We start from the raw sequence: 288,358 nt of genomic DNA, 5'->3' as shown, positions 1-288,358 counted from the left end.
TTCTCAGAGATACAATTGCGCTAATAAAATACACTTTAAAATGTAGAATACTGTATGTTTACATAAGTTAATGGCAGGAGAGAACAGTCTTTGAAAAGACTGTATATACACCATATAGCAGGATGGACAGACTCTATAAATGGAGATATAAAGAAGCAGATATTCTGATTTGATGAAGCACCACCACAAGTTGCCAAGTATTGTACATGCCGGGTTGCCACGTGGCATTAGCATTAAGAATGGTTACATTCATCTTTATGACATATAGGGCCACATATTTACATCCAAGGATGTAAGAATATCTGTTTTTACTGCAATCACATGTGAAAGTGGGGTAAATGCCATACACAGACAATAAGTAGTATGTGAAATTGAAATGTACTATTTGTTTTCACAGCACTCAAAAGTTTGTTAGGGGCTTGTACTACTATACAACATATTTTGTCCACAGCACATTTTGTGCTGTCCTTTCAGACTGTAAAAAATGGCTCATAACAGTGTTTAATAAGATATACTAGACAATTATATTCTAGTGTAGATTTGTATGAACAAGAAGGTTCATACATATGACAGTGCGGGTGCTCTCCAATAGTGACCCTTCTCATTCATGTGACATCTCAAATGGAGCAAACAAGGCTGTGTGCCTGCTCCAGTGCTGTTCAGTTTGTTCTTTTCCTGTGTCTTCAGCCATGCCACAAGGGACTTGGGTCAGGGGATATATATTTGCTACCTAGTAGATGACTCTCTTTGATCTTTGAAGACAAAGCTAAGACCAAGACACTGGAGAGACATCTCACTGTAGCACTTTTTGCAGATGACTCTGCCCCGATGGCCCATAGACATAACCTTCAGGCCACTGTTGACAGATTTTCTGAAGCATCACAACTCCTTGGCCTTACCATCAGTCTCAGCTAGACAGAGGTCTTATTCCACCCAGTACCTTATTCCAGTACCCCAGTGCCACCATCTCTATCCCAGGTACACAGCTGAAAAATGTGGATCAGTTGAAGTGTTTGGGCAGTACCCTCTGTAGTGATGGTTCGCTTGATAAGGAAATTGCCTCCAGAATCAGTAAGCCAACCAGGCCGTTGGCCAGCTCCAAACAAAAGTCCTTAACCAACACAACATTTGTCACTCCACCAAATGGAAGACCTATAGTGCAGTGGTCCTAACATCTCTCTTGTATGGTTCCAAGACATGGACTCTTTATAAGATAGGACATTAAAAAGCTTGAGCAATGTACCATGCACTGCCTCTGCACAATAATGAGCATTTGCTGGAGGGACAGAGTGGCCAATATTAAGGTCCTTGAAAGAGGAAAAAAAACAACCAATATTGAGGAAATTCTACTACGAGCACAACTAAGGTGGACCGGACATGTCATCAAAATGGAAGACCACTGCCTCCCAAAACAGATGGGGAGCTCAGGCAGAACAAAAGAAAGAAGGGCCATCCATTTAAGTGCTTCAAAGATAACTTGAAGAGCAATCTTCATTGGGACGCTTTCAATCTCAAAGAACTCAAGAATACAGTTCAGAACAGGACTCACTGGTGGTCTCTGACAAGATTAGAAAGCAACAGATTTGAGCAGGATTGGCTAAATCATCTCCAGTCTGCACGTGAAAGGTGCCACAGAGATGCATTGTCAAACATCATGCATACGGACTTCATGTCCTTAGTGCAGCAGATTTTGTGCGTCAGGGTTTGGACTTCAGAGGCATGTACGTAGCCACAGATGAGAATTGCAACAATATTGTCAGCGATGGACTACTAGTAGTAGTATTTTCTAGTATATTACAGGCTATAAACAGCGTATACATGCTTTTCGAACTATCAGAGTGATAAAGTGAAATGTCTACTTCCACAGAAATGGACAATATTACTTTATTTAACTACTTACAAATAGTTATGAGACTGTATACATTTTTTATGATTACAGAAATATTTCTAAACATTTTTCACATACTAGGATGTGGATTAAGGGTTCAGAAATAAATTACCAATTTTTAATACTTAGTTAATGAGACAACATTGTCCCACCTCAAACAAATCATGACGCTACAGAGATATAAATGTGCTGGCAACTTTCACCAACTATCCCCAGATCAGAATATTTCTAACCCTCTGGAAAATCATTTGAAAATCCTGTCATCTTGCTTAGCTTGATTTTCTCATTGACTCAAAGTAATAAAAAAAAGTAATGACATTCAAATGAACTAGTTATAGTCAACAATAGCAAAATTATTGACCATAGTAAGTTTCTTTTCTTTAAATATTTATATTAAATATCTATTTTCCAAAATATATTAAGTATACCTTATAAAAATGCATATACACACACAAAAGTATTCATACTCATATCAGTCAAATAAAGGAAAACTTTACATAGAAATAGACTATACTGAAAACAATATAACACTGACAAATTAAATTATACCAAATTTAAGGTCAAGTATGTGTCCCTTAGCTTAAATATCTCTGGACGATCTCAGAAATCAATCAGCATGGATACGTATTACGTTCTAAAGGGATACTTGCATGAGACTTGCGTGAATCATTTCCATATTGGACACAGATCCTGGCACACTATCAGCTGGCAAGAAATCGGATAGTGCAATTTTGGTGTGGTAGACCAATCAGAAGAATAATGCAATATGTTAACCTGATGACCCATGTAATGTATCTGATACCAGAACAATACTCAAATTTAGAACAGTATCACAAAGATCTGTATTTTGATAGCTATATCAGTAGACTTACCTGATTCTTGTTAACATATATTAAAACAGAAGAATTTTAAGCAAATTATTTTCACCACCACTGCTCATGTTGAGAGGTTTGAGAGTTGGGTTCATGCCATCCCTGAGGCAGAGGGTACAAAGTCCACAGAAAGTGTTTTTTTTAATTATTGTTATTATTATTAATTTATTTATTCAGGACAATCTAGTTTTCCATAAGGTTGAAACTGTTTTTCACCCATAGTTTCAAGAGGAGCCAGATATTGGCATCCATGAAGTAAAGTGTGTGAACTGATTAATGCATAATCCACGTTCACCTTACATTAAGAGCGGCCTGGATAACTTGTTTTAAAATCATTTGTTTCATATTTTGTCATAGAACTTGAATTTGATAAGGTAGCACACAACCATTTGGTGATTTCCTAGGAGTACACAACAGTCCAGATTCTATACCAACCACTCCAAAAGTATCCTAACATAGCTGTGAAGTATTTTGTTTGGCTGTTGTGATGAAAAATGACCAAGCATCTATATTAATGGCATTTTTGGTCTGTACCCAAAATATTATTTATGTGCTTGATTTCTAAGATTATATGTTAGACTAAGGAAGGGGAATTCAGGGGGCCGCATGTGCTCAGGCTATGTGCACACTACACCTTATGTTGGTATAAGTCAGGGGTAGCCAATTACTTTTGGCCAAGGTTGAGTCAAGGTCCAGACTCCAGAGACAATTTATTTAAAAAAGGCAAATAAAAAGATTTTGGGGTCCATTCAAAAGTGTCTGGCAGTCTGAATTTGACCCATGGGCCAAACTACCCCAGATATAAATTATGTTGCTCAGGGATGTGAATAAGCCACCCCCTTGTAGGTTACACCAACCTAACCACCAGCATGGACAGCACTTTGTCGGCGGGAGAAGCTCTCCCGCCAATATAGCTACTGTCGCTTATGGGGACTGGAGTATTTAAGTTAATGGGAGCAAGTTCTCCCACCAACAGCTGTCCACAGCTGTGCCACTGTAAGCTTGGTAGTGTAGCCATAGCTTTAAGTTTTAACACCTCACCTACATGGAAGATGTACGGATCAGGTCAGTGGTTACAACTCATTGAGACTTGAATGGATCTAACCACTCCAACAATGAACCAACATCATGAAGGCAGTCTCCTTGATAGGTCTTGGTGGGTGTTCTGGGGGAAAAACAGCTTGAAGCACCAGGAGGACTTCACACATGGGACTGGAAACAAAGAAAATGATTAAGCACTATGGTAATGGTTTCCCTGTGGAATGGGAGGGCCTCTCTTCTATTTAAGACAGACTCTCCCAAAAAAAATGGGGCAAGATGAAGATCAGAGGGCACAGTGGGAATGTAACCAGGGTGGTCATAGAAGGGTCTTGGCAGTTGAAACCATGTGAGTTGTCTCAGTTCTGTTCCTGTAACTTAAGAGGAAAGCCCATCTAAATTTAGCGTATAGTGAAGCACAAGATTAAATGAGACTAAATGTGTGTACGCTGTTTTATTTTAAAATGCTTTTTCTGTGATGCTTTGTTCCAACTGCTACATAAAAATACTTCATTTTAAGAAGGCTCTTCATCAAAATCACTGGTCACAAGGTCCTAAAAAAATACATACAGGTGCCTGAAACCCAGTCAGAGCAGCAGGCTAATAATCAGTTAGTATACGCTGGATACTATATCTAGGTCCCAAGCTAAGAGTGGAAGGATTGCAAGATTCCACTCCTGCTGCAAGTAAAAAGACAAGAAGCCTACGTCTGAGAGGATGCACTCAGAGACCAGAAAGGGGAAGAGATACAACTAGCCCCATAACTGACATATTGGTGGCAGCATGTGTGGATTATGATGGTGGTGAATTTCCAATAAGTGACAGCAGCAAAAAATGAATGGTATTGTACAGAAAAAGCAAGGGAAATGTTGTGTTCTTTTGAGGACGAGAATAGGAGAAAACAGTCTGGAAAATGAGTTATAAACTGTCCAGAAAAGATAAGCTAGTGGAGTCAAAGAAAGTTGAACTGTAGGGAGCTTAAAAAGATGCAACCTATTAGCCTGCTGCACTCAGACAACTAGAAAAGAAATGGTTTGTAAGGACTCAAAAGGAAGAAGCAGTACATTGGTGGAGCCTGAAAATGTCAAGGTAGATAGAGGCCTGAATGGAGTAGGAGAACTCGGATATTAAGAACAATGACAAGATTTTAAACAGATGTGCAGATGAGGATGCCTGAGCTGTATATAATGACTAGATGGGCAAACCAGACCCCCTCCAGACCAAGGACTCTGAACCAGAGTAGTCCAGGGTGAAAAAAACTGCATCTCAGGGCTGGTCCACACTAAGAAGGGGGGTCAAACTAGGGTACGCAAATTCAGCTACGTGAATAACGTAGCTGAATTCGAAGTACCCTAGTTCGACCTACTCACCCGTCCAGACGCGGCGGGGTCGAACTCCGCGGCTCCCCCATCGACTCCACCATCGCCGTTTGCAGTGGTGGAGTACCGGAGTCGACCACGGCGCTTCCGGAGTTCGAACTATCGCGTCTAGATCAGACGCGATAGTTCGAACTCCGTGAAGTCGAACTCACCGCGTTGACAGGGAAGGTAAGTGTAAACCTACCCTCAGGAGAAAGAAGGTGGAGAGAGACTGGTTAACAGAGAAAAAGACCAATAGCATGAACTGGAGAGACTGTGCAAGCAGCTATCCACCAACTGAATAAGTGGAGACAGACTTTGCTCATAGATTGTTACTTCAGTATAAAGACAGAGATGGTGATGTATTTCTAAAAGCTTTCAAGAGTGGGTGTGAATTAAACCTGGTGGCTGCCTAGGACGATGCACTATCTGACTCCCTTACTATTGGGGAAGGCCTTACACACCTACAGTAAGATGGCTGATGAGGACTACAGAAATTAAGAGTATTTTACAACTTGACATATTTCAAAAATTGGAATGGATACCTGAAGCACATAGGAAGAAATTTTGGAAGGGTCAGAAAGCAGGAGATACAAATTATTCCAAAGTTGCAAGAGAAGCTAAGGACTATATAAGGAAATAAGTGGGGCCTGACAACTATTGAGGGGGCCTGTGAGCTAATGGGGCTTGAGTAGATTTATGCCTTATACTTATATGACTTAAAATTGTGGTTAATAGACCAAAAACCTATAGAAGCTAACACAGCTAGTAAATTGGCTGATAAATATAGACTGTAGTCCTGGGGCCAATAGGAAACAAGAGGAATGGAGGCCACTGACCAGGCCTATTGCACTTCTTTGGATGTTTACATTTTTGGTCATGTTTTGTGAGAGGAGACAGAAGAAAGCCATCTTACAATCAATTCTTAGTATTAGTCATTCCCATTCTGTGTCTTTTGATCTCTTTTAACGTGACAGCCACAGCACTTTTACCTTCAGTTACAAAAGTTATCCCAACATGCTTTGAGGTTTTATTACAAAAACAACAAAACTTATGTATTTGCATATCGACAATCACTATATTTTAAAATTATGTGCAAGATCATGGTCCCTGCTGGACTTAATTTTAAAATCCGGGGCAATTAAAGGGGAAAGTTTGCACTTTCATATGTGAAGCACAGTGAACTAGTTTTCATTAATAACTTTTATGGAGGTATTATTCACCTTGATTCCTCAATATACCTGTTTTTTAACCTTGCTGCAAATAGATCCTAACCTTCTTTGTAATGTGTAGACCATGCAGGGCCACCCAGAGGGGTGGGGGGAAAGGGACAGTTTGCCCCAGACAACCCATCTGAGAGCTCCCACCCCCAAGTGATGTTGCAACTTGGCATCAGGGGCCACAGCACCAATCAGGTTTGACCTGGTCACTCCTCCAACATGGGGCAGCCAGTCCAAACCTGAGTGGTGTTATGAGCCTGCATGCAGGTCGCAACACCTAGAGTAAGGAGCAGGGCCCAGCCCCATGGGACAAAAGCTGCCACTGCAGGGTGAGTTTGGTTGGAGGGGGTGGGGATGGCTCACTCTCCAATCACCTCCCCCCTGTGGCCTCTTCTCTGTGTATTTGCACACTTGGTTTCTTTGGAAGGTTGTGGGAGGGCCTCAGTTTCACATTTTGCTTTGTACAATGCAGAAACCTCTCTGCAGCCCTGGGACCATGTAAAGTCATTTTGGAGTTTCTCTAAGCTCTGCAAATTTAGGTTATATTAGGATAGAAGCAAAGAATACATGTGACTGTTTCCAGATATATTCCTGTATCCAGTCCTATCAGAGAAACATTACTGTCTCATACTAACGGGGAAAAAATTCAGGGCTTATATACAAATTCTCCATCATTTTCTTCATGCAACTGAATGTTTGTAATTATCTCAGACATCTGATTCAGCTACCAGTGGGAAATTCCAAATGCACTGCAGAGTTTAATTGGTGTGGTACTATGAAGTCATTTACCTTTCCAGATACCGTAATATTGCCCATGCATATGAAGGGGGTAGGGGGATGGAGATAGAGAATACACATTTATACATAGAGGAGGGTCATGTTATAATTTACAGCTATTGCAAATCAGGAATCCATCATCAGAATTACTGAATAACTGTACATTCAGCTATGGTGATATTCTCCCATAGCTGCTGGCCTTTGACTCTGGCTCCAGCTCTTAGCATTGGCTCAATTCCCAGCTCCAACTCTGACCACTGGATCTGACCACCCAAGGCCCAGTCATGGCTCCAACTACCTATAAGAAAGTAAATTTATAAAGGAATTATAGAATGCCCCTTTTCTCCAGGAGATCCCTCAAGTCCTATGGATTTGGGTGGGAAGGAGGGGGAGGGGAAGAGGAAGTGAACACACCTTGTCTTTTAGGCTATGTCTACACTTCAAACTTTACAGCAGCATAGATGTATGCTACAGCTGTGCCACTGTATGGTTGCCCATGTAGCCATTCTTTGTCAGCAGGAGAAAACTCTCCTGCCAGCATAATTAAACCATCCCAAACGAGTAGTGTCAGCTATGTCTGTGGGAGAGCGCCTCCTGTCAACATAGCGCTGCCCACACCAGCACTTTTGTCGGTCATGAGGGTGTTTTTTTCCACACCTCTGATCGACAAAAGTTTTGCAGACAAAAGCCTTCGACAGGTAATGACACTGTTCTTCCCTGACAGAAAAATTACTAGGGGACTTATGAAGATTCCATTTCCCTAGCAGCTTGTACTTGCCTTGGGGAACATCAGCCACTGAATTCAACAGATTTTATTCAGATTTAAGTGCAAGTGAAGGTAGAATCTGCCATAATGTATTACTTGTATTATCAGCACCTAGAAGCTCAATCATGGACCAGGAACTCTTTGTGCTAGGCACTGTACAACCACAGAACTAAAAGACAATCCTTCCCCCAAAGAGCTTCCAATCTAATTATAAAAGACAACAGATGGAGACAGACAGACCAACAGTACTTTGTATCAGAGTACAAAGATATGAAACAATATTGGTCAGCAGGGTAGACTGTGGTCTCAGTGCACCAGCAGCTTCCTACTTCTCCACAGCTACCAAAAGGCTGCTCCCCCAAATCCCAACTGCTCCCCCAGTATGCTCTTGTGCATAGATCTGCAAGGCAGGAGAGCCGGGGGGAGGAGCAAGATAAGGCCTACATTATCCCTGTGCTGCTTCTGCATTGGGGGTATTCTCAAGGAAAAGGGAGAGTTCTGCTGCCTGTAATACTCCTCTATGCCTCCAGAGCAGTGTAAAGCCTCTGTGGAGGACAGAATCTGCCACTCAACCTCTGTTCCAAAAGACAACTAAAAATAGATAAAACCACCACATTGTGTGACGAAGCTCTTGTACATGATGCATACATTTATATCAACATTTTATAGCAGAACAAATAGCCAGAGCATAATAGATTGCCCTTTTGAAATAACTGTATGAAATTTCCTTTGGTAACAAAATGGATAATAATATCAATTACCATATATTATAGCATCAAGAGCAATATATACGGATATCTAATCACCACAATAAATGATGCTTAAGTCTCTAATGAAATACTATCCTGTTCCCCATGGTTTTTTAATATACTGTAATATTTCTAAAGAGTTCAGGCTGCTGATAGTAAACATTCTACAGTAAAATCATCAACTCCAGCACATTGACAGCAGACAAAATACTAAAGGATACCTCAGTGATAAGGCTGAAATTAAATTAAAACCAACAGCAAGAACACCATGAATGTAACTCTCAGACATGCAAACACTACCTCTGAGGAAATGGCCTATTGTGGGAGAGTGGTTAAACCCAAAGAAATTCTGGTTTGGATTCAAGCCCTTATAAACCTGAATCTATGGAGTTCAACAAGGTTCTCATTTGTATTTAGGATATTTGATGTTCCCATATGCTAAAAGAAAATGTAGGACTTCGGTCTTGCAGGCTTCAGGTACAGATTTAGACCTAACTAAATTCATATAAAAAGGCGTCCAGGATGCCAACTCTGGGTAGTGCTCCACCACCTTCTAGCATATGAGCTGTAGAAAACAGCCTCTGCATGAAGACAGTGATATGTGGGGAGGGAAATCCTAAGTTTTCCTTTCTTTCCACCAAACCAGTCACCTATTTATACCATTAGCTTTCTCTTTCTGCAGTTGGTACATTTAGTTCCCAAATGTATCCCAGACTTTTTTGCAGTGGCTGCAGTAGTGTTTTAAAGGTGATGCAGTAGCAGCCATGGCAAAGGATCCTTGGGTCTCTCTGAGATGTTAAACACACTCACTGCATGCAACTCAGCAGAAATGCATACAACTCACCTGAGTAAGACAGCCAGTGTTTGGTCCTACTAACAGAATATGCTCTCCACTACAGACAAGTATGAATGCACCTAGTTCCTAGAAGTTAAATTACTACACAAATTAAACTGCATCTGCAAACATTCTACTCCTACTTAACTTAATCCCTTATTGCTTCCCATTTGCTATTATAAATCTATTTGTTTCTCAATTTGCAGAACATGTCTGTAAAATTGTTCTGCACTCTCTCATACTGGTGAAGGACGTTCGCATGGGTGCCATGATTTGGAACCTCCAGGAATGACATCTACTTAGAAAACCAGAAACACAACACCAAATTCTCTGTTGGTGTTATTCCATAAACAACTGGTATTTTTCAGGTGCTTTATATTGGACAACTAAGTGGCGGTGGGGCTGAGCACTGCTGTTGTGTGGTGTGTTGCTTCAGTTCAGACAGATTGATGGTGGAATTGATTGTATAGAACACTGCTCTTCTAAGGAAGCGTGTTAAGAAGGCACTTGAAATCCCTGATTGCAGCAATACTTCTTAGGCAGTCATATACCATGGTGGTGATGAGTGTGGTATGAGAAACTACTTGGATTAAACTAGTAGAGAATTAAACCATTGAAAGAGACCAGAATACTAAACAGGCCTGTTTATTTCAGAACATCTGTATTGTCCACTTACAGGTTTAAGTAGATTCTGACAAAATCTACTTATTATTCTACTAACCATCTTATTTAGCATTAGGGGCCAGTTAGTATTGTATCTTCCAATAATTGCTCTCTTCTATAGTTTCCTGATTAAAAGTGAGTTAAATCAAAAGAACATGACATAAGATAACTTACTTAGCGTTCCTACTTTTATGTCTACATCTGTTCTTACATGCATTATAAACTGTAGTGTTACAATATAGTAATGAGAGCTGATGGAAACTTTCAGGTTTTTCAATCAAAAATGCCATTGAAAATTGAGTTTAACAAAAATTGTCAAAAACTTGAAATTTGGAATGTTTCCTGCACCTTTAATACTTTTATCTTTTTATTCACCATCCTCTTGTAATCTACAAGGGATAGTAACAGGATAGGATTTGCTATAACAGAGACCCTCCCTAAATATGTGTTCTACATATCTAGATTCTTATACTGCACCCATTCCCAAGGTGTCTGAAATCAAGAATACCAGACTAACAATATCTACAGATCACAGTACTCCCTAGTTTTTTTATATACTTTTGGGAACCTGTTCAGAATCTGTCAAATATTTGTTTGACTGAAGAGCATGAAATTTTAGTATTGTATAGAGCTTTAAGAGTTAATTGCCAAAACTATTTTGTAGGGCCTGCTATACACACAGCAGGAAGGCAGATTACCCAGCAGCTGCAAGAACAAGGACTTTTGTTATACAGCCTCAGAGGTCCCATAACTGCAGATTGAGACATATGTGTAGCATATCAACACTGCAAATGACTGGTCTGCAACATGCAACAGCCTCCTGATGGTCATTATGTCCCTAAAACCCAGTTTTATAGAAGATCTAATTTTATTACCAGAGAACTGAACATCAGAAATCACTTTAATATCTCAGAGCTATCAATTATTTGTGCTTGGAAGAGCTACAGGTCTATGTTCTCTTCAATAAGGAATTGATATTAGTCTACAACAGGGTTCGGCAACCTTTCAGAAGCGCTGTGCCGAGTCTTCATTTATTCACTCTAATTTAAGGTTTCGCATGCCAGTAATGCATTTTAACATTTTTAAAAGGTCTCTTTCTCTAAGTCTATAATATATAACTAAACTATTGTTGTATGTAAAGTAAATAAGGTTTTTAAAATGTTTAAGAAGCTTTTTTTAAAAAATAAATTAAAATGCAGAGCTCCCCTGACCGGTGGCCAGGACCTGGGCGGTGTGAGTGCCGCTGAAAATCAGCTTGTGTGCCGCCTTCGGCACGTGTGCCATAGGTTGCCTACCCCTGGTCTACAATGTTTCTCCACATCACTTGAGTATCAAATTGTAAGGGCTTTTGGGCCTGTTTCCCCATGGTACAAGTGTATAACTTCCACAGATTCACTGACACACATGAAAGTTTTATATGCACATATCAAGGGTGAAAATAACCACCTTTAAAGCTGATAAAAATGGATCATGTTGTGAATAGCCATATAAACCAGGTGGGCTAAATACTTCAGGTTACATTAGGTCCTCGATTTTTGCTCTGGGGTATGCAGATGTAAGTTGATATACACACAGACATGTCCATATTTATATGACAGAAAACACATACACACACAATAAGTGACTCTGCATTTGCAAGCAAGCTTTGCAGCCAATTTCACAAGCAATATGATGTTATGCACTCATGTTTTGGAGGGAAGTATCAGTCTCTGAATCAATAGAAATAAAAGACATTCTTTAAATATTTTAAAGATATTAACAGAACAGAGTTGGGTGTTATAGGGTCTGCATCATCTAGTGCCTAGAATAACGGGCCCCCAACATCCTACTGAAACAAATTTACAGAGTTCCTTGTGTGGAAGTTGGGAAAAGCACAGACATTCTTAGTCTTCTAGGAATAGAGCAAGAGTCAGGCTAACAAAGTCAGGCTGACACTGACTAACAACACGAGACTTAAAGGCCTAGGCTAGTAGAAAGCGAATGAGAACAGACCGTAAGAGATACTGTTTTGACCTTGTGTTAGATAAGAATGGAATGTAGACTGTGGCAGAAATTAATGAGAAAAGTGAGATATCAGGAAGAAAATGTATAACAAAATACATTTGTTGCTCATTATTGTACGTAATGAAAGGTATAAAAGCTTGCCTAATTGTTTATCTAACGGAGACCTGCCCATGTGTACTCTCCCGAGCATTTGCAATTGCTCGAAAATAAAGTTGCCTCTGGCTTGTTGCTTCAAACTCAGAGTGAGGACTCGTTTTTCTTCCACACTTGCTAAAATGTTGCTACCAAACTGAAGAGATGGGCAGGGGCAATTTTCCCTGCCTCCAACTGAATAACCCCTTCTCCCCATACTGTTAAATCACTCCTGCCAGAGATTCCTTAGAACACAAATAAACTCTGCAAATACATACTTTGCCTTTGTAATGGGATCAGACTGCACTAAGCATCAGGTATTTTCAAAAACATTTCCTGAGGGAGGATACTCCCATAATCCACTACAGTATCTTTTCTGTTGCTCTTAGATGCACATACTTTTCTATTTCAAAGTACATACATTGAATATACATCATACCTTCAATAGAATATTTTTTTCAGAAAATGTCAATGAAGTGCAGCTTAATATGAATGTTTGCCAAGTGGCATTGCTTCCCTCCTTAAAGAAACATTTTAAATTTACAAAATCCCAGTCCCTCATCCCTCCACTCTGTAAGCCCACATGCACCCTTACACATATGATTTATTTATCAGTTTGGCAAAATTCCAGAGGATAGCTCAGAGAGAACTTTCGAAAGAGCCCTTCCTTATTGGCTGCCCATAAATGTTGACTTTTTAATGGTGACCACTTTACGTTGCTTAGTACATTTAACAGGACTTAGACTACTCTAATAAAGTTACAAGCTCTCAGAGAAAACATGTAAAGATGGTAGGAACATAACTGGTGAGAGATGAAGTATATTGCCACTGCCAACAGATGATGGACAAGCACCACATGAGCAGGTGAAAAAAAAATCTAGTGATGGTGAAGGTCTGATGACAGCTGTGGGTCTACTTCATTTATTAATCTGTTTCCATTTATATTCACTTGTGTATCTTATGTATTTAGGGTTTTATTTTATTAGTATCTTTGGATGTATTTAAGCAGGTACAAAAAAAGAGAAGGGAATATATAATGGTGTTGTGTATGAAGATTTACTGGCATGAGTTTAGGATTGCTCCCATTCACAAGTTTCAACGCTATGAATGAGTTACATAGGTCATCTCAAACCCTTTATACTATCCCGTATGGCCATGCACCACATTTTACCAAATGCTTTTTAAAAAAATTTTTTAAAAAGGTTCTAATATATCTTTTCTTCTCTGTCCTGCAGGATTCTTTGGTACCATACACAACACTGTATAGCCCTTGTAGGGAGAAGATTATTTTTTAAACTCTAAGAAATTCCCTAAAATGAAAATATTCTAGAAGTGAGTTATGATTTTAAGCTCTAATATGTAAATTAATGGCCAGGGCCCCACCTATCTTAGGAATTGCCTCTTTCAATGCCACACTGCCACAGCTGTGCTTGAGCTAGATTCCCCTTGTTACAAAAGGAGCAGAGTGAGGGAGAAGAGGTGGCTGCCAAGTCATTTTCTGGGAGGGCTCCAGAACTTTTTCCTCACTTTGTCCGAGGTACACCAAAACCGACGACCTTCTAGGCCCTCTGCAAAAGACAGCTGTTTGAAAGGGTTTTACAAGAGGGCTGTGCTCCTAGAACAATGAATGTGTGGAAAGGAGTTTCTGTAGGTGTCTGACTGGCTGAGTTCCTGTTAAAATGATGAATATAATGAAATCTCAGCAGCATGAATAATGTGTTAAGGTGCCTGGAGCCTTGGATAGGCATCTTTTAAGGTATTATTTAAAGTCCCAGCTCCTGGAGTTATGTTATGTAAAGGTACGTCTACATTGCACACTCTTTTGGCAGCATTGACTGTACATACACTACATGTCCCTCCCAGGGACATAATGATCATAAATGATCTGGAGAAAGGGGTAAACAGTGAGGTGGCAAAGTTTGCAGATGATACTAAACTGCTCAAGATAGTTAAGACCAAAGCAGATTGTGAAGAACTTCAAAAAGATCTCACAAAACTAAGTGATTGGGCAACAAAATGGCAAATGAAATTTAATGTAGATAAATGTAAAGTAATGCAGATTGGAAAAAATAACCCCAACTATACATACAATATGATGGGGGCTAATGTAGCTACAACGAGTAAGGAAAAAGATCTTGGAGTCATCGTGGATAGTTCTCTGAAGATGTCCACGCAGTGTGCAGAGGTGGTCAAAAAAGCAAACAGGATGTTAGGAATCATTAAAAAGGGGATAGAGAATAAGACTGAGAATATATTATTGCCCTTATATAAATCCATGGTACGCCCACGTCTCGAATACTGTGTACAGATGTGGTCTCCTCACCTCAAAAAAGATATTCTAACACTAGAAAAGGTTCAGAAAAGGGCAACTAAAATGGTTAGGGGTTTGGAGAGGGTCCCATACAAGGAAAGATTAAAGAGGCTAGGACTCTTCAGCTTGGAAAAGAGGAGACTAAGGGGAGACATGATAGAGGTATATAAAATCATGAGTGATGTTGAGAAAGTGGATAAGGAAAAGTTATTTACTTATTCCCATAATACAAGAACTAGGGGTCACCAAATGAAATTAATAGGCAGCAGGTTTAAAACAAATAAAAGGAAGTTCTTCACGCAGCGCACAGTCAACTTGTGGAACTCCTTACCTGAGGAGGTTGTGAAGGCTAGGACTATAACAATGTTTAAAAGGGAACTGGATAAATTCATGGTGGCTAAGTCCATAAATGGCTATTAGCCAGGATGGTAAAGAATGGTGTCCCTAGCCTCTGTTTGTCAGAGGATGGAGATGGATGGCAGGAGAGAGATCACTTGATCAGTGCCTGTTAGGTTCACTCCCTCTGGGGCACCTGGCATTGGCCACTGTTGATAGACAGATACTGGGCTAGATGGACCTTTGGTCTGACCCGGTATGGCCGTTCTTATGTTCTTAGGACTGATATAAATAGTAGACAGTGAGGCCCTGCTTAGGTGAGTAAAGACACGACCGAGCCCTGTGGGTATATCTCTTCCGTGGCTCTCTACAGACCTAAGCAGTGCCTTCACACATCTACACTGCTACCTTTAGCAGTGTAGCCTCCTCTTGCCTCCCAGTCTTCCCTGCCACAGGGAAAGACTCCAGCAGTAGGTCAAGGCTCTGGCAGGGGGAGGCAGTGAGGAAAGACTTTGGCAACTCCCTGCTGCCTTCCCCCTGCCAGAACCTTTCACTCATAGGCGTAGCTACACAGTGTAGCATGGACACAGCCTGCTTTTCACTATGGCATTTAGCTATGCAGCCCCTTCTTTTGTTGATCTTACACTCCTGGCTAAATCTTGCTTTGGATTCCACTAGTAGCCCAACTGTCAAGGCAAGAGCTAGTATTCAAGCGATAGGTTGCACGATGGAATGGAAATGAATTAACCTTCAATAGAAGGGTTAAATATTTATAAAAGTTGAATGTGTAATTCTGCATAGTCACAGCAACAAATCTTCAATTGGTGTTATAGTTTGGGAGCTGTATGGCCATGAAAAAAAAAAAAGTGATTGAGAATGGAAAAAACAGACTTGTCTGGATTGTGACCAAATGAAATATTTCAAAAGTTTTTGAATCTATGCCCTGAAAGAAAGAAAAAAATTACCACTGAAGTTTTTTTAAACATATCAACACCTGCAATATCACACCTTATGAAAAATATAAAAAAGTTTTTCCAGTGACAAAATAAGTTTTAAACTACTACTAATCCTTTAAGCTGGAAACAAAGTTGATGTTGTGTTGGCTGTAGAAGACAAGTTATTCTTAGCACAGTCAAACCAGACTTGAATGGGGGGAGAGGAATGTATAAATTAATCATGGATTTTTTCAGGCAGTAGAAAAAACACTACCACAGACTAGTTAGAGGCAGACTTGTCCTCAATCTTTGTCTGTTCCCTCAATAAGAACTTGTAGGAGGGAAATATTTCTAGGGTTTGCACCATAAAATAGCTGGAGAAGTGGGCAGGAATACACTTCGTAAAAGTTTTCCAAGCATGAAACAAAGCCATAAACTATGTCATTTTTCATTTAATTTTGCAGTCTTTTTGTGGTTGTTTTGCACAAAAAGTTATTTTCCCCCAAGCCATTTTTGTCACTCTTTTCTGAAAATAGTAGAATTGACCACTTTATGTGCAAACATTTCAAACAACTGTAGAAATACTTATTACTTTTAAGTTTCTGCATATATTTTAAACAAACAATTTTTGTTATATTTTATATAGAAAATTGCTTGGATAGAAAAGATTCTTCCAATGCATATTTATATATCACTCAGGAAGTGAATCATCTTTCTTAGCCAGAATATCTAAATACCTTAGTGGACACCTCTAAATGGTTTCTGTTCTCATTAAATCTTCAGTGTTCTGCTGCTTAGATAGAACAGCATTATATTCTTAACAGATGTACTGGTGGAATAATTTTATGCTCTTTTGAGAAATGACAGTATGATTTATGACTCTAACAAAAGTGTAACTATTTTGGCTGGAGTGCTGTCAGTAGTGAATGACAATTGTGACTGACTGGAATTTGCTGGGCAAAAAAGAGCACAAATTGGTATTATAATGTGGTAAAGCTCTAATAAACTTGAGTGAAGTCAGCTTGCCGCGTTTTTCACATGCAATGGCCATCTAGTCAAAGTAATGGAACCTAAAAATATGGTTTGTTGAGTCTTTAAATTGAGACATACTTTGAAACATTCATGGTGCAACTTTTCAACATGTCTAAGGTCTAAGTCTGAAAAGGCTTAAGCACATGGAGGAATCCCAATGATTTTGACTACTCGGGTAGAGTTACACACATGCTGAGGTTGTTGCAGGACCAAGGTCTAGGTCTAAGTTTGCAGCATGTTGGCTTGACTCTACTTCTGCTGCAGTCAATGGCAAAACTCCTGTTAAACTCTGATGTGAACAGGATGACGCTTCTGATAATAGATTTTTCTCCACTCACAATTAAGTACATATTTGAAAGGATTTAGAATTTAAAGTCTATACATTATTTCAGTATTAAGCCAAAATAAAGTATTTTATTTAAATTAATAAAAAGTATCCAAAAATGGCTTTTCATTTACTGAACTTTTCAAACTTGTAAGACAATGTATAACTCCAATTTTTAAACAAAAAACACCCCTATTTTCTTCTCCTTTTTATATTTTGACATAATATTAAGCTTTTTTGAAGTTTTAGTCAGCAATGCATTAGCTGTTACACTAACAAGTGTTAATGTAGTTCCTGCCTTTCCTCTAAAGAGCTATAAAACCAGAGTACTTTCAGGATTTAGGCATGATATAAATCTTGGATCCAGGTGCTTCTAACTCACTTTCCATAATCTGAAATTATTCTAGTCTTGCACAACTCTGGCTACATTTCTTGAGTGTGATACATGTTTGTATTAAGTTAAACTATCTTAAGAATGAGTATATAGAATAAAACAAAACTCACTGACATATTTACTTCTGGGAAAGCATATCAAATGAACCTTAAAATCAGATTAGAAAGTCCAGCTGTGAAAAGGTATGCAAGAATGATAAATGAGAGCTAAAACCATCCAAATCACAAACTGAGCTGGATGAAACACAGTAGGTGAGTCAAAATTCCGCTTAATTTAGAATCTGCTATTAGTCTTCTAATTTATGTCAATATTGATGCTGCCATTCATTATATAACAAAAATCACGTATTTTTAGCAAGTGCAAGTCATTTTTAGTATAACTAATGTAAGCAGTGAAAGTTTCAAGCACTGCTCCTGAAAGCAGAGTGGAAAACTTCTAAGCTGCCAAGCCCAACACAAATTCCCTCAAACCTGTGCCCACTAATCATGTTTCCATTTTCAATTAGGTCCAAGCCCGCTGCCTCTGGATTAGAAATCCTTCTTTCATTAGCTTGACTGATTACTTCAAATAGCAAACGAGTTAATCACTAGCACAACATTCTAGGTATCAGTTCCACAAAGGTACAGAATTCAATGACATGGTTTGGGTCCATCTAATTAGGAGGAAAATTAATATTAATGGCCTAAAAATACAATGCTGAGCCAGACTATATGTGCTTGACTGAATAATTTCCATATACTGTCTGTCCAGCACAAAACCTTCAATGATTACAGCTTTGTTTACTTAGCATATTTATTCCAGAACAATCAATGGTTATAATTAATAGAACTTTCTACTGTGGAAGTTGGGAATGTTCAGATGTGTAGCTGGCAAAATATCCACAATGGATTAAAATTATAGAATTACTAACACTACAATTAAATGTTTTACTATATGGGTATTTTCTGAGAATTGTGGTGTATGTTTGACAGTCAAAAAATAGTTCCGTTTGTTGGTAAAATACAATATTGCCCCACATTGACTTGTCAGGACTTTGAAACTGAGGAACGACCTAGACCAGCTTCTTTCTTGTTAAGTTGTCAAAATATCTAATTCATATTTTGTTTTGAGATATTCCTATTTGCTCACCTCCTTTTGACTCCAGACTATACCTCTTACCATCATATTGCAAGCTCTGTGTTGAAGTTAATCTAATATCAGATTTTCTAATTGTAGTCAGTTTTTTGTTGTTAGTTTAGGTTTTTTGGGTCTTACCATTGACTGAATTACTACTTAGATGAGCACAGCTATGCTATATATAATCTTTACTAAGCAATCTTTTGTTCAACTCTGTGAAAAGTAGTTAGGCATATTTAGGGGCCTATTGTAAATTTGGCACCTGTTATCCATATGATTCAGTTCTAATCAAGCACAATAATGATGCTAACCACACATGTGAATAATAATGACTTCTCCATCTGTAGTAATATACTGTAAAGCTTATTCACTGGGGAGATAGGAAAGCACTCTGCTAAACATGGTATAGAAGAGTATAAGCTTGATTCTTGTACTGTGCATTGGCAGTTTGACTGGTTGCTGACTGCTTTTCTGTGAGGATAAAATGGGGGAACCCAAAAATGATTGGGAGGGAAGAAGTCTATGAAATACAAAAGACTTATTAATTTAAAACAAATTCCTTAAAGTCAACTTTGAAGAACAGAATGAATGTCATTCTGAACATGTTATTTCAATTTCAATTTATCATAGACAGTTTTAGATCTTATCAATATTTAACCTTATACCTGTGTTATTCTCACAAAAACATTACTTACACAACCCCCCACATCTCTCCTGAGTAGGTACAGAAAACATTCCACTTTCCACTCATTCCCCACTCCAAGAAAAGCAGTCATAACTATGTTATCAAAAGTCATTCCATTGTTGTCATCTCATAAACCTGAAATATCACTGCTAATGTAGTTTTATTGAGGAATGTCAAGGTTCCTTCCCCACTCTGGACTTTAGAGTACATATATGAGGACCTGCACGTGAACCCCTAAACTGAATTACCAGCTTAGATCTGGTTTACCTGCCACCACTCCCAAATACTAACTCCCTTCCCTGGATAGTCTTGAGAGACTTCTTCACCAAGTTCCTGGTGAACACCGATCCAACCCCTTGGATCTTAACACAAGGAGAATTTAACCATCCCCGCTCCTTTCTCCCACCAATTCCTGGTGAGTCCAGATCCAATCCCCTTGGATCTTAAAACAAGGAAAAATCAATCAGGTTCTTAAAAAGGCTTTTAATTAAAGAAAAAGGTAAAAATCATCTCTATAAAATCAGGATGGAAAATAACTTTACAGGGTAATCAGATTCATAGAGCCCAGAGGAACCCCCTCTAGCCTTAGGTTCAAAGTCACAGCAAACAGAGGTAAATCCTCTTAGCAAAAAGGAACATTTACAAGTTGAGAAAACAAAGATAAAACTAACACGCCTTGCCTGGCTATTACTTACAAGTTTGAAATATGAGAGACTGGTTCAGAAAGATTTGGAGAGCATGGATTGATGTCTTGTCCCTCTTAGTCCCAAGAGCGAACAACCCCAAAATAAAGAGCACACAAACAAAAGCCTTCCCCCGACCAAGATTTGAAAGTATCTTGTCCTCTTATTGGTCCTTTGGGTCAGGTGTCAGCCAGGTTACCTGAGCTTCTTAACCCTTTACAGGTAAAAGGATTTTGGTGTCTCTGGCCAGGAGGGATTTCATAGTATTGTACACAGGAGGGCTGCTCCCTTTCCTTTATAGTTACGACAGGGGGGGCAACTAATTTTTACAGCATGTTCACCAAAAGGATTGTAGCATGCAAATAACCTACATTTGACAGTCCATTATCAGCAAAGATATAATTGTACCACCTACACGCATTGCCATTCAAAAATGCAAGATTTGCCAGACACCTTATAGTTACCAGTTATTTCATATATAGAATGTAAAGAAAATCTGTGGTATCTAGGCTGCTGTATAGTAAAAGTTGGCAAATGCTTACATTTTTAATAGTAATGACTGTATTTGGTAGAGGGTCATAACTAAGGTTACTAAGGCTACTGTTTAGTCCATGGGGCTGCCTGACGGGCTGGCTGCAAAGCAGCACCAGCAACAGCCGGTGCAACTGTCTGCGGGGCAACCTGAGAGGCTGGCCCCGGAGCCAGTCACTCAGGCAACCCTGAGATCAGCCACACTGGCTGCTGCAGAACCTCTGTGACAAACATGGAGCCCTAGTCATAACCACAGTTAACTAAAATGAAGGGTTGTAACAGCAAAGTGTTTTCGCTGGTTGTTTTCTTTAATATATTTGACTGAATAATGTTGCAGATATACTAGACAGTTCATATATTTTTTAAAAATCTTGACAGCTGTCAAACACAATAGAAAGTTAGTTAAAAGTATTGTACATCCCAAGGTTTCGATGACAGCCACACAAGTTTTGCATTCTCAGCTATTGAAACCTCTAATGGGCCATCTATAGTAACTCACAGGTGTTGACCAAGGTTACTTTGCCCCCTTTCTTTGTATGTGAATGTAACTGTGAACATAAGGCTATGCCATACCTAATACACTACCCTGATGATGAGCAAAGCTTAGGGTTGGGTGGGAGCCTTTAAAATCAGCTGCCTCCCTGAGGCCATTTCTCCAGCACCTAGGGTCTGGTCTTGCCGTAGCCCATTCTTCACAGTAACTGAGTGCAGGAGCATGGGAGGGTTTATGCTCAAATCCTTTTCCAGCAGGAGTGAGACATGCTGGACTGGATTTAGGAACCGTACATAATATGAAACCACTTTCTGCAATTTTTTTCCTAAAGAAAATGGAGCATGTTTTCCACTGCATGCCAGATGGTGAAGACTGGCCATGCAGAAGGTACCTAATTAAAAGCACTAAACTTGGGAATAAAAAATGTCAGTCACAGGTTGGTTTTTTTTGTTTGTTTGTTTGTTTTTTTTAAATATACCCTGACGTTTGTCAGAGATTAATTTGTAAAAACTTTGTAGTAAGGGCAAGTCAACTGTCCTGCTGAATACAACATTCAATATTATGGAATACATGATGCAGCTCTTCTCTGTTTTACATTTTCTTAATCAGCATTTCTAAGTTGATTTTATATTTTAAATGTACTCTCAAGCCTTCATAAAGCAATCATTCCAAATTACTAATATTTAACTCTCTGAAACAAAGACATTATTTTAAATTAATCAGTCACAGGTTTAGTTTCAGAGTGGTAGCCATGTTAGTCTGTAACAGCAAAAACAACGAGAAGTCCTTTTTGGCACCTTAGAGACTAACAAATTGATTTGGGCATAAGCTTATGTGGGCTAAAACCCACTTCATCAATTGTATGGAGTGAAAAATACAGTAAGCAGTATTACACATACAGCACACGAAAAGATGGTGGTTGCCTTACCAAGTGGGGGGTCAGTGCTAACAAGGTCAATGCAATCAAGGTGGACATTGCCATTTCCAACAGTTGACAAGGTGTGAGTATCAGCAGAAGGAAAATTAGTTTTTGTAGTGACCCATCCACTCCCAGTCTTTATTCAGGCCTAATTTGATGGTGTCCAGTTTGCAAATTAATTCCAGTTCTGCAGTTTCTTGTTGAAATCTGTTTTTGAAGTTTTTTTGTTGAAGAATTGCCACTTTTAAGGCTGTTATATGGAGATATACCTATCTCATAGAACTGGAAGGGGCCCTGAAGGGTCATTGAGTCCAGCCCCCTGCCTTCACTAGCAGGACCAAGTACTGATTTTGCCCCAGATCCCTAAGTGGCCCCCTCAAGAATTGAACTCACAACCCTAAGTTTAGCGGGCCAATGCTCAAACCACTGAGCTATCCCTCCGCCCCTGCCCAATATATGGAGATATACCTATATCTCCATATATTGAGTATTATCATAGAATCATAGAATTCAAGATCAGAAGGGACCATTATGATCATCTAGTCTGACCTCCTGCAAGATGCAGGCCACATAAGCCGATCCACCCACTCCTTAAGCAAGCGACCCCTGCCCCATGCTTCGGAGGAAGGCGAAAAACCTCCAGGGCCACTGCCAATCTACCCCGGAGGAAAATTCCTTCCCGACCCCAAATATGGCGGTCAGCTGAACCCCGAGCATGCGGGCAAGACTCTCCAGCCATACCCTCTGGAAAAAGGCTAACAATATCCTATCATTGACCCATTGTACTAATTACCAGTGTGGCACTTAATTGACCTATTGACTAAGCCCGTTATCCTATCATACCATCTCCTCCATAAACTTATCTAGCTTAATCTTAAAGTCATGGAGGTCCTTCGCCCCCACTGTTTCCTTCGGTAGGCTGTTCCAGAATTGCACTCCTCTGATGGTTAGAAACCTTCGTCTAATTTCAAGCCTAAATTTCCTGACTGACAATTTATATCCGTTTGTCCTCGTGTCCACATTAGCCCTGAGCTGAAATAATTCCTCTCCTTCCCTGGTATTTATCCCTCTGATATATTTAAAGAGTGCAATCATATCTCCTCTTATCCTTCTTTTGGTTAAGGAAAACAAACCGAGCTCCTCAAGTCTCCTTTCATACGACAGGCTTTCCATTCCTCGGATCATTCTAGTGGCCCTTCTTTGTACCCGTTCCAGTTTGAATTCATCCTTCTTAAACATGGGAGACCAAAACTGCACACAATACTCCAAATGAGGTCTTACCAACGCCTTATATAACGGGACTAGCACCTCCTTATCCCTACTAGAAATACCTCGCCTAATGCATCCCAAGACCGCATTAGCTTTTTTAACAGCCACATCACATTGCCTACTCATAGTCATCCTACGATCAACCAGGACTCCTAGGTCCTTCTCCTCCTCCGTTACTTCCAACTGGTGCGTCCCCAGCTTATAACTAAAGTTCTTGTTAGTCATCCCTAAATGCATAACCTTACACTTCTCACTATTGAATTTCATCCTGTTATTAATACTCCAGTTTACAAGGTCATCCAAATCTCCCTGGAGGATATCCCGACCCTTTTCCGAATTTGCAATACCTCCCAACTTGGTGTCATCCGCAAACTTTATCAGCCCACTCCTACTCTTGGTTCCCAGGTCAGCGATAAATAGATTGAATAAAATTGGACCCAAAACCGAACCTTGAGGAACTCCACTGGTAACCCCCCTCCAACCCGACAGTTCCCCCTTCAATACGACCCTCTGCAGTCTCCCCTTTAACCAGCTCCTTATCCACCTCTGGATTTTCATTTCGATCCCCATCTTTTCCAATTTAACCAGTAATTCCTCGTGCGGTACCGTATCAAACGCCTTACTGAAATCAAGATATATTAGATCCACCGCATTTCTCTTATCTAAAAAATCTGTTACTTTCTCAAAGAAGGAGATCAGGTTGGTTTGGCACGATCTACCTTTCGTAAATCCATGCTGTAATTTGTCCCAGTTGCCATCGGCCTCAAGCTCCGTAACCACTCTCTCCTTTAAAATTTTTTCCATGACTTTGCATACTACAGATGTTAAACTAACAGGCCTGTAGTTACCCGGGTCACTTTTTTCCCCCTTTTTGAATATAGGAACTATATTAGCTAATCTCCAGTCAAACGGTACAACCCCCGAGTTTAGAGATTTATTAAAAATCATCGCTTACGGGCTTGCAATTTCACTCGCCAATTCCCTTAATATTCTAGGATGAAGATTATCCGGGCCCCCCGATTTACTTCCGTTTAGCTGTTCAAGTTTGGCTTCTACCTCAGATACCGTAATGTCTACCCCCATATCTTCATTCCCATCAGTCCCTCTATCACTATTCCTTATTATTATTGAGTGTCCAGGGAGACTGAAATGCTCTACTGGTTTTTCAATGTTACAATTCTTGATGTCTGATGTGTGTCCATCTATTCTTTTGCGTAGAGACTGTCCAGTTTGGCCAATGTACAGAGCAGAGGGGCATTGCTGGCATATATCACATTGGTTTAGTGTGTTCATAGCTTTTAGAAAAAGGAAACACTAATATACTTTGTGTGATCTCCAGAACAATAGACATGTTTATGAAATTTCACCAACTTTAAAAAATGTTTCCAAAGATTTTAGGCATAAAAGGATTTTATATACTACTAAGGTACTGATTTTGCTAGAGGGTTCTCTTAAAACTAGTTCATCAAATAGTCAGTAGTAAAGAAAGGAAACTACTTTGTCCAGCTATCTGGAAGGAAAGGGGTGTTGTCCCTTTAAGGGCTCGCTTCAATGTGGGGAGTGGGGGGTGAAGGATGAAACAGATGGACAGAAAGGACAGGAAGACTATGGAAGCAAGTTTTTGGTACCGTACTATAGTAATTAAAATTAAAATGTGTATTGTAGATAAGGGTGGTCTTTTGAAGTATTTATTTTAAAAGAACTATATGTCTGAAGATCCAAGCATTTAAGGCTAAAGATGAATACTCAGATTGTGCATCTAAAAATCTATGCAACAATTTTTTAGAGATGTGATTTTATAATCTTCAGCAACACACTAATGAAATATTTTTAATGCAAATTTTAAACTAAGGTCCTGTAGACTAACATGTTCTGAGTAAATCTTACAGTAATGCACAACTATTTTTATCAGTAAATTCAGAAACTGACAGTATATAGGGTGGGGGGTTGGCAAATGCCTGTTAAATGACTTCATTACCACTTGAATGGCTCTTTATCAGTTTAAATGTTGTGTTAATAGGTCTGGCGGGCTGGAAGGCTTTTTCACTTTCAAGAACTAGATCCCCTCTAGAGGAAGACTCACCAGGCTGCAGCAGCTAGCTGTGGGAGCCTGCAGGAAGGGTCATAATGGGGATAGGAAGAGGCGGGAGGGTGGACACTAAAACCCAGGGGTGCCCCAAATTTTCAGGTGCCCTACGCAGCCGCGTATGCTGCATATGCCTAAGGATGGCCCAGGTTGTTTTGCATCTACCAATGACCACTTATTTTTTTGGGCATGGTAGAAGCTTTGTATAAAGATCCCAGTTTTGATTAGGATTTCTAACTGTACTATGGGGTGATGCAGGAGTTTGGTTATGGTTACTCACAGTGCTGGAAATATCTTATTTTACTGAGGAGGAGCCAATACAGATGGTTTATATGCTCTTCCCTTAAGGTTTCTTACTTGGACATTTGCTATTTCATGCCAGTTGCACCACTTCAATAACTATTAGAAGGTGTCTGAGAACATAGAGCTATACTAATGTATAGATACCACAAGAAGGGAGGGGAGGTATATTCTTAGACTCTTGGTTCTGTTGCGGTGGATATTTGGCTTTTAAAGAAAGGCTAAATGAATCATTTATTACCAGCCTCACGGGTCTTGTTTGAGGCCTCATCTGAAAAGTAGAAAACATTAGATGACAGGCACGCTACTTTTGGCTGTTCTCTGGCTGAAACTCAGCCTGTTTCGTTCAACACCATGCTAGATGTTCTAGAAAAAAATTAAGCTGCCATCTGCAAATTGAATTCCAACACAACCTGGACAGTTAGAGCAAACAAGCAAGGTAATAATGGGTCCATGTTGATTAAATTCTTTGTGCTTTCCTTAGGGAGCAAAGGGTCACAGCTCCATTCAAACAACAGTAGTTAAACCCTTGCTGAAGAAACATTATCATTGTATTGAAGACCTTACTACCTACCACCCTGTCAGTAACACACTTTTTTTGGGTGGGGGGACAAAACCACTGAGACTGTGATGGAAAGACAGCACTAGCACCGTCTGAAATCCTTGGATTTCCATGATCCTCAACATTTAGATTTCCAAACCTATGGCAAAGCCTCCAGGAGCAATTAAATGTCTGAAAAGAAGGAATACATACAGGAAATAGTCCAGCACTTTGAGAAGAGGCTGAAACAGCAGCCTACAAAATATAAACTTTTCTAAAAGTAAAGCAGAGGAAGCACTCATAGGAAGTTTGTTGGGTGAAAAGACGACGACTTTCTATTCAAAATGGAGGGTTTTACATTGACCAGTTGAAGGAGACAGATCTGAAGTGGGTCTGAACCTTCCAGATTACTTTGGAAGTTAGAAAATAATTACTTGGAGTAATTGATTTAGAAGTGATTGGAAGCAAGAAGTGGGATGGTGAGCATGAATAATAGAAAGCTTTCATCTGTTTGTAAGTCAACTGCTTTCTTCAGAATGTGAGGTAAGACTACTTCATTATGTAAGGAAAAGAAATCAAATGAATTCTGTGTAATATGCTAAGAATTTCCCGAGAGGTTTTTTTGTCATTAATGTAACCAGTCTACACATAGAGGAAGTGGTGGAGTCTGCTGCATATAGAAGCATATAGAAGCTTTGAGCAGCTGCCCTTCATTATGGGTTCCTAGTTAAGTTGAGGGTTAGGCCCTCTGGGCTCTGCTGATGTCTGAATAATATTTTATTTGGTTAGTTCCATAAGAAAGAGCTGAAATGATTGCCTCAACTGACAAATTTTAATCACTCAAATTTGCAATGGTACCTTTTCTCCTAGGTCTTCTCAGGCAATGTTAACTACATAAGTTGGTGGAATCCTTGATGATCTCATCAAAAGAGATTTTTGAACAGACTCAGTGTTCTAAGTGAGGGAAGTCTCTGCATCCACTGCCATAAACTTAGCTTGATGCTCAATCTAGCTACTGTGGAACAAATCACAGAACAATAAGAAATATGAAACAGCTCATGCAACATCAAGAATAAGGGCTGGTCTCCACTACGGGGAGACTGATACTGCTGCAACTGATGCAGCAGGGATCGATTTAGCGGGTCTAGTGAAGATCCACTAAATCAATGGCAGAGCGCTCTCCGGTCGACCCTGGAACTCCAGCTCTCTCAGAAGAGTAAGGGAAGTCGACTGAAGAGAGTGTCTCCCATCAACACAAAGCAGTGAAGACACTGAGATAAGTCGACCTAAGCTACATCAACTCCAGCTACGTTATTCATGTAGCTGGTGTAGTTTAACTTAGATTGACTTACCCCCGTAGTGATTATAAGCCCTAAGAGAACTGGAGCCTTTTGAGTTGTGTGGTTTTTTTGTTTCAATATGTTTGACTTCAAACTAAGGCCTGCATAAGCAAGAAAGGTACTAACCACCGGTTAAAGATACTTTAAAGAACCAAATTACCCAAGTGTTTAAGAGCTATCACTGAGGTTTGAGCTATGTGAAGTATATCTACCATGACTGATCACAGCAGCATTCTGGGGGAGTCACTATTTTCCTAAGAAACTGACAAAACAGGAGTAACCCCTTGAGAGAATGAAACAAAATCTATCATCCTTGTCCTTCTGTACTGTTTATGACAAACGGCTGATGAGCGTTTTTTCTTCTCAGAGTCCATCCCATCCTCAAGGGACTAGGAAAGGGAAAAAGCAGTCTTTATTTTAAGGGGATCTAAACAATTTCTATTTAATATCCATGTTCTGAATAATATTTGCCATTAATTGATGAAGTTTGTATAGAACTAACGTGCTAAAAATCCAACTCTGACCCAGCAAAGGAAAAGGAAAAAGCTGGGGGTGATGTCAAGACAATTTATTTTCCATGGAAAAGACTTTGCCTTTCATGGCAGCCTTCTTGGAAAACTTCTTGGGAATTTTTATTTTACCCTACTACTTAGAATTTGTAGGAAGTTACTTAAGCACCTAAGAGTGCTTAGAGTCTTAGTTTCTCATATATTTGATTAAGAGAGGAATCCAGATAGCCCCCATAACACAGACTCTTCCATCACTTGGGATTGTGGTATTCTGGACATAAGATATGGTCCAGTTAGAGTATGAAAAAGATCAGGCCAATGATAAAAAAAGAGAGTTTATTTGGAAGCTGAAGATTGGAGATCCGTGCACCTATTTCCTGAATGTTACTAGTACAAGAAGATTCTTCTTGAGAGGAAATAGTATCATCCCTGAAGGAAACAGAAGGGCCTGTAAGCACATCTAGGCTGGGCCAAAGCTGTGTGGTCTCTGAATAAAGCATAAATGGAAAATTTTGAATATGGAGCAAATTCTTTTCCAAACAGACTCTACAAAAGGTACAGTGGCACCTTAAAGATCAACAGACTTATTTGTGCATAAGCTTTCGTGGGTAAAACACTCACTTCTTCAGATGCATGGAGTAAAAATTACAGATACAGGCATAAATATACTGACACATGAAGAGAAGAGAGTTACCTTAGAAGTGAAGAACCAGTGCTGACAAGGCCAATTCAGTTAGGGTGGATGTGGTCCATTCCCAATAACTGATGAGGAGGTGTCAATACCAAGAGAGGGAAAATTGCTTTTGTAGTGAGCTGGCCACGCCCAGTCCCTATTTCAAGCCCAAATTAATGGCAGGGCTGCCCAGAGGAGAGGAAAGTGGGGCAATTTGCCCCAGGCCCCAGGTCCCGCGAGCCGCTCCGGGTTTTCGGCGGCACTTCTGTGGCGGGCCCTTCACTCGCTCCAGGTCTTCGGCAGTGGGTCCTTCAGTGCAGCGGAAGACTCGGAGCAAGTGAAGGACCCATCGCTGAAGTGCTGCCAAAGCCTCGGAGTGCCGCCCGGTGAGTACAAGCACCGCAAGCGGTGGAAAAAGAAAAAAAGCCGCGATTGGCGGCACTTAGGCTGCTCTACTGCCGCTGCTTCATTCTTCGGTGGCAATTCAGCGGTGGGTCCTTCCCTCCGAGAGGGACCCGCCGCTGATTTGCCGATGAAGACCCGGCCCTGCCCCAGGCCCCCTGAATTCTCTGGGTGGCCCTGATTAATGGTGTTAAGTTTGTAAATGAATTGTAGCTCTGCAGTTTTTCTTTGAAGTCTTTTGTTGAAGGGTTTTTTTTGTTGAAGGATGGCTACTTTTAAATCTGTTATTGAATGTCCAGGGAGACTGAAGTATTCTCCTACTGGCTTTTATATGTTACCATTCCTGATGTCTGATTTGTGTTCATTTATTCTTTTACATAAAGACTGTCCAGTTTGGCCAATGTACATGGCAGAGAGGCATTGCTGGCACATGATGGCATATTCACATTAGTAGATTTGCAGATGAATAAGCCCCTGATGGTGTGGCTGATGTGGTTGGGTCCTCTGACGATGTCACTAGAGTAGATATGGGGACAGAGTAGGCAACGGGGTTTGTTACAGGGATTGGTCTCTGGGTTAGTGTTTCTCTGGTGTGGTGTGGAGTTGCTGGTATTTGCTTCAGGTTGGGAGGCTGTCTGGACGCGAGGCGTAAACCACATCCACTCTGACTGAATTGGCCTTGTCAACACTGGTTCTCCACTTGTAAGGTAACTCCCTTCTCTTCATGTGTCAGTATATTTATGCCTGTATCTGTAATTTTCATTCCATGCATCTGAAGAAGTGGGGGGTTTTACCCACAAAGCTTATGCCCAAATAAATCTGTTAGTCTTTAAGGTGCCATCAGACTCCTCGTTTTTGTGGATATAGATTAACACGGTACCTCTCTGATACAAGATATAGTTTCTAAAATGTGCTGAAAAGGTAACATTTTCTATCTTCTGCCACAGTCTCAGAAACAGATGGAAGAAACAGTCACAACATCATAATGTCAACATGTAATGTACATCATTTTCCAACCAGTAGAGTCCTAGCAAGCAGAGATAGAAAGAAAAAAAGTTAGTAAGAAGAAATAAAATGTGGTCTAGATGAAACAGGATAGAATGAAATAAGCTTAGAGATAAGAAGGTGCTGTCAATTTCGTTGTATAGTAGCAGTGAACTTGACCCCTGTGCTGTGCTACCTTTCTTATTACGATGTTCTGGAACCAAACTTTGACTGAGCAGCCTTTATGTTGCTGAGAAGGTGGATCAAGGCTGATCTCACCTACAGACTTTTAGATGCTGAGAAGAGAAGAATTTCAGTTTTCCAAGGAGAGGAGCACCACCAGCAGCAACAGTCAAGGATAAAAAATGGAATTAAAAGATTTACAATTACAACACGTATTGTAACTAAGAAGTCAGTCTTCCCTGTTGCCATATCAACTTCTGTTAGGATGGGGATTTTCAAAATCACTCAGCACTGACCTAAACTCTGCTCCCATTTAAGCCACTGGTAAAATTCCCATTGAGATCAATGGAAGCAGAGTTAGGGCAATGAGACGTGCTTTTGAAAATCCACCCTTAGCTTTAACCATTGCTAAAAAGAATTCTAATACTTGATGAAACTAAGAGGTTACACTACAATTACTTGCAACTAGAATAGAAAGGAGAAATGCAAACACATAGATGACATCATATAGATTACAAGATTTCCTATGCAAATAATTATCCAAATATATGTGTGTCTAGTTGACATGAATGTATATACTGTATTTGTCAGTCAGAATCATTTTCAGATTTATGGGTTCACTATCTAAGTGTTTATTCCCCAGTGTCTTTCTCAAGGCTGATTTATAAACCTCTCTAGTTAAAATTTTGCTAATGCACTGGATTATTGCTTTCCTGGTATTCTTCCCAACAATACCTTTTCCAGATTGCAACCTTATTCATGAAATACGATCAAAATACTTCAACTTCATGTGCTGGATACATCAACAGAAAACCCTCTCGTGCCCCTCTTTTACTGAAGAATCCCCCAAATGGTTTTATATTCTCTACAATATACGTGGAGCAGATGCCAATAGAATCACTTAAGTGATGTCAGTTGACTGATCCTATTTATTTCCTCTCAATGTCTCATAGGAATTACATAAAGCACTGAAACACTCTCAGCTAATCATGCAAACAGTATTCTTCTCCTGGAAAAAGTACTAGTTATGAAATAATAAAATAATCTCAAGGAAAAAAAACCACTCTTTCAGGTGAATACAATGTTAAGATGTTGCACTATAAATTTTCCCTTCAGTAAGATGGGGAACATGTGAAATTGAATGACTTAGATTAATGCTTTAACTTTCCTACAGCTGTATTGTTCTAATATATAAATAAGCAAAGAAATTCCTCTAAGTCCTCAGTCCTTTTCTGAATTTCATTAAACTAACTATTGTTGATCTGCTAACCAATATTTCTAGCATACTATCCTGTATATGGACACTACCTAAACAAATCTGATATTTTTGCTGCATGTGCACTTAGGAGTAGACCATGATCAAATTGACCCTAATAACATTGGCAAGGACAATCTGTTTTTCTCCTTCTCCCCTGCAACAGCACTTACAGACCTAAAGGAGCTGTGGGGACAATACCAATCAGCAGAAGTAGCTGTAGTATTAGAAGAAACAATACCAGTGACAGCTAAAACTCCTAATCCCCAAATACATATTCCAGAATCCAAAGGAGGAGATTTTGGGAAAAGAATACACAGCTGCATTTCTAAAAGGAAGGAAATATCAGGAGGAAAAGATGTATACCGTATGGGTGATCTCTCTTACACCTGTAGTAAAACTCAGTTATTTGATACGGAAAGAGTTTCACCTCAAAGTTGCCAATACGTTGAAGACTATTTGAGGTACCTTCTAAATAACAGCAGCAGAAGGTCTGTGAAACATGTTGACCCATTCAGTGCATCAGATGCGATAAATTTCAGTCTTATCAATCTCCTTTTTCTACTGTGGGGAGAAGTTTGAGACACAAGAAATTACAGCAGGTTTTAATTTTGTAGGCATTGGGTGTTGTAAGAGAAGGCGAAAGGATAAGTGTGCTTATATTCTGCAGTGGTTGTCCCACTGAGAGGACATAGTTGTCAGTGGTAGTAATGCCTAAGTATTAGAATTCAAGGTCATAGTTCTATCCTCACTAACAGTTATGACTATTGAATACATGAGGTGGAATACTAACTGTGTCCACCTAACTCCAGCTTAACAAACAGCTAACATGATCTGTATGGTCCATTAATGACATTGGGTCAAAAGAAAGGAAAAGGAGTAGTATCTGGCTAAAGCACCATAGCTAATGTTGAAGAGATTTATAAGTGGATATTTAACACACATTCTCTTTTGCTAAAAGAAAAAAAAGATGATCATTCAGGAAGCCTTGCTCTTCTGGTATACAATATAAAGTGTTGATATGTAAAGTATTAGTATTTGTGCAACTACTTATGTTACCAGCATATATACAGAACTAATAAAGACCAGAACCTGTGATAACAGTATACTGTAAATACATTCCCCTACCTCATCCCCAGCCGCCCCCCCCCAAAAAACCCCCCAAACCCTCAGGTCTTTAGTAGTTCTTTCTCCTCCTAAGTGATTCCTGGTATTGTAACTGAAATAAAATCCATCTTATTATACACAGAACACTAACATTTTTGTTAATCAACAAGATTGTTTGCTCCTCCTATTACCCAATGACATATTTTTGATGCCAAAAGTTATATTTAACCTAATCTCTACCTGAAACACTTATAATGCTGTTTAATTTTTCTGGAGTTCTCAAAAAACCTTGCTATCTATGTATCTATAAAAATCATTTGTGGTAGAAAACATTTCAATAGAAAACTCAAATTTTTCCCCAATTATAGCTGCTTGATTAGGGCATCTATAGCTATATCTCACAAGAAAGAATAATTTGGCCAAAGCTCAATGCCAGAAAGGTACATAAAATTGATTAAAAATATGGAATATCCCCTGAGTTAGAGAGTTTTGTTTAATTTGAACTTCATTTTAAGTGTTTATCTGCAGTTCATTTTTCCATAAGCTATATAGTGATTTTCCTGGACACAAGAACCAGTTTGGTTAGGCTGCTGAGAAATATGTCTGTGTTTAGGAAAAGATTAAAAACTAAGGCCCAACTGCAGACCATTTATGCACACAATGACTGCATCCAATCTTCTCCCTGATAAGAGTGTTGGCTACTGTTATCTGGAAAAAGCAGAAAATGTCAATCTTGTATGAAAAAAATGTAACTTAAAGACTAAACAGTTTACATTATGGTAGACACTTCTGTCTAAGCTAGCCAATAAACTACAATAAAATAGGAAACTCAAATTTATAATTTATATGCTTCATTTAGATGAACAACCTACACTTCCAGAGCTTTACTTGTGGTAAGAAGCAACCTTATTAATTTTGTATAATGACTATTACTGGGGCAATAACAAAGAATGATCCTTTAGTAAATTCTGTGACTTGAGAAGTTCAGGTTCAAACATTATTTCTGAATAACACGTTTAGTTTACTCAGTACAGGATGTTAATTTTAGTAATAGGTTTGGTTGGTTGTTTTTTTTCCTGGAAGATGATGCACAAATGCACATTATCAAGAACCAAAAAGGAATAAAATTTCTTCTTTGTTTCTGAGGTAAAACTACTATATTGTTGGAATAACTAAATCTTTACTGTGAGGATTTGTTACATGTTGCTAAACAAACCAACCAACCAACCTTACACTCTTACTATGCCACATCCCCAGTATTGACAGCTTATTTGTGAGGGAAGTTCGGATTAAGAACTGATGGTGTGATACAGCTCTATATATTATCCACATTACACAGCTGCAATAAGAGTAGAATCTCATTCACCTTAGGTTCTGTTAACAGTCATGTTCTAAAAATTTCGGAACTAATTTCAGATTTGCTTTGCCCACCAGTGAAGAAACCATGTTTTAATCCAGTGGTGGGCAAAGTACGGCCCACGGGCCACATCCGGCCTGCGGGACTGTACTGCCTGGCCCTTGAGCCCCCAGACCCCTCCCCTGGTGTCCCCCCCCTCCCCCGCAGACACGCTGAGACGCAGGCAGTGATCTGGGCAGCGGGGCTGCACGCTCCTGGCTCGTGAGGCAGCGCAGTTGCCAGACATGCTGCTCTGAGTAGCATGGCAAGGGAGTGGGGGGGTTGGATAAGGGACAAGGGGTCTCAGGGGGCAGTCAGGGGACAGGGAGCAGAAGTTCAGGGGGGGCAGTCAGGGGACGTGGGGGAGGTTGGATAAGCATGGGAGTCCCAGGGGGCCTGTAAGGGGGCGGGGGTGTGGATAAGGGTCAGGGCAGTCAGGGAATGGGGGGGGGGGGTTGGATAAGGGGGAGGGAGTCCCAGAAAGGGGCGGTCAGGGAACAAGGAGCAGGGGGGTTGGATGGGTCAGGGGTTTTGAGGAGGGCAGTCAGGGGGAGGGACGTGGGAGGTGTTGGGGGGGATGGGGGCCAGGCTATTTGGGGAAGCACGACCTTCCCTACCCAGACCTCCATACAGTTTTGCAACCCTGATGTGGCCCACCCCTGTTTTAATGGGTTTAAGAACTGTATTCCAGACTGATTTTTGAAAACATGGAACCAGATCTTTGGTCCTGGCCACTTTGCATTGCTTCAGGAGCAGCAGAAAGCAGTCAAAAAAAATCTACTCTGAAGGGGCTGTAGAGAATTCCCCTTCTACCCATAATGGGAGTGCCAAAATGTAGGTTATGGAGCGCTGCCTGATCTTTAGCCAGTGCAACAGTCCCTACAGAAAAGACGGTTACTCACCGTAGTAACTGTTGTTCTTCGAGATGTGTTGCTCCTATCCATTCCTGTTAGGTGTGCGCGCCGCGCATGCACGGCTCCTCGGAAGATTTTTACCCTAGCAACTCCGGCGGGCCGGCTGGGCGCCCCCTGGAGTGGCGCCGCTATAGCGCAGGATATATACCCCAGCCGGCCCGTCCGCTCCTCAGTTCCTTCTTGCCGGCTACTCCGACAGTGGGGAAGGAGGGCGGGTCTGGAATGGATAGGAGCAACACATCTCAAAGAACAACAGTTACTACGGTGAGTAACCGTCTTTTCTTCTTCGAGTGATTGCTCCTATGCATTCCAGTTAGGTGATTCCCAAGCCTTACGTAGGCGGTGGGGTCGGAGTTAGATGTTGCAGAACGCAACCGCTAAGCCAGAGGCTGCAACAGCTCTGGACTCCCGGACCAATGAGGCAAAGGTGTGGACCGAGGACCAGATAGGTGTACAACACATCCCCCGAAAGGGAATGCGAGCCAGGAAGGCAGCTGAAGAAGCGTGAGCCCTGGCGGAATGTGCAGCAAGGTGGCTCTATGGCACATGGGCCGAAACAGAAGAGGTGCAGATGCACAACGTCATTGAAGATGAAATCCTCTAGGAGGAGACAGGTATGCCCTTCGTTCGGTATGCCGGTACGATGAAGGTTTTGGGGGGCGTTACGAGAGGGCTCAGTCCGCTAGATATAGATTGCGGACGCCCTGCAGATGTTGAAGGAGGGCAACCGTTGCTCTCCTTGCACAGAGTGGCTTCGGAAAGAAGACCGGAAGGAAGATATCCTGGTGGATATAAAAGGCCGACACCTCCTTAGGGAGGCAGGTCGGACGTGGTAATAACTGCCCTTGTCCTTGAGGAACACAGTATACCTTGGGCCTATTGTGAGAGTCTGAAGCTCGGAGACTCGTGTGGCCGCAGGAAAGGCTACAGGAAAGTGCCTTGCAGGACAGTTATATCAATGAGTATGTTGACATTGGCTCGAATAGGGCAGTCATAAATCTGGGTAGAACCAGATTGAAGAGCCAGGTTTATGGCGGGGCCCCACTTGGGGGGGGGGGGTATAAACGCTCCAAGCCCTGAGGAACCAGATGGAACGGAGCGGGATCTCGGCGGGAGAAACATTGCGCGTTTCGGAGCAGCATGAGAAACGCTTCCACTCGGCCAGATACTTTAACCGAATGGACGAATTTTCTACCACCCCGGAGAATCCCGTAGAACCGAGGCCGAACAACGGAACTCGGATCGGTTTAGCCACGCAGGAGTCCTGCTGTGAGGTGCAGGGATTACAAGACCGGGTGGTGAAGGTTGTCGTGATTCCGTGTCATGGGGTCTGTGCCAAGAGGGTTGCTACCGACAGGTGTAGCAACATGGTGTGCCAGTGCTGCCCAGGTGACACTGGAGCGAACCCAATCAGGGGCGCTCTGTCCCTGCGGAGTTTGAGCAGGACCTTGTGAACCAGCGGGGACAGTGGACAGCGTACGGCAGATGGCTGATCCATGGCCTCAGGAAAATCCTCCAAGACCGAGCCTGGGGAGAGGCCTTGGAACGAGGAGAATTTCTCTCCCTCTTTCCGTTCTCGCGAAAGCGAGGAGGGCTATGCGGGGGAAGACCCACTTCTGGAAAACGGAATAGATAAAGACGGGAGGAAACCACCACTTGTGAGACAGGAAGGATCTGCTGAGACGATCCGCCAGCTGAATCGCCTGGTACACAAGGCAGACTGCTCTCAGCTCTCGGACATTGATGTGTAAGGCCAGCTCTTGCGCTGACCGAAGGCCGTGAGTGCGAAACTACACCAGGTGCGCACCCAGCCGAGAGATGGGCTGTCTGTCATGAGGGACCCCGAGGGGTGAATGAAACAGCATCCCCGGATACACCGGGGAGGACGCCAACTCCCGGTCGAGGGAGCCTAGGCTGCTCGGGGGAAACGAGACGACCACGAGTATGCCATCTCTGCCCGGGTGGCACCCCCAGGTGAGCCACGATTGAAGTGAACAGAGGCAAAGCCTGGTATGTTTAGTTGCAAACGTGTAGATAGCCATGTGACTCAGGAAACCGAGGCAAGAGCGAGCCCAAGTTGGCGGGAAGGTCCGTAGACCTTGTACAATTGTTACCCTCGCTTGAAACCAAGGCTGAGGAAAGCAGGCTCTGGCGAGTCTGGAGTCCAGGACGGCCCCAATGAATTCCCTTCCCTATATGGGAATCAGAGTGGATTTTACTATTGATCATCAGGCCGAGACACAGGAAAAGGTTCGTGTCGATGCCCACATGACTGGTACTTTGGGCCCGGGGGTTCTTCGAATGAGCCACTCGTCTAGACACGGAGAACGTGTATCAGACGGTGGCGAAGAAAGGCGGCGATTACAGCCATGCACCTTGAATACCCCTGGGCTGTATAGAGGCCAACCGGGAGGGCCGTATACTGGGAATAACGATGGTAGGCCCCAAACCGAGGGGATCTTCTGTGTGGAAGAGAAATGGCAACGTGAAAAACACGCGCCCTTCATATTGAGGGCGGCGTACCAGTCTCCGGGATCCCAGGATGGGATGACGGTCGCCCTGGGTACCATGCGGAACTCATCTGCATCGTGACTTGTTGAGTTCCTGCAGGCCTAGGATAGGTCTGAGACCTCCCTCCGCTTAGGGGAATAGGTTTCGCCCTTAGGTACCTCCTGTATAGCTCCGATGAGGAGGAGCGTCCGCACCTCTTGCCAGAGGAATCGCTCGTGAGAGGGGTCCTTAGGAGGGGCAAGGATGGGTAAGCTTTTGCCCCATTGGTGGTCAGAAGGACCCTAATTCTGGCTCCTTTGGGGTGTGGATTGATGGCCACGACCGTGTAAGCCACGCCCGCTGGCCATGTCCTGACCTTGTCAAGGCGCAGGGTAAGAGCGGAGGTTGGGGACGGAAGCGTCGGCGCTGTATTACCGGCGTGTGCATGCTGAGAGAGAGAGAGAGCAAAGTGACCCTGCTGCCCTTTAGGTTCTGCAGCCTAGGGCCAGTGTTGTCAGAGAACAGGCCTGTGCCACTGAAGGGCAAGATCTGTATAGCGTGCTGCAGCTGCGAGGGAAGGCTCGATAACTGGAGTCCTGAAACGCGCCGCGTGGCAACACCCGAGGCCAGAGTCATGGCAGCGGAGTCAGCTGCGTCCAACGAGGCCTGGAGGGAAGCTCTCTCCAGCTCCATCCTTTGCTGCAGGAGGGCATCGAACTCTTGACGGGAGTTCCGAAGAACCGATTCTGTAAATTTGCCCACCGCCACCCACAGTAGCAGATAAGCAGGGCTTGCTGGTTCGCTACACGAAGTTGCAGGGCCCCCTCCGGGTACATCTTACGGCCCAGTAAGACCACATGCCCAGCCTCTTTGGATTTAGGGGCTGGTCGCTATTTTACAGGGGTTGGATAAACCCCAACCCCTGTAAAATAAATACACTATACTATTCAACAAACAAACAGAATTAACTACAACTATAAACAGAACGAGAGAAAACTACGAGTAGCTAGGGAAGTGCTGACCTCCACTGTTCCAACGGCCATCACGGGCAGAAAGAAGGAACTGAGGAGCGGACGGGCCGGCTGGGGTATATATCCTGCGCTATAGCGGCGCCACTCCAGGGGGCGCCCAGCCGGCCCGCCGGAGTTGCTAGGGTAAAAATCTTCCGAGGAGCCGTGCACGCACGGCGCGCACACCTAACTGGAATGCATAGGAGCAATCACTCGAAGAAGAACCACTGCCACTGGCTGACTTAGAGAAGCCCTGTGGCTACTTTCAGGTCTGCCAGGCCATTTCAGCTGACTAGTGCTTAATTCAGCGCACTGAGGATTGAACTCTTGGTTTCTGAGAATCAGTCTCAAATGTTGTTTGACATCGGCCGTGCTGGCAACTCATGCACTTTCACAACCTGATTTAAGGAGACCAATGTTTGTACTGTATTGTGAAATAGTAATTTGAACACAAATGCCCTCTTCTACTGTAGACTGTGCCTTGGAAGAGGAGTTGAAATTTCTTAAAAGACGTTATTCTCTATCTGTTGAGTTCTACTCATCTATGAGGCAAAATTAAAAAGGATGGGGGTCACATTCTGTGGCCTATTCCACTCAGGTAGTGGAAAGGGGATAGAAACTGGCAACCACTCCCCAGCTAGGCACCACAAAGCTAGCATAGCCAGTTCCTACACATCACAACCAGGAAGCTTCAAAGAAAGAGGCAGCATGTTGTGGGAAGGGTTGCAGCTGCAGCATGCTGCACCATGGTTATCTCCAGATAGTAGACTGCCTCCCACTCCATCACTGCCTGTGTAACATTGGGCAAGTAACAAAATCTCTCAGTTCACCCTCTATAAAACACGGATGATTCTCTTTAATCCTTTGTCTTGTTTATTTAGAGCGTAAACTCTTTTGTGTATTTTACTATGTGTATGTATCATGTCTAGCACACTAGGGGCTCCTGGCATGACTAAAACAAAAACCAAATGGTAATATTTACTTCTGTTGTGCTTATTTACAAGGTGCAATCAGTATTCTTGGTCTAGTACAACAGACTCCCTGCTATAATGGCTTACATTTTAAAATGAAACAGACAATAAAGCAGACACATACATACCGACTGGCTGAATGAAGACACAAATAATTTGGATTGTGTGAGTGGTTGGTCTGTTTACGATTAAGTGGGGCTTACTGTTGAGGATTTTACTAAAAGGCCACTTTTCAAGGTTCTGAGAACAGTCCCATCTATTGAGAGCTGCAATGCTAAATAAATTGGAAAAGCAAGTCAAATCTATCAGATTTCAACTACTCCATGTCTTAAGCAAGGTTATTCAAGGAGTTTATTATCAGATTATGAAATATCCACTATAAGTCTATTGATCCTCATTAGCTGGGGCTACCAGAAAAATATATGAGTTGCTGTCCTATTGCCAATTGAATTCGTTTCACATTTGAACAAGGCAGTTTGCACAGTGGTATAACCTTGGAAATCCATTAAAGGGTTCATAAAGTATAACAACAAGCCTTCAGAGGATATAGAATTTAGGCAACGGGGCAAGAAACCTGTAAGAGTCTTCAAGGACTTGCACCAATGACAGTCTTATTTCAAAATAATTGAGGTTAAGACAAAATGAAACTAGAGTGAGTGAAAAGTGTGCATGTGCTGCAAATTGACAAGGGGCAGTTTCACAGTAAAACTAAATGGGGGAACCCAGAGAGAACCTGTAATGGTTACAGTGCAATAAAAGTGTTAGAATAATTCACTCAGTGTACTACTTATTATTTCAGTAGATAGTTTTTACTAACCAAAGATGTTTAGATTTGCTTGATGACTATTTATTGTCATACTTTCCTATTACAGAACAATGGCTCAGTAAATTTTAATAGACCATTAAGTTTGAAAATAATGGCTGAATTTTGGGAGTTAATGAAAATGGCTGATGTTGAAGAAGAGGGGTTTTTTTGTTTTTAAAAACCAAACATTTAGGTCTATCTATACCAAGGGGGAACAAGTCAGACTGGAAGTGAACATGCCATCCCTGTTGGCCAGTAATCTATGAAGAACAAGACTACTAGAGAATAATGCATGTGTGGATAGTTAAAAGTGGGAACAATTCATGATCAGTGGATCAAAGCAGTATCTTAACAGCAAAAATTGAAATCACTTTAAAATACATTAAACCCTTTCTTAATCTCATTCTGATGCTTAACCACAAGCTGTTAATTTGTTAACAATGACTGCTAGAACATCTCCATGAAAAAAAGGAACACAAAAATCAGCACAGACAGATCAGAAACAAAATATGAATTGGCTGTTACTTAAGACCACAAAATGGCCATTTTAACTTTTTTTATTTTTATTTTTAAAGCCTTCCAATTTGTATACATTTGCAAAATTCTGAACTGGGGGTAAAGGTGCTCTTGTTTGAGGATTTTCTACCTTGTCAGAAAGAACAACCTGTTCAAGGCATCTGTGTACCTTGGCATTGAGAAGCCCTTAGCACAACTCTGGCTGCTGAGCATGATTTTTCCAGGAACAGACAAATGGAGCTATGGAATAGTGAAGAAGAGTGCATTGCTAGAGTACATTGCTAGAAATAGGATGCATGGCAGAAAAAAAAAATCACAACTCTTAATATCAACAGGCTAGTCATTTTGAACTATATAGCATAAAGTGGACACAGAAATGCAGGATTTAACAGTAGTATGTGAGACAAAAGGAGGGAGCAAAATTTAAGTCGATAGTTTTGCAAGGTCTCGGTGTCACTATAACACAGGATAAATATTAGCTTGATGAAGAAACTCAATCAAAGAAGCCCATCCAGCACCAGCTTCCATATTTTGTTACAGTACTGGTACAACTTTGAAGTACTTAGAGAGGAGGATTTCAAAAAGAGTTAAACATTTAAGACTCAAATAAGATGGAGCCTAAATAAGTGGATAAGGAAAGGAATTGATTGGTTTAAATTAAAGAACTTTGAAAACTATACCTACAATGTTAGAGAAATTATTAGTACTCCAAATTTTCAAAGCATAAGGCAAACGATCAATCCTTACAATGCTCCTGTAAGGCAAAAACAGGCAGGCATCACTCTCTTTTTACAGATGTTGAAAACTGAAGTACAGAAATTACTGTAGATTAATTATCCAAGGCCATACAGCTGAAAACTATGCCAAGTTAAGATTCAGAATTACATAATATGGAAATGGAAACACTACTCTGTACAATCAAGCACACCCATACTATATCTGTTATCTATCAAACAAAATAAAATGCACCACAATAATCTATTCACATGCATATCAGAACTCCACCTATACTCCATGATATATGTTGATAATAGTTAAACTACTACAAATTTGGCATAAAACAAACTGCTGGATTTAGTTTACATATACCTTCCTATATACCTAAGGTTGCGATAATCCTATTTCATACTGTCTTCCAAGCAAACATTTGCTCTCATTTGATCAGTTCAAATATAAAGTTTCAACAGTTTCTTACCTTATAGTAACTGATTCATCAAGATGTTGTGTGCATGTGGATCCCGCTCAGATGTATATACACCATGGGCGTGAGCCATGTGCGCAGAGACTCAACAAAGAAATACATTTTCTTGTATAAGCCAAATTCAGGACTTTGCACAGAAAGCTTTTTCCAGCTTCTCTCTCCCTGAAATCAAGAGTCATTGACCAATACTCAAGGCTCACAAATAATCCCAAACAAATTATCTCTAAATTCTGTTCAATTTATGACCTATACTAGAACAGAAATACAGATTAAAATTAATTAATAATCGTGGCCGTATTGTGTTTGTAATGATTTATACAAGACATAACATAGTGTTTAATCGTTGACTTGCAATAAGTCACTGAAAGTATATTTTTAACAGATGTGTTCGAAGACTCTCTCTCTGATGGCCCAAGGGTGTGTCACCAAAAGCCATATTCTTTACTGCATTTGAGATTGCCCAATTGCCATCAATTTTTGGTCCTAATTTCAACACGTATCCCCTCAAGATTGCAGGCAAAAACAGCTCCACTGCACCAGAATTTTAGCTTTGTCAGTGATGTCACTTTATTTTCCCACTGGAGTTTTTCCCATAACTAAAGTGCCTTTTTTCTCAGACTGAAAACAAAAAACCTGATAAATTAAAAGTGCAGTTCCAATGGAACAAATCGACACTGCCAGGGAACAAGTTTCAGATGCGCTTAAGATGCAGAGAGCATTTGTATACTGGAGTGTTTTTTCAAAGCTGCACCAGTACCTCATGTTAATAGGTTAAAAGAGCAGCATAATATCAATTTCTTAGAATTCACAACATGAGCTCTACACATCATCTATGGAGTGCTACAGAAAACCACCACTCCAGATTACATCATGGGGAAATCAAACACTAGCAGACAAAGTATATAAAAAGGATCTCTCTTCCCAGTAGAGCTGTCCGGAGACAATAATTCCATTCCATGGCAACTTTCTAGGGTTTAGAATTTGTTTTCCTTCCACATTGGAACAAAACAGAAACCTTTCCATTGTTTTTGAAAAACAGAATTCTGTCAAAATATCCACTGTGAGTTCGAAACCTGAGCTGAGGATGAGTATACTCTCACCTTCTACAGCCTGGTGGTTAGGGCTCTGGCTGGGGAAGTAGGAGAATCAGGTTCACATCCCTGCTTTGCCTGATTCAGAGTGATCTTGGATGGAAAAAAAACTCTAAATCAGGCAACGCAGGGATTCGAACCTGGGTGCCCCAAATCCCAAGCCAGTAGCCTAAACATCACCAACCTACGAAGTACGTTAGTCTCTTTCTCGTTGAAAGTGACCAAAGAACCCTGGACCCCAAAAACTTTCCCCATGAAAATTTCTTCAACAATTGTGTGTTCATTAAACATTTCAGCTTTGCAAAACCCAGCATATTTCTGACCAGCTGGTGAGCTACTCAATAATACAAGGAAGAAATATATTTCTCCCCAAGGACCAGTGTAAAGTTATGAAATGTAATTCATAGAAGCAGCATAAAAACAAGAAGGTGGGACATACTTACTAATAATGACTAACCCCCCCTCACATATGCACAGATTACAGCTACTGTAGAGAATTAAGAATTAAATCCTGCCCCCCCCCCCAAGTACTGTGTTGAGACCATTTAGGTCAAGGGGAGTTAGGTCAGGCCTTTAGCGAGATACTGTTTCTGTCCTCTCTATTAGAATAACTAAAGCAATATGATAAAGCCTAAAGTGCATTCTAAGGCCATATACTGCAATTGTTCCCTTACTAGCTATGCTCCACAGCATTCAAATATTAAAACCCAAGAAGCTCTCTGCAGCAACCCCAAGTAAGATTAACAAAAGGGCTGTGACTCAGATTATATATCAGTAACTATCAGACGGCTACCCCTCTGATACTTGACAGATTTTTATGGTTATTACACAAGCTAAGCATGTTCTAAATAATTTTTTAAAACTATTGGATTGCTATGGTCCTGGAGTTGGTTTTTTTTGTTACTTTGGCTCGTCAAACAAGCATGCATGCTTCAGTTCACATCTACTAGAAGATTTAGAACCCAGTCCAAGATCAACTGCTATTTTAGGAAAAGGTCCAGCTTAGGTGTTCCACTTTAATACAAATATGCTTCATTATCCCTTGCATGATCATGAGTGTCATAAGAATTGAAAGGTGGGATTCTTTTGTATGATCTATGAGGAGAGAGAGAGTCTCCAATTAATTTCTTTAAATTATATAAATTAAGAAGAAAGGTATTCAGGAAAAGAGTGTCTGTTCTGCAATGGACTGATTTTACTTCTCTTTTAAAGAACCATCTCTAAGAACTTTAAAGTGTGAATAGCAGAACAGTAAATAGATAAAAATAATCATGTAAAACATCCACATTTTGAAACCCCAGAATTCTTGTTAGGCAAGTTGAAAGAAACTAATCATGATAAAAGCTGTTAGGAAAAACATTCTCTAATGTCTAACTCTTTTTTTGGGGGGGGAAGGAGGGGGGAAATCGTCAACTGTTTCATCACCAGTCATGGAGATCTACCAGTGTGTTAGTATACATGGGATACTAGCATTTTTACCTCTAGTCATCACAATGATAAAAGTGGCATTGTTCATCTATGCTAGTGTTCCTGTTGTTGCTGCTAACAGTGGAGTTGCACTTTTGGGAGCATGCAATTGTTTGCAGTAATTTCCACCCTAAATTACCAGTTAGAAGCCTGTTTCAATGCAATATAGTAAACAATGAAAAGTTGATACTCAAAACATTATCATTACTGTTTCAAAGCAACAGTGATTGTGGGTAGTCTGTATCAAAACAATGTTATTCTACATTGAAAAATACTTTGTATAAATATGCACCACAAGATGGTGCTATAATTTCTATTTACTGCACACAAACACACACCATCTCAGATCAGTAGGAATTTTTTCTTCTCTCTAGAAGAAACAATTTAAACAATTATTCTTTAGGATAGTGGAGTAATGGGTTGTGAACAAGGGGTATTTCCAAATAAACTTTAAAGTTGCCATCACCAGTGTAATGCTTGCTTCCCAGGGAATCTGCAACTTAAGTATACTGGACAAAAATGGGAGTTTATTACAAGTGTTTTCATGTCCTAAGCTTTATGAAGTTTATGAAGCAACAACAGATTATTGTATGTTGCTCAGTTTGGATATGTAAAATGAAATCAACCACATATTTATGGAGGAACATATTCATAATGATTATTAAATCAAATAAATCATTTTTACAAAGGAAGAACAAACAGATGCTCCATCTGAAAATTATACCATTAAAATCTTGATATCTTCAGCTGTTGCAATGTCATTTTTTGATCTTTTCATGTGAATCAAAGGAATATGAATAGCTACAGCATGTTGTAAAAAGCTTCCTTACATAACACTTTAAATATCCAATAATTTAAAAAAGAAGGATGAAATCCCATCTCTCTACCCAGCCCACACTCACACCTTTGATTTGACTATATCATGTTTATGGAAGTCTTACATCTACTTATGTCTCAAAAGAGAAATTTTATATAGTTTCAAATCATAAAAATGTTGTATGTCTTTGTACACTGGATGGTCTCCATCTGTGCTGCTGGTCTTAAAATGTGTTGGGTAATAGAGCACTAAAACACTCACCACATCTCTCATAGTCAAAGTCTGTGGACTTACTTACACATTTTAGTGTTTAGGATCCAAATGACCCTCACTTTGTCAGTGTTAATGGAAGCCATAATGTGTTGGGGTGCTTTCTGACTAAACCATGAAAATTTATAATTAAAAAAACAAAACAAAAAAGGTACACATTTACAATATGTGCATTTAAGTTTTCATTAAGTCTTATTGAACAGTACAGATGGCAAGATGGTATGTATGAAAGTCTCTTGGGTGCAATATGCAAGTCCCAGCTGGAGTGTTTCCAACAGGATGTAAACCATGGTCCTCAAGCCTGCACTTTAAAAAACATATTACTTAGCACGCTGCCAACAAATGTCAACACAAAAATACACTGCTGTAATGACTTCAACTCATGCAATTTTCTATAGCAAAAGGTTAAAATTAATGTAATCATGACACAAAAGGTATTAGAAAACATTTATTCAAGTAAAATAAAAACAATTTTAAAACAATTATGGTCCTTAAAACTGATAATATATTCAAAACAACTTTAAAATTGTACAAATTTACATAATAGTTTTGAGATCCAGAAGTCTAGACAGAAAATTGTCTACGATGTGCTACTTTGAATTTTTCAGCAATTCTGAAGTTTCTTCAATCCTAAAAATATTTTAAAAATTGGTTACAAGAAAGACTAAAACAAACATTTACTACTAATGAATGAAGCTAAAGTAACAAAGCAGCATTCCTGACTTTTTGTTTGTTTGTTTGTACACTGGTCAGGCTATTAGATTTGCTGTTATTTGAGAGAGACATTTAAAAAATATACATAGAGAAGGAACAAAAAACTCACAAAAATAAAGTTAATGGAGGAGATAATTGACACTTTGTATATCACAAATTAGCCTTAAAGAGGCTGTCACCATCAGAAAGCTTAGGTTTTTGCAAAGTTGCAGACAAGATTAATGACTTCAGCTTCCTGAAGTAACTCATTTGTATGATACCGAAATCTTGTTGAATAGAAGTTTCACTGTGATGATGCATTTCATTTTACTTCAAAAAGTGTAATGAAAGTTATTTCTACCTGTAAATTTTCATTACAGATCTCAGAACCAGCAGTAGATACTGCTTATTATTTTGGGTATCTTTATGTGATGCCTGGTCTGAAACCGGTCTAGACCTTTTCATTTAATATTTCACTTCCATGTTTGAACACAAGTTTTATGTAGTTCCAGTAAACTCTTATCAGAAGACAGATAATACTCCTATTAGTTGTCAACCAAATTCTAAACACTCTTTAATCCCTAGTTAATACTATTAAGAATGCCTTATATTGTTTATTACAAACCAAAACAGTGACTCAGCCCACAAACACAGAACTGTAAGTGGATTTATTATCCAGTGGAGTCATAAGGAAATGCCACACCTGATGTAGAGACCTTTGAGGTTTGGAACACATATGCACATTCTATATATGTCTTAGTCCAGGACAATTCCCTACTGGGAAATGAATTCCTGCTGCCCTTTTCTATTACTTACATTTTACTTATCCTTTCCATTCTTTGTCTTGTTGTCTCCTGCAATTTAAAAGCAACATATTTAGGCAATTCTTCAAAGCCAACAATCTTCAGAAATGGACTTTTAACCTGGAAAATTCATGCAAAAAAATACTTTAAGCACTGTTTACATATCAAAAGGATTTTTATGAGACAGACCTAGATGAAGTTTTGCATAGTTTTGCTGTTTTTTGCTAGTAGTATATACAACTAAAACTAATGCTTACTTGTTCTCTTGACCTTAGAAAGGAAATCAACTAAGCATTTGCCAGTTTTACTTACCTTTGAAATCTCTGTCAAACCATGATAATTAATGGTTGCGGCTTTAGGAGATGGGTCTGTGGATAATAGTGAACTGTATCCGGACGACTGATGAAGACTCTCTGGCATCTCCTCCTTCCTCTCAATATCTGTGGAGAAATATTCATTTTTAGGTCACCTTTGCCTTTTTGCTCTCTTGCAGCAGGGTCAGCTATCGAACAGTTTGATTTACAGTATGTAATAACAGAAGAGAATGCATTGTTTAGAAAGAAAAAGGCTACTGGTAAAGGTCCAAGATGGGTTTCTCATATTCTTTTAAAATAACATGAACAGAGTATGCTCAGTACGATGTAGACAAAAAAAAAAAAATTCCAACAAAGATTATCCAGGAATGTTGCATTTGTCATGATTACAGTCAATTGAAACACTTAGGCAAGTACAATTACTGGGAAAAACATTCAATAATAATTTCAGACAGCTCACATTTGTTTTCTTACTATAAACCACTTCTCTTATACAGCTGTGGGATCTTTTAAACTTAAAAAAAAGTTTAAGCAATATAGTAATTATCTTTGTAAACATATTTTACTATAACACGAAAAGCTTTTCCAAACATGTTTTTAATTCTGTAAGTGATTTACAGTATAAAAAGCTGACATACAAACAAAAATGTTTCCAATAATCTAGGGTTAGTATTCATTCAGCAGAATCAGGGTTTAAACATTTGTATAGAAGTAAGTGCCAGTTTCAATAGGAGCAGAGCTAGGCCAACGTATCAAACATATTAGAAAATCCCTACCCTTTGTATCGGGAAAAGCTTGATGCTATCCTAGCATTTAAAAAAAAAAGTTACTATTTTAAAAATCTGTGGTCCTGAGGAAAGCAAAAATTCCCATTTAAAAAAAGGTGGAGTTTGGTTTTTGGCTTTGTTTTTTTTTTTTTAATTAAAGCTACAGTCTATGGATCCAGGTTACAAGTCCTGAGTCCGCATTCAGAAAATAACATTGTAAACTGCACTATTTAGTAGTGGATCTCAAAACCTCCAGATGGCAGCTGATCTATATCATGTGATAAAGTAAATCAATTCAAATGCATATATCCCACTAACACAAATTTATCTACGGTATTTTGACAAAACAATTGTGGGTGTTAGAGCAAGCTTGATATGTAGGACAATCTAGAAAAATATTACAGAGGTAAATGGTGTATCAGATTTAGTTTGCCACTTCACTTATCAGGCATCACAGTCAGAGAGAATCTTATCTTTACTCTGCTGTCTACAAAAATTATGTTAATTAAGTCTATAACTCATTCAGAATAAGATTAAGATTTTATACTACAGACAGTACCATAAACATGCTGGGTAATATATATTCCTGCACAGAACACTTTAAGGGGAAGTTAAGGTTGTAGGCACATCTCAGTGCTTTAAGTGTATATTACCAGAGAAGACCAAATTGAAGAATTAGGAAACTAAGGATGGATCAGACTTGGGGGAGTGGCAAGTCAAACCACAGTTTGGGGAAGAAGGAAGAGGCAATATGGATGAAGTCTAAGGAAGAGAGTGAGTGACAAATTTGATTCAGTTTCCCTGGCCTCAGTGATGAGGCTGTCTAGTGAGGGTTATTTACCTGAAAAGATAGTGTGATTTTCTCCTGGGTCCCTTTGTACTTAGGCAATAGTTAGCTTCAAAAGCTTGCTGTGTACATCTTCAGAAATTTACTTGGCCACTACCCACTACTTTTTCTAGTATTTTACAGTTTGTTAAAGAAAAAAAGGATATATCAACTTAAAAAAAAAAATCACATTTGTGCCCCAGGCCTTTTTTTGAGCTTACTATAAACAAAAATAAGGAAATATGTTTCTCTAATAATTAATTATCTTTGTGAGGATAGACACAGCAACACAGGAGAGGGGAGAAAAACACAACACATTCTATCAAATAGGAAATGTACATAAAAGCCCCAAAACTAACAGGGTGGTTTCAGGGGCTGGCTCGTACCTGAAACAGCTGAACTTGAAATGTAGTTAGTTAGTTTTAAAGTTGACAGTGTCTATTTAAACAACTTAAAATCCTAACTGTGACAATTTTATGCAAGGTTAGCAAAAGCTGCTTAAAAGAAAACCTTTTAAGTAAAGAGCATTGCAAACACTCACCAGGAGAAATTGGAGTCATATTCCTACTAGAGGTATGGTCTTCACTCATATTGTTAAATTCTGTAGATAAGTCACTCTGAAACAATAATTATTTTTGCCATTTACAAAAAAAATTCTATAACTTAGCCACAAGTCTTATTTAAATGCCATCTGAGTACTGAGAATTATAATCAAATGGGTGAATATATGTATATCTATGTACAGTACTGACCACATTTTTCTAGCATTATGGAAGTAGCTTTATTTGACTACTCCTATGAGTAAAGAATGAAAAATGTGACCCTTTATATTAGTATACCCATTTATATCATTTAAAAAAAAAAAAGGTCAATTCATTAAAGCATTTTGTCTTTTGAAATACCAACTTTGCTGTAAAAACTGAGCCCAAAAGTTTCATAGTGGAATGCCTAACAATCCAGGTGTGATTGGTTGATCAGGCGGAGTGGTGTTTATTAAAACACACTGTGCACCAACAGCTCTGAATGACTGACTACTGGTGGCTGCAAGTGCTCTGCTCCTCTGACTCAGGCTGCTGATTTGAGGTCTATTGCTGGATTTTGTTGTCTAATTTTAGATAATCAAGTTTGAAAATTTTGGCAAAAATACCCACTTGGCTCATGATACAAATGGTGAAAACAACAAACTGTTTTATACATTGTCAATATTAATGCTATATCTGCTTTCTCTGTTATAATGTGACCATTTTCTTCTTCAGAATTAATTTGTAAAGAAAATTAAAAGTTAGTTTTAGGGTTTTGCCTTGACAATAGAGAATTACTGTTTTTTCTTTCAGAAACATGAACTTATGTTTGTTTAATTTAGGCCCGGATCCTGCAAGCTAATCTATGCAGATGGATGCCCCCACCCTTCTGAAACCCCTCTGGGACTAGAACTAATTTCATTTCGATAATGCACCATATGAATGTATGGAGTAGGGTGTGTGCACATGTAAAATGTACAGTCTCAGAGCCACATTCTAATACAAAAATGTACATTAAACAACATTATTTTGGTTACATGTCAATAACTCAAAAGTTAGCAAGTGTCAGATTTACTGCTGTTAATGCAACCTTAATTCTGCCTGCTAGCATCCATCTTGCATGCTAAATCATGTAGGGGTCCTGTAGAAAAATAGCATATGATCATGTAATTGAAGTCTGTATCATAAAGTGAACGTACAAGGGGCAGAATTAAGGTTGCAGTGCCAACTTTTAACATAGATTTTTGTATGTAATTTCCTAGTTTGATTTAAAGTATTAAAAAACCCCAAAAAACAAAAATAAACCATGCCCTCCACCATTGTGAGTGATCAGCAAGGTTTGAACTCTGAACATTTAGCACTATAACACAAATCTACCACTTGAGCTACTGGGCTAACTACATTAAGTAGCAGCAGAAGGCTATTACAGTGTGTATGTGTGTGTGCGCGAGGGGGGGCGGTGTCCCAAGTGCTGCATGGGCATAGCCCCCAGCTCTCTTTCCTACCCCCTCCCCAGGAATTTGGGGGCAGGCAAACAGTAATTACTGCCCTCAGAGTTGGGAGAAGTTTGGACTGGCTTCCTCTCCCCAATCCCTTCCATTGCAGTTGCCTTGAGAGCTCCAGGTATTCTCAGTGCAATGTGTGTCGCTGCTGCTTTGACGGTGGTGTGGGCCTAGTCTCAGAACGTTCATATTATTTTGAGATTTCAGAGCTTATCATAAGAAGGTTGCAAGAACCAGCTCCTTCTGTACTGAAAAATAAGCAACCATGGTGCACACAAACTATATCAAACTTGTTTTTGTATACTCTTGCTCTTACAACAAAAGTCTAGACTAAAAAGAAACACAATCTGGTTAGATGTTTTCAAAAAATGGTACTACTGTTAAAATATTTAAGTGGCAGATAAATATGAGGCTAGTCTAATCCACAGCACCATGCAAAATAATGTTTATCTATGTTTATCTATTGTTTTAATTGGATTTAGTGGTATTGAAAAGTTCCAGATTAGAAGGCATTTATCAAGTCACAGAACAGGTAGAGCTGGGCTAGTTGAGACCAGGGGCAAGCTTCTCCACACTGTCTCCACCACAATGTGCCTCAACAAGTGACCTGTGAAAGGGAGGGCAATTCTCTTTATGCTCATCCAATCCTTGGATTCCTGAGAGCACTAGCAAGGGTAACAAACTGTTAACAGTGGTTGTGTGATTTGGACATGCACTGAGAAATAAGACCAAATTCATCCACAATGACTGATTAATAGACATAAGATGGTATCACATTTCTGTCAATACTGACCTGAGACAAATTCAAACATGATCTAGAATTGAAAAGCTCCATATTCAACCTTTGAGCCACTGAATTTTCTTTAAAATGTTACTAAGTGAGCATCCTGAAATACCATAGAGAGAGATGGCAGCTTTCCTCATTTAACCCTCCAAAAAACCTCTTTTAGATAAACGATGCATTTTCAATAAATGTAGAATGAGAACCATATTATATGTTTATAACGACATCTCCAACTTTCTACAACCAAACAAATGATGTGACTGACTTAACATTCTAACACGTCTGCAAGAAACTGCAGCATCAGTCAAGTATTTTTTGCAAAATTTTTCAACTTTTGGACAGCTTTTCACAATAACTGAAGTATTCTGAGGATTGTAATTTACAGCATTACAGGAAGATCCTGAACACATACTCACAAATATACTGTGCTGTGAACACTAGCATTATATTATATTTATTAGATAGATAGACAGACACCCCTCAAAAGCTTTTAAAGTTAAAAAAAATACACTACCCTAAGGAAAAATGCTGATTTGCTGTGGCATGTTAAACATACCCAGCATAGTGATGTCACTAAATCTCATGTGCATTTAGAAAGTTTACCTAATGTCATCAACAAGGAGTGAAATGCCAACCACTAAATCAGAAATCAATAAGATGATGATCAATGATAAACTTGCCTAATGAATGAAGTGTTTCCCACAGTACTGAGCAAACCATCTGCTGAATTTTCGTTCTTAATTTTGCATCTAGTTTCTAGATGGCTTGCCTGAAGATATGAAATAGTGCATTTTTCTACAATCAGAAATGAAGATGTATAGTGTGAAACCCAGATAATGCTAAACAGAATGAAAGTCTAACCTTTTCAAGAAGCTCTTGTAAAAAGATTCTCTGTTTTCAAAATATAATATTCCTAGACTTGGGAAATTAAACAGTATTCAGCTTCATAAGTGGTACTTTGGCTGTCTCACATAAATTATTACAGTTACAGGAAGAAAATCCAACAAGGTAGGATGAGACAGTCAGAGTAAGAGAAAAATCACATGCCATTAAACAGGCTGAATTTTTTCATTACAATAGCAACCACTCAAACAGTAATTACATTCCTTCAGTAAATGTATTAGTACCACATACTAACACAGTGGCTATCATTGATAAACTGCAGAGCTATTTCTGTAGTTCCCTCAGGGTCTGCAGGCTCCTTCTGGGAAACTCCATTACAATGCACAGTGCTGCTCCACAAGTCCTGAAGAAATAGCTGTGCGCTTTTCAGAAATAAGCCACTAACTTTTTTTTGGATGAGAGAGAAACAGGGGGCCCTGAAAGGGGGAGAGAGCACAACTGGGAGAGAGGAGGAATAGCGGGCTCATGAGGAAATTGAGATTTCTGTCTTGTTTAAAATTTTGTCATGTGATCATGGCCATACATTACCTTACAAATGGTAGCTATTCTAATTGCTAAATATTAGTACAGATCAGGGTAGAGAAAATGTTTTTTATTTAAAAAACAAACATTTTAAAATTGAAATTAAATACATTTTTCTTTTTAAAAATAAACCTATTGACAATGAAATTTGAAATTACAAAAACCTACATCAGGCTTAACCTTACTAAAAATCTATTAAAATCATTTAAATTAAATGAAAAGTTTAAGCAGCACATGTTTGCTTCTGAAGCTATGAAGAAAGTCAAGCCTCTGAAGTGGTACAAGTCACCTGGAACCATATAATTTGTTGAAATGCTAACCTAGCTTTTGACACCAGTAACTTCTTCTGTAAGTACAGAAGGAACACTTTTTCCATTTCAATTTAATCATTACGTCATTAGAAGTAAGTTGAAGAAGAGGAAACCCTTTGCTTTTCTCTTCCAATGTACAAATAAAAACAAGGTGTGAGGATGAGATCTACTAGCTCTAAAATCTTGAAGGACATGGTGACCGGAATCTACAGATATGTCTATACAGCAATTAAACACCTATGCTTGGGCCGGGTCAGCTGGCTCAAGCTCAGGGGGCTCAGACTACGGGACTGTAAAACTGCTGCATAGACATTGGGGCTCAGGCTGGGGGCCGAGTGGTAGGATCCTTACCCCAGCACCCAACCTCCAGCCTGAGCCAGGACATCTATGCAGCAATTCTATAGGCCTGTAACCCAAGTCCAGCAAGCCCAAGTAATGTAACTCCTCATTTAATGTAGTTATGTTCCTGAAAAATGCGACTTTAGCGAAACGATGTTAAGCGAATCCAATTTCCCGATAAGAATTAATGTAAATGAGGGGGTTAGGTTCCAGGGAAATTTTTTTCACCAGATAAAAGACTATTTTTAGTCTATGTATGTATGTATGTATGCATGCACACACACACTATAAATTTTAAACAAACAATTTAATACTGGTGCACAGTGATGATGATTGTGAAGCTTGGTTGAGGTGGAGGAGTCAGAGGGTGGGATATTTCCAGGGAATGCCTTACTGCTAAATGACGAACTAGCAATTGACTGAGCCCTCAAGGGTTAACTCTCACACTCTACTGTACAAGGCAGCAGGAAAGGAGGGAGGGAAGACAGAGACACACACCCTGAGAGAGAGAGATGTGCATTTCCCCTTTAAGTATGAAGAGTGGGGTCAGAAGTACACTGCCTTGTTAATTAGATCAGCAAGCTGAGACCAGACCACAGCTGCAGATGTTGCTGCCTGGAAGCTCCCTCTGTCGTGTCTCTCCCCGCTCTATGGAAGATGGGGTAAGCGGGGTGCAGGTGCAGGGGGGAGGGGGACACCCTGACATTAGCCCCCGCTTTTTCTGCCCCCCCACCCCCCCCCAGCAAGCAGGAGTCTAGCAGCTCCAAGGCAGAGGGCAGAAGCAGCACATGGCACTGGGGGGAGGGACAGCTGCAATTGCTAGACTGCTGGGCAGCTGCTGCACAGGGCACTTAGGGGAGCAGGGAGCTGATAGGGATAGCTGATGGGGGGCTGTCGGTCCACCCTGGTTCCAAGCCCCAACCAGCTAGCTCCACTGGGCTGCTCTTCCTGCAAGCAGTGGACAAAGCAGGCGGCTGCCAAACGATGTTAGAAGGGAGCATTGCACAACTTTAAACGAGCACGTTCCCATATTGATCAGCAATGTAACAATGAAACAACATTAACCGAGATGACTTTAAGGCCTGGTCTACACTGGGGGGGGGGGGGGGAAATCGATCTAAGATACGCAACTTCAGCTATGAGAATAGCGTAGCTGAAGTCGACGTATCTTAGATCGACTTACTTCGCCTCCTCGCGGCGCGGGATCGACGGCCGCCGCTCCCCCAGTCAACTCCGCTTCTGACTCTCGCCCTGGTGGAGTTCCGGAGTCGATGGAGAGCGTGTTCGTGGATCGATGTATCGTGTCTAGACAAGACGCGACACATCAATCCTGCTAGATCGATCACTACCTGCTGATCTGGCGGGTAGCGTAGACATATTATAAGTGAGGAGTTACTGTAAACTGACCCAGCCCTGTAGCCATGGTGTGGGTCTTTTATTACAGTATAGATGTACTCTACAAGTCTATGAAACAATCACTTCAATTCACTAACTATAGATAATACGTCCTTTGTTTCACAATTCGCTTTTAAATGCAAAACAGGTTTTGATTAAAAAAAATTCTTAAGTATTTAACTAGCAAACAAATTTTACATGCTGTTTAGCGCATTTTGACTGCATTCCAATTTTCATTTAAATGAATCTTGATACAAATCACAAGTAAAAAAATTAATCTAGTAGAAAAGAATTGCCTCATTCACTATTTTCTAACAAAGTAGTAAAAATTAAGAATTTGAATAAATGTATGCCACGCTTTATAATTGTTTAAATGTGAATAGATATAGTGTATCTCCCTGTTTAGCAAAAGTAGTACTAGATATCATGTAAAGGCTACACAGTAGAACCTCAGAGTTACGAACCCCTCAAGAAATGTTCACAACTCTGAACCAAACATTATGGTTCTTTCAAAAGTTTACAACTGAATATTGACTTAATACAGCTTTGAAACCTTACTATGCAGAAGAAAAATGCTGCTTTTAACCATCTTAATTTAAATGAAACAAGCACAGAAACAGTTTCCTTACCTTCTCAATTTTTTTTTAAACTTTCCCTTTATTTTTGTTGTTTATGTCTAGCACAGTACTGTATCTGACTTTTTGGGGGGGAGGGGGAATGGGGGGGAGAATGTGTCTGCTGCTGCCTGATTGTGTACTTCTGGTTCCAAATGAGGGGTTGACTGGTCAGTTTGTAACTCTGATGTTCGTAACTCTAAAGTTCTACATATTTAGTTGCAAAACAACATATTTTGATGGTTATATCAACCAATGAGAATCATCCTTTCTTTAGGCAAATAATATACAAATGCTAAATAAGATTAAAATCCCCGGTTTAAATCAATCCACCCTGCTACACATTCCACCTCCCCAATAAAATAGAAGCTTTATGGTAAAATATACCTTTTTTGACTGCAATAACAGTTCTGTTTCAAGAAGCAAGACCCGGCTCAGGAGATTATTCCAGTCCTTCTCATCTATAATCACCTTTCCTTTCAGTCTCTCTTCTAAAACATGTAGTTTATCTTCCATCCAATTTAGCTTATGAAGTTTTTCTTGGCAATCAGCAAGCTGGCTCTTTAGCAGCTCGATTTCACTATTATCTTCTGTGGCCTGGAAATAAGAACAATAAGAGATTTTATTTTCTTTAATTTTAGGCATAAATACAATTGTACAGACATGATAAACTCAACTGAAGAAGCATAGAACATTTTCTCTTCCCCACTAGGACATTTAAACCATTGTGATGAGTCACATTTATAAATGCTTTTTCCTTCAGAAATTGCTGTGAACTGCTTTATGCAAAAAGTATGCACATTAGAGACACCTGCCAGAAACCAGCCAGCTGACTCTGAAGTTGTGGGGTAACTGGGGATGCTTTATATTGAAATAATAATCAAGAGAAGACCAACCACCACATAACTATTCCCACAGGTTTGTTGTGCCTCTTCTCCCTTTATCCTGTTTTTTGACCATCTGGTATGGTCTTTTAAGAGAGGAAAAAAACAAAACTCATGGGGCAGAGACCCTTCTTTTTTGTGCTTGTACAGTACATTGCACATTGGGGACACTATTGAAAATAAATAAGATGTAGTAAGTCTCAACTGCTACTCATGTTAGAACCCCTTTTTTTCTTAAGTTGTTCAATTGTACTACCAATGTTCTTTACACATTTATTATATACTTATAGATCAAGTTTAATTTTGAAAAAAATAAAAAAGATGTTTGGAAGCCACTTAGGCTATCATACCAAACTCTACATTTTAAAATTCAAATTCTTACTTGTTCACACACAACTTCCAAAACATCATCAGCTACACAGGATTCTTCTTCACTATCTTCATCTACTGGAATGGCTGTATTATAGCCATGCACATTAACTTCACTATCTGGATGACGTTCCACTTGAGGTTTCTTTGTATGTAAAAACAATAATCCACATGTATGATTTATTACAACAAAAACATTCTTGCCAACTAAATGCACAATGTTCTGCATTTAATTATTTTGCATTTACCTATACACCCAAGCAATCTGATCTCACCCAGTTGTAAGACAGATCATGAAAGATTTAAACTGTGAAAAAACAGAGTTATACTTGATAATCTTTTCAGAGTCATATGGCCCATCACCCCTATTGCTTCCACATATTTAAAGTCAGAAACATCTCTCCTTTTCCTCGGCAGCCTGTTAGAAAAATAGCTTGATTAGGTGGTTTTGTTTATTTTTAGTTTTTCTAGGTAGGCTTACTGAGGGAAAGCCAAGTCAAAAGATCAGTTTTACATTTCTTTCTGAGTACAGCAAGGTCTCTTACCCCTTGCAAGAGTTCCATAGTGTAAGCCCTACTCCTCTGAATGTTCTGACTTCAAAGGCTCACAAGTCTCTCTCTCTACTGCTTAATAATTTTATTGTTCCAACAGAACAGAAGTCATGGGAGGTCACAGTTGTGGAGGGAAGGGCATGCTCACTGGTAGCTAGGTCCAGGCCCATGAAGGGGACACTGACCTTGAACTATACTCTATTCAATGGGAGCCAGTTGAAAAAGCAGAACACCAAAGTGACGAGCTCATGGTAATGTGCACTGCTAAGCAAATGAACTTTTGTGTTTTATATTAGTTGAACTTTTTCAGGCTGTTTGGCTTCATTATAAAGGTACAAGTTAAAATAATCGAGTGTGGAAGTCACAAACATATCATAGAAATGAAGGGCTGGAAGGAAACATGAGAAGTTCTCAAATTCAGCTCCCTTCGCAGAGGCAGATCCAAATAAATCTAGACCATTCCCGACAGCGATTTCTCCAACTTCTTTTTAAAAACCACCAATGATGGGGTTTCCACAACCTCCCTTGGAAGCCTATTCCAGAGTTTAACTACTTTTAGAAAAGTTTTCCTAATATCTAATCTAAATCTCCTTTGCTGCAGATTAAGGCCATTACTTTTTGTCCTACCCCCAGTGGACAGAGAGAACAATTGACCACAGTTGTTTTTATAACATCCCTTAACATATTTGAAGAGTGTTATCAGGTCCCCCATTTAGTCTTTTCTCAAGACCAACCATGGCCAGTTTTGTTTGTTTAAACATTTCCTTATAGGTCAGGGTTTCTAAACTCTTTAGCATTGTTGCTCTTCTCTGGAGTCTCCCCAATTTGTTCACATCTTTCCTAAAGTGTGGTGCCCAGTATTCAACAATACTCCAGCTGAGGCCTCATGAGTGCCAAGCAGAACAGAACAATTACTTCCCATGCCTTACATACAACACTCTTCTTAATATGCCCCAGAATATTAGACTTTTTCGCAACTGCATCACACTGTTGATGCACATTCAGTTTATGATCCACCATTACCCCGAGAACCTTTTCAGCAGTACTAGCACCAAGCCAGTTATTCCCCATTTTGTAGGTGTGCATTTGATTTCTTCTTCCTAAATGAAGCACTTCACACTTGGCTTTCTTGAATTTCATCTTGTTGTTTTGGACCAATTCTCCAATTTGTCAAGGTTGTTTTGAATTCTAATCCTTTCCTCCAAATTGCTTGCAACCCCTCCCAGCCTGGTGTCATCTGCAAACTTATAAGTGTACTCTCCACTCCATTTTCCAAGTCATTAATAAAAAGATTCCTGTGGACCCCACTGGATATTCTCCCCCAGTTTGACAGCAAACCATTGATAACTACTCTGAGGAAGGTCTTTCAGCCAGTTATGCACCTACCTGATAGTAATTTCATTTAGATCGTATTTCCCTAAATTTGTTTATGAGTATATCATAGGGTAATGTGTCAAAAGCCTTACTAAAATCAAGATCATGTCTAATGCTTCCTCCCTATCCACTAAGCCAGTAATCCTGCCAAAAAAGGAAATTAGGTTGGTTTGGCATGATTTGTTCTTGACAAATCCATGCTAGCTATTCCTTATAATCCTATTATCCAATAGGTGCTTACAAAGTGATTTTTTAATAATTTGTTCCAATATCTTTCCAGGTATCAAAGTCAGCCTGACCAGTCCAATTGCCAGGTCCTCTTTGTTTCCCCTTTTAAAGAGAGGTGCTATGTTTTCCCTTCTCTAGTCCTCTGGGATCTCACCCTTCCTTCATGAATTCTCAATGATAATTGCTATTGGTTCAGAGATTGCTTCAGCTAGTTCCTTCAGTCTCGCTGGATAAATATAATCAAATTGCCTAGGCTTGATGAAATTCAACTTAGGGAAAGAACAAGTTTAAAAATATTTACCTATTTTGGCTTGTGTTCCTTCCTCCTGATCAATTGTGCTGAGTGTCTGGTCATCATTAACTTTAGTGAAGACTGAAGCAAAATAGGCATTAAACTCCTCGGTCTCCTTGATGTTGTCCATTATTAGCATTCCTTCCCCTCTAAGTAGAGGACCTATTTTTTCCTTTGCTTTCTTTTTGGTTCCAATGTAATTTATAGAACCTCTTCTTATTACTTAGGTATCACTCATTTTGTGCCTTGGGCTTTCTGATTTTGTCCCTATATGCTTATGCTATTCTTTTGTGCTCCTCCTTAGCCAATTATCCATGTTTCCTCTTTTTCTAGAATTCCTTTTTTATTTTCAGGTCATTGAAGAGCTACTGAAAAAGCCATATTGGCTTCTTACTATTATTATCTTTCCATTGCATCGGAATGGTTTGCAGATGTGCCTTTAATAGCTCTCTGAGAAACTGCCAGCTCTCTGGAACTCTTATTCCTTAGACTATTTTCCCCATGGGATCTTACCTACCAGTTATTTGAGTTTGTTAAAAGTCTGCTTTTTGAAGTCCACAGCTCTCACTCCTTTCTTTCATGAAATGGTAAACTTCATAATTCAAAAGGATCGCTTTCACCCACATTGCCTTCCACCTTCAGATTTGCAACCAATTCCTCCCTGCTGGTCAAAATTAAGACTAAAATGGATGCCCCCACTTACTTCCTTCACTTGTTGAAACAAAAAATTGTCCCTAATACATTCCACTTATCCCCACTACACTTCAAGAATATATTGGAAATTTTGTGTTTTGCTGTATTACTTTTCCAACAGATGTCTGGGCAAAATTCCCCATTACTATCAGGTCTTGTATTTTGGATATTTCTGTTATTTGTGATAGAAATGCCTAAATCCACCTCCTCTTCCTGATTTGGTGCCCTACAATGACATCACCCCAATTTTCCCTCTATATATCTTTACCCAGATATTTTCAACTAGGCTTTGAATCAAAACTATGAGGAAGCAAGAAGACAACGTTGTTTATATTTAGCTTAAAGGAGATGTAGAGCTCGGTGTCTTTCATGCACTACCTGCACTTCAGCCTGTTTTAAGAAATCTCTCAGGGTATGTCTGTACCGCAGTTAAAAACCCACAGCTGGCCCGTACCACCTGACTCAGGCTTGCAGGGATTGGGCCAAGGGGCTGTTTAGTTGCAGGGTAGATGTTCAGGCTCAGGCTGGAGCAACGGCTCTAGAATCCTATGGGGTGGGAGTCCCACAGCTCAGGCTGCAGCCCAAGCCCAAATGTATACACCACAATTAAACAGCCCATTGGCCCGAGCCCCAGTCAGCTGCAGGTATCTAACTGCGGTGTAGACATACCCTTGATGGCCTCCTATTGGCAACACGATAATAAAGGGAATAATCATGTGCATTGTGAGACTCCAGAGGTGATGGCTTTGGAAGTGGAAGAACAACTGTCCATGATGACCTTCTGATTTCAGGACAATAAAAATCTGAGCCATTTCAGTGTATTTCCATTTTCCCCTGAAGTCTCTTGGAGACTAGACAGGTGTACTAGGTGATCAATAGTATCAAGTGTCACAAGAAGTTTAGCAAAATGAGTAGGAATCTATTTCTCTCGTCTATGATGAAAGACCTACTCCTGTCCAGAGCAATAAGCTCTTTTCCTGTATCATGCACTGACCAAAAGCCAGAATGAAAAGGATCTAGAACACTGGCTGCTGAAAGGTAGAATTGGAGACTTCTCTGCTAGCTTCACAATTAGCATGCTTTAAAAAGAGAGGTAACCAATGGTCAATGGTTTGCAGAGTTGTGAGTATCAATCAATGGTTTCTTCAATGCTGGTTGATTAATGCATATTTTAGTGTCGCTGACAGATTCCTCTCTTCAAAGGAGCTGTGGAGTATCTGTCCATAGGAGTCCCATGTGTTCCCCATTCTACTTTATCATACAGAAAGGGTAGAGTCAGGTTGTAAATCATGCCAGAAGCAGGTAATCTTTCTGACGAGGCCAGATTTTAACAGCAAGTGATGCTACGTTCTGGCATTGAGTAGAGACTGTCTGGATTTACTAAACAATTACAGTTCTGTAAAGTTCTGCAGGGTGTAACTTTGCTGCCTCTATGGCGGGGAGGGATAGCTCAGTGGTTTGAGCATTGGCCTGCTAAACCCAGGGTTGGGAGTTCAATCCTTGAGGGCGCCATTTAGGGAACTGGGGTAAAAATCTGTCTGGGGATTGGTCCTGCTTTGAGCAGGGGGTTGGACTAGATGACCTTCTGAGGTCCTTTCCAACCCTAATCTTCTATGATTCAATCTTCTATGAATAAGAGTAAAACCTCTTTGCCTCTCTCACAGTACACCTCTACCCCGATATAACACAACCCAATATAACACAAATTCGGATATAACGCAGTAAAGCAGTGCTCCGGGGGGGCATTGCACACTCCGGTGCATCAAAGCAAGTTCGATATAAGGCGGTTTCACCTATAACGTGGTAAGATTTTTTTGGTTCCCGAGGACAGCGTTATATCAAGGTAGAGGTGTATAACAGTAGCAGAGGTTAGTAGATCAAACATATTATACTGAGAAATGTGTTATGAATACACATTTCCAGATTTTGGCAGAATATCAAAAAGCATTTCTGATAACAGATTATTGTAGTGTTACTTACGGTCAGATTGGAAAGAATTCAAACTACATTCATAGCCCAAGTTCTACCCACCATCAATAGATTATGCATGTCTTCATATTATGTTTGTCCCTCTCCTTTCTTTCATATCTGATCACCAATGAAACAGTTAAATTATAATGATACTTTAAATACCATCATTAGACATCAGTGTGAACTGAAGCAGAGCACATTTCTCAGAGCCACTCTTTGCATCTTGTTTTTACACTTATCTTCACAACTAAAGTTTTTGTTTATTTTAAATGGAAGCTTACATTCTAGGAAGGTACTGGCTTGCTGAACAACTGCAGATCAGCCCTAATCTGATTTGTTAATATCACTAGGGTCAAAGAACTTTAAACTGTATACATAAAAAAGCAAACTACGGTATTTTCTTTCTATTTTCATACCTGCTGAGAAATCACAGTCCTGCAAATAACAGGATCAGCAAGAAGTTTCTCACAATTTGCTTGTGACTCAGATTTTAAAGACCTGGTTTTTTTTCTTGTTTGAGATTTAGCCTTTAAAATAAACAAAAAACCCACATTAGCAAAGTTTATTTTAGGGGGGAAAATGACAGTTAAAAATTATCACTATATGATCCGATTGAACATCATATATATGTAACAGGTTTGGATTTTTTCATTTTAAAATATTGACCAAAAATAGAAAAAATATGAAATTAAGAATGCTAATAATGGCTAAAACAAACACTTGAAAGTGAATCTAATGTACATACATTCTCCAACTACATTTTGCACATATGAGGTTGGGTCTAGCCTGGTCATGGATATAAAAGAAAAAATAGTTGTAAGGTATTTAACACTGATTAAATCATAGGAAAATATATCCTTATAGTTATACGGGTCACAAGTTACAAATGCATAGAATAGAACTTCTTAACGCTAGCGTTACATGCAATGATTATCTATATCAGGAGTGGCCAAAATTACTGATCCTCCGAGCCACATGCGATAACCCTCAGAAGTTTGAGAGACAGGCGTGCCTGCCAGGGTTCAGGGCTTCAGCCCAGCAGAGCTCCTGCTCTGAGGCAGGGCTAGGGAATTCTGCCCTGGGGAAGGCATCTGCCAGGGCTTCAGCCCCAAGCCCTGGCAGGTGCCTCCAGCGGGGCTGAAGCCCTGAGACCCTTCCTTCCCCTTGGGCAGAAGCCCTGAGCTCTCCCCCCACCCCAGACTGGTAGGCGGAGAATGGGGCAGGGGGACACGGAGGGCTCAGTGAGCTGCACTTTAACTGAGAGCCGCGGTTTGACCACCCTGACCTACATCCTACAAGTTTGTATGAGATAGGAACAAGTTTCAAATTTCTTTTCTGAAAGGAACTTGCCCATACACCCAGTATCAACTGATGTGCTAGATTTCTTACCTGTCCTAATACTAAATCGATATATATTAAGATCTATATATAAACAAGACCCAAAATGTGTATTGTGAAATCCAACTAAAACTCACATACAAGTAGTAAGAATATATACAGACACACAATTTGTTGCAGATGTTTGTTTTGTTTGTTTCTGAACACTATACTGTTAGTGTCACACTTTTCAGAAAATTAAAAAAAAAAAATATTAAGAAAACCCCAAACGAGCAGATGTTCCATTTTTGTTCCTATCTACCTTAACAGTTGTTCCAGAAGTACAATGAACTATTTTGCAATGATATTCTTACTACATCCAGAAGTGTAACAGAGTATATGAAACTTACTGTTAATAGGTGTGAATTTGTTTATCTTTGCTTGAAATTTTGTCTGTTCACTACAAAATGTTAGTATGTCTATGTCAGTGGTTCTGAAACTGGGTCGCGACCCCATTTTAATGGGGTTGCCAGGGCTGGCGTTAGACTTGCTGGAGCCCCATCTCCTGGGGCTGAAGCCCGAGTGCCACCGTGTGGGGCTGAAGCCAAAGCCTGAGGGCTTTAGTCTTGGGCAGTGGGTCTCAGGTTACAGCCTCCTACCCCTCCCCCCCCCACGGCTGAAGCCCTTTGGCTATGTTCCACACACACTCACACTCAGGGCAGCGGGGCTTTAACGGGCTCAGGCTTCAGTCCCCCCTCCTGGGGTCATATAGTAATTTTTGTTGTAAAAAAGGGGTTGTGGTGCAATGAAGTTTGAGAACCCCTGGTGTAGGTCATTTGGCTAGCAGCAAGTGTAGATATTTAGAATCACTTAAATATCTGATATATCCTCTATATTGGGAGAGTACATACTGAATTTGTAAGGGGATGGACTCTGATTTAGGGTTTTCCCCCCCTATTCTAACTTCAGTGATCCTTATTGTAGTTCTTTTTCTACTTATATTTCAGTTCAAATGTTGCTCTGTTACAAAATATAGTTAATCTTTCTCTCAAATACTGTAAATCATATCTGAAGTATCACCCTGATCAGTACCTTATTCATATTACTTAATTCCTTATGCTTTTTCATTACAGCACTGATAATGTCACAAACAATCTGTATTTTCCTTTCTGCAAAGCCACACTGGAGAAACTGCTGTTTTGTTAAAACTGGTTTGTATTGAAACTGATCTCGAAGTAGCTGCAAGAGAGTAAAAAACTTTATTAGTTTCCCAAACCTCTGTATATTCTCTGTTATGTAGAAACTATATTTTTGTTCTTATTTTTGCACAATTGCCCCTTTGCCCCCTTAGCTTTGCCAGTGAATCTTTTCACACGTTGGTCTTTGTATATTCTAGGCTGCCCCCATAACTGTAACTCCCATCATATGCCAATCTGCCAGGCACACTTAAATCAAATCACTCCTTTAAAAAACAAAAGCAAATAAAAATACCAAACTTAATACGTGTCTAAATAACTAAGCAAGTTTGGAAAAAAGTTTTGGAGAGTTCCAGAAATATGAATGCACAGTAAAAACAGTTTTGTTTGTTTCAGCTCTAGAGAGAATCATAAAATCATAGAAGTGAAGGTCTGGAAGAGACCTCGATTTGTCACCAAATCCAGCCCCCTGCACTGAGGCAGAACCAAGTAAACCTAGACCATCCATGACAGGTGTTTGTCCAGTCTGTTTAAAAAAAATCTCCAATGATGGGGATTCCACAACCTCCCATACAAACCTATTATAGTGCTTAAATACCCTTATAGTTAGAAAACATACAGAATCATAGATACAAAGTGTAGTGTCATGTAGTGAAGTGCATTGCTATAATAAAAAGCAGAATTTCACAAAAACTTTTGTCAATTTTTTAAAGGTGTATTTATGTGAACCTCTTTGAATTAAATATAAAGCTCTGCAAAAGTCAAATATTTTGATTCTTAATCTATTGATATCAGTATGATGTTATTTCAACAATAACTGGCACTTACAGGAATATGAGAATTGAAACCATATTTTTACTTAATGTTAAAATAGGCAGCACATCTCTATCCAACTAAAAACCTACATTTGAGTGAGTATTTCCGCCTCACAACAAAAGACTACCAACCCTCCACTCCCCCCAAAAAAGCAAAAAACAAAAAAACCCCACACCTTTGTAAAGTGTCTTAACTAAGATGGCACCACACACCTACTTTTAACCCAGGCATACAACATATTTATAAAGGTAATTTAAGGATAATTACATTCGCTGTACCAGTGAAAAAACCTATACTGCAGTCTGTATATAACAAGCAGAAGTCCCTGTAAGTTTTCATATTTATGTTTAAAATGTGATGTTTTAAACCATCCAAGTTTTAAGTTTACATAACTATCTATAAATAAACTTTCAAAGAAATAACTTGACAAATTAGTCTATTCAATTCCATGAAAAAATCTTGTAAAAACAGCTGATAATTTGATTCAAACTGAATTAAATTATCAGCAAGATCTAAAGGTTAGAAATCTTGGCTATTCATTAAAGCAATACATTATGAACACAAACCTGATGGGAAGATTTTTGTGTACAATCTTTAGATTAAATTGAAACACACATGAACCAACCAGCTAGCAACAAATTACATCAAAATATTTATTACCTAACCATACAAGACAAGGTTTAAATTAATAACTGTTCAGATTTTATTTCAATTTTAAAAGAATAAAAATGTAAAAAGATGATACATGTACAGGCTTAACACCCTAGCTCCCAGGGTACATCTGCACTGAAGCTGAAAGCATATTTTCAGCACAGGTAGACAGACGTGCTAGCTCTGCTCAAGCAGGCATCCTAAAAATAGCAGTGTGGCTGCAGAATGGGCAGCAGCTTGGTTTAGCCATCCAAGTACTGCTACTTTTAGTGTGCTAATCTGCTGTCTACCTGCACAAGGAAGTATGGTCCCAGCTGCAGTGTAGAGACACCCACAGTTAGTAACATCAGAAGTATTAAGCAATCAGAAAAGACCCGGTCAGGCACCTATAAAAAAGCTCCTTTTCATCCCTTCATAATGCAAGGAGTATATCCTCAACACACTCCAAAAGCCAGAGGAAAGGCCATAGGATTATCCAAAATCAAGCTATTTTGGACCAAGGTGAGGGAGCAAGTTCCAGAGCCCTGGAGCTCACACAAAATGTCTCGCCCACAATCCCCCACCCCCTTTTTATAAATTGGAATCCCACTTGTGCACCACAGCTGACTGCAGCAGTGGCAGTATGCCACTGGGAAAAAAGGGATCCCCCAAGATATGCAGATTGCAGGCCATTTAGGACTTTAGAGATCATAGCCAACACCTTAAACTAACTGGAGACCAGACAGACAGCAATGAACTGGTGTCACATGCTCCTAATAAGATGTTCTGCTAAATACTGAGCCACTATTGTGTTCTGCACCAGCTTCAGCCTACAAACTGTTTTAAGGTGTAGCACCAAGTACAGTCAAAAGTCTAATCTTACAGTAACAGATGTGGGTAACAGTGGAAAGGTCTGTATTCAAAAGGAAAATTCATAACCTCTTAGTCAGAACTAGATTGTAAAAAGTTGACTGGTTTAGTGCTATAGAATCACCTCACTGCAACTATGAGGAGGGAGGGTGTCCAAAATCTTCCTTTGTTGCAAAACTAGGTAACTCATGGCAGACACTCTTTCAAGCAAGAAAACCAATATAAAAAATTTATTAAAGTTAATGTTTAAAATGAAATATACACACGTTAAGAGGGAAGGTACTGTACATCTGGGGTCAGGCTTGGGCTATGGGGGGGTTACAGGTATCAGTTGCAAGGATGAAGAGATACATACATATCGCATAACCGGCATAGACCTAGATTGGGGTGCAAGGGTTTTTAAAGTGTCAGTGGATAAGTGGGCTCGGGTACACCACCCATGGAATGAATAAGGAGTCCAAGCCAGTATCGGTGTAGCGGATAAGTACATGGGTCAGGTGCGTCCCTTTGTTTGTCAGGGAAGGAAGTGGGTTATTTCCCTGGTCGGCAGTCTCAGTTACTCAGTGTGGTATTGGCGGTGTCCTGTGATGTGTTCCATATAAATGTCTCTGGACCACCTGATGGTGTCGGACACCATGAGCTGTCTCATGAGCCAGACATAGCATCGACCAACTCCACACTCTCTCAGAACCAGCTCGTTGTGGGGATCCCACGAGCCCAGGGCTCCCACGATCAGGGCGTGTATCTGGACCTCGTAGCCCTGGGCTCTCAGGGTCTTGGCCAGTGGGGTGTATATTACATCCACCCTCTCCTCCAACTGCTTCCTGAAGCCCAACATCATCTTCTCATTCTTTTCTATGCTGAGCTTTAGCCAGCTCACTTTCATTTAATTAGCATGTAAGACTGAAATGTGTTTTTATATATAAAATAGCAAGTCCTAAATATTCCTTATGTTATTGTAATCTATGATGCAGTTTTTCCTACATAACGTATTCTCTAATCCATACTTCCATCCGGTCACAGAGTTTGGCAGTATTCCCTCTACTCAATACTCACCATGAGAACTGAGATAAAACAATTTTAAGTAGCAAATTGTATTTTCTCCAATTAATATAAACTAGATCAATAGTAAAATAATCAGGATACAATGCAAGTAATACTTAGATTTTTTAAGTCTAATGTACCTTTAATATTAGAATTGTATAGAATTTCTAATAGTCTTGATGAGATTATAGTACAAGTATTAAAAAGATCAAATTTGCATGTACCAGTGTGAAAGGCACATCATAGGAACAACTCAAGAACTGAGAGCCATGGTTTGACCACCCCGACCTACATCCTACAAGTGTGAAAGGCACATCATAGGAACAACTCAGGAACAGATGTTTGCAAAATGAACACTTAGAATTGGTTTTAATTTCCTCAGTGGCAATAAAGCACACTCTCAGTCAGCTTTAGGCTGCATTGTACAATGAATGTTTCAGGTAAGCTTACATATCTACAGTCTGTTGATTTAAGATGTAATTTAATAGAAAAGTATGTCACAGTATTTGCTAATAACTTGACATTGGCTAGGCTTCTGGTATGTTGATACCACAGCTTTTCATTCTGACCACTTATGTCTCATTGTTTCTTGTATTCTATCAAACTTCCTGTACTTTTGTTGTCTCTTGTCTTACATTTTGGTGTAAGCTCTTTGGGGCAGGGACTGTCTTTTTGTTCTCTGTCTGTACAGCATCCAGCACAATGAGGTCCTAGTCCATGACTGGAGGTCTTAGCAACTACAATAATACAAACAATAATAGTATCAACTAAAGAGTAAAGTTGAGCCAATATTAACCTTCACTGTTTTCATTAAAAGCAGCAAACCTTATAGACTAACAGATGTATTGGAGCATGAGCTTTCGTGGATGCATCCGACGAAGTGGGTATTCACCCACGAAAGCTCATGCTCCAATACATTTGTTAGTCTATAAGGTGCCACAGGACTCTTCGCGGCTTTTACAGATCCAGACTAACACAGCTACCCCTCTGATAATGAAAACAAGTAAGTTATAAATCAAAATTTGGACCTGCCACATACTGGTCATGGCTCCTCTGAAATCTTGACTCTAGACACCAAGCAGAAGACACTTTGAATATGCTTTACAAATCAATCCAGCTAAATCTACTCACAGACTCAGAGACTTTAAGGTCAGAAGGGACCATTATGATCTTCTAGTCTTACCTCCTGCACAACGCAGGACACAATCTCACCCACCCTCTCCTGTAACAAACCCCTGACCTATGTCTGAACTACTGAAGTCCTCAACATGTGGTTTAAAGACTTCAAGGTGCAGAGAATCCTCCAGCAAGTGACCCAGGCCCCAAACCTCTTGTGCAGGAGTTACCAAATGATTGTGTCACCAATATTTCCATTTCCAACATTATTCTATTACCCAGCAGAGACGCATATTAAATGTTTGGCAGGGTAATCAGATACATAAAACTCAATGAACATAAAGTTAGATACCTTATAGATAGCTTCAATAAAACGCAAATCGCTTTTAGCCGTGAGCTCTACATCAGATTCCACCAAAAGTTCTGCTATGTAAGTTGAGAAGGACGTGAAGGAATAACTGATGATGGGTAAAAACGCAGCTGGATCACCCTTTACAAAACTGCTGGGGGGGAAAAAAGGAGAAGTATTTTGCACAGTAAATGGAAGTAAATAATCAGTGATCAGTATAAACCAGTGGTGTCAAACATACAGCCTGTAAGGTATATCTGTATGGCACACAAGACGTATCGAAATTGTGTAGAAGCACAGCTTCCTTCTCCCCTTCCGCCACACCCTTTTTAAGTAAGTTGCTAGCCATCTTGGCTTCAGAAATAAAAACATAGTTCACATTCAGAAGGTCACCTGATTTAGTGAAATCTGCCTGAGTCTGAAGACAGCCTGAAATTGACTCACACTCCTCTCTCCCTATGACTCACACTGGAGTGTCAACTCTAAAATGATACTTCACTGTCAACATTCAAGTATTTTACTATTGATCATTTTAGCAGATGGAATGCAGAAACAGGTGGAAGTAAAGCACACTGGGTCTGAAACTGGATGTTGCTGAACAGAAGGAAATGCAGAGACAACTCAGGGCTCACAAAGACAAAAGGAGGATGGGAAAGAAAAGAAACAAAAGGCAGAAATAACAGTGGCCCAAATGGGAGCAGATCTTGTCACTGAGCAGTAAATGTGACAATAATGCACCAAACAAAATAGCCAAATGTTTAGTTACAACATAATGTCCATATCAACGTCTTGATCTCTCTACAAACTTCCTAAGGACATCAGCAGACATTCCACTATGCACTGTGGGGAGTATATAATACTAAATATATAGCCCAGCCCCTGAGTAATTGAATATGAAGTTTAAAGCACTCTTGTATATGAGACATAACCATGGTATAAACAAAATGTTAATAGAGGGTGAGATTTTTACTCACTCTGCAAAAAGACAATTTCTGAAAAGAACAGATCTAAAAAAACCCTCAGTGTTATAAAATGGAAATTCAAGGCACATACGATGCAATTTATTTCATAAGCCATATTAATTCCTCATAGAAAAAGACACTCATATACAGTGTTCAGTAGAGTGTAAATTACCATTTTTACCTGAGCTTGAATACTGGCACTTTTACCCAATTTATTTGCTTTTGCAGCACCTATTCCCATTTTCCACCAAACCAATCAAAATATGCAAAACACACACACACACACACACACACAGAATTGGTGTTGTGCTTGTTGGGACAAAGTACAGATCTTAAATTAAACAAAAGTCTGAACTACGTTCCATGATTTTACTGCCACACTCTATACAGCTAACACAATTAACAGTGAAAACCTCCTGTGCAAACAGATTTTGGGTAGAAATCTAGACCTACCTTTTAAATACTGGAAAAGAAAAGAAAGACGGTATTCAGCAACTGAAATATAGTCCTTTACCCTTACCTAAACTCATTCTTTGTATCTGGGATTAGTATTGTAATAAGTGTTTTATAGTGTCTCTGAATGTTTATTTTTATTTTTGTTTTGTGTCTTTATGTCATTCCAGTTCTTTGTTGCTAATCCAAGGAAGCCAGATTTCCACCGAGTGGGAAAACACTTTGCCCTGATTCTCACTGATGTGTATCTTTTGCTGTTACCTCTTAGCAGGATTACACTTCAGATAATGGTAAACTTTTCAAGCTCTGCTTAACAGCCGTATTTAAAACTGCATTTCGTTATTCAGTTTTTTATATTTTTTGCAGCTTCAGCAGACCACAAAGACTAGAGGCAGATGCATAGACATCTTATAGTCTCTCTCTCTCTCTCTCTCTCTCTCTCGTTTGAGTCCTTTTGTGGATAAGCAGGATGCCAAAGGCAATGAATTAATGAAGCCCTATTATCTGCACTAACTGGAATACCCTCCTTCCTAAAATTAAAGAAAGTTACTACTGCAGTGACAAAGATAAAAGTAGAATGCAATAACTGAATATCATAGTGAGACTAACATGAATTGCCTTCAGTTTCATGAAATAATTACTTTAATCAAGAACTCTACTACTTGCAATACCCAAAACGCTGTTATGTGGGTAACAAAGTGTTCAAAAAGCACTATTCCTTCATCAATACTTTAAAGGCCAGGCTTACTGAAGTCATATGCACTCAGCCTGAATACTGATGGAATTTAAGACTTTTCAGAAGGGATTATGGCCACAAAGAGGCATAAACACATGCAAATACTGACCTATTTATTAAAACAAGCCTAAATTCTCTTTTACTTTCCATTTTCTTATTTAGTCCATTCACCAAACTTGAGGTCTAATAATTCAAAGAACCTATCTAGCTACAATACCTTTGTTACAATTTTCAGGCTTCTATTAAAAAATGGTTAATTACACCTCTACCCCGATATAACGTCGTCCTCGGGAGCCAAAAAAAAAATCTTACTGCGTTATATTGAACTTGCTTTGATCTGCTGGAGCGCACAGCCCTGCCCCACTCCCGGAACACTGATATAACGCGTTATATCCGAATTCGTATTATATTGGGTCACGTTATATCGGGGTAGAGGTGTACCTTAGATAAACTGTGTCTTTTGAAGATTTTGTTGCCCACACAGACTCTATTCTTGGTGCGCATAAACAGCATACATATGGGATTGGATTCTTTAGGCCACACCTATGCCCTAGAAGTGTGCCTTCATCCATTCAAGGGCATAAAAGGCAGTTAGCTCAACTATCCCTCAGACTCCTTTACCAATACACAAACCTAGAGGAGCATGAATTCTGTAATAACCAGAAAGGAAGGTAGGTCATGGAATCCAGGTGGACAATGCATCTCAAAGAACCTGTCTTGAAGGTACAGTAATCTTTCTTCAAGTGATTATCCACACAGATTCCACTCTTGGTGGTACCTGCACACGAGGTACCAAGGGGCCAATGATGGAGCAAGGGCAGTCCACGTGTTTTGTCGGTACTGCAGATACACGTTTAATACTCAGTACCGAGGCACCAGATGGACTTCTGTCAGCCCTCTGGACCACCCTTTAACTGTTGAGCCAAAGATGAGCAGGTATCTGACTTGCTCGTGTCTGACTTGGGAGGCACTTATGCCTCAGCTCATATCTGATGCTAGAATGGAGGCAGACAACCGAGGCCTCTTAGCTGACACAGTGTGCAAGTTCAGGGTGAAATACTGGCCCACTGGGGTGCTCCTGGAGAGGGACTGTTTGGAGAACTGAGGTCTCACTACATCCGTCTTTTTGGCACCATGGAGGCTGACATAGAGCATTACATGAGGAACGATTTTAAGAGCTTTCTGAATCCACTTAAAGAAGTGATATATGAAAAATTAGAGAGACAATGTGGGTGAGGTAATATCTTTTATTGAACCAGCTTCTCAGGAATATGTATGGAACATATTCCTCACCTAGGCAAACAAAGGCATCCAGAGTACCTGTTAAGTGTTGTTGAAATTTCTCTTGAGGGAGTCAAGTTTTAAACTCCAGGGATTTCACTTCTTCCATATTGCGAGAGCCCCTCTATTTTGTGCGCGCGCATGTGTGCCCACGCTGCAGTGGGTGAGACGGGCCCTAAAACCTAAATATCTGACTAAACAAATGTATTTTTGCCAACAGGAAAAAGATTTAAACTAACTAGTTAACACTAACACTGAATACAGAGAAGTAACTGGACACTGCAGGGTTTCTGTTTTGTTGCCACGGTTGGTAAGAATGAAACAAGAGATGGTTGGGATTGCTCTGCTCTTTATACCCTCTTTTTTGGGGAGTGGGAGAGGAGCACAGGCCAGGACATATAGAACACAGCTGCAAACCCAAACACACACTGCAGGTCGTAAGAATCTGATCTCATGTGCATGGGCCATATGCACACCAGGAAGATGTGGACAATAACTCAAAGAAGAACATTGACATACACCATCTTTTCTACACTAACATTGTTTTCAATCTCCCTGAGTAGCCATATAAATCTTTTTATTACCCCTCCACCTTTATCAATAGGCCTTCTGTATATTAACATCTATTAGAAGATATACATTTTCACTGACATTTACTCTCCATCATTGAAGAACTAAAACTTCAAAGGGATTAAACAACATTTTTGCTTTATTGAGCCACTTAAGTTTATGGAACTGGTTAATGTACTAAGATTATTTATAAAGCCAGTCCTCTGTTTCCAGAAAAATGTACTGCTTTTTCCTCTTGTACAAAATTCATAAACATGATTATAAATGAAAGAATTGCATTAGCTTTAAGATCAATTTAAATGAAAAACTCCAGCTGAACTTTCCTTAAGCCAAATGTGAAGTATTCACTATAAACAATTCCAGCGACATGCTGTTGCTTCCACAGCACAGTGGAAGAAGTGGATTTTTTGCAAAGGTCCAACTTTAATCAAGGCCACTACGGGAAAAATTAGTAAACAGTGGATCAAATTATATCACCAAGTATGCCAAAATCCCCCTCTCTTGCATTTGTGCATGCACCTTTGGGGATTTTTTGATAATATTTAAGTTTTGCATGTTACACTTTTCATAATAGTCATACTGTTACCCTGAGCCTCTAGAATTCTGTTGCACTTAAGTGTCTAGCTCTGCAGCAAGCATAAGGAAACTGTCTTTTTTTTTTTTTTAGCTTTTGCAATAGTGTCTCATTTATTCAACCAAGTATATAGCACATCTGCAGTCCAGTAGCTTAGGATCCACCTTCCCTTGTAACAAGCTGTTGTTTTTTCCATTTACTGACTCCTGTGGAGATACTGTGCCCAGGAGTCACACAGACACTAACATTATATTCTTGCGCACAAGTACTTTCCCAAGTGAAACTGAAAAGGAACATATATGAAATGTGCCTGTTCAGTTTCACACTGCAGGGGGTGTTGCTCGGGAAATGCTTGTGTACAGAAGCTCTAAGCTAACCAAATGCCTGTTCTGAGGCTGGCAAGACACCAAATAGTGGGAGAAGAGAAAAAGTCAGCTTTGGGAGGTAGAAATGAGAATAAAAATCAGGCCCCAAGAACTTTTTCCCTAGCTTTCTTACCCCATACAATAGCTCAGAGAACCATCATAAACATTAGTAAAAATGCTATAACTTGTGGAACCAGGGAGGAGGAGAATACCGAAAAGGGGATATCAAAGTCAAATTACATTAGTGAAGTAACTTAAAATCCATATTCGGCTCTGTATTTGGACAATATATCATATTACAGAATTCTTACACCCTCACTGCGAAGCTGGTATTTAATGGTTACAAAATTATAGCGTTTATGCCTACTGTTTACATGGTTACATGGATCTTGTCATCAGTCCTAAACTGGATATGTATTTCCAAGTCACCTGTGATGTTAAAGCATTGCTAAAGAGAGAAAAGGACTGTAGCGGGGCAGTTACCCCACTCCAGAGAGAAAAGGCTAGGCTGACTGGGGAAGCAACCACAGCTGGTCCTATAAAAGGGCTGTGAGCCAGGAGCTAAATCACTCTCTCTCTAGCTGTAGAGAGAAGGACCTGGCTGCCTGGGAGAGAAGGGGACCTGAGTAGAGTAGTGCTGGGGAAAGGCAAGAGGAGCTGGGAGTGCCAGCCTGGTAACTCCCCAGGCTGCAGGCCCTGTGCAAGGCCTACAGAGGTGTAGCCTGCGGTTAGGCAAAGGCAGCAGGTCCAAAAACCCCTTGCCAGTGATGAGTGGTTTACAGACTGCAGTCTGCCCCAGTAAGCAGGGGCTAGATGATGACCAGCAGTAGCCACTGAGGCAAGGTGGGTATAGAGGGTGGGGGTTCCCCTGGGAGGGGAGATCCAGAGCAGGGGTATTGTGGAGGGCAGAACCCCAGGGAAAGGGGCACCAGGGTCCGGGAGGAACATGGAGCCAGCAGCAGGCGAGACAGCAGCCTGCAGAGGGTGCTCTAAAGCTGGTGAAGAGCTAATTCCCAGGACAACCAGCAGGAGGCGCCACACCGGTGAATCATTGCTTCGCTACAAGGACAAATAACTTTCTCAGTAACAAATTGAGTGAAGTGTATCTTGATTTGCAACTACTTACACAAATGACTGGTGATACCAAGGAAAAATGAATGTGCAATAACTGTTGTATTAAATACTGAATATTTTCATTGTGACATTGTACATTCAACAGATTATTAAAATACTGAATCCATTCACTAGGGAGAAGAGTGCAAATGAAGCAAATCATCTCAGGCTGTACCCGTAATAACATTTTGTGTGACATCTCTCAGCACTTCAGCTGCACTTGGGGTAGTGCTACAGTAGAAAATGCACAAGCATTTTATCAGTGTCATCTGACCCTGCTCAGGTCTAGATGACAATGTGGGAAGAACTGCAGTGCTTTCTCTTAGTACTGAACTACTACTAATGAGTGTGCTAGTATACAGCGAGCAGTGACACTTCTTATCACTACCTCTCTGGACTTGCACTGAGAAGAGGGCAATGGTAAAAATACCAGTGTCTTTCTATCCTAGTGCTCTCACTGTTACCAACACTGGTGAAGCTGCACTATTGATAGATTTCCCATAAGAGATATGTAAAATAATACCTAGTTGTAAAGCATCCTGCCTCCAACACAGACCCCTATCCTAATGCTTCAGAGAAAATGAAACCCACAGAAGTGTCCCAAGTCAATTGTGCAATTGCGAACAGCTGCAAAGGGTGATATTAGTATCTAGTCATATGTCTACTGTTCAGTAAAACACCTGCAGCTGAACCAGGTAACAGACTTTAAGGCCAGAAGGGATTGTCACGCTCATCTAGTCTGACTTCCTGCACATTGTAGGCCACAGCACCTCACCCACCCACTCCTGCAAACAGGTCTGTAACCTCTAGCTGAGTTACTGAAGTTCTCAAATCTTCATTCAAAGATTTCAAGTTACACAGAATTCACCACTTACTCTAGTTCAAACAGCAAGTGACCTGTTCCTCACGCTGCAGAGAAAGGCAAAAAAACCCCATCAGTGTCTCTGCCAATCTGACCTGGGGGAAAATTCCTTCCCAAATATACCAGCCAGTATACCCTGAGCATATGGGAAAGACACACCAGCCAGACACCTGGGAAAGAATTCTCGATAGTAACTTTGAGTTCTGCCCCTTCAATGTCCCATCTCTGGCTGTTGAAGATATTTGCTAATAAAAGTCATGACTGTCTACAATGGCAAATGGCCCAATCTCAACCCCGAAACATCAGTATTCTATCAGCTTTGTCAAAAGGAATAACCTATTTCTTAGTGTGCACACACAAAATTTGACACTATATAATTAAATGATTTGGAATGTGTATTCAATCTGACGAGGTATCTACCATACCCTGCCATTAGCATACACATATCATAATTTCTATATTGACTCTGTGGTGGAATTTCTATCAACAATTACCAGAACTGTTTACATTCTTGTGATCATCATGATGTATAAGCACAAGTTCATTCAAAATATCTAATTGCCTCTTACCCTGTGTAATCCACATCTCTAGGATAGTTTAACAAGCGAAGTCCTTGATCTAGCTTGCGTAAACTTCTTTTTAAGTCTCCGGTTGCCATTATTTCACACACTATTCTTCTTTTAGATTTTGGGACAATTTTAATACAGGATATTCTCTTTCTTAAAAAGAAAAAAACAAACATGACAATTATAAACTGCAATAGGATTACCAGTGAAGTCCATGTTTTTTCCCCCCTAGACTGTCCTATTTCTGACATTCTATAACATTTCCCAATATGCTATTAAGCCAAGGTACTGCACAAATTAATGTCTGTGTGTTTCCTCATTCAAACTAAAAGCATGGAATATATAGGTCAGTCAGTAAACTAGAATTATTACTGCTAGAAAGGGAAATCAGAGTTCAAATTCCATAGATGGGTTATTGCTTCCTAAATAGCTTGCTCAGGTGGAACAAAGACCTGTGTTTTACTCAATGTCAGGTAGTCGAGTCATTATGGTCTGAAGACAGCTCTATACAACCAGCTTATGGGATCTGGAAACAAGGCTTTCTAAGCAAAGATGGGAGTATTATAAGGGGAAGTGTATAAAGCAAAAAACCTTATATAAAAGCTTATATAAATGCTGCATAGGCCCTGAAAAAGCATACAACTGTAATAAAAACACAAAAAGGTGTTGCAGACACCCATTCTGTGGCCATTAGGGGATGGAGTTTAAACTCAGTTTGGGGAAATATGTAGAAAGGCAGAGAAAAAAAACCTGGGTGAACAAAAAAAAAATCTTTTGCATGAATGTCTCAAGTCTTACTGTAACTTAGAGATATTTTTCCCTTACGGTTTAAAGAAAAATCAAACCATTTAAGTTATGAATGGGTCTTAAAAATAAAAAATAAATAAATAAATAAAAACCTCCAGTGTTTTCCATGCTCTGGACTATTCTGATGCCTTTTCACAATCTGATAAATTCAGAACAATTCAGACTGAAATCTTCAAACTTCACATGTCTGTAGTACTCAGTGAGGAATGTGCACTTTACTACCATAAATTTTGGGGAAAATAGTAAAGTTAGCTCTAAACTATCCCTACTGGGGGAAAATATCTTTCGCATTAAGACCAGTGTAGGTATTAAACAGACCATAATCAATTCTGTAGCAACTCAAGACCAAATACTTAAAAACAAAAACAAACAAACAAAAAAATCTAGAAAGTTACTGACCCATGTAACAAGCAGTTCATCCACAAAATCAATTGCTATTCATGCAGCACTTCAACCTTTCTAGCCTATTTTGAATACTAGTATATATCAATCAGGTACATACAGGAGAGTCCAACTGACACAACACACATATGCATGACAACAAAAAGACTACCCTGATTTGTAGCAAGGCTTGTATTCCATCTGAGGATAAGTCTACACTGCAGTTAAAAAACCGTAGTTGGACCATGCCAGCTATCACAGGCTTAGGCTACAGGGCTGTTTAGTCATGGTGTAAATGTTCGGGCTTGGGCAGGAGGCCAGGTTCTGGGACCCTGTGAGGTCAGACCCTTGAGACAATTGTTGATCTACCTTCATTACCCTAGTGGAGACATGAAGGGCATCTTGAGGAGAAACACATGAATGCTGCTGACAGATATTCCATAGGAATATGCCCCAGCCATGAGATTTGTTTTTTAAATAATCAGAGGTGCCCATTCCAGGAGAGGACCATACCCACTTTGGACCAATTCACTAGCCCTGACCTATTGTGTAGCAATTTACAGAATATTTTAGCAAGTTTTCCCAGATACTTGTTTTTGCAAAAGTTTCCCATTCAGGTCCAGTAACATCCTTTAGTAATCCATGCATAGAAATTCTGATAATTCCAATGACCCGACCCACACCCCCTTCTCTTTTCCCCCCCCCCCCTTCTTCTTTTGGGGGACTGTCCCAGAGGAAGAACTAGGCTTGTGACAACCTGAAAGTGTCTCAAATATCCTGGGGTAAATATCCTGTCTTTTCCTCCTGGTCCTTGGGTTCCAACACCAACAGCTGACCCTCCTCTCAGGTGGAGGAACAGAAATTTTCCTGTCTTTTTTTTCCCCTCCTATAGATCTCCTAAGATTCAAGACATTAGGTTCCAGTGAGTCTGATGGAGACAGAAGTTCCTATGGCAAGATTTAGGTTTGTGTTTTCTGGCCACCCGAGCCTTGGCCAGTTTCTCATTGCCAGTCTGACACTAACACAGAGATTTGGAACACTAGGAAAGATATGCCAGCTTCTTCCTGATTTTGAGAGGAAAGTGGGGAATCTCTCTCCTTTCTGATGGGCTCCCTTTTCTTCTTTCCTTACAGCTATGTGGGTATTCAGGAAAAGGAAGAAAAATCTGTGGGTCTCATTGGAAGAGCTACCTGAAAAAGGTGGACATTCTTCTCCTTTTTGATTTAGTTTCTCTTTCCCTGAAAGGGTCACTCCACAACACCATGGAGATGTTCAGAGTAGGTGTTTTTTCACTGGTTGTGTTGGGGGAACAGAACTTCCCTGGCCCCTGAAAGTACATCCTATGGATTGGTAACCTTCAACCAACCAGGACTTTGAAAAATTCAGTTAAGAAGGGCCCTCTTTGAAATTAGGGCTGGCCAAACCACTGGAGAAGAGGAAGCAGGAATGAGCTAAATGAATAAAGAGATAGGCCTTTTAATGCCATCCTATTGCTTTTGCTGGGTGCAAACTGTTTCTAAATCCATCCCTTCACAGCTGGGATTTGGAAAGCAGGTGGGGGAAGGGGGAACCATGAGGGATTATAGTCAGCAGCAGCAACTTGCTGATGTGAGCATGGATGGTTCTGCAACATTCCAAACTGGCACAGCTGTTTTGTGCGCCTTTCAGCAATTCTCCACCTTAGAAGACTGCTCTGAGTGCACTTGGCTCCATTGCAGCCTGATCAAAAGGGGGCTTAGGCAATATCTGGATAGTTGAGCCTCAGAAGATAGGCCTAGTTTACTCATCCCACTTTCTATGGTATCTCCATCTACACATTCCATAAAGGAAGAATGAGCGATAAAGATCTTTCCTTGTTGTTTGTTTGCCAAATTTGCACTCCCAGCAGTGCTGCAGGGGCACTAATTGCTGCAAAGCCTCAACAAGAGCAAGACTAGGAGCCCAAAAAAAAAAAAAAAAGCTTTCTTACAAACCTGGAACCAGACCACGCAGTTCTGAAAAGACCAAATGTATTGAATTAAGTACTTTTCTTGGTTTCAGTTTCTGTTCTGCATCGTCTTAAAAAGCCTGTTTACACCTGAGAAGGCAGAGCAAAACTGCTGGGTATTTCAGGGTCACTCCCACTCCCACCCTGCATGTGACAGGTCTGGCTCTGATAACTAAGCTCTAAGCAAACTGACAACTTACTTCCTACTTCCCATTTTTTGCACCATTTAAATACTGAGGGCATTAGCTTCCAATAAAACAGTTCCTTTTGCAGGGATAGGAAAAAGGATCATTCTCTGCCACACACTATATACACAGCAATAGATCCATAAACATTTGAACTTGAGATCAACACACCAAGTTGTGCATTATACAGTGGTTACATATTGTTATTGTAAAAGATAAGAAGTTATTAATCAACTATGAACAGTAACAAACTGCCAATGATTGTCTCATCCCATGCCGTTTGAAACAATCATGTATGTGATGAAGCAGAAACAGGAACAGTTCTACTGATTTATAACAATGGCAAATAGCAGCATTAAATTGCTATCCTTAGCTTTGAGGTACAGGTAAGATGATTATAACTAGAGCCCTACCAAATCCACAGCCATGAAAAAGGCATCAGGGACCATGAAATCTGGTCTTCCCCCATGAAGTCTGGTCTTTTTTGTGCTTTTACACTACACTACGCAGATTTCACAGGGGAGATCAGCATTTCTTAAATTGGGTGTCCTGACCCAAAAGGGAGTTGCGGGGGGTCACAAGATTATTTTAGGGGGATCGCAGTATTGCCACCCTTACTTCTGCACCGCCTTCAGATCTAGGCAGCTGGAGAGCGGCATCAGCTGTTGGCCGGGCACCCAGATCTAAAGCCAGTCTCCTGCCAGTAGCAGCGCAGAAGTAAGGGTGGGAATACTATACCCAGCCATCCTTCCTTCTGCACTGCTGCTGGCGACGGCGCTGCCTTCAGAGCTGGGTTCCCGGGCAGCCGCTGCCACTCTCCAGCTGCCCAGCTCTGAAGGCAGGGCCACAGCAGTACAGAAGTAACGGTAACAGTACCGCAACCCCCTCCCCACAAAACCTTGTAACCCCCTTCACAACTCCTTTATGGGTCTGTACCCCTGAAATTACAACACTGTGACATTTCAGATTTAAACAGCTGAAATCATGAAATTTACAATTTTTTTAATCCTATGACTGTAAAATTGACCAAAATAGCCCCTGAATTAGATAGGATGCTAATTATAACACTCTCCTATTTCACTATCTAGCAGAAGCATCCAGGCAGTTGTGACCAGAGACCTCCCAAAATGGTCAGCAGCCCAGGAGTCTGTTTTCCCCACAGGAGACTCAGCAAAGCAAAGGGGGGCAAGGCGCATGTGTTGCCCTTTTTCTGCCTTGCAAGTCCTCAGGAAGCTGCAGTGACCCCGGGCTCGGGTAGTGTCCCGCTCCGGAGGAGCTGATGTAAGTCCGGGAGAAGCAGGGCCTCCAGGCCGGTGCTTTGCAGCTGGAGAGACGCACAAGGGAAGTGCTCAGCCCCTCTCCCACTCTGGGCCACTTTACAGGGGAGCGAGCAGAGTGCTCGACAGGAAATCCGGGGCCTGGCCCGGGCCTCCGCGGGGGAAAGAGACTCGGCGCCCGCCCCGGGGAAGATGCACAGAAAACGTCGCACCCCCGATGAGTCTCGGGATGGGGGAGGGGCAAAGGCTGAAGCGGACGCGGACCGGCGGGGCGGGCAGGATCAGGAAGCCGGGGGCGAGGGGTCGCAAACAGAGAACCCCCCCCACCTCCCCCTTTCTCGGACTCACCCCCTCCCCCTTTTTTCCTAGGACTCCCCCACAGCGATTCTCCGCTCGCCTGTACTCAGCGCCCGCAGCCACCTGGGGCTCCCGGCGGCAGTTTGTATTTTACCGGCAATTCAAGCCCAGCCGCGGGAACCGCCCCCAACCTCGTCTCCCGATTCGCATTAGCAGATTCATCGCTCGCTCTCCGCCGCCTACCTGCCATAGAGCGCCCGGGTCAACTCCACAGCAAGGCCCTGCTGCCGAGCGACTCCCACTTGCGGGCAGGCCGAGGCGGGACAGGGAAGGTTACTTAGCCCTGGGCACTGGCCAGGCTCGGCTCGTGCAGAATCTGCGCACACAAATCTGACAGCAGTTTCCGCTTCCGGGAAGTCTCGCGGCGCTGACGTCACTTCCAGCAACAACAGCAAACGTCAAAACTCAGGAGCTAGAAGGGGGCGGTGGCAGCGACGGCGGCGCACAGGCTCTTAGCCCCTCTCCCTCCCCCTTCCCCTCCCCGTGCCCGGTGCTGCCTGAGTCCGTTCCCAGCCGGCGAGGCTCACGCACCGACTGGGCTCGTCGCGGCGGCGGTTGGGGTCGGAGCTTGGAGAGGTACGAGGGACCCCCGAACTTGGTCCGTGGGGTCGGTGCGGAGTGATGGGCCCCGCGGCCAATCAGAGGTCAGCGCTAGGGTGGGGCTGTCTGAAAGGGCCAATCCGGATTAGGGGCGGGACTTTCCCTGCCCGGTTGGGTCTGTGTGAGAGCCAGAGGCTGGCGCTGGGAGCAGCGTGACCCTAAAGCTGATCGGAGACCGCGGAGCCTCTGCTCGGCCGATTCCTGCCTGCTCCGCGCCGCGCATTCAGTGCCCGCGCCTGCCCGCTCCCTCCCAGCGCGCGCGCGCACACACACACACGCCCCTTTCACTGCCCAGGGGCGAGTAATCCCTCCACCGCCTTTTCTTCCGTAGGGCGCTGGGGGGCGGGGGGGGGGATGGTTTTTATTCCTTTGATGTCCATGGACGGGAGCTTTATTGGGGCGGGGGGGGGGGGCGAGGTAGGTGACGATAGAACAGGCTGATGATGATTCCGAGTTGCTCGGAGCAGCATGTGTGTGAGTAACGTGTAACCTAGAGTGAGGGCTACCTGGGGTCTCCAGCGAGGGAAAGGGGATGCTGTTGGCACTTTGAATTTCCCATGGAGACAGTGACAGCTCCAACAATCATGGACATGAGGAAACGGAATAATCTTTTAAGTAACTAAGATAGTCATTTGAAAAACTTTTTAAAAACTCTTATTAAATGTACCTTTGGCTTCCAAACATAGTTCAGTAGTAATATTAATGATGCTTTATGGCCTGTGTACAGGACTGTAAAGGAAGGTGCACAGTGCACTAGCCCTTGTGCTCACCAAGTGGGGGGATTTTCAATTTGTGCTAAGGAACTGGCATTTATCTTGAACCAAAACAGTCACTGATGTGAGCACAGGCCAGTAGCATTGAAGGATATGTCACTCCTGTTTCACACAGTTCAGACAACATGGTATTTCTATCAACGAGACCATGATTTGACTTTTAGTATTCTGCAGCACACACCAGCAATGTAATACTTACCAAAATGTAGCACGTAAAAGCCATATCCAGGATTGGGGCCTGCTTATGATAGGCTAGCAAATGTATAAATAAATATTAGTGGCTTTCCTCTACTCACAAGGATAGGCCAATCCATCAGCGTCTCAATAGGTAGGGAGGACTGTACAATTTTGAGGTCTTGGAAATACACCCAAATGATTTATTTTGGTATAAACATTGAAGATGGAGACTTTCAAGTAGAAAATTAAACTGACTACTATTTTATACAATATAATTACATTGACTCTTATTTACTGCTTCCCTCAGATGGTTTTATGCCCAGAAATAGGTTCACCCATCATGTTGTAATAGTGAGTTTCTAAAGTGTTCATCTTGATTACTGCAAAACTGAAAATAAATGCTTGATGGGGAAAAATAAGACATCAGCTCTAACCAATGGCAAATAAGCTCTTAGTTACAAATGTATTATATCTTATGGCTTTACGCTGATCAGTTAAAATGTGTCGCCATCTGTGAAATCTGCTCATTTGGTATTTAACTTAAAATACCTATTGTCCTTTATTTTATCATTCCTAAAATGAGTAAGATTTTAATGAAGGATTTTGATTTTTAAACAAATTTCACCTTTGGTATCTTTCCATAAAAGTATGGGAGTATTTCACAAAGAATCTGCTTTTTTAAATATTCTGTCATACTACTGGATATTAGCCATACTTACTCCCTAATGTGAAATTGATTAGAAGTGATTGTAGTCTGACTTCTGAGGTGAAAAGATTACCAGGAGCACAAGAAAATGTTGACTGGCATTTGTATATAAAAATGAAGTGTAGCTGCTTTTCCATGTTTTATTTACAGCTAAAGGAAAGGCTTTAATCTCCTGCAACCAGTATGAACACAAGTATTACCTATAGACAGATAATCCATTTTGCAGAGGATCAGAAGCTAGTATAAAAAACCTCGGTTGTTTGCCTGGTGGTGTAAAGTCCACTTGATAATTCAGCAGGTGTGATCATTCTATGCCCTATTTCTGATAATGCTCTTTATTTCTCACTTGTAAACCTCTCTGGAATACTCTGACCCAGGTTAAAAATGGTCTTTCAGTGTCTTGTAATACTGGAAAAAGTGACAGCTTGAGTTAGCAATCTTCATTTGTTGGATTCTCCTCACACTTTTCAGAGCCCAGAGGATTCTTCTCCCATGTCCTACTTTCTCCTTTTTCTCACTTCAGTGTTGTCGTTGATCTCTTTCTATCTAATTATTATTTTATCATTTGTTTCGTTCCAACAGTATCCTCAGCACTATACAATGTGCAAAAATAAAGATCATCCCTGCTTCAAAGAACTGCAGGGAGGGGTAAAATGAGGAAGGAGAAATGGATGGAAAGAAAAAGTGTAGGCACAGAGAAGAGGGAGTAGGGGAGGAAGAGGGCAGAAGTTCTGGTGAGGCAGACCAAGTAATTACTATTAAATGTCCATTGAAAAGTCCATGAACCGCAGCTGAAGGAATCTAAGGTCCAAGTAACAAATTCAAGAAATCTAGTTTCTATGTCAGGTCGTGAGGAAATGTGGGCTTTACAGCGGAGAGATTATTGGAGTAGGGATGGGCTCTATGGTGGAGAACACTTGCCAGAATCTGACATCTTGTGCCATCATCTAGACTGAATTTTGAAGGACAGCTCAAATTGCCTCAGATCTGTCAACAGCCTGGAAGATTAGCTGGCAGAGTTAACAATTCCAAAATTGTATTTGGGTGGGAGGATCCTGTCACAATGTCAAGACACTGCATCAGAATGTGATGACTTGTCATGACAACACCAAAGCTGTCACAACGCAAACATCACATCACTTCCTCAGGCTCTGTGAGAAGGTGTTTGTGAGCAGCAGCAAATCTTAAAATGAAAGGAGGGGCTTGTTGCACTAACTATTATTAAAGGTGCTTGACACTTTCCACAATAAAACCATGATTTTTGGTTGCTAATAATTTCGTCAAACTTCAACCATTTTGGCTGAAATGCAGGTATCCACCTCAGGCTGAATTTTTGGGGGGATAATTTCAGCCAAATGGTTCAACCATTTCTGATCGAGGCGAGGAAAAACATGTTTCCCCCATGTAAAAAAATGTGGCAACTTTTCTTTGATCTAGCACTCCCATACTTTGGATCAGAGACTAGAAATTGAGCAGGAATGCGTGTTTTGTGATCTGCATAAAAATCCACCCAAATTTGGCCAAGTTATAATCATCTGAAAAATCGCAGTTTGCACGTGGTCAGTAGAGACTTGCTAGAGCTTAATAGCTAAAATCCCAAAAGAATCCTCACTGAACCCCTCAAAATAATCCATTCTCCTTTCACACCTGCTAGTGCTGACCAGATGCTGTGTGTGCCATCCCCACAGAGTGACTGAGCATGCTCCCGCACAGGTCAATAGGGATTAGAAGGATTCTTCCTGTAATGGCTGCTCTGGGCCTAGGATGAGCATCAGAACTGAAGCCTGTCTCTCCTGCACTGTCAGTGATTCCCCTGCTGGCACCCTGGCAGCATGGAGGAGGAAACCATATATCTCAAATGCACATGGGACAAAAGCCAGTTGAGGGTGAGGAAAAGGAGTAGATTCACCAGATTTCTTGTCCCAGACTGGGACTGGAAGAGGAGGAAAGAGAAACTGGGAGCTCGAGTGGAGGAGGACTAGGACTAACTGGGCAAGGGGACTGGGAGCTGCAGAGGGAAGACTGGGTTTGGGAGCTGGTGAGGGAAATGGAGGCAGGGGCTAGAGACGTTGGCTATGGGGTAACACTGAGATTGGACAAGGAGCTGGGGGAGTGGAGAGAGACTGGGACTAGAAAACAGTGTGGGGAAAAAGAAAGATCTGAAAACGATCTGACATAGGGGGATAACTGGGACTGGCTGGGCAAAGACTGGGGCAAGATGCTGGGGAAGAGAGAGATGTGTGTGGGGGAGACTGAGATGGGATATGGAGCCTGGGAAGGAAGAGAGGGAGGCAGTGGGAGAGGGAACTTTGAATTGGACAGGTTGGGCAAGGGGAAGAGGCTGGGAGTAAAGAAAGGCATGGAGATTAGGACTTGGAGAGCAAGATCGGGGTGGGGTGACTAGGACTGACTGGAACTATGACAAGGAGCCAAGAGTGGGGAAGAGACCAGATAGGGGCAGAATGGGTCAAGCATGGGAGGAAATAAGCCTGTTAGAACACTCTCTCTTGTAGAGTATGAAATGGAACCCAAGATTCCTGAGTTTATATTTTAGCCGTGTCAGTAAATATATGAGAAATCCACTGGCAAAGTGCATCTCTCATCCTCCCCTCTAGTACTTGTCCATACAGGGAATTACAATTTATTGCTATGATTTACTCCATTAGCTTAAATGGCAGATTAGTTCTAACATCCTATTTTATAGAACTGGAAGGGACCCCAAAAGGTCATAGAGTCCAGCCCTCTGCCTTCACTAGCAGGACCAAGTACTGATTTTTGCCCCAGATCCCTCAGTGGCCCCCTCAGGGCTTAAACTCACAACCCTGGGGTTAGCAGGCCAGTGCTCAAACCACTGAGCTGTCCCTTCCACTGCAGAATGGCTAAAGGTTCTAGACATGCTGATGACCACGTGGATGAAAATATGACAGCACCTAATTACATTTCTGTATATTAAATTTGCTTTTTTTTAAAACCTAGGAAATTATATAAAAGATCCCCTACAGTAAAAGAACATTATTAAGGTGGCAAAGTCAAACACTCAAATATGAGATGCCTGTGCAACATTAATTTGCCCCCTTTAATTCACTCACTGGGAACTGTGGATAAATATATGAAATACTATATAATGCTATAAGTACACTGAAAACTCAGGTCCTATCTTTCTCAAATTGGGTGTCCAACATTAGTGGCTACTTTTAACTTTAATCTCTCTGTGCATCAGTTCTCCATTTGTAAAATCCCCCTCACATCATGGGGGTGTTGTGAATATAAATTATTTGTGTGTGAAGCACTTATATACCATAGCGATTAGCACCATAGAAAAGCCCATGGAAAAACAAACAAATAATAATTCTGTTTTCAGAGCAGGTTTTGAATTCAATAAGGAATGGGGTCACACACTTAACAATAAAGAGAGAACATGTTGAACAGCTGCTCATTAGCTGAGTACCATTTCCATCGCTGTACATGAAAATCAAGAGTAACAGTAATGTGTTTTCAAATGTATATTTAAACTGAAATATAATTCATATACAGCCACTGCCATTAATTAATTCAATTTTTCTTTCCACTATTTTAACAAGTTGTTTCTATGAACTATAAATATCACTAGATTAAATTAAAAAAAAAAGTCCTCTAGCAAAAGGACTAATCTAAGAAAGACCTGAAATTGATGCTATGAACATTCAGCACAGATTTGTTCTTCTAGAACTGACAGGGTCATCAACATTTACAGGAAGGGCTCCACTAGGTTTTGGGTCACATAACTGATTCAAAGACAAATGCACAGATAGCAGCGAGAGAGAAGTTTCGTGGATTTGAAGACTCAGCTTCACTTTTCTTAGATTTGAAACGTAATTAAAAACTGAATGAGATTTGTTTTTCAGCTGTATTAAATACTTGCCTTCCCAACCCTTCACCAGTTTACTTCTTAAAAACCTTAATGATAAAAGGCAGTCATAGGTAATTGCTGTTTGCAAGTTAGAAAGTGAAGATTTGTAATAAAACTAATCCCAGAAATAAAATTCAGAAAACAGCTAGATTTTAAATGTCCTAATTCTGAAAAATTCTAAACAGTTTAATATTTCCACATAAAAGCTTCTTAACCAGGTAAATCTAATTTGTTTCTTCACATAACTAGAACAGCAAGTTGTGTATTTCTCAGTTCAATAATATGAAAAGTTTTCCCTTCCTTGATCATCTACTACTCTCTCAAATCTACAACATGGCTATCTATTTACTGAGTTTTACTAGACTGAACAACAGATTAAACCAGCACATAATCAACTAATCCTATTGTAAAATATTAAGCACCTGTTTTAAAAGTGCTTAATCACAGCATGTATAAAGTGACACAATCAATTGCATGAGAAAACAAGCAATTTACTTCCTGCCTTTCTTGAGAGGAACACCTAAGCTTAAAAAAAAAAACAAAAAACCAAACCCTCAAGGTTGTTAGCAGCTTCAGTCTAATTCAATAGCAAGTAATGATCACATTTGGAAGGTATACTTTTGAATTTTTCCTTCTTAAAAATATAATATAATTGCAACCATGAAAAAAAAGTGCCCAACTCAGTGCATGTCAATATTTTAAAGTGCCCAGGAAATAAGTGGGTTGGTGGGAAGGGGCTTATCCAGGACTTTCTGGAGAATTTACGTTTATTTAGAAAAAGCAAGTTTTTAGTCCTTAACCTTGTAATAAAAACCTTCTGAATGTGGAAATAATATAAGTGTAAATATATCTTCCTCACTCTGGAGGCAAATTGAAACCAGAGGTAACAACTGCTTAAGGCCTAAATCCTGGTCCCAGCACATAACCTAGACAGTTGTGTTACGGAGCTGCTCTGGGATGGAGGCCATCCTGAGGGTGGAGTTGCTCAGTGGCTATTTATTTCATGGTGAAGAATAACTGGTGGCTCTGTACAGCGGCAGATTCACCAACTCTGCTGTTTCCTGTCCTAATTTACAGAGGCTCTGGAGCTGAGCTCTGTGGTGCCTTGTAGGCTATCAGAACCATGTCTCCTCTCCTGCTGCTGCAGTGTAGTGGAACTCCATTTGTTTTGTGGCCACAAAGGAGAGGGAAGGATTGACCCTAAGAGGCATTAACTGTTTCCATTAATCTCTATACGGCATTGCTGCTGCTGTTTGTATTATAGTAGTGCCTATATACGCCAACTGAAATTAGGGGTCCCCTTGGGCTAGGCACTGTACGTGTACAGGTCTTAGAAAACTGGTGTGTTTCTGGACCGGTGGGAGACTACACAAGGGGCTGGGGATGTGTGAAATTTGAGCATCGGCAGCAAGTAATTAAACTTGCAAAAATTGTAGATGCAAATGTTAGAGGCTCTTTATGTTCAGAACTTCTGATGTCTTTGTGAGTGAATAGATTACTATGCTAACAGATAAACAGTAATGTTAAACTTAAGTCTTAAGCCCATCGAAGTCTAATAGCCTCTTGTAGAGTCTAATATATCCCCACCAGTGTATATATGTAGTGACTGGATCCTCTGAGAATATCTTCTGAACTTTAGTTCTTTGAAGCAGGGATGATCTTTCCCCTCCCTCCATCAGTGTTTTTTAGCCTTCTAAAAGCACCCACGCCCCACTAAAATGTGTATATATAAGAGAGAGCTGTTTATGTAAAATGAGAGGTTTAAAACAGAAAAAAAATCTAAACAGAGGTTCCAGTAGAAATAGAAACCATTCAAGAGTTCAAAAAGTAGAAACAGGCAGAAATAAAAACCAAAGTAGTTTGAATATCCCACTTTTGCAAACTTCTAAAACAATTTAATGTTTTAGTTTTGTGACCATTAACCTTGTTCTCCCTCCACCTTCTCTTTTTGTTAATTTCCTACTAGTTACATTTCTAAGCTCTTTTGGAGCCATTACATCATATGTCTGCCCTTAATATAACAGATCCTGATCCTGATTTCCAGGTGCTACCTGAATATGAATAATAACAGCATGCATGTGAGCTCTTACTAGACCCGTGTCCAAATGCACAAGTCAGTTCAGATATGTCTTGTTTTTTTGTTTGTTTGCTTTTGGTTTTGTTTTTTTTTTGTGTGAGCCAGCAACAGGAGACTGCAGAGCTCAGGAATGAGTGCTCGTTAATTTATGTTCTGCTATCATAGCAGGGGTATAAAAATAAGACTGTTTCACTAAAACATACTAGAATTCAAAGAACATTCCTTTGCTTGGGTTGTGAGTTCAAGTGTGGCCTACTTTGTGAGTAACTACTTTCCTATCCCTTTGGTTAAATACAAGTTATTACTGAAATATTTGTCATTGAGATTTAAGTGTCTAGTTTAGAAGGTTCCTGAATTAAATTTCAGAATCTTCTGCATTTACTATACTCTACAACATAACTAACTAGCAATAAGTAAGAAAAGACATCACATACACAGCTCCTGTACATCTGAGATGCTGGTAAAAAGAGGGCACAGCCTAGTACAACTTTGGTTGTGATAAAAAGAAAGGCCTGGATGCCTTTTGACCAATGTTTTGTGTTGTGATTAAGATTCTCTTTAGTACTGGAACATAAATTCCACATTAAAAAATGGAGTCCTCAAGCCACCCTTTCTAAATCTCATGATATTTAAAACTTGCCATAGAAGAAAATTGCAACCTTTTTTAAAAAAAGAAAAGAAAAGAACTTATGTTAGCTGGGAGAGTGAAGGAAAACAGAAAATAACATTTTCTAGTGTTCAGCCTAGTCTGATTTTTAAGTTTTGTAAGCAAAAGGGCTTCTATCCCTTTCTTGAAAAACTGTTCCATAACATAACAGATCTTATGGTCAGGATGTTTCTAAAAATTCAGCCTACATTTTTCTTAGCTTCATCCCATTACTTCTAGCTATACCCCCTTTCATCATCATCATCAAATAATTTCACTATCCATGGTGAATACATCCTTCAGATATTTGTAGATCTTTACTATGTTTCTCATCTTAATCATTCCTTAGTTCTTCAAAGTTTTTTTTCACATTGATTAGCTCTTCTAGGTTTCTTCAGACTCTCCAGCCTAGCCATCTGATAATTGTTTTTCTGTGAACTCACTCCCATTCAATATATTTTAAGTAGAATGCCCAGAATCAAGCACATGAATCCAGGTGCAGTCACACCTGAGCTACACTGAGAAGAACTATTACCTCCCTAATTTGTGTAACAATGCGTCTTTAAATGCAGCTCAAGATTGGTCTTTTTATAGCCATATCACATTACAAATATATGTTGCAGAGTTGTCAGCACTTGATTTAATCACAAATCTGATAGTATTTGGCATTTCTAAAAAAAACCCGCAGTTCTTGGGTTCAGTTATAATCTGATTTTGTTTACAACACACACAAAATTAAGTTTTTGTGTCCATAACCATGAGAGCTAAAGATGAATCCACCTTCTGTTTTTGAAGCATTTTGTCTAAATAAATAAATAGTAGAAGATCTTTGTATTATTTTTTTGTCTTCACCAATAATTGCAAATCTTCCTAAATTAGAATCAATTCCAAAGTTGTTGGGTTTTATCTTAATACCAATCCCTGCCTTTATTACATACTACCCCACATGCCACTTATCATTACCTCTTGATTATAGTCTCAGTCTGCATTACATTGTTTCCAGACAGGCCATTTGAGTTAGTTTTACAAATAATTCTGAAAACACTAGTCCCAAACATTGTGATCCCTCTTGTAAGTCCGGTTGACTTGAATGGAGCGACTTACATTGTGCTTAGTATTATTTACAGAATCAGGCCCTGAATTTTGTAATTCTGTCCAGAGCATCAATAATGTTTGGCAAATTTTATTTTTTAAGTTTTCATTGACTTTTTTTGTTCTCTGTATCTGTTCATTTTACTGGGGACAGAGGATAAACATATGGCATAATAATTGACAAGATTACTCTTCTCTTACTATTTGAAAGTCAGTTCTACCTTTGTTTTTATTCAGCTTTTCAATACCTACTAGCTATTTCCCAAAACTTTTCATAAATTGTCAATGCAACTGTAAATTTGTAAGCTAATTTCCTTAGCAGCTGTAAAAATGCCCACTGACTTTTTTAATAAATAACCTTTCATTTGGATTTTATGACCCACAGGCTCGCAGATGGGTCAGGGGCTGTGGAGAGTGGCTAGGAACCAGCAGCTGCAACACCAAGGATACAGTGGGCCAAGCTATCTCACCAGAGAGCATGGTAGAAGATTAGCTACTAACAGCATTTCAAACACAAACCATCGTAAACAAGCCCAAGGAGGAATTGACATCTACCATCTGTTGAAAACAAGAAAATCTAAAGAACAAGAAGGATTCATTAACCTGGAAATGCTGCCCCCTGAGCTTAGTTTTACCATTTTGTCATATCTGAATGCAACTGACCTCTGCCTGGCTTCTTGTGTCTGGCAGGATCTTGCTAATGATGAGCTTCTCTGGCAAGGGTAAGTTAATGTGAGGTCACCTGCATGGAATAAAGAGGATTACTAGATTGATTGTGGGTTGTCACACTGTTTACCCTTTTAAACAATGTTTCAAATGTGAAAAGTTACTGTTTAACTCATGCTAATGAACTGCTTTATACATTTTAAGGATTTCCTATTTGTCTTTTTGCAAACAAATATTACCCAGGTCAATTCAGACTTGACGGGGAAAATCTGAGCCCAGTGCAAGTCCAGATCTGTGTGAAAATTATAAACATCCTGTTGTTTGTGGTATCACTTCTAGAAAGAAGACTAATGGCTTGTCTTCACTGCAGTGTTAATCAAGGGTTGCCCCTAACTCAGATCCCTTCCCCCCCCCCCCTGCACACACAAAATATTATAGTTCAAGTTCAGTGGTACTTTAAATTTGAGCTAGCTGGCCCATCAACAGATGTGGGTTGAAGCTCAAGTGATTGCTATGCTGGAGTTGATAATGTAGAGGTAACTCAGCTAGTCTGTGCTGCTTAAGTGTTGTTTGCAGTGTTGTCATTCTCACTCAAGCTAGAAAGGAGTTAGCTTGAGTTATCTATGCTCACATTAGCACTGAAATGAAGACAAGCCCTCTAGCTCACTGGTGTCTCCACAAGTGCTTTTCATTGCTCACTAGGTGCCTGGCAATAGAAATGTAAACCTTTGTTGTGCAGAATGTTACAGTGGGTCTAAGTCCAGCATATATAATCTAAACGGAAAAGCATTAACAAAGAGAAAGGATTAATGCAGTAAAGCACAAGTGTCATACTGCAGTGGTAGTAAAGATGATGTGGATTGTAGACTTTTTTTAGTCAGTAAGCAGAAGAAAAGTCAGGAATCCATTGTCTCCATCAAAAATAGAGAACTTAAATGTAAAACTCTATGAAAATTGATTTGCAACATTCAGATAAGAGTCATCCTTTCATAAGATTCAGTTTCAAATTAAATGAACATCTAGTTGAAGCTGCAAGCAGGCTCTGGCCAGTACTGAGTCCTGACCTGGACTGAGCATCTAGAGGCCAGGGATCAGGTTTATAGTGCCATGGTCCATTCTACTTTGCTTCAGCCAATGAGGTCCTTCTACCTTTCCTTTCCATTCTGGGTTTCGTTTGTTTTTGTATTGTGGGTGTTTTTAAAACTTGTTTTAGCTGTTAAAAACAGTGTGCCATCTTATCTTCCTCTGGCCAGGAAGAAGTAAGGGACCAACAACCACCACCACACCTGGACACAAGAATTAAACATCTGGCAATTTCACACTTTACAATGAAAAGATGCAGTGATGCACTCCTAGCACCCAATGATGCTGTGTAAATATATAAATACCAAAACTTGCAAGCCCCCTCACATGGCCTAAAATGAAGTCCATTAGTGACTAGGAATTACTGTTGTCTTGTCCTGGTTCCATAGAAATCTTAGACTAGGCACAGATATTCCCTTAAAATAAGTGTATACATTTTATAGCATAAAGACTAAAGGAAGGAGAAAATAAATCAGCTCTGCAGTGTACACTATATAGCTGAATCCTCTTCTGTTTTTCCCTTTGAGGTATATTATACAATTACATACAAAACATTAAGAATGTTATTTAGGTTGTAAAGTCAAGCACTCAAAAGTTAGGAAATGCCAGAATTAACATAATCTGTGCAGTCTTTGTTCAGCTCTCTTGTGCATTTGGATTATGATACTGTCATTAATTACATGATCCCATATAACTTTTCACAGGACCTTGCCTCATTTAGTGCATAGGATGACTGATTGTCAATTAATGAGCAGCTATTCAATATTTTTTATCCCCATTGTTCAATATGCCAAGTATTTTCATACTAGATTTATTCCTGTTTTGGTAGGTTGTGCAAATCCACTTGGGGACACTGCTCTATATACAATAAGAATCCACCTCTAGGATTTTCTTTTAGAAGATTGTATATGCAGCTGGATGAGGGCAGTCTCACCTTTAATGCCAACCCTGATGAGGTAAGTGGAGTGTTGCTAACATCAGTAACAGTTGCAGTAATTTTAATACAGTTACAAAAAAAACGACATGAGAACATTGAACTTGTAGCAACATTCCAAGTTGATTTTTAATGGATACTGTGTTGTACTATGTGAATCCTGAATACTAAGTTATGGCCCTATACTGATCTTTTATGCTTACAGTTCCCAGACATATGATTTACTTGCTTGACTCATAAGTACTCTGCCCAGCAGTTTAACAGATAGATGTCAGAAATTCATAACCATATCCTGACATGGAGGTGGGATCCTGGTAAATAAAACAGTGGGCAGTTTCAAAAATGGTTGTGATATGCCCACAAAAATAAATATTTAAAAAACCTTACTATGTAATATGGACTTTATCCTGCTTTCATTGAAGTCAATGCCAAAACTCCAGTTAACTTCAGTGGAGCAGGCTCAAACCCTAAATGCAGATGAAACCTGCCATAGAGCGGAACACCATTGCATCTATGATGGTGGGGGACATTGTTCATAAGCAGTCTTCAAAGACAATACACAAACCTCCAATTTCAAGGTGCAAATGTTGAAATAATATCTGTTAACTTACCCTGCCTATAAAATTACACTAATGGAACAAAACTGTTAAAGACTGAACTTTTGTAAATAGCAGTGATTTTGATTTTTCTGAATGCTTCCTTTTTAATAAACTTAACTCATTCTGTTACATTAAATATGTACATTTTAAATAAAAAGATCTGTCAGAACTCAAAAAAGAAACTATTAATTCATATAACTAGTCAAAACCAAACTAAATTCTGCTTTTTCCCAGTCTAGCCACATCTTTGCTTGTGTGAGGAGAAATTTGAGAGTTGAAACAGGTTTAACCTAGGATACATGTGGTAAAAACCCCACCAGCATTTTGAAAATATTCCCTTGTGTATAAACTTAGATTCCTCATGCATCACATTTTCTGCAAAAAGATAGTAAATCACACTGAACAAAACTGAGTTTTCACTTTCTAAGTATATTTATATAATAAAGACACACAAGTGGTAATTGGATAAATCCAGAGTAGTAAAACATTTTTTTTTCAGTTTTGTGTTTAGAAACAAATGATTCGCTATGTCAGCATCATACAGATAATGTGTATGTACAATTGCCGGACAAAATGATAAAGCAGTCATATAAGCCAATACAACAACATGATCTGGTTTAAATTCTTTGAGTCTCATTTGCCCTGGCTCACATTTTTTTTTTATTTGACTGCTGAAAGCCATGCCCTTTTTATAGATCACAAAATATAATAGTCAATTCTTTTGATACACTACAAGAAGAGGGCAGAATACTCTAGACTCCCACTGAAGTTATCGGTATTGTGCAGCTCAAGTTAAGAATGAGTCATATATTTATTTTCAGAATAATCTTAGTGGAGCTACTACTAGAGATGAAATTCTACAAATGAGACTTTACACTGAGATATTTAAGATTTGTTTACAAGAGTACAAGTGCTAACCCTAGGCCAAGGCCAGGCTGAGTCCTAAATCTGGTAACAGCTCTGCCTACATACAGTTCCCCCTGCAGTTTTAATTGGATATAATATTATTATTCACATCCTGTCCTAAACTGCAATGTGCAGTTACACTCCAATTTAGCGGTGAAGTAATTTTTGTATAGTGTAAAGCACTTTGGGATTCTTCAGAATAAAACGTACTATATATAAATATAAGTACTTTTTATATTACATGAAAATTAACAATTCCTAAATCTTCTATAAAATAGGCTGATTTGTATATTAAATGTATTATTTTACATTTGCTACTTCAGAATTCACAATGGTCCATTTGTCAATTGAAATATGAACAGTCAGCTTCAGGTCCCTTGAGAGCCTGGAATTTCATTGTATCTCCTAGGCGCTTCTGATCTTCTCTCCCTGTGGAGCACCGTAGCCTGGCAGGAAGTGTTCTGGGCCTGAAAGTTCCAAGAACATTCACTTGTTTATTTTCTTTACAACTGTGATATTGGCAGAATTATTACTATAAGGACACTGTGACTGATATGATATGAAATGACATTCCATTATTACAAATCCTATGTCTAAAAACTTCCTGCCCAACTCTGCTTTACATTTAGTAACAGACCTGATTAAAATATTATAAAAATAAGAATACTTACGGCCACAGGAGCAAGATTCTCCAAAGGACACCGCCCATGTCATGAAAATGGGTAACCAAGCTCCACAGCAACAGCTCCAGAGCTAGCAGTGGCTCACGGGGTGGGGGAGAGCGCCTGCACACTTTGTGGTAGGATTATCTGGTTCACCATTGTTGTGTGCATGACGTTGTGAAATCTGCCGTATATGCTGTATTGACTGTGTGCATGAGCTTGCATAATTCATGGCAGGTGACCACATTCTGCTGAAGGATGTACCTGACCATCTGTTTACACATAACATGACAACCTCCTTATGCATGTGCAAGATTTGTTTTTTATTTTTATTCCATTGGCAGCATCCTCATAGCTAAAATCTATTTTGTTTTTTACTTCCAAGTGTATCAAGATTTTTAAGAGTTTAAGAATTATTTTTTATAATCGGCCAACTTAATTTTCTGCCATATATTATTCTAAATAATGTACAGTGCGTGTGAAACTTTCCCACACAATACTCATTCCATATCATGCAGAGTTATTACTCAAAGTTTGGAGGTGTCATGGGTAGATTTAATTTTTTCTCTGAAATAGGAAGTCATAATTGTAAAGTATGCTTTAAAGATTATTATGAGGCACAGTTATGCACTTAAACTATAAGTGGAGGTGGGAGGAGAACATTTGCCTCAGAAAAGATGTCCAATTTCTGTTTTACTCCTAATGTTAATAGTCTTAACTGAATTGTTTTATTAACATTTTCCTTCGTGGATAAAGGGTGAAATTTTGGCCCCACTGAAGTCAATGGTAAAACTGTTACTGACTTCAGTGGGCCTAGGATTTCACTCATACAATATAATAATGTTCTAAATTGTAGTGAGTATAGTGTATCTATAATTGTTTGACATTGCTTATTTTCTCATCCTCCCCTTTTTTTTCCAATTGTTCCTAATTTTGTCAGACTAATTCATTTCTTGGTTGGTGAGGGAGATTTTCTATGCTTTCCAGTTTAGAAGTGATTTTTTTTTCAGAAGTTTTGAGCAAAATTGATTAGTTTGTTTTGTTTGTTTTATAAATACCCTCTTTCCCATATGTGTCTATCTAAATTCTTGTGCAAGGTTAATTCAACAGCTCATGGTAAAAACATCAAATTGGCTTGTTTTATACATCTTTAAGGAAGAAACTAGGCTAGAGGGAAATGTTCAGTAGTCTAAAAGTTATGAGAATTGAAAATGGAATATCATATATGCATAGTTTATTATTTTTTTAATTTACCTGAATGTCACAGTTCAAGGCAACTGCACCTGTATTACTCCTCTATGGTCCCACAAGGGCACCTACACTAGGCTCTAGGCTCCTCAGATGTCACCTCTCTTAAGTGGAGACTGCTTCTCTGTCCCTCCTGACCAGGGCATTTCCAGGCTGAACAGTCCCCATACTGTACTGTGCAGCAAAAGACAGATTTCCTAAGCAGGCCTGAATCACTTCTCTAATCAGAGACAGCAAACAGTGTAATTGCCACAGTTAAGTTACCACACTTAGTTCTTTCTAAGCAAGCACATTTTTTCTTAAGGTGAAAGCATTACAAAAAAAATTAACAATAAAAATCCCCTACATGCATGCTAATAAGCTGACCAGAGATGACCCCCTAACTCCAACAAAAGCTTTGGATGGTGATTAGTCCTTCAAACCCCACATGGGTATTTCCTGTGGTCATACATTCTTCACAGCTTCAGCTCAAGAACAGCATCCATGTCTTATGGGGTCTCAGTGGGCCAAAGATCTTTCAACCCTTCCCTGAGAGTTAGGCTCCCCATTGGACCAAAGGTCCTGTACACTTGCTCTGTCTCAGGTACCCTGCTTGCTCTCCCAGGCAGCCTGGTCCTCTCTGCTCCCCTGCTGGAGCAAGAGTCTCCTCTCTCCACCTGTCCTTTTATCAGGGCCAGCTGTGCCCTAATTGGGTGCAACCACACCTGACTGGAGTGGGATGACCGCCCTGCTACACACACATACACCCCTCAACATCCCACGCCCAGGGGATGGGAGAGTCCTCTAGCCTGTGTGACCTGGAGATGTCCTGCCAGTCGCATTCGCTTCTCTTCACTTCACTTTCCTTCAACCGCAGGCCCAGGTCTTCCTTCTCCTTGTTCGCCTTCTCCAGCTCTGCCTCTGCTGTCTGGCAGGCCTGGGTTCCCGTCATAGCCTGCTCTCTCACAGCCTGTGTCTCAGTCCCCTTTTCTGCCACCTCATGCTGGTGGCTCTCTGGCAGGTCTACCGCCTTCACTGCAGTGTTGATCACGCTCATCTTTGCCCCTTCTGGGTCCCCAGGCACCTCCTTCTTTGGCCACCCTCCCCTTAGGGGGCAGTGCCTCTTAATATGGCTCCACCCACAGCAGCCGAAGCAGACTCCCTGCCCGTCTGCTGCCTTGGGCCTCTCATAGTCTATCTTGAGTCCCCCCCTTCTTGCTGGAGCTCAAGAGGACCCTCCACCTTGGGCCTGGGCACTCCCACTGCAGGTGTCCGCTTTGCCCACAGGCCCAACATGTCCATCGTCCCCTGGGTTTCCTCACCCAGCGGGCCTTCCCAGGGTCTTGTCCCTTCCCCTGCTGTGGGTGAAGTACTTTGCCCCCATCCCAATAGGGACAATCCCTCCTTAAATGTCCACGCCTTCTGCAGGCATAACAAGCCCTGTACTCTGCCACTGGCCTCCTGGTGCAGGGATTTTCCCACCACTCTCTGTGGTCTGTCCTGGATTCCTTCCTCAGTAGTCTTACAAAGGTCTGCTGTTCATCAAGCAGCTGCCCCTTCTGTTTCTGCAGGGCCCAGTAGATCTCCCATTGTCCCTCCTGGCTCACCTGTAGCAGAGTCTCTGGTGAGCAGCGGGGAGACTAATCTCCTTTCGCTGGGGCACTGATGCTGGAGTCTAGCCAGGGATGGCATAAGAGCCCTCTGCAAAAAACAAAACAAAAAAAAAAAAACACCTCTAAGTAGGTGGGATCCATCATCCCCTTCCCCTATATTGGCACACCTTGTCCAGGCCTCAGTTCCCCTTTTATCAGAGTGGACCGTAAATGCCCACATTCTCCACCATATGTAGCAGAGTACCAACTCACTGGCACGGCACCTCCTACTGGTCAGTCTGGGCATTAGCTCATTCAGCTCAGGAGCACCCTCCTCTGGCCAGTTTCTCTCCCTCAGTTACCTGCCCTGTTGGCTCCACCACCTCTGGCCCCGTGTCAATCCTGGCCCACAGCAATCCCCCCACACTCTGGGTCTCCCCTCCCAGCTTAGTAGAATCAGGCTATCATTTAGCTGAAGATAACGCCTTCTTGCAGAAACCTAACACAGCAGTCACACAGCAACTGTTTATTTTATACTGGCCGTATCTTTGCTATAGTGCAGTAGAATAATACTTAATATGTATATAGTATTCAGCCATAGATCCCAAAGTGCTTTACAAAGGCAGATAAAACATCAGTTGGGGGTTGGTCCTGCTTTGAGCAGTGGAGTGGACTAGATAACCTCCTGAAGTCCCTTCCAACCCTGATATTCTATGATCATTATCCCCTTTTGGCAGATGCACACAGAGAGGAGGCAATTTGCCTAGCTTCACATAGTGAGCTAATGGCAGAACTGGGACTAGATCCCAGCTGTCCTGACTCCCAGTCAGGTAGTCTCTGAGTTTTTTTTGGTAAGAGATTACAGTATGCAGAATATTGCAGAGTGCAGTAAAACTTGTGGAGAGAACATACTTTGTAGTTTTTGCTATGTGTATCAATGATGCATTTACAATCTATCCCATACTAATAGTGTTAGCAGCAGACTAAGAACAGCAGCCCCTGCTCCTACGTGAACTCTCTAATGAGTTCCAGCAGAGAGAATGTCCAGTGCTGTCACATATGGGAGTAGTTAATGAAAATGTGCTAAAAAATTTAGCAGATGCTCACTGACCTGCACAGTAGTGATTCTTTATTTCAGTCATTTTTTTGTATTTTAAACATTTATCCAGAGCTAAGCAAATACACAAAACTCAGAACTATGTATGCCAAATGTTAAACTTTACCCAATTTTTGCATTAACCCTGATAAGAGAAGTATAGTTAGGGTGTTTTTTGGGGTGCGGACAGGGATGGGGGAGAGAGTGATTAAAGCCATTGGCAAAAATGTGTTTTACTGTCCCATAACTCAGAACTGTCAATTTTGTTCAAACTTTTTTTTTAAATCATCAGGCATAAGCACAGAAAACTTTAGCCCAAAAGGTGAATAGTTGCAGAAAGTTATTGGCATATAAAAACAGAGCTGTTATAATGTAAACCACTTGCAACCTTAATTATCTATAATATTTGCTACAAGATACCTACCATAATATATCTACAGGAAAGTACTGAGCTGTAAACAAATGATAAAAATAAAAGCTGTCCACACTGGCCCCTTTCCAGTAATCAAATTCTCTACAGCGCTGAGTGGCATCTCTAATAAATTTCTCCAATCTGATCTTCCCTTTCTCAAGACACATCCTTGGCAATGCAGTCCAATAATCACCCAGATGTGCTTCAAAGAGTACCTCAGCCCCTTCACACATGTAAATTGTCCACTCTCCTGCTGTGCATCTATTACTTTTAATCCATTTCCATGTGCTACAAGAAATACTATGCCAATGAAATCTTGAGTAGTCTAGCTTTGGCATGTTGAGTACATTTGAAACTAAATTTGAGGTAAAGGCAGTGTTCAAAGGTTAACCAGCATGGAATTTGCATCATTGTACATGTGTGATGGAAGCTGGACCCCTAAGGCAGAGGATGAAAAGTAGCTAAAATGGTTTAACATGCATATTGAAAATATTATGGGTAGCGAAGAAAATAACTGCAGGAGTACTGCAATAATGTGGAGTGAAGTGAATGCTGATGAAGAAAAATTAAATCTATATTACACAATTTCAGACATCCATCCATTCTAAAGAAAAAGGGGAGAGATCAGAGGGAATGCAAATGAGAACTGGTGTAATGCATCGGAATTAATTGGTAACACGAGAAAGGGGTGGCATGAACAACTAGTGACCATAAACTAGAACCTGTTGTGATAGTTACTTGCCTCCCTAGTCAAGCATAGCCCACAATCATGACAGTTAGTTGCATATACGTTAAATATCCCTTCTTAAATTTAGGATTGTATCCTGGGCTTTGCGGACCTCATAAACAGCACAATGGCAAAGGAAGACACGGGTAGTTCTAAATCACCTTTTCTAAGCCCCCAATCCTGAGGATAGCCAAAGGATAAAGCTGGTCACAGACACAATTTAGAGCAGCCATGAAACTGCTGTAAAGCATGGCTGCTGGAAAAGTCTTCTAAGGACCATTTCACAGGACCATGATTGCCAGAGCATATTATCCTGCCCCCGCACCCAAGCGTGCCCCCACCAGCCTTAAACCACTCCTACCCAAAACTTGGTGAGAAACAGGTGACATAAAGCTCAATAGACTGGGTTTACTCCAGCCAAGGATTCCCCTTTGCTGAGGGAATCCTCAGATGCCTGCTTAAGAGGGATCAGTGCAATGGGACTTTAAAGCAGATTATCTGACATTTAGTTTTAGCTTCCTTGTAGAATTATGCCCTTCATATAGTGTACATTCGTAGCTGAACATGCTTATCTAAGGTGATAAAGTAATAAAGGTGATTTATTTTGTGAGGGAGGAAGGTGACGGAGATGCCATAAACATACAACAGTTTACACATTTAGCGAGCAGATTGTCCAGTATCCTTACAAATAACCTTCACTCAGTGTGAGCAAACAAAAAATGGGGAAAATCTTTAAAAAGAAACCATTTCAATTTGGTTCAACGTATTTGTTATTTGGGGAGAAATAACAGCAATTCAAAAGTGGCTCTGTTATTGTGTTGGAATGAATATACAATCACACCTTGTGTGTGTGAAAAAGAGGAAAAGGAAATGAGTGAGGAGATGGCATTGACAGAAAAAGATACAATAAAAGAAGGAAGCAGAGCTAGGGTGGGTTGAGATGTCAAATGAGGAGCTGGTAGCTTGTATAATGAGTACCAGCAACACACTGTTGGTCATAAAGAGCCTTATATAGCACAGAAATGTTTTGCAGCATCTCCCAGCTCTGGGACAACACATTCAGACTCTCTGTATAGAACAGGTGACTTTTTTCATTGTGAAGGTAGATGGTAAAAACATTTCTGTTCAGATTGTCCAATGTCTCCCTCTTTTAGTAACACTCTGTAGTAAGAGAAGTAAGTGCTGTGAGGACACAGCTTGTTTAAAAATAGGATATTCCTCAAGGCCCCAGTTCACTGAACACTTTAAGCACATGCTTATAGTTAAGCACATACTTTAATCTTGCATCCTGATTCAGCAAAACACTAATGAGGCAGAGTTAAACAGAAGATGTAATGAGATACTGTAGTGTTGCTGTTTTGCTTTTTGTCGTATTTGAGCAATTGTCAAAATACTTGAGGCATCAGTAAGCAATTTTAATCATTTTGATAATCCATTTTAGTTTCCCATTTAAGCCTTGATTCAGAAAAGCACTTAAGCATGGGTTTAAGGCCATTCGTATTTGGAAAAGCCCAGATAAATCCCAATTAGGTCAATGGGTATTAAGCACATACTTAAGTTCATGCTTTAATTTAAACACATGCTTAAGTGCTGCCCTGAATAGGGATGCTTACCTGAATCAGGCCCTAAAGTTGCCTAGATTCCTTGTTCCTAACAGAAAATTGTTTGCATATATTTAATTTTTTGCATATATTTAAAACATTGTTTTGATTATAACCAAAGAACTATGTTACTTCAGGTAACATTTTCCACAAATATAAAAACAAATGATGAACCAGTTAAAAAAAAATGGCTAAGTAGCATATTATGTGTATGTGTGTGCTAGTCTTTCACCTGTGTTTTAGGTCTCTCAAGTGAAGTCCCTGGTCATCTCAAGATTTATTTTCTAGTTTCATGTTTGCTTGACATGGTTCAGCTTTTCTGTCTTACTTAACTATCTCACTTTTTATAAAATAACTTTCCAGATTAAAAGCTCAGTCCTGCACTCCTTATTTACCAGTATGCAGAACTTTGTCATCATTGTAAAGGTTGCTTATAAACAAAGTGCTAGGTTGCCCCCACTGTGTCTTTATAGATATAATTTAAACCAAAAGGGGAAATTTGAAATATATTGTAATGTACCTGGAATCGGAAGATTTATAATGGAAAAAAATTGTAAGGGTTATCTTATTTGGTGATGTAGGGAGTTGCACTGATACACTGATGTCTAAAGCAAATTAAGAGACTGCATTAGATTGCACATTTGTACATATTTTAGCATTATACTATCATGGTAGTGATGCCATATTTACTGCTGAAGACGCAATTTGAGTTTAAGCCCCTTCCCAAAAAAGTTATGCTCTGAGTTTAAATTTGTCACAGCTGTTCTCCTATTTTCTCTCTCTCCCCACCCCTCCCCCCAATTTTTGGTTAAAATCCAGTAAGCTGCTTTTGAATTATAAGACCATGACAAAAGTAGTTTTCATGCTTTGAGATATCTAAATTCAAGAAAAGCATCCAAAAAGATTTTAAGTATTGTATTTGCATGTTCAAATTTGGCATGTACATACTTCTCAGTGAAAAGTGTGTGCTTGGCAAAATGTGGAAAAATGGTTGTAATGTAGAAGTAATAAATAAGTGAATAGAGGTATGTTCATTCTGCCACTTTCTAAACTAGTTTTTTTTAATTAGGGAGAGGCAGAGTGCTGTTGGATTTTTTTATACATATATACTGTACGTATGTGTGTGTGAATCTGGATCTGCACTTTGAATAAACACACTTGCATTTATTTGAGTTATTATACATTTAATTAAATGTATATAGTGCATTTATTTGAATGTGATCCCATACACATGGAAGAACATTGAAATCAATGCTTTAAATAAAACAAAATTAAAGGCAAAAAGCACATTATGGCCAAGATTTTTACATGCACCATAGTTAGGAAATTGTAAATTATGGTCCCTACAACAAACATAATTTAATCACCATGTATATACTTATGATGACAGAAAATAGTAAGAGAAAATAGAACAGAGACAAATTATGCTTGCTGTGGGATATGTAATTTTGAATTTCCTACTGTTAATACATGTAAAATCTCAACCATAATGTTGCATTAATTTTATTTGCATTTGATTTATATTAATTTTAAATTGTATTGTGCATGTTGAAATGCCATTTAGAGGATGAAGGAGGTATTATGCTAAAACATTAGCAGGCTTATGTTCCAGTATTACTCATTACAATATTTTCCCATAAAAGAATTGTTAAGACCAATCTTATTTATATACAAATGTCCTTTTTTTGTCTCAGGGAGTTAACTACTTTATGTCCAAGGGTATACTGGATGATTCACCAAAGGAAATAGCTAAGTTTATCTTTTGTACAAGAACACTAAATTGGAAGAAACTGAGGATCTATCTTGATGAAAGGTAATTTGAATCTGTAATGAGGAAAAAATGCTATATTCATTTTCAGTCTGTAACAACTTTCTGTAATCACTCTTCTTACGTGTATTAAGCTAATGAAAAATAATCTTAATTAGAAAAATTTGAAGTAAAGAGCAAACACAGAGATTCAGCTAAAATATATTATTCCTAAAGCAGAATATTTACTCAGTTCTAGCATGTGTGTGTATACACCACTATATATAAGCATACTGTGTTTATCTAGTAGCGGTCAGATAGTGTACTTATTTCCACATTTTCAGTTCCAAGCTTAAGTTTTATTTGTAACTAGAATGTCACCTTACGTAGGAGATCTTTGTGCTGTCTAGCATTGGAATGTTGTTAATATTTTGCTATGTATATTTTTTTCCTGTTTCTTAAGAATAAGATTCACCTTTCCTCCCCAAAGAATGCCTAACCAGGCTTTAAGCAAGACACTATGTTTAGACTGGGATGTGAGAATTGTAGATGTGCAGAAGAGTAGACCATAGGCTGGAATTCTGGATGCTGATGCTCCACAACCCCTACTTGGGATGTTTCAGCCACTGGATCAGTACATTTTGGATCTCTTGCCTCTCCCCTGGCTTGCTTCCACATTTCCTTTGCACACCAAGCCCTTTTGATATTCAGGGGATAGATGGAGCATGCACTCCCATGGAAACTAAGTGTTGTGGAGGGCCTGTATGCCGGCCCTATGCACCATGAGTGAATATCACCTTAGTTGAGCCTAGTTTTAACAGAATGCTGCCTTAACTGCTTTTTAATGTACATAGGCCGTGAAAGGCATATTGTATATTTATTCCTTTTACTGTGGTTTCCTTAGCTTTGTCAGGTATTGTTGCAGCCTCAATTTCCTCTGTACGCCGTGTGTGTGCAAATTTAAATATTGCTTTATTATAATTTCTCTAAAGTATTAGGCTGAACTGTACACTACTGTGGTAGCAGTCTGAGGAACATGTTTCCTATTCTTGTTTTATCATTGTTGGATTTTTCCTTCATTTTCTTATGACAGAAAATACCTATAATTCAGACTCTTTAAGAAATCTTCATTTTAATTTCTGAAACCTTGTTTCATGTTTAAACAGTAGAAAGGAAATTTCTCTAATTTTTTTGTTTTTTCAACCAGGAGAGATGTTTTGGATGACCTTGTGACACTGCACAACTTCAGAAATCAGTTCTTGCCAAATGCACTGAGAGAGTTTTTCAAACACATTCATGCCCCTGAGGAGCGTGGGGAGTATCTTGAGACTCTTATAACAAAGTTCTCACACAGATTCTGTGCTTGTAATCCTGATTTGATGAGAGAACTTAGCCTTAGCCCTGGTAAGAAGAGAGGACTTCGTGCAGTGAATCAGTCTATATTTATCTACATATACTTTGGAAAATGTTACTTTTCATAGTGGGTTTAAATTGGGGTCTAATTACATTTTTCTAAAAGTAGAAAGATGAGTCTTGGGAGAGGGTCAGTTCCGTGCATATTGTACACAATAAGTATACAAACTCCTCCCTGTCAGGAGCTACAGTAATACAGACAATCGTAATTTAAAAAAAAAATACCTTTTGACTTACTGATTTTCTTCTTGTACATACCTGACAGGCAAACAACTTCCATGTACAAAAAGCGATTTTAAAAAATTGTGTTGAATCTTTTCCCTTCACCCTTGTCTGCCCTGTAGGTTCTGATTCTGTAAAGACTTGCACATAAGCTTAACTTTACACTCTGTGAATAATCCCACTGAAGCAAATAGAGTGAATTCCTGGCCTCATTGAAGTCAATGGGTATTTTGCCATTGACTTCAGTGGGGCCAGGATTTTACCCAGCGAGACTGCTCACATACTTAGTGTTTAGAATGTGCATAGCATTTGCAGGATCAGGGCCTTAAAGTGAAATCTCTTCAGGGCAGGGATCTGTCTACCTTCATGTCTGTAAAGAATTTTGCACACTTTGGATACTAAATAAATATGAGTACATTCATTGGTGTTTGTTTAGCACTGCATTATCATTATAACTTTTTAATAATAATAAATTGTTTTCAATGAACTACTCATGTGAGTAAAATTACTCATGTGTGTATTTATTCAAGGAAGCCCTTAAGATTGTAAGATCCTTGAGCAGGGACTGGTCATTTTAGTTGCCTGTAAAGTGCCATCCATACTTATGGTTCTGTAAACAATAACTTCATAATGTTCTCTTTTCTTTAGATGCAGTTTATGTACTATGCTACTCTTTGATTCTGCTTTCCATTGATCTTACCAGCCCTCATGTGAAGAACAAAATGTCAAAGAGAGAATTTATCCGAAACACACGACGTGCTGCTCAGAACATTAGTGAAGATTTTGTAGGGCACCTTTATGACAACATCTACCTTATTGGCCATGTGGCTGCCTAAAAGCACAATTTGCTAGGACTAAGAATTTGTAGTTTACAAAAACTAAAGCTACCCAAGGAGTTAATTATTTTGTAGATATGGGGGTTATATTAGTGCTGGTCATTCTAACCTCTGTATACAATCACAATGTGTGTTGTATGTACTACCTTTTTTAGCAATTTACCATGGGAACCGAAGGATTTTGCAAAAAAATTTCTTAATTTTGTTTAAGTTTTGCACAAAGCCGTGCCATTAGTCTGACACAGCCATTTATGAATGTTAAACTGACATTACAATCTAAAGCTGACAAGATGGTGGATTTGTGCATTAGATTTGCTTGAAAACTTTAACCAGTTCCATTCTTTTTTAAAATACCATGTAATGTGTACATATTTAACTAAAGAGATTTATAATCATAATTATTTTATTGTAAAATATTTTAACTAAAGTTTTTCCTTTTTCTCTTAAAAATAGTCTTGTATTTCTTCCTTTTACATTGCAAACTTTGCTCTTGTTTTCATGATGTTGTTTTTCTCAGCTACCTGAGTTAAAGCAAAATGCTGGCCATGACACTCCATCAATAAAGTTTGTTCGAGTGGAGTGTTTAAACTAGCATTTACTATTGCATTAGCTAACTTAAATTAATTGGCAGTCAGTTATTAACTCAAGTTAAAATGAGACCACAAACTCTAGTTAGACAAATCCTGAAGACCTGTCTACAAGAGGAATAGACTAAAAAAATTGACTTTTTAAAATTCAAGTTTGAAAGCAGCCTTAACACGTAGCATAGATGCAGTTATAATTGTGTTAGCTCATTGTGAGATAAGATGGGGCATGTCAAGACTAGCACCCAATATAGGTTAAGTAACATGTTCTTGCTAACCCTAACCTTACCTTGACCAGTTTTCCAATCCAGATATTCCATTGATGGAGAATTTGGGATAAACACAGTGAATGAACACAATTTGGAAGTAGTTAAATTGTGCCTACATGAGGTGATATATTAGAGTAATAGATTTCAAGGTCAGAAGGGACCATTATAATTGTCTAGTCTGACCTCCTGCACAACGCAGGCCACAGACTTTTACCCACCCGCTCCTCTAATAAACCCCTAACCTATGTCTAAGCTATTGAAGTCTTCAAATCATGGTTTAAAGACTTCAAGGTGCAGAGAATCCTCCAGCAAGTGACCCATGCCCCACACTGCAGAGGAAGACAAAAAAAACCCAGGGCCTCTGTCAATCTTCCCGTCCCCAAATATGGTGATCAGCTAAACCCTGAGCATGTGGGCAAGACTCAGCAGCCAGACACCCAGGAAAAAATTCTCTGTAGTAACTCAGATCCCACCCCATCTAACATCCCATCACAGGCCATTGGGCATATTTACCGCTAATAGCCTAATTTTGGCAATTAATTGATCTTTGACTATCCCATCATACCATCCCCTCCATAAACTTATCAAGCTTAGTCTTGAAGTCAGATATGTCTTTTGCTCCCACTGCTCCCCTTGGAAGGCTGTTCCAGATCTTCACTCCTCTGATGGATAGAAACCTTTGTCTAGTTTCAAGTCTAAACATCCTGATGGCCAGTTTATATCCATTTGTTCTTGTGTCCACACTGGTACTGAGCTTAAATAATTCCTATCCCTCCCTGGTATTTATCCCTCTGATATATTTATAGAGAGCATTCATATTAGCTAACTCAGTTTTTAAAAGCACCTTTTTCCTAGTCTAGTGGTCATGTAGGTGGGTTCTAATTGGTTCTGGACTCAGGAATATAGTTTCAATTATGTACTACCTTACAATTTAAAGTGTACTTTTAGCTTTGCAGCTTCCATTACAATGGGGAACTGTATGGCTGTTAGCCAAGGAACTCTCAATACAGCGTTTCTTTATTATGCATGAGGTTTACTTGTTCCTTAATTTTATTTCTGGATGATGTGTATTTAGATATGTGTATAGTCACATCACTTCAGTATCTGTCTGTGTTAGTCGTTTAATGAATTTATCCTGGGGTCCCCTGTGAGATCTGTAAGTATTTTTATTTCCATTTTACAGGTGAGGTCATACAGGAAGCCCATGATAGAGCTAGGAATTGAATTCAGATTTCCTGAGGTCTAGTTAACTGCCTTAACCACAGCACCACTTTCTTTAAGTGCTATCAAGCTGCATACGGGCTACTTAAACTAAAGTAAAGATAGTTCTGCCATTGGTGAATGCAGTATTTAGTGCCTATAATATTTCCAATATCTCTCATCCACATACAAAAATGCACCCAGATATTGCGGGTGTGGTTCAAATACAGTACCTCAAAACAAGCCTTCACTCCAGCTGTACTTATGCAGCCTACACCAGAGAGGACAAGAAACACTGGTATTGCAGAGGGTCTTTCCACCTGAGTTCTACAGTACTGTTCTATTCTACACATGACTACTTGTATGCCAGTCCATTAGCACATCCTCTTTCAGAAGACCTAAGAACAGATGCAGCAATGACAGGTTAATCTCAACTCTACTAAGAAACCTCACAAACAGGGAGTACCTGCTGAATTGAATTAACTGCTGTCTCACATATTACTGGGAGTAAGAGGCTGGGCAGAAGAGACCATATCTCTGTGGATTCTGTTGGCCCTTCAAAAGCCTGGAGTACTGCTGAGGGCTGCAGTTGAATGGGGAGAGGGGTGAGAATATTGTCCTAGCTGCTGTCTGCCATCATGCCTCCCCCACCCCCGCAAGCTGTGCGAGGACACAGTCCCTCATAATGCAGAGTTCCATAGGCAGGACAGAACCAACTGTCCCTTTTTTTTCACCCACTCCCAATGCACTCCTAACTATCTCTTTACTATCTCTCCCTCCCTCCCCCAATCCTCAGAGGATGTTTCACCTCTCCACTCCATTAACTGTCCTACACAATTTAACATTGTGTGGGGGTCAATGATGAAATTCTATCCATGGACTACTGGGAGTTGGTGCACGGGTGAAACAAAGGCTCAAGTAGGCAATCAGAATGTGACTATAGATAATCAAACTAACATTTTCAAAAATGGCCACAGTTCTTGGTGTCAGCTTCTTCATGTCTGACTTGAAATAGCTTGAGCCTGATTTTCAAAGGGCCTGAGCATGCACAGCTCCCATTGACTTTGGCTGGAATTTTGGGTTCTGACTGCCTCTGAAAATCAAGCCCTTCAATTCTGAACACCCAAAAACAGAGACACTGAGAATTAGAATATGTCTTTGCTGCACAGTAGCCCGGGTGATCAACACCTGGGTGCAAGCAGCCACATTGCAAAGACCTACTCAAGTTATGGTGGCCTGGAGGCAAAAAAAGAAAGTAGACACCTAGAAAAATCACAGGAACACTGCAATCTACAAAACCAGCACACAAGCACATGCCACCTAAGCTTGCCCCTGGGAGATGCTGGTGAGAAGGGAGTATCCTACACCTTTCCCCACTCTGGGATGTAGGTGTCTACACTGAATAACGTAGCTGAAGTTGACGTACTTAGATCTACTAAGTACTATTTCACTGTGGTAAGTCGACTGCTGACACTCCCCCATCGACTCCGCCTATGCTTCTCACTCCAGTGGAGTACTGGAGTCGACAGGAGAGCACTGGGTGGTTGATTTATTGCGTCTTCACTAGACGTGATGAATTGACCCCCGTTGGATCGATCACTCCAGAAGTAAGTGTAGACATGCCCTGAGCTGCAGGGAGATGCCTATTGCTGCTAGTGATCCATGAACTGGGGAAAGATAGGTGTTCCCCCCCAAACCTCCCAGCTCCTGATCCAACACAGGAGGTTCCACCAGAGGGGAAGGTCTCTGGGCTGTTCCCCAACCCACATGGTGGATCAGCAGAAACTGCGGGGATTGGTCTTACTCTTTTTCCCCATACTGGCCAGTGATGAGGTTATCTGAGTGATCAGCAGATTTCCTCAAGCCCCCATCTGAAATTGATGCTCTCCAAGCTGTCCACGTAACAATGGACCTGTTCACAAAGCTAGGCCTCCTCGTGAACCTAGAAAAGTCCACTCTAATACCAGTACAACAGCTGGAATTCATCGATGCACAGTTGGATATCATACAAGCCAGGACCTTCGTACCACCTTACAGATTCTTGGCTATCACAGATCTGGTATCCGCCACACGGGTCTGCCCCCAGATCTCTGCACAAGCTTCTAGGCCACAAGGCAGAACACATGCAATGTCTTCAAGCATGGCTCTGTACCACATACCTCTCCCCACAGAAACAGTATTCACAAACTTTTATCCATGCCGAGATGAAACAAGGACTCGCTGATGTGGTGGACACAGCCCAGCAACATCTGTGTTAGAGATCCTTTCCTGCAGCCATCAGTGACTATGATCCTACCTCCCTGATCGGTTGGGGAGCACATCTACACAAACACAGGGTCATGCATCGAATCCACAGTGCAGGTGCAATGCAGAGTTGTCCATTGAATCCACCTTACACATCAACCTCCTAGAGCTACAAGCGGTCTGCAATGCCTGCTGCCATTTCCTACCTCTTCTCAACCATCATACCATAAGAGTGATGACTCACAATCTTGCCTGCATGTATTACATCAACAGGCAGGCCAGAGCAAGGTCCCACTCTTTATGCTTGGAGGCAATCAAACTGTGGAACTGGTGTATTGAAAACATGTCAGCTGCATACCTCCTGGGACACCAGAACACCACTTCAGATGCACTGAGCAGGACATTCTCACTCAATCATAAGTGGGAGCTGGATATGCAAACACTTCAACACATATTCAAGCGATGGGGCCTTCCCACCATAGATCTCTTTGCCACTCAACACAATTCCCATTGCCCTCAATTCTGCTCCAGAGTAGGACTGGGATACAGATCGCTGGGACACACCACTCCTTTATGCCTTTCCCCTTCTAGTCTGAGTACTTCACAAAATATAGGATGACTGAGGCCATGTCATACGAATAGCTCCAATATGGCCACAACAGGTCTGGTATACTTATCTTGTACGCATGATGGTATGCCAACTGATCTCTCTCCACCTAACACCATGGCTCCTCTCACAGGACACAGGATGCATTCTCCATCCCAATCCACAGATGTTTCACCTCAAAGCTTGGCTCCTTCATGGTTCTGGGGCCTGGAAATAACCTGCTCAGACACAGTAAAAAAGATACTTTTGAATAACAGACGTGACATGACCAAAGGCACTTACATTCACAAATGGACTAGATTTCACTGCTGGTGCACCTCACACCAGGCTGATACAGACACACTATGTTGCCACTTATTCTTGACTACATTCTACACCTCAAAAGTCAGGATTGGCCAATAGCTCTATTAGAGTACACTTGGTGACAATCACTACTTTTCACTCACCCGTTGACAGCCACTCTGTCTTCACACACCCATTCACGAAGCACTTTTTGAGGGGTATTCAAAATCTCTATCCCCATATACAAGACCTGACCCATGCTCGGGACCCCAGCCTAGTCCTACATTCTCTGACGAGGCCCCCTTTGAACCAATAGCAACCTGTTTTTACATCTACCTATCAATGAAAACAGCCTTTCTTGTCACCATCACCTCTGCTAGATGAGTTGGCAAAATCATGGCCTTCCTGGCATATCCACCATACACAGTGTTTTATAAAGGCAAAGTTACACTACACTCACACCCAAGATTCCTCCCTAAGGTCCAAACATCTTTTCATCTCAATCAACCAATACACCTCCCTTGCTTCTTTCCGAAGTCTCACAGTAATCAAAAGGAGGCAGCTGTACACACCCTAGACGTGAGGTGTGCTTTAGCCTTCTACTTGAACAGAACTAAACCCTTCTGGAAATTGCCATGAGTATTCCTCTCCACCACCAAAAGATCCAGAGGCAAAACTATATCTAAACAATGCCTCTCTAAATGGATGTCACAGTGTATATGTTTATCTTACAAACTCCATGATAGACAACCTTCTACCTCAGTCAGAACACATTCCACATGATCATTATCTACCTCAATTGCCTTTCTTAATAATGTCCCCATTGATGACATTTGTAAGGCTGTCACATGGGCATCGACAGACACGTTCGCCTGGCACTACACTGTTGTGCACATTCTCCTTGGACATGCTATCAGATCGTCAGCAGTACATGTTGATCCAAATCCCAGCCTTCCAAATAGGGGCACTGCTTTATAGTCACCTACAGTGGAGCACCCACAGGGGACACCACTCAAAGAAGAGAGGGTTACTCACTCTGTGCAGTAACTGAGGTTCATCAAGATGTGCCCCCCTATGTGTGCTCCACTCCCTGCCCTCCTCCCCTCTGCTTTGAAGCAAAAAAAAAAAAAAAAAAAGCTCTGCGGCAGAGACGGAACTGGGGGCAGTCAGACCATACAGTGCTATATACACATCCCACACACAGCACAGGAGAGAGGAGGTGCACATGTGAAGTCCGTCAGGCACAGCTGGTGAAGATCTCTGATCCCAGCTGCAGGGGGTGCTGCCACACCTACAATGGAGCACCCATAGGGACACATATTTTAAAGAACCTCAGTTACTGCACAGGGTGAGTAACGCTCTCTTTAATCCATATGCCCAGCTCTGCCAGCTAGACCAGGTTGAAAGTACCACTAAATTTGAGTGAAAGTTCTGGTATATGGACGGGGGGAGGGGATTCAGAGCAAGACCCAGGTCAGAGCCCTATAAAACATACTCTGAGAGACCACGTTTTAAATCTTTCACCATGGTGGCTTCAGCCATACACTCGAATGTGGCACAAGCACAACTGTTCTGCATACATCCAGATGAAACTAGTGTGTGTGTCAGTGTGGAATGTCATGTACTTATTTCATTAAAGAATATGATGTACTGCACATGCTCAGTATGTCATCTTCAATCTCTTCTAATGTCTAAGTTTTTTTTTTCAATACCACTTGTTACTAACTTGCATAGCTACTATCCATCACTGAAGATCACAGATTTATGCCAAATTTGACATTCTAAAATAAAATGAAGCTGTCTGAGTTATCATGATGCAAAAAAAATGAACATATTTTAAGTATAAAATAGGTCTATTTTGCAGTTGGGAATAGAAGTTGCCAGTCAAAACCAGTTTAATTTTCTTGAAACTTTAAAATAAAAATCACCTTTCAGGTGAGACCAATTATAAAACAATATTGGTCCACACTGAAAATCATTGAGAAAATTGTACACAATTTGAGACTAAGCATTTAGAAGAATGAAATGCCCAACTCAGCAAATAAGCATCACTAACTCCTTTCTGTAATGTATATACAATACATTTACATACAATAATTTGTCAGCAAGAACTGTTATTTTCATAATGGTGGGTTTTTTGTATCTAAGCTTGTCATTGTGGAATCTACTCCTTTTTATAAAGTGAACTATGTTACAAGAAGCAAATCTGAAACCATTTTCAATCCTTGGCAACACTGATGCACTATTTTCGTTTAGAAAAGGCACAGAGTTACACAGCTGTAAGTATTTTAAAAATCAGATTTACTTCCCTTCTATTGAAATACTGTTGAAAATCAAAGTAAAGGTTTTTAAATTTTTTTTCTTTTAACATATTTCAAATAAGTATCAAAACTAATAAGCATTAAGGTTGATGACTAGCTTTCTGCTGTTGTAAAATCTTTTGCTCTAATCTCAAAAGCACTATTAAAATGGACAAAGGACAGACTTGAAAGATTTCCTGCATCTCCCATAGGCATGCTATGATTTCATTTTGGTTTAAAGAGCTATAATATACAAAATTGTATGATCTATCTACAATCCTTCAATAGTGATTTTAGCAACTAAAATAAAAAACATTCTAAATCTTTTGATATAATTAATCAGATGAAAATTTAAGATATATTTTATTAGTATGGAATATGCATGAGTAAAAGCATAATATATTTCAGCTAACATTAGTTGTGGAAAAAAATCTCTTTCCTATATTTGAAATGTACACATTTCTGTTACTACATCATTTTACAGTGTATGCCAACATTGTTAATTGGTTTGTAAGTTTCCTTTCTTACTCCTTCAAACTAAAAAGGGGGGATATAAAACTGTTACAAAGAAAATTTCCTACCCTCATGTGGAAGTTTTTCCATTTTTTTTTAAAGTAAATTTCCATATTTGCTTAACAGCTTTTTCAAAGTTTTTATTACTGTGATTCTGTGGAAATATTAACTAAACAAAGAGGATCTGCTTTTCAAATGGGATGCTGTGCACCCATAGCTCCCATTAAAATCAACAGGACCTGAAGGAGCTCAGCATGTCTGACAATCAGCCCCACAGTTGTTTTTTTAGGATTAGAAATAATATTATTTCCTCTGTGTGTGTGTGTCAAATATATATATTTAGAGAGCAACAAGCACAGGATATCGAATCTTTTCAGAGGGAATTTTCATTTGTAAAAGTTTAGCTTTCTTCTTGGCAGTGTTGGAGAGGAATGTTGGATTTAATTTAAAATGATTAATGAGATTTTGTCAGACTCCCTGCCTTTACCACCACTGCAGTTTGTCAGCACAACAACCTGGGAAACCCGGACGCCACTCTGTCGCCCCAAACAGCTTTCCAGGAAAAAATAAACCTGAGTAACTAGTGCCAGGTACATGTCAATGGTATTGTCTTTCAGCTGTTGACAGTTTAACTCTAAGTAAAGGACATTTACACATTCTGAGGAAGTGAACATCATTCATTATTTAAATAGTCTGGTTTTGAAAATGGATACAACTATATTCTTTTTTAAATGTTTTCATAGCAGATGTTTAACTTACTTTTAACTATATAAAAAAAATCAGATCCTCAGAAATTAGATTTTAATTAAAAAGGAAGGGTGAACAAGCCAAAGTGGTTAAAAAACTTGTTCAAATACATTTTTCTGGAGCAACCTGTTTTATTTCTGATTATAAATCGGAGACTTTGAGCCTTATAACCCCTAATTCACGTGAGTAGGTTATTGCAGCCAAAGGGACTACTGACCATAAGTCAAGTTTTGCCATATGAGGCCCTAAGTCAGGCAAAGTTATACATGCCCACACATTGTGGTCAGAATCTATTTCATAATCCTATAAAGATCACTTATGCAGTAACCACATTAAGGAAAATGAGTAATTCATTGGGGGGTGCTTTTTTGTTTTTGCTCTGTTGTTTAAGAAAATTCTTTTTCTCACCTTCTGTGATTTGTATTTTATTCTTTTGTGCAGAAATTTTACTTTGCCCGTACAAAGCCTGTGTGTTTGGACTCTTTACGAATAAGATGTGAGGAGGCTAGGGAGGTAAAATTCATTCCAGAGTCAGGGTTAGGGGCACCCACACAGCAGCCCCTCCTGGCCAGTTTCATGGGGCACTGAAATCATTATATCTTTATGCGTATGCATCAACAGTTCCCCTTCCCCAACCCATCACAAAATGGACCTTCCGTTCTGACCTTGCAGAGCCCAGATCTCCCAGCCACTCAGCTGGCCAGTTTCCCCATGCATCCCCATACGAGTCAAGCACAATGGAGGGCTTTGTGCTTCCCTTTTATACCATTGGTGAATCTGGCCCTTCTATAATCAGAGAATGTCCTAAATGGCACAGTTATTGCAAAAAACACTTTTCATTGCAAGACTTATATTTGCATTCTATAGCTTGGATCATCTGTGTGACAAAGCAAAAACAAGGAAACCATCTAACTGCAAAACTGTTTCTCCTTTTATATATTCCTTGATGATGACTAAGACTTTCCATATCGTAACATGACATGTAAGTTCTTATTAATGGACTCCACTTAATTAAATGCATCTGTCATATTTGTAACTGGCAGGTACATAAGAACATAAGAACAGCCGTACCAGGTCAGACCAAAGGTCCATCTAGCCCAGTATCTGTCTACCGACAGTGGCCAATGCCAGGTGCCCCTGAGGGAGTGAACCTAACAGGCAACGATCAAGTGATCTCTCTCCTGCCATCCATCTCCATCCTCTGACGAACAGAGGCTAGGGACACCATTCTTACCCATCCTGGCTAATAGCCATTTATGGACTTAGCCACCATGAATTTATCCAGTCCCCTTTTAAACATTGTTATAGTCCTAGCCTTCACAACCTCCTCAGGTAAGGAGTTCCACAAGTTGACTGTGCGCTGCGTGAAGAAGAACTTCCTTTTATTTGTTTTAAACCTGCTGCCTATTAATTTCATTTGGTGACCCCTAGTTCTTGTATTATGGGAATAAGTAAATAACTTTTCCTTATCCACTTTCTCAAACATCACTCATGATTTTATATACCTCTATCATGTCCCCCCGTAGTCTTCTCTTTTCCAAACTGAAGAGTCCTAGCCTCTTTAATCTTTCCTCATATGGGACCCTCTCTAAACCCCTAATCATTTTAGTTGCTCTTTTCTGAACCTTTTCTAGTGCTAGAATATCTTTTTTGAGGTGAGGAGACCACATCTGTACACAGTATTCGAGATGTGGGCGTACCATGGATTTATATAAGGGCAATAATATATTCTCAGTCTTATTCTCTATCCCCTTTTTAATGATTCCTAACATCCTGTTTGCTTTTTTGACCGCCTCTGCACACTGCGTGGACATCTTCAGAGAACTATCCACGATAACTCCAAGATCTTTTTCCTGACTCGTTGTAGCTAAATTAGCCCCCATCATGTTGTATGTATAGTTGGGGTTATTTTTTCCAATGTGCATTACTTTACATTTATCCACATTAAATTTCATTTGCCATTTTGTTGCCCAATCACTTAGTTTTGTGAGATCTTTTTGAAGTTCTTCACAATCTGCTTTGGTCTTAACTATCTTGAGTAGTTTAGTATCATCTGCAAACTTTGCCACCTCACTGTTTACCCCTTTCTCCAGATCATTTATGAATAAATTGAATAGGATTGGTCCTAGGACTGACCCTTGGTGAACACGCACTAGTTACCCCTCTCCATTCTGAGAATTTTACCATTAATTCCTACCCTTTGTTCCCTGTCCATTAACCAGTTCTCAATCCATGAAAGGACCCTTCCCTTTTATCCCATGACAGCTTAATTTACGTAAGAGCCTTTGGTGAGGGACCTTGTCAAAGGCTTTCTGGAAATCTAAGTACACTATGTCCACCGGATCCCCCTTGTCCACAGGTTTGTTGACCCCTTCAAAGAACTCTAATAGATTAGTAAGACACGATTTCCCTTTACAGAAACCATGTTGACTATTGCTCAAGAGTTTATGTTTTTCTATGTGTCTGACAATTTTATTCTTTACTATTGTTTCAACTAATTTGCCCGGTACCGACGTTAGACTTACCGGTCTGTAATTGCCGGGATCACCCCTTAGAGCCCTTTTTAAATATTGGCGTTACATTAGCTAACTTCCAGTCATTGGGTACCGAAGCCGATTTAAAGGACAGGTTAACAAACCTTAGTTAATAGTTCCGCAACTTCACATTTGAGTTCTTTCAGAACTCTTGGGTGAATGCCATCTGGTCCCGGTGACTTGTTAATGTTGAGTTTATCAATTAATTCCAAAACCTCACTCTAGTGACACTTCAATCTGTGACAGTTCCTCAGATTTGTCACCTACAAAAGCCAGCTCAGTTTGGGAATCTCCCTAACATCCTCAGCCGTGAAGACTGAAGCAAAGAATCCATTTAGTTTCTCCGCAATGACTTTATCATCTTTAAGCGCTCCTTTTTGAATTTGATCATCAAGGGGCCCCACTGGTTGTTTTAGCAGGCTTCCTGCTTCTGATGTAACTTAAAAAACATTTTGTTATTACCTTTGGAGTTTTTGGCTAGCCGTTCTTCAAACTCCTCTTTGGCTTTTCTTATTACACTCTTGCACTTAAGTTGGCAGTGTTTGTGCTCCTTTCTATTTGCCTCACTAGGATTTGACTTCCACTTTTTAAAGGAAGTCTTTTTATCTCTCATTGCTTCTTTTACATGGTTGTTAAGCCCCGGTGGCTCTTTTTTAGTTCTCTTACTGTTTTTCTTAATTTGGGGTATACATTGAAGTTGGGCCTCTATTATGGTGTCTTTAAAAAGGGCCCACGCCTTCCATTTCTCATGTGATGTGTCAATGAAAGACTTGTGTATAGGAAAAGTACTCCACACTAGAACTGTACAATAAAAGTCTTATTAGAAATATCAGAATTGACTAATTTCACCTTTACTGATAAGGTCTAAACAATTAATAAAATAGAGAACTTATAGTTAGTAATCTAACTCTTTTGGCAACTTCTGTTTCAACCATCCTTTTTATAAACCCATTAATATTATTTCCTTTTACTGGTATTTATCATTATTATTATGTAGGTGTTGACAATGTACTCAGTGCTATATAAGCCACAGTGTAATATTCACAGTACTTAAGACTTAATTTGAGGATTTAAATACCACACAGGCCTTGTAGTGGCCCTCTAGATAGGAGTGAATTTCCTGAAAAAAACTTGAAATGCTTACAGTATAAAGGCTTGACCCTCCAAAATGAGTCATGTTTAATGTTACTGAGGAGAATAAACATGGATCCTAAGAGACAAAATGGAGAAGACAGACTGTCCTGGAAAGCCTAGAATAAGGATTAGTTTTGAGTTATAAGATTGTTTTGTTTGTTCACATTTTATGGGCAACATGAAAGTAGTGAGCTTGAATATGGAAAGGGTAATGGCCTAGAATACACAATACATATATAACCTTAACAATCTTGCTCCTTTTAAAATACAAACTATATTCTATATATTTTGTTGTTCATCTACAGAGTACAGAGCAATAAACATCATAAGAAATTAGAAATGTAAAATTATTTTACAATGAGTATTGGTAAGTTAAATTACAGATATAAGATGTAGTTCTCCTTACCAAAATCATACAAATAAATGTTGCAACCAGTGCATCTTTCTGTCTAATAACTTTAATAACAAAAAAATTCACATAATTGTTGTTTTATACCAAGAATATCTAATTAAAATCACCCATGCAAGATTATTAATTGTATCTGTTTTAAAGGATTGTCCATTACTTTGTACAATACAGCAACATTGAAGCATCTCATGTAGAATTTGTGCTACTTTCGAGGATGAGTATGCTAACAACAAGTAGGAACTAAACTCAACAAGTTTGAGTTGTTTTTATGCTGCATAAAAAACCTCCCCAAGTGAAATCCTGGCCCCACTGATGTCAATTGCAAAACTACCATTGTCTGCAATGGGTTAGGATTATACACTCTGTGTTTGGAGTGAGTAAAAACTGATTAGTAATTTAAGTATCTGTCCCCCTGGCAGCATTCCTTTCACTGTTTGAAGATTGTTTCTTTTTTGCATACCATATAAATAGATTAACATTGCTATAATCCCAGTAGCTATAGAACCAGACTTCTTGCACCCTCTGAAAAAAAACTTTTAACAGCAAGGGTGATTAACTCTTAGAACAAACTACCAAGGGAAGTGGTGGATTCTCCATCTCTTGATGTCTTCAGATCAATATTGGATGCTTTTCTGGAAGATCTGCCAATCCCAAGATATGCTTAAGTCACACATACAAGTTATTGGGCTCAATACAATGGTCATTGGGTGAAATTTTTAATGACCTATGCTCTGCAGGTCAAATTAGATCTAATGGTCCCTTCTGGTCTTAAACTCTGTGAAACTATACAGACAGAACAGTGTATTGGCAGTGACCTTGTGTGACTGGGACAGCGCTCACTGAAAATGCCACGGTCAGGGCAGGCTGCAAAAAGGAGAGCAGATAACCACTAGTTTTGGTAGTAACACTGTAAACTCACCAACCAGTCACAAACTGTGTTTCTGATCCCGCACACTGGTTATCAAGAGAATGAAAAAAGAAATCACACAGCTCCATTTATTGCATTCCAATTCTCTGGCTCCCAAGCAGCACATGGGTCCAGTACAGTGAGAAGTTATTTAAAAACTCTGCTCACTATTCAAAATGTTCTTCTGATCCCAAAGGGTCAGCCATGTTACCAGGCCAATATTAGTTTGGATATTACCCAAAATACCATGCTGACAGCCAATCCTTTAGTGTCTAAAATTCAGGTTTATTATAGAGAAAAAAGAACTAGAAGAAAGTTGTTCAATGATAAAGCACTCAGATACATAAAGAGACTTCAAAGTCCATATATCAGGTTCTTAGCAGTATTGGTGAGTTTGCTGGCTTTAAAATCTCTCTGGAATACATCCACAGCTTGGATGGGTCATTCAGTCCTTTGTTCAGAGCTTTGTTTGTAGAAAAGTCACTACAGAGGTAAGAAACAGGAATGAATAAAAAATGGATATGATGCAGCTGCCCTTTATATTCTTTTTGCCATGTGGCTTGTACTTCCAGTGTCCCAAACACAAGCTTCACAGCACATGCCATGGAAAAACCTTGGAGTCCCCTGTCCAGAAGCATGCCCCTTTGAGTCCTGATGAATCATAAGGTGTAACCCCTGGCTTCTTTCAAGGGGTTCTTTGTACAGCTGATGACTCTTGATAGGCCATCCAGCAGGTTCAGTGCTGATGCCAATGTGTCTGGGGCTATCACCAAGAAACACATAGATATACCATGCATATGTATAACTCATAATACAAAGGTGATACAAACATATAAACAAGATTAGCATACTTGGCCAATTCTAACATTTTTCACAGATACCTTAGATGGCATATCTGGCATGATTCGTTGCAATTTTGTAATATTGATATTAATATTATAAAGTGCTTACATATTCTGTACAGTGTCACATTGGCCAATGTGAAAGAAAAAGTGAGTGATATCACACTTAGAGCATCCAGCTTTGATAGGCACACTCAGCTGATAACCCAATATCAAAAGCCAAAAGAACACATATCTCACACACATACTTTGGAGTTCCGGGCTATAAGACTGACCCTTCTTCTGATCAAAAGAAAGTTGATGCACATTCTCACAGGCAAACATAGTGGTGCCCTTTTGCATAAATTACCAGGCTTCCATATTTTATTCAGTAACAAGTCACCTGTAGGAATGTTGTGGGAATGTTGTGGCTCAAACAAAGCACTCCAATCAGCAGTATATCTGACCAGTATGATGCACACTCTGGCTGACAATCTGACTACCAGATGGTCTCCGAATGAATCTTTACAAAATAGAATCTTCGAGAGAGGTATTTGCCACCAGTCACATCATCAAGTGTTAGAGCTTCTGCTCAAGAGCTTAAGTGGGGTAAAAATATGATTCCCCCCCCCCTTATGCTGTGGAATATGTCTAATATTCACCTTTCACCCATTTTTTTACTCCCCAAAGTCCCATAGAAAATTTGACAGGACAAGGCATAAATAATGGTATATTCAGCCTGGGCTTGAACAGTTTGTTTTCAAATCTCCTATTCTTTCTGAAAGCGCCTCTGTTCTTGTTCCTAAAGGAAAGTCAGATCCTGCATCTGGATCTTAAATCTCTTCATAGCAGGTTTGGACTAGGTTTGTTAGTAGTCAAACTGTACACATGATCAGTACATGTTAATAACATATTGAAATCGTGAAAGCCATCCACCAGATGTTTCCATGCTGCCAGATAGAAGCATTTTAAAGTTTGGGGAAATAATTTCAAGATCTTGCCCCATTTTTATCATTCTTGTCTATCTTTTATCTTTAATGAAGTAAGATCTCTCTCTCTACAATGGTGAAAGATACATGGCTTGCTACTATTTTCCCACAATATATTAAAATTCCATTCCTGTGAATTGTCACAACGATACTTGTGGATAAGGACTATGTACTTCATTTTAGACACAAATGTATCTCCATTGTACTCACATGCAGACTTAAGCCTTTTTATTCTCAACCACCAACAATTAGAATGTTGAATAGTGATGTGCTTTTATAAGGCATCCCTTATGTCAATGCTATTAATTATTTCAAGAGTCTTCATCTACTATTTTAATTGCATCCTTCAATATGAGTTTTCGTTCCACATCATGTCCCACAGCTGGGCCTCAGCAGAGTGAGAAGAAGGATTTATTTTTATAGCAAAAGCTATGAAAATGCCATATAATCCATTGCTATGGTAAATATTATAGCAATCAACCACCAACTTTACAGCAATCAAGACTGGTAAATAATACATTCAACTCTATCACACTACCTTATGTGATGCTGAATGGTAAAAAGAGTCTCACATATAGATTTTTGTGAGCAAAACAAAATGTTCATAGCCTCTATTTTATTCACAGGAAAATATGCTCAACTTTCAGCATGTGAGTAATCCTAATCTTATTCAGTAAAATCCTTAATGAGGCTTTGGCTACACTTACACTTCAAAGCGCTGCCGCGGCAGCGCTTTGAAGCGCTAAGTGTAGTCAAAGCGCCAGCGCTGGGAGAAAGCTCTCCCAGCGCTGTCCATACTCCACCTCCCTGTGGGGAATAATGTACAGCGCTGGGAGCCACGCTCCCAGCGCTGGGGCTTTGACCACACTGGCGCTTTGCAGCGCCGCAATTTGCAGCGCTGGAGAGGGTGTGTTTTCACACCCTGCTGCAGCGCTGCAAATTTGTAAGTGTAGCCAAGCCCTTAGCTTTAAGCACCTGGTTAAGACCCATTGAAGCCAAGACTCAAGTGTGAGGTTGCACTCCATATGATTTTATGACAATATGCTAATGAGTGTGACTATAATACAACTGGAATATGCTTAAAGCAAAAGGTCTCTTGTAAAGTATCATTACAAAGCTTGTAATCTACTGAGTATATTTATATAAATCTATCATTCTTGTATCTGAAACTAGAAATATGAAATATAACTCTAATGTCCTATTGTAATTATGCAAAGTGTGGGCCATTAATGGTGGCTTGGAATCTTGATGGCTCCCATCAACTAGGACAATTGCCTGTAAATAGCTCTGTTTACTTGCAAGCCTTCCTGTGAGTCAGGCCAGGAAGAATGAAGGCTTGGGGTCTCACAGGACATGTGACCATGTCACCTGGTACTGGAATCCATCTTAAACCTGGTACTTTTCCATTAGAAGGAGGGGTGAGGACCCAGAGAGACAAACGATTCCTGCCTTGTGCCAAAGCTATATAAGGGGGTGGAACAGAACAAAGAGAGTTCCAGTCATGAGAAATACCCTAGTTACCATGTGACCTGAGCTGGAGCTAACAAGAACTGTACCAGGGGAAAGGATTGGGCCCAGACTAGGAAAGAGTCCAGTCTGTGAACGAAGCTTATTGGAACATCTCTGAGGGTGAGATTTACCTGTATTCAGTTTCTTAAATGTATTAGGCTTAGACTTGCATATTTTGTTTTATTTTGCTTGGTAACTTACTTTGTTCTATCTGTTATTACTTGAAACCACTTAAGTCCTACTTTTTATACTTAATAAAATCACTTTTGCTTATTAATTAACCCAGAGTAAGTGATTAATACCTGGGGGAGCAAACAGCTGTGCATATCTCTCTATCAGTATTATAGAGGGCGAACAATTTATGAGTTTACCCTGTATAAGCATTATACAGAGTAAAACGGATTCATTTGGGATTTGGATCCCATCGGGAGCTGGGTGTCTGGGTGCTGGAGACAGGAGCACTTCTTAAGCTGTTTTCAGTTAAGTCTGCAGCTTTGGGGCGCGTGGTTCAGACCCTGGGTATGTGCTGGAGCAGACTGGCATGTCTGGTTCAACAAGGCAGGGTTCTGCAGGCCCAAACTGGCAGAGAAAACAGGCTCAGAGGTAGCCTCAGCACATTAGATGACAGTCCCAAGGTGGGTTCTGAGATCAAACCCGTTACATCAAGCATGTGCTTAAGTGCTTTGCTGCAGCTAGGTTTATAGTGCCTATGCAGATCCTCTTGAAGTCAATGGGAGCTGAATCAGGCCCTCTATGTTTTGTATTTCAAAAGGTGACCACAGAATTCAAATGAGAATGATAGAATATTAATATATGTGTTAGAAATGCCCATAAAATGAAATAAACAAAAATGAAATGAGAACAAATTGGACAAAGCCTATATACAGGGAATATGATCACAAAGAAACAGAGTTTGGACCAGTCTATGGACAGTAGCCTGAGTCCTTCTGGAGCTAGGCCAAATTAACTGCAAGTAGTTCCATTTGGGTGAGTGCAAGGGTTCTTCTAGAATCTGGAACAGCTTGCAGGATGGGATCATACTTCTCTTTGCACTTTCCTCAAAGCTCTTTATCACCATTCCCGTTTTACAGAAGGAGAAAGCTGTGGTCCAGAGCAGTGACTGTATATTGTAATTTCTTCTAATTAATTCACTAGTCAAATACACATGACCAATTTTTGTAAGTTGTGTTGTTGGGGTTTTTTCTTGGGTATTTTTGTTTTATTGTTTTACTTTTAGAAAATGATGGCAAAGAGTTTACTGGGAGTATTTGATACTCAATGGACCAGGTATTGGGTACAGGCAGAATGCATAGAACACAAGTCAGAACATAGTGTGCAAAAGTAGCTTAAATCTCTCCTCTGCATTGCCCTAATATTGGTTCTGCTCTGTGCATGCTATTCCTCCTGGGCTGGGTTACAGCAGCCTGAGGGCTCCTCTAATTTATGCGAGCCTTTAATTGCTAGGGAATATCAAAAACACAGCCTAAGATCACTTTGGTGGGCCTATCCCTCATTTCTGCAGCAACATTCCCTTCCCCCTGCTAGTCTGGGAACGGGGAGAACATGTGGCATTCCAGCCCCTAAATTAGCTTTACACAACCATAGGCTCTCCCTTGCACTAGAGTGATCCTTCCTGGGGAGTACATTGGGGACTGATAGTAGTAGCATGGCACAAAAGTAGCCATAGTGCACTGGAGGTAAGGCCTTTTGGTTTTAGTTTTGTTTAACATTTCCTGGGAATTTATCGGTGTTTATAAAAAATATTAAAAATGGGTGAAAATCAGCAAAAACTTAAAATGAAGGAGCAACAGGCAGGGGGTTGATGGTTGTCTTCCACTCCCTGTAGGTCTGTTGCTTAAGTGGTCAGATAGTCTTGGCTACTGGGATCTGGCTATTGGCCTATCTCATTCCCTGCTACACAGAAGAAATCGATGGGGCTGGGTTGAAGGGCTGGGGTCAGGAAGGAGCTCTGTCCAGCAGGGATAGCAGTTGTGAACTATCACCCATTTCCCTCAACCACTGTGAGACAGACAGGGAGCCCTCTCAGTTGCCAGGACCCAGCCCACTGTTTGGCTTCCTCCCCCTCTGCACAGCAGCCAACATCAAGTGGAAGTTACTCTGCACTGTGCCATTCGATGAGGACTCTGCAAGGGAGGAGCCAGGTGCAGGGAATTCCAGACAATACTTGCAAAATTTGGGTTAAAAATGGCTAAACCCCAAATATTTGCTTTTCCAAAACTGGGGAAATTTTCATAGAAATGTGGTAAAGCTGAAAATGAAGGGCCTAAGGCTACGCCCCATCTGTAGTTGTTAGTCATGACTGGTTATATAAATCACATGGTATTACTAGATACCCAGGAGGAGCCAAGAGGGTTTGAAGCCAGTGTGAATTTGAGACAGTGAATAAACACGATTAGAGAGACATTGTTAAACCATTTCCTTTCTGGCCCACGCAGGCCTTCCCCAAGGCATCTTTCCTATAAATATGAAACCGCTGTAAGAGCAATTATCTGGATGCAGAATTTAACTTTCTGTCATCACATTCTCACAAAGTAATTGTGTGAGGGGGTGTTCTCCAGAGCAAATACTAATGTGAGTTTAAAAATGTCCTGTGCCAAAGAGCTCAGGTATATGTGTATAAAATTTGGTCTCTACAAGCATTCATGCAAGTAAAATTCAATTGCTCAAATATTGCAAAACTGAACACAAAAAGAATGAACAAGCCAAAACAAATTAATTTCTGTATCTGAGCACAGTTTCAATTTTTGCTATTGATTACTCAATTTATTCCTTGTCCTATGCATGCCTCAGTGCACAGAAATTACAATGATGCACCCTATCTGTCCTCTATAAATATCTAAAAATATAAATGCCTCAGCTCTTATTTCCTCTCCCTCACCACTCAGTGCTGTGTGCCTTTTTAGGTGCTGTGCCTTGCTCTTGTAACAGCACCCCCTTTTCACGAATGCCAAGTAGCTTGCTCCCTTTCAAGTCCCTCTTCAGATCCCTACTAATCTGATTCTAATCTTTCCAGTGAACATAAGAACATAAGAAAGGCCGTACCGGGTCAGACCAAAGGTCCATCTAGCCCAGTATCTGTCTATCGACAGTGGCCAATGCCAGGTGCCCCAGAAGGAGTGAATCTAACAGGCAATGATCAAGTGATCTCTCTCCTGCCATCCATCTCCATCCTCTGACGAACAGAGGCTAGGGACACCATTCTTACCCATCCTGGCTAATAGCCATTTATGGACTTAGCCACCATGAATTTATCCAGTCCCCTTTTAAACATTGTTATAGTCCTAGCCTTCACAACCTCCTCAGGTAAGGAGTTCCACAAGTTGACTATGCGCTGCGTGAAGAAGAACTTCCTTTTATTTGTTTTAAACCTGCTGCCTATTAATTTCATTTGGTGACCCCTAGTTCTTGTATTATGGGAATAAGTAAATAACTTTTCCTTATCCACTTTCTCAACATCACTCATGATTTTATATACCTCTATCATGTCCCCCCTTAGTCTTCTCTTTTCCAAGCTGAAGAGTCCTAGCCTCTTTAATCTTTCCTCATATGGGACCCTCTCTAAACCCCTAATCATTTTAGTTGCCCTTTTCTGAACCTTTTCTAGTGCTAGAATATCTTTTTTGAGGTGAGGAGACCACATCTGTACACAGTATTCGAGATGTGGGCGTACCATGGATTTATATAAGGGCAATAATATATTCTCAGTCTTATTCTCTATCCCCTTTTTAATGATTCCTAACATCCTGTTTGCTTTTTTGACCGCTTCTGCACACTGCGTGGACATCTTCAGAGAACTATCCACGATGACGCCAAGATCTTTTTCCTGACTCGTTGTAGCTAAATTAGCCCCCATCATGTTGTATGTATAGTTGGGGTTATTTTTTCCAATGTGCATTACTTTACACTTATCCACATTAAATTTCATTTGCCATTTTGTTGCCCAATCACTTAGTTTTGTGAGATCTTTTTGAAGTTCTTCACAATCTGCTTTGGTCTTAACTATCTTGAGAAGTTTAGTATCATCTGCAAACTTGGCCACCTCACTGTTTACCCCTTTCTTCTGATCATTTATGAGTAAATTGAATAGGATTGGTCCGAGGACTGACCCTTGGGGAACACCACTAGTTACCCCTCTCCATTCTGAGAATTTACCATTTATTCCTACCCTTTGTTCCCTGTCCTTTAACCAGTTCTCAATCCATGAAAGGACCTTCCCTTTTATCCCATGACAGCTTAATTTACGTAAGAGCCTTTGGTGAGGGACCTTGTCAAAGGCTTTCTGGAAATCCAAGTACACTATGTCCACCGGATCCCCCTTGTCCACATGTTTGTTGACCCCTTCAAAGAATTCTAATAGATTAGTAAGACATGATTTCCCTTTACAGTGGCACTGTCCACTCCCTCTGTGGCACCTGATATGCAACAAAACATCTATCTATCTATCTAAATGCTACAACACACAAGAAATCTTCAAAGAGGAACAACTGTAAACTGTAAACTGCTTTCCTTGTAAGATAATGCTTTCCCAAAAGCCGTATTCTCTTTGTCATATTCTCTTTTTTCTTCCTACTCACCATGGTCGGCATTCATTATTTTCTGTGATATCTGTCTAAATAATGCAGTAAGGTTCTGGGGAATGGAACTGGTGAATTTTTGGGCTTGTAGTTGTCATATCTTACTTAATGATCCTGGAAGCAGAAAATGGGATTTCTGTGATTTTAAAACTGGCATATTTAACTGGGTTGTGTGTGTGTGTGTGTGTGAAAAATATACATAACCATGATCACACTGTAACAGGGAGCAAAGGGGTTACCATTTAGGTCTCAGATCTTCAGATGTAGAAAGAGACTGAGGAAACTGGTTGACAATGCAGATGAGATTTTTAAAAAATCAAAGTGCATGTTGACATTGTTTTGGGGATTAGTTGTGATTACTATAATGAGAGTTAAGCAATTATTTTTTGAAGTAGTGTATGACTTTTATGCAGTTTACAAGAGCAGAAATAGCATTCTGACAGTGTATGGGATTAGAGGTTCTTATTTGTGAATTGTACCTGTAGAGTCAAGAGGACAGATTCAGAAATGGTGGAACAGTGTGCAGTTTCATTGGCTTTAATGGAGTGGCAGACATTTTTATATTTTTTATAATTGGAGATATACCAATCTCCTAGAGCTGGAAGGGACCTTGAAAGGTCATTGAGTCCAGCCCCCTGCCTTCACTAGCAGGACCAAGTACTGATTTTTGCCCCAGATCCCTAAGTGGCCCCCTCAAGGATTGAACTCACAACCCTGGGTTTAGTAGGCCAATGCTCAAACCACTGAGCTATCCCTCCCCCTTACACCAGATCTGAATTTAGCCCAAGAACCCATTTCTCTGCATATTTTCATTTTTATGTGATAGCAATACACTGTATAGAGTGCAATTTTATTGGTTGGCTTTTATGATGCTAACATTACAGCCATTAAACATTACCTGGTGGTGATGTCACGACCATGAAATCTACCGTTATTCCTGTTAGCTCACATTGGGTGTGCCACTTGTTCTCTCTCTTGCTCATACTGCAGTGCAATTATTGAGGATCTTCAGAGTATATACAACTGGGAAACCAAGTAAAGAAAGTTTTAGTTACTTCAGATAAGAGTAAACCAACTCATGAATAGCACCTCCTCATGTATTTCTATTATTTAGCTCATACTGGGAGTAATATACATATAGGCCAGATCTTAAGATGGTTTAAACTAATAGGTCTGTTGACATCAGTGGAACTATGCTGATTTACACTAGCTGAAAATCTGGCCCTCTATTCTAACCCCAAATCAAAGTCCATTCTTTTCATATTTGGAGGGGGAAATATTATCCCAGTGCTCTTCTGATGCCACAAACCTGTTACATTTTTATGGTGTGAATTCTGTTTGATAAACCAAGCCCTGATGCTGAAGTGCTTCCACAGACAACCTCTCATTGACACCAAGAAGTGCACAAGTTTTCTCTAAGGCACATATATTTCTTTGCCATTGAATCTTCTCCATGGAAAAACAGAGCATTATATTTAGCAAGAACTGTAGCCTTCAATTACAAATATGTTTCAAATTAAAGTAAAATTTACAGATGACTGAAATACAAAGACTCCTTTTCTGACTGGAATCTTCAGTAAACTTTGATCAATTCTAGTGATATTATAAAGCATTTCACAATTCCCAGATTTAACATTTTTCAGCAGTTTATTCTTGAATTCCTGTCTTCTCCAATACAAATATCATTGAGAATTAAAAGGCACAACCTGCTCAAATGTGCGTGTGTATCCCTTAGCAGAGGGAAAACATTTACAGAAGACAGACTTCATAATAAAGGATTTTTATTTTTTTATTTATTTGTACATCTTGCTGGTCTCTGGCTCTTTCTATGTAGTGTTTCTTCTAGAAAGGTGTATAATTTTAGAGGGAAAAATGCTAACATTGTTAGAACTTTTAAATGGGTGGGCAGAATAACGCTTATGCCCCAAGTATATTTTAGGCTCTCAGGACAGGATATTTTAGTGTTGGTTTTTTTATGTAATGGGTTTTGTATTAATTTACAAGTAAGGGTACGTCCATACTACCCGCCCGGGTCGGTGGGTACCGATCGACTTCTCGGAGTTCGATATATTGCGTCTCATCTAGACACGATATATCGAACACCGAACGCGCTCCCGTCGGCTCCGGAACTCCACCACCGCAAACGGCGGTGGCGGAGTCAACGGGGGAGCCGCGGACTTCGATCCCGCGGCATCTGGACAGGTAAGTAGTTTGAACTAAGGTAGTTCGAGTTCAGCTACGCTTGCGTACCTTAGTTCGACCCCCCCGCCCTAGTGTAGACCAGGGCTAAGTTACCTGTAGATATCTGAACTCCCAAAGAGAATCAAAAGGAGAGTTACATTATTGCAGATCATATTCCTCTGTAGGGTTTAGACAGAACAAATCCTGCATCTTGGCAGGGGGGTATGAAGACACATAGAATATTGCTGACATGGTATGAATTTTACCTCCCTATCACACAGTACTATACCTTTAAGAGGAGAGGGTCTGTGCCAGTTATCTGCTGTAGCATCAGAGACATGAGAAGTTGCAATAAAGCAGAGTTAAGCAATGCAACCTTTGGAGATTTAAAGGGTGACCCAGAAAAAATTAATCATCCTGTCCTTGCTCAAACTCTAAGCCTGGGAAGGGCGTTTCCCGGAGAATAAAGAAGTGGGAACCCCTAATTGAAATGGGGAGGGTGCAGGACTTCTCGCTTTATATTTCACTCTTTTGGAGGGTCATATGATCTTCCTAGGTGGTAAGAGCTGGGGCACTTTTTAAGCCATGTACATTGAAATAAATCCATTAACAATGAATGATTTCCAATACGCTTCTCCTCGGCAGTGAATCCATGTAGTTACACGTGCACGACTGTCGTCCTGATTCCCAGTTCAGATACCACAGCTGCACCTCCGCATCGCTGCTTCTCCTGTGCAGGGGAATCGTTCTTCTTAAGCGAAATGAGCTCCATCGCCGCCTGCTCCCCGGCTCCTCCTGTTCACTCCCTGCACCGGCAAAATCCCCCATTTCCCACGCAAATCGGCGGGATCTGTACACTTTTCTCCGGCAGAGTCAGGGCATGACTCCTTTCCAATGTTCTTGTCGCTGACAGTGCTGTAGCAACTCAAGTCTCAGCAGATCTTCAACTGATGTAAAGCGTCCATTGAATCCAATGGTGCCATGGCAGTTTACAACAGCTGAGGATCTGCCCCGAAAATAATTAAAAGGAATCTAGCTGCGAAAAGCCACCCAAGAACTGGATCAGGTGGATTATTCGGTTGCTCAAGGAATGCAACGCAGGCTCTCGCCACTCATAGAAAGAGAACGCACTCTTTCTATACAAGACACCGTATGAGAAAAGAGCCACCTTTCTTCATCTGTAAGGCAATAATGTAGGAAGAGAGAGAAAGATCATGTCACCCCTTCGGGCACAGAACTTTTGGACTGAAACTGTTCAGTTAAATTAGGAGAAAATTGCAAAACAGAAAAAAAAACCCGAATGCGATTTGTGTGCAATGCTAATGATGGTGAAAGGACATTTCAATCATTGAGGGTAAGACAAGCTAAACTGAGATCTAGCGATCCCACTGAAGGCATCGTCAGTCAAAATTGGTCTGAGATGCAAATCTGTTGGTTTCCTTCTCAGTGAAAGTGAAATTTAGTAATAATGAATTACTGGAACCATTTTCCTTTTCCAAGCAGACAGCTCGCATTTATCTTTTCACTGCGATTAGGGAAAGCCCTGGGAGCTGCTGTTTGATCTCAGATGAAAGCCACAAAAGAATCCGAATAGCATAGTTGAGCAGTAAAAGATATTTTATCTCCGAAGATTATTCGGTAGATAAATTTCACATGTAAAGCCCATTTATTGTTTTTATCTCAGAACAAATGTAAGGACTCAACTAGTACCATTTAAGTGGCTGCAGATAGGGTAAATTATATTGCAATTATTGTCCCTCTCAGGTGATATTGATGATAACTTTTTGAAAACTCTCCCCCAAACTCCCTTGTGCTTTACCATTATTATGCTATACTCCATTGAGCCAATCTGCAGAAGCCATGTAATAACTTGCACGCCTCAGGAAATTGATCTACTAGGCACCAGCGATGTAGATTTCACATTGTTTATTTGATTTGTGAAGGTACAAATTCAGATTGGATTAAAGAAAAACCAAGCCCTCTCTGTGATCTAAGAGCCTGCTTAGATCCTTTGCAGGTCTAACTATTGTAAAACAACATCAGGTTTATGGTCATTTCGCCTGTGTCACCAGCACATAAATCACTGTCTGGGTTCCCGCCGCAGTAGGACAGCAGGGCAAACCGTTTCGGCACGGCTGAAGTTAACTGCACAGCAAACCAGGGCTACTAGCACCAGATTACTTGCCGCGCAGCCCATGCATTCTAGAGTCACTTCTGGTGCAGTTATCAGAGCCAATTACATCTCCTCTCTGTTTTCCTTGTCTAAATGAATGGGGTAATCTGGCGATGTCTCGAGTATTTATCTGTTTATTTGAAATGAGAATATATAAAATAACCCTGCATTTTTCTTCCATTCGGGTGAGTTGTTTGAAGTCTCCAGGTTAGGAATTTAGATAAGAGGAATCTCAGGCAAGCATAGCCAGATATCAGGGTGCCAGACACCAGATAACCTTACAAGTGCCTCCCTCCCCACCCCACGGGCTGCCTTCCTAGGCAAGGGGAGAAAAGGTTCTTCACCTTCACAGAGCAGGAGGACAACCTAGGGTCTCCGATTCGGGACAATCAAGAGTTAAATCTCCACTACCAGATCGGGGGAGGGGGATCCTCGTGATAAAAAAAGAACCCCAAATGCAAAAGTCTTCAAGAGACAGTTTTGATTATTACAATTTCCCAGCAGTCACATACAAAACGCAGGAAGGGCACATTTGGGGTTCTGAAGAAGAAACATGTTATATATTGGGCTTTTTCCATATAAAGGACCAGACCCTGTGATCCTTACTAAGCAAAGCTTTCACTGAGACAACTAGGAACTTTGCGTGAGTAATGACCAAGTAAAGACCGCATGATTTCATCCTTAGTTTGCTACAATAAGTGGCTCAATAAGGTGAAACCCTTGCGCGCCCTAAAAAAACTCCCATTAGAAACGCACGGTCCTTTATCCTGCTTAGTGCGGAGCACCTTCTTCCAGATGAGAGTAGGGACCAGGGTGCAATACGTTAGGTCCGGCTGCCTGAGAGCGTTAAATGAGCAAGAAATATAGGATCTTTTCACGTGGACTTTGTTAAAATAATTTGTTCCCACTAGAAGGGGGATTTGGCGATTAGAGTATAAATGGAAAGAACAAACAACTCTTTCTATGCTCACACTGATTGCAAGAGGAAAGCAGAGCGGGATTTTATTTTATATTTTTAAGAGGGGGGACCTTAAGTTTTTTTTGTTAAAACCAATTTTGGGGGGGGGGGAAAGCTCAACTGTCAGCCGCTTTCCAAACACCAGATTAATGCTGCCCAGAGCTTTGTCGTAATGTGACTTTACTGTTTTCAAGTGTGTTTTCCAACCTGTAATCGTTTGTTTGTTTTGTCTCGGCATAGAACAATGAAACCAAAATAGGGAGGGGGTGCACTAGGGATTTTTTATTTAGGTATGTATTTATTTTTGCAAAGCAAAACCACATTTTTCATTGTTAACACAGCAATAATCCCAAAGGGCAAGCGGGACATTTAAAAGCAGCAGATAGTTTTTCCCTTAATTTGATTACAGACCATTTCGGTGACACTTTTTCGTCCCCTTGTACTTCAAATAAACTGTTTTAAACAAGTGTAAAATTCACGGCCACTTTTGAATCGGAGACTCAAGAGCGTTAGTTTTTTCATTTGCCTCTGTAATGCAGAACAACGACCTAGAAATATTTACACTTCAAACGTTTAACAAATACACGCAGGAAATTTTTAACTTTATGAGACTATTAACAGCGACCTTCAATACTCTCTTTGAATTCTATGTAGACCATCAGAAAGAAAAATGGCTTATGGCATAGTTTTGATCACAAGATCCGTGCTCTCTTGTTTAACCTACTCGTTCAAAAATACTGGAAGGTGTATATATTTACGGCCCGAAATTATTTTCAAGTCCTCCAGACAATTAGAGCTTTCAAAATAGGAAGGATTTATTAATTATTATTGGTAGTAGTAGTATGTTTCCAGGAGCATTGCAAAATTGACTGTTCCGTCTCCATGTATTTTACAGAATAAGTCTATTAATTAATTAATTTTAACGGTTAATTTTAACGGACACAAGCTAAATTATTTCAACGAATCTGGATACAAAATATATTGAAATTCTAAATTGGCGAATGTTTGTGTGGCGGGAACTCTGCGAAAAAATAGCTAGCTCACATTGTTATTACTCTATTATTTTCAGGCAGAAATCAGATGTGAATAAATCTTTAATCAGTGCTTACTTCGTTTGACTGCGAACAAATAAAATACCAATAATTTTCTTGTTGCAAAAGCCACAGGATCAGCTACAGCTCTTTGCAGCTGAGAATGATAATAAGAACATTACAGATGTTCTGCTTGAAATATCTACCAGTTGCTTAGATTTCTGTCCTGACGCTTTTTAAAGGGCGTTTTTAAAATCGCCTCAATTGATCTGGCTGCAGGTATTTTTAAAATAGTAGCTTTTTAAGGGTGAAATTCTATTCCTAGCATAGAAGTGTCTTGATTCAAAAGGGGGGAGTGCGTTTGGGGAGGGGTGAGGAGGGACATCCCAGTCTGGCCAGGAGTTATTTTTCTGCTACTAGAGAGGTTACTGACTTTAAATATTTTCTTTCCTCATTAAAAATTATTAGACTAAAGATTTTACTCTACAAATCAAATCCTCCATCCTTGCCCTCCATTACCAGCAGCCAGTTTTCTAAACAGTTTTTTTTTACTGCTGACCAATGCCCTTTGCCTAAGGGGTCTCGTCCATAAGGTAGAGCTAGACAGTATATTTTCCATCCACTGACTGGGTCATTAATGCCAAATCTGTGGGTGCTAGTTGCTTCTCATTTACTAATAAAACGTTACTACAGCTAGATTAAAAGTGTATTTGGAGTACACACTATATCTGAACGGATCTTTCATGTTATTTTGCTCAATGCCTTCTTTCCTGATTTTATTATTACTTGCTCCTGTTTGAATGTTTATAGATAATAAAGAACTAATTCCATTCTTAGTAATGATTTGCTCAAGACGCGCATCAATCACTGGCATCAGGACCCATCACAGCCACGGGGGTCCACAGTGCCTCACGTACACAGCTGTTGAGAATGAAGCTCCATGAACACAAAGGAGGAAATAACGGTGTGTATGTATTTCAAGCAGTTTGTTTACTGAAGTCAAATTGTAGTGTGATGAGTACAGAGAATATTCTCTCGTTCAGGAAGGAAAATATTTGAACACAGCGTTGAAGGGGCAGGTGAATATTCTGCATTTGGACGATGTTTGCAGCATTTCGGATCTTTGAAGCCTCAATGTTTGCTGCATATAGGTTCTGTGTCCCATCCTACGCCTACTGAAGTCAATGGCAAAACTTCAGTAGTGCAGGATCAAGCCCTCAGAAATCAATGTCAGGACCGAGTATTCTTCTCGCCTGCCTGCCAAACCGGAGATCAAGAAAGCGAACGAGTGCAAAATATCATGGCCCGGGTTTTGTTATCTTCCCCTCTCAAATCCTATATTAATTCCCAGGGAAAGGGAAGGAGGAGGGGGAGAGCGTTTACTACACTGGGGCTTTTGAGCAGAAAGATTCTGATATCTGATTCCACCAGTTTTATTTATATGGTTTAGGGTAAAATATATTGGACAAGAGCAACATAGAATCCGAAAACCCCCAAAGTCTGGCAATAATTCCCCCTTCAAAGGATCAGAAAATATACACTCAGCGGCACCGAGGCAAGCAGTACTGTCTGTACAAACAAGTGACATCATGTAGACTCCGAATGCTTTCCCATTATTCACTTAGAGCAGGTTTTAAGGTTATGTTCCAATTTGAAAATGAAAGTTTGTCTTGCTGCTCCATATTATATTACCCGTCCCTTATGCAATGGATCATCACATTAAATGTCAGACAGAAGAAGAAAATGGAAAACAAGCTCAAATAGAGAGTAGATACTATTTCCATGAAGGAACATTTCATTCTTTAACAAGCTCCCTGCACGCTATAATTATGCTATAAACTTGTTTTGATTATGCACCAGATCGTAGACTGCAAACCATGGAGCTACTTTCTAAAACTATTTTGGAGCAAACTTTTTCCATGCCAGTCAATTAACTGAACAGTGAAGTTTCTAGCTTTACAGAGGGAGTGAATTTCTTATTTTTGTCACTGATGCTGGGGACACACACCCAACCAGGGCTCTGGTTGTCAGGCACAAATGCAACATTTATAACTTTGTAAGTTTTTTTCCCTTTAGTTAGTGGTTCTTTTGGATGGGGTGAAAGGAGGGAAAGTTTTGTTCTAAATATTAAAGCTGCCTAGCACCAGCAATAGGCGAGATCACCATATACAGTCTTCGCTGGCAAACTCACGTTCGCGCTAACTCTTTTATACCGAAAATTCTGAGTGAGACCATGATCGAGAGAAATCACTTTTACCTTTATTCTTTGGAACCACTGTCACTATTCTCCTCTCTTGCGACATCGGCTTTCCTTGGAGATCTCCTCTGTCCTCTAGAATGTCCCTCTGTCACCTAGAATGACACACAATTAATTTAAATGTTTAACAGCTTCCCTCACTACACACATGCTTACATTTTTGTTCATTGCATTTTGACAGCACACTAAAGCCCCCCTCCCTTTCCCATATATGGCACTCCTGGAAAATCATCTGCACCTACTCTGGGAACCCATCAGTTGTTTAGACAACCAAGTCTATGCCAAACGCTGTCACAAAGTTCCTTTGTATTTAGATCTTCTAAATACACTTAAATCCCGGCACTCTGCTAGCAATATATTATTATTATTATTATTATTATTTCCACTGGCTGATGCTCCCTCCTTTCGTAGGAAACCCTGTCCAGCTGCAGCAGCCCAGAAAAAATTCTGACTCTAAATCGACTCCAAAGCGCTAAGAAGCAACAGAATAGCAAAACAGAGCCCAGCATACATTAGTATCTTCAAGATTGTTTAAACAATTGTATAGACTGATTTACACGGATTCAAGGATTGTTCTGCTCCCTTGATCTCAGAAATCTGAAGACACTTGACAAGGGCAACTAACTCAGTGTCCATCTCTTTGCCACTCCCGGCATTTTAGCTCTGTTCTGGAGGGGGTTCTCTATTTTAGTGATAAGAGATTGTTACATTGGATCTGAGACGTTTGTTATTTTGCAGCGGGATCCAACTCTCCGACGGCTATCATGACTCCCTGCTGTGTAAAGGCATTTGTGTTTTGTTTGTTTAATGTTAATGTCCACCTATCAAGATGAGCTTCAAACGTATTAAAACAACCTCCAGCACCCGCACGTTACACAGGGCAAATTAAATCAAATAGTGAGAGGTCTGGTTATTTTATGACGTTAGCGGGACAGCAGTCTCCTTGACACTGACATTTGATTTAAAGCTGCCTCATCAGAAATAAAAACAAATAAGTTAAAAAATAAACTTGACAAGAGCTACAACTCTAACTACGTGTATGGATGATAGAACAGAAAAGTAAATAAATCTTGGTTACCTAATTGAAAGAAAGAAGAAAGCCGTTTGTATAAATAGTGCTTCAGAAAGAGGAAAAACAGAACACAAATGACATGAGACAACTGGCAGTGCATACGCATGCGTGTCGATACAGCGTGTCTGTGCGCAGCTGGGATGGAACCAGCTCTTTCCAATCCTCACTGCGCTTCCCCATTTGCAGAAGGAATGTGATGAAGAGCTGTTTGGCAGCTGAAATCTGATTAGTGCCATTACTACTGTGGGATTAGAATCTTGCCTTTTCATAGAGGAATTTGAATTCAGGGGGAGCTTTCCGCCCACCCTCTATTTCTGCTCTATCTCAGAGAAAGATTCAGGAGAAATGGGGGTGTGGAGGATTTAGTGACAAGGGAAAAAGGATTAGAGACATGGAAAATTTACATAGGAAGAGAGGTTGGGAAAACGGAGAGTGATTGCTTTAAGAGGGGACAGGAATAAGATGGGACAAGAGAAAGGTATAGAGAATTAGTCTGGCACTTCTATTCACCTCGTCTCATTATACAACAAGGGAACATCCAGGGAAAACAAAAAAACAAACCAACCGACCCTGATAAAAGGAAATACTTTGTTTCCCAATTAGTCTGTTGTACTCAAGATGCCAATGAACAGAAGAGCACCAGAAAAGGACTAGACAGTTCTGTACATAAGGAGAGTACGCAGGGATGTTATAATAAGGGTTAAAAAATAGACAAGTGTTTTGGAAAGGATACAAATGTTCATGCCTTGCTTGGGGCATAAGTCAAGCTAACTACTGAGTGTTAGGGGAAAATTTCTCTGGGGACTGTTATTCTATAACTACCTCATGCAGGGGTTTTTCCATCTTCCTGTAATGCAGCTGAGACTCCATTGTAAGACACAGGACACTGGACTATACAGACCATTGGTTCTGCCCCAATATAGCAATTCCTTGTTTCCTATGAATCAGGACTACAGGATCTTGCCTCGAGAGGCAGATATGTAGACCTCTCTCTCTTACCCAATCCCATTTTTACCCCTATATAATTATGACAATTCTATAATTAAGACCTCAAACCTGTAAACATGTATGTGCGTGAATATCTTCATTGACACAACTGGGAACAAAATGGGACTATTCCTATGCATAAAGTTACTCCAATGCACAAATGTTTGCAGGACTGTGGCCCTACATTTCAACATTAAACTGCAACTAATCAAGAAGAATGCTACTCTACATGCCAACCAAAAATACAGTTCTCTCTTTTCATGTTTCAAATCCCTTTTGTAGATATATGAAGTAATTGTAATCAATCATTATAATTTAATACATGGATTATGGCAAAACAATTCTTCCAAGGTATGCTGCAATAATTATATATAATTTAAGCTACTATCCAGAATACCTACAACTTGAATTAATGTTACTATTATGCACTGACAGAGCAATTTTCAATCTTTCTCTTTTTGATCCAATCCCGCAAGTCCCACATGTTCCAAACTTCCAATGGAACCAAAAGGAATTCTGTTTGCAAAGTGTTCACAGGGTCGGCCCCTTTGTGGGACAGCCCCACCCCTCCACCACCCCTTGTACATTCATCTCAACCTTGGGCTCAGTTCTGCTCCCATTAAAGTCAAGGGTAAAATTAACCAAAGGGAGCAAGATTAGTCCCCTACTCTTGTATCAGTTTTTAAAAATAGAAAGTAGTTTAACAGACCCACCCCAAACATCTATATTTTAAATTGTAGGAAACTTTACAAGTAAGATATTTTCTGCATCACCACAAAAAAGAGCTTCACTGAATCGTCTGTGTACCATTTTGTCTTTTGTTACATATTGGTTTTTATCCTCCATTCTCAGTGTACCAAAACCTTCCTTTGAAAAGTAGATTGAGCCCTCTTTGGCATGTATAGGGCCCATTGTTTGAGTTAAGGTTACAGTCTTAACATTATTTAACATACATTGAGGCTGGGCTTTTCAAAGAAGCCAAAGGGAGTTAAGTGTTTAACTCCCATTTTAGCCTTAATGGTTTAACTTCTTTTCTGTAGGTAATTTGCAGTTACCAACAGTATACACATTCATACACCTCTCTGGTGTATAGTTTGTGTGCTGTTCTTGACATACATTCATTGCATCCTCCCACTTACATGTCTCTCATCAGAATCATTATAGCCTATGATCTGAATGACCACAAACAATGCTGTACATCGTGTATATATATATATATATATATATATATATATATAAAATGTAATAGTAACACTTAGCACTTGGATAGTGTCTTTCATCTGAGGAGCAAAAAGTGCTTTAAAATGTTGATGAATTTGTCCTCGCAACACCATGTGGTGAAAGAATTTGGAAGTATTATTATTTCAAACTTATAGATAGCAAACGGCGGCACAGAAAGAATAAGTGACTTGCTAGAAGTCACGCGGAATAGCTGTGACAGTGAAGATAAAAGAATGCCGATTACCTGGCTCCCAGGCCCAGGTCCAATCTACATATTATAGGTTCAAATTAAACAAATAGTAGAAAATCTTATGAAAAATAGCTACTACTTGTATGCACAGTAATTACATTATGCCTCAATTTTCCTGACCTTGAAAATCTTTGTGTTTTAAAAATAAAACATAAAAAGTAATAATTTAGCTTTGTTTTTCTTTAAACAAAACAACTTAAATACAATCAAGTTACAGCATAGAGAAACCATTAAATTTAAAGTGAAGCAAATTGTTTAGAAAATTTAAAAAGAAAATTGATCTTGGGCAAAGTTTTTGAATGCCAAGCTTTAACATGGATAAGAAATCTGTACAGTTAAATTCTTATTAATGGGCTTGTTGGTTAACATGCAGTGTTGCAATAGAGATAATTATAGTATAAATAGGAGCATTTGGATAAGAAATCTTAGTGCTAAATCCTGCCTCATGTTAGTGCTTGAAAGGGTAGGAAAAAAGGTGTAGAGAGCCTCTTCTTCCTGTGCAAACAGCACAGGATCTCCATTCCATAACACTCAGAGAGCTAGGAGAGATGTTAGCTAATACATTGGCTGATGCACCATATCTCCACAGGTGTATGCCATGCCGGTAAGTATATGCTGATGGCTGGGTTTGCATTTTGCTCATGCTCAGAGGAGAGCCTTGGCTCCTCAGTTTCATGTGTCTGCTCCCGCCTTCTAGCAGAAACAGCACAAACACATCACATCATAACTGCTACAACTAACAACATAAAAAAAGACCTAACCTCCCACAAAAATGAGAAGCACCCAAAAAGACAGAAGAAAAATGCCTTTTTTACCACTATTAGGAAATAAAGAGAGATTCTGTCTCTGTCACCAGTAATTAGTTCAGCAGCTGAGTTTCCTGGGTCTGGTTGCTGCACTTCCAGATCTTAATCAACATATCAGCAGAGGAAAGGATAGCAAAGTGGCTGGGGTGTTGGTCTTGGTTCAGTGCCCTGCTTTGCCACAGACTTCCTTTGTGACCTTGGGAAAGTCACTTAATTTCTTTGTGCCTCAGTTCCCAATTTGTAAAATGTGGAGAATATCTGGCTTGTTGTTGAGTTAATTACATTTAAAAGACTGAGGTGCTCAGATACTACAGTGATGGGGACCACGTAAGTGTCTTTTAGACAGATAGAAACTTAACTCGGGCCTGTGGGGAGGTGAGCAACCTTGCTATTCTGTGGTGTACTACTAGCCCACCAACTATTTCAATTAGGTTGATTACTCACTTGCACCCCTTCGTCCAACAATTTGCCCCATCCACTCAAGTAGTAGTCATGGAAGCACAAATGGCAATTGGGGCCACCACCTTGTGACCCTCAAGACCGTGAAGAAAAGCTTAAAAGCATGACTTGACTGTAACTGGTGCAGTGATGTCTGTCAGAGTTTGCAGAAAGTCTAAAATCACAGGTGTAAGTGCTCCATTCATCTTAATGTAGTGTTCACTCTGAAACTCACTGTGGGGGGCATGCCCTACTTACTCCACCTCAGGAGAGTACTCTGTATGAGTGGAAGAGGGCTCTCTTTGCTGCCACCCCATCATGGCTCTGCTGGGTGGTGTTGGAGGGGGGCCTTCTATTTGAGTGAGTGAGGATTGATGACAGAGCACAGTGGTCTGTGGAAAGGGGCAGCCCCAGTGTGCCCAAAGACAAGTGATGTTGGATTCCCCAGCAGATGGTTTTTGTGGCTTCCAACCCAAACAGAGGTGAGGTCACAGTGTAGGAGTGGGACCAAAATGCAGTTTCCTGGGGAACCCCACATGGGGGGTCACCTTATTTGGCTTTGCTGAAAAGTTGTCAACATCATGGTGTATTATTTTTTCCAGAGGCTGAAAAGGAAGAAAGAGATATTGTTATTTCTAATTTTTATTTTAAGGAGAATATAATATTTTGATCTGCTAATCAGGTTTAAATGTCATGGAATTATTTATTTATGCAATATAAAATAGCTTAGATGAAGTCAAATTCAGAGTTCTCACTGCATCTAAAATGAACTAGTTAGTCCTAATATGCAGTTTGCACCGGAGGTGCTACATTAGCAGTTTAAATAGCTACTTGATTTCATGGTCGGATACACCTCTCTGTAATCAGACTACTTCAGTAGGTAGGAACCAAACATAAAAAAACTAAAACCAGAATCCAAGACTGCAGTTTACACAGACTATTTGGAAATCGGGAGCAGCCATCAAGTTTCATTGGATTTTCTGGAAGTTCCAGTAACTCCAATGAAGATTTTGGTGTGCCAAACATGACCCAATTATAATAACTCATATGGGATGAAAGATGGGAGAATTTATGCATCTATGTGTACCTTTTACCTTGGCATCTCCTGTGGTTGTTTAGCTGATTCACCTCCAGAGCAACGCTGTTGGAAGCTGACAATATTTAGTTACGGAGATGCTGGGAGCCGCTAATAATTTGCTTCTTCCAATTTCATTTTTCCCTTTGAGCCCTGACCTCCTTTTCTTATTGGTTTCTTAAAACGATTGATTAAAATAATACCTGCAAAGGGGACTGAGTTACTTATGTAGATTCCCGCATCACAAGAGTCATCAGTGCTACTTCTATTTATGATTTCACTGGTATAGTATGCCATATAATTTTACAGTTATTTGCTGCTCTTTTAATTTATTTTTATTTCTGAAGATCAACCTTTTTACAAAACTGGTAAATACAAATTTAGGATGTATTGTCTATGGTTAGACCCTGTACACAACAGGTGACAACTGGAATTGAAACATGAGTTGTTACACTATGGGGCTTTTCATGCACTATCATTGCCAAATTCATTCATTTATTAAGAGCTAGATTCTTCTCTCAGTTACAATGGAACAAATCCCTTGAGTGCATTACTTACTAAAGCCAGGTTCTGGCCTTTATTTAATTGATTTGGAAAAATGTCAGATTTTTTGTATGCACAGTACATACAATGGCTCAGAGTTATTAAAGAATATATTCGATAGGACTAGGGCTATGCAAAACTTCCAGAATTAATTCTGAAACTAGGCAAGTTGAGCTTGGTTCCATGTTTTATTATGTATCCCAAACTCAGACCAGGATGACCAAAGTACTCAAACCTGAGCTGAATTTCAGGTCATTTCCTTCCTCTCTCCCTTGTGGAATCCCATATACTTACAACCGCACCACTCACTTCAAGAGGTCTTTGGTATGGCAGGTGGGGAGGGGAAAAAGGAGCAAGAGGTTTCATGGTATCTCACAGCTGCTACTGCACTGCCATTTTTTCTCTCTATTGAAAGACACCTCAAGGTGCATTATACTATTAGGGATATCCCAGAACACATACTCTGCATACAATTAATAATTTTCTCATCATCCTGAAGTCACAATCCCCTATCTTAGGTTTTTATACAGCACTAAGTACCTGTGCTAAGCTAGCAATGAATTTAAACAAGGGCATGAATAATTCCATGTTTATTATTTTGCTGTGTGGCTCTTGAATCATATCTGTGCAAACAAGGAATAAAAACCAAGTGAACATTCCATACAATCTGCCTCAGAAAAATCCTCCTTATCTTTTGGCCCAGAACAATCTCAAAGCAAGATCTATTGACACAGTGCAGCCAAGAGGATAGGAGCCTCTTTGCAAGGAAGCATTGGAGATGGATTGGTTATGTGCTTCGGATGGAAACTGATTCCATCAACAGAATAGCAATAAGATGGCCACCTGAAGGCAAGAGAAAATGAGGCCTCCCAAAAACAACATGGCGAAGAGCTGCGGAAGCCGAGCTGGAAAACCTGGGGCACAGCTGGGGAACCACTGAAAGACTTGCCCTAAGTTCCAGAGGTATAATAATAATAATAATAATAATAATAATAATAATAATAATAATAATAATAATAATAATAAGAAGAAGAAGAAGAAGAAGAAGAAGAAGAAGAAGAAGAAGAAGAAGAAGAAGAAGAAGAAGAAGAAGAAGAAGAAGAAGAAGAAGAAGAAGAAGAAGAAGAAGAAGAAGAAGAAGAAGAAGAAGAAGAAGAAGAAGAAGAAGAAGAAGAAGAAGAAGACGACGACGACGACGACGACGACCAATTCTTTACTGTTAGATCTGCTTCTGCAGTGAGCCCAAAGGCAGTTACTGCCTGTTACACAGTGTGAATTGAAAAACAGAATGTCGCGAAGCAAGGGAGGGTACACTGCTAGTTTGAGATATCCTAGGAAAGATGTGAAACTGCACAGAATCAGCTATTTGCAAGGAATTATGCAGCACTGACAACAGTTGTAGAAACAATTGAGGACCTTATTTCTGAAATGAAAGGCAAAGTGCCACATGGCAGCCAACCAAAAGAGCAGAAGATTAAATATGCCCTCCCCCCCAAAAAAAGAACCGGGGAATAATTCTTTTGGGCGACACATGTTTCACTGTGTAGCATCTAAAATCCCATATCTGATTATTGTTTTTAAGAAGGACACATTTTCTGAAACACTTGTGATCAAAATATTGCAAAATGTTTCTTAACTATTTGTAGATGAGAGAGCTGATCTACTGAGAAAAAAACAATTTTCTTTGGGGTGGGGGTTGGCTGTTTAGCCTGGTCTGTCATTTTTCTTGTCTCTCTTCATAATCCCTATGTAATCCAGAAACAGCCAGTAAAAAGAGAGGACCTCTGCTTGTTTAATTACTTCCTGAAAATTTGACAACTACTACTTCAGTCTCATTGGCTAATCCACTTTTAAATAGCCTAGTCTTTCAAAGACAGCATAATTATTTGAGTACACTTACTTCCCTAGCTATATATCATGCCTATCAAAATTAAATGCTTCCAACATACCGTTATGGTATTTTAACATTTCACTTCAGTAATACATTTAACAGTAAAGTGATCCTGTGTTTCCTTGTTAACAAATTTTCAAACATTTAGAAGTGACAAAGCAGTTAGAAGACAGATTTTTTTAAAAGGGTTGGAAAAGAAAAGAGGGTGACATTTATAGAATTAAGAGACTTAGAAAATGCAAAATATAAACACATCAGTTGTAATATTTAAGAGTAACTTCCTTTATTTCTATTTTAAAAGGGCAGAATATTTTAATAATCAGATATTCTTTCCTCTAATTCTGAACAAAAAATATCAGCATACATAACCCAATATGTTTACAACTTTATTTTCCATGTATCCAGCATAGTGCAGATACTTTTCCACTCAATCCACAATTGTCTTCAGAGATTTTGAGAGATTTTTTTTCCAGCATAAAAGTAGGTGTTCACAAAAACAGAGAAGTCAAGAAACAATGTAGTGTATTAATGATTAATGCTTTCTATCCAAGTAGTGTTATTTTTAGAAAGATCAGATCAATAATATGAAAATACGTTATCAGTTCTGTTTATAAACACAGTCATCCATAAATACTCCTGCAGTCATGGGACTGTGTGATCCTCTAAGCATGAACAAGTTGTCTACACATTAAGGCTTGATCCTGGCAAGTTGCTGTGTGCACTGGGCATGCAGCACTGGGCCTTAGTTATAGAAATCGCTTTGTCAAAAACAGTGTCGGCTAAAGTGTTCTGAATAAAGTCAGCTACCCAAATACCAGGGTCCAAAATGAACCCAATCATTTTTAAAGCCTTCCCTCTCCGCCTGTTATAAATATACATGATTAATGATTTGAAAGCTGCTGAGATGAAGAATTGGAAAGCTGAGGGCAAGCAGAAATACATACCTCTCTCAGGCAAGAACATCTCTTATGAACATCCCTCAAATAAATATACTTAATGCTTCTTTTTTAGAATATGCTGAATTTCCTGGCCTTGTTGGCAGCAGGCTCTCTCCAATGGTCATGTGTATAATGCTGGTTTATGCACCACATACCTATATGTACATGAGAGTCAGAGGAATACATACAGCATATCTGCATGAGGCTGAACATGAGCAAAACTGAATGAAGTAAAGAAACAACACTTTTGAAAACATGGCTCTAAATCATCACAGAGACTGCACTGTCTTATTTATTGTACTAATATCTGATACAAACAAAAAATTCTGCTTCTCTGTGGATATAGTAAGTTGGAAATACATTTTAACACAGTGTATGAAAAGTGCCAAACAGACAGTGCAAGTCCTTTGTTTACCTACTGAACAGTGCACGCCTCTTTACATTAGCCGTCAGCCCTTTTGTGGAGGGACCACTCTGACAGGAGAGACAATAGTTCAATCTCCATGTTTATTTTACACTAGTCATTTTGTTGAGAGTGGCCCCAAAGGTGCCATATAATCCTAATGATTGTGATGGTTTGGGAGATGTGGATAACTTTCCAGTAGGAAAGGCCTGGAGATCATTGACAGTCACCAATAGTAATGATGGAAGAATGGCTAGGTGCCATTGAACTTCTGACCACTACAAACCTGAGCCAAATCCACACCAGTGAACTAGAGGTGAAAGGCTTTGTACACTATTCCCAATGTATTTTTACTACTTCAAGATCTAAGAAAGATGGAAATGTGAGAGTAAAAGGCTTTTCCTGTGTATTTTTTTTGTCAGATGACAATAAAAGTCTTTAATCCTAAAAAATGTGACCCCAGTCTTTCTTGGATCAGTGTTAGTTTTAAAGCATAGACCACAGCAAGCACACAGTTCTTCCCATCTGTCTAAAATTCTTCCTGAATTCTGTTGGCTGCAGTCTATTTTTATCTTTTTTGTAGATATTAGGAAGGCAAATGCTAAAATAATGACATGAAAATAGCTAAACAATATTAAGGGACAGAAAGGTCCTGAATTAAAAAAAATATATAAAACAGCTATTAATTTGTTTATAAGAATAGTGGCTTAGAGATCACTGACCTATTAAATCAAACTTTCTTCTTGCCAGCAGGGGGCCAATATAGTGGGCACACTTACAAAGTTCCACTAGTTTGTAAGATTCCATTGGTTTTTGGAATATTCCCAATCTTTTCAACAGGGAATTCTGTGAGAACTGGTAGAACTTTTCAAGAAGCTGATGAAGAAGAGAAGACATGATAGAGGTATATAAACTAATGAATGGTACACAGAAAATAAGAGGAGAACTTCTATTCACCCCTCTTTCCTATTACAAGAACAAGGGAACAATTAATGATGGTCGCATTCTTAGCTGGCCTCTACGCAGTAATGTAATAAATGTGATTAATAATAATAATAATAATGAAACTGAAGAGAAATTTAAAACTGAAAAAGAAAACCTTTTTAACATAATACATAATCAACCTATGGAACTCATTGAAACAGAGAATCACTGAGTCCAAGAGGCTAACAAGATTTTAAAAAATAATTTGCCATTTATATGGATAACAAGGTGACTTACACTTCCATTAGATAGGATTAAATATAGATGCTGGGCCAACATTTTCAAAAATGGATGCCTAAAGCTGGGCCTGAAGACCCTATTTAGTCACCTAACTAAGTTTGGTCTGGTTTTCAAAAACGCCTTATACCAGTGGCTCCCATTAACTTCACAGGAAACTGCTCAGGGCTCAGCACTTCTGAAAATTAGGCTACTTATATAAATGACTAAAAAAAGTATTAGGATTAGGAAAGGTAAGAACTGGTGGCTCTCCTTCTGACAGCTTTGATGTATAGCCCACACTTCTTTTCAGCGTCCTTGATGAGCTACCATAGATGAGTATTGACCTCTATAGCCCACATAAATATTTGAGTAGTGTCAAAAAAACCTCTTCCCTTCTACATTGTAATAGGGAGTGCATACAGCTCTTCCCTGCCTCTGACCATTGTTTTCCTCTGACTGGCTTAGGTAGTGCATAAAGTGACTGCACAGCATCAGCCAACTGGGGAACCAAAATTAACCAACCAGGTAGGGATCTGAAAAAATATTGTGTATAAAACTTTTGACTTTCTGCATATAATCAAATCCAACTATCTGTATTCAGAAAATATTCTAGCACTTGTTTTATTACTTACCCCAGTTGTGATAATTTAATATTAAAGAACTGAATGGTAGCAATAAACAGAAATTATTATTATTGAAGTGATCAAAGTTTCTGCAATGATTTATAAAATAAGCACAAAAACTTTATATCTTAACAATTAATTTGGCTAGTTCATTCAAAGAAATTCCAACCAGTTTTCTGGTTAGATACAACAATATAAGAAAAACTAGTACTTCAACAACTCATGCTTACATATCTGTATCTTATATGGTCAAAAATGTCTTGATTTAATTATACACAAGGTGTTTTACTGTAGATGCAAGGCAGCCCTGGGTGTTTTATATTTTCGCTCCACTTTCAGCAAACCAGCATATACTTAATAATAATAATAGTAACTACTCTACCTTTAAATTATGCTTTAGATTTACAAAGGACTGTACAAATATTAACTAATTAATTCTCACCATATTTTCTTGACTGCATCTCAGGAATAGGTATATTATCCCCATTTTTTTTCAGATAGGAAGTTGACACCATTTTTTGCCAACATTTTTAAACTTGTGAGAAATCAATGGTGGATTGTGGGTTCTCAGAATCTCTGAAAGTCAAACCACTTATATGGACTTTTGTGACTATTTTATAGGTTCCCACTTTGAAAATCTTGAATTATGTTTTTGATCTTTTTAATCTCACAAGCAAATGAATTTTCATGGTTTGGAGCCAACACGTACCTAAGATCACAGTGTGAGACCTTGATTCATTTTGGTACTGACCACAGTCAGATAATTAATGGTTCTTGAGATCTCCTCTGCATAACAACCCTAGATGGAGTCTGAAATGTCTTTCTAATGCGTCATTTAAACACACGCCATTAATAAAGCATTACAGTGATGATGTCTAGGATTACATTGCCCCTTACTTACTTCTGTACAAATTATTTGCTTGTTTTATATTTGTCTGTCTGAATTTGATTGCAAGATCCTTGGGGCAGAGATCTGGGTAAAATCCTAGCTCCATTGACATTAATTTTGCCACTGATTTCAGTGAAGCCAGGATTTGTGTGTGTTTATAAAGTGTCATGTTAATGTACATGTACAGTGCTCTGAAATTAAAAACTCAGTTGCTTCTATAGGCTGGAATATTTCCCTATAAGTAGTTGTTGTTATTCCACTCTATTGCCCTAAAGTAGTTTGAATAAATGTATGATTTTGTGAAACTTGCAATAAGGAGGTCCAACAGTCGAGTGGACTTCTTTTTTAACTAAAGGAATAATTGTTTTGTTAAAAAGACATTTACAGAATAAGATTTACACCATACATTTCAGTTATTATCACTTTTAGCAGGGACTCAAAAGAATCGGTATTTTTTTAAATTAAATCTTTTTATCGGATAACCTAAACCTCTAAAGCCATATATTTTATTTTAATTTAAAAAATTCTGGTTGTGATCATTGTTCAGAATTAAAATCCCAAATAAAATATGGGAAGAAAGGAGGCAAGGGGAGGTTATATAGTGTTACCTGATAAAAGGAGACAGTAATATTTAAAGTGAGGTAAGTGTTACACCGATTTATGATGTATTTTATCTTCTAGAGAAACCCTAGTTTATCGTAGTGTCATTCAGTTTGAAATGTCAGCTGTATATCTTTCTGCTTTTGAATGTAACTCTGGGTTGAAAGAAAAAGGTCTGCAGAGATGTGATGTATAAGCAGATCAAAAGCTTTTAAGCAATTTTGTCTTGGTAGTTCAAATAAATTTTGATTGAAACTTATTCTGTGGTCATACATGCAGAAATATTATAGATTGGTTGAAATAAAATTCATGATTAACACTTAGCACTTCACATCTTCAAAGTGCTTTACAAACATTTACTAATTAGAAAGGATGAGACTGTTTCCTTTGTTTTACTTGAAATATCACATAAACATAGCTGGCAAGTAATCGCCAAATCCTGCCCCTTTCTTTCCTCCTTGTCTTTAAAACAAAAAAAGAAAACACTCTTGTGGTGTGTGTGGAAAATCCTAGATCTGATTCTGCTCTCATTTATACCAGTGTAAATTAATAATAACTCTGCAGCAGTACCTGGAGTTCTAACAATATGAAACTGGAGCATGCAAGAGAAGAATCAAGTCCTCTGTGTGCAAATAATTCTGCATGTAGAAAATAGAAATATACCTGGCCTGATTCTCCTCTTCTCTTTCACACTAGTAACTCCATTGATTTCAGTGGTTGCACTCCCTATTTACATTATATGTACCAGACCCTTTTTCTTGGCTACCTACAGTTAGTATTTGTTTTAAAAGGCTAAATACTGACCTCTGTAACCCTCAAGCTTTGAAGAGAGAGGAAATACGGCGTAGTGGAGTAACAAGGCAGGATCTTCCCCTAGAAAAGATGATGTGGGACTACACCAGCCCATGGAACAAGTTACGGGGTCTGCCAGCCAACAGGCATGTCTAACTTATAAGTTGCAGTCAGAAGTACAAGCCTGCTGGGAGGCACAGGATGCTCTTGTTTACATTAGCTGCAAACTGCAGCCCATACATTTTGGGTGACAGCACTCATATCGGAGAGTTTTATAAACAACTTGACAATGACTGGGATGCTAGTGTACGGAGACCACCGTATCATGCTGACAATATTGTCTCATTGTTTCCTTGTACTCCCCTGTCAGTCAGTATCCATCTGTGGTCTCTTGTCTTAGATTGTAGGCTCCTGGAGACAGGGACTGCATTTTTGTTCTGTGCTTGTTCTGCACTTAGCACAGCAGGGTCCTAGACCCGGAATGGGGTTCCTGAATGCTACAGTAATACAATTTAACAACATTTTTACCATCAAACGTGTATCTTCCAGTCTGTATCATTTGCACCTGTTTAGTTATCAGTCAGCTAACACATTATGGTACTATAATGTTTGCAGTGTTTATGGATAATTGCCATAAACGTCAGTGTAATAAAAAGTGCTCTGAAATCACAGGACCTATCAGTTTTGGTCTTTAAAATCTAACTTTACTATATCCTGGTCTAGTTTGTTTTTAACATGTAGCCAAAGCATGAACAAGATGATTTTACCTTAGATTAATGTACAGTATTTGTATTATATGTTTTCTGATCTCAATATTTCATAGCTTGTTCCTGGAGTAAATCAGATAATTACTATTGAAATCAGTGAAGTCATTCCAGTGTCAAACTGGTGCAAGGTCAAATCAGGGCCATATTTGATGATACTTTTTAAGGTTACCATTCTGAAAGTCAAGTATTAGTAAAGAAATTGTGTGTTAACCAAGAGAATAATTTTTTTATCAGAGCTGAATTAGCCATTTTCTTTCTTAAATAATAACTTTAAAAGCTGTATGAATTTTCCAAGATCACCAGCTCAGGAGAGGCTCATTTTAAGGAGGAAGGGTGCTAAGCATTTGAATTTGCTCTTGGGTACTTATTAAATACACATAGCTCAAACAGATATTCATTTATTTATGGTAGCAGGGTTTGATTTGTTCACTTTCGATGACTTAAGCCCTTCCCCACTTCTGTCTGTTGACACTTTGGCCTGACTCAAATCCCATTGATGTCAGTGAAAAGATTCCCAATGGAACTAGTGTGTTTGCATTTTCTGCAATATTCAGTGTAGAGGATATGTTCACTATTATGTTTTTGTAGCACTGGCAACATGCAACAGTTTATTAAAAAGTGTTTAAATAAAAGCAAGAAAGCTAAAAGACAAATGGCTTACAGGAAAGCCCAATTCACATTCTCCTTCTTTGCTCTCTTCCTCACCCAGATCTAAATCCTGCTCTCAGATCTTAATAGTGGATCTTGACTCCAGTATTCTGCTTTCCTTACATGCATGGTTGGCCTGAAGAATAAACAAAATTAGCAATTATTCAGGGCTCTTTTACTCAGTCCCTATCCCTAGAAAGCTCAGTAACTTTTGGAATTTTGGCAGGGGAATCAGATGAAAAGCAAGCTTGCCGCCAGATCCCACTTTCGCCAGCAGGAGCACAGGGAAAGGCAACTCCCAGCCAGTGTCACTCCTACAGGGCTCACCGAATTGTGAGACCTTCTCTTTTAACAGACATAGAACTCCCACTGGTGTGAGACATCTCTGGATGAAAGGAAAGCAGAATAACTGGGTCCCATGCAGATCTCAGAGGAGAATTTTTGTCCTGACTCTCTTGTATGATTTTTGCTATTAAGTGATTTACCCATGGTATCTCATTTCTCACTCCACTCTTCAGAATTTGTTCATTAAATACATAACATTAACAACTAATAACTAGCACCAACATAGTTATCATCTCTGGATCTCAAAGTGTTTTATCAGCTACATCTTACAGATAGGGAAACTGAAGCACAAAGAGGCTGTGATCAAACAACAAGTTAGTGACAGAACTGAAAATAGAACCCATTCTTATGATCCAGAAACCATTGTCCAGGCTATGTGTATGCATCATTACATATCTTGTAGTAACCAGATACTGCAGCCTGAGAAATAAGCCTTAATACTTCAGGTGAACCCATTTTAATTCCAATAAAGAAAAGCTTTGACATATATGCTTCACTTGACATTCTGCCTCCAGGGCAATGTTCAAAATGACCTTACATAACAGTTTGCATTCATAATCCATCATAGTAGAGAAAAGTCAGAACAATGGAATCTTTTCTACTACAGATTATTTTGAAGTGCCATTGTTGTTCTAGTCTATTTCCCTAGAAAACTACCAGTGATATAGTTACATTTAAAAGAAATAAAATCTGTCAATTTATATTTTCAAATTAGTTGAGAGAACTAAATACCTTGGGGAAAAAATCAATGAACTCTTTGTTTCTTTTGAGGCTGTAAATCATAATTTTTGATAGCCTTGTCATTATATCACACATTTTACAGTGCATTGTGAAATATCAAACATTACATGCAGTATGTCTTATAATTATTAGCATATCTATTTACAATTTATGAAGTTTTACATACAGAAAATTCTTTTTTGGGGGGAGGCAAATGAAAGAGGTAACGAATTTGGCAGAGCTTCATCTTAGAATGTATTAAAGGTAGATGTCTCTTTCCTTTTCTCTCCTTTAGCTGTTCCCATTTACAAAGGATCTCAGCGCTTCACAAAATAGTTTTAATATTTACCAGCACCAGACAAAATATGACTTTACCTTATGAAATATGATAATGAAAAACAAGCAACCCCCCAAACCTTACTTTATACAAGCCAGTCAAAAATGACTACTCACTTCAGGTGAGTGAGTTAGTAAAGTTTGGCCAGGTGGATTTAGTGATAAGGTCCAATCAGTGAAGTGATAAAAACCTTGAATTCTGAAGAATTTTTATTATTTTGTAGAGAAGAGCTACAACACTTTTGTTAAATGGCTTCAGTCCTTTAGTAAGAAAAACGGGGATGGAAGCTTTATAAAAGCTTTCAATGCTGCTTGATAAATAGCAAAAAAAAAAAAAAAGCTCAGTGGAAATGTTGAACTCCTTTATGATTAAAAAACAAACCTTTAATGTAGTTTTTGTTTACTGTGTCATAAGTGCAGCGTTGGAAGTTGTTGCCAAAGAGTCATTGGAACAGGCATCACTAAAACAGTGTCAGCCAGCCAGCGCTTTGAAAATAATTCAGTTCCCCATGCCTTATGACTAAAATAATATCCAGTGGCTCCAGCCCGAAGCCTGGTTAATACATCTGTCCAGAACACATAATTACTTGGTCATAACATTCCCCCGGCCACCAGCCAACAAACCAATCAGCATTTCTTCCTAACTCACTTGAATTTTTGCTGTGTCAAACTGTTTGATCTCTAGGTAGTAAAAATGCAAAAAATGGAAGGACACTGCACTGGAAGGTTTTAATTTAACACAGTTTCTCATGGAAATTAAATTTGAAGAGAAACATGTTTTTGTTGACACTGCTGAAGTTGAGATTTTCTTTCTGTTTAGGGAATTATATTAGCATATCTAACTTGTAGCTTTCTTGATATATTTTTCACAATATAATGTTTTTAAATTTAGTTTTAATTTTATTAAAATTTATTTTTTAAGTTTTCAAGGGAAAATTCATATTTATGAACAAGTGAAATATTAGTAAATTAACATGGCCATTATTCATGCAGCTACAACGGATTACATATACCCCAAATATAGATGTATGTATATTATGTGCTGTAAACTATACTGATCAAAATTTTAAAAAGATTAAAAATGATCGATATGAAGACAGTACTTTTAATTCATATATCTCAAAGTGCTGATACAAAGTTTCTTGCATATATTTACACAGTCATTTTTCTGAAACTAGAGGTTGAAACTATGGGTCAGATCCTGCACTGCTGATATCGGTAAGAGTTTTATATTGACTTCAGTGGGAGCAGGCTCAAGGGAACTATATTGCTATGCTTTCTGCCCACATGTGTCAAAGCCCTGGCCAGAAAATAATTCCAGATGCTTTTCAAAGTAAGTCCTTCTATGCACATATATGATATTTCCCAAAAGAGGCTAGTATCCTCCAATAACAATAGTCATGGCCAGTTTGGAAAATGCTACCAAACCTGCAGCCACAAGGAATTCCCACAGATTTTAATGTGTGATTTCCTGTTCAAATTCTAGTGCCGTGTGGTGCTAAGTCTGAAATAGGATGTCACCCTTTATCATGGCCCTGATTAGGGTGCATTGAAGATTCCTCCATCCTCAGATGTAATTGGAAACTATTTCCCTAATTCTCTCCACAAAGAGTCACACCAGTTAGAGATACATTATTTACTCCTTTCCCTTCAGCACCCATCTTCTGGACTCAACATATCACCCTCCATATAAAAATAGAGTGTGAGGCAGTAGGTCACAAACAAAATTTTAGGCCATATGTGATATGGGCCTCAGCCACATGACTTTAAAGGGGGTCTTAGATTTGTTTTAAGCAGCTTTGTTAATAAGCCCCTTCCATATCTGTGTGTGTGTGTGCGCGCGTGCGTGCATGTACACTTTCATGCTCCAAAGTACTTTGGTACCGGGGAGTCTTTCATGCACAAAACATAACTGAAACCTTTGTGTTACCATTGCAAGGTGCATCATAGAATGAAGTCCCTTCTCAAAATGATTCTCATTGTTAAAATAAACTCTTGCCCAAAGACATCCTTAGTTTTCTGACTCTAAGAGATTCAAATTACATATCGACAAAGTAGAACCATCACAGCAGTTTGATCAAAATGTTTGTTACTGTATATTTTATACTTACATAAAAAAAAACATTAAGAAAACATTAAGGATGCAAAGTCAAGCACTCAAGTTAGGATATATGTCAGAATAAAGGTTGCATGTGAAACCTGAATTTGTCCCACTTGTGGATATGCATTGTAAGACTCTAATTACATGAACACATGTTCCCACAGAATCCCTGCCTCATTCAGTGAATGGGTAGGTATTCAATATTTCTTTTAATCATCCTCATTCAATCATAGAATCATAGAATATTAGGGTTGGAAGAGACTTCAGGAGGTCATCTAGTCCAATCAATGTGTGCCCAAGGCTTATTTAACATACACCATCCAAACCCTACATTGAATACAAAACTATTAACTCCCTTGTGAGTTTTTCTATGGTTCTCTTGCCATATTATCCGAGTGCTTCACAGCATTAATTAATTTATTTTCACAACACCTGGGAGGGAATAACAAGAAGGGTTTCTACAGGTATGTTAGCAACGAGAAGGTGGTCAGGGAAAGTGTGGGTCCCTTACTGAATGAGGGAGGCAACATAGTGACAGATGAGGTGGAAAAAGCTGAAGTACTCAAGGGTGCTGAGGGAGTTGGCTGATGTGATTGCAGTCATTGGCCATTATCTTTGAAAATTTGTGGCAATCGGGGGAGGTCCCGGATGATTGGAAAAAGGCAAATATAGTGCCCATATTTTAAAAAGGGAAGAAAGAGAACTCAGAGAATTAAAGACCAGTCAGCCTCACTTCAGTCCTCGGCAAAATCATGGAGCAGGTCTTCAAGGAATCCAGTTTGAAGCACTTGGAGGAGAGGAAGGTGATCAGGAACAGTCAACATGGATTCACCAAGGGCAAGTTTCATGCCTGACCAACCTGATTGCCTTCTATGATGAGATAACTGGCTCTGTGGATATGGGGAAAGTGGTGGATGTGATATATCTTGACTTTGGTGAAGCTTTTGATATGGTCTCCCACAGTATTCTTCCCAGGAAGTTAAAAATGTATGGATGAGATGAATGGACTATAAAGTGGATAGAAAGCTGGCTAGATTGTCGGGCTCAATGGGTAGTGATCAACGGCTCGATGTCTAGTTGGCAGCTGGTATCAGACAGAGTGCCCCAGGGGTTGGTCCTGGGTCCCGGTTTTGTTCAACAGCTTTATTAATTATCTGGATGATGGGATTAATTGCACTCTCAGCAAGTTCGCAGATGACACTAAGCTGGGGGGGAGAGGTAGATACACTGGATGGTAGGGATAGGGTCCAGAGTGACCTAGACAAATTGGAGGATTGGGCGAAAAGAAATCTGATGAGGTTCAACAAGGACAAGTGCAGAGTCCTGCACTTAGGAAGAAAGAATCCCATGCACTGCTACAGGCTGGGGAGCAACTGGCTAAGCAGCAGTTCTGCAGAAAAGGACCTGGAGATTATAGTGGATGAGAAGCTGGATATGAGTCAGTAGCCCTCATTGCCAAGAAGGCCAATAGCATATTGGGCTGTATTAGTAGGAGTGTTGCCAGAGGATTGAGGGAAGTGATTATTCCCCTCTATTCGGCACTGGTGAGGCCACACGTGGAGTATTGCATCCAGTTTTGGTCCCCCCACTACAGAAGGGATGTGGACAAATTGGAGAGAATCCACTGGAGGGCAACAAAAATGATTTAGGGGGCTGGGGCACATGACTTATAAGGAGAGACTGAGGGAACTGGGGTTTTTTAGTCGGATAAAGAGAAGACTGGGGGGGATTTGATAGCAGCCTTCATCTACCTGAAGGGGGGTTCCAAAGAGGATGGGGCTAGACTGCTCTCATTGGTGGCAGATGACAGAACAAGAAGCAATGGTCTCAAGTTGCAGTGGTGGAGGACTAGGTTGGATATTAGGAAACACTATTTCACTAGGAGGGTGGTGAAGCACTGGAATGGGTTACCTAGGGAGGTGGTGGATTCCCCATCCTTAGAGGTTTTTAAGGCCCGGCTTGACAAAGCCTTGGCTGGAATGATTTAGTTGGTGTTGGTCCTGTTTTGAGCAGGGGATTGGACTAGACGACCTCCTGAGGTCCCTTCCAACCCTAATATTGTATGATTCTATTAATAGGTTTTATTGGTATTCCTGTTTCACAGCTGGAGAACTGAGGCAAGGAGAGATTATGGCCAAATTGTAAAATGTGGCTGCTAATTTTGGGTGCCTAACTTGAGACACCTGGGTCCTGAGTCTTCAGACTACTTTGCATTTTTCTATCACTTTAGAACATTCAAAGCATAGCTCCAATCAACTTCAGTTCCAGTTGTGAGCATCCAGCACTTCTGCAAATCAGACCCCAGATATCTCAGAAAATGAGAAATGCAAAATAGTTACTAAGTATGAAAATTTTGGTGCAGTAGGGACAGAATACAATTTTCCAGGGAAGCATTCTACTGCCTTAACTGTCAAACTGTCCTTCAGCGCACTGCACCATTCACTACACACCTTCCACTTTCTACAACAAAGGGGGCTGGGGTCCTAAAGAAAACAGCCCAATTTATTTCCACAACCCTGATTCATCCCCAGAGCAGGTCCATCCTGTGCACTGAATAAGGAGGTCACTGACTCTTTTCCCTTCCTTATCAGTCATTGAACCAATCTCCCAGCCCCAGTTCCTTTTTTAAGGGGTGCACAATTCTTTCCATTACCAAAATTGATCTTTTTTTTTGTTAAAAAGACAGTTCAGGTCCCAATGATCCCGGCAATTACAGACTGGTAAGTCTAACATCGGTACCGGGCAAATTAGCCAATACAATAGTAAAGAATAAAATTGTCAGACACCTAGAAGAACATAAATTGTTGGGCAAAAGTCAACATGGTTTCTGTAAAGGGAAATCGTGTCTTACTAACCTATTAGAGTTCTTTGACGGGGTCAACAAACATGTGGACAAGGGGGATCCGGTGGACATAGTGTACTTAGATTTCCAGAAAGCCTTTGACAAGGTCCCTCACCAAAGGCTCTTACATAAATTAAGTTGTCATGGGATAAGAGGGAAAGTCCTTTCATGGATTGAAAGCTGGTTAAAAGACAGGTAACAAAGGGTAGGAATTAATGGTGAATTCTCAGAATGGAGAGGGGTAACTAGTGGTGTTCCCCAAGGGTCAGTCCTAGGACCAATCCTATTCAACTTATTCATAAATGATCTGTAGAAAGGGATAAACAGTGAGGTGGCAAAGTTTGCAGATGATACTAAACTGCTCAAGATAGTTAAGCCCAAAGCAGACTGTGAAGATCTTTAAAAAGATCTCATAAAACTAAGTCATTGGGCAAGAAAATGGCAAATTAAATTTAATGTGGATAAATGTAAAGTAATGCACATTGGAAAAAATAACCCCAACTATACATACAATATGATGGGGGCTAATTTAGCTACAACTAATGAGGAAAGAGATCTTGGAGTCATCGTGGATAGTTCTCTGAAGACGTCCACACAGTGTGCAGTGGCAGTCAAAAAAGCAAACAGGATGTTAGGAATCATTAAAAAGGGGATAGAGAATAAGAAGGAGAATATATTATTGCCCTTATATGAATCGATGGTACGCCCACATCTCGAATACTGTGTACAGATGTGGTCTCTTCATCTCAAAAAAGATATACTGGCACTAGAAAAGGTTCAGAGAAGGGCAACTAAAATGATTAGGGGTTTGGAATGGGTCCCATATGAGGAGAGATTAAAAAGGCTAGGACTTTTCAGCTTGGAAAAGAGGAGACTAAGGGGGGATATGATAGAGGTATATAAAATCATGAGTGATGTGGAGAAAGTAGATAAGGAAAAGTTATTTACTTATTCCCATGATACAAGAACTAGGGGTCACCAAATGAAATTAATAGGCAGCAGGTTTAAAACAAATAAAAGGAAGTTCTTCTTCATACCACACACAGTCAACTTGTGGAACTCCTTACCTGAGGAGGTTGTGAAGGCTAGGACTATAACAGTGTTTAAAAGAGAACTGAATAAATTCATGGAGGTTAAGTCCATTAATGGCTATTAGCCAGGATGGGTAAGGAATGGTGTCCCTAGCCTCTGTTTGTCAGAGGGTGTAGATGGATGGCAGGGGAGAGATCACTTGATCATTACCTGTTAGCTTCACTCCTTCTGGGGCACCTGGTATTGGCCACTGCCGGTAGACAGGATACTGGGCTAGATGGACCTTTGGTCTGACTCAGTATGGCCGTTCTTATGTTCTTATGTAACCCTTGGCTCTAGCTGAGCTGCACCTTGACGTGCTAATATAGATATATAAAATCCTATATGGTTTAGGTCCTAGGTATCAGAGGAATGGCCTTTTTCCTCATGCTCCCATGTGACAGTTAAGGTCAGTTGAGACATTCAAACTACGGTTTATAGGTTTCAATGCCTGTAGGCTGCTGGCATGGAATTCTCAGTGAAGGACTTTCAACTTTGAAATTTGCTTCTCACACTAGCGTGGCCAAACCACCATTTGTTGATCTGCATGACAAGGTGCACTCTGTAATTGTGTGTGTTATAATTGTGCATATGTGTGTGTGTGTGTGTGTATGTGTGTAAACACACACACAACCATATATAAACAAACTTATGTACATGAATATTTAGCTATTACAAGGGGCATATTAATACAAATAAGGAAACAAAAAGATATAACAATTTCTGGCACCATACACAACAAAGGGATTCAGTGATAGTCTCTTCTTATGGATCTCCATTCAGATTATTTCTATCCTCAATAAAAACAATTTGACCAAGAGGGCCGTATTTAAGAGTGGTCTCAGTGGGTGAAATTGAAGGCTTAAGTGGTATACCTGCCATTGGGTCAATTTAGTTGAGTGCACATTTTCCCCTGATGCCTGAATAAGCAACCAGGCCTTGTTCTTTCAATGAACTATGTACAAACAGACCCCGATGTAAGCAATGGGGCCATGCCCACATGGAGCTCATTGTAGGATCAAGATCACAGACACTACTGTGGTCATGTTGACATGTTGAATAACGTTATTTAAGAGTCCACTTCCACATGCTAATAAGCAGGCAAGCATCACTATGTATTTTTAATATTAATTACTGTGCTTACAATAGCTGATTTTATCAGTGAGGGAGAAATGTATTGTATCTGAGGGCAGCATTGAGTCATAACTTGGGTACACATCACAATTCAAAAAGCCCAATGTAACAATAAAAGTTTTTCTACAGTTCATGGCTGAAGTAGAGCAATAATGGCCCATGTATGCCTCTGAGTTCTTTTAAAGAGCTGAAGATTCAAAAAATAATGTCTGTAGGTCAGACTCTCAGAAGATGCACATTAATGTAGCACCACTGACTTCAAAGGAGCTATGCGGGTGAGGATCAGGCCCTCTGTTTTTAATCTGCTTACACTTGACTAAGGAGTCACTCTTTGTGGGTATAGATCACCAGAGGCTGAGCATTAAGCACAAAAACTGCTTACTGGCCTACTGTATCTGGTCTTAATGTACAGTGCACTTTGAAAAAGATCAGTATTCTCTGTTACTCATTCAAGGTTCTGTAGAAAGGAGCAAGAACCATCTCAGTAATGTGTCTTTGGCTAACTGCAAGAGGCATGTATAAACAAGAGGCATGTATAAATAAGAGTGTACTTCAGCAGAAATCTTGAAAATAGGGCAACTGTTGTAGAATGTGGTAGAAATTCCAACTAACCAACTAGTTTATTTGTCCATCTTTTAATATACTTAACAGCTGTGAAATCTATCCACAAAAATGGCATAATGACAAATGAGGGGAAATATTTAAATGTCAGACTGGGCACTTGAACAATAGTTAGTCATGTGTTAATTCAGTTTAATTATAAAAATCAACAAACAGCTGGTGTAGATGAAAAAGAGCAAAAATAGCAGAAGAAAATAACACACGATTCTCTTTTCAAAATTTCAGTTTTGTCAAGAAAAGGGATATGTTTGGGGGTGGGTTATGGTTTACACTAGTTTTTGAAAGTGTAATTTTTTTTAGGTGGAATCTGCAGGATTCCATTGAAACCTTAACTCTTTTTTAAGATTTCTGTTTAGGATTTTTCCTGAATTTTGAATGAGCACCAAGAATTTAAACCAGGCTGGCATTAAGGGCCACAGGAAGAAAGGCCTGTTTCAACAGAGCTTACAAGTCCCATATTAAAAGGTGACTGAAAGAGCTGCACAGAGGAAGCTATTTGCAGTGCACAACAAGCAGTTGTATTCGTCCTACAAAACCCAGGTACTATGCTAGCACTATGGCAACTTGCGTATTAACAGCCTTCTCTCATAGGAGGCCACAAAAACAGGATTTCTCTCCTGCATGCTTTACTAGATCCCACTGGACTTTGGTGTGCTTGCATGGTTGGGGGTGGGTGGGAGGAGTTATACTGTATGTGATATGGGGGCAATGGATGCAGAGGGGAATGGAGGGCGAGAGGAAGAGCATTGATTCACTTGGAAACTTTAGGGGATTGGTGTTTTATATTTAGAAGATTATATGCATGTAAAGCTTTAAATATGAATGAACGGCTCTGCCTTTCCCTGTGCCTCTCCATTCTACTCCAAGTCTCCTATACTCCATGTCCATGCCTCCCATCCCCTGGTTCCCTACACTTCCTTCCAAACCACTTTGTATGCCTTCCAGTCCCCTGGGCCCCATTCTCCAAGACCTTCCACCTCTCCAAGACCACCCATATTCTGAGTTCAAAGAGCATGACACAATGCAAATTCTCCATATGTCGTTCAGTCCATGGCCCTTCCAGTTTCTGTTCCCCATCTATGCCTAGCCCCCATCATGACTCCTTACCACCCTTGTTTCCTACTCCCATCCAAGTCTGTTCCCCCAGCTCAGCTCAGCACCTTCGCAGTGCAGGATGGCACCAGTAGCAGCTCAATGGTGAGAAATACTTGTAAACATTGCTCTATATAGACACAAAAATAGTTCTGTATGAGTGTGGCCTTGGCTATAGTCACAGGGAATAATAAAAATACTGCATCCTGCCACTTTATGGTCTATGGACCTTTGTGAAGAGCATTTCTCCACCCTAGCCCAACATACAAGAAGACAAAACCAAAGCTTTCTTTTACTTCCTCCAAGAATGAGAGCAAAATAGCAAAAGACAGCTTACTTCAGCTGAGAAAAACGGTTTTTAAGGTACAGAGACTCTCAGAAGCATTGTGGCCCTTAATAAACAAGATGGAAAGTTTCCTAGATCCAGTGTCACCTGGGCCAGGACATTTGCTGAGTCTGTTATCTCCCAGGTCTGGAAAGAGAAAAATATTTTTTTCTCCCTCTTTTCTTCTTTATGCCCCTGCTCTAATGAGTTTCCACTCAACTCTTTCCTTTCCTCCCTCCCTTAATGTAAAAGGATTTCACAATCCTTATATGATATGAATACATATTCTGTTTCTTTCCAAAAACCAGAGTAAAAATATGTATTGAACACTTCTGCCTTTTCTGCATCTTTATTAATAATTTTACCATCTCCATCTAGTTATGGGCCTATACATAAGAACATAGGACTGGAAAGGACCTCTTATGTCATCAAGTCTATTTCCCTGCTTTTGCAGGCAACCACATCATCTAACACTGTTTATAGACTTATCAACCTTCTGTTGATAGGATTTATTTGTTCCTAATATACTTAAACTCCTTCTTATTGTCTTTAGTCCAGCCAGCCTGGATTTTTCCCTGACATCGTATTTTCCCATATCAATTTTCTACTCTTTATACTTTCAAATTTATGTTGATTGCTACCAACCTGGGAAATTATGGCTTTTTAGGCCATCTAATAAACTCTTTGTAAAGAATTCCCAATTATCATTCAAATTTTTCTGCAAATTTGTTCCCCTCTCAGTCAATTTCACTCAATTTTCATCTTTGGGAAATTAGTCCCTTTGAAGTAACAACTAGCTATAAGTCACTGGTTAGCACTGTCCTCTGTTTCCCCACATTGGATGTAATCAGGTCATGATCACTTGGCAATCACCAATAACCAGTAATTAATTAATTCTTTATTCATTGTAATGAGGTGCAAAACAAGTTACTTTGTGCTAGGTGCAATACCTTTTGTGTTAGAAAATGATTATCTATAACTCTTGGTATGACTACACTTTGAGCTGGAGGTGTAATTTTCAGCTTGAGGAGACATACCCATGCTAGCTCTGATTGAGTTAGCATGCCAAAAATAGAAGAGTACCAAGCTGGTGTGAATGGTGGGAGGGGCTAGCCGCCTGAATACGTACCTGGAATCTCAGACAGGGTAGTACTTGGGCAGCTTGCTTAATACATTGAGGTTACATTTCTATTTTTTGTGCACAAGTTCAATCAGAGCTAGCTGTGTATGTCTCCTTGAGCTGGAAATTACACCTCCAGCTCAAAGTGTAGATGTATCATTAGAAATGTTTTACTAATGATATTTTACTACTGACTGAGACCTCCAGCATACATCTCCCAAATTTAAGTGGCCCATAGCAACACAAATTTTCTTTCCACACATTACAGGCAGGTGTTTAAGAAATAAACTCATCCCTTTCTCTGGTTTGATTCAGTGGTCTGTAAAAGAATCCTACCAATACCCCTTCCTGGGCTTTTTAGTTAGCATTGTGAACTATATGCATTCAAGTTCCTGTGGTTCTGAGTTACCAGTATCTCTAAAACAGGCAATGGTGTCTTTAATCTAGAGTGCCACCCCTAACACGCACACTTCTTTTACACATTTTATCCTTCCTGAACAGATTGTAATCAATATTTTTAACATTCTATCAAGCAAATCATCCCACCCAGCTTCATTAATGCCAATTATATCAAATTTCTTTTCATCAATGAGAATTCCCAGATATTTTTGCTTGTTACCCAGATTCCTGGAATTGGTACATAAACAATTGAAAAGTGTCTTTTCACATTCTTTGCCATGTCACTTTAATTCGTTCACGACACACTGAGCTGGACTTCGTACCATGTTTTCCTCACCAGCACTCTCCCCTTATGCATTCCTTGCTGCTCCAACTGAGAAGGGTAGCCCCCTTACTTGTCATGCTAATAAAGTCACATTGAATCAAACTGAAGCAGATAGATGTTCCAAATGAAGTAGTTGCAGGGGAGTCATTAGATTTTATCCTTGCGGACTCATTATCCTCATGAATAGGAGGTGAAAGTAATTCCTTGATGCCTGTTATAAGTACCACAATTAGGTGAATGATTTTCATCATTCAGAAAAATAATCTGCCTAGTTCTATCTGAATAGGAGTATGTATAGCCTTCCTCAGGATTTCCAGTTGCAGAACCTTCATATTTTAGTTATGCCTTTGTATTCACAAAGATTAAGAGCACTGGGCCAAATTCTGAACACCTTACTCTGGTAAAATCTCCTACTGAAATCAGTGGGAGTTTTATCCAATTAAATAACTCGAGAGTTCACCTTTGGGAACTACAAAAACAAAGTCCACTTGACAGAAGAGTAATACACCTCTACCTCAATATAACGCTGTTCTTGGGAGCCAAAAAATCTTACTGCGTTATAGGTGAAACCATGTTACATTGAACTTGCTTTGATCCACCGGAGTGCGCAGCCCCGCCCCCCGGAGCACTGCTTTACCGCATTATATCCGAATTCGTATTATATCAGGTGGCGTTATATCGAGGTAGCAGTGTACTACTTAATCCAGCAACTAAACCTTTTCCTTAGCCACTGACCTGATTAACTGACCAAAGAAGGTAAAAGGTAGCAACATACCCGGGGAGGTACAGGATCAGAGAAATTAGAACCTCAGACACAGACAACCCATGCACACTCCACACTCACCAGTCTCTATCACAATTGGAATCAATTGGGGAAATAAAAGAAAAACCTCTGACTTTCTTGGCTGGTGATGTCATATGGAGGCTATCTGAGACAATCACTAGCAGAGATAGTCAATACCTCCTTGAGAGAAGGCAAGCAAATGGAATAGTCCACCAGTCCTCAAGAAGCCAATGTGTTACTACTCCCTGAATTTGCTCCAAATGAAAGGGATGATCATTAAAGCTTGCACTTTTCAGTGAGAGTTTTTCTAAAGCATGTGAAATTACGTATCCTCTCTCAAAGACTGACAAATCTCTCCTTTCAGAAACTCAGTATTTAAGCATTCCACATTATGCCAGAATAGTTGAAGGACTCTCTAACCTGCTTGGCCTTTCTGGGGTGCCATCATTTGCAATGGTTTCTGGAAATATCTTTACACTTGCAAGATGAAAATGAAAGTCAGTATAGGGCAGAATACATTATATAACATATGGTACTTTGTGTCATAGTAAAAACAGCTAATGAAGAGCATGCCAATGATGATATCATTCAAAGACAGAAGCTAATCTGGCAAGAGAGAAGCTAATATACCCTGTGTTATGTGATCTTGTAATGAAAGGCCCTAGCATAATGCACATATGCAAGGGAGTCGAGTTAAAGTTGCTTAACTCTGGGACTAAGCACTAGAAAATGTACTACAGGGAATAACCTTGCATTGCCTAGTAGATGGGTTAGATGAGTTAATAGGTTTCTACTCTCCACTTTCTGTGTCTGTGTGAGCTTTGAATTTCCCATATTTTGCAAGTTTGAATATCCCGCTTGACATTCCATTAACAAAGTGTTTGTTATTACATGTAACACCTACATCTCTTTTCTGGAGCATTTGTTATAGTTTCATACTGTTAAAACAATAATTTAAAATCTGTATTAAATATACCTTTGACTGAATCCAGGCCACAAGGTAATGAGTGGCTATGTACTCTGGATGAACCCTGAACAAAGTGTCTGATAGTTAAAATATTCATTCTTTCATGCAGAAAAATCCATTGGACTTCAGGGAGTATATATTACATTCTGTAAAATCTATGTTTATAGATGCTGTGTATATTACTGCTTCCTTAAAATAACAAGAAAAATCATGAAAAAAGATATAAGGAATAAAGATGAAAGACATAACATTTATAGCTAGGAAGCTAAACATAAATTGAGGTGGGGTAAAATTTTCATTGTTCAGTTAAAGCCCAATCCAAATCCCATTGAAGTCAGTAGAAAAACTCCTATAGAGTTCAATGGGAGTTGGATTGGGACAATATGACAAATCCTATCCTTTAGGAAACTATTCAGGGAAACTGCACGCAGGGAAAACTCTTAGGGTTTCCCATGCAAAGGGAGATGTTCTCCTGGACCTACTAGCAAATGAATTGTACATTTATACCGATTAGTGAATGAATTATTTTAATGCTGTAGAAGACCATGGTGATGAAGGAGAGAGGGACCAGCAGGGAATACAATTTGTTTATAAATATTCACTGGAATATACCTACAAAGACCAATTTCAGGAGCATCTGCTAAGCCAGCAGATCAGTAATCCCTAAAGATGATCACACACCACTTGGGGTTAACTCTTGCCCACTAACTCCAACCTGGGGTCTTTTGCAGTGGCAGCCTGTCTCAATCATCCCTGGAAGTATATGGGAGATTAAATATTTTCTGAAGCCCAGCAGGAGGTGACTGAGCGAGACCAGGCACCCTTGGTATGCTTGTAAATTAGCTGGACTCCCAAATGCTGTATACAACACACTTTATCTTTTGCTGAGGCCTTGATAGCCCTCTCACCAGTTCCATAAGGCTGAGATCTATGCAGGGTAGAGGCTGGGCAGAGGTGATCAGGCCCTGCACCCTCCAGTGGAGGATAAAGAATACCTACCGCTTCACTGGGTATCCAATTTACTCACCAGAAAGGATGAGCAAGTGACTGGGTCCTGGAATATTTAAGGAGTAACCGATGTATCCCAGTATAGGACAGGGTCTTTAAGGAAGAAAAAATTCCAATGCCTCAGAATGAAACAAAAATCTATTTAAATTTCACTTGTTTTTCCATTGATTGCAATGGGATTGCATAGGGAATGAGAGAGGCAGATGTCCCAGTGTGTTCAATCTAAGAACTTTTACAGTGATGTGCCAGTATTTTTTTTTCTGAAATGGTTAAGAGAAAAAGAGAAAGAGAAAGACCAACAGTACAGGAGATGAGACAGAGCAAGCCCTGAGTTGCTTCAAGAGCCTGATAATCTGATAGTGTAAATTGTCATAGCTCCATTGACAACTCCAACTGAAGATCTTACCCAACGAATATTAACTAATGTGATATTTCTGTTAATACAGGGTACAATCAAGTACATCTGTCAGTCAATACCATTGATTATAGAAGCTGACTGCTAACAATCTAAATGACATATATAATTAATTTCTAAAATAAGTTTAACCATTTGTATAGGGCTGCAGTCCTGACCTTTTTCTGCTCAATTTTGATTGTAAAAGGTCAATTAAAAAAAAGAAGAAATGTAGAGTATGCTTGTTAAATTTCTGGAAAGAATCAGCTAAAGGTTTACAGTAGAAAAAATATTTTCTCCCTACAACATAGCCACTGTACTGGTTTACTACTTTGAAAATATGGTCCCAAAAGCAACATTAAAATTTGGTTTTAGGCCAAATAAAGGCACACTAGATACAACTGGAAGAGATTCAATTATTTTATAGCATCACATTTTGCAGTGTTAAAGCAGAAAATGTTTCTTTAAAATGCCCCCACTCAGAAAAACTGCAAAAACATCATAATATCTTGTTTAAATTAAATGATGAAAATATGGCAGAATATTTTTATGTTTAGACTCATTTTGGTGGAAACAACTGGTAATATATGAGTAAAACTAAACAGATATAGTGCACTGCTGATGGGAAATATAATTCTTACCTGCACTAGGCATGTCAGCCTCAGGTTTCCATTGCAGAGTAGCTGAGAATTTCAGCTACTTTAACTTAATTAACCAGGTTTAAAAAAAAATATATCAAACTACCACTTCCAGTGAGAGATATTAGCAATGCAAGGCAGTTTGCCTCTAAAACTCTAGTGTTAAGACCAGTTTGATGGGAACTTTAGTTTTCTGACCTTGTAATCTAGTCCTTTAAGTTTCTTCTGTACTTTGTCTCTTGTGCTGCTGAAAAATACACAGGACAATATGCAGGTGACTATCAACAAGTTTCAAATCCTCCTTCCCCGTCCCAAGATTATAGAGAAGGTTGTGATGAAACAAGTATCACTATGCCTAGATGTCTTAGATAGCCTTGTCCCTAATTGCAGGCCTGAATGAAGTCTAGATATCACACTTGTTGCTTTGGTTGACGATTTCTTCCTAGAAATGTATAATGATCAGGTGTCCATGCTGATATTATCAGATCTACCAGCTGCCTTTAGCACTGATCATCAGCTGTGGTAGGGCTGCTTTTGAGTGGATCTTTTCCTTCCTGGTTCAGATGGCCCAGAGCCCTGTATTAGAGCATAATTCATCTAACATTTGAGGTGCCTCTGGGTTCCATCTGTTACCCCCTCCTGTTCAACATATCTATGGGGCCATTAAGAGAATTATTGAGGAGACTTGGGTTACAATATTTCAGAATGTGAGAGTAGGGAGTGCCAAGTTCTGCTCTTTGGGGCAGGCAGAGACATACTCACATTCCTCTCCTTGCCTATGGAGGTAAAGAATAGAGGAATCCTTGGACACTTGTGTGCACTTCATGAGAACAATTGCTTATAATATGCACAGTTTCAATGCTGGGGAGCATGTGTGTATGACTGAGAGGGAATGTGTGTCTTGGTGGGTACTGATTTGTGTGACAAGATACTCAGTTGTTGGACTGTGTGAAAGACAGACTGTACGAGGATGCTGGGGTGTGTGCGCATGCACTGCTGGTGGAGTGAGGGCAGCAGGTGAATCAATATTGTGGTGGTGTTTGTGTGGGAAGAGGACACAAATGTAACTCTATCCTGATTCTCCACCCACATATGTAGAGGAATGTGGCCATGTCTCTGTCCTGCCCCAAGAGAATGGCTTCCAGAGCTTGTTTCTCACCCGCTCACTTGGGTGGGGGAGGCAACAATCTTCATTTACCTCCCCACCTCTAGGCCAGGGCTTGGCAGTGATTCTAGCCTGCTCCTTCTTTTTGGGCTGGTGAGGGCAGAAGGAGAGAGTGTTGCTGATGGCTGTGATTCTAGCTGAGCAGCTCTGACCAGAGTTCTGCTCAAGGTTATGTGCTGAGGCCAGCAGGCACAGAATCAGCAAATCCAAAAGCACAACTTCCCCCACACTAGCCCTCCCTCTGTGCTATGCCCCCAAACCCGGGAAAGGCTGCAGGGCAGATTTTATGCGACTGGAGAAGAATTCTACCAAATTAGTCACATTGCCGCTATTTTAAATAGGTGGCCAATCGCCCCTTTGGCGACTATTATTTGTACCCTTTCCCACCTGCCTGTTAGCCTCTCATTTACATTGTTAGCAGTCGTAACAGATGACATATTCTCTTTTATGTCTGAAAAAAGTGTCACCTTTTGGAATGTACCAGAAGTAAATAAATAATAATAACTTACACTAATAAGAAAATGTGCAGAGGTTATTACTGGGCTGCAGTCCTTCGTTGAAAGAATTATTACAATTATTCATTTTTGCTGATGTTGTAACAATACTGCTAGGCAATGGAAATCAGTATGCTTTCCATATTAACTGTTGCAGTCTATTGATAATGTGCTTTTAAAAAAATAAGATGAGAAAATTGGACTATTCAATATTGCTTTATTATGGATATGGACACCTCTTCATGTTAAGATTTCCCTGTGATTCCATTAGTTTATGGTATAATGTACAACAAAATTTCCCAGGCACTTAGGCAGCTAAAATATGAATCTTTTTACCACAGTACTTTTCATTCCAATGATCACAAACTGCTTTATACATTGATATTCAAATAATACGATAAGGAATGATATGAGGGAAAGCAGCAGAATAAAGACAATGGACTTCAAGAAGACAGACTTTAGCAAACTTTGAGAACTGAAGCAAAGCTGTGGGGAAAAAAGAGTTCAGGAGAGTTAGCAGTTTTTTAGAGAGACATTAAGGGCACATGAGCAAACTATTTTAATGTGTAGGAAAGGTAGAAAGTCTGGTAAAAGACCACACTGGTTTAACCAGGAGATCTTCAATGACCAGAAACTAAAAAAAGAATTATACAAAAAAGTGGAAATTAGGTGAAATTATGAAGGATGTATAATAAAAAACCCAACAAAAGTATGTAGGGACAAAATTAGAAAGGCCAAGGCACAAAATGAGATTTAATTAGCTCAGGATATCAAGAGTAAAAGAAAACATTTTACAAATACATTAGAAGCAAGAGGAAGACCAAAGACAGAGCAGGCCTAATAAACAATGAGGAGGGAAAGACCAATAACAGGAAACACAGCAATGGCTTTAATGTTTAATGCCTTTTTTTGTTTCTGTTTTCACCAAAAAGGTTAGCAGGGATCAGATAGCTAATGAAGTGAACATCAGTGTAAATGGGGTAGGATCTGAGGCTAAAATAGGGAAAGAACAAGTTAAGAATTATTTAGGGCTTGTCTCACAACGCTGCAGTGTCGCAGTAGCAGTGGTGCAGCTGTGCCACTGTAGCGCTGAGCGAAGATGCTGTCTACACCAAAGAGAGAGCTTCTGCTTTCGGTGTAGGTACTCCACCTCTCTGAGAGGTGGTAGCTATGTCGATGGGAGAAGCCCACTGTCTACCTGAGGAGTTTGGTCAGTATAGCTGCATTGTTCAAGGGTATGGATTTTCACACTCCTGAGCGATGTAATTATACCAACATAAATGTGTAGATCAGGGATTAGACAAGTTAGATGTCTTCAAGTTGGCAGGGCCTGATGAAATATATCCTAGAATACTTAAGGAACTGGCTGAAGAGATCTGATCCAGTAGCAATTATCTTTTACAACTCGTGGAGAAGAGAGAGATCCCATTGGACTGAAAAAAGGCAAAAGTAGCACCTACCTATAAAAAGGGGAACAACAACAACCCAGGAAATTAGGATAAATTCAAAATACTACATTTAGGAAGGACCAATGAATTGCACTAATACAGAATGGGAAATGATTACCTTGGACGGAATACTGCAGAAAAGAATTTGGGGGTTATAGTGGATCACAAACTAAATATTACTCAACAATGGAATCCTACTGCAAAAAAAGTGAACATCATTTTAGTATGTGTTATTAGCAGAAGCGTTGTAAGCATGACATGAGAAGTAATTCTTTCACTATACTTAGCACTGATAGGGCCTCAACTGGAGTACTTATGTCCAGTTCTGGGCACCACACTTTGGGAAAGATGTGGACAAATTGGAGAAAGCTCAGAGGAGAGCAACAAAAATGATTGAATGTTTAGAAAGCATGACCTACAAGGAAAGATTGAAAAAAATTGGTCTGTTTAGTCTGTAGAAGAGAAGACTGAGGGGGGAATGATAAGTCTTCAAGTACGTAAAAGGTTGTTATAAAGAGGAGAGTGATAAATTGTTCTTCTTATCCACTGAGAAGAAGACAAGAAGTAATGGGCTTAAATGACAACAAGGAAGATTTAGGTTAGACATTAGGAAGAACTTCCTAACTGCAAGGGTGGCTAAGCACTGGAACAGAAGACCTAGGGAGGCTGTGGAATCTCTGTTGCTGGAGGTTTTTAAGAACAGGTTAGACAAACACCTGTCAGGGATGGTCTAGATAATACTTAGCCCTGCTTCAGTGCAGGGGGCTGGACTAGATGACGTATCAAGATTCCCTCCTGTTTATATTTCTATGATTCTATGATTTCACCCAGCACTAATATGTAGTCACCTTTTGAATGGAAGCACAGCACTGGTACACTGAATAATGGTTTAGGATAGGATAATTACATAAAACATCACAGAGAGCATTTATGATGGCATTATAGCATGAAGGAATGTCATACTTCAGAATACTATGAAAAATTTAGAACGGGGCAGAGTATTGTACCTTGGGTTTCCCAAATATAATACACAAACAGGAGATTATCCAGAAGGTATCAGATATGACAAATATGGTTTTAGCTGCAAGTCTCAAAAAAGTTTTATTGATAAATTCTTTAGGAATGCCTATTATTTCAAATTTCTCAGTCAAAATCAATTCTTAGAATGTGTGCAAAACATGTATTATAAGAAGCTGAGAGTTGTGGTTATGGACAAACCAATTATTAGATAACATACAAAAAAGAACTCCCAGAGGGACTGTAGAAATTGTGGGCTGTATGTGAACCCTAATTAAAGACTTCGTGTATTGTAGTTAGAGAGATGAAGCGGGGAAAAGAAACAATGTAGAATTCAAAGTACTGCATTGCAATGATTACAGAGTGTTGGGTACTAATTTTTTTTAAAACAGAGAATCCTTTGCTTCTTTCACTTATCGAGAGAATGAGCATATTGTACAAGGAAGCCAAGATTCTAATGTTTGTATCTGTGCTTCAAATAGCTGGGACTTCATCACTAGTATAAAGAGTACAACTCCATTATATTAAATGAAATTGCACACTCTTTCATCAGAGGTGATGTTGACTTTGTGTTTATTTGTCAGAAAAAACCTGAAAAGGAGCAAACACCTAAGTAAAAGGTCTGTGCATTAGGGGTAAGCATGCAGAACTAAAGCCTGGTCTACACTAGGCATTTAAACCGGTTTTAGGAGCGTAAAACCGATTTAGCGCCACACCCGTCCACACTGAGAGGCCCTTTATATCGGTATAAAGGGCTCTTTAAACCGGTTTCTGTACTCCTCCCTAACAAGAGGAGTAGCGCTAATATCGGTATTACCATATCGGATTAGAGTTAGTGTGGCCGCAGATCGACGGTATTGGCCTCCGGGCGGTATCCCACAGTGCACCACTGACCGCTCTGGACAGCAATCTGAACTCGGATGCAGTGTCCAGGTAGACAGGAAAAGCCCCGCGAACTTTTGAATATTTCCTGTTTGCCCAGCGTGGAGCTCCGATCAGCACGGGTGGCGATGCAGTTAAAAATCAAAATAAAGAAAGAGCTCCCGCATGGACCATGCGGATGTGATCGCTGTAAGGGCAGGCAAATCTGTTCTATCAGCGCTCCGTTACAGAAGACGAAATTCAAAATCATTTTTAAAAAATCTCAAGACAGACGCCATAGCAGGGGCTCAGCGCACTGCTGCGTGAGAAGCGTAACGGAAAGCCAAAGAATCAAATGGACGCTCATGGACTGGAGGACTCAAGCTATCCCACAGTTCCTGCAGTCTCCAAAAAGTATTTGCATTCTTGGCTGAGCTCCAAATGCTTCTAGGGTCAAACACAGTGTCCGCGGTGGGTCAGGGCATAGCTCGGCAATCTACCCCCCCCCCCCTCAGAAGTGAAAGGGAAAACAATCCTCTGTTGACTCTTTTACATGTCACCCTATCTTTACTGAATGCTGCAGATAGATGCGATGCTGCAGCACTCAACGCCAATATCCTTGCTCCCCCCCCCCCGCCATGGGTGGCTGATGGTACAAAACGACTGGTACCCGTCCTCATCATCAGCCTATTGGCACATGGGGCAGTGCAAAAGGACTGGTAACCATGCCGACTAGCATCGGTAAGGTCAATCAAGGGCGCCTGGTCCTAATTTTTCCTGGTAGATGGTACAGTATGGCTGGTAACCATCGTCATCATAGCAACAGGGGGCTGAGTTCCATCAGCCCCCACCCTTCATGTGTAAAGAAAAGATTCAATTGCCCCTGGACTAGCAGAGGGATGCTGGGCTCCTCTCCTTCACACTCCTTACTGTCCTGTCTGGACTATCATAGCAGCTGGAGGCTGCCTTCCACTCATTTCTCACTAACAAGTCACTGTGTCTTATTCCTGCATTCTCTATTACTTCATCACACAAGTGGGGGGACAATGCTACGGTAGCCCAGGAAGGCTGGGGGAAGAATGGAATCAACAGGTGGGGTTGTTGCAGGAGCACCCCCTGTGAATAGCATACAGCTCATAATTTCTGCTGGATCTGACACAGAGCAGCTGTGCTCTCTGGTTCTATGATACAGTGGTTCTCTAGTACACTTGCCCAAATTCTAGACAGGACTGATTCTAATTTTAGATACCAAAAAGGAGGGATTGACTCAGGGAGTCATTCCCAATTTTGTCTTTTGCGCCCCTGGCTAAGAGCAGCCAGGGGCACTTATGACAGCAACAGATGGTGCAGTGCAAAAGGACTGGTAACCATGATCATCTTTTTACCAATTTATGGATTGGTAGATGGTACAGTACGGCTGGTAACCATCTCTGCTGTCATGCAAAAGCAAAAGCATGCTGCTGTGTAGCGCTGCTGAATCGCCTCTGTCAGCGGCATCTAGTATACATACGGTGACAGTCACAAAAGGCAAAACAGGCTCCATGATTGCCATGCTATGGCATCTGCCAGGGCAATCCAGGGAAAAAAAGCCATGAAATGCTTGTCTGCCGTTGCTTTCCCAGAGGAAGGAGTGACTGACAACATTTACCCAGAACCACCCGCGACAATGATTTTTGCCCCATCAGGCACTGGGATCTCAACCCGGAAATTCCAAGGGGCGGGGGAGGCTGCGGGAACTATGGGATAGCTACGGAATAGCTACCCACAGTGCAACGCTCCAGAAGTCGATGCTAGCCTCGGACCGTGGACGCACACCACCGATTTAATGTGTTTAGTGTGGCCGCGCGCACTCGATTTTATACAATCCGGTTTTTACAAAACCGGTTTATGCAAATTCGGAATAGTCCCGTAGTGTAGACGTACCCTAAGGAACGGAATCCTTAATCTCAAATGCAATACCTGCATGGACTCCTCGGAAGTCACTATTGCTGGCTATGAGGAGCAGACAATGTAGTTCAGCATTCTTTCCACTACCCACCTAAGTTTGGTTTGATTGCCTAATGCACAAACACCTTCCACCAATGCCTTTGTCTGCCCACAATATCCTATCCACAATTGTGCCTTGCCAGCTGCTGGAGAGGTCAGCTCTATGCCATGGCGGGGTGAAAAAGTCCCCTGGCCAGAAAGTATCCCCCTCACCCATTGGTGAATTGGTTTCATGGTTTTCTGTTCATTTTCATACCCTGCACATTCCCCCATTTTGTGTGGGGGAGAATAATAGGCTTTTTTGTAATGCATCCAGGAATTATTTATAAGGCCAAAATCCTGCGATATCTAGTCTTCTCATAGTATTTTATTTCCTGGATGATAGAAATGTTATGAGAAAATCACAAATGCTGTGAGATCTCACATCATTTTGGTTGCATAAATGACTCCCTGACTCAAAATAAACCTGTGAAAAACCACAAATACGGACACCCAGAGAAGCAGATTTATCTGGATTTCTGCATGTTCCAATCATGCTGCAATAGGCTTCAATCCAGAAAAGCACATAAGCATGTGCTTAATTTTAAGCACATGAATTAGACAGGACTATTCTCATGCTCAAAATTAAGCATGTGCTTACTGCTTTGCTGGATTAGATGGGATTTAACCAGCTCTGTGTTTGTGGTCTATGGGGCCTGAGTCCTAGTTGAACTCAAAGTTATTGCAAGGGAAATGATTACCACAGGGTGGCTTGGCAACTGTATTTGTGTACACACATGAATTATGCCTGAATGTTAGAACATAAAAAATAAATTCTCTCCGAGGATCCTTGTCAATGGTGAATCTGCGAACCTTTATCTCTAAGGGACTTATCGCTACTGCAAGGCACACTCTAGAGAAATACTGATAGAAACAGAGGAAGATTAGACTGATCAAAGTATGGGGAATATAGCTCCTATATTTGGCTCAGTCCTGCAAGGTACTGGGCACTCTAGCGCTGATCCTGCAACTCGTTTAATTATGTCCTTGACTATGAGAAATCAGTTGGACTACTACTTTGATTCAAGTTAAGCACACACTTCAGTGTTATGGTGGACAGCACCTTGCAGGATTGTGCCTGTTATTCAGGAATTACATTTAACACAGTAAATGCTCCCACATGAGGAACTGTATTTTATAGAACTGATGTAGGTATCTGATCGACATCATGGGAAAATATCCTTGTCTTTCCTTTTTAGTTATGCAATGTAGAACAGTTTGTATTTTGACATTATTTTTAAGCATTCTCAAACAAAAAAATAAAAAAGAAGAAGAGCTGAATACAATGGGATCTAAACAAAGTGCCAAGTCTGAGGAAAACAATTTGAAATTATTTACAGCCACATTTAAAATAAAAACATGGCTCATGTCTGGATTCCATTGACACTATTAAAACACAGATAAAATACAAACATCCAATCTAAATAATGGAACTTGAGAGCCAAGCCTTCAAAGGAGCTTCCAAAATGGCATTCACTAAATTTGTGTGTGTGTGAATGTGCACACCTTTGTGCACACACAACCATTTGCTGGCACAAAAGCTCTCATTTACCGGTATGCATGCAAATAGTATCTTACTCTCTGTACACAAGTGCTCACTTCACAAAAGGCATCTAGGTCTATTCTGGATTCTAACAACCCATGTAAAACAACAACAGAAACTACAATCTCTTTAGCTGTCTATTAACTATTTAGTTAATAGAAACCACCACTCCCCAGGAACATATCATGCTGTGTATGATATCCATATCTAGATTAGTTAATTTTAACTTTATTAATATTTTATAATTTATTTATTGTGTATGAAGTATTGTAGAGAGTGTTGTGCTTTACAGAAAGTGTAATGATGAGAGGTGAAATCCTATCTCCATTCATGTCAATGAGAACATTCCAACTGACTTCAATGGGGCCAGGATTTCCCCTAAGGGCTCTGCACAAAGGACCTTACATCTAGGCTGGAATGATGTGCGAGATATAACATTAGATAAGAAAGAGGACATTGAGACTAATACTGAAGATGCTTAAAGAACACAACATGTTAGTCACTTTTGTTATTTAATTAATTTAGATTTTACTTAATTTAGCAAATTGGCATGAGAGTAGGAGTCATGGTTGAAGATGCTGGAAAGATGTGGCACTGGTGGGTGAATAAATATAGATAAGTATATATATATGATTTGCTTTATCTAATCTTTTATCTGGGGTTTCAGTCACATTTCAGTTAGTGTGCGGTTCAGCCAGACCTCAAAAGACTATCCGGCAATTTTTTCCAATACATAGAAATCTGTCTTCCATTAGTGCTGTTTATTTCAACTTTTCTCCCTCAGATTTGGATTGCTCTTACTCTAAAGTTATGAGAATACTTGCACATTACTTATCCTTGTATACAGTTGCTGCAAATAGATTTTTTAAAAGAAACTCTTAGTACTGACCCCTAGAAAAGTCTTAAGTGCAGCCTTTTAATGAGAAAATCCATGCTGTTGTACATACAAAAACTGCTCCCTAATGTTCTTTAACCTTGTGTCATTTGGACTGGCCTCTTCAAACAGCCACATTGCAGTAAGTGGCCCATTAGCATTACATGGCGGAAGAATCCGTTAAAAAAAAAAAACACACCAAACACTGCATCCTTTGCAAGTTATCCCTGGTGTTTGTACTGATGTTACAGCCACTTCACTAAATGGAAGCTCTTCAGCAGATCTCTACTCCAAATCAGCGCCTTGCTCCAACTCTTTGGTCGAAGCAAACGCCAGACATTGTTTACACAATGGTAATCAACATGGCCAAGTTAGAATATACTAGAATAAATTATGATAAATTTGCTGCCTTGGGATAAAGATAACATGATGGTAGAGGCAGTGGTTATCTCTTCAGAGGGGGAAATTGATGAACAGACATTTTTTCCTTCAGGCTATCATCATAGATTTGTTTCATCTGGGATTTGTAAGAAAAGAAGATGAGACATGTGGATCTCATGAACTCCAATGCTAAAAATGGAAGCATGTGTTTAAGATTGTTTTCTTCATATTTCAAGTTGAACTCCAAGTACATTTCTTAAAATTTGTAGAGTTTTTTCCTCTTCTACAGAGGTCTGGAAATAAACAAAGAGCACAATTTGAGATGCTTATGACAATGTTATGGAGCACTTTGTGCAGTGCAACCTGCTGCTCCCAAATGGAATTCCAAAATAAAGTGCCAGCAGAAAAACAATAAGATATCCATTCTTTTTTTGAGAATGGGATTATTTACTAATAACCCTCCAAAATGCAAGCAATTTCTTCTCTTGGACAAAATGGTTTTCGATCTCAGTCTTACATCAAAGGATAGATACTTCTCTGGGACAACGTAGCTAACAAGGCCCAAGATGAAGAATGTTGGAGCTGGAGACAGCTTGTTTTTGGCTGAGTGGGTTCAGCTGTTGAACAAGGTTCCAGAGGAAGTCAGGCCATTCCAATGTCCAGCGGTCTATGGGACATGCTGCAAGACTGCAAGGCCCACCTCTTTACAAAAGCACTTCTACCATAACCAAATGAATAATAGAAACATACTCAATACCTCCTCCAGATGTATAACTCAAGCAGGTCTTGTTCTCCCAGGGATGGGAGATGAGAAGCATTATGAAATTCACTAAGAGACTCACAATGCAACCCTAATTTACATGGGTTACTCAGCACTATGGAGACGGGTACCCTTAAATAGACAGAGAGATAAAATCTTATAATATAGATGGGATTCACATGTACACACAAACATTGCAGCTTGGTCTCATGTTGGACAAATGGGCAGAATCATAGTTCTTTCATTTCATTTACTATTTCTAACCTAAAATGTCCTCAACCCTAGCTGTCCAGAATTGTGATTTATTTTTTTAGTTCATGATCTCCTTTACCCATTTCCTTACTTATCTGCCTCATTGACCTATGTTTCCCCCCCCCTCATTTGCAATGGTAGGGTGACAGAGGACCTGAAAAAAGAGTACAGAGATCTCTATCAGAGAATCAAGAAGATGACTGAATGCCCTGCTGCAGAGAGACTTGGAGCTGACTCTAAGAGATTGTTCTTGTCACTGTCCCCATGCTGGCCATCATAGGATTAGGGAGCAGGATACTCTTCCAATGGGAAGTCAAGCAGCAAGTGAAAGCAGCATTATGTAGTCTTGGTATTATCAGAGTGATGTGTGTCACATCCACAATTCCCAATACCGAGAGAACAGTATTATGTTCTGCTATGGTACAATGTTCCTGTAAGGTTTTTGGTTATGTCTGTATGACCACGGAAAAGATGATATATTGAATTGCCCTGTGCTTCATAGCAGTAAGAAAGATTTCATTGCTCACAGATGACTGACTGATGACAGTTGTGTCACAATTTGTCTTCTGAAAGGACCTGGTAGTAAGAATGCCTAATGCAGCAGTGATATGACTAGAACAGAGATAGTATGACTCCTGTGGGTCTGCCTCTCCAGATTCCCCTTCAGCTCATCAGCCAGGTGAGCCTCTAATGGGCTCTGTCTATGCTACAAAAATAATTATTTTGAAATATGCTAACCAAGTTTAACAGTGTAATATAGTCGCAGCAAACTATGTTCTAACATTATTTATTCTTAAGTTGTGTGGAAAGAGAAGACATGTTTTAGCCTGGGCTTTTTACTAGTGTTTAAATCCACACGTAGAAGAAAAGAAACATACCCAGGTAACTGGCTTAGGAAAACCACACTTTGCAACCAAGTTTAAAGATTATTATTATTGTAGCATAGGCAGACCTTCATTTGACGACAGCAATAAAAATGGTTGTGGGGACCTTAAAATAAACTAAAAACATAATAGAGATACAAGGTGGGTGAGGTAATATCTTTGATTGGCTATCACCTGACCCACCTTGTTGCTCTAATATCCTGGGACTGACACAGTTGCAACTACACTGCATAAAAACATAATGTATAGTGAACAGGTTTATTAAACTCCAAAGTGAGAACGAAGTTGGAATAACTTTAACAAATAATACTAAAGCACACAATTCACATCAATAACATTTTAAAAGGCTTCAAACGAAACAAGAGTTTTGGACAACAATTTCAAACTCGTCTGCCTAAAATTAGGTATCTAAATAAATGACTGTGAAAACCAGAATGTGAAGGGGTCCACTCACTGCTAGTGGCACCTCCTCCTGGTTTCTCTGAGAATTAGTTCTGGCCAGGTGTTGCACCCTTCTCTGGCAGTATCTCTCCCATCATCCTGTGACACTCTCTGCAACTCTTCGTGACTTGGCCTCCAGTCAGGTTAATGTGGATGTTTCCCCTTTTGGGGGTTTCAAAGTCCTACTGTACAAAATGGCAGTCTTCCCTTCACTGCTCTGACTGTGCCACTCCTCCAGTGGCTTGTAGGAGAACCAGGGCCCACCTTCTACTCTAGGTTCCAGTCCTGGGACCCTACGTCCACCAACAGCACCCTGCTCACTTCCAGAGCATGTTATTCTTCCCTGGACTCCTTCCTACTTTGCAGCTCTACCTTCTGGCTCTCCCCAGGTTTGCCAGCCTAAGCTCCCTTCTCTCAGGAAGTGACTGCAGACTACATCCCTGGAGCCCCCTTTCCACTCTCAGTGCCTGGGCTTTATACAGGCTCCTCCTGTCCCTGTCCAGCTGTGTCTCATGTTGAATCAATTCTCTGCTCCCTGGCTGCTCCTCCAGGTGCAGCCTGACCACGTTAAGCCCTTCAGTCTTGTGTGGGGTAGACATCCCATCACACTGAGGTACAGAGCACCTGCTGTTCCCATTGCTTTCATCAGGAATCAGGGTGCTTAGCAACTTTGAAATTCAGGTCACACAGGTTTAGTTTCTCTAATAGGCATTCAGGTGCCTAAATTCAGGTACCCAATCTTGAAAACGTGGTCCTTTGAGCTTAGCTTTGAAAGATGCCCCTGATGTACTTAGCAGAGGGAAGAGAATTCCACAGCAAAAAGATTCATTTTTCAGAGTTCTGGAGGATGTGGTCATTACAAGTATCTCTAATGAAAATGGATAAGTAACATACATTTTGAAGAATTGTCATTCATATCCATTGATTTGCAGCTTTATTATTACTATTATTTGAAATATGACAACTTTAGGTAGTCCCCAACCCAGTTTGGGCACCACTGTCCTAAGTGCTGTACATACACATATAAAGAGACTGTCTCAGGCCTACAGAGCTTATGTTCCCAGGGGAAGATTTCAAAGGCACAGAGGGCAGGTAGTTCCACTGAAGGTCTACCAGAAACAGATAAGACAGGCAAAGGGGGTATTATTGTCTGAGTTTTACAGATGGAAAACTGAGGCACAGTGAGATTAAGGGTACATCAACACTTTGAGCTGGAGATGCAAATTCCATCTTGAGGAGACTAGCTCTGCCACAAACTTCCTGAGCGACCTTGGGCAATTCACTGAGAGTATGCCTACACTTTGAGCTGGAGGTGTAAATTCCAGTTCCAAGAGATACAGCCACACTAGCTCTGATCAAGCTAAACAGAAATTAGCCGTGGTGGCACGACCAGCAGGAGGGCTAGGTGCCCTGATAGGAGTCCATTTAAGATGCTAGTTATATACTCAGGCAGCTAGGGCCTTCCATCACTTGTGCTGCCATGGCTATACTTCTATTTTTACCACACAAGCTTGATCAGAGCTAGTGGGATATGTTTCCTGGAGCTGGAATTTACACTTCCAGCTCAAAGTATAGATGTACCCTCAGTGAATTGCCCAGGTCACTCAGGAAGTCTGTGGCAGAGCAGAAAAGGCTTAGACCTCTGCCAGGCCAGAGTCTAATGGCACATCTCTACTTCCCCACAGTTTGGACTATGGGGGTGTTAACTCCCCTGTGTGGATGATGTAGGTGTGAGCTAAAAAGTTCTTAGTTCCCATTAATAAAGTCTTCGTCAAACAAGACTACATTAATGCAAAGGAGGAACCCTTTAGTTGGCACCTGTAGGCACTAGTATTCACAGTCTGAACTGTAGGGCAACGGAGGCATGCCCTGAACCTCAAAACCATCCTTCGCCCGTTTTGCTTAATATATAAGAGAACCTCCCTGAGGTAGAAAGTCAAAATTTGTTCAAAATCACACGATTTTCTGATTTAAATGTGCCAAATATAAGAGAGAGAAATCATTTACCAGAGGGCAGTTAACTTTATACACACACAGTAAATATATACCAGTGCTTTCACCTTTTTTTCCATTCTCTCATTTGTTCCACACTTTAAAAAAAATTATTTAAACTGAGTGACCATGTACATGAGGGAAAACTTTACAAGCAGATAAGTCTTCTACAGTTGAATGATTGCCAAAACTGTGTGGTTATTTTAAAAGAAAGAGTGGTTATCACTCAGAATAAACCACCGCTGTTTCACCCAACCCTAGCAAAGTTTGTGCTTAATTTTTTTTACTTATATTTAAAACAAAGTTTTAAAACAAGAATCTGATTTTACTTAAGCTAGTCTAAGTACCAAAATGACAACTACACACATAACAATACTTTTTTAAAAAATACAGAAAAAAAGGAGTGATATTTGAGAAAACTTTCTGTAGGCTAATAAAACTCCAGCATAAGGTGCTCCTAGATGCCAGTGTCATGCAGTATAATCTACATTACATAACTGTATTATTCATGTGAAACTGGGAACAAGGAAAAATGTTCAGGCTTCATTCGAGTGTTAGAGTCTGATTCTGTTCTTTCTTACACGAATAAATAAGAACAGAATCAGGCTAAGTATCTGACATCATCATGCTCAACTGTCTTTGAATTCCAGATAGAAAGCATCAGAGAAGCATTAGTTATTTTAAATATGCCACTATCAAGAGAAAAATACAAAAGCAAGATGAGTGCCATAAAGTATTCTGTGCAAAGTAAACTGCCGGTGTTCCTAGCTGTGAACAACAGAAACTTAGTTCTTTTTCCCCCTAAATTTATAGTAATATTAGGGCCAGATTCTGCTGTCAATGTAAATCTGGAGCAATTCAATTGAAGCCAATGGAGTTACACAAGTTTAAAACTCAAGCAAGTGAGAATATAATCAAGCCCATAGTATCTAAGTTGAAACACTGTATGCACGACACAAATACATGTAATCATCATTACAGGGTCCTGTGTCTATCTTTTGATTCATATGAAATTCAGTTTCTGTCACAGACTACTGATGCATTTGAAACTCCTGCATGTCTTCATGCATGAGGTAAACAAATATAGATGATGAGGATTTTTAAATACATCTGATCACAATGAAGATGACCCTAAGAACAAGTATTAAATCATTCGCTCACAAATAAGATCACCCCCTCACATGCCATTAAACTAACCTGATCCAGAACAGAATGTCAACTCTTCAGAAAGTGTAATAGAGAAAAAACTAGGGCAGCCACTAGGTGGCACTAGAAACCCCTCAAATAGACTAGTATTAAATCAGCTGTTTATGATACACAACATATATATCTATTTCAATTAAGAATGAAACCACTGAATCAAAAGATACGTTTTTACTGTCCATTTAAAAATATTTTTGCTGCAATTTCCCATTATGAATAGGAGATGCAACTAATTTCCTTTTTCACAAAATTATACCTTCCTTGGTTATCTCCATAATTATGATGGATAATTAACACGCTGTTCAGTAGAAAAGGAACTTTTGTTTTAATTAAAATGTCACCATGGATGTAAAAATATTCATGGTGGCCTTTTATACGATGACATTTTACAAAATTAGTTAGTACTGTAGGGTTGTTACTTTAGTTTGATGTATGATATGATTAAACATCTTTGTTTAATATTTAAGATCAGTGACTCTTGATCTCACTTCTTTTTTCTCAAATGCCAAATTTTCAGTAGTTCAGATATAGTACATTTTTTACTGTACTTTTCAAATTAAATCCCAACACATTTATAATGTGTTTGATACTACATAAAAAACTGTGTTACATAAAAATACTTAGATTGCAAAGTCAAATACTCAAAGGTTAAGAAATGCCACATTTAGTTGCTTCTACAACCTTAATTCTGCCATGCTCTATGTTTATTTTGTGCACTGAACAAGTCAGGGATCCTGCGAGGGGAAAAATATGTGATCATGTAATTAAAAACTGTAATACATATGCACAAGAGAACAGAATTAAGGCTGCATGAGAAACCATACATCTGGCAGTCCTGATTTTTGAGTGCTTGACTTGCAACTTTTTAACATAGCTTTTATGTATGTAATTTCCCAGTCTTTTTTTTTTTACATAAGAACATAAAAAATGGCCATACTGGGTCAGACCAAAGGTCTATCTAGCCCAGTATCCTATCTTCCAACAGTGGTCAATGCCAGGTGACCAGAGGGAATGAACAGAACAGGTAATCATCTAGTGATCTATCCCCTGTCGCCCACTCTCAGCTTCTGGCAAACAGAGGCTAGGGACACCATCCCTGTCCATCCTGGCTAATAGCCATTGATGGATCTATCCTTCATGAATTTATCTAGTTCTTTTTTTAACCCTATTATAGTCTTGGCCTTTACAACATCCTCTGGCAAGGAGTTCCACAGGTTAACTGTGCATTGTGTGAAAAAATACTTCCTTTTGCTTGTTTTAAATCTTCTGCCTATTAATTTCATTTGGTGACCCCCTAGTTCTTGTGTTATGAAAAGGAGCAAATAACACTTCCTTATTTACTTTCTCCACACCAGCGATGATTTTATAAACATCTATCATATCCCCCTTTAGTCATCTCTTTTCCAAGCTGGAAAGTTCCAGTCTTATTAATCTCTCCTCATATGGCAGCCATTCCATACCCCTGATCATTTTTGTTGCCCTTTTCTGAATTTTTTCCAATTCCAATATATCTTTTCTGAGATGGGGCAACCACATCTGCACATGACATTCAAGATGTGGGCATACCGCGGATTTATACAGAGGCAATATGATATTTTCTGTCTTATTATCTATCCCTTTCTTAATGATTCTCAACATTCTGTTCGTTTTTTTGACTGCTGCTGCACCTTGAGTGAATTGTTTCAGAGAACTATCCACAATGACTCCAAGATTTCTTTCTTGAGTGGTAACAGATAATTTAGACCCCATCATGTTATATGTATAATTGGGATTATGTTTTCCAATGTGCATTACTTTGCATTTATCAACATTGAATTTCATCTGCCATTTTGTTGCCCAATCACTCAGTTTTGAGAGATCCTTTTGTAGCTCTTTGCAGTCTGCCTGGGACTTAACTATCTTGAGTAGTTTTGTATCATCTGCAAATTTTTCCACCTCACTGTTCATCTCTTTTTCCAGATCATTTAAGAATATGTTGAATAGGATTGGGCCCAGTACAGACCTCTGGGGGACATCACTATTTGCCTCTCTCCATTCTGAAAACTGAGCATTATTCCTAATCTTTGTTTCCCATATTTTAACCAGTTACCAATCCATGAGAGAACCTTCCCTCCTATCCCATGACTGCTTACTTTCTGTAAGAGCCTTTGGTGAGGGACCTTGTCAAAGGGTTTCTGAAAATCTAAATACAATATATATACACTGGATTCTCTTTGTCCACATGCTTGTTGACCCCCTCAAATAATTCTAGTAGATTGGTGAGGCATGATTTCCCTTTACAAAAACCATGTTGACTCTTCCCCCAACAAATTATGCTCATCTATATGTCTGACAATTTAAACCAATAAAGTAAATTCTATTATATACAACTGTATCAACCTCCTCTCTCCCATCTTTAGTAATCATCATCATGGTTCAAAAACTGAACCTTCATTGCTGCAATACAAACCCTAGTGCTTGAACTGTAAGAGTAACTGCTGGAAAAAGCTGTTATAGTCTGAGAGGTGAGCTGCTGAGGTCTGGTGTTTATCTGGCTCCACTCTCCCTCTCCACTCTGAGGTTTTGGGGAGCTTATGCCCTATGTGGTTTCCCCAGAGTGAAGGGAAAGGGCCACTGGAGCCATATGCTCATTCCAGGGTCATCATGGGGAGCCTGGCCTGGCTGCTTTCCCCCAACTCCTCCACTTCACCTGCTCCAGTAGCTCTCATTCACTGCCCTGTTTGCTGCTGCTGCTCTGACAGTGGTATGAGCATGACTTTAGATTAGAATATTCATGGTCTGTTATTTTTCTGGAGTACTGTCAACATTTTGCTGAGGCATACAAGTGAAAGAAAGGAAATTTCAATTTTCAACAGTAGATAATTCTTCTATGCATGAACAAAAGCCATGGGACAAAGAAAAGGCACTTCCTTTGTTTAAAGGCTTCTCCTGCTGTGAATTTCAACAGCCTCCTGCAAAAGATGGAGGCACTAGAGCTTCATAAAAACATGGCTGCAAGAATCTTTTATAAAGGAAAGTGTTAGGCAACCTAAATATAAAGGTTGCTACCAGCTCTACCATTATATACTATAGAATGACCTGAACCAGAACACCAAAACCAAACACCCTAGAAATTTAGGACAAGAAGGTGTCAAAGTCTTGACTAAAAACTGCACAAGACTTTCACAGCTTGTTTCCATCTCTACATGGGCCAAACCAGAAGCCTCAGTCAGACACACTGCAAACTTTGGGGAGTTTTGAAATCCAGACCTTAAGTCCAGATTCACTTTTGTAAAGGACAGCAGAATTTTGTGACTCAGGCCCATCTCTGATTTATATGGCCACTATATTTACCAAATCTATGAAAAACTTGTCTTGCATATAGCCTTAGAACTCCAAAAAGTTTTATTAAACTTTTAATAAGCTAGAAAATAGCTACCAATGAACACTGACTGATATTTAGTACAGATATTCTTACCAAAACAGGATTGAAGATATATTTAAAAAGAGATATAGAAGCCAGCTTGAAACCGTCATGCCCATGTTTGGCATCAGCACAATGTTTTACTCATAAGATTATCAAAATACCATGTCTAATACTTTTAGTACCTTAGGATAACTCTTTTCACCTCAGCAAGGACTCCTAATGCAGTACAATTATATACATCATTCCAAATCTGTTGAATGAAATGCTGAATCCTGATTGGATTAAAAAAAAACCTGTCTTTACTTGAGCAATAAAGGACCATAAAGTAGACACCAAAGCAGGATCAATACTGCAAAAGGGAACCCGAGAATATGCATTTGAATAAAACCCATTAATTCACTTCAGCTGTATTTCCGACTCCTTTAATTCTTTTCATGAACATTCTAAACAAGTGATTATTTTGGTTCACAAGAATGTTCATAGAAAATCAAAATCTCACTTTATCTTTCAAATATATTAATGAAATGGTTCACACCATAAGGATTCATGCAGTCATCTTGGAATCTCTGATTCCCCTCCTGCTTATAAAAGTGTATGATTCAAACAGAAAAAAGAAATACCATGTCACCACTCACACACTAGATTTAATGAATAGTAGATAGTGAAAGTGAATAGTTTACAAATAAGCCGTGGGTTGAAATACACATATATAAAGTGTTTGTTAAAATATGGTGAATGATGAACAAAATAGTACAAGTCAAAGACTGATCATGGATAATACACAAAACAGAAAAAAGAGCAAAGTGTGTTCCATAAATGATATTTTTACAAATACTTCATCCTAGTTGTAGCTGATAAACATTCTAAAAGTTATTAATACAATCCACTTTTGTAAAGGATAGCAGAATATTGCAAAACAATGTACAGAGAGCATCACTCATAAGAGAAAAGGAAATTCAGGTGAGATTTAAAGAAAGGATGTGAATGAATGGCTTGGCAGGAAAGGGGAGAGATTTCCTAATGGTTGGGGAGGACAGAGAGAGGTATCCAAGATGGCAGGAGTGGCATACACTGGTGGGGATGTAAGTGGACATCAGATGATTAGCGGTACCATTGGAGAGGGTTGGGATTTTTTGTTTGTTTTAAGGGAAGAACTAGTGAAGAGAAGAGCTAAAAGCACCTGTAATTTGAAAAATGGTCTCTATTTTTTCTGGTGTTTTGCAAAGGGTATGTCTACATTTGGAGCTGGTGAGACATACCCAGGCTAGATGAGCTAGCATGCTAAAAATAAAGTGTAGGTGAGGCACCCACCCAGAGTACAGATCTCTTAGAGACCCTAAGCATGTATTCAGGGCAGCTAGCTCATCCTTCGGCTTGCACAGCCATATACATTTATTTTTAGTGTGCTAGCTCAATGAAAACTAGCATGGATAGGTCTCCTCAAGATGTGAATCACATCCCCAGCTCCAAGGGCAGATATAGTCTAAATATGAGCATTTTTGCCTGTATTTAATTACGAGAACAGAACTGCACCTAAAAACATAACCAGATTGAGTGTTTTTAAAGCCCAAAAGGTTTAGACTGTTCAGATTAACTTTAGATAAGCATCTGACATATTCTGGGCTTAACCTGTTTTCCCACTAATTTTTGCTCTACACATCAACTAATGAGCACAGAGAAGGATCTGTGACTGGAGATAAGAATTAGATCATTAACTACCCTTAGACACTCCCACTGCTGTTTCTTTTTGGCTTTGTCTCTTTGCTTGCTCAGGCTACGACTGTGGAAATGTAAGTATCTGCTAACATTGGTGCTACTCAGTGCAAGGACTGATTCAGTGACACTATAGTGACTCTCAAGTGAGAGTACAAATAAGGGTAATAAAAATGGATGCTTGTTTAAACTGCTGGAGTATGCTGAGTAGCTGGAAAGAGATATTGACAACTTACTATATGAACAATGAAGAAACAGGAGTGAAGAACTGGTGAGAGGGAGACAGAAAAAGTAGACACCAGTTTTACAGCATCATCAACATAAATGCACATGCAGAGAAAAAGGCCTGCTTTACATACAAAGTTGCACCAGTTTAACTAAAGGTGTGATTTTTAAATGGATTTAGATAAATAGTTTAACTTTGTGTGCATGCACATTTAAATAGATTTAGACCCAGCTTTTAATGGCATAGCTTGCCTCTAGGGTTGCTTACAGGGGCAAGCTAAACCAATACAACCAGTTAAAATGTGATATGTGTATGTCTACATAGGGGTTTGCATTGGTTTAAACAAACCAGTACAAATCTGTAGGTAGACAAGCCCAAAAAGAGGGGGAGCGGGGAAGAGACAGACCCCAGTAGTTCAATCTCTTGCCCAGCATCAGCATTTTATTTCAAAATACACCCCAATTTCATTTCAAAACGTATTCCTCCATTTCATTTTAGCATCCCACTCACTATTAGAAGCCAGAAGAGGAGGAGGGAACCAATGCCGGGGGGGGGGAGTGTCTTAATTACCCCATCTCAGGCCTGAGAGTTGGGCATCCTCTCCCAGGCCTGGTGGCAGGAGGAGCAGTTCAGGGAGACACAGCAAGAGCTGAAGAACTAAACAGAGCAGCTGCTTCCCAGATGGCTGCAGCATACAGAGGAGCTCCAGCTGTGCAGTGTAGGGCAAGGAGAGGTACCAACCTGTGTCTCCACATGTGCAGCAGCTCTGACTGGACACCCTTTGCCAGAAGGTGGGGGAATGGCTGTGAAAGGGCAGCCAAACAGATGGGGGCTCCCCTGCAAGCTAGAGGTTTTACCCAAAGACCAGTAGAGGGTTTGAAACCCTCATAGAGCTGGCAGCAGCTGCCATTGCCAGTTCACCATTTCTGGGCCAGCTTGTTATCTCACTGTGCAGCTGAATTGTCATCTTCCTGAGCGGTCATTGATGCTCAGGCTTCTGCAGCCTGCTCCCACAGTACAGCTAACGCACTCCACAGGCTGGTGCCTCTTGTATGTTTCTCTCCACAGTGCATCTAATCAAGAGGGAGATGCACAGTCACAATCTGACCCTTTTCATCTTGGCATTATTTTGGGAGGCATTTCTTGGCTGCTGTTAGAAGGGATCAATATTCTCCTCTTAGGTCTTTTTGTTCCCCCTGATCATTCTCCCCTCTTTTCCCTTTTGTCTTCATCAATTCTGCATACTCAGCTCAAAACAAAAACTTCATCTAATTTGCTCTTTCTTTAAATCAAAAAGGAAAGAGGTGGGGGGGGAGTGTTAGTAGATTTGACCATTTTTTTGGCGTGTTTCTCTTGATTATTTTGCCAGACACTCGCACAACCTATTTTTCTCTCTCCTGCTGCTGGCCATGTGAATATAATTCAAATCAAGAACATGCATTGCATCATGTGAAAATTACCCACTTCTATTCTGGAAACTTTTTTTCTGATTTGCTTAAAGTGAAAACTGATGGAATCACCGTTTCCCAAATTTTCTACAAAACTAGTTGAAAAAATAGTGCAATATTTTGTGCCCAAGTCCACTTTTAGCTTTCAATGTTCTGTTAAATCTTCAGTGAAGGCATCAGAGCATTCTTAACACAGCCCTTTAATTAAAGGTAGAAACTACAGGGCCTACTTACAGGAGAGCAATTGAAAGACGTAGCTGGGTCAATGCTGTGGAGAGAGATTTGTAGAAAAAGAGATCCAAGAAATTTGAGAGAGGAAAAAAAAAAGATTATGAAAGTAGTGCTAGGCATAGGTGAAGGGATCAAAATGAAAGGGGAAAAGTTATTTTGAATGTTTCTTTATTAATTTTAAATAATTTATTCCGCCATTCATTGTAGAAGAAAAGATGTTTTGCATTTTTGTCATTGCTTTCTCCTACCTGTTGATTAGGAATTGCTTTTTTTAGTAGCAAATATTCTCCCCCCCCACTCTTTTTTCTAAAGAGGTAGTTTTGCAAGAAAGAAAACTTTAAAATATACCCTACTTGAGAACAGCTACATTTGTCTTTCACTTTTTTATATTTTTCTTGGCTGGTTTTGCTTTTTATAAAGTGTCTGATTTTCTTCTCACATACCAGTTTTACATTTTGTAACCCCACTGACTTCATTGGAGATGGTCCTAATTTACACCAGTGAAGACCAAATGCATCACTTAGGTGAATCCAAGCCCTAATAGAGTCAATGGCAAAACTCCCACTGATTTCAATTGTGCTAGGATTTCCTCCGTCATGTTTAAAAAAAGGGACTATCCTGTTCATTGGCCATCTTCCCACCAGATCCTTCAGATAAGCTCTAATACCAGATATGTGATATCACAACCATTTCAAAACCTATAACTGTCTGAAATATTTAAAGGGTATAAAGAAGGGCGAGAAATTAGAGCTATAATTTGTCGAATGGGTTGAACCTTAGAATGGGAACATTTATAGGCTGACTATCAGGAAAAACATCCTGACTGCACATTAATCATCCTACCTAATGATATTAAGCAAGCCCAATATTTTCAGACCTGGATGTCTAACATTAGGCATTTAAATCCATAGTTAGGTACATAACTTTAGGCAACTAGGTTCAAAAATTCAGTCCTTAATCTTAAATTCAGATTTGTCTTTCCACTTTTTCCATATTTTAATGTTGTGAGAGAATTAAAACATCCTGAGCTCAATATACCTACTCACAATAGTGAGAGCACATGGTCTGCTTCTGAAATCAATACCTCTAGCAGGGCTGCCCAGAGGATTCAGGGGGCCTGGGCCCCCCGCCGCTGAATTGCCGCCAAAGACCCGGCACTTTCGCAGTGGGTCCCGGGGCGGAAGGACCCCCCACCGCAGGTTTTCGGGGCACTTAGGCAGTGGGTCCCGGAGTGGAAGGACCCCCTGCCACCGAATTGCTGCCGAAGACCCGGAGCGGAAAAAGCTCTGGGGGCCCGGGCCCCGCAAAAGTTTTCTGGGGCCCCCGGAGCGAGTGAAGGACCCTGCTCCAGGGGCCCCGAAAAACTCTTGTGGGGGCCCCTGTGGGGCCCGGACCCTGGGGCAAAGTGCCCCACTTGCCCCCCCGCTCTGGGCGGCCCTGTGTTGTATTAACTAAACAAATTCTGCCACACATACACCAGTATTCAGTCATCTGGGTGGCTGCATGGCAAATACTGCAAGGAGGAAAACAAATACTTACTCCTTAAAATTATTTAAAAATGTTTTCTATATAATACATTTTTGAAAGTGCAAGTATTGGGCTGCTGCTCTAGGTTTACATCTCTTCACTCCAGAAAATAAATGCCATTTTAGACCATCACATCTTCTTTTTCAATACATATTAAATATACTGCAGTTGTACAACATATTCATGAGATTTCACATTTTAAGGGTAAAAAAGCTTGAAACTTGTTTAGTTTTAAAAGTTGTGAGATGTTAACACCAGAAAGGAAACAGTTTAAAAGACAAGTGCTAAAAATAACTTCTAAAATACAGTGTAAATTGATGTTTCAGAGATGAGTGAAAGTTACACTTGGCAAAGGTCTTGGATCTTTTCATATGCTGGATATGTTTAACTTTGGTATTTTCTTAACAAATGGTTAGCATTGGACCTTATGTCTCTGGAGGAAAGACATCATCCTGCAGTGACATGTTTCTATACAAACATACTCAAACCAAGGTCATCACTCACCTTCTTAAACCCCCAGCAACACAAGCCAACAACTTAATTTACAGAGAGAAGTTGTGTGGAGTGTTGGACTAGCAGACCCCAGCATCCAGTTGAGGGCTGCCACTGAATTAAAGGAACAGATGGAGTCGCTCAAACTGGAAACATTTTTTCCTTTTTTCTTTTCCCCTTTATTTCACCCATATATTTTCACATTCATCATTAACTCATGTTTAACCCTTTCTCATCCACTGATGTACATGAATTCAAAAAATAGATACACTGTTTGTTTTTCTGTGCATTACTTGAACAGTCTCTCCTAGACAAGATCAGGCAGATGTACCAGGAAATTCAGAGAACAAATCCTTTATAGTAGAAATTAGCAGATTCTTTCTTTTATAATTTCTCTACACATTCTCATATTCTTTAACAGCTAAATGTTTTGAGGTTTTTCTTTAAACTTTGTGCAGTGATGAAAATGGGAATCTTCATTCGTTTAAGTTCACCTCTTTTTGTGAAGATTGGACAAAATACAAAATCTAAGTTCTTATTCCTTATTTTATATTCAGAAACAGTCAAACTCCAAAGATTGTATACGTACAGCAAAACTCATCTGCCCCATCAGAGAGACAGTGAAATAAAATTAATATTACCAGACACTTTTGTATATCTGGTCCTCTGCATTGAGACAAATTTCACCCTATATTTGCATCATTCTACTATGGGTCAATATCTCACTTGCACTCCACACTGGTGAGCTGCAGCTACCAGTGCCAATCCTACTCAAAAAAGGTCCAATGCAAATAGGAAATAACACCAGAATATGCTCCCAGTCAAAAAACCTGCAGGATTTTAGGTCAGGAATAGAGATTTTGGACTCTTTGGTTCACCGGCAATTCTGAAAAAAATGTTTCAGGTCAAACTGAAAATGAATTTTTTTCAAAATTTTTGGCATATCAAAAAGTAAAAATAATTAGTTTCAAATTGAATGAAATGTTTCAGTCTACCTGAAACAAAATGTTTCATTTTGATTTTGACCATTTAAAAATGTTTCATTTAAAAAGTTATATTAAAAGACATTTAAAATGAAAATTCGTTTGAGACCAAAGAATCAAAGCTTCTGTTATCTCTTACCTCCTCTCTCTCTAAAATGGACTTCAAACGAACTATGTTTCAAAAAAATATTTTTTAAATTATTTGAAATACAATTTGTTATAACTTGGGTGTCATTTATATGAACTGATTTGCCCAGCCTCTTAAAACATATTGAAGAGGTCATTTTAACTTCACTAACTTAGTTGCACTGATTGGAAAGTAACATCTTAAATACAAATTATGAGGGGAAAGGAACAATTTTTTTCTCTTTCTTTAAAGTTCTGTCAAGACAAATTAGTCACATTTAATTTCATTACTGTTCATGACAGTAATACCATCACACTCACCTCAGCTACCTCAGTAATCAAGAGCAAGCTACCATAACAATTGCATTCAATATAAGTGCCATTTCAGTTACTCACTTTTAAGGTCTAAACCTTTGTGCTCTCTTTCACTGGCAACCAATAGCTATTACTTAAAAGGAACATTATCAACTTCGTTTTTGTTTTTTTAAGCTAATTTTTCAGCATTCTAGTTACTGATAAAGCTCCATTTAAATACCAAGCCCTGGAATTAAAAAATAAATAAAAATGAAAATATACATGAAAGTTTTTCTACACCATTGTTAATTCTTACTATTGTCATTTCAGCAATGAAGAAACTGGCTGATCATATTGGGGAAAACAGAGAATTTGACTTAACACAATGTGATGTGAAATGCATAAAGAAAAATACCCTGAAAAAAAGAGAGAACACTTGTATTTTGCTTAACTTGTTTCAGTTTTATCATCTTAGAAGTTACTCATAATGATGATAGGTACAGTGTTTTTTCAAACAACAGTGTGATTTCCAATTTGGCAGATTTGTTAATTAATCTGAGATAAAATAAATATTAAAAGTTACAGTTTGCCAACTCAGGGAAGTCTCTTCAGGTTTTATCTAGCCAGGTCTGTGAACCATTTGACCTGCTGTAAGTCCTTGTATTGGGTTTGATCATGGAAAGTGTTGAGCAAGTCCCACTGGTTTTGGTGTGGGAGGTGAGCGCTCAGCTCTTCCTAGCATGATTAAGCACATATTTCTGTATCTTTCTTCAGTCGTGAGATTTTCTGTGTCATAGTTTCTCCTGGGAATGATGTTCTTGCTAAGTGAAAATTACCATCATAGAACTTAGTCCCAACTCCCCTCATGAGCACCAAATCTTTCACACCACTGAACCTATGTCCACATTCAGGTGGAACTTTGGAAAGTGAAGTATTCTATTATAAAACAGTGAAGGATGATTAGCCAATTCATTGCTTTACTGGATAAAAATTTTGATATCTACTTTCAGTAATGAAAACCACAGCACTTCCCAATGGCAGTGATGGAGGAAGGACTGTTTACTAGTTTTAAACTTTTATTTTATTAATTAAATACAAAGTCAAAATAATTTAAAAAATCCAGTTAACCTGACATGTACCCAACAATGGGCATGATTCTTTATTCACTTACTTCTGTAACTCTATTCAATTCCATGGAGTCACAGGAGGAGAAAACTTGTGTGAGATCAGAATCTGTCCCTCTCTCTTTAGTATAGTTTTTATGTGAGGTTTATCATGACAAACCAGTAAGTTGCACCAACAATGCTCACATATCACTCTAATTATCTAATACTACCTACTGAAAAAACTATATTAAAGAAGTTATGTTCTTTGAGATATATTGTCCACATAGATTCCAGTCTTAGTGCATTTGCATCCCATGCATGAGAGACTGCTCTCATGTGCCTGCATGTGCACCAAGAATGGAATCCATGTGCAAAATCACTTAAAGAAAAGAAAGTTATTTAGGTTGCAAAGTCAAGCATTCAACATTTCAGAAATGCCAGATTTACAGTTGTCCATGCAATGATATCAATGGAGATGAGCACGATTCACTGTCACAAAGTAAGAAGTCCAATTCCCATTCCCAAGCAAAAGAACAACCTGGGCCTTCCAAATAATATTCTTGCCAAGTGCTTAAAGTACATGTAGCTCACACAGTGCCAGAAGCATGATTCTGAAATTATTATTTTTAAGTCAATGGGAGTTTCTTATATCCTGTGGTGGGAGACTAGGGTCCCTGGAGTGTGTGTGTGTATGTCTCTCTCTCTCTCTCCCTTTCTCTCCTCTAATATATGTTGTCTTGATTTACATTCAATTATTTTTCAAATAGGTAAGGTTTATTTATATATAAATGATTACCCGATTAATTGATTGAATTAGTTTTTTATATACAGTACATTGTTCTGTCACTACAGTACACTTCAACAACTACTGCTGTAGAGCCTGGTGGGGAAGCTGTCTCATCTTGCTATTGCTACATGTTCATTTGAATTAACAGTATCTTAAATTCTCTCATTTTTCCTTCCCTGTGTCCCAGCTGTCTAGCTAGATCGTTAGGTACACTTTTATCCCACAGGATGATGGGTTTCCTAAGAGGACAATGAACTTGTTATCCTTCCTTTACATTCAAAATGAGACTTCTACACAGTTTAGTGACTACAGCGTTTTTATAACTGGGAGAAAAGGTCCCCAAGCAGGCCGTCTTCTGGCTAGCTGTACTTGCATTACTTCATCCTAGTCTCTGATCTATTAGCATTCATAAAGATGATGGAGTTTCTTTGGTTCCCTCTACTATGTTTGGGCTGAAATTTAAACTTTTGAGCATCCCTTCATCTTTGAAACACATCCCTAATTCTATTCCTTCTTGAAAGTTCAATACACTTCCTTACACAACTTTGGGTCCTTCAAACACTTCCAAAACCAAAGCCAATATGGAAACTGCAACCAGTTTTTGTCCAAGCCACCCCAATGTTCTATTTCTGTCATAAAACAAAACATTTCATCACATATACATTATGGATAAATGTTAATCTGTTAAATTACTATTAGAGTAGAAAATGTTCCGACTATCTGATGGGAATTAAAAAAAATCTGTTAAATTTAAGATGCAAACCTAAAAAGAGATTGTATGCATTTAATAGGTTAAGGCAAGACTACAGTATATGGTACAGATGAATATAGTAGGCATAAACATTTCTTATTTCATTAGCAACAGCAGATTTTAATTTATATTTTATTGTACTTGGCCTTTTAAAAAAAAAATCTTAACACCACAGACATGTTTTCTAGTAATAGAAATGGACAACACCATCTTGAATCGTGGGTGTGATTTTCATAGAGTTTAGGCACACAGTTCCGCCCCTATTCTGTATGCTGTTAGTATTGTTACACATGCACATTGGGTAACTGCACACATAAATGAGTGTGGTCATTCACGGGCACAGTTGCATAATTTGTGTTCACAGTTAAGCTAAATTACACATGAAAACTAGTCATGTGACTGCACTCACATTTTTCATAAATTAAGGCTAGAAGGGACAATTACTTCATCTAAACTTCCCTCCTGCATATCACAGGCCATTCCAGTTACACCTGTATTGATCCCCACATTGATGTGTTTTACTAATGCATATCTTCCAGAAAGGCATCCAGTCTTGATCTGAAGACATCAAAAAAGAGATGGAGCATCCACCACTTCCCTTGGAAGTTTGCTCCATGGGTTAATCACTCTCACTGTTAAAAATGTGTGTCTAATTTCTAATTTTGATTTGTCTGGTTTCAGCCATTGGTTCTTGTAATGTCTTTCTCTGCTAAACTAAAGAGTCCTTGATTACCCAGTATTTTCTCTGCATTGAGGTGCTTATACACAATAACCAAGTCACCTCTCAATCTTCTTTTGTCTAAGGTAAACAGATCAAGCTCTTTAAGTTTCTCATTCTAAGGCATTTTCTTCAACACACTATTTTTGTGTCTCTTTTCTGCTGGGACACTGACAGACCAGGTGCCAGCTCATGCCAAGGTCCCCATGTCTCAGTTGAACACTGACAAATACATAGCTGGAATCAGGCTGGCTCACCTGTATGTTTAGTATTGTTAAAATACATATTAGAATTATGAGAATGCATTTTGTGTTTAGACTATTGAATGTTAGTGAGTTGCTGCATGCATTCATTTCACTTAGAACCTCTGTATCCCATATTGTAAAGTAATATTTGAGCAGTTGTATTGTGAGCCTCTGTGTCTGTAAATCCCCAGACAGGAGATCAACATTAACTAGTGTGAAGTGCTGATCTCCATCAGAAGATGTTACATCCTGCCCAACAGGATAGGTCCATCGACACCAGACAGACTACTGAGGGGGTTACAGAGGAGAAAAGCTGTTAGTTGTTCTGCTCTCCCCTATGAAGACAAGTCATGAAAGTCCTATCAACTGAGTTTGCAGCTCAGAGCACAAGGGAGGAAGAGTAGGATAGAAACCCCAAACAAGAAGGAACTGGACTGCTGGACTCTGGGGACTAGGTTTTCCAGGCATAAGCAAGAGATCCCCAGCTGCTCAGCCTGGTTCAGCCTTAAAGGACATATAGCACTTGTTTTTTATAGAAGCTTCTACTACCTTTTGAAACTTAAAATTGTAATCCATGTGCGTGTATATATGTATGTATGTATGTGTGTGTGTGTGTATGTGTGTGCTTACCTGATTTAACTTTGTAAATAAGTCTCATATTTCCTTTTCCTATTTAATACATCTGTATATAGTTTATTACAGGACTGGCTACAAGTATGGTCTTTAGTGTGAAATCTAAGGTGCAATTGACCTGAGGTATGTGACTGCTTCATTGGGCCTGGGAGTTATTGGGGTTCCCTACAGGCGTAACCTGAATGTTGCTATGATTCTTGGCGTAAGGGTCCATCTATCACAAAGGTATGCTCAGTCTGAGTAGCAAGACAGATCAGAGTCCCCCAGGGGACTGTCTGTAACGTCATGTTTAGACTGTTATTGTGCCTGAGTTTATACTTAACTATTGGTTGGTAAAATCTAAGTATAGAATTCACAGCCAATTTGGGGACTGTGCCGGCTCTTAACAGTCTGCCCTGAGTTTGGCATTCATGCTGTTGATGCAGCTGTTATGCTGCCTGCAGTGACTCCCCTCCAATTTTTAATATACTTTTTAAAACATGGGCACCATAGCTGTATGCAATATTCTAGTATCAATCTTGCCAGTGCCACTTACAGAGGAAAAATCATCTCCCTACTTCTATTCGCTACTGCCCTGTTGTATAGCCAGAGCACTGCATTGGGAGCCCATGTTCAGTAGCTTGTTCACTATGACCCCTAAATCCTTAAATACACATTTCAGAGTAGCAGCAGTGTTAGTCTGTATCCGCAAGAAGAACAGGAGTACTTGTGGCACCTTAGAGACTAACAAATTTATTTGAGCATAAGCTTTCGTGGGCTAAAGCCCACTTCATCGGATGCATAGAATAGAACATATAGTATATATATATATATATATATATATACACATACACACACACACACATATATACACATATACACAGAGAACATGAAACAATGGGTGTTACCATATACACTCTAACGAGAGTGATCAGTTAAGGTGAGCTATTACCAGCAGGAGAGAAAAAAACTTTTTCTAGTGATAATCAAAATGGTCCATTTTCAGCAGTTGACAAGAACTCACAACTTCTTGTTAGTCTCTAAGGTGCCACAAGTACTCCTGTTCTTTTTTTTAAATACAGAGTTACTTCTTTCCAGGGGACAGTCCCCCATTCTGTAGGTTGGGTCTGAATTCCTTGCTCCTAAATGTATACCCTGGTATTTAATTATATTAAAATGCATTGTGTTAGGATTTTGTGCCTGCCATAACATGTCTAAAGCATATGAAAATGAGACCCTTTGAGTTAGGTAGATATTGACCAAGTGACAATCCTTGTGATCGTGATACCTTCAGTATGGATCTGGAGGAGGGAACTTTGCCTGGAATTTAGGGCCTTAGACTAATTATTTTACAGTTATCTCTTTTCCAAATTCTACTTTAACTGGGAAATTAAATGTCTTTGTAGTCACCCTGAGGTAGTGAGACCACCAATGGACAAAGCAGAAAAAAAATTTAGGACATAATGAAGGCAGACGATATAGGATGTGTGTTATTTAGCAAAAAACCCAGAACACCCAATCCCTAGAAATGGTGAAGGAATATTAATGAAACTTTTTAAAATTACAAAACCTCTGGAGTGCTGTTTTATGCATTCTTATTTATGAAACTAAAATTAAATATGGGCCCTATCCTGGAAGGGTGATGAATCCTTTCAACTACTCTTGGGCCCTATGTAGCTAATGAAGCAAAGTTGTAATGTTTTTGAAAGTTAAGATTTTAAAGCACAATTATCATGCAGCATATACTCTGGCAGAGAAACCATTCCTAATCTGTTTTAAAACAAATAGATTGTGTACAGCTGTCCCTATAGCCGAGGCAAAATGATGATTTAATGTTGATTAAGAGAGAAGGCCTTTGAAGTGAGTGAGGCAGGAGCCCGTAGTATGTCTTTAGTGATCATTATCAGTCTTTCCCTGAAGGGTGACTTGGTGCCAAAAGCTCTTTCCCCAAACTGGTTGAGGTAGATTCAGGAGCAAATGCTTTGTGAATTTAAAAAGACCTTCTCATTCACAGGCCTCTGATGTCTTATTCCTTTAGTTGCATTAATGTTTGAGAATAAGCAGATGCATCCTTTTTCATTGGTTAACTACAAAAAGGGGCAAGGTCCACTGCCTCACTGCACCATGGCACTATTTATTCAGCATGAGAGTAGCAACTGAGCATGGGTCCTGCAGTAAAATCAAATCAAAGGGAGTATTTTACTGTCTTTTAAATATACGAGCAGCTGCTTATAAATAAGACAAAGCATTTGCATTTAACTTTTAGTAACTACCTACTTATGGGAGCCATTAAACAAAAGGATGCAAATGAACAATCATGTTCGCTCTCTCTCATTTGGTTGTTTCATTGTTAGAGGTTAAACACCAGTGGCGATATATTTTGTATATTATATTTGTATGCATACATATTATATATTACAACGTTGCCATCTGAAAATATCTGAACAATATGTCAATCATATTTTGCATCTGTCTGACCATGTCAATAGTTTGACAACAAAAGTTCCAGTGACTCAAAAGGGGAAATTATGTTGTTGCCCATAAACAGCTAGGAAAGATGCAATTCTTACATGAAAGAAGGGCTGGTGGTTATAGTATGGAGGCATTGTGGAAATAGAGTTCCCCTGGCTGATTACTACTGCTGAGATTTACTTTTGGTTAAGAAAATACAGTTGTTAATATAAAATAGGTTTATACCTCAACATAAATAAAAATCAGTTGTTAGTTTCCTGATAACCTTGCCTTTTCTTTTCAGTTTTTCCACCGGCTTCCATAATGTTAAACATAGGACTAGTCAATATTACTTTGATCATTAATTTGGGTTCTACTAGGGACTGTCATATAAGATCTCTTTTTACAGTGGGCACCATTAAAATCTTCACAATGACCATTTTCAATCATTAATGTTATTACAATATTTACTGCATTTTATAATTCTAAGAAATACATTGTAATGTAAATTAGTCAAAAAGCAAAATTGTAAAGATTTTAAATGGAGACCACTCTGCTTTTCCACAATCACAATCAAACTCTGGGGACCCACTCTCCTCTCAATGGACTGAATGGCAGTTTTGCCATTGACTTCATGGGGGGCAGGATTGGGCTTTGGGTAGAAAAGGAACTCAATTTTTGTAAATCCAAAAATAATTGTACATTTTGTGCAAATTGACAATGCTGTCGATTTAAGTAGGCAGCTGAAGTATAAGTGTTTCAACACTGATCCACTAATGTGCCTCTAAACAGACTTGAGGAACCACCATCAGGTGTGAGCAGAAGCTGTGCCTTAAAAACACAAACAAATGCAAAATGGCTTTAAATTTCTACTACTTTGCCACAAAATAATTTTGATGTAACATTTTTAATCAGTGCTATTAAATTCAAGTATTTTTAATCACTTTCCAGGAAAATTTGTCTAATGTTGTGCCTTTGGTTGGTGGGGGGCTATTGTTTTTAGCAACAATGGGTCCACTTCATGAGTAAACACATTAAAAACATGCAAATATGGTTTTCAAAATGATTTTCATATGAAATTAGCTATTTTGTTAAATCTGTGAATATTGCAAAGTTGGGAAATAAAGTGAAACCATTCAATGAAAAAAATAAATATTTGGGAGCAAAATCCTACTTAATCCTTGGGCTCTGCTGAGACAAGAGTGGCAATTAATTCCAATTGTGCTGGTGATTGTGTGTGATATGGGCTCCTTAGAAATGGATATAAATTTGTTTGAAGCTCATCTGATGAATTATGTCAAGGTTTAACTGTGGACTGATTTAACCAGCAAAGTGCCTCTAGTAGGTCCCTTTATTCAGTTGTAAGCAGCTCTATTTATTTATTTATCTTAAATACATGGTCTTTTGATGGAAGATTGCATTACTCTGATGCAATGATTGTCAAAAGTTTTCAACACAGAAATTTCCTTGCCAAAATTTGGGTTTTGTCAAAAATATATATATTTTTATGGAAAAATGTAGTTTGACAAAGTTTTTTATTTTTCAATGGGAAATTTTGAAATCAATCAACACATTTTTCTTCATTTTGTATTAATATTTTCATTTAATTTATCTTTGTGAAACCTGAAGAGTTTTCAGAATTGTGATTCTCCTTTTCCAGTTTTTGTCACTGAAGTAACGAAATGAGGGATCTCCATGTATGGCTTTGTTTCCTACCTTTTCTTTTCCTTTTTCTACTCTAACTTTTAAAAACTTCCTCAAATTTGGAGAAGTCCGTTTGGAAAAATAAAATACCAATCCTATTCTATAACTTTTGAAAAGTTGAGGAACTATTGAAAAATCACAAAATGGCAGCGTTAAATATTCCTCAGGGTTAGGAAAATATTTATATGGATCTAAAGTATATGCTGCAAAGTTAAACAGAACCCTGAGGGCAAGGCTTCAGATAAAGAGGTGCCAAAGATATCAAATAAAGACAATTCTGGAATTCATATGTGGGGTCAGCAACTGATAAATAAGGACCTGATTCTGCAACTACTGGGCATAGTGCTTACTACCATGAGTGGTCTTGTTGAAGCTTATGGGACTACTCCAGGTAAGTAATTATTACACATAGTGGTAAGTGTTTGCAGATTGGGTCCTTAGCTATAGGAATATTTTAAACCTCTGTTCACAACTAAAGAGGTTCTAGTTGACCAAGTAAGCTCATGTATCATTTGAGTTCATATATCTTTGTTTTTATTGTATTGTGCCTTCATCATCATGGAAAACCACCTGTTTATTCAGCTCAACATTTTGAAAATGCTCCTCTCACTTTTTGGTGCTATTTGTTGATTTAGAAAATCTTTTGTCCTGTGTCATAATTGCCCAGTGTTCTAGGATGTTCTCCAATGTACATTTCTTCACTAATATCATGATGCACAGAAATTAGCCAGTCCCCTTGTTGTGTCTCCACCCATTAAACAAGTTTGATAAAATAAATGTTTGCCAAATCATTTGACATAATGCATATTATCACACACATAAAGAGAAAAAAACAGACTACAGTGAATCAAAGATAATCTACTGCATCTGAAGGCATCAGAACCAGAAGAACAAAGCTGAAGGTACTGCACTGTGATATTGACAGAACTATCAAGTGTAATTAGGGCTTGCCTACAACAGGGTCATATGTGTCTCCTGAGATGGGCAGAACACTGCTCACTCACTGACTTTACCGGCAGTTGAGATCACGCAGAACTTCAGAATACTATTCCTTCTTGACTCCTTCCTTTTTAAAGCATCTTTCCTCCCATTTCCTTTACTTTTCCTACCTACTCCGTTTATATTATGATGTTGCTGAGGGCATTCCTTACTCAGACACATACCCATTGGCTTCAAAGGGAATTCTGTCCGAGTAAAGAACTGGGTGATTTTTTTTTTGACAACTAATTTGATAAAATATGCAGTTTTGATCTACCCAAAACTATTCATGAATTTGATGTGAATAGTTTCAGCCATTCACAAAACAGCTGGAAGAGGCAGTGGTGCTATTGTTGTAACCCCATAACCTCGAGTCTAGTGGTTAAGACAGTCAGCTGGGATTTAGGACACCCACTCTGGAACAGCCCTGAAATGGACCGTCTGAGTCACTAACATTTCCAAATTATTTCAGGAGTCAGTTCAACACAAACTACTTTCCCCCCACCCCCAATTTAGCAGAATTGCCACTGAACCAAAAAAATGAATTATTTGCCCCATTCTAGTAACAAATAAAATATCAGGCCTTTGAATGCCTTGATGTCATACTACTATCAATTTATTTTGCTATATCTGTGGAAATCAGAATAATACCAGATGGGGGCGTCTGTAAGAGTGAAGATTTTCGGTCGTGAATCAGCTAAGGAAAATGAATCAGATAAATGGCATCTGCCCCTGCTATTCCTCAATGCTTAGCATACAGTTTTAATTTAAAAACATTTACTCCTCAATGTTCAGAGCTGTGATAGGTTTGTTTTAGTCATTAAAAAAGATGCTGGCAGGTAGCTTAGGCCAAAATATTAGCTCCAGAGAAGGAAAGGTTTGGAAAACCTAATATTAGGCTACCTTGAGCCCCTGATCTTTAGGCAGAAATCTTCATTGATTTCTACAAGGATTAAATGAAACAAGTTTGTGTTAGTATTTGAAATTCTCTTTTACTATTTGCCATCTAAACACTGCAATATGGTGCTAGCTAGTACAGGAAAACGACGTAGAGAGGCTACCTAGAAATAGACCAGGCTACTTTTCCTGGCCAAATGTAATTAATAAAATAAATAAATGTATTACTACATGTAAAATAGAGTAATTTTAATTCAATGTTAATCATTTGAGTTATTTTATTACACAGGTAAAGTAATTACAAAGTGTTGCGCATGATGTTTAATCGGACTGTGTTCACTTTAAGTTAATTGGAGTCCTTCTGGAGGTCTTAAACATACTAAATCCAATGCAGTGAATGTGGTAGGGTGAAGAGAAGCTGTGCATTGGGACTGTGTAGTGGTCCACTGAGGAGAGATTTGAATATGTGCCAGGGATGTAGTTCCCCTCTACATACTCACTCTACTCACACTGGGCTCAGGGGAAGGATTTGGATTTTAATATTTGATTGTGTTTTATTCAGATTTGTCCCTTGACTTTGAACAGTCATGTAAGACTGAGTCCTGCAAGGTGCTGAGAGCCCTCAATTTCCATCAAAATCAAAGGCTCATTGCAGGTTTGAGCCCGTAGAGTTCTCTGTTTGTTTCACCATTACATTAAATTCAGCTTTAATGCTTTTGTGTTAATTAAACCTTCAGTTTTAAATAACTTTTGGTTGCTAGTTTGTAGCTTTGATAAATAACCTTAATTTTACTTAAAAATATTTTTACCATGAAAAAAAAATACAAGAGAAGTAAAACCAAATTAACAGTGCTAGAAAAACGTTTTATATGGCTTGATAAATATAAATATTTCTGCAGTTAAATGTGCCTAGAGTTTTTGATCCTTTAATTTTATTTTTATAAAATAGTTGGGCTAAAAATTATTTTTAATTGTCCAGTGATAAAAACTGTCTGACAACAAAAATGTCCACATCTGCTTCCAGAGCAGACATATAAAACCTGTGTGACAAACATGATCATTAAGCAATCTGATTTTCTTGTTGGGAGGGTTTAAGGCTGTTGGGTATAGTATTAAAATGTAGAATTTGATAGGGCGTCTTAAAATTTTAATGATGTGTTCATGAATATAAAACATGCTTCCACCAGTGACTTTATGACTTCTCCTCTGCATAATTAGTGGTATCTGTTTTATGAGCTTACTGTTGTTGCCTTGATCCCATGAAAATGTAAAACCACTGTAATAATTTACACCATTCCAGAACTTTAAAGATACAAACTGGGAATTTTTTCCCCTTTTAATACCAAAATAAAAGTTATAGTGGCCCATCTGAAAGTCAAATGTGAAAAAAAAAATCAAGGACAATACTCTATTTTTAACATTTCGTAATACAGTGTTTGTTGTTTAATGACTACAGTTTAGGTTAATCTGCCAGCTGCTGCTAGAAATTTAGATAAAAAAAACATTCCTACCCCAGAGTTACTAACTACTGGTAAACTCACTTGTCCAGGAAGCTCATTTTAGGAAAAATACTAAAAGTTTTTAGTTATCTTGAGTAGAATGAGACTAATTGTTATCAGTGAGAAAATGCTACTTGGAGACTCGCAAAACTAGAAGTGGTACAAATGCTGGTGTTTATTCTATAATTGCAATGTTTGGTTTGTGGCCATCCTCACTCATTTCACACACTCTCTTTTTTTTCCTAACTCAAGGACCCATTGGACCTGTGCTGTTAACATTCTCTTTGAATTCATCAGAGGAAGTATGATCTTGTGTTCAGAGCACTGGACCATGGTTCTGCTGCTGATTCATCAAGGCTTTCTGATCATTTGGTTTCCCATTTGTAAAGTGAGGATTCTAATGCAGGGCTATTGTGAGGCTTCATAGGGCTCATTAATTAGTTTGCTCTCTTCAATGCACCTTGTCCCCTGCTTGGTGCAGAGGAGGTGGTAAGGTCATGGCATTTTTATTTTTCTGAAAAATGTTGATACTCCATTGACATTAAATGATGTGTCATAGGAATTGAAGGTTGGGCGCTGTATGTTCCCATTCTTTCCTATGGGCTGGGTTCCTTGGCTGGGCTGCATCTTCAATGATACACCGCAGTCTCCCTTCTGACAAAGCTGCATAGTGCATCATGGAAGCCAAATGACTGCAGTGCATCACAGGAAATGTACCCCTGACAGGGAGCCCTGCCCATAAGGAAGACTAAGGGCACAAGGCATCTGAACTACAATGCCCAGGAGGCAGGCACTGAGGCACCTTAGGCAGATGCAGTTTAATGACACGAAACAAAATGTTTTGACATTTCTGAATCTAAATTTATGAGGACTTACCCCTCTTCCCCATGAAAATGTTGACATTTTGAACTGATTCAGGATGAAAACAAATGTCAAAATAAGAATTTCCCATGGGACAGAAATTCCAATTTTCACTCAACCGTAATGAAAAGCAAGAAGCCTCCAAGTGTAGACAGATATCCTCAGCTTCCCCATTGATGAAGCATAGGCAAGTCCCAAGCTGATAAATCTTTGTTCCCCAAATCGTCTTCCCAATCATCAACTGGAGGTGACCTTATCTTGCTACTGCTTTTATTCATTGAGGCACCTGGGTCCCTCCAACTCATGGGACCTTGATACCAAAGATCTCACTTTAGCTTCTCCTGCACAGAGGTAATCAGGTAAATTCAGTCTACATTTCCCCGCCTCCTCAAAAAAAAAAGTTGCAGTTTTGCACTCTCATCTTGAGTTTTACTGCTTTTGTTTCATTGATTGGTTTCTTTCCCTCCCTCCTTCCTCTCCCGCCCCCATTCTTTTTTGTTTTGCTTTGTTTAAAAGAGCACTAGCTTTGCCTCTTTTCCTGCTGGGAGGTTATCTCTTTCCTTTGAAGGTTAGATTGTGATTGGCAGAGGGTCAGGAAACTTCAGACAAATCAGCCCTGATATGGAAATAGTTTGAAAGATAATGGTAAAAGAGAAATACTGATTAAAAAGGTTCCTAAAAGAGCAAAATTTACATAAGAACCTTTAATCAGCCCATATAAGTTATTCAAAAGTATTGTTTACACAATTTGTTCAGTATATACAGTAGAGTCCTCATCTACCATGATTGTAGTTAGTTGGAGCTCTTCCATTGACTTCAATGGGTGCAGGATCAAGCTTTTGATGTGTAAAAGATTACAGCTCTTTTAGCAGGACATTCACAAAACCATAGTTAAAAAAAATAGAGTACATACTGCTGCCAAAGACTGTATGTAGGTTAAAATAATTATTTATTGAAGAGTGCCTAACAATAAGACTATAACTATAACTCACTAAGTTATGCCACACCCACTCCGTGTTTGTTAAAAATGATGTTTTACATAGTGCTACATAAGGAAGCCAACAGCTGTAAATAAAATTGTTTAAAATAAAAGTGTTTTATGATGCACAACTTTTTTCAGAACCTTAATTTATATTAAAAAGAACAGGAGTACTTGTGGCACCTTAGAGACTAACAAATTTATTTGACCATAAGCTTTCGTAGGCTACAGCCCACTTCTTCTTCTAACGTCAGTACCGGGCAAATTAGTTGAAACAATAGTAAAGAATAAAATTGTCAGACACATAGAAAAACAAACTCTTGAGCAATAGTCAACATGGTTTCTGTAAAGGGAAATCGTGTCTTACTAATCTATTAGAGTTCTTTGAAGGGGTCAACAAACATGTGGACAAGGGGGATCCGGTGGACATAGTGTACTTAGATTTCCAGAAAGCCTTTGACAAGGTCCCTCACCAAAGGCTCTTGCGTAAATTAAGCTGTCATGGGATAAAAGGGAAGGTCCTTTCATGGATTGAGAACTGGTTAAAGGACAGGGAACAAAGGGTAGGAATTAATGGTAAATTCTCAGAATGGAGAGGGGTAACTAGTGGTGTTCCCCAAGGGTCAGTCCTCGGACCAATCCTATTCAATTTATTCATAAATGATCTGGAGAAAGGGATAAACAGTGAGGTGGCAAAGTTTGCAGATGATACTAAACTACTCAAGATAGTTAAGACCAAAGCAGATTGTGAAGAACTTCAAAAAGATCTCACAAAACTAAGTGATTGGGCAACAAAATGGCAAATGAAATTTAATGTGGATAAATGTAAAGTAATGCACGTTGGAAAAAATAACCCCAACTATACATACAACATGATGGGGGCTAATTTAGCTATAACGAGTCAGGAAAAAGATCTTGGAGTCATCGTGGATAGTTCTCTGAAGATGTCCACGCAGTGTGCAGAGGTGGTCAAAAAAGCAAACAGGATGTTAGGAATCATTAAAAAGGGGATAGAAAATAAGACTGAGAATATATTATTGCCCTTATATAAATCCATGGTACGCCCACATCTCGAATACTGTGTACAGATGTGGTCTCCTCACCTCAAAAAAGATATTCTAGCACTAGAAAAGGTTCAGAAAAGGACAACTAAAATGATTAGGGGTTTAGACAGTGGTGAGCTCCAGCCGGTTCGCGCGAACCGGTTGTTAAATTTAGAAGCCTTTTTAGAACCGGTTGTTCCAGGACAACCAGGTTCTAAAAAGTTTTTAAATTTAACAAAGCTCGGGCAGCTGTCTGCCCAGCCCCCAGCCCCAGCTCACCTCCCCCTCTCCCCTGAACGCTCCGCCCTCCTTCTCCTCCCCCTCCCCTGCTTCCTGCGAATCAGATGTTCGCGGGAAGCCTGAAACGAGGAGCAGGCAGGTAAACCGGGCGGGGCGGACGGCGCGCGTGGCCCAGTCCAGCTCCACTTGAGCGGCTCCCCTTGGCCCCGGCCAAGCTCCCCAGCCCGGTCCCGGCCAAGCACCCCCGGCTCGGTCTGGTCCCGGCTGAGCGCCTCCAACCTGGCCCAGCTCGGGACCCGTGGCACCGGCTCTGGTGCTGGCCCGGGGAGTCGGGCCCTGCTGCTCCGGCCCTGATGCCACCCAAGTGGCTCGGCCCCGGTGCCGGCTCGGGGAGTTGGGTCCCGCGGCTCCGGCCCCGATGCCAGCTGAGCGGCTCGGCCCCGGTGCCGGCCCGGGGAGTCGGGTCCCGCGGCTCCGGCCCCGATGCCAGCTGAGCGGCTCGGCCCCGGTTCCGGCCCGGGGAGTCGGGCCCCGCGGCTCCGGCCGAGCGGCCCGGCCCCGGTGCCGGCCCGGGGAGTCGGGTCCCGCGGCTCCAGCCCCGATGCCAGCTGAGCGGCTCGGCCCCGGTTCCGGCCCAGGGAGTCGGGCCCCGCGGCTCCGGCCGAGCGGCCCGGCCGCGGTGCCGGCCCGGGGAGTCGGGCCCCGCGGCTCCGGCCGAGCGGTGCCTTCTCTGGTCCAGCCGGGCTCGGGGAGTTGGGCCCCGCGGCGCTGGTCGTGGTCCTGGCGGAGTGGACCCGGTCCCGGCCAGAGGCAGTGTGGTAAGGGGGCAGGGATGGAGTGGGTTGTGGGGGGGTCAGGGCGGTCAGAGGGCAGGGAACAGGGTGAATGAATGGGGGCAAGGGTCCCGGGGAGCAGTCAGGAAAGAGCAGGGTTGGATGAGGTGGTGGGGGCACTCAGGGACAGAGAGAAGGGGTGGTTGGATGGGATAGGGGTCCTGGGGGGCCATCGAGAATGAGAGGAGGGGTTGGGTGGGGCGACAAGGGGCAGTCAGGGGACAGGAAAGGGGGGGGATGGGTCAGGGGTCCCGGGAGGGGTGTCAAGGAACATGAGGGGTTGGATGGGGCACGACCCCCCCTGGGGGGGGCGAGGGAACCGGTTGTTAATATTTTGGCAGCTCACCACTGGGTTTAGAGAGGGTCCCATACGAGGAAAGATTAAAGAGGCTAGGACTCTTCAGCTTGGAAAAGAGAAGACTAAGGGGGGATATGATAGAGGTATATAAAATCATGAGTGATGTTGAGAAAGTGGATAAGGAAACGTTATTTACTTATTCCCATAATACAAGAACTAGGGGTCACCAAATGAAATTAATAGGCAGCAGGTTTAAAACAAATAAAAGGAAGTTCTTCTTCATGCAGCGCACAGTCAACTTGTGGAACTCCTTACCTGAGGAGGTTGTGAAAGCTAGGACTATAACAATGTTTAAAAGGGGACTGGATAAATTCATGGTGGCTAAGTCCATAAATGGCTATTAGCCAGGATGGGTAAGGAATGGTGTCCCTAGCCTCTGTTCGTCAGAGGATGGAGATGGATGGCAGGAGAGAGATCACTTGATCATTGCCTGTTAGGTTCACTCCCTCTGGGGCACCTGGTATTGGCCACTGTCGGTAGACAAATACTGGGCTAGATGGACCTTTGGTCTGACTCGGTACGGCCTTTCTTATGTTCTTATGTTAGTCTCTAAGGTGCCACAAGTACTCCTGTTCTTTTTGCAGATACAGACTAACACGGCTGCTACTCTGAAACCTTAATTTATATTTGCATTTAAAATAAATACAATTGAAAAAAACCCACTAAATAGTTAGACAAAATTATATCAAATATAATTGTATTCTGTCTGCACTGTATTGTCTGTATACTTTAGATTTCAAGGTATTTGGGGCAGGGAACTTTTCCTTTTCTACATAACAGACAGCATGAAGAACACTATTGGTATTCAGCATATAACCAGGATAGATAAGGACATATTCTTTTCTGCATACAGGAATGTAACTCTCATTAACAGTAATGGAGCTGTACTCACCCACAAACAAGAGAATATATCTCTCAGATTTAAGACTGTTGCCCTGTCCTCATTTGATTTTGTTGACCTTAAGTACCGTGTTTCAGGGTACCTAATTAGCAGCTGGTTGTAACATACTGTACTATATGTGCTGCAATTCAAAGGCACAACCACAGATTAAAAGATGAAGGATCAGGCTTAATCGTTTTTAGCAATGATTTTGCTTTCGGCATTTTAAAAACAAAAATATTTGAATAATGGGGGTTTTACTGGAAGTGACAACTGAACCAACTACCACTATAATTCACTTTTAGCAGATCAGAATTTCACCCTTGTTGTGTTAGTACTCTGAACAGTGTATAATAAATACACTTGTACACTGCTGCTACAGGACACAGGCAGTACATTTATTGCTATTACAACATCTCCCCAGCTTTCATGCTGGATCCAGATTTAACTTCCTTTCCTAGTGCTGTCCAAATTTATAAAATTGTTTATAGTTAACATCTGAAAGGTTCTGAACACAGAAATTATCATACCAGATCAGACTAGCAGTCCATCTAAGTCAACAACAGGATCATGTCTTCAACAGTGGCCAGCCCCAGATACTTCAGAAGAAAGTACTAGAATCATCAAAGTAAACAATTATAGAATAAGCTATCCAAAGGGGAAGTTTCTTCTTAGGGCTGTTCTTCACTATGGGGATATCAATGCAGCAGGGGTTGATTTAGAGGGTCTTCACCCACTAAATTGACTGCAGCGCACTCTCCAGTTGACCCTGGTACTTCAGCTCCCCGGAAAGATTAAAGTAAGTTGACAGGAGAGTGTCTGCCATCAATGCAGCACAGTGAAGACACCGGGGTAAGTCGACCTAAGCGACGTTGATTCCAGCTACGTTATTCACATAGCTGGAGTAGGGTAATTTAGGTCAACTTACCCTGGTAGTGAAGACAAGCCTTTAGTTCCCATCAATTAAAGGATGGCTTATGCTCTGAAACATTTTTAGTTCCATCTAATGTAAATCTGGATGTTCTCATTATCCATAGAAATGTGAAATCCTTTTTTAAATTGTCATAATCTTTGTCTCAGTGATATCCTATGGCATTGAGTTCCACATACTAATTATGTCTTGTGTGAAAAAATATTACCTTGTATCAGTTTTCTGCCTTTCTTGTTAATTGACTGCCACCTTGTTCTTGTATTAGAGGCTTGAACAAATCTTTTAGAAAATTATACTTTAATCTTGTTAAATTATTTCCATTTCCCATTGAAAAGTGTCCATTTCAACATTTCTAGCTAGTTACATAACTGATTTTTATCATTGTGCTCCACACATTGGGGATGCTAATAGGTGAAGAAATAAGCTGCTAAATTTTAGAAGATGTGCCATCCAAACACAAAGTTCATATCTGTTCACTTTAACTGCAAGTCCGGGAAAGGAAAAATACAGAACTCCTTCTAATCTAGACCCCTTCACCTCCTCAAGATTCCTACAACTTCCTTTCTGAAACACCTGGGGACTCTAATACTCTGTGTGTTACAAGAGGGAGATTGCAACCATATGCTGTCTATACAGCTGTTGTAAAGGACTACCTCATGTCATCATACCTACTAAGGGATTCACGCAGGAGGTTTTGAGCCCCAATCCACACACCTGGGCATACCCTGGACCTAATCTGTGTCCTAAGAGTTGACCTCAAATAATGTCAATTTTCCATTTTCATGAACAGAGCATCATTTACTTGAAATGGATAAAAGGAATTCCTCTATACCATATTAGCTAGATTGTCCCAAAAATATTTTAATCTCAGCAAGTTTGCAGGGGTCCTTGAGGGCAAAGTCATTCAGCAGCAGAATTACAATGTAGACAATCTGATGAATCACTATAACTAATTATATTGCTGACCCCCATCATGCCCTCCTCTCCTACACTATCCTTGCACATCTCCAAGGTTCTCGGATGAGCTACATCACATGATATCTAAAGGAGATCAGTAGAATGCCTATAATGTCAAACTCCAGAACTCAAGACCAAGAACCGCACAAGGCCCACCTTTTAATCTCTCCCACAATAGTGAAGCAGGATAAAGAAACATTTTCAACCACAAAAGCACCTACTAAGTTAAATCTAAAAAAAACTATTTTTAATGTCAGCCTGCAGTTTGGAGGAAAAGATAGAGAATATGAAAAAATTTAGTAATATTAATTTGAAATAATTTCTTTGTTTATAATACATTTTTATGGTAATTCCAAAGCTCCATTTATGTTATAGAAAACCTTGTTTGCAGGGTGGTCAGAAATAAAACCAAATTTTGTTTTGCAGACCTATATTCTGAACCAAAGTGTACATAAGACATCCCACGATAAAATAGAGGTATCTTGTGGTACCATTTAAATGTATCATTGTTTGAGGTACAAGAACCTCTATAATGCTAACAGTTCTAAATATACTACTTGTGACATAAATGTTAACTCCAGTGAAGTTCATTTCAAAAGTTCAAATTTACAATACACACCAACAGACAAATTCTCTTACCTCCCAAGAGCTTGCAGCATTTGTGGATGTATGCTCTTCTGGATAATTTTATCTAAAAGTATAATTTTCCTGTTATTTATCCCAGACATATCTTTCAGTATCAGACAAAGTAAGATCATGCCATATTCATTCAAGTCTCCTCAGTGAACAAGTAGCAGAGATTATTTGTCAGATGTATTATTTTAGCCCTCCACTGCAATCCAGGTACATCTACTAGCATGTAAGAAAATTGAGGTCTTTGAATATTTTTCCATATCTTTGTTTAGGAAAGGAGCATGTGTTAGTGCACAAAACTGGGAGTCATAGTCCTGCACTGTCCAGATCTCTTATTCACTTTTGGCCAACTTCTTGGGCTTTCAATCTACCCCACAGCTGAAGCTTAATGCAAGGTACTAAATTATTATTGCTACAATATGCAGTATAATATATACATATTGCTGTGGGCAAATAGCTAAATGTTTAAAGATGAAATAAGCTATACTATCCTCTGTTTAAAATAAAAAATAATTGTTCAAATCATATAGAAGCTTCTGCCCAACCACTTCTTCTCCCTGCGCCCCTATTTCTCCCATAATAGTCTTAAAGTAAAACTTTCCAAATTTGGCCCTGAGGGGTGACCCTGACAGTTACAGATTAAGATGAAGTCACCAGGGTCTTGTGTCTATTTCCCTACTTCATCTGATAATGAAGTAGGGAAATAGACAACTGAGCTAATGTCTCAGGTACGTTTTCTAAGTAGTGTATGAGGGATACACTCTGTGATACAATTTATATTCATGTGTCCTTTACCCAGTTCTATTTCTTCTTCATGTGTTCTCTCTGTTATGCTAAAAGTGGTTAATATATACCAGGCTGTTCTGTTTCATATATGAAAAAAATAATAAAAAAGATAAGTTAAAGAAAAAAATCCATACTTTAACTCAGGCCAAATTCCCCCTCATTTATACATGTGCAATTCTTATAAATTCTGAGAGCAGCATTTGGCTCAAAATGTGGCTTTAGCAATTTGCCTTTCTCGCCCTGTCTTTATCTTTGGAAAGCCAGGATTGTACTAGGGCTGGGCAGGAAACAATTTTCCATCTGAGGAAAATTTTCAAGATTTCAAAAAGTTTTCCCATCTCAATGGGAATGAAAAGTCAAAAGCTCAAAAGTTTTCACAAACTCACCCCCACCAACTCCCCATCCTCCCTCTGGAAATTTCAGTTCAGGTCAATTGCAAAATTTCATTTAAATAATTTCATAATGTTTTTAGCTTAAATTTCAAAATGAAACTTTATCTTGAACCAAAAACCTGAAATTTTCATTTGAAAAATATTAAGAAATGGGCATTTCAACATTTTCTACAGAAATTTCTATTTTTTTCCAAAATGAGAAAATTGTCAGCATCAACCCTTTCCAGTAAACAATTTCACTTTCAATTAGTTGGCATTTTTCCAAAGAAAAACGTAATAATATGTTCCCAGCTAGCTCTACCTGGTACACGTAATGGTACTGAACACCCACATGCACTCAACATACTTGATAGGTTTGGTAGCATGAAAAGGGATAAAGTCATTTTCTCCATAGATGCTGTGAACTAAATTATGTTTATATAAAGTGAGAAGCAGTGTATTGGCTGGAACAGGGGAATAGAAGCCCTTAGAATGAGGTCTGTTCCCAGTTCTGCCACTGACAGGCTGTGTAATGTTGTCATCTATAAAATGGGGACAATGAGACTGTACACATCTCTGAGAAGAGTTTGACAGCTCTGTTGCCTGTTCAATTGCAAAACCATTATTAATGTTATTACAATTTTAAAACCTCAATGCCTAAAAATTAGGCTCCCATATTCATATTTAGGAACCAAAGTAGAAGTGGCCTAAGTGAAGAGCACCAAAAATTATCGCTGACTTCAGTGGGAGCTGTGGTTGCTCTGCACCTTCGAAAATCAGGACAGTTTCATTTAAGTGGCTATATATGGATTTACAAGCCTAATTAGGAGAATGTAGGTTTGGAAATTCTGTCTGCTCTTTGTAAAGCAGGGGTAAGATATATCCCCTTATTGTTTTTGTTGTGTGTAGGTGAAAGAGTCGAGTTGCATAGCGCAATTTGACAGAACTGGCAAAGAGGGTGAGAGGATCATTTTCCTATTCATTTTTTTATACCAAGCCAGTAAATCCTGTAGGTATTTTTGTCAATTTATATTGATTAATGTTAGTTCAATAGAATTCTGATTTTTATGAGAAAATGTAGGCCCAAAAAGCAGAATTAGAACATTTCTGGATTCTTCCACACCTCTTTAAATGTACGTTAGAAGAGTTTCCAGTAAAGGAATTTGTGTTGTCAACTAGTTAGCACAAGCCTTGGAAAAATCCCTGAACTCTGTACAGGCAGAATAATTGCACACAAATGCATTCGGGAAGCCTATGGAAAATGTAGTCCAGTGACCTGGCATGGTTACAGCACAATTTAGCAAGTATGTTAGAACAAATTACTCCCTTTAACCATAAGCCATTCTGTTTCACGCTTTTTAATGAAGGCCTGTGCCACACACTAGAATACTTCTCACCTCATTACTACTCATAAAAAGCAATGATCCATTCAAAGGCTCCTCATATCTCCCATATGAGATGTAAAAGAGCCCACTCTTTCTCAATCTGGCACAAGAGAGGGAACGACTTCTTTCTTCAGCCTTTGAAGTTGATCATTAGGATGTTTACTAGATAAAAGCACTCAAAAATTTATCTGCGTAATTTCACTGCTGTCCTGTGTTAGTGTTCTCTCTCCCTACCCCTCCCTCCCTTTATAAAAATGAAAATCGCTGGTGCTGTTTAGGGAAAGCAGAAGAGTTTAGGATTTCTCATGCATGATTATGTTCCTTTGTATATATATACAAAAAAAAGTGGGGAACAAAGAGAAAGAGAGGAAGAAACAGTGAACATGAAGAATTTAATGTGACACTGAAATGCAAAATATGGGTTTAATAAAAAAAAAAAAAGTCAGTCAAGCTGTCCATTACGCAAACTTAAAAGAAATACTCAGTCCTTTATTTCAACAAGTTCTTTATATTATATATAAAATTTTTTAAAAAGCTACAAGGACAAAGGAAAAAATAGTACTTTTTCTGTGAGGAGTGTTCTTGTTAATTAGCAGTAAATCCAAGATCTAATGATTTCATTTTTGCTTTTGCTAGAAACAGGGGACTTTATTTTGGGTGATGATACTTACCTTTTACAGAGATCGTTGCAGACCAGATTCATTAGGCTCTGTGCTGCCTGCCACTAGCGCAGACCCTGATGGTAACAAATCTGGTCAGAAAGAGACATTGCAATCAATGATACAAGGCTCCCACAATTTCTCTTCTGCCAAGGAATTGCAGGGTTCAGCCCTCCCCTACAAGTGCAGGGGAGGAGAAGGGTATGGCTGGCTAAGGAGTAGTCTGTGAGCAGGACTGGGATGAAAGAGGGAAGTAGCTGATTCAGGGTATCCTTGCTGCAGCTTATGCCAGCAGACACTTATGCAGCCCCCATGGAAAGTAAAGCTGCTTTCCTCCAGAAAACCCCCTAGAGGAGACTTCCAGTAGACACATCACCCCCACTCTCCCAGAGCCTGTAGGTGCCCTTATTGAGGCAGGGATGTACAACATGTACTTCCTTGCACCAAATAGGGTGACCCAGGAATGCAACATGGGAGCTGCCATTCCCAACCAGACCAGCAGTTTGTCTAGTCCAGTATCCTGCCTCAGACAATCTCTGGTATGAGATGCTTCAAAGGAAGGAGCAAAATACCACATAAAAGCAATTATGTAATAACCTGCCCTTAGAGGAAGTTCATTCCTAATCCCAGGCAGTTAGTTATGCCAGGAAGCATGAGCATTTATACCCCTTAAACATTTTTATCTCATCAGAGGTAATCATGGATGTTCTTATTATCTATATAAATGTCAAATCAAGTTTAAATTCTGTTTAAACATGTCAAAAATGTAACTTCAAAGTGTTGTACGAGCATTAACTGATGATCCCCAAAGCACCCCCAGGAGGGAGGTAAGTGCAACATTGCCACAAATGTTTTTAAATATAGAAGAAATGAGGCACAGCAAGAGCTTCAACGACATAGAGAGAGTCTGTGAAAGAGCCAGATTCAGCACACAGGAATCCTGACTCTCAGTCCTGTGCTCAGGCCATAGGCCACAATGCCTCCCACATGCATATGGGTCACATTTAACTACCAAATACTGTAGCAGCATTTCCTTTTTGCACATTGCCCACCTTATGTCAGCCATTCACCAGACATCTCTCAAATGAATGCATGCAGCCACTCACCAGGGCCAGATTCTGTCACCCTCACCCACCTTCCTCCAAAGAAGCCTTTCACTCAGTCCTGAATAGATTGTAGTTTGACTGCTTAAACTGAAATGTCCATGTGTCATTGCAATGGTTAAACCCCCCCCAATTCACTTACAAGAAGAAGAGACTGCCTTCTGCTGCATGTGTGTACATAGTTCCTGCTGCTAGGGGGCCTCACTGTGCTTGGGGGCTCTGTGTATTACAATACAAGAAATAATCAACAACATGAGAGATTCCTTTAATCTGAACTGTTTAACTGCATTCTTTTCCATAATACCCTTGTGTATGTAATCACCTGAACTTCATAGGTGATGATATCAAACACCGAGAAACACTTGAGCTGTGCTGCTTCTAAATTAAACTGGTATTCTCCAGGCACTTACACAGAAACACAGACTGGGCTTGAAGCACTTCATGTACTGCATAGCTGCAGAAAAGTGGAGATACACTAGGAGGACCAGGGGAAAAAAGTGCTTTCACAAAGTGCTTGAGCTCGGGAAGAACAACTGCACAGCTTTGTTTCATTTGGAAGCATAAATCTACACACACATACCTGGTTGGACATATATCTATCTAGGAAAAAAAAATCCAGTGAATTATAAAGGAAAGGAAGGAGAAAACATTGGTCCTGTATATGTTGACAGCATTATTCAAACTTTTCAATATTCCCTTGCATGCATAAGCTTAACTTTTGTTTATACATTCCAGTTAGATATAATTCACAACTTCTGTTAACTTAACTTGCTGATTGTAAAATCTGTCCAAAAACATCAGAGGAGAAGAGTTTGATCTGTCATAAATACGTCTTGATACCAAACACAGTCATGACATTTACATCCACTTTGGAAAAATCTTTGTTTATTTTGTAGTATGATGTTTTGAATGACAAAGATACAAACAGATACAAGAGTCTTGAACCATTTCCAGTCACAACTGTCGTTTCCACCAAAGAAGAATCAGTATCTCTGAAGCTATAGTCTCTCTCTGTTGTACCTACAGTCCATCATGGAGTAATAAATGTTGACTAGAACTGTTCCAAGCTTCATGAGAAAAAATAGATAGGAAAAATCCCCCCCAAAAAGACATCCTTTTGAAGTTTAACATAATGCAGTTGTACAAAGTACAGAGAATCACGTTTTTTAATTCTTCTTTTTTCCAGAGTCAGCACTATAAAGTCTCCTACTATCCTTTTGCACAGCTGATGTACATGTATATTATTTCCTAACAATGAGAATTGTCAGTTGTATTGGACTGTTTATTACTCTGACAACTCGATTCTGACTTTTCCAGCTTGATTTGCCAAGATTAGCTTTTATTTACAGTGTTTCATGTTCTGGGATGAGGTGAAAGTAGGAACAGCAAATACATCTTTTCCCCTGACATCTCCAATAATTTTACCTGGTCAAATATTTGGATTCACTGAACTGCAGTAAAAATGCATATGTCCCTTGTGGATTATGAACAGAAAGCATATGCAGGGGTTATACAAAGCCTATGATTTACTCACAGTCAAATATAGAGGTATTTGCCCTGGCTCTATAGTGTGTTTGGTACCCTTTTCTCCATACCAATAGACAATGGAGATGAGCCTGAGCCACAAAATTCAAACCTGGATTTCAAAACACATACTGTCCAAAATTGGTGGGTGCTAGAGGCCAGCGCTCATAGAAATGTGGTCTTTTAAAGAAAAAAATAGTTTGTGATGACAGAGTTTATTAGTAAGTGCTATTATGCAGAATGTCATGATCATAGATTTATAGTATGGCACAAAAATAAAAAAAAATGTATGAATAGAATTTTTCTGTAATCTGTTTTTAGGGTACTGGGCTTTGGGTTGAAACAACCAGTTCATATCATACATGGCATCAGAGATAACTACTTGCAGTTATCATCAACCTGAACCAGATTCAAATCAGTAACCCAGAGGTGAGAGGCTTCAGATTCTATAACAAATTCACTGAACAATTACAGAGGGTAATGAGTGGCACAAAAACACTTCCTCTTCTAGTCAGTCTCAACACTTAAGAGTTCTGATAAGGAAAATTCCAGATTTTAAATAATATTTTATTTTACAAAAAGTACCAAACTGAGTTTTTCAGGCCAGTCTTCTAATCTACTTAGTCCTATTTAGTACAAAGGAAATGTATTAATGCATAATTTTAAACAAGTATAACTCCTCATGAGTAGTTCATTTAAAAGTTTCATTGCATTCAAAATTATGATTTTGTCAGATCTCATACTTTAAGTGGGATCTTGCCTGGCCAGTATATGGATGAAAGATCTCCAAGTTAAGCCTAGCTATTTCAGGAAGTGATGCTGATGATTCAGTAGATGGCACCTCTTCTCTCTGAGTCAGAAAGGAGCCAATGACCCAGCAGGATGGTAATGATCTCCATTTTATTGAGGGTGCTGTCATTCATTTGCATTAGAAAAAGAAAAACTCAAAGAAAAACCTGTGTCCCTTATGACTTTTCATTAAGAGACAAATCTTGAGTCATTGCTACCTATGCACCTGTCCTCCAAATGCTAATGCATGTGCTTAAGTTTGCATATTGCGAGTAATCCCAACAAAAATCAATAAATATTCCATTGAAATCAATGAGACTACTCACAGTGCATAACGTTAAGCACATGAATAAATCTTTGCGGGACCGAGGCCTTAGGCTGTAAGCACTTTGGGACAGATAGCTATCTAACTATATATGTGAAGCACACAGCACTTTTTTTTGTAGCAGTCTGAGCACTTGGACTAGGATCTGAATTTTAGTCACTATACTGCTCTACTGTTCTTGAAATATTCAGTTCTGTCGATTCAAGAAGGCAATACTGCATCAGTTTACATTTGGTTCATTTTCAGGAGGTTCTCCTCACCACCATTAGAGCTATGAAGATAACTTTTTCTTTTAAATAAAAGCCTAAATTATGAAGAAAATTATAAACTTCCCCATTCAGCAGACAAAATTTTCTACTACCCACTGTATTTAAAATAGATTTCTATTAGAAAAGATATACATACATATGCTACTATCTTTTCTCTTTATTTTAAGTTGTACATATACAACAAAGTAAGAAACTGTAGAGATAACTCTTTCCTGGAGGGGATGAATAAAATAATGGGATAAATAGTTTTCGATCATCTGGTTCCAGTAATAAGCAATGTCAGGTTATATGTAAAGTGAGCATATTTTCAAAATAAAAAAACTGGAATACTGTTGTGGCAATATTTTTTAGGATCATGAAATACTCAAGTGCTCTGCATTCTGACTCCTCTCTTTGATCTGCTATGCCTGGGTCAGAAAAGCTCCACCTGGAATAGATCAAAGAAAGGCTGAGCTCTGCTTCTTCCTCCTGTGCCCATCTATCTTTCACTTCCCTCTTCTCTATGGTGCTGGCAACTGCCAAGAAAAGGGAAATTAAGGACAGAAAGGCCTCAAGGTTCACAACTTCTTCTGCAACCTCTGCGAGGCAAGAGCAGAAGTTCTTCCTCAATTAGGTGGGATCATCACCTAACAAAATATAATGATATATAGAGATATACCTATCTCATAGAGCTGGAAGGGACCTTGAAAGGTCATCAAGTCCAGCCCCCTCCCTTCACTAGCAGGACCATGTACTAATTTTGCCTTAGATCCTTAAGTGGCTCTCCTCAAGGATTGAACTCACAACCCTGGGTTTAGCAGGCCAATGCTCAAACCACTGAACTATCCCTCCCCCTGCCTGATACCACCATATTGTCACCTGAGAAGTTATGACAAACTTTTGGTCTTGAACAAAAATAGGGATGGAATAAGTACTATGTATTTGATCTTGCCCCACTGAAATTAATGGGAGTGTTGGCATTAACTTCCTTGGGAACAGGATCACACTCTATATGATAAGATTGAAACGGTGATATTTGATATTGGTACAGCAAAATGTCTAGAAGAAAAATATTGTTATAAAAAACCTAAATGCTTTGAGTGATATGAAAAAACAGGACATTCCAAGCATCCCCTTGGGATACCAGGACATCATATGAAAAACAAGGCCTGTCTTGATAAATTCAAATTGTGTGGTTATTTTAGTTATATATGAAGTATACAATGAAAGATTTTTATGAAAATAAAATTAATTTTCCCTGTGTAGAAAGCAAAAAAGGAATGAAATCCCTTGGCTGACTGTAAATGTAGACTCTGATACCAGCAGTTGGCTGGAAATCTGATCACTTATCTTGCAGGATAATATGTAAAAAAAAATCCAAACAAAAATATTTTTGAGTTTCAATGATTATCAGAACTAAAATCATTGAAGCAGAATAGATTTACTTTCTTAAAAGCAGCCAGTGAGCCATCGGCTCTGTATTTGCTGCTAGCCAACTAAAACAAAATATTATCCAGTGGAAGTATGCAGCACTATTAAACAGAAGAGCTTTGCTTCTAATCCAAAAGATGCCATGAGAATTTTTATAAAAATTGCTTGAAAATAGCTTCAGTCCAGTCAGTTTAACTGATTGCTTAACTGCTGGTGAAACATACCAGGTACATCTTCCTGACATTCCCGCTGGCTTCAGTGGAATGTCAACATGATATAGCAACACAAGCCGCTAGAGTGGAGGACCAGCAGTGAAATAGTTAAACAGAGTCCAGTATTTCTGCAGAAAAGGCAACTGTCAAGATGATTGCCAAAGTCTTCACAGAGGAGAAACCCTAAGAAATTTACCCTGTGCTGGTTAAGGAAGGGGTAAGGACATATATTCAGGTCAAATTTTAAGATATCCTTCAGAACTGGAAACAAAGAATTTATGAACAATCATTTGCACATGCAAATTAGATAACAGCATGGAAAATGTTCTCTTAAGCCTAAAAATACGCTATGTATGTGAAAATTCTGGTTTTAGGCCTGTAGAAACTGAAGTCAATAGACCAAATTCTGCCTTTGATTACACTAGTGTAAATCCTGAATAACACCACTGTAACAGAGCAGAATTTGGTTCATTTACTTCAATGGGAGTTTGACCTGAATAAAAAGTGCAAGATTGAGCCTCATTTAGCTCAAGGCTCTGACAGCCCAGCCATTAGAGAACTTTGGGAGTTCCAGGAAGGGGCTCAAGAAGATTTTTATAATCCAAGGTGGTTTATAGGTTCAGTTTATTTTAATAATTTGGGAGTCCCTATACTGGAACTCCAGGTTAGCTTGGCCCTTATGTAGGCTTTTGGTCAGTAGGAGAAGAGGGGTGTTCTCAGGCTGCTGTTACTCATTTTAGTCATGCTCATAATAGAGATGGGTCTTCTGCTGCAATATTTTCTCTTGATTCAAACTTGATTCAAACTGGATCAAAGGGATTCAGATCCAGTATTCCAATTCAGACTCATCTCTGACTGCTATTTGAATTTGGGTCCAAAATGAAGGCAAACATAGACTCTGATAGGGCTGGACTACACCCCTAGCATTTGGAGAAGTTTAGAACTGGATCTAAATTTTGTGGCTCATACTCACCTATATTCTATATGGAATAGTTTGATACACATTTCTTTTCCTGCAGGCTGAACCTTTTCTTTCCAAGAGTTGTTGTAAACGACAAAAACCTAGCATTCTTTAGGGGTGATTTAATTAACAATATTTTGACATCTTGGCAGAAAAGTGGGTGTAGTTCTTGAAAGTTCATATCCAGGCAATGTTAACTATTATGCCAGTTTTTGAATGGACAGTTTTAACTCATTAAAAACCTTATGAGAAAATAAAACATGCTATTTCACAGGTGACACTCAGAAATATTAGCCACTACAACTGTTGTTTCTACAAGTCACATTTTCACTTATTTCCTACTTTGTGGTTTAAAGTTAACTGCTCACATATACAGAGGTTACAGTTCTAAAATTCGCATCAGTTTTCTCGAATATGTAGCTTCAAGGCCCCATGAGGGTATAATTTACAACTGCTGGTCAGCAGAGCTACTGTAGTGATCTAACAATGCAGATTTGCCTACTTACAATAGCAAACATCCATATTTTCAAACAGGGATGTGACTGAGTAGATGCATACTCAGATTAGATACACAAATCCAGCACTGCTGATGTATAGACTACAGGTTATGTATGCACATACCTAGATACATAAGTGCTTTCCCAGCTTGGATGTGTACACTAGGGAATTTGCACACACCTGAAAATGCAGGCCAAAATGTCAGAACAAAATTTCTTCTGAAAGGTTATTTTTTTAGAATTTTATTTTAATCGTATGGTTTCCGTTTTCAAATGATGCATCTTAGACTTATAAGGTGATAGACTTGATGACCGTGGGGACCATCTACACTACAGCTACAACTGTGATCTTGTAATTGGTTAGAGACATACTCATTGTAACCAGTTACAAGTGACATGGCTAAATTTTTGTTGACATCTCTCTCTGACATACAAATACAGAAGTTTCCTGTAATGTACTACAGCAAGGGAGCATTGTGGGAGGTTTGTGCCGCTTGTAGAACTTAGAGGGTACTGTCTTGCTTTTACACTTCACTCTCATGGGATCTGGTATTATTTTTCAAAAGATGATTTTGCACTTCAGTTTTGGTTGGCAGCCACCATGTCACTAGCTAATTAAAGTACTGTCTTATTATTTTCATCTGTTAAGTAAATCAGTGTATTTCTCTCATACCCTCACAATTCAAATACTGGGATTTAGGGACCAATATTACAAGGGTCTGAGATCCATCAGCTGCTACTGAGTTTCACCTCAGCATGTCAGGTTTCATTCTACTGGCTGAATGAGACCTAAACAAGAACTTACATCTTTTCTAACATAACAAATCACAAGAGCAGAACCTACCTTTGATTACTGATGTGGGTCTACTGTTGCCATTGTGTATTATACAATAAACTGTTTACATAGCAGCCCTTTGTTACAGGTTTTAAATCTTCTCTGGCTGCCAGTTTCTGAGGCTGAGCCTGCCAGCTGGCAGACAGAGAGGTGCTTGTATTCCAGTTGATTGAGGTAATTAACAGCCTAAACTGTCAGAAGGTGACAGCAGGCAGAAAGTTCCTGCCCTGGGGTCACAGCTGGACTCTGGCAACTTACTCCTTGATTTATCAGTAAAACTAATAATGTAAGTAATATTGGTATTAAATTCTAAAACCAAGAGGGCTGAGCTGAAGTTCTATTTTCTACTCCAAATTCACTGGCAAACAAATTAGCAATAATATTTTGCAGAAAGTGAGCAAGAGTTTCCCTCCTCAAAGGTGGGCTACCAAAGGGTTCATAACTTTTGGGGCATAAATATTAGGATATTTGCACTTCTAACACAAAGATTATAATACTGATATTCGGAAGTGTCATGTAACTATAAATGGCTGTCTAATATTAGTGTAATAATTAATAGCTTAATATTAATTTAAATGCTATATTGAAAGTGATATTAGATTTACATTTTCAACAAGTGGCCATAAATGTAAATTTAGAATTATTAATTTTGATTTAATATCCACTTATTTCTTTTTAGATAAATTATTATAATTCCTAGTTATTTAAAGCTCCAATTCAGCAAAGCACTTTACACATATGCTTAACTGCCACTGAAGGCAACAGTATTTAAGCACATGTTGTGATGAATTGGGGCTTAAATGTTTACTTGCAATTTCTGGTTCAGATTAGTAAAAGTAATGATGGCTGAATATGTTTGTTTGACTGTTAGGATGCAAACGTCATTTCTATCTTACTTATCCACTTAAGAATTGTAACAAACAATAGTTTGACAATTATAGTAGTATTTCTGTTTTGAAAGATTCCACCTGGGTGAAAGATATTCCCTATTCTTAATCGTGTGCTTATGAAATTTTGCTTTGCTCTACAGGGATGAATTGCCTATCTGCATTGGACATTAAGGGTACTGGATCTGTTGTTAATCCAAAGTCACTCCTTCATGGCCACCCTGATTCTCATATTCCACATTAGTCTCTAAGGACAATCTCACTATAGGTTTTATGTCCAGCTGGTTAGAAAATATATTTCTCCCTGTGGAAAATTTAGACTATTTGGTAATATACATATTGCAGTTTTCAGTTTATATATATAAATAAACTGAAAACTACAATATTTCAATTCAGAAATGCCACAATGCTGGTGCCTCATGGGAGTTGAAGTCTGGCTGTCTCATGCTACCAGCCTCTATAGGTCAGCTTCTTGGTCAGATTCTCTCTCCCATAACACACCTTGGTTTCTCATCTTGGTGAGGGAAGATGGTGCATCATGAGAAATCAAGTCTGGCTGGAAGCATGAAAGAACCAAACTACAATTCCCATAAGACAACACACAGGCATATCCAAATAAAAATATTTCAGTTTTCAGACATTCATTTTTTTTAAAAATGTAGAAAATTTCTAAGGAAAACAGACATTTATCACCAACTCCCTACCCCCACCCTAAAACCCCCAACTATTACAAAACCCCAATGTGCTATCAAAAAAAGTTTTTGATCAGCCCTAGTCTTAAGTGGTACAGAATGCTTTTAATGTCCTCTTTGCACCACTATGCATTTTACCCTTAGAACTATATCAGCCTGTGTAAATTGGTGTAAACTGAATTAAATGGAGCAAAGCTGATTCACATCATTCAGCTGAACATTTGGCAAAGGTATTCATCTGAGATTAATTATCTATTAGTGAAAGGAGGGGACTGGAAATCTTGAGTTATATTCCAGGCTCTGGCACTGACTTGTTCTCAGATATCAGCAAAGTCACTTGATTTCTCCATACCTTAGTATTCGTATCTCCAAAACAGGTACAATAATATTTACATATAGTACCTCATAAAGGCTTTGCAAGGATTAATTAAACTCCAATTCTTCAATCCTTGTTCACCCCAAACTCTCCTACTAAAGTTACTGAGACTCTTTGGTGTCCAGGGAGTACAGGTTGGGATCTTTAATGTCTGTAAAGTGTTTTGAGATATGTGGACAAAAGGTGCTGCATAAGAACTAAGTATTATTAATTATTATCAGCTGTTGATAAGTCAAGACAATCAGTGTTACATATATTAAACATTAAAATTCAACAGCAGGCAAAAATAGAAATGTCACTTTGATCAATCTTCTACAATTAAAAAAAAATGTCACTCATTCCTTTTAAATGAGTCCAGAGATACATAGAATATGCAGAAAATAAACCCAGTATTTGGAAAGAAGAGTAGTTTTTCTTTAAAACACAGCTGTTGTCAGTAATATAATTCCTCATTCTGGCTCTGATTTAGGAAAGCACTTAAGCATGTGCTTATGTTTAAGCCAGCATGTACATTTCAGTGACTTCAGTGGGAATTAACCCCCTTCTTAAAGTTAAACACTGTCTTTCTCAATAAGGTCTTAAGAGTTTCTGATATAACTACTGAGTGGCTGTTGTACACTTGCCTACATAAGTTTACAGAAGGTGGGGTTTTTTCTTGCTTTTTTAATATGCTTTCCCTCTTTAGAAGGCACATCTTGTTACAAATCAACTCAGAATTCTTAGTACCCCCTATCCTGCCTCCAACTTCATTATAGGAAGGTTCATTAACATCAGTATCTTTTGGGCCTGATTCTGCTCACATTTAAGTGAATGGGAGCTTTGCCATTGATATCAGTGGGAACAGGATCAAGCCCCAAGTGTGGTTAAAGCAGCCATAACTTGACTGAAAGTTGGCATATAAACTCTTAGTTCAGGTGTTTATCCGTTTTCTAAAATATTAAGAAAAACAGTTGGATAACTTTCATTTTGCCCTGACCAACACCGTAACCCTTACTAGCATCATTGTGTTCATTGCACTTCAAGAAAAATAAGAGTAATAAATAAGTTTGAAGAATTTGGAAATAAGGAAAAACTTAAGAACAGCTATTGACAGAACAGGTAAAGGACTACTTGGGAAGTCTGAGCAGAGTGGGAGGTTTCTCCCCCTGGGGAAACAGATTTCATACTGTGAGCACAGGGTTTAATCCACCGAGGAAACTTTATAGGGAAACCTAGAGTAACTTATTCTAATGGGATCAATGCTTACAATCCAAAGAGCCAATAAACACACAGACGAGACCAATAAAAAACACAGAAGATGGGTTATCCACCCACAGCTTCATTTAAACTAACAAGGAGGTAGAAACGCTGAAAATAGAAAACAGTTAAAGTCTGGTTAAATAACTCTATTGCAAATAGGCTAATAATGTAAAATCTCAGTATCCAGCCTTCCTTCCACAGTAACGCTCACACCAAATGGCTCCCCCTTAACTAAAGGCTGACTTTCAAGAGACATTCTGTGTTAACTAGGGTCAGTGATGTGCTGCCAAATGTTTAACATACATTCTCTCAAAAATGTTCTGCCTTAGTGATACACATGACATTCCCTAGGTAAAATACACTTCCTCCTACCCCGCTTTAAAAATAAATAAATAAATAAATAAATAAATAAATAAAAAATCCATCCATTCCATACTCTTTCCCTCCTCATCATCCATTAATCCCATGATCTTTTTTCCTACCCAACACTCCTTTAACCTGCCACCACCTGGCTCAGTGCCCTTCTGTAGTAAAGATATGACATCCAGTAGTGCTGGTCACAGTTATAACATGTTGTAAATCAGGATTATAAAAGGTTAGATCCAATTATGTAGCAGGAGTTCAATCTATGGATGTCAATGGCTATCTTTTACACTCCCAACCCACAATTGTTCCTCCTACCCAGCATTTCACTGGAGTTACTCTTGTTGGCTCTTTAGAATATATTGAATTTTCCAGGTTGGATGGGACTTTCCCAATTGTTCTGAGCTTGTGATGCTCCCCTAATAATCACTTTTTAAAATAATGTGGATGTAATCTAATAAGATAAATGCTCAAATATATTTGTTGTAAAACTTTTAATCTAAGATGCTATAAAGATAGCAAATTGACGTGAACCTTCACTTACATTCATACTGGATCTATAACAATTGTATAATAGTAATTTATGAATAGTCCTCGATTACGAAGAGGAATCTCTCATCCAAAAACCGTGAACTCTGTATAATATGAAAATGGCAGCCAAAACAGATACATAGAGCCAAATCCTAATCCCACTGAAGTCAGGGGCAAAACTTTCATTGATTTCAATGAGATCAAGACTTGGCTCATGGTTTTTAAGAAATGCCAAACTCTAATCCGGACATTTTGACAAAACAAAATGCTACAAGTTAAGTAAATCCATCTTCCAGAGATATTTTAAAAAGAAGAGTCTGAAATCTAAATTCCCTATTGCTTCTGTTCCTCTAGTCTTTACAAAATTGTATAAATGAGGAAATAGCACCAAAGGCCTATTAGTAATAGTTATTTCCTAATTGCAGTGGGAAGCATCCTGCATGTTTAAATAAATATTGTTAACTCTGACCTCTTGGTTTGCCAGGACTGATAAGGCAATTGTTTGACCTATATGAAGCGCATACAGTATGCATGGGCTGAGTGCAGCAGGAAAACAGGAAACAATAAATCAGAAATTAGAGCACTGATTGTTGTAGCTAATTACATCAGACTTCTGCTTAATTTCTCACTCTGTCATTCTAACCTGATTTTCTTGCCAACAGACATTGCAAATTGCTGGTGTCACGTACATACAGCAAATAATAATCTTTAGTTACTATGATTGACAAATGAATGAGAGGGAGAACATAGTTTATTATGGAAGAATGAACTGTGACACACACCAGATACCTGCTCAGATGCTTTTTTAATTCACTTACCTTGATGTACTGCATGATGCATTTCGCCAGGAGCGCAGGTTTTGGCATCACAACTGCTTAATTGGATTTGTGCCTTGGTTTGATAATGTTGAAAAAATGAGACTATATGTCATAGATTGATTTGCACAGTGAAAGAGATAAAGTGATAACGAGAACATTTAAGTCAAATCTGAAAATAATATGTTTAGAATTAGCCAGCTTAATCACATTGGTTAATCTTGACATTGTTGATGCGCGTCAGACATCTTAATGTTCTTATTGGTATAACTTATTTTGTCACTGTACTTTCAAACTACACCATCTTTTCTTTCTTCAGCTTCATCACCACTCTGATCATCATCTTCAGATGGCGTGTGTTAGCATCACTCCACTGAAGTCTTTTTACCTTTTACCAAGTGCCAGGAATGTTTGAAAGCACTCAAGCAATTAATTTTTAATAGGTTGAATTCTACTTACCAACTTGCTCCAGCTGAGGATCTTTATCCATGAAAAACACATCTGCTGGGCTGCTGACCATACTGTCTTTCACTAAGGCATATCCAGCACTCTAGACCCACAGCTGTCTGTACTCCTTTTGGATCTTTTGGGCATAGCGTAACTCTCATTTGTGACTTACAGCTATGCAGTCTTAACTTTCCATGATGATGTCCTTGTCTCAGCTTAGTGTTGATGGGATTCTAATAGACAAGAAGAGCCAAGCAGATGCAGTGGAGGACAGCCTTTTGGATTTACTCATTCTATCACTTTTGCCTTTAAATGATGTGGCTTCTGTATTATGAAACTGCCCATGTGATTTAAAATAGCAACATGTGGACAAAGAGCCCTGTACAATGTTCTGCTCCTACTTTTGTGCTTATATATCACATATCTCTAAAGTGATTTAAAATATTATATATTATGAATTATTCTCTTCATAACCACTGTCATGTCACCTTAATCCCTTTTCTATAGTATTTTATAAGGGCCAAATCCTAGAAACCAGCACACGCCCCGAGAGGCTGTGGTTGTCAGCCCTGCACTCTCACTGTATGAAGGAAAATGATTCTCACTCTCTGAATCACTCAACCACCATCTTAGCCCTTCATTACTTCAACCACTGCACAAAAAGCCCACAGAGATAAGCACTGAATGTAGAGGTGCACCTCTTTGGTACAGACTCCCAAATATTCTCTACATCCATGCCCCAGACTCCTGTGGTTAGTATTGCCTTTAAGAGACCAATACACCAAGGCAGGATTTGTCCTTCAGTTTTCTTTTTATTCAATACCATAATAGTAATATTCCTATATTATGAGCTAAAATAGAAGGTGAAATCTCCATATTACTCAAAAATGCAAAAACAAAATTAAAATCAAGGGTTTTTGTTGGATCAAGTTGTACTGAGATTTAACTATGCAGTTTCTTCAAATCTTGTTTATTTATTGTTCCTAAGTATACACTACTTACACTTTTTTCCTGCCCCTTCAGATTTAATTTGGATTTTATATGAGGAGTTGGTTTTACTGGAATTCTCTCTCTTCTTTTTCTACTTTTTGGATTGATATCCTGACGAGCACCTAAATTAAAATCTGAAACAAAAAATAAATACAAATCTTACATTAAAAAAGATGTAGGATGCAACAGACACACAGAGTAAGTGCGTGCACACAGGAAGTGAAAATAAGGGATGATAATTACTACAAACCAACCTTTATTGCCAAGGCTTTTTCCTTTATCAATATACATCAGACATACTAGCAAAACAGCAAAGTTCTGTTGCTGGTGGAGGTAGGCCTGTTTCAGAAAAGTTCTGAATATTGCACATTTTGAACAATTATCTTCCACCAATTTAGGCACCAGGTCAGGTAGTTAGACTAACTGATAGTCTAATAATCCTAGCCTCCAGAACTTGCATGTAAGGAACTAACAACATACAAATAGTCTGTAAAAACTTGAGATAATCACTTTCTGACTTCTGTCATGTTATCTCTTTGAATTTCTGGCTTCACTCTAAAAGCAGTCAGTTTGTTCATCTCCACTTAGAAAACAACTGCAGTTTTGTTTGTGGCATTGGTAGGAAAGACTAATGCATGAAAACATTTAAAACTAATGGAAAGCTCGTTTAACTACAGTATTAGAGCTGGGAAATTTGGCAACATTTTGGCAGCCCATTCTTAAGTGTGTGTGTAGTCACACTGAAGTTAATGGACATGTTCAAATTCTTTGGTAGATTGAGAAAATTAAAGCCCTAATCAGTGAGTCCATATTACCTCTCAATTTGTTGGGTACTGTTATAACTCCTAGAGGATGACGCCTACTTAATAATGAACTCCAGACTAATTTAATCTCTCATCACTGTAGCAAGGTATACACTGACCAAAGACCAAGCAAAAAAATAGCCTTCTGATGCTACAGAAGTGTAGAAGGTTCTAGGTACACATAGGTTAAATGGCTCCCAGCTAAGTGGGAAAAAATGCATACTAGTGATTTTATGTGGCCTGAGTCCCTTTTCTAGGGCAAAATAATCCCTCAGTGAATAGCCAAGAGGTCATATCAAGTTAACTGCTTCTTTTTATATGATCTATGTATATTCTCTTGAGCCGTAATGTGGTAGACATATACCTCCTGCCTTTGAATGCAGCAAACAGGATTACAAGCAAAATAATGCATACATTTGCTATATTTTTATATTTGCTCTACATTGTGTCTCTTCTATTTTTCTAATTTTTTTTTATTTTTGATCTTGAACATTAAAAACCAAAACAATGAAATCTGTGTCCCTATATGTTTTTTACAGCATCCCTATAACAAGACCACCCCACTTTCAGAGGTAAGAAAAAGCCATTAACCTTTGTGAATTTTCACAGTGGATGTTCACAGATTAATTTGCCACAGGTGTTTCTGTAATACGGTGCATGGGAACATTCACAGTGTCGCATAGCCCTTTCTCCTGTGGTGGTCTAGTCAGTACACTCTGGACTCTAATCTAAAACATGTAAGAATACCAGCTGGCTCAAGACTTTGTATATTGTGTTTTGTTATGCTGATTGTGCTACTTTGATGTGTTTCTTTGTTTTGCATATACATATAAAATTAGGAGGAAAACTTGAAGAGTCCATATGGGAGAACAGGAGACTCAAGACAACTTTTGGAACTGTCATTCTCCCACAGCAGCTGGGATTTTGCCATAGAATTCGTACTACATGAGCAGATGAAAGTGTCATGAGCAGTGAAACAATTTAGTCAAATCTACCCTCATTTACACCTATGCAACCCCTGCTGAAGTCAGCGGGGTTTCATAGATGTAGCTAAGGTCAGAATTTGGCCCATACTATCCTTATTTGTACATCTGTCATTCATTTAAGTTTGTTTATATTTGATTTTGAAGACATTCAAGGAGATGAGCATTAATACGAACATAATTAGATGTTAAGATGGGGATAGGACAAAGTAGCACTTAGTACAAAGAAAAGTATTTCAGGAAGAAAATCAGAAATTGTCTCTCATAGTAGATTGGGGCACTAAAGAGCCGACTTTGCAAATAATTAAAGGATCATTAAAATTACCCCAAAATATGAATATTACTGGTATTTATTACTCACTTACTTATAGAGTTCAGGGGAAATGTGTTAGAGAACGCCAATATCTTTAAATTAACCTGACCTGGAATACAGTACACTAATAGAAAGGGATCTAAAACATCTAGTCGATTGGAATCAAAATTACGTATTGGTAGGATCAAATAATACAGGAACAATGGTAAGGTAATTAAGACTACAGACCTGAAACTTTGCAAGGAAGAAAAGATGCATCTTCAGGGTCTGACTGTCCTCTCACAGCAGTGCAAATTCAGAGTAGCTCTATTAAGTCAATAGAGTTATATCTGTTTTTAACTGGTGTAACCGAATCAGGCCTTTGTTTTAACGAATTAGGTGCAATGTCAGACTATAAATTCTGATTTCACTTAAATCAGTGTAAAACCAGACTAAATCTGGACTGTCATCATTGTAAATAATATATTAGACTCTGTCCATGTCTTAAAATTAAAAATCAGACAGAATCTGTGTGAATGAAGAAACTGCAGGCAGTTCAAAAATGTACGCTTGCAGCTCAGATGCAGTTAACTCACTGCTGTTTGGTGTGGTCTTAAGAGAGAGCTTACAAATATTAATGTAATTTAGAAACGCCAAATTAAGAATTCAAAAGCCCAGCAGCTCGGTGCACAAAACTCTCCTGGATTCAATGCCCACAGGCATCCAACTGTCAGCATGGTAAAACTGTGCATTTATTTGCATTTTAAACACAATGGCAATAATTAAGAACCACCTAGACCATTTCATTGTTGTAAGCCTCAGTTGCTTCTTACCCATCTCAGATTTTTTTAAATCAGTTTCAGAAGTTAAACATAACTAAAAATAAATTTCTCTAGACTATCCAAGCAGTTTTAAGATACCCCATGTATCAGCTGCTGCTATCAGAGATTTGTTCTGTCCCTTCTTCAATCATATTAGTAAGTGAAAAAGGCACTTTTTCAATCATTATTGCACTGATAAACTAATAATCATTTAATGAGTTGGTTTGTCTGCTCCCATATCTCTGATACCTTAAATCACTATAGAAAAGAGCCTCTTGTATAATAATATAGAAAGAGGAAAAACAAATGTACCTGTTCTGAAATGTTAACTCCAGGAAAGATTTGTACTGAGAATTTATGTCATCCCTTAAATGAGAAACTGTAATCTCAGTTTGCCCCCATCCTCTCTTTGAGATAAGATTCCAAGCATTTCTCAGATAGTTGGGTATAATTTATTGTACCCACACAAAAGTCAGATCTAAATCCTTTTGGACCCTGATGCCACAAAGCAGCCATTTAGAGTTCAAAGGGGGAAGGCCTACACATGCGATTAAGTTATCACTGTTGGGGCAACTGTAACCCTTGCTGTGCTTTTTCGGCTTCTGGTATCCTAAAGATTGTGTGATGCACAAAAAAGCCCCCTCATAACTATTATATATATTTTTATTGCATAAATCACAGCAGTCACTGTGAAACACATTCAGTGAATTATTTCCTGCCACTAAAGGGGGGGAAAAATTCAAAATCTTGTTTCCTGATGACTACAAACTTCTTTTGACAAACTTCCAGTGCCAAATGTGGTTTCCATTTGCTGTTTTGGGATTTATTTGTCTATGCCAAAGTTCAGGTGTGCCAGCTCTTTGTAATAAGCCATTTGGATGAAAGCTTGGCTAGCTCAAAGGATTCTGATGTATTTTATTGCTGCCTTTTAAGATTATTGTTCAGAAATACCAAGTCTAATTTTGAAATCAATTAGCCATGCAGTCTGATGAGGTGTTGGCCCAGCTCAGGTTCACACCCGCTGTCCACAGATTATTGTTAAATTGAGTCAGGTCCTTAGTGCTGCTCTGCTTGCTGGCATCTGGTATACACATGTTTGATGTCTTCACAAAATGCCGCTGATGGCTTAAATGGCAAGGCTCTAATGAAGAAATCCTAGCAAGTTTGCTCCTGTTTGCCAGCAAAACATGCCATTTACAGTACTCTGTAAAACTTTTCCCTCCTTTAACTCTTCCATTTCAAGAAAATATAAATCTTCCACGGGAGTTGGATATTAAACAGATGTGATGGGAAGAGAATTTAATTATCTACTATCAACAAATGAGAGAAAAATACCTTCTAATTCCTGTGTCTTCCCAACAATCATATTGCATGATATCATTCCCAGAAGTGTTGCCTCCAGAAGGGAATGACATCTTCCAGCATCAACCAATCAGCATTCCAGAAGGTGAAAATTCCACTTTCCTGGTGCAATACTTTTGGGAATAGTGCCAAAACCATGTGGAGACGCATGCTGTTCAAAAGGGGTGACAGGTTGTAAAACAATCCACTGGCCTCCACACATACTGATATGTGAGAATACACTGAGTTTTCCTCTCCCTTAGCATTACTGAAGTTTTGAAACTGGTCCATCACAAAGTGTCTCATGTTAAGCCAAACAATAAATGAATAAGTAAAAGGGTTATTTTCCATGATCACTCTATAGTCTAGGAAGCTTTCCTATAGTTTTTCTAGTTTTGTGCAGAAGATCTAAGACTACAATCTCTAAGACACTTATAAATATGAATAAAAAACAACAACTTGGTGTTTATGGGAGTCAGGTGGCCAACTCTCATTGCCTGGGGTGCCTCTGAAAATCCCAGTCTTAATTCTTCTAATTGGAAATATTGTGACAAATACAGCAGAATGAACAGATCAAATATCAATAAGAAGGATGGTCCAGTGATTAGGACCCTAGCTTAAGCCATGGAAGACCTAGGTTGAATCTCTGCTTTACCACAGATTTCCTGTGTGATCTTGGGCAAGTCACTGAAGTCTGTCTGTGCCTTGGAGATCCAGGCCCGGCCCCTGGACAATGGTCATTCCCTCCTCTGATTTCCTCTTTTTCTGCTTTCTTCTACAGCACTCAAACTAACATTGTTTCCTGGTGATCTAATTGTATCCTATAGACCTAAACGTCCATAATATCTTTCCATGTAGAGCCTTCTCCTAGAAATTGCCAGCAGTCTGCTATTCTCTCTCATAGATGCCAACAACATGTATATATTAATTCGCCGATTGTATTTGTACATTCTTTTAGCATGGAGGGAAATATTCTAACACATTTCTGTAATTTTATCCCTCACTATTTATACTCACATAAACATATCTATATAAAATGTTTGCCTTAATTAATATAATGTGGCAATGATATCCACAAGTTGAATACATAGACTAGACGTGTTTTCTTTTTTCTGTCTTAAACTTGATGCCTTTTGAATTCATTACATGTTCCCTCACACTTGTGAGGAGTGATCTCGCATGGCATTCCATGCTATTCACCACTCTACATGCATTTCTGTCGTATTGTCTTACTCCTTTCCAGATAAAACAGTCAGAGACAGATTCACTCTGATGGCACAGAACTGACCCCTGACAGTCAAGATGAAGGTCTGCAACATACTACTTTCATTTTCCACAGAGCACACAGACCTAATATGGCCATCACATAATTTTTAAAGGCATAGACTAATAATTCTATCAAACCAGCCAGAACGCTAATCTGCAGCACACTGGGATACAACCCCCCGCCCTCCTCCCAAGAACGCTGCTCAAGAAAGGTAGGTGTATGTGTGAATGATGAAGGATGTCCTCCTAAGAGGAACAGGAAGAGGCATGCAGGGAGCTGATGTGGAGCAGACTACCTGGAGTCTTTATTCCTCTTCCCATTGAAGGCCAAAGAGGACAGAGCACAAGAGAACCACAGCTGAGGAGAATTCTCTCTCCACCCCAACAATTAAGACTGTCAAAAACAAACATTTAAGACCCTGTAGGCCAAAGTTCTATGTTTAAAATGGATTCTTAAATTCCTGAAAACAGGGCCTGGTGATCAGAGTTCTTGAAGTATCCTTACTCCAGACTGGCCAGAGCTTGTAAACAAAAATCCTTTCTTTAACATCCTGGAAGGTGTATTAAGGGAAACTGTATTATCTAGAATCCCATATCATTACAGAGGGCTGGAAAAAAAACCCCTGAAGTTCTGCCAAGCTTCCATTTCACTTAAATGATTCATAAATTCAATTTCAGATTTGGGGCCAAAATAAAGGTGTGCAAATGACAGCGGTTTGGCTGCCCCAGCTGTAACACTGGAATATTTAAACTAGTTTTCCTAGTTCCTGTTAGGTCTATTAAACATTGGAACTTTTTTTCATTAGGTTTATTTAGAGGTTTTTATGTTTTACTAGGATTATATTTATAGTTTTTGGTTAGTTTATATTTCACTTATGTCTAGTTATCTTATATTTAAGTAGGTTGTGATTCATATAGTGTGTACCATTGACATGATTCTGACAGACTCACTGATTGTCTTGTGATGTGCTAATAGTAGCACAAATATATTACTAGTAGCACAGCCAAATTACCATGGTTAAGGCTGTTTGCCATGAGAGCTTTCATCAAATTATATTTGGCAGACCACTGCTGGTGGAGTAAACTCTGATATAATTAATTATGCATGTAATATGTATATAACAAATGCATGAACCAAAACTAAATCATCCACAATTCTGGCAATTTTTGCAGAGTTCTTTTCATACAGTCTGACTGATGAAAAACAGGCTGGGCCTCAGGCACTTAACATGCTCACCACCATGTGATGACCACCATTATAAGCATGGTTATGGTCATTAATATCTCTATCCGACAAAATGGTACAATGTACGCATCCCTAGTGCACAGTGGTATAAAATGAAAGTCCCAGTTTATTTCAATGGGCAAACTGCAATTCCAGTTACACTCCAGATAGAGAGAATTTGTTTTGTGGAAAAAAAATTCCTTTATGTTTATGGGACTGGCTTGTCTTAGAGCAGCCATCCAGTCAAGTCAGTATGAAAAACAGGTGCAGGGAGGTCTGGACATCGATTAGCTGTTGACATTTGATGGCAGAAGTAATATTTGAGAAAGAGTTAGAAGTCAGTCTCTCAAATGCTTTTCAATTCACCCTATCCCATTTTAATAGGTGTCAAAGATTTCCTCCTTTCTGTGGTTTCTGTAATAACTAGGCATAACAAGGTAAATAAAGAGCATAAAGTTAGCCTTAACCTGACCCTGGTTACTTCTGCCAGTCCAGGCAGCACAGAATCTGTCTTTTGGGCCAGCTGTACAGCAATCTTCCTGCTGGCCACAGGAAATTATTTTTTGTTCTGAGAAAAAATGTTTTTCTTTAACTCAGTTTCCATTCTGTGCTCTGCTTAACTCTTTTGTCTATTTTTCCTTTCCCCAGAAAGCTTCACTGGACATATTCTCTACTGTACAGAGGTAGTTTGCTTCCTGAGCTAGGAGACATTGCTTACCAGTCAGCTAGGATTTTGACAAGGATGCTGAACAAGGTTGCAAGCTATCAGTCCCAAATCCCTGCCACCAGGAGATTATTTTGTTGGTTTTGTTTTTTAAATCAGTCTGCAAACTGAAGCTGACAAGTGCTATCAACACGCAGCCATTATGAATAATCTTTGATTATCTGATCCCTCCCTTCTCACTCTGACGTGCTGCTGCCTGCTCACTTGTTCTACCCTGAGTGTCCCTCCATCGTTCTTCTTGCTTTCACCTCACCCACATCAGACAGAATCTATCTCCCAGCATGTAGAAAGAGATGAGGTAGAGATCACTCATCCACACCCATAGCAAGAAGAAAAGGTTGATCCTAAAGTCTGCAGCAAGGCCCCTCATCATGGAAATTTTATGACATGTCAATGTTAGATCCTGAGGCAAAATGGAAACATAAGTTTTTATTCAATTACATATTTAAACAAATAATACAATCAACGCTGTTTTCTATAATTCAATAATGAACTAATTTTCTGAATAGTTTTCTCTACATCTCTTATTACCATAGAATTTCCAATATGCTACAGAAATCTGAAGGCCTCACTGCACTATCTAGGTCCAGTGTTCTGCAGAGTGCACAGGACCCTGGCCTTACCCATGATATATTACTGTGCTTTTTGCTACTAGCCAGATCCTAATAGTTAATAAAATAGTAATAATAATAATAATAGTACTTTGCATTTCTAGACCACCTTTGATCTCAGGATCTCAGAGTGCTTTATAATTAATGAATTGAGCCTCATAACAACCACAGCTCAATTAGTCTGGCCTCAATAGTTCTTCATGGTTTGAACAGTACAAGACACTATTATTTTGTGCTGAACAGAATAATCAAACAGATGCCAGAAAGTAAGCAGTAAGAAAGTAAGCAGTAAGAAAGTAAGCTTTCTTTGTAGTGTGTGGCAAAACCTCATTGACATTAATGGGTGCAAACTTGGATCTCAAAGAAATAGAGAGTTAAAAGTTTATGTAGAAATGTACCAAGAAATGTAAGTTCCATGATATTCATTTACCTCAAAATATATTTGAGTGTGTCTAGTGCAAGGAACAATGTGAAATTTCCACAAGAGCAAACTCCTATCTCTTCCATTATAAATGGCCTGTTGCACAACTGCCTGCCATTGAAGTCTGCTTTAAAAAAAATCCACAGGTACAACACATAGGTTAGGTCATGCACAATCAATAGTCGTGACATTCAATATTAAGACTACAATTCTGTCTTTAACTCTCCTCACTGAACCTTATGAACAGCAGCAGCAGGGGTTAAAAATGTAGTGTCACCCTGAGTTGTGAATTCAATTGGTTTTATTGTTATGCCATGATATTTAACACTGTTTCTTTCATAAAATATAGGACTAATTCCTGAGACATTAGGGATATAAGTCATGTAAATGAAAACTTGTAAATTATGTCTGTAATCTATAAATCATACAACTGATTTGGGAATCAGTGCCTTATGGCTCAGAAAGTAATAATTGTTATTAACTCCCATTTATCAGTATAAAATTGGCTAATTTAACTGACTGATTTATAAATTGATACGTTAAATTTAGTTCAATATCCTAATTTAATAATTAATCCTAATTTAATCACATATGGATGTTCAAAAAATATTAGTTCAAAAATTTCGTTCAATATCCTAATTTAATAATTAATCCTAATTTAATCACATATGGATGTTCAAAAAATATTATATTCTGGTTGGTTGATGCTCAAAGCATGCCCTTATTAAGACAGATTGTCTCCTTTCCCTTGTCCTTTTAAGAGAAGGACAAAACAAATTATATATCTCATTCATTCTGTCTGACAGAAAAGCCATGTTTCCATATAACCCCCTCCTCCAGTAATATTGAATGCTTGGCTAACCACATCATTCATTCTCTTTTTAACCTCTATGATGTCATAATCTTTTGCAGCAATAAGTGCTGATTCCTTCCTGCAGGCTTTTGGAAATCACACAGGGAGTCAGACTACTGAAGTGAAATCAAGCAATAAATCTACCAGGTAGGTTTGAGACAGAAGTTGGGAAGCGGAACAGACAGAGATTTTTGTATACATATTTCCATACTGTTCCTAAAGCACGTGGCAGGTCCCCTGAGACTTGGGGCATTCTGGTACAGGAGACTACAAATTTTGATATAGATCCATTTAAATCAAATTATAAACCCCAGTTTTTAATTAATTCAGTAAAAAAAATTAATACAATCAGCTCATTAGCCCATGTGTTATTTATTTTAGTATTAAGCTCTCCAGCTGGAGAGATGTAAGACAGTTTTGAATTAGAATAAACACATTTGTTGGATGCTGATGTTAAAAGGAATGGTCGTGAGAGAATTAACAGTGCTGATACTAAAGTCATCATCTTTAAGTTTCAGAATTAACACCCCCAGTCAGATGTGATCTTTTCAGAGCTATGTATTAGGTTGTCTATGGACCCAAGACGACAACATTGCACCAGTTTACACTCAGTTCACATTTTCATGGGTTATGAATATAATTTGTGGATTAGAAACAATTTTTATTCTAAAATGAAAGCTCAGAATCTGGAGCACCATTCCACAGCAAAAGGTGGATTCCCCAGTAAGTATCCAGGCTGTGGAATCACACAATATGTGGACTTTTTCCCATAACAGTCAGACCCATCCAAGAACATGCTCTGAAATACAGGAAAATATGAAGGGATTATTCTCAGATAACCACACAAAACTATGGTCTGAAATTTAACACATCCCTTGTATATTTTACATCATCATCATCTATCAGGCAAGCCTATATCAAGACAACTCCTTGAAAAGCCTGGTATTCATTTGGTAAATCATGATGGCTCTTGGGGCCCTGTGTACTAGTTATGAGAGCTCAAGACAGAGCAATGGGGAAAATAGCTTTCCCTAGTCTAGCCAAGTTTTAAAGAAATAATTCAGTTGGATTTGGGACCTGGTCCATGACCTCTTTTGAGCAGAAGCCAGGGTGTATACTCTATGGTCCTTAGGAATTACCTAAGCACTCTCTTTCCAAATAGGTTCAATTTCTCATTTTTTAGCAGAGTGAAAACAAACAAAAATAACCCCCGCACAACACAGCCCTAATTTGTGGCCTGATCTCATATACACTGATGTAAATCATCTGAAGTCAATGCAGTAACACCAGAGTAAAACCAGTGTGAAATCAGAACTAATCCCTCCAATCCCATGATTCTGTAATTACAGAACCACTTGAGGAACTGTAACTTAAACAAGAAGATAGCTTTAATAAATGTTGAAGAAAGAATTCAATCACCTGGATTTAAAATGCACATTCATTGTGTAGTATATTTTAGGAGCTAGGTGCATCATCTATGATACTAGTTTATTTTTTCTCTATCACTTTGTCTATAGTTTATACTGCATTCATCCTTTCTAGCCATGTGGTTCGCACCCATTTCCCTGGACATATGTTATACATCCATGTGTAGTGAGTGAGAAAAATAACATTTGATTAAAACCAGAAAAAAGCCATTAAAGATAAAAACAACTACTTTAAACTGAGGTTGTAAGTATTATTCTTTATAAAAGAATTAATTGAAATACACTTCCTAATATTTCTGACAAAGAGATCTTATATGGTACAGAACAGGATTACATTATGAAAAGGAGAGTGTGGCATTTTCAGCAGAGAAAGATTGGAGGTTGAGACTGGTAGGTAAATGAGTAAGTAGTGATGAGTGACCTTCAAAAGGGTTGGTGGCTATCTGGGTGTTTATCTGAAGATAACCCAGACTGTTTTGGTCTAGAAAGCTCATGAAAAACAGGTCTATTTCTACCTGCAAGTAAGATAAAATTATTTCAGTTTGTAACAACTTCTGCTTTTTCATATGCAACCTTACAGCCAAATAATACTCTAATTTAAAGAAAGATAAATCTTGAGTAATACCACTAGCACCAATGGAGTTATTATTTATTTATACTGATGTAAATTGGAGCACAATTTAGCTCTTGGAAGGCTAGTTATGGGGAAAAGAAACATAATTCTGTGTAACCACAGCTTAGCAGCAGATGTCTAGCCCAGATTCAAAAGTGTCTCTTGTCCATGATCAGACAAAGCTGTTTCTCTAGTTTCACTCCACTACCAAATGTATAATTTAGTTGAACCATCCTTTCCTGTCCAATGATGGACATATGAAGATTAAAATATGGCCACTAATTATAAGGCTATATGAATTTACTGAGCATATTTCAGAGGTTGCGAATCATATTAGAAAAGCTGGAAAATCTGAAATTCAGTGTGAAGCTCAGAGGGGGCAAAAATACAGATTGAAACTGAAGAAAAAAAATATACAAAACCCTGTTGATGTAAACCAACATTTTTTGCTGAACTCTAGTGTAATAACTATATAACACAAAATCAAAGTTTCAAATCCCAATGCCTTTTTATTTTGCAGGTGGAGTTCAGATCCAAATCTCAAGGACGCCCTTTGAAACTTCTAGCTTTGAGTAAGATTTTAAATTTAGGTCAGGTCTAAAACCAGAAGGTCATTCTTTTCATGTTCCAGCTAGAGGGAACCAAAGTCTTGCAAGAACAGTCATAGACACTGGATTTCAACCCAAAATAGTTAAATTCTAGTCAACAAAGATATTTTCACTTTGCAAGATGGTAGAAATCTTGTGAGATTAGTTGTAAATTGAGTTTCCCACAATTTGAGGTGGAAATCTCATGAGACCATCTGGTAACATCTACTGAAACTAAAATCTAGCCCTGATTTGCCCTGTAACCCAAACATTAGCCTAAAGCTAATTCAGATTTGGATTTGTATCCTGCCTCCTTTGTCCATTGCATGAACTGACTACCTTGATGAAAGAAGCCCTTGGACTCTTCTGTAAAGAAAGCAGAGGAATATTGTTGCTGAATAGGGTAAATTGTGATTCAGAAATAGTATTGAGATTTTCTTCTGATTGTTGTGTATTTGGTTGTCATGGTTTTGTTGCTATGGCAACTGAGTTAGATTATTATGGGTTAGCTCAACCGGTTTCAACCGGCTGAGGAGCTCTCTGTATATATGTAAATAAAATGGAGGTTTTGGTTAGCTGCCTGCTCTCTGGCCTCAAGTGATTGCTTCCTACACTGGCTGCCCCAAGGATATAACACTGATAAGTCCTGAAACCGTGAATTTTGTCGTCATAAAAATACACCTTTTTAAGAAGTGCTTTCCTGGCGATCTCTCCTATCAACAACACCACACAAAAAATCCCAAGAAGGATTCAATTCACACCTACTTGTCCACAGATGAACGGAGAGACATTTTTGTTTCAGATTCTGGGTGGGATTTTCAAAAGTTCCTAAGCAATTTTGGAACACAAGTTGCATTGACTTTCCATGAGATTTGTGCTCAAATCATTTAAGTGTTTTTGAAAATCCCATCCTCTCTCACTCCTTTATTTTGCACAGTGCTTAGATACCAAACTGAAGAACACCTTAGATCTATCAATGGTAGATTATGAAATTGTGACTTTTCTAATTAGATTTGTTCATCCATGTATGTTCATTTCCAACATTAACATATTTCATGAGAATACAAAACTACAAAGCAATCATATCTGATATTTTTCTGTCCTATCAGCATAAACAAGAAACAAACCTCCCCATTCATAGTAAGTGATATTTTCTGAAAAAGAAAAGCTTTATTGAGATAATTTTCACATATACATTGGCAGCTATGAAAAAGTCATCATTTGCCAACAAACACACAGTGTTAATGGAGATGCTAGGGGTTTATCCTCAGGGTTGGAAGAGGAAGTAACTGTCCTTTCTCTATTTTTGTAGCAACATAATTTTTCCCTGTCACCCAGGTTGATTACTTTGGGATCATTTTTTACTCTTTTTACCCATCTCACTACATATGCTAGCTATCGTATCCTGCAATTTCTTCCTCCACAACATTCAAGAATCTGACCTAATTCCTTTATGTGTCTATGGTTAAAACATTTATTCATACCCTCCCATTTATTCCCACCTTAATTACAGTAGTCTCTTGCTTTCTGCCATCCCCTCCAGTTCACTTAAAACAGTACAGTGAAAATAATCCTCTTCCCCCTAGGCTCAATTCATTTACTCACCTCTTCTAATTCTCTCATTGTCCCCCCACCCTTACTAAACTTCTTTTCTACTGCTTTAAAAGCCCTGCACAAGTCCATCTCATCTACATCTCTTCTTTTGTTTTCATCACACCCCTCTTCATTCCACCAGTCTCCTCACCATTTCTGTAGTTTCTTTGTCCTACTCTCATCATCTTGGTTTTTCCCATGCCACCCATATGCTTCCATATTCCAGTCTGCTCCCCGCTCCTCAATGTCTCCTTGCAAATCCTTCCTAAAAAAACACACTTCTTCCACATGGTCCACAAACAAGGTTTAGCAAATAATAAATATTGCTACAGCTGGAGCGGGAAACTCCATTATTTCAAAATTTGTTTTCATTCCAAATTGAAACAAAGCACTGAATTTTGAAATTTCATTTGAAACAGATTTTTGAAAGGAAAGAGAGTAGTAGTGTGCTCCCTTTCCTTTCCTTCTTCACAATCCATCTAATTCCCCAAACTTTCCATCTTTAATGTAGGTGAATCTTTCTGTTTGCTCAATGGTGCATAGTGCTCTTATGTTTATGCACACATCGGCTCTATAGATTTAAAGGACATATTCTCAAATGGTTATAACTTAGCTAAAATTGAAATGAATGTTTTCCAAACCAACCACAGGCACTGTGCCTGATAAACAGCTATGTCCATGTCAAGCTCAGTACTTCAGTTATTTTCACTATAATTTGTCTTAAAGTGCGGCTAATTTTTTTTCAATTGATGAGATATATATTTTACCCCAATCTTATTGAATTCAAAGCATTGGGGGGATTTTGTTCAGTTAAAAAAATCAAAAACCTTTGGGGAGACAGCCAGCATGTAAAATTTCAGTGCAAAAGGCAGGTATTTCAGAAGTTACCAATGTGTTGAAATGAGGGCTCACAACTAAAACTTGGGAAATGGTGCTATAAAGAACCACTATAGGAGTACATGCAAGAACTGTGCTCAGATATAAGTTCCTAACCAGAAAATAATTCCCTGTGCCTTTAGGTCTTAATCCAGCAAGGGCGTACCTGCACACTCCAGCATCAGGTCCTTCAGTTATATAAGCTTTTTCTTTGAGTTTGCGTTACAAGAATCTAAGTTAAGCCCACTGAGATGAAAGCAGAGTTGCCTGTTCATTTCAGTGGGCTTTGGACGAGGCCCCAGGTGCACACTAAAGTATTAGAAGCACTAGATGTCCAAGCACTATATGTTGACTTGCCAGTACAAAGAACTTACCAAAAAAAAAATTCTGGAACATATATTATGTAGAAGGTGAACTGCACTGGAAAAAATAAAAACAAGAACTTTCAAGCTCCAAGTGCAAAGCAAAACAGCTGCAGAGAAAGCAATTCACAAACCATTACCTTTGATCCCTCTTTTCCTTCTGAAAAGCAAATAAAATAGCATTAAAGCAATACTAAAGTAATAAAAATCAGGCACTCAAAAGCCAGAACATAACTGAAATATCAAGATTGTCCTATCAATGTTTGCTCAAGCATCACAGTTCACAACCTGAACAAGCAGGGCAGCTCCACCCAGTTAGGCCAGGATTCAGCAAGTTACTTAAATACACACCTAGCTTAAATACAAAAATGTTCCTGTTGAAGTCAATGACACTACTCACATGCTTAAAGTTAGGCATGTTCTTAAAAAACTTGCTCCAGCAGGCCATACAGAATCAAGTCATCCCTTTCAGAAGGTGGTGATTTGGTCCTTTTCTTGATTAGTTACAATTAATTTTACCTCTACATTATGTTCTGTGTGAATAGTTCAAATTATTCTTGACAATATGGATTACTGAGTTTATAATGAATTTTGTTTGCCATATTCTGTCCATGGCCTTGCTGGGTTCCTTGTTTTGTATGTGAAAACTGTGTAAGCTAACTTTGTGGAAATATGAATATATTACATTATTTGCATTTCATAGAATCTGTGTTCTCAAGGTAAAGTCCATGATGTACTTTTCCCCACAGTGATATATTTTAAAAATATCCTGATAATTACACCACTTAGAACCATAAAATACTAGCTGAACTCTGCTTCATTCTACCATAAGTAGAGTAGTAATCAACATTTCCCAGAAATAACAGTGACTCACCACAGAAAAGAATGAGCCAGGGATACAGCATGTCTTTATTTTAGAATACCAGACATTGTAGATTACCCAGTGAACAGTTAGTTTCTTATAAATGCCAGCATGTTCAAATCAAAAAATGATTTATTAGAAACAATAAAAATATCATGTTTCTCTATCACTTTTATAGAAAAAAGAAATTGATATTAATCAGGACAAGGACCAATTAGGATGATGGTTAATCGTAGTATAACTTCTGACCATCCTTCAAAAAATTGTCATCAATGTACTAAATGGCTTTATAAAAAGCTATTTAACAGTGAATAATAAAAGGAAGGTTAAAGCATAAATCTGGAAATGGCTCAAGCACAAGCTTACAATACTTATACTAGAACCCTAACATTCGTGTGTGTTTGTCTATATGTGTAGGTAGGTACCTCTCTCTCTTTCTCTCTTTTTATAGGCAGTGCAGGTAGCTACACCTATAGCTCGGATTGCCCATCACTTCCATTATAAAAACTGCTTTTAGTTGCTTGTAATTTTGCCTAACTTATTTTGCAAAACTTCCCCTGCAATTGTGCCTACCAGCCTCCAGGGGACACTGTGATACTAGGCACAGGAAAGAGATTGGCAACTGTCTGTCTGTCTTGTGTCTCAAAGCTCCCCCTCCTGGTGTTGGGTTACCATGAAAAGGAGGGAGGAAATAACCTGACTTGGATGCAGAAGGGTGAGGAACGGGGCAGCGGTAACTGGGGATAGGAGCAGGAGCTAGGAGGGGGACGCAGGGGCAAAAGCCAGGAATAGAGGAAAATAAAATGGGGAGAAGGGTATAGCAGCAGGGGAGTGGGTCAGAAGGGTCTATAACCACTACAGAACACTCCCCTATACAACCTGGACTAGAACTCATTATTCACCAGTTTCAACATTGCTTTGCTGTTTAGCAAATAGCTGTGAAACCCACTGGCCAATTGTGCAACTTCATCCACCTCTAGTGGCAGGTGCATACAAAGGTTACAGTCTTTTACTGCTACCATTTACTCCCTTAGCATAAGGGGTAGAGAACTGTGTTGTGGATCAAAAGGTTCCAAACATGTTGATGACCATAGTGTGTGCGTGTGTGTGTGGAGGGGGGGGGGGGAGATATGAAAACTGAGTAACAAAAGGAACTGGAATTGCTCATTTATGAGCATAAATTTGATCTAGTCGGTATTACTGAAACCTGATTCTCGTGTTACTGATTCCATAATTGAAATGTTCAAATCAATGGTTATAACCTATTTAGGAAGGAATCAAGTGGGCAAAAGGAAATGTTCTTGAATACCTATGGATCAATGTCCTAACAGATAAAGCACAAGATGGGTAGTAGTTGGTGTTTGCTACAGACCACCAAGTCACCCTAGGGAACAGGCTGACCAGCTCCTTACACACCTATCTAGAATGTGTAGGGGAAAAAGCTGTGTGATCATGGGAGACTTCAATCTGAACGACATATGCTGGTGGTCTCATGCTGCCAATACTAAGACATCCATGGAATTACTATGTGTTATAAATAACAATTTCTTAACTCAAGAAGCATTGCATCCAATTATGTATACTCAATACATGGAAAAATACTAAAATAAATTATTAAATAATCAATGTGTAAGTGCACAGAGGAAAAGAAAAATATAAACAATAGACAGCATGGATTGATCAAGAACAAATCATGCCAAATCAGAATAATCTCCTTTGACAGAGGATTACTGGCCTAGTGGATAGGTGGAGAAGCAGTAGATGTGATGTATCTTGATTTTAGTAAGGCTTTTGAAACAGTTCCAGATGTCAAAATCAGGAACCATAAGCAAACTAGGGAAATGTAGTCTATATGAAATTACTATAAAATGGGTACACAAGTGGTTGAAAACCATACTCAAAGAGTAGTTATCAATGGTTCACTGTCAAACTGGGAGAGCATGTTTAGTGAGATCCTGCAGGGGTGGGTTCTGGATCTGGCACTATTCAATAATTTCATTAATGACTTGGATAATAGAGTGGAGAGCATATTATAAAATTTGTATATGACAATGCTGGGAGGGGTCACAAGTGCTTTGGAGGACAGGATTAGAATTCAAAACTGCCTACAAAAAAATTGTTCTGAAATCAACAAAATGAAATTCAATAAAGATAAGTGCAAAGTATTTCACTTAGGAAGGAAAAATCAATTGCAAAACAACTAAATGGGGAATAACTGATTAGGTGATGGTACTACTGAAAAGGCTCTGGGAGTTATAGTGGATCACAATTTGAGTATGAGTCTACAACATGATGCAGTTTGGAAGAAAAAAAAAAGCTAATATTGTATTATCAGGAGTGCTGTATGTAGGACACAGGAGGTAATTGTCCCTTTCTATTTAGCATTGGTGAGGCCTCAAATGGAGTACCAGTGCCACACTTTAGGAAAGATGTGAGCAAACTGGAGAGAGTCTGAAGGAAAGCAAAAAAAAAAAAAGTGATGAAAGATTTAAGGAACATATGAGGAATGTTTAGTCTAGAGAAAAGAAGACTGAGGGTGGAACCTGATGATAGTCTTCAAATATGTTAATGGCTGTGGTGTACTCTTCTCCATGTCCGCTGAAGATAGGACATGAAGTAATGGGCTTAATCTGCAGCAAGGGATATTTAGCTTAGATATTAGGAAAACCTGTCCAACTACGAGGATAGTTAAGCTCTAAAGTAGGCCTCCAAGGGAGGGTGTGGAATCACCATCATTTGGAGGTTTTAGGAACAGGTTTAACAAATACCTGTCAGGGAGGGTCAAGGTTTACTTCCTTGTGCCTCAGCACAGTGGACTGCATTTGTAGACCTCTCAAGATCTTTTCCAGCCCTAATTTTCTGTGATTCTATATTAGACCTCATCTTGACAGATAAAGAAGTGATCACAGATCTAAAAATTAATCGTAACTTAGGTACAAGTGATCATGACGTTTACATTTATAATATGCAAACAGAATAAAGTCCTCATCAGAGATAAATATATCTTAGTTGGTGCTTTACAAAGGCCTATTTCACAAAGATGAAAACAATATGAGCCAAATCAGCTGGAAGGAAGAATTTAATCAGAAAAATGAGAAAGATAATTGGGAATTGTTTAAGAAAACTTGCCAGATGCCCCCAAAGCCACAGTCCTACAATCAAAGAAGAAAGCCATATTGGTTAAATAATTGCCCTACTTTAGAGGGGAGAGAAGGCAGCTATGAAATGTAAAAATATAATACATAACAAACAGAAGAAAAGGGAAAAGTTAATAGTAATAAATATAAATCAGAAGTTAGGAATTGTAGAAAGCTGATAGGAAAAGCAAAGGGACACAAGGAAAAATCTCTGGGCAGCAGAGTTAAGGACAATAAGGAGCTTTTAAAGTATATGAGGAACAAAAAGAATCCTAACAATGGTGTTGGTCAGTTACTAGATGAAAATGGTAGAATTATCAATAATAAAGAAAAGGCAGAGTGTTCAATAAATATTTCTGTTCTGTATTTGGGAAAAAAAAAAAGATGATGTAGTCCAGTGATCCTCAGTAGGCAGCCTGTGGGCCAAATGTGACCCACCAAAGCTTCCTGTGTGGCCTGCCAGCTCACCTTAAAAAATGTTTATAATTAAATTCATGAACAATAATGCCCTGCCTATATTTGCCTATGACTTCCTTAGTAAGTAACTTACTGACAGTGCTTAGTTTGTAATGAAAGAGGTGCCAGGGCTCAGCCCCAGCACTAAATTAAACACTGCTTATTGGATCTTAAGTTCTTACAATAGCATCGGCTACATTTGAGATAGGATGCCACCCATGTTTTCATTACTGATAGAAATGGATCCAAAAATGAATGCAAGTGGGAGTAAATGTAGCAAAGTCGACAGCAAAAACTGAACTTTTAACCCAAACTGGACAGTGGATTTTCTTTTTATTATGCCACCTCATTTAAATGCAAAACCTTTGTGTTTAATATGCCAAACCATTGTATCTGCCAGAAAGGTCATCAACATGAGGCGCCACTTTGAATCAAAGCACAGTAGCTTCTACGTGGCCTATGCTCCTGGCAATGTTGCAAGACATGACAGAATTGAACATTTGAAGTCTTCGTATCACGTTTCAAATGTTCTCACAACATCAGAGACTGTACAGGAAAAAGCAACAGCTGCTTCTCCTCGGATAATGTTGGTACTAGCTAAGAAGAAAAAGTGTTTCTGGATGCCACGCTTGTGAAGGAGTGCACATTGGAAATGCTGGAGGAGCCTTTTGCCGGAAATAAAAACAAAGATGACATTGTGAACCACGTGAAGCAAGTTCCCCTGTTTGGATTCCATGGCAATGCGAAGATTGGAGGTAATTTATGAGGATTTCATCAGCACTGCTTTCCAATTTAAAAAACGCCAAATACATGTCTCTTTCAGTGGATGAATCAACTGATTTAAGTGACGTTGCCCAGCTATTGCTCTTTGTTAGATATTATGATGGTGAAATTTTCAAAGAAGAATTTGTGTGTTTAATACCATTAATCTAAACCATAGGAGAGAATATTTTTAACAGGTAAAAGGCTTTTTTGAAAAAAAAATTGTTGAGATCTGCAGAAAGTAAATTTGTTTGTTACAGACGGAGGTTCCTCCATGACAAGGAAAGAGACAAGCGTTGCTTCATATTTAGCAGTGATACACCCTTCATTAAAAATACTTCACTGCTTCATTCGCCAGACTGTTCTGTGTGGTAAATTGTCTGGGGACTTAAAAAATACAGTGGATATTGTGATGAGAACTACATACGCTCAACTTCTAGCTTGCAACATTGTCTTTTTAAGGCTGTTTTACAATACATTTCAAAAGAATACAGTGACCTGGTGCAGCGCAATGATGTTCATTAGTTAAGTAATGTTAGAGAGGTTTTGTGCATTTCAAAAAGAAATAATAAATGTATTTCAAACCTCAAGACCAACAAGGCTTGGGAGTTCTTGGAATTTATGAACGATGTTCCCGCTATGTCACAGGTAGTTTTGCTCTGCAGTATTACTTGTCACTTGAATTCCCTCAACTTGCAGCTCCAAGGCCATGTAAGCAGTGTCAGGGATCTGTTTGAAAAAGTGTGTGCCTTTCAGAGAAATCTTGAAATCTTTCAGACAGACTTAACAGGAAAGATGTTGCACTTTCCCACATTGCATGTTGTTGCTACAGATGAAACTTCAATGAAAATGATTCAAGAATTCCTAAACAATCTGATCAAAAGTTTTAAAAAGCCATTTGACAATTTTAAAATTCCAAAAGGATTTGCTTTTATTTGTCTGTGATCCATTTGTTCACTCTGCCAATGGACCTTGCCCTTCTGAAGCAAAGAATTTTATAGATTCAACTGATGAAGGTACCTTTCAATTAGAAATTGTAAGGTTCAAGAGTTCAGACGTCTTGAAGGCAAAATTTGGAGAAGTGGGACTTTGTGATTTCTGGACTCAATATGCTGACCAGTTTCAGAATAGTCAGAATCTAGCCATGTATTTTTTAATGATGTTCAGATCAACATACCTCTGTGAATCTGGGTTTTCTACTGTGAACATTATAAAAAACAAACACTGCAATCGCCTAACAGATGATCATCTTCACCAGTGCATGCATCTGGCCCTTACACCCTACACACCACTCTTCACAAAGCTTTCCAGAGATCATTAATGTCACCTCTCCCATTAGAGAATGCCACAAACACAGGTAATCAAAGGCACCAACTTTGAGAGTTCCTGGAGGGTACTCGACCCCCGCTCCGCCCCAGGCCCTGCCCCACTCCACCACTTCCCTCAAGCCCCTGCTCCCGTCTGCCTCTTCCCCCCCACCCTGCCTCTTCCCACCCCATTCCACCCCCTTCCCTGCCTCTTCCTGCCCCCACTCCTCCCTCTACCCCCGGCCCCCAGCGCCTCCTGCACGCTCTGAAGCACCCGTGGAGTCGGTGCCTATGCAGGTGATAATGCTGATTTACAAACTTTGTTAAAAGAGAGAAACACTAATACTTAAGTTGCAATCATCCATTATTTTTATTTATTGGCAGGTGACTTTAATTATTATTTTGTCAGCCTTCTGCGCAAATAGCCTGCCTCTTAGCCTAAATTTCTCAAATCAGCCTGCAGGTAGATCTATCTGAGTATCACTGATGTAATCATATCATATGATAACATTCTTTCCATTCCACTAGTATCTCAGGAGGATGTTTAACAGCAGCTATTTAAGTTAGACATTTTAAAATCAGCAGTGCCAGGTAACTTGCATCCAAGAGTTTTAAAAGAGCTAGCTGAAAAGGTCACTGGACCGTTAATGTTGTATTTGAGTAAGTCTTGGAACACTGTTGAATTTCCAGAAGACTACAAAAAAGCTAATGTTGTGCCAATATTTAGACAGGGTAAATGAGATGACCTGGGTAATTCTAGGCCTGTCAGTCTGACATCAGTCCAGAGCAAGATAATGGAGCAGCTGATATGAGACTTTATTAATAAAGAATTAAAGGAAGATAATATAATTAATGCCAATCAACATGGGTTTATGGATATAGATCCCATCAAACTAACTTGATATCTTTTTTTAATAAGATTACAAGTTTGATTGATAAAGGTAATAGTGTTGATGTAATATACTTAGACTTCTGAAAGCCATTTGACTGGGTACCGCATGACACTTTGAGGAAAAAACGAAAATGATATAAAATAAACATGGTATGCATTAAAAGGATTAAAGGCTGGCTAACTGATAGGTCTCAAAATGTAAATATAAATATAAACAGGGGATTATCATTGAAAGGTGCTTTTTTAATGGGATACCACAAGGATTGGTTCTTGGCCCTATGCTATTTACATTTTTATCAATGACCTGGAAGAAAACATAAAATTATCACTGATAAAGTTTGCAGATGATATAAAAATTGTGGGAGCAGTAAATAATGAAGAGGACGGGTCACTGATGCAGTGTGATATGGACCACTTGGTAAACTGGGCTCAAGCAAACAATGTGTTTTAACATGGCTAAATATAAATTCATACATCTAGAAACAAAGAATGTGGGACATACTTACAGGAGAGGGAGACTATCCTGGGAAGCAGTTATTCTGAAAAAGATTTTGGAGTCATGGTGGATAATCACCTGAACATGAACTCCCAGTGCAATGCTATGTCCAAAAGGACTAATGCAATCCTTGTTGCATAAAAAGGGGAATCTCAAGGAGGAGTAGAGTACAGTAGTTATTTTACTTCTGTATTTGTCACTGGTGCAACAGCTGGTGGAATGCTGTGTCCAGTTCTGGTGCCCACAGTTCAGAAAGGATGCTGATAAATTGGAGAAGGTTCAAAGAAGAGCCATGAGAATGATTAAAGAATTAGAACACACACCTAATAGTGATAGACTCAAGAAGTTCAAGCTGTTTAGTTTAACAAAGAGGTTAAAGGGTGACTTAATTACAGTTACAAATATTTAACAATGGTTCTTCAACCTAGCACACAATGGGACAACATGATCCAGTGTCTGGAAGTTGAAGCTAGATACATTCAGACAGGAAATAAACTGTAATTTTTTTTTAAACAGAAAGAGCAATTAACCTTTGGAATAACTTATCAAGGGTCATGGTGGATTTAAATCAAGATTGGATTTTTTTCTGGAAGATCTGGACGAAGTTCCAGGATGTGTGCTATACAGGAGGTCAGACTAGATGATCACAATGGTTCCTTCTGGCCTTGGAATCTATGAATCTATGCTTAAATTTTTGTTTTTTCAATTTTCTTGTTTTTAAAAAGCATGGGAAGTTACACACACTAGCCCAGCCCCCACATTAAAAGAACATTAAAACTTGGGGTTGACTCAGGTTCTGTCTGTCTCTCTGCAGCACTTCTGCCTCATTTGTTGCAGAAGTTGGAAGGCATGTAGTGAATGAGGCAGGGGATTGCAGGAAGATATGAAATAGATTTGTGGCAATGATAGATGAATGCCACTCTGGAGAATTGGATTCTGCCACAGAGTTCCTATGTGATGCTAGGCAAGTCAAAACACTATAATTTTCACAATTGGCCACTGTGTTTTCCTCATTTTCTTGGTACCTGACGTAAGAGGTCTGATTAGCAGAAGTGCTGAGCATTCACAACAAAACTGAAGTCAATGAGAGCAATGTTTTGAACATGAAGTGATATAAAATGTTAAGTATTATGGAAAAATCAAGCCATAAGCATCTCAAATTGGACACCCAAAATTAGTTGACATTTTTGGCTTTCATGTCTGTTCATCAGTTCCCCATGTGTAAAATGAGAATAATAATACCACTCCCTCTTACAGAGGTGTGTGAAGATCTATTCCTTAATGTTTGTAAAGAACAAAGATGCTACTTTGAAAGCACCATAGAAAAGCAATAATTCTATACTGAGTTCATGGCATAGAGTAAATAATACCTGGAGCCACAGACTGAATGACAAGTATAAAAAGAAATACTGAATACCTACCCATTCAGAGAACACTTTCCATCATGTGCATTGAATAAGGCAATGGTTCTGTGGCAAAACCACTATATGATCACTGTAATTAAAGACTATCATTATGCATTTGCATAAGGGATCCAAATTAAGGTTGAACAGGCAACCTTAATTCTGGCATATCCTAACTATTGGGTGCTTGATTTTGGGACCTTAATGTCCCTTGAACACAGGATTGATGGTTTTGCATGTGTAAGTATTATAAGAAAAAAAGGAAAGGGAGGAGAGAGAGAGAGATTGCAAGCGTGCACATATTAACCATGTGTTTTTGGAATGACAATGTACATTGATAGCATTCCTGACACAAACTGCCTTTTGCTAAGCATAACTTAAAAAATAATAATATAGCCATGATGTTTTTACACATAATTCCCTAAATTTATCATTAAAAAACCTTTGGTGGGAAAAGAAGGTAGAATCATTCTTATGCTGTCACAATACTCTGCTACCACTGCTGAATTTTGTTTGGAATAATATGGCCTTAATGCCCCCATCTCCTGCTGAATTGCTCAGACTGGTAGTAGATTAGAGTAGAGAGAGGTGCCAGTATTATCTGTGTTAGTGCTCCAGAGGTCACACTACACTAACAAGACTGCCCCAGTCAGGGATGACAGAATCCAGCTGTTCGATTTTGGGCTGGGCCTTCAGCTGAGTTAAACGGATCCACTTAATGCCAGGGATGTGTCTCCAAAGATTAAGTATTCTAACTAGTTACTTTCCACCTCTGGAAAAAGTGTCTGGCTCATCATTATTGTCCTCTTTTTAGAAGGGGCCTATAGTATATGGGAAATCATTTACCTCTTTAACCTTGTGAACCTTAGTACTCTTATTTTGAATGTAGAGATCAAAGTTGTGGCTTCTACCTAAAAGTGATCTAATGCACCACTGAAACACAAGGTTAATATCTAATTTTAAGAATGTCATATATTTTAGAACATAAAAGGGGGTTCATCTAAATGTTCTATATCACATAGCCTCCAGGATATCAGCAGTGAGTCAGAATTTAAACCTACATGAGGGGGTTGTACTAGCACATATGAAATCATTTTAAAGTGTTGTAACAATATACTATGAAAAGCTTGCTTCCTTAAAAAGAGGCCTAATATAAAACACCCCTTTGAAAGATATAGGGTTGAGCATATTATTTATTACTTTACGGTTTGGAATACCCTTCTAGAAACTTTTACCCTATTAGTTTTTTGTACGTTCTCTTGTGATTTTTATTAACAGGGCACAAGCCAGCCTGGCTCTGCCCTACTTGCTGCTGACTTGTTTGTGTATAAGCATCACCAATGAAGTCAGCATGGTTCTGAGACTGGAGATTTTTTGGCTGGCCAGCAGATGGTACTAGAGTTTTCTAATGACTTTGCAGCTCAAGAGCAAAACAATTGTAAGGTCCAAATGTACCTGTTTTTTTTAAATCTCTTAGTGGCAATGATTGCTTTAAAAAAAAAAAAGTCTCACATCACAGTGGCCAGGATTGGCCCAAAGTATTCACCCATTTAAACTGTAAAATGTATTTTTGAAGAAGCTTTGTCCCTTTAAGAACAAAAAGATGGGGGTAATAATGATACTTGGACTCTTTGGGATAATGTGCTACTAGAGCAGGGGCAGGCAAACTTTCAGAAGTGGTGTGCCAAGTCTTCACTTATTCACTCTAATTTTAAGTTTTGCGTGCCAGTAATACATTTTAACATTTTTAGAAGGTCTCTTTCTATAAGTCTATAATATATAACTAAACTATTGTTATATGTAAAGTAAATAAGATTTTAAAAATGTTTAAGAAGCTTCATTTAAAATTAAATTAAAATGCAGAGCAACCCAGACCAGTGGCCAGGACATGGGCAGTGTGAGTGCCACTGAAAATCAGCTTGCGTGCCGCCTTTGGCTCGCGTGCCATAGGTTGCCTACCCCTGTACTAAAGTGTCAACTAGAGAAAAGGAGCAGAGTCTCAAGTTTCAACACAAAATTTGTGAATCCCTTGGGATCTCTGTTGAAGTGAACAGGAGACTGAGATTTCAGACCACCACCTCTTGTGGATTTGAGAAAAGGTGCTTCTTTTCACTAGCTAGCATTTGTGAATTTATAGAAAGTTCTGTTTCAGAAACTCCTATGGTTCATATTACTGTTCCTTATTAATGTGCAGCATTATCAGCATTTCTTCTCAGCCAAATGCTGAGCTTTGCACAGGTAGATGACACTTGAGAGATCAATAACCCCTCTTCTCAGAATAGATTACTCAATAGATTGCCTGTAAATAATAAAATAAATAACCCCACAAAAGGGGAAAATAGCATTGTTTGTGTATTTAAGAAGTATAAAGAAGGCCTCAAGAGTAGTGGTAGGACTTCATGGACCATTTTGAAGGGTTTGTTTTCCCTGTTAGTTTATTACAAGAGAAATTCAAAATTGGTCTCTTCTGTTTTTCCTGGAAGTTTCTGTGATACCTGGACAACTAATAGGATTAGAGCCGCAAGAACCAATAAAATGAAATCTGAGCAATGAAGAGGGAAGAGAATTCAAATATTTTAGTAACAGAAGGGACTATATCAATATAGTCTAATGTCCTGCATAGATCAGAGAATTTCAACCAGTAATTCCCACACTGTATTCAACAAAAATATGGTTGAATTATAGAATAAGCTTTAGAATGTCATCTGGTCTCAATTTAAAGATTCTGCATAAAATTTTCATTCCTAAGTGCCTAAATCCTCTTAAAAATTGGACTTAGAAACCTAAATCACTTGAGCACTTTTTTTTTTTTTAAACACCATACCCCTTGGTAAACTGTTAAAAAATTTCTTCTGATTCCCAGGTTAATGCTGCTTAAAAGTTGTGTTGTGTTTTTCCCTATGAACTCTTATGGCATGAAGACAGCAAAAACAGAAAAGCAGCAATTTTTCACTTTTTGCAGAATATTAAAAAAAAAACTGGGTAAAAATCAGGAACACTCTGAACTAAATGCTTCTGAGCTAGCATTTCCTAGAAAAAGAGATTCTTAAACAGAGCAGTGCCAGATTCTGTGGCCTATTTGTATAGTCATAATGGATGTGTAAGCCCCAAGCAGTAATGTTAGCAGGCTCTGCACCAGGGCATCCAATTTTGAGGCTGACTGAGCTTACCTGGGGAGAAGGTGGGTCAGCGTGTGCCCTTAAGTGATACAGACATGCTTAGAGAGGAGAGGACAGAGCCTCTAAGGCCTGGTCTACACTTGGGTGGGGGGTCGAACTAAGGTACGCGACTTCAGCTACGCGAATAGCGTAGCTGAAGTCGAACTACCTTAGTTTGAACTTCTTACCTGTCCAGACGCCACGGAATCGAAGTCCGCAGCTCTCCGTCGACTCCGCCACCGCCGTTTGCGGTGGTGGAGTTCCGGAGTCGACGGGAGCGCGTTCGGAGTTCGAACTATCGCGTCTAGATTAGACGCGATAGTTCGAACTCCGAGAAGTCGAACGCTACCCGTCGACCCAGCGGTAAGTATGGACGTACCCTAAGACTGTTGACCAGCATAGTCACATATTCTGGTTTCCCTCTTTCAACACTGAGGTTTCTGTAGCCCTGGGTCTGAAGTAATCTCCATGAAGCTCCGAGGATGGAGATGGGCAGGGGCGGCTCCAGGCACCAGTGCACCAAGCGTGTGCCTGGGGCGGCAGGCTGCGGGTGGCGGCCTGCTGGTTGCCATGAGGGCGGCAGTCAAGCTGCCTTTGGCGGCACGCCTGTGGGAGGTCCGCCGGTCCCACGGTTTCAGTGGCAATTTGGTGGCGGGTATGCCGAAGGCACAGGACCGGCAGACCTCCCGCAGGCGTGCCACCAAATCCACATTACCAGCGGACCTCCCGCAGGCATGCCGCTGAAAGCCACCTGCCTGCCGTGGTTGGGGCAGCAAAATACATAGAGCCACCACTGGAGATGGGGATCAGATTAAGGTGGGCTCTCTAATCTAACATGGATAAAAAGAAAATATTTTACTTCTGGAGCATGGAGGTTTTAGGAGAGGTGGGCTGGGGCACTGAATGCTCCTCCCTTCCCACAACTGTCATGCTGGTGTACTTTGCCCTGATAATTCCACCACTGTTCAGTGAGCTGTCACTTTTTTTCTCCCTACCCATCACTCATCCAGGGAGGAAACTGCTTCCCCTCTAGCACCCCCTTATTAGGATTAGGAAGGCACTACATTCCCTGGCTTCATTACCCAGTGTCCTGACTGCCAGTTATAATTATTTATTCTTAAAACGGCACCATTGCTATCAATAGTGTTTTGCAAACAAGCAAAAGACAGATCCTGCCCTGAAGAGTTCACAGTCTAAGTTAAACATTATTAGAGAGGTGATGTCAGATGAGAGAGCTAAGAAAAGAGCAAGATTTAAACAGTATAAGATTCTGAGGTAATTTGTGGTAACATACTTAATTTATTTTTAAAGGTGAAGTTGTGAGCTTTGTCCATTTTTTAAAATATTGAGACAGAGGTGAGGTCAATGTTGGAGAGTTGACGGAAGTTTTGAGGTGGGATTGAAGGAGGAGAGGGAGGAGCATGGCAAAAAGGCTCCAGGGAGTCACTCTAGAGATAGGAATAATGGTTCAGGGGTTAGCATGCTAGCCTGGGACTTAGGAGACCAGGGTGGGTTTCCCTGGTGCAGGCAGGATTCCTGTGTGAAATTAGGCAAGACACTTAGCCTTGTTGTGCCACAAATTCTCCATCAAAAAATGAGAATAAGAGGACTCCCCTTCCTTCCTGTTGTGAGCTTGCTACATTAAAGATCGTGAGGTGCTCAGATATGACACTAACTGGGATTAGATAAGTAGCTAATCTAGATAAAGCTAGATTCTCATCTGTGGGAGAAGAACACAAAGGGAGCACAGGGTTTAGCAGAAATGTCAGAGTACAAGGTATAAGCTGGAGACACAAACTATAGATAGTATCAGAGGGGTAGCCGTGTTAGTCTGGTTCTGTAGAAGCAGCAAAGAATCCTGTGGCACCTTATAGACTAACAGACGTTTTGCAGCATGAGCTTTCGTGGGTGAATACCCACTTCTTGCATCCGAAGAAGTGGGTATTCACCCACGAAAGCTCATGCTGCAAAACGTCTGTTAGTCTATAAGGTGCCACAGGATTCTTTGAAACTATAGATAGGCAGAGCTGAAGCTGAGAATGAAGAGCCTCGATTTGAGGCAGAAGTCAATGAAGAGCTAGGAAAGGGACTGAAGGAGGTCAGTGGTGTTAGATGGTCATAGTCGCAAGAGAAAAAAAAACATATGCTGGGTGGAATCCGTACTAGCAAGGGGGGTTGGCAAATGCAAAAGCACTATAGAGTTACCCTCATAGGGTCTTCCTTTTAAAAGGTCCAAATAAGACTAAATAGTTCTGCTGGCTCTGTGCCATTCAGCAGGGTAGGATCAAGATTTATCTAATCTAATCATTCTCATATTCAAAAATCCTTTAAAGTAGCTTCCTATTTATGGAGAAATTTACAGCCAAAGAGGGAAGAATCCTAGTGCTCAAATTCTAGCCAAAAACAGGGTGAATTTACACCAATTTGCATTTACAAGGGGTGTTTGATGCAAATTAGGTAACAGGCTTCATTAAAACTCTTCAGCTCAGATATATTCAACTGGTTACTTTTCTTCTTTTAACTCAAGATGATTTTATTACATTCCTTGGACAATACTCAGTTAACTTTCTACTTGTTCATTTTGATGGACTATAATGAAAGGTCTGTATACCTTAGTGATAAAATGCCTGCATCGTGTCTGAAAGGTGATAAGGCTACAGTTTTATGAGTTTCTTGTAATGTTTTCCAATCAATGCGATAATGGATTAATCAGTTAGAATTCAAACCATTATAAAAAGACAGACAACATTTCATCTAAAATGTTTCTTTCACATGTAAAAAAATATGCAATTTAGAAAAAAAAGAAAAGACATCAGAATCCAGGGGCGGCTCTAGGAATTTTGCCGCCCCAAGCATGGCAGGCAGGCTGCCCTCAGCGGCTTGCCTGCGGCAAGGCCGCCCAGAGGATTCCGGGGGCCCGGGGTCTTTGGCGGCGGGGGGCCCCGCTTCGGTGGTAAGTCGGCGGCGGGGGGTCCTTCCGTTCCGGGACCCGCCGCCAAAGTGCCCCAAAGACCCACGGTGGGGACCCCGCTTCGCCGAATTACCGCCGAAGCGGGACCCACCGCCGAAGTGCAGCCTCCACCGCGGGTCTTCGGGGCACTTCGGCGGCGGGTCCCGGAACGGAAGGACCCCCCCACCGTCAAATTACCGCCGAAGACCCGGCTGCACTCCGTTGGCGGGTCCCGCTTCGGCTGTAATTCGGCGGCGGGGGGGGTCCTTCTATCCTGGAGAGGAAGGACCCCCCGCCAGCGAAGACCGGGAGTGAAGAAACTCCGGGGGCCCGGGCCCCGCGAGAATTTTCCGGGCCCCCGGAGCGAGTGAAAGACCCCACTCCAGGGGCCCCGAAAAACTCTCGTGGGGGCCCCTGCTGGGCCCGGGGGCAAATTGCCCCACTTGCCCCCCCCTCTGGGTGGCCCTGGCCTGCGGAGGGTCCGCTGGTCCCGCAACTTCGGCGGAACTCCCGCAGGCACGCCTGCAGGATATCTGCCGAAGCCGCGGGACCAGCAGACCCTCCGCAGGCAAGCTGCCGAGGGCAGCCTGCCTGCTGCCCTCGTGGCACCGGCAGAGCGCCCCCCGCGGCTTGCCTCCCCAAGCACGCTCTTGGCATGCTGGGGCCTGGAGCCGCCCCTGCATCAGAAATATAAAGATATAATATCTGCAAACTTGTATACAACATGTAGGTTAGGGTTTGCTTCAATTTAACCATTTAAAAAAAGCTGACAGTTAAAAAGAGCTAATCCGATCCCTCTCCTAGAGGGCCATTTGAATGCTAAATTTAGCATATCTTATCTGTAAACACACTAATTAATTTTTTACTAATTTAGCTCTATTTACATGTGAAATACTACTGGATCTGATGTAAAATCTCATTTTAAACATAGAGAAGCCAATTTCTGCACGCCAAACATCCAGCATATGATAAATATTGTTGCCTCTCATGTGAGCAATGATCGTTTTTGAGGCCTTGAACAGATCATTTTCTGTTGAGAAAAATTGTTGTCAGGGACTCAGGTATGGTGTTATGTGTACATGAGTTGTGGAGATCTTAAACTCAGATACACACAGCTGCACATACAGGTATCCCGAAACACCAGCAAAGCCACTAAGTGCAGCTACTTTTATTATGTTCTTCACATTCTTCAATTGTCCTTTCCATTGAAATAGATTCTCTCTCACCTGGCTGAGCTATAACCAGTTTCGGAAGAGAAGCAGCTGTTTCACCTTCAGAAGATTCATCACACTGCCCTCTGCTGACTTACTGATTTGCACATTTATTACACTATTACAAAGACACAACTACAGAGGTTATAGGAGGTGCTGTCAATGTTTAAGTTTTTACAAATTGCCTTTACAGTTAGTTAGAGGGAGAAAAAGAATGAACATGCCAATTAACAGATGGCAAATATTTCAAAAGAATAGTGAAAAAAAAGTAGGGGCAGGAGGATCTGCTTTCAGAACAAGAGTTGAACAAGTGACTGTGACTGAATACACCCCTGTATTCAGACCCTCCACACTACTGTAATAATCTTTGTACAAGGTATGCCTTGTAATGTATCAACTGAAAGTGCAGAACTTGCTGATCAGTAATATCCTGATAAAATGTGTGTGTATAAGAAGTCATAAGATTCCCCTGTATGATGTTATTAACACACGTTCCAAAATCCAAAGCCCCCCTCGGGCAGAAGCTGGCAAACAGGTCTGTCCAACACAAAAGAATGTGTTCTTGCCTTAATTTGCACTTAAGCAGTAAACAGAGTTATCAAGAGAAAACAAACCAAGCTCAAACGGATGAAAAAAACAGCAAGGAACATCCTTCCATATAGGATCTTTGTTTCCTAGCTCTCAGCTGGAAATGTTTTTCAAGAGTGGGATTGAAACTATAAAAAGGAGGGGCAAACACCTCAGGGGACCTTCTCTTCTCCCTGCGCCTCACATTCTCTGCACCTGAGGAGAAAAGGGAAATAGTACATTTCCCAGACCTGAAGAAGAGCTTTGTGTAAGTGTGAAAGTTTGTCTCTCTCACCAACAGAAGTTGGTCTAATACAAGATATTACCTCACCCACCTTGTCTCTCGGTGCCCTGTCAGATGCCAAGAATCAGCCAATACACCTAGTTTCAGCAGCTCTCTCAGACTCCCACTTCTCAAGTTAAAAAAGAAAAGAAAAGAAAAGGACAGCTAATGTTGATATGTTGAACTGCAGGAAGACTTATCGTCCCATTGCTCTTGTGATCCATGCCCGCCTAGTGATTCACAATGTGTCGCTGATAGCCTAAAGAGCGAACCCACACCCAGCTATCCTACCCCTCCTAAAGAGCCACTTTAGGAGGGGTAGGATAGCCCACAAAACAAGGAAGGAACAAATGTGAATGATGGCACCTCAGAATGAAGAGGTGAGAAATAGTCTAGGTTTGGATGCTTTGGAAGATCTGGTAGATTAAAAAACTAAGTTACAGTACTTGTAGTATCAGAGAATATTCTGTATACAATAAAAAAGGCTTCAATAGCCTCCGACTCTATCTTGCTCTGTCTTGAAAAATACTAGAATGTATGGAAAGTCATAAGGAGATTTACCCTACTGATTAATGTAGAGACTCTTAATGAATCTAAATGGGTTGCTTAAAAGAAAACACACAAACACACTCCCCTGGGACAAATCCCAGAGTCCTTAATTCCCTGTTGAAATCAAGTGAGGCTTTGGCCCATTGTTTCAGTGGGAAATGTCTGATTACAATATGATTTTTCCCAAGTAGATAACAGAGGTGTTTATATGAATAATTTCACTGAGTTTTTTGCATACTCAAATCCTTTTTTCCTATCTTCTTTACTTGAGAACTTTCTATTGTGCTATGGAGTAAACAGCATGGAAACAATGTCAGTGGTTACTTTTAGAAGTTTCTTACTACTTGATCCTGCATTGCAGTACAACCTATCCAATGTTAATGACTTCCATCTGCTGTATGTTATGTCGAATATCGCATCCTAATATGTGTTAGAAAAGTTAAAACTTAGTATTCTTTTAAGATATAGTAAACAAGGTAAAATAGATTATACAACGCAAAAAAGGATTTAATTTAAATCTAGTATTTGAATTTTTTTCCCATTGTGAAAGTCTTGTTTAGCAAAGGCTGGATTCCAAAGCATAATAGAACTGTAGAAATCAGATAATGAAGATCTATTTAGGTCTTTAGCCAATATAGTTATTTTACCATGTAGAGATACAAATATACATGGTAGAAAAAAACCCATTGTCACACTGTGTTGTAAAGATAATGTTTTAAATAATAATCTTATATTAGAACTCGTGAGTAAAGATTTTTCTAGTCGGTTAGGGTTTCTGGACCAGGTTAGTGAGGATTCAAATATCTAAACTTATTTCCTAATATTACTGTGGTCGGCTACAGTGCTTTCAAAATACAAACATATCAACTGACAGTCAAAAGGAATATTAAGCCATTCAAAATACTTCTGCTTAATAATTTTTTTAAAGACTTTGTAAAAAGATAGCATGTGAAACTGAAAAATATGGCTGGAAATATTATGCAAGCTCAACAAAACAACAATTTTTATGGAATGTAACACTTTGCTTTTTAATTGTTACTGCACCACTTGTGAATGTGACCATGTGACTATAGTTTTTTTTGTTATGTTATCAGGCTTCTGATAATGGGAAAGATTGTTTGTTTAGACTGTGTAGCTCTTCACTTTAATTCACTGTGGCTCCAGTGTGACATGTTAAAACAGTTATCAATGGAAAATCCAAATTTCCCAGAAAAACTTAAAAGAGCACCCTTGTGAACTGAAATTATCTCCTCTGAAAGTTAATTAGTGCATTTAAGAAAATAGTGGTATAGGAAATCTGTCCCTTTACTGTCTTCTGTTTCATGAAATGCTTCTAGTTGATATAGTGACAAAGAATCCTGTGGCATCTTATAGACTAACAGAAGTATTGGAGCATAAGCTTTCGTGGGTGAATACCCACTTTGTCAGACATATTCACCCACGAAAGCTTATGCTCCAATTCTTCTGTTAGTGTATAAGGTGCCACAGGACTCTTTGTTGCTTTTTACAGATCCAGACTAACATGGCTACCCCTCTGATACTCTACTTGATATGAAAGTGTATAGGTATTTGCTTTTATTGCACGTTTTATTTATTCATTTACATGTGTGAGAAAGGACATAAAACCAAAATAATCCAATAAATTAGGAGCAATTTTTTGAAACAAGAATCCATAGTTAAAAAAAAATGTTATCCTTTATTTTATTTAAAAGAAAACACAGAGGTTTCCAATTAATAGAAAATTTGAAATGACTTTCCTAGAGCAGTTATTGCAAGCAAATATGGAATACATCCAAAATTAAATAAATTCTATCATTTTCTGTTCACCAAGGGTCTGATTCAGGAAGAAAAAAAATGCATCAATGGCTGCTAGCTGATGGGAATTCCACAGAATGCTGCATTCTGTACCACTCTCTTCCAAATGTGACTCTGCCTAACTCCATCACCGCCTATGACTGAGGAGCAATTCTGTCTGATTTCCTAGAATGGTTGTAGATTCTTTGTCTGACAGACCTGTCTGTGAAGAATTTTAAAACTGACACACCGTAAAGATTTCATGCCATCTCAGGAGAGAAGCTCTTAGCCTGGGAGATGAAGCAAGGAATCTCTCCATCCAAAAACTATGGGTTTGATCAGAAGTTGTTTGGATGAATTAGGCCCTATTTGACGGAAGCATAAAGATGATGAGAGCGCATTGTTGAACGAGGGGAATTTATTTTAAAATATTCATGTAACTTACTATCACCCTGTACAAGTTTTACCTCCCACCTAACTTTAACTTTGCCCTTACAGTTGGCATAATTACATATTACTGAGAGTCTGTAAAATCCCATTTCCTTCAACCAGCACTACTCTCCACCAGGGTTAACAGCTACAGTAACTCCTCACTTAACGTTGTAGTTATGTTCCTGAAAAATGCGACTTTAAGCGAAACAATGTTAAGTGAATCCAATTTCCCCATAAGAATTAATGTAAATGGGGGTGGGGGTCAGGTTCCAGGGAGTTTTTTTTCCACCAGACCAAAAACTTATATACACACACACACACACACACACACACAGAGTATAAGTTTTAAACAAACAATTTCATACTGTACACAGCAATGATGATTGTGAAGCTCGGTTGAGGTAGTGAAGTTAGAGGGTGGAGGAGGGTGGGATATTTCCCGGGGAATGCCTTACTGCTAAATGATGAACTAGCATTCAGCTGAGCCCTCAAGTGTTAACACATGTTGTTAATGTAGCCTCACACTTTACAAGGCAGCACGAATGGAGGGAGGGAAGACAGCATGGCAGACAGAGACAGCATGGCAGACAGAGAGAGAGATGTGCATTGCCCCTTTAAGTAGGCTGACACAACTCTAAGTACATTGCCTTTAAAAAAAAAATCAGGAAGTTGAGACATCAGCTGTGGCCAGCAAGCTCTCTCCATCCTGAGCCCTGTCTTGTCCCCACCCTGCTCTATATGGAGAAGGGGTAAGCGGGGGGCAGGAGTAAGGGGGAGGCGGACACCCTGACATTACCCTCCCTCTTCTCCCCTCCCCTGCACAGCAAGCAGGAGGCTCCCAGGAGCAGCTCCAAGGCAGAGGGCAGGAGCAGCACATAGCACTGGGGGGAGGGACAGCTGAACTGCCTGGTAATTGATAACCTGCTGGGCAGCTGCCACACAGGTACCTTAGGGGAGCATGGAGCTGATAGTGGGGCTCCTGGTCCACCCTGGTTCCAAGCCCCCACCAGCTAGATGCAACAGGTTGCTGTTCCTGCAAGCAGTGGACAAAGCAGGCAGCTGCCAAACAACGTTATAAGAGGGCATTGCACAACTTTAAACGAGCACGTTCCCTAATTGATCAGCAATGCAACAACAAAACAATGTTAACCGGGACGACTTTAAGTGAGGAGTTACTGTACATAGAACAAATGAGTCATGAGAGAGATATAGGATTCTCCAAAGGAAGTTCATTTTCTTTCACATGAAAGAAAAATAGTTCATGCTTCCCTCCCTTCATCTACTCCCAGATAATGTTCAAGAACAACACTTTGAGGTTGCTTTAATAGTACATAACAAAAAAGAATGGAAGGGTTTTAAAGTGATAGTTTTCTGCTACTTTATTTTTTCTTATTATCAAAATCAATAAACATAACAAATAAGAATTCAAGTGAAATTCAAGCTCTGTAGAACAGATATTCTCTTCACAAGCAACAACATCTCTCCTGGTTGTGGTTTTATTATGAAGCTATTATTAGCATATCCCATATTATTAGCATATCCCACATATCTATTCAAGGGACACCTTCATAGGACCTAATCACATCAGCCACACCAACAGGGGCTCGTTCACCTGCACATCTACCAATGTGATATATGCCATCATGTGCCAGCAATGCCCCTCTACCATGTACATTAGCCAAACTGGACAGTCTCTTTGCAAAAGAATAAATGGACACAAATCAGACGTCAAGAATTATAACATTCAAAAACCAGGCAGAGAACAGTTCAACCTCCCTGGACACTCAATTACAGACTTAAAAGTGGCAATTCTTCAACAAAAAACCTTCAAAAACAGACTCCAATGAGAAATTGCAGAACTGGAATTAATTTGCAAACTGGACACCATCAAATTAGGCCAGAATAAAGACTGGGAGTGGATGGGTCATTACACAAACTAAGAACTATTTCCCCATGCTAATTTTCCCCCTATGGTTACTCACACCTTCTTGTCAACTTTTTGAAATGGACCACCCTGGTTACCACTACAAAAGTGATTTTTCCTCTTGCTGATAATAGCCTACTTTAATTGAATTGTCTCATTAGAATTGGTAAGGCAACCCCCATCTTTTCATGTACTCTCTCTATATATATTCCTACTGTATTTTCCACCCCATGCATCCGATGAAGTGAGTTTTAGCCCATGAAAGCTTATGCCCAAATAAATGTGTTAGTCTCTAAGGTGCCAAAAGGAAGTATGTCTTCACACAACACAGAGTCAACCTGTGAAACTTGTTGCCAAGGAATGTTATGAAGGCCAAAAGTATAACTGGGTTCAGAAAACAATTAGATACGGTCCCGGGGAGAGATCCATCCCAGCAATGGTTATTAGCCAAGATGATAAGGGATGCAACCCCGTGCTCCAGATCTCCATAAAGCTCTCACTACCAGAAGCTGGGACTGACAATACAGGATGGATCACTTGAAATTGCCCTGTTTGTTCATTCCCTCTGAAGCATCTGGCACTGGCCACTGTCAGAAAACAGGATACTGAGCTAGATGGACTATTGGGCTGACCCAGTACAGCAGCCCTTATGTTCTTCTGAGAAAAGGTGGAAGAAATAAAAATTTCAGTAAATGTGAGGGAAGATTGTTCCTTGGCAGTCTACAGGAAAAATAATATTAGATCCTGTCCACCAAGGATCTTGAGAGAGAGAGAGACTCATTTTACATAACCTGCGTTCAGTTTGATCCACTAACACTGTTCTCCTCCTGTTATAGACATGCATGCAAAAACCTTCAAGAGACAAAATCTCATTTGGCCCAGTAGTACTGACCTAGAGATTTGTAAAGAGCTGCTGGTGGCTCATGGAGATTAATTCTGAAGGTTAAATCGAAATGAAATATCAACTGGTTGCAGTGGAAAAGGTGATGTAATTCCAGGTAGTAAAATACAGCAGCAGGAAATGAACACTCTAAAATGAAGAGACTGTTTACCTGCAATGCCCTTAGTAGAAGGGGGGGAAAGCTCATAGGAGATTGTTTCCAAATAGAATATATTTTTAAATGAAGTATTGGATGATTCTTAAAACAACAAGCATGACTAGGGCTGATTAATCTATTTGTTTTCATTTCCTTATATTCTGTACCCCTAGACAGGCCCGATAACCTTTCCTCTCTATTTGCTCATTTTCATCCTTGATCCCAGACTAACCCCATCCTCTCCTTGATAGATCTGTGATTCTTTCCATCCTATTTGCACTGCAATCTTTCCTTCTATTCCCCATTGGACAATCTGACAAGGATTTCCTTTCCCACCACTGCTTTCCTCAGACTCTTAGTGAAGCCCTGCTGAAGTCTGTCTGTTCCCATCCATCCAACTCCAACTTCAGCTTTCTTTTCCTTTCAATCTGCTCTTTAATGGATCATCTGCTCCAACATAAATACGGAGAAACGGTCAGCTATCTCCACCTCTCCAACAATGGAGACAAGATGCATGTGTTCAGAAGTTCAGATCATATAAGAATCTGTACTTGTGTGTGTTTATCTGAATCTTTTCCAAGTTTCAGAGATAAGAGGTTGTTTTGTTGGTTGGTTTTTATAGTTCCCCTTATTGGGCCTTCAGCACCGTGATACGTCTCAATACAGCTATATCTCCACCTTCTGCAACTCCCTCCAACAAGTGGCCCTTGACCAACTCTGCCTTGGATAATCCTTCATCTCTTTTTCTGCTGGGAAAAGGGCCAGTACCTTTTTAAATTTGGGCACTCTGGGGCTTCCAGATTAGAAGAACTCTGGACTGCATCAAATACCTCTGATGGGGCAAGCTCCAGAATGCATATGATCTGACAGGAGAAACTGGAACAGGCCTCAGAGAAGCTGAAAGTCTCTTGGGCCTGTGTATACTATGTATGTGAAAGAGCTTTTCTATTACTCCCTGTGTTCTGATTCAGAGCTCTGCCAAACAAAACTGCAAGATTTTCAGGAGGCTAAGCCAATAATGCATTTTCTTCTTACCCCCACAGTCAGAGTACAAAAGCTTCTGGAGGAGCTCAGTAGCTGCCTATGCAAGAGTTTTGAGTGATCTGGGGACACCAGTGATGTCTTCACATCCCTCCCACCTGGAACTACATGAGGCCAACTGTGGGCTCCATTTCCTGAAAAGAGGCAGGAAGATCATGGAGATGGAGCTGCTGAAAGGGTAGAAGGCTGGAGAGAGCTATAAATTGGTTAGGAAAGACTTAGTTTATCCAAACCAGTATGAACTTTTAAAGGGTTTGGGAATCTGACAAAGGTTTATGTTGGGACATTTTTTTAAAACCAATTCTCTATCCCTAATTCTAATCACAGCTGACCTAGTGATTCATTTAGTTACTCCAAGCAAATCCAAACTTGACCACCCTGTGCTTCAGTGCAAACATCTGGGAAATTGAGTAAATTAGGAGAGCCTCATTAAAACCAGATGCTCTGTGTGGAGCTGGGATATTCTGGGGAATTCCAAAAAATGAAGTTGCCTGTGCTGTTCTCTCATCCCAGCCCCAGACTCAAAGATGAAATCCTTGTAGTTGGGGAAAACCTGCAGTAGCTGATATGAGTAGTTGCACAGGTGACAAATAAAGCACACCTCCATTTCTTAAATATGCTATGTCTCTGACAAATTCTTTTGAGTAGTAAAGATTTGAGGAAATGGGCAAAATTTAGCCCTGACTTAGTAGCTACAGCTCCTTTGGGAGTGTTGGAAGCTTAGTGCCTCTGTACAAATCAGATAATTTAATTAAGTGACTAAATATGACATTAGGTGCTTAAACTGAGATAGCGAAGTTTCAAAATTTTGGCCACAGCCTCCTCCAGATTTCTAAATAAACTATGCTACCGCCCCACCCCCCCCGGCTCAAACCTTTGCTATGTATTACACCTAAATTATTCAAATTCCATTACATATAGTTATGACTGTCACTTAAAAAAAAAAATTGATGAATAGTTAGGCTAGTGAATACACTGTTTGTAGAATTATTAAAGGCTAGGTTTCCCTAGATCTTGAGGGTTTAAAAATCAGATTTCTTTTATGGGAGATGGACATAAGAAATCGAACCAGTTCAAGCCAGAGGCAGGAACAGGGGACAACATCAAAGACATTTTAGATAGGCTCCAAAAGCAACTTAGCCATCTTGCTAGAGACAAAGTCCCATTATATGTTTGTACAGCACCTAGTGCAAAGGCCACAACCAAGCTGGGCCTCATTAGGCACGACTGAAATGTAAATATTCATTTAACACTTGATTCAGATATCAGAGGATCCAGCAGGACTACAGTTCACAAACTAAGATTTATTTTTGAGATGGTGAACTTTTTGTTAAAAGCATTATCTTGAATCCAGGCTTTACAAATAGCCTCAGGCTGAAATGAACCTTCTACTTCCATTACTTATTATCTAACTTGTGCTAGAGAAATGAAAGCAGAATCTTTCTCAACAGCACTATGAGATCTCTGTACATCCAGGTATTTATAAATCTGAAAACAACTGAATATTCTCAGGTGAAGGTACTGAAGTTAAAGACTGAGATGCAATCTTTTCCCACAGCTCATGAGTTTTAATAAATGTATTAATGGGAATAACTTACAGTGCATAGTATATTAAAATATACTACACAGTATGTCAAAATAAGTCTTTGGCAACAACCCACACAATTAAATTCTACACCCTGACTGAGTAAAAGAAGTTAAAGACAATATATGGGTTGTCCCTCCTGCCCCATATTCCCCGGAGTTCCATTCCTGATTGATTTTTCTTCATTATTGGGCCATCTGAAGTTGCTTTCAGAGGGGTAATAAAAATTTTAATTAGCTGTTAATCCCACATGATAGAACAATCACCCCTCATTGTCTGGAGATAGAACATGTCCATGAGCAGTACATGACAAAAATACCTGGAGGAAATGGGATAGTAAAGAAAAAGAAAAAAAAAAAGGATGAGGAAACTATGGATCCACATTAGGGCCATTAGTACTACATAAAAGATCTCTGTAACCCTTGTAAGTGCCCTCCCTCCCTGCCACTCCTCAGTATCCATTATATTCAGTTAGCATGGGCCTAAGCCTTCCCCTCCATGGCCAGAATCTGTGTCATTCCAATGAGCAGAGCTATGCTACATGAGGCACCATGAACCTCAGCATGCAAAGAATAAGCTGCTAGAGCCATGCTTACATGGACACGCCTTCTTTCCTGCACAAAAAGGGATCATATGTTGGTCATGGGGGCTACTCCAGCTCTGAGACAGCAGCGGAGACTACAGAGTGGCTCTGGCTCTGTTACATAGCTTGAAGAGGGAAAGCAATTCCTTCCCTCCTGCCCCTACACTGAAATCCCACTGGCCACTTGGGCCTGTGTGCTGCTGTGAGAATTTGGCCATTTGCAAACACTTAATGAAATATTTTGTTAAAATCTTAAAACAATGTTTAATATAAGAAAACAAGCTATGTAAACACTTGCAAGAGTTAGTCCTTTCTTTTATCAGATTTCAAGCTTTTGTATTGGTTTTCATGAACCTGAACATTTAAAATTTACTTTTCCAGAAATAATCAACTAACCTCATTAGTGATATCTTCAAAACAGGAACATTTGCATCCGATGAAGTGGGTATTCACCCACGAAAGCTCATGCTCCAAAACGTCTGTTAGTCTTTAAGGTGCCACAGGACTCTTTGCTGCATTTGCCATATTATAAACCACCACTGGTGATGCTGGCTTTCCAGCTAACTCATCTTAAAGTAACTCATCTAATTTACTCACTGTCTATCTGTTTTATCTGAATGAACCACAACAAGCTGATCTGCAGACCTCCTGAGAGAGAGAAGAGGGTTGGAAGGGACCTCAAAAGGTCATCTAGTCCAACACCCTCCCTGCCCAAAGCAGGACCAATCCCCACATCTGTAAATTGCCCCCTCAAGGATTGAGCTCACAACCCTGGGTTTAGTAGGCCAATGCTGAAACCACTGAGCCATTTCCCCATGTGTCAACAAAACCCATTGCATCAATACCTCAGCTTGCAGACTTTTGATCACAGTAGTATCAGACACCACAACAGCTAGATAAAACTGCCACTGAAAGAGCTAATCTCAAATCGCAGCTACTGCATTAAGATTAGTATTGGAAATTAGAAATAGGTAGTCATGCAAATAACCTCCATTACCTGCCATGTATGTGTAATAGCACCTGTTTTGCTTGCACCATCTGTGGATAAAGCTTCACTGTAATTTCAAGTGTAAAAGCAATGATGTTTTTCTTCAAGAATCAGGATTCTCCAGTGTACACTCCTAATTCAAAATGCATTGTTGCTATACAGTTCAATTGTATGTACAAATATGTTGACTTTTAGTAAGGATCACTAAGTCATCCCCCGGCAGATGTTATTTTGCCAGGTGTGCTTTTGTAAAGCTTATAGCTGGATATCTCTTCTTCCAAGGGGGATTTTTAAATTGGAGATGGGTGAACCTCAAAAGATTCAGAGGTTCAGTTCCAATAAGCACCTAAAAGTTTGGATGCTTTTGTGAATTAGCTAAACCACTCAAGTCCTCACAAATGGGTTCCAAGAATCATGGGAACAGACTCCATTTCAAGATTTCCTGTAAATATCACAAGAACAGATTTTTCTTGCAACAGTTTGCCATTTTGTTTTTAGCCCTGTTCCGAACTCTGGAAGTACAGAGACCTGAAAATTAAAACAAGTAAAATACATATTAAATCAGAACTCCTCAAACCACAATGTTTGTTTTTAGTTTTGGGTGACGTTTCTGGATAAAACAAAAACTGATCCTAACAGACTTACTAAATCCTAATTTTAAACCCATTGGGCCAAATCCTAGGCCAGTTGAAGTCAGTGGAAAATCTCACACTGACTTCTATGCAGGGAAGATCTGACCTTTTGTATTTGATCAAATATTTTATTATGGAAAGCAAGAATCCTATATAAAAATAAAGCTTTTAATCCAACCATATACTTCAACTGGAGAAATTCAATATAGCTATAAATATCAATGGCACCAAAGACATTTTCACATTCTTTTGTGGGAGCTAAATTTATACTTTGGGGGAAACTAAAAAAGTCTCACTTTTCAGCTAAAAGACTAACAAAGAGAGAAAGCAATTGGTTTTCAATGATCTAGAATACCTTTCATTTGCCATTTTTGAAGGGTAATTTGGAGGGCTGAATGTTGCTTGCTGAGGAAATTCCTCCTACTTTCCCTGCTTGTTCTCCTTGCCCAGGGCTTGGGGCGGCGTCCCGCGGGAGGGTGGCAGGCGGCTCGGGTGGACCTCCCGCAGACGTGCCTGCGGAGAGTCCGCTGGTCCCGTGGCTCCAGTGGAGCATCCGCAGGCATGCCTGCGGGAGGTCCACCGGAGCCACGGGACCAGCGGACCCTCCGCAGGCACGTCTGCGGGAGGTCCACCGGAGCCGCGGGACCAGCGGACCCTCCGCAGGCACGTCTGCGGGAGGTCCACCGGAGCCGCGGGACCGGCAACCGCCAGAGCGCCCCCCACGGCATGACGCCGTGCTTGGGGCAGCGCAAATCCTAGAGCCGCCCCTGTCCTTGCCATTGTAGATGGTAAAATTTGAAAGGATGTTGGTGTGAATTATGAGAGCATTAAAGCTACCACAGAAGCCTATTTCCTAAGCTTTGAAAACCAGTTTCATGACTGGCCAGGCTAAGGTGTGAAAGTTCTGTTTGTTTCTCCTTGATGAACCCCCCCACCCTTGGTTCACTCTACTTCCCTGTAAGCTAAACACCTTCCCCTCCCCCCTTCAATCACCGCTTGCAGAGGCAATGAAGTCATTGTTGCTTCACATTCACGCATTCTTTATTAATTCATCACACAAATAGGGGGATAACTGCCAAGGTAGCCTGGGAGGGGTGGGGACGGAGGGAAGCGCCGGGTGGGGTGGGGGAAGAGGGAAGGACAAGGCCACACCGCACTTTAAAACTTAAACTTAAAAACTTTAAAACGTATTGAATGCCAGCCTTCTGTTGCTTGGGCAGTCCTCTGGGGTGGAGTGGCTGGGTGGCCAGAGGCCCCCCCACCGCGTTCTTGGGCATCTGGGTGAGGCGGCTATGGAACTTGGGGAGGAGGGTGGTTGGTTACACAGGGGCTGTAGCGGCGGTCTGTGCTCCTGCTGCCTTTCCTGCAGCTTAACCATACGCTGGAGCATATCAGTTTGATGCTCCAGCAGTCGGAGTATTGACTCTTGCCTTCTGTCATCAAGCTGACGCCACCTATCTTCTTCAGCCCGCCACCTCTCCTCGTGTTCCTGTTGTGCTTTCCTGCACTCTGACATCATCTGCCTCCACGCATTCTGGTGTGCTCTGTCAGTCTGGGAGGACAGCAGTAGCTCAGAGAACATCTCATCCCGAGTGCGGTTTTTTTCACCGTTTAATCTTCGCTAGCCTCTGCGAAGGAGAAACATTTGCAGCTGGTGGGGGAAAAGGGAGATTGGTAGTGAAAAAGACACATTTTAGAGAACAATAAGATCACTCTTTCCCATTAAACCTTGCTATTCACATTACACAGCACATGTGCTTTCGTTACAAGGTACCATTTTGCCTCTTATATTGAGGGCCTGCCAGTGTGGTGTGAGAGATCACTCACGCAGTGCCAGGCAACAGAATTTGGCTTGCAGGCAGCCATGGTAAGCCACAGTCTTTTGGCTTCTTTGAAACTATTCCCACATGTTATGAAGGTTAAACAGCAGCACCCTCATTTCCCATACCAAGCGGCCATTAGGTTGGCCATTTAAAATGGGTTTGCAATTTAAAAGGAGGGGCTGCGGTTTACAGGTTAGCATGCAGCACAAACCCAAATAACCCCCACACACACGTTATTCTCTGGGATGATCACTTCATCCCTCCCCCCACTGCATGGCTAACAGCGGGGAACATTTCTGTTCAGCCACCGCCAAACAGCCGGAACGGGCACCTCTGAATGTCCCCTTAATAAAAGCACCCTATTTCAACCAGGTGACCGTGAATGCTATCACTCTTCTGAGGATAACACAGAGAGATAAGGAATGGATGCTGTCTGAATGCCAGCAAACACCGGGATCTCCGCTCCATCCACATACACGTTAACAGACTTTTGCAGTAGCTGTACTGGCTGTGAATGCCAGGGCAGATTAATCATTAAACACGCTTGCTTTTAAACCATGTGTAATATTTACAAAAGGTACACTCACCAGAGGTCCCTTCTCCGCCTACAGGGTCCGTGAGCCTGCCTTGGGTAGGTTCGGGGGGTACGAGCTCCAGGTCCAGGATGAGAAACATATCTTGGCTGTTGGGGAAACCGGTTTCTCTGCTTCCTTGCTGTGAGCTATCTTCCTCGTTCTCAAAACCCGCTTCCTTGTTGTGTGATTCTTCATTGACGGAGTCAAAGCACAGGGATGGGGTAGTAGTGGCTGCACCCCCTAGCATGGCATGCAGCTCAGCGTAGAAGCGGCATGTCTGTGGCTCTGCCCTGGACCTTCCATTTACCTCTCTAATTTTGTGGTAGGCTTGCCTTAGCTCCTTAATTTCCATGCGGCACTGCTGTTATGGCCTCTGTTCTTCATGCCCTTTGAGACTTTTTCTAATGATTTGGTATTTCGTTTACTGGAATGGAGTTCAGCTAGCACGGATTCGTCTCCCCATATGGCGAGCAGATCCCTTACCTCCTGTTAGGTCCATGCTGGAGGTCACCTCTGCTGATGAGATCTGCACTCACCTGCACCTTGCCATGCTGGCTAAACAGGAAATGAGATTCAAAAGTTTGTGGGCCTTTTCCTGTCTACCTGGCCAGTGCATCTGAGTTGAGAGCGCTGTCCAGAGTGGTCACAATGGAGCACTCGGGGATAGCTCCTGGAGGCCAATACCATTGAATTGCATCCACACTACCCCAAATTCGACCGGCAAGGCTGATTTCAGCGCTAATCCCCTCATTGGAGGTGTAGTAAAGAAATCAATTTAAAGAGCCCTTTAAGTCGAAAAAAAAGGCTTTGTCGTGTGGATGGGTCCAGGCTTAAATCGAGGTAACGCTGCTAAATTCGACCTAAAATCGTAGTGTAAACCAGGTATGCATCCCCAGTGTGGCACAAAACCCAACTCTGTGAGGGACACTTGCATTCTTCTCACAGGAGAGATTGGAGATGTGGCATGGACAGTGAGACAGGAGCAAAAGTATCTTAAGAAGTTATAGAATCAGAATTAGAAGGGACCATAAATGTCATCTAGTCTAACTCCCTGCCAGGATTCAGGATTTGTTGTGTCTAAACCACCCAAGACAGATGACTATCCAGCCTACTTTTGAAAATCTCCAGTGAAGGAGCTCCCACAACATCTCTAGGCAGTCTGTTCCATTGTCCTTCTGTTCTTACAGTTAGGAAGTTTTTCCTGCTATGCTGTAATTTGAACCCATTGCCTCTTGTCCTGCCCTCTGTGGCAAGAAAGAACAACTTGTCTCCATCCAGTCATTAAAATGTACGACTATCTGATAACTGCTCTGCTACCATTCTGCTCCCTGGATAATTTCTTTGTGTCCACCTAACTTATTTGGGGTGAGTGCTGATAAGATTTGTCCCCATTATGAATTAAACAGTGTCAAAATAGCTTTCTAAGTGATAAACCAACTTCAATGAGATCTTAATGGTTACGTTTTTGGGCTTCGCTCAAACACTGCATGTGATCCTAAAGATTACTTGTTTTCAACTGGATTTCTGCACAGATAGCTTGCACTCTTACTTCAGCTTTGATCCATATTTGTTTACATCTTCCAAGTTTCATTTTAAGTTTCAGGTTCAAGTGAACACAAGATCTCAAATCAAAACTAATTCACAACTGCTGAATTACACTGTCTTTTGTTAAAACCAGGCAAAACCACACATTTTGGATGATTTTGTTGCAAAACCATAAATTGGATTCAATGTAAGTGGTCCTAGGTTCAGCTGAAAGATTTGTAAAACTTAGAAAAACCTTTGAATTAGCCCTGTCTGCATTTCAAATTTGTAATAAAATCTGAAACTAGGTGAGTTTAAAATGGTTTTAGATTTTGTTGCTGTGATGGGGTAGAGTGGCCCCACACTGGTACCACAGGGGTTAATCCTTCCTTCCTAGCAGAGGAAGCCACGCCCCAGAAGCTCTTCTGGGCATGCTCCAACTGTAGAACAGGTATAAAAGCCTGCAGACCAGCTCAGTCTGGGCAGACCATTGGAGGGGAAGGATACATGCTGCTAGCTCCGGAGGAGGGAGAGCCTGCGCATCAAGACCCAGGAGTCAGCCAAGCCGAGACACTCTCTGAGACCCTGACAGCGGATGTCACAGGAAGGGAACAGACCAGAGGACACCCCACCCCACCCCCCGCAGCAGATGACCTGGTATTCATTCATGGTAGGCAGTGAGCCAGGGGAACTTTAGAGACAAATGGTGTTAGAGCTGCATTGACGCTCAGTGTGTTGTGGGTGGATCCCTGCTGAGCGAGTGGCAAGGGGAGCTTGCCACTACCCGGGCCCTGGGTTGGGGCTCGGTGGAGAGGGCAGGCCCAAGTCCCCTTATTACCTCACCCCCGAACCGTGAGGAATACTAGAGACTCTGACTGCTAGGCTGTGCTACCCCACTCGTAAGGGGGGGGGTGTAGGGACTCTGGCTGCTAGGCTGCACTACCCCGCCAGACAGGGGTGATAACAGGGAAGAAGGCCAAGAGGCCATAACCGACCGCCCGCAGAGAGGCGGACGCAAGGATGTGAGAGTGGTGAGGCGCCGACCCCCCATCCTACCCCTGTCACAAAGCGGTGCTGCAGTGCCAGGCCTGCCACAGTTGCCAACATTTTGCATAGCTCTGGTAACTCATTCCTAAGCAGGGTGTGAGGGTTGGCATATGTTCAATAACCGTCAGATGCGATAGATGTTTCACTACCCACACTGGTACATTCTCATGTTTTTTACATTTCTCCCAGAAGTGCCACTCCTAAAAAGTGATACCTCTAAGTGGTGAAATATAGCTAATTCTTAGAGGCTCACAAAGATCAGGGACTAATAGCATTGCCTAGAATATGAGAGCAAGAAAGATTTATATTTTCCTGCAGGACAAATAAAATATATTATGATCATTTGCGAGACATGGGTAATCCTACCTCATAAAAGGGAGGTCTAGATAATTCACGATCTTATCAGTACTGAGTTATGAAAGCTTCCCCTCAAACAAGATAATTTCTGAATCCCAGCAATGAGGCAGAGTATACATAGCACTTTCCCCGAACGTCATGTACTTATTTCCCTTTAATTAACTCTCTCTTTGCCACACAAACTCACTCCTTAGGTTGCAGAAAGGCAAACCTATTTGTGATAAATATTTTTTAAAACATCTTAATATTTTAATTAATTTAATTAGTGCTTGCAAAATGTGCTAGATTGTACAATTGTGGAAAACAACATTTTCTGTTTATCCAGGGAACAAATACACCAGGGTCCCCATTCTGTTCCCATATACAAGAGGATATTGTCCAACCATTCTCTCCCTTTTGGGTGGGTTTGCCTTGATTTTTAATAAAGTAACAGCCCTCTAAGATAAGGCTGTACTTTCAAACATAAAAGGGCTTTGCTCATCTGACCTCCTGATCTGTCTCTTTAGCTATCCTTTCTCAAGAGAGCCATTCAGCCTTTTCAATGACATGAGTTGGAGATAAATCAGTGTGGAACCCTCCCTTATGATAGGCTGGTTGTCAGACATCCCCTTATGCGATGTCTGCCTTAGTGTCTATTCTTTATTCCTGTGGGATCTACCAAAAAAGCAAACTTTGAACAGAATCAGTCTGGTTGGTTTTGACATGCATAGATAATATTTTTGATTGGAGCACATGGAGAAGAATGGGGTTATTTTAAAACTCAATACATTTTAAAATGGCCAATCTGCTTTTGTTCAACATTTTTCACCTTTGTTCTGAGATAAAAAAAACATTGAAATCTTCGGTCCAAAAAGGCTTGCTTCAGAAAGTTATAACTCCCTTATTCAGTTTTCATAACAGAACTCAGCTTGATCTTAACTAGAGTGTGCACCTGCTATAATAATTTTATTTATCTGAAACAATCCATGAACATTACTGGACAGTCTAATACAGGGTAGGTAAAATAAACTATCTTTTAAGTAGACCTGGTGGCAATTAAACATGATAAATAGCTGCTGCAATTCCAAGGTATTAGTCTTCACTTCTTTCAACTTCATTATTAATACGAATTTTCAACAGAAACAAACTGCTGAGAAATGTCTTAGAATCTGAAGACAGCCAAATGATGTTCAGGAAGACAAAATGAGAACAAGGGTCACAGATATCCTTGTAAAAAGTTGAATAAAAATGAATCTTGGGCCAAGAAGATCAGGCAGATGAGCTTCCTTTTCCTTTTAACCAGACTGGGGGTTAGTCTTTGTCAAGCAATGATAAAATGGATTAAATATGTTGGCGCTGAAGGCCAAGATGATTCAAGTCTTCCTCTAGTGATAGACTCCTGGGATTTATATTACACACACACAACATTTTTGTTCAGATAAACTTAGTTAAAAGTACATAACTACTTTATAATCATGTCAGATATATATATATATATATAGGCAGCTTAGGTGAAAATTCACTTCAGTACACAATACACGGAGCACTAGGGTGTCTAAAATGTTCAGTGAGCAGCTTATTACTATCTATAAACACAACCCCCAAAGAAGGTTGAAGGAAACACCTTGAAACGTGCGGGTTTTTTTTATTAACCTTATACAGTGAATTGATGGGGTTCTGATGAAAAACAAATATAGGACAAGTACTCCTCACTAATAGTTTATGACAGACACTTCACATGGCCTGATGTAGTCCCTGTGACCTTCCCCACCCAGAAGTTATAGGCATTTAGCACTTTGTTTATCTTCTGGGGGCATGTCTGACCCTGTCACTGTAAGGTACCTCTATATAGTTCTCAGACTTTTCTGATTACCTACAGGACCAAAAAACACAATTAAACATCCTTTTTAGCACCTGCAGACCACTGGAAAATGAGGAAAGTCAAAGAAAGGATGAATTGGACACGGAGGGTGGAAATAGGACATGAAAGTGCTCTGTTTTTCTATCTGTTTATGCAACACTGCAACTTCACTTCTTCCCTTCCTGCCCTGAATGGTTATGTAATGTTGATGGGCACTGTAAAATAGTTGCTTTATTTCATCTGAGAGGGAGAACTGGCTGAAGTTCATTGGTGGGTGAAGTAATTCATCCCTTATACGTCGTTTGTAAATTAATTTGTAAAGTGCTTTGAGATCCTTTGGGAGGAAATGAAAAATTTTCTAAAGTGCGTAAGTGATTTCAGTGCCTAAGTCACTTCTGAAATGTGACTTAGGCACCTTTGAAAATTTGACCTGATATATAACATGTCCTTTAAGTTATTACCATTAGTCAGCTCAAAAAATAGTGGCTTTCTGATCAAGGAAAGTGATTATAAAACCTATGTACTGCTAATGCAGATATATAAAATTTTCACAGATTAAGAAAAATGCAGGACTTTTTTAATGCATCTACCAATTTGATTTGCTGCATTAAGATGCAACAAAAGATTTTCTCTCATGTTCTAACGTTGACCTAAATCTGCCTCCTTCACTTTCCCAATCCATTCTTGGAGCTAGTTCAAGCTTGTACCAAATACACATAGTAGCTTAGTGATGTAGACTACAGTTAGTCAACTATTGACGTTGGACACCCAAATCTTACATCTGTACCTGCTCTCATTCAAAACAGGCATAAAGGATCAAGGAACAGAGCTAAATTATTTCGATGAGGGACAATATTAAGAACAAAGAAGCTGCCAAATCTCATTCCTAGGGCTCTTCAGCGGTCTTTGTTTTCGCAAAATTTAAACTTTTAAAATAAATTCTGAGTCATGGCCATCCATTGAAAAGTCTTCCCTTAAATAAATGTACACTTGTCCTTTCCCCCCCACATCTTGCAGACAACTTTCTCCAGTCTGAAGTGGAAAAGATATAAGCTTCTTTCATTCATTTTAGAAATTAGACTTTAGAACCTAGCAAGGATTTATTTAAATGCTAATCAAACAGCTGGCTAGACAATGGAAATTGATGGATCTTATTACAGAGGAAAAATAGCTTGGGGTTTTGCTGTCACTCTTATTTTAAACGTTTAGTTTAATTGAGGCTAAGGGTGTTCCCTTTAATCCTCTTTTGATATTAAGTAGCTACAGAGGGAGTCAGATTAGAGAGTCTATTCCTTTTTATAGTATCTTACACTTTATTTAAAAAACAAAGTAGCCTCCACAAAAAAGGGGATGCACAACTAAGATTACATTTATGTATGCTGTTTAAAACTAGTAATGTGTTATGGAGGAAAAGAACAGAATCTAGTCGCAAAGAACAATACGTTACTAGAGGATTTAAGTGTAATAATGAAAAACAAAGAGAAAAGAGCTTTAAATATAAATGGGAAGTGCAGACTAAATTCTGACATTCTGAGGAGTTGAGTTCAACTGGAGTTGTAGATACTTAGAAATTTGCAGGATTTGGCCTTTTTCTCTTATCAGAGTCCTACTAGAGTTCATTTGTCTCATCTCTGAGAAAGAGAGATGCTCCACCTCAGCAGCTATGCCAGTCAAGGCCACAACTGAGCTTTTTCAAAAGGGCAACTGAGCTTAGCAGCCAAGTATTCTCTGTGCTGTATATGCACTTCTATGTGCTCATCAGACATGTCCTGGACTTCACTTCCACAGCAGCCAAGCTTTGACCCAGTGTGGCTTAACTGACTTTTTTCCTCTCTAGAAAAACTGCTAGAATGTCCATTTTATGAGTTTCCTTTGAAACTGATCTGTATCCATTCCACTCATAACATTCTACAGCATGTTAAATTTCACAAAAACTATTAAATGAGGCAGCTTAAGAAAGGACAATCAGCTAGAGCCAAGACATTTTAAAGTAATGTTTCCTATATGCTAAACCCCATCCATACATCTTGTTGCTTTCTTCCTCCCCTCTGCTCCCACCTTTCAAATCACCTTACTTATAACATTTGCAATATAATACTGTTTTTAGCCAGTGGATAGATACATGGCTCTTTAAACTTCTGCATTGATCACCTGGCAGAGAGTTCTATGAAATGACAAAGTGAAAGCTGTACCTCCCCATTATGAGGATTACTATAGTGTTTAATGATAGTACAAGATTAAGTAAATATTTGCCTATCAATATTATAACTAAATGTTAAGACCTGATTTTTTGGTACCTTAGTACATATATTCTTTTCTTTCCGGGTGCAAGCTGTAAGATATATCTGAACAGGACTCAGCAAAAGTACTAGTATGTGTGGTGCACCATCATGAGGGTGGAGTTTGGTAAAACAAATACTTGAGCACAGATGTCAAATATATTTCTTTTTAGCCACATAAGGCAATCCATATGGAATTTATGTAGTGTACTTAATCAACAAAGGCAGTGTCTCTGATAACATTGAACTAGATTCTGGTTGGCCAAGCAAAGCAGGATTTTGCACTTGACTTTGAATCATAGAAGATTAGGGTTGGAAGAAACCTCAGGCGGCCATCTAGACTTGATGGCATCTCTGTTGATAACACGATAACTTTGGAACACTGCATCAGATCAATTCCAAAATTTCAGGGAACATTCTAGGCACCAAAGGGCACACTGGAAAGGTCTGATTTACAGGAAAGTCAGGGGCCCAGGCTGCCTGGTGCTGCAGGCTGAAAAATCTTTTTGCTGCCTCTTGCTGCTGCTGCCTACATATATGTCAGAGGCAGCAGCTTCATTTGATGCATGGAGAGATTACCTGGAGCCTAACACACAGGAAGAATTAAATTGGGAGGAGTAGGAAGGGAGAAGTGGGAACCCAGAGTAGTGGCAGAAGCAAGGACCCAAAGAGGGAAGTGGAAGATGGGGTGGGGGGAAGCAGGAACCAAGAGAGGATTGGGGGCCAATGAGGGGGGGAGCAGGGACCTGGAAGGGAGGCGTGTGGAGAGTGGACTTGGCAATGGAGAGTGGGGGAAGTGGATAGAGGGCAAAGAAAGAGTAGGGGGGAGAAGTGGTGATGATGAGGGGAGCTGGGGTAGGGGTAGGTATGGGGGAGTCAGGGGAAGTGGAGCTAGGACAGGGAAGTAGGGGCCTGGTGGGGAGCAGAAAGCAGGGCTCTGGGAAGGACCTCAGGGTGTGTGAAATGGAGCTAGGGAGGACTACACAGAATCAAGGAGCACACCTAGGGTGATCAGATGTCCCGAATGTATAGGGACAGTCCTGATATTTGGGGCTTTGTCTTATATAGACTCCTATTACCCCTCTGTTCCAACTTTTCACACTTCCTATCTGGGTACCCAAAGCACACCAAGTTTCTGGCATGTGGTGGAGAAAAAAATGGGACATCCTGACATAGAGGGGAAAGGGTGAGCAACATGGGGGAATAGGGACACACACAGATCCCCTGGCTTGTGGCAGATGGGGGGTTGTGGGTGCAGTATGGAGGATACACAGAATCTGTGGCATGAGGCGAGGCCTGGAAGGGTTGCAGGAACTCTCTGAAATAAAGGGGGATAGGAGGATGGCCCTCGTGGAATGGAATGGAAGAAGGCAGGAGCTAGTCACTCAGCTTGCAGAAGCTATGAAGTGTACAACAAGTTAATTGTACCTATGTAGGTGAGAGGAAAAAAAGTGGGAAGGAGAGAGAAGTACACAAGGGGTCTTTCCATTCCTTTGCATACCTGTGCAAGGGTGCAGCTAAGTTCCTGGTGCTTGCACTGCCTGAGAGTCAGGGGTGAGAGCTCCTTAGTTCTTGCCATCTGCACTAGACATTCTAAAGCATCTCTCAGGATTTGGTCTAAGTAATTACAATCCAACTAGAGTTCTCTTGCCCACAGAGTCAGGAAGGGTTGAATTAGATATCACCCTGGAGTAGCAACAGCAGCTGCTGCTTCAAAGGGCACAGAGCATGACTTAGATGGGAACTGAAGAGGCACCCAGCACTAGACAGTATATCTTCCATTACTAATAAGAACTGCATGAATGGACAAATGAATGGACCTCATGGTCTCACACAGAAGATGCCAATTATTTGTGTCAAGATATTGTTTATCTGCTAATTTAGCTACAATTCACAAAACAAGTATTCATTAAGTTTGTCAAAAAATCAAAAACAATTTTCTTGATAGACACTACGTAGTAATTGCCTACTAATTAGCAAACCATAGCTGCCTACTGAATACTTCAGAAGTAAGCACACTTCACACAGATTTTTCTGTCTTTGTAGACAATGAACTCTATATGTTTAATGTGGAATAGAATTATATATCCATATAGTGCTGAAGAAGTCACCTTCCATATAACAAGTTCAAGAGTATTTTTTACCTAAGTCCTTCAATTCTCCAACACTGAAGATCTGACTTTAAAAATCTCAGGTAATGTGCTGCATTTCAGAGAAAAATATTTTACTTAAAATCAGACGTGAATTTAATACTATAGAAGTGTAACAGGGGAATTTTTACTTTTAAAAAATTTGAGTGCTGTACTGAATGGCCCACCACTACTCTGTCAAATGGTTTTACTAATACACAGTTTCAGCAGTGGTTATTACCCAAACTATTTGTTGAACAAAGTTGGTGTGGACAACTCAAGTAGTTTTCCAGGCATTGCTTTCAGTGACCTAAAACTCATGTTTATGGACTATCATCAGTAGTGCTGTATATATTAAATTTGCTTTCAAAGGTCTGGAAGGGTCTATACTGTAGTTAAATTGAGTTTAATAATTATAAAAGCATTTCAAGTCATTAAAGAAGGCACATGTGTCTTGAAAGACTTGAGTTTGAAGGGAGAGAACCCACAATATTTCACTCAAAGAGCTTGTCTGATGTACTCATCTGAACTTTGCTTGTATGAGAGAAAACACATTTACATTGTATTCCAGGAATTTAATGTTTTTTTTAAGTATCCTTTAGTGGAAACTGAAGGCTTGGCTGCTCACCAGATTATTTGTTCTATTATAAATATAAAAACTTTACAAGCTCTAAAGTACCATTGACCATTATTCCTGAGAAATTTGATCATCACTGAGGATATTGCCAAAATGAAGCACTACCACCAGCAATGTGAATCATATCAGCCAAATACCAGCCCAGAAGTTACTCAATAAAGTTAATGTTTCATTTATTTTTAATAGTGAATAAGGATTTCAATACTTCTATCCCACTGTGGTCACAGAGTTCTTAAAGATGACAGTGCAAAGGCAAGTTTTCTAATATGTGCATCTTTTAGCAGAGCTATGCTGTTTCCCTGCGAAGGACTGAACTGACAGATTGAATTCAGTGAGCACAATTGAAACAAAGTAATAAATTTCTTCTTTTTCTTCCTTAGTAGATTCAAATAATCAAACAAACAGAAATAGGTAGTCTATCCCCTCACCCTGTCTATCATCTCTCATTCACTATTGAGCTGTTGATGCTCATCTGCAGACTCCATTGCCCACGTATTAAAATTTTCAAACATGCACTTTTGTGCTTTCTCCCATGCTTCCAGATATGCCTGGGAGGTGCTCCCAATAAACATCTGCAAAACTACCTCATTATCCACCTTCAAAATCCTCCTTAAAACTCTCCGTTGCTATGATGTCTACAAAAAAACTTGACAACACTGAAACTGCAGCTGTGCAGAGATCACTGCCTCATGCTGACCAATTTTGTCTCACTGTTTCCTTGTACTCTCCCTTGGTCTGTCTATATCCATCTGTTGTCTCTTGTCTTATACTTAGATTGTAAGCATTTTGGAGCAAGAACCTACTTTTTGTTCTGTTTGAACAGTACCTAGCACAATGGGATTCTGGTCCAAGTGTAAGGCTCCTAGGTTATGGTAATATAAATTATTATTATTATATTTAGTTGCATTATTAATTTTGTATTCTTAATTGTTAATCACATTCACACCTTCTAGCTATTGTTATATTGCATATTTACCCTCAGAAATTCTAGAGACTATTTCAATACACAAGAAATTGTCATAGTAATGCTAAAATGTACAGTATTTTGTTCAAATTGTGAATACCAGTTAGTGGCGACTTTAAAAAAAAATGAACCCCTGATCTTTTCAGTGAGTCACTGTTGATAAAAAAAGTTTGTTTTCTATATAGAACCATACATGC

General features: G+C 39.7%; 2 protein-coding genes and 2 long non-coding RNA genes across 10 annotated transcripts; 1 reads left to right on the top strand and 3 right to left on the bottom strand.

The window, feature by feature from the left end:
- Positions 1-46,100: 46,100 nt before the first annotated feature.
- On the bottom strand, positions 46,101-92,831 carry CEP44 (centrosomal protein 44). 4 transcript variants are annotated; one of them, XM_045018174.1, is made up of 11 exons: positions 92,753-92,831; positions 77,139-77,288; positions 69,657-69,807; positions 64,725-64,871; positions 62,732-62,842; positions 57,220-57,351; positions 56,341-56,550; positions 49,604-49,679; positions 47,468-47,595; positions 47,169-47,206; positions 46,101-46,289 (listed from the first exon to the last, which is right to left on the bottom strand). In XM_045018174.1, exons 2-11 carry the CDS (start codon positions 77,225-77,227, stop codon positions 46,250-46,252), a joined length of 1,122 nt encoding a protein of 373 aa, XP_044874109.1. In that variant the 5' UTR covers positions 77,228-77,288; positions 92,753-92,831; the 3' UTR covers positions 46,101-46,249. The 4 variants fall into 4 exon arrangements, with proteins under 4 accessions (XP_044874109.1, XP_044874112.1, XP_044874110.1 ...); XM_045018177.1 differs by having other exon boundaries at positions 69,657-69,804; XM_045018175.1 differs by lacking the exon at positions 92,753-92,831 and adding an exon at positions 82,313-82,464.
- Positions 82,536-108,012, top strand: FBXO8 (F-box protein 8). Of its 2 annotated transcripts, none has more exons than XM_045018180.1 (6): positions 82,536-82,773; positions 92,475-92,811; positions 94,668-94,794; positions 105,289-105,407; positions 106,549-106,745; positions 107,625-108,012. In XM_045018180.1, the coding sequence occupies exons 2-6, from the start codon at positions 92,483-92,485 to the stop codon at positions 107,810-107,812; spliced, it is 960 nt and encodes a 319-aa protein (XP_044874115.1). In that variant the 5' UTR covers positions 82,536-82,773; positions 92,475-92,482; the 3' UTR covers positions 107,813-108,012. The 2 variants fall into 2 exon arrangements, with proteins under 2 accessions (XP_044874115.1, XP_044874113.1); XM_045018178.1 differs by having other exon boundaries at positions 82,537-82,705.
- Positions 95,783-103,239, bottom strand: LOC123371043. Its single transcript, XR_006579690.1, has 2 exons — positions 99,774-103,239; positions 95,783-96,744 (listed from the first exon to the last, which is right to left on the bottom strand). It is a non-coding gene; the product is annotated as an uncharacterized LOC123371043 (long non-coding RNA).
- A 13,819-nt stretch (positions 108,013-121,831) lies between the features above and the next one.
- LOC123371589 lies at positions 121,832-244,547 on the bottom strand. Of its 3 annotated transcripts, XR_006579855.1 has the most exons (7): positions 244,446-244,547; positions 232,152-232,273; positions 231,162-231,382; positions 230,706-230,778; positions 138,057-138,151; positions 130,355-130,479; positions 121,832-122,025 (listed from the first exon to the last, which is right to left on the bottom strand). It is a non-coding gene; the product is annotated as an uncharacterized LOC123371589 (long non-coding RNA). The 3 variants fall into 3 exon arrangements; XR_006579856.1 differs by lacking the exons at positions 230,706-230,778; positions 244,446-244,547 and adding an exon at positions 234,467-234,540 and having other exon boundaries at positions 121,834-122,025; XR_006579854.1 differs by lacking the exon at positions 230,706-230,778 and having other exon boundaries at positions 121,836-122,025.
- Between the last annotated feature and the right edge of the window lie 43,811 nt (positions 244,548-288,358).

This window comes from Mauremys mutica, chromosome 5 (genome assembly GCF_020497125.1).
Source record: "Mauremys mutica isolate MM-2020 ecotype Southern chromosome 5, ASM2049712v1, whole genome shotgun sequence".
Taxonomy (NCBI): Eukaryota; Metazoa; Chordata; order Testudines; family Geoemydidae; genus Mauremys; species Mauremys mutica.
The sequence above is the reverse complement of the archived record's forward strand: the minus strand, read 5'-3'. Positions and strand labels throughout refer to the sequence as shown.

What these genes read in the sequence shown, in the direction of transcription:
- CEP44 (XM_045018174.1), bottom strand. Translation starts at nt 77,227, where the DNA reads ATGGCAACCGGAGACTTAAAAAGAAGTTTACGCAAGCTAGATCAAGGA. An exon ending in TTATTGAAGCTATCTATAAG is followed by an intron (nt 64,872 to 69,656) that starts GTATCTAACTTT and finishes ACTCTCTTGCAG; the next exon opens with CTACTTCGAGATCAGTTTCA. An exon ending in TATGACTCCAATTTCTCCTG is followed by an intron (nt 47,596 to 49,603) that starts GTGAGTGTTTGC and finishes ATTTCTCCACAG; the next exon opens with ATATTGAGAGGAAGGAGGAG.
- FBXO8 (XM_045018180.1), top strand. Translation starts at nt 92,483, where the DNA reads ATGGGTCAGGGGCTGTGGAGAGTGGCTAGGAACCAGCAGCTGCAACAC. An exon ending in TTAATGCCAACCCTGATGAG is followed by an intron (nt 94,795 to 105,288) that starts GTAAGTGGAGTG and finishes TTTTTGTCTCAG; the next exon opens with GGAGTTAACTACTTTATGTC. An exon ending in AGAACTTAGCCTTAGCCCTG is followed by an intron (nt 106,746 to 107,624) that starts GTAAGAAGAGAG and finishes TCTTTTCTTTAG; the next exon opens with ATGCAGTTTATGTACTATGC.